This window comes from Musa acuminata, chromosome BXJ1-3 (assembly GCF_036884655.1).
Source record: "Musa acuminata AAA Group cultivar baxijiao chromosome BXJ1-3, Cavendish_Baxijiao_AAA, whole genome shotgun sequence".
NCBI lineage: Eukaryota > Viridiplantae > Streptophyta > Magnoliopsida > Zingiberales > Musaceae > Musa > Musa acuminata.
The window spans coordinates 45,906,355-46,175,531 of NC_088329.1; the positions used below are offsets into that span (position 1 = coordinate 45,906,355).

The 269,177-nt window shown below is 42.4% G+C and overlaps 38 protein-coding genes, 6 long non-coding RNA genes, 1 other non-coding gene and 3 pseudogenes across 84 annotated transcripts in view; 25 read left to right on the top strand and 23 right to left on the bottom strand.

Moving 5' to 3' along the window:
- Positions 1-372: 372 nt before the first annotated feature.
- Positions 373-729, bottom strand: LOC135639217 (protein S40-1-like). The gene has a single exon (XM_065153021.1). The coding sequence runs from the start codon at positions 727-729 to the stop codon at positions 373-375; it is 357 nt and encodes a 118-aa protein (XP_065009093.1).
- Positions 730-1,767: 1,038 nt separating this feature from the next.
- On the top strand, positions 1,768-6,166 carry LOC135581445 (uncharacterized). Of its 2 annotated transcripts, none has more exons than XM_065146436.1 (4): positions 1,768-2,050; positions 3,901-4,023; positions 5,467-5,586; positions 5,677-6,166. In XM_065146436.1, exons 1-4 carry the CDS (start codon positions 2,014-2,016, stop codon positions 5,739-5,741), a joined length of 345 nt encoding a protein of 114 aa, XP_065002508.1. In that variant the 5' UTR covers positions 1,768-2,013; the 3' UTR covers positions 5,742-6,166. The 2 variants fall into 2 exon arrangements, with proteins under 2 accessions (XP_065002508.1, XP_065002500.1); XM_065146428.1 differs by having other exon boundaries at positions 1,769-2,050; positions 3,892-4,023.
- Positions 6,167-6,291: 125 nt separating this feature from the next.
- Positions 6,292-7,552, bottom strand: LOC103979702 (uncharacterized). The gene is made up of 3 exons (XM_009395883.3): positions 7,322-7,552; positions 7,179-7,249; positions 6,292-7,094 (listed from the first exon to the last, which is right to left on the bottom strand). The coding sequence occupies exons 1-3, from the start codon at positions 7,460-7,462 to the stop codon at positions 6,434-6,436; spliced, it is 873 nt and encodes a 290-aa protein (XP_009394158.2). The 5' UTR covers positions 7,463-7,552; the 3' UTR covers positions 6,292-6,433.
- A 250-nt stretch (positions 7,553-7,802) lies between these two features.
- On the top strand, positions 7,803-11,281 carry LOC135635403 (uncharacterized). The gene is made up of 7 exons (XR_010495618.1): positions 7,803-8,146; positions 9,326-9,481; positions 9,874-10,031; positions 10,338-10,539; positions 10,635-10,820; positions 10,920-11,060; positions 11,149-11,281. It is a non-coding gene; the product is annotated as an uncharacterized LOC135635403 (long non-coding RNA).
- On the bottom strand, positions 10,082-11,435 carry LOC135635375 (heat stress transcription factor C-1b-like). Its single transcript, XM_065146411.1, has 2 exons — positions 11,192-11,435; positions 10,082-11,102 (listed from the first exon to the last, which is right to left on the bottom strand). The coding sequence occupies exons 1-2, from the start codon at positions 11,420-11,422 to the stop codon at positions 10,377-10,379; spliced, it is 957 nt and encodes a 318-aa protein (XP_065002483.1). The 5' UTR covers positions 11,423-11,435; the 3' UTR covers positions 10,082-10,376.
- A 4,909-nt stretch (positions 11,436-16,344) lies between these two features.
- On the top strand, positions 16,345-17,132 carry LOC135639223 (late embryogenesis abundant protein At1g64065-like). Its single transcript, XM_065153034.1, has one exon. It carries the CDS (start codon positions 16,345-16,347, stop codon positions 17,029-17,031), a length of 687 nt encoding a protein of 228 aa, XP_065009106.1. The 3' UTR covers positions 17,032-17,132.
- Positions 17,133-18,621: 1,489 nt separating this feature from the next.
- On the bottom strand, positions 18,622-20,329 carry LOC135635408 (probable membrane-associated kinase regulator 2). 2 transcript variants are annotated; one of them, XM_065146457.1, is made up of 2 exons: positions 18,991-20,329; positions 18,622-18,900 (listed from the first exon to the last, which is right to left on the bottom strand). In XM_065146457.1, the coding sequence occupies exons 1-2, from the start codon at positions 20,132-20,134 to the stop codon at positions 18,818-18,820; spliced, it is 1,227 nt and encodes a 408-aa protein (XP_065002529.1). In that variant the 5' UTR covers positions 20,135-20,329; the 3' UTR covers positions 18,622-18,817. The 2 variants fall into 2 exon arrangements, with proteins under 2 accessions (XP_065002529.1, XP_065002523.1); XM_065146451.1 differs by having other exon boundaries at positions 19,000-20,288.
- A 1,618-nt stretch (positions 20,330-21,947) lies between these two features.
- LOC135581449 (pentatricopeptide repeat-containing protein At4g13650-like) lies at positions 21,948-26,525 on the bottom strand. 5 transcript variants are annotated; one of them, XM_065146468.1, is made up of 4 exons: positions 24,332-26,525; positions 22,683-23,696; positions 22,425-22,517; positions 21,948-22,361 (listed from the first exon to the last, which is right to left on the bottom strand). In XM_065146468.1, the coding sequence occupies exon 1, from the start codon at positions 26,495-26,497 to the stop codon at positions 24,452-24,454; it is 2,046 nt and encodes a 681-aa protein (XP_065002540.1). In that variant the 5' UTR covers positions 26,498-26,525; the 3' UTR covers positions 21,948-22,361; positions 22,425-22,517; positions 22,683-23,696; positions 24,332-24,451. The 5 variants fall into 5 exon arrangements, with proteins under 5 accessions (XP_065002540.1, XP_065002552.1, XP_065002534.1 ...); XM_065146480.1 differs by having other exon boundaries at positions 22,445-22,517; positions 22,683-26,525; XM_065146462.1 differs by having other exon boundaries at positions 22,683-26,525.
- Positions 26,526-27,124: 599 nt separating this feature from the next.
- On the top strand, positions 27,125-28,463 carry LOC103979699 (allene oxide cyclase, chloroplastic-like). The gene is made up of 3 exons (XM_009395879.3): positions 27,125-27,444; positions 27,561-27,682; positions 27,789-28,463. Exons 1-3 carry the CDS (start codon positions 27,189-27,191, stop codon positions 28,188-28,190), a joined length of 780 nt encoding a protein of 259 aa, XP_009394154.2. The 5' UTR covers positions 27,125-27,188; the 3' UTR covers positions 28,191-28,463.
- A 149-nt stretch (positions 28,464-28,612) lies between these two features.
- On the bottom strand, positions 28,613-28,684 carry TRNAD-GUC (transfer RNA aspartic acid (anticodon GUC)). The gene has a single exon. It is a non-coding gene; the product is annotated as a tRNA-Asp (tRNA).
- Positions 28,685-28,912: 228 nt separating this feature from the next.
- On the top strand, positions 28,913-31,328 carry LOC103979698 (reticulon-like protein B6; annotated as a pseudogene).
- Positions 31,329-36,700: 5,372 nt separating this feature from the next.
- Positions 36,701-40,996, top strand: LOC103979696 (probable protein ABIL1). 6 transcript variants are annotated; one of them, XM_009395874.3, is made up of 9 exons: positions 36,701-36,932; positions 37,392-37,474; positions 38,771-38,921; positions 38,993-39,092; positions 39,176-39,268; positions 39,371-39,455; positions 39,554-39,606; positions 39,690-39,790; positions 40,652-40,996. In XM_009395874.3, exons 1-9 carry the CDS (start codon positions 36,846-36,848, stop codon positions 40,808-40,810), a joined length of 912 nt encoding a protein of 303 aa, XP_009394149.2. In that variant the 5' UTR covers positions 36,701-36,845; the 3' UTR covers positions 40,811-40,996. The 6 variants fall into 6 exon arrangements, with proteins under 6 accessions (XP_009394149.2, XP_009394150.2, XP_018679243.2 ...); XM_009395875.3 differs by having other exon boundaries at positions 39,693-39,790; positions 40,649-40,996; XM_018823698.2 differs by having other exon boundaries at positions 36,702-36,932; positions 40,649-40,996.
- LOC103979694 (aluminum-activated malate transporter 9) lies at positions 40,743-43,560 on the top strand. The gene is made up of 7 exons (XM_009395873.3): positions 40,743-40,877; positions 41,339-41,675; positions 41,758-41,898; positions 41,973-42,242; positions 42,319-42,461; positions 42,554-42,700; positions 42,789-43,560. The coding sequence occupies exons 1-7, from the start codon at positions 40,857-40,859 to the stop codon at positions 43,380-43,382; spliced, it is 1,653 nt and encodes a 550-aa protein (XP_009394148.3). The 5' UTR covers positions 40,743-40,856; the 3' UTR covers positions 43,383-43,560.
- Positions 43,561-43,594: 34 nt separating this feature from the next.
- Positions 43,595-49,231, top strand: LOC103980035 (pyruvate kinase isozyme G, chloroplastic-like; annotated as a pseudogene).
- Positions 49,232-51,779: 2,548 nt separating this feature from the next.
- On the bottom strand, positions 51,780-52,631 carry LOC135635465 (arabinogalactan protein 20-like). The gene is made up of 2 exons (XM_065146548.1): positions 52,374-52,631; positions 51,780-52,022 (listed from the first exon to the last, which is right to left on the bottom strand). Exons 1-2 carry the CDS (start codon positions 52,486-52,488, stop codon positions 51,913-51,915), a joined length of 225 nt encoding a protein of 74 aa, XP_065002620.1. The 5' UTR covers positions 52,489-52,631; the 3' UTR covers positions 51,780-51,912.
- Positions 52,632-53,356: 725 nt separating this feature from the next.
- Positions 53,357-55,510, top strand: LOC108952407 (uncharacterized). The gene is made up of 3 exons (XR_001977294.2): positions 53,357-54,381; positions 54,917-55,035; positions 55,258-55,510. It is a non-coding gene; the product is annotated as an uncharacterized LOC108952407 (long non-coding RNA).
- A 463-nt stretch (positions 55,511-55,973) lies between these two features.
- On the bottom strand, positions 55,974-65,470 carry LOC135635470 (mitochondrial adenine nucleotide transporter ADNT1-like). The gene is made up of 8 exons (XM_065146559.1): positions 65,048-65,470; positions 62,727-62,775; positions 59,127-59,290; positions 57,609-57,646; positions 57,237-57,349; positions 57,030-57,143; positions 56,421-56,765; positions 55,974-56,334 (listed from the first exon to the last, which is right to left on the bottom strand). The coding sequence occupies exons 1-8, from the start codon at positions 65,212-65,214 to the stop codon at positions 56,251-56,253; spliced, it is 1,074 nt and encodes a 357-aa protein (XP_065002631.1). The 5' UTR covers positions 65,215-65,470; the 3' UTR covers positions 55,974-56,250.
- Positions 65,471-67,922: 2,452 nt separating this feature from the next.
- Positions 67,923-71,263, top strand: LOC103980034 (jasmonoyl--L-amino acid synthetase GH3.5-like). The gene is made up of 5 exons (XM_009396320.3): positions 67,923-67,991; positions 68,710-69,027; positions 69,119-69,220; positions 69,399-70,228; positions 70,338-71,263. The coding sequence occupies exons 2-5, from the start codon at positions 68,747-68,749 to the stop codon at positions 70,880-70,882; spliced, it is 1,758 nt and encodes a 585-aa protein (XP_009394595.2). The 5' UTR covers positions 67,923-67,991; positions 68,710-68,746; the 3' UTR covers positions 70,883-71,263.
- LOC135586270 (UDP-glycosyltransferase 72B1-like) lies at positions 71,176-72,625 on the top strand (annotated as a pseudogene).
- A 485-nt stretch (positions 72,626-73,110) lies between these two features.
- LOC103979691 (probable protein phosphatase 2C 52) lies at positions 73,111-78,134 on the bottom strand. 3 transcript variants are annotated; one of them, XM_065146632.1, is made up of 10 exons: positions 77,884-78,134; positions 77,386-77,683; positions 76,574-77,283; positions 76,314-76,441; positions 76,131-76,229; positions 75,866-76,024; positions 74,697-74,783; positions 74,138-74,229; positions 73,751-73,825; positions 73,111-73,522 (listed from the first exon to the last, which is right to left on the bottom strand). In XM_065146632.1, the coding sequence occupies exons 3-10, from the start codon at positions 76,618-76,620 to the stop codon at positions 73,334-73,336; spliced, it is 876 nt and encodes a 291-aa protein (XP_065002704.1). In that variant the 5' UTR covers positions 76,621-77,283; positions 77,386-77,683; positions 77,884-78,134; the 3' UTR covers positions 73,111-73,333. The 3 variants fall into 3 exon arrangements, with proteins under 3 accessions (XP_065002704.1, XP_065002699.1, XP_009394143.2); XM_065146627.1 differs by having other exon boundaries at positions 76,574-77,302; XM_009395868.3 differs by lacking the exon at positions 76,574-77,283 and having other exon boundaries at positions 77,884-78,132.
- A 3,155-nt stretch (positions 78,135-81,289) lies between these two features.
- LOC135581463 (protein phosphatase 2C 51-like) lies at positions 81,290-85,266 on the top strand. Of its 2 annotated transcripts, none has more exons than XM_065146613.1 (3): positions 81,290-82,089; positions 84,224-84,329; positions 84,461-84,864. In XM_065146613.1, the coding sequence occupies exons 1-3, from the start codon at positions 81,370-81,372 to the stop codon at positions 84,583-84,585; spliced, it is 951 nt and encodes a 316-aa protein (XP_065002685.1). In that variant the 5' UTR covers positions 81,290-81,369; the 3' UTR covers positions 84,586-84,864. The 2 variants fall into 2 exon arrangements, with proteins under 2 accessions (XP_065002685.1, XP_065002678.1); XM_065146606.1 differs by having other exon boundaries at positions 81,291-82,089; positions 84,721-85,266.
- Positions 85,267-85,652: 386 nt separating this feature from the next.
- Positions 85,653-86,517, bottom strand: LOC135635522 (uncharacterized). Its single transcript, XR_010495653.1, has 3 exons — positions 86,318-86,517; positions 85,931-86,199; positions 85,653-85,819 (listed from the first exon to the last, which is right to left on the bottom strand). It is a non-coding gene; the product is annotated as an uncharacterized LOC135635522 (long non-coding RNA).
- A 419-nt stretch (positions 86,518-86,936) lies between these two features.
- Positions 86,937-98,161, bottom strand: LOC135635495 (long chain acyl-CoA synthetase 4-like). Its single transcript, XM_065146599.1, has 19 exons — positions 98,019-98,161; positions 97,755-97,818; positions 97,583-97,672; positions 95,623-95,679; positions 95,320-95,368; positions 95,096-95,172; positions 94,779-94,818; positions 94,605-94,699; positions 93,471-93,638; positions 93,191-93,301; positions 93,031-93,118; positions 92,213-92,279; positions 91,817-91,892; positions 91,584-91,701; positions 89,133-89,378; positions 88,709-88,848; positions 88,160-88,342; positions 87,922-88,041; positions 86,937-87,247 (listed from the first exon to the last, which is right to left on the bottom strand). Exons 1-19 carry the CDS (start codon positions 98,159-98,161, stop codon positions 87,212-87,214), a joined length of 1,968 nt encoding a protein of 655 aa, XP_065002671.1. The 3' UTR covers positions 86,937-87,211.
- LOC135635485 (glutamate synthase [NADH], amyloplastic-like) lies at positions 98,068-115,109 on the bottom strand. 2 transcript variants are annotated; one of them, XM_065146585.1, is made up of 23 exons: positions 114,869-115,109; positions 114,025-114,597; positions 113,823-113,942; positions 113,476-113,589; positions 111,517-111,669; positions 111,303-111,403; positions 110,992-111,088; positions 110,414-110,523; positions 110,202-110,305; positions 109,859-110,038; positions 109,432-109,775; positions 109,283-109,353; positions 108,732-109,201; positions 107,509-108,378; positions 106,707-106,861; positions 106,260-106,421; positions 104,420-105,988; positions 103,837-104,055; positions 102,456-102,724; positions 101,116-101,421; positions 100,247-100,514; positions 99,815-100,072; positions 98,068-99,654 (listed from the first exon to the last, which is right to left on the bottom strand). In XM_065146585.1, exons 2-23 carry the CDS (start codon positions 114,388-114,390, stop codon positions 99,424-99,426), a joined length of 6,537 nt encoding a protein of 2,178 aa, XP_065002657.1. In that variant the 5' UTR covers positions 114,391-114,597; positions 114,869-115,109; the 3' UTR covers positions 98,068-99,423. The 2 variants fall into 2 exon arrangements, with proteins under 2 accessions (XP_065002657.1, XP_065002664.1); XM_065146592.1 differs by lacking the exons at positions 110,992-111,088; positions 111,303-111,403; positions 111,517-111,669; ... (2 more) ...; positions 114,025-114,597; positions 114,869-115,109 and adding an exon at positions 110,699-110,714.
- A 2,504-nt stretch (positions 115,110-117,613) lies between these two features.
- On the top strand, positions 117,614-118,058 carry LOC103979688 (uncharacterized). The gene has a single exon (XM_009395863.3). It carries the CDS (start codon positions 117,729-117,731, stop codon positions 117,963-117,965), a length of 237 nt encoding a protein of 78 aa, XP_009394138.2. The 5' UTR covers positions 117,614-117,728; the 3' UTR covers positions 117,966-118,058.
- Positions 118,059-118,241: 183 nt separating this feature from the next.
- Positions 118,242-125,351, bottom strand: LOC135635525 (uncharacterized). 3 transcript variants are annotated; one of them, XM_065146641.1, is made up of 21 exons: positions 124,467-125,009; positions 123,916-123,995; positions 123,657-123,743; positions 123,407-123,457; positions 123,198-123,315; positions 122,963-123,019; positions 122,796-122,860; positions 122,595-122,678; positions 122,434-122,484; positions 122,278-122,340; positions 122,142-122,188; positions 121,997-122,066; positions 121,853-121,915; positions 120,241-120,330; positions 120,041-120,079; positions 119,714-119,941; positions 119,506-119,591; positions 119,348-119,396; positions 119,177-119,257; positions 118,994-119,087; positions 118,242-118,808 (listed from the first exon to the last, which is right to left on the bottom strand). In XM_065146641.1, the coding sequence occupies exons 1-21, from the start codon at positions 124,648-124,650 to the stop codon at positions 118,582-118,584; spliced, it is 1,914 nt and encodes a 637-aa protein (XP_065002713.1). In that variant the 5' UTR covers positions 124,651-125,009; the 3' UTR covers positions 118,242-118,581. The 3 variants fall into 3 exon arrangements, with proteins under 3 accessions (XP_065002713.1, XP_065002726.1, XP_065002721.1); XM_065146649.1 differs by lacking the exon at positions 124,467-125,009 and adding an exon at positions 125,017-125,351 and having other exon boundaries at positions 118,332-118,808; XM_065146654.1 differs by lacking the exons at positions 123,916-123,995; positions 124,467-125,009 and having other exon boundaries at positions 123,559-123,699.
- Positions 125,352-131,494: 6,143 nt separating this feature from the next.
- Positions 131,495-135,575, bottom strand: LOC135635540 (ketol-acid reductoisomerase, chloroplastic-like). Its single transcript, XM_065146677.1, has 10 exons — positions 135,174-135,575; positions 134,957-135,049; positions 134,732-134,797; positions 133,829-133,969; positions 133,175-133,402; positions 132,979-133,096; positions 132,765-132,904; positions 132,536-132,703; positions 132,281-132,436; positions 131,495-132,182 (listed from the first exon to the last, which is right to left on the bottom strand). The coding sequence occupies exons 1-10, from the start codon at positions 135,459-135,461 to the stop codon at positions 131,814-131,816; spliced, it is 1,767 nt and encodes a 588-aa protein (XP_065002749.1). The 5' UTR covers positions 135,462-135,575; the 3' UTR covers positions 131,495-131,813.
- Positions 135,576-137,908: 2,333 nt separating this feature from the next.
- Positions 137,909-140,703, top strand: LOC103980031 (U-box domain-containing protein 2). The gene is made up of 2 exons (XM_009396317.3): positions 137,909-138,510; positions 139,455-140,703. The coding sequence occupies exons 1-2, from the start codon at positions 138,254-138,256 to the stop codon at positions 140,293-140,295; spliced, it is 1,098 nt and encodes a 365-aa protein (XP_009394592.2). The 5' UTR covers positions 137,909-138,253; the 3' UTR covers positions 140,296-140,703.
- A 2,558-nt stretch (positions 140,704-143,261) lies between these two features.
- On the top strand, positions 143,262-146,088 carry LOC135635543 (protein trichome birefringence-like 38). The gene is made up of 5 exons (XM_065146684.1): positions 143,262-143,639; positions 143,735-143,906; positions 145,067-145,242; positions 145,365-145,523; positions 145,608-146,088. Exons 1-5 carry the CDS (start codon positions 143,317-143,319, stop codon positions 145,897-145,899), a joined length of 1,122 nt encoding a protein of 373 aa, XP_065002756.1. The 5' UTR covers positions 143,262-143,316; the 3' UTR covers positions 145,900-146,088.
- Positions 146,089-147,368: 1,280 nt separating this feature from the next.
- On the bottom strand, positions 147,369-148,028 carry LOC135638401 (signaling peptide TAXIMIN 1-like). Its single transcript, XM_065151519.1, has 2 exons — positions 147,792-148,028; positions 147,369-147,625 (listed from the first exon to the last, which is right to left on the bottom strand). Exons 1-2 carry the CDS (start codon positions 147,890-147,892, stop codon positions 147,502-147,504), a joined length of 225 nt encoding a protein of 74 aa, XP_065007591.1. The 5' UTR covers positions 147,893-148,028; the 3' UTR covers positions 147,369-147,501.
- Positions 148,029-148,319: 291 nt separating this feature from the next.
- On the top strand, positions 148,320-153,714 carry LOC135635552 (uncharacterized). Of its 6 annotated transcripts, none has more exons than XM_065146701.1 (7): positions 148,320-150,655; positions 150,726-150,798; positions 151,328-151,447; positions 152,297-152,361; positions 152,437-152,587; positions 152,729-152,781; positions 153,346-153,714. In XM_065146701.1, exons 4-7 carry the CDS (start codon positions 152,335-152,337, stop codon positions 153,448-153,450), a joined length of 336 nt encoding a protein of 111 aa, XP_065002773.1. In that variant the 5' UTR covers positions 148,320-150,655; positions 150,726-150,798; positions 151,328-151,447; positions 152,297-152,334; the 3' UTR covers positions 153,451-153,714. The 6 variants fall into 6 exon arrangements, with proteins under 6 accessions (XP_065002773.1, XP_065002782.1, XP_065002787.1 ...); XM_065146710.1 differs by having other exon boundaries at positions 150,732-150,798; XM_065146715.1 differs by having other exon boundaries at positions 150,726-151,447.
- Positions 153,715-154,078: 364 nt separating this feature from the next.
- On the bottom strand, positions 154,079-160,142 carry LOC135635571 (probable protein phosphatase 2C 5). Its single transcript, XM_065146740.1, has 11 exons — positions 159,809-160,142; positions 159,406-159,534; positions 159,167-159,269; positions 158,905-159,015; positions 156,709-156,788; positions 156,515-156,568; positions 156,130-156,246; positions 155,687-155,741; positions 155,568-155,600; positions 155,420-155,466; positions 154,079-154,345 (listed from the first exon to the last, which is right to left on the bottom strand). The coding sequence occupies exons 1-11, from the start codon at positions 160,090-160,092 to the stop codon at positions 154,222-154,224; spliced, it is 1,137 nt and encodes a 378-aa protein (XP_065002812.1). The 5' UTR covers positions 160,093-160,142; the 3' UTR covers positions 154,079-154,221.
- A 1,104-nt stretch (positions 160,143-161,246) lies between these two features.
- On the top strand, positions 161,247-162,847 carry LOC135638410 (bidirectional sugar transporter SWEET4-like). The gene is made up of 5 exons (XM_065151528.1): positions 161,247-161,416; positions 161,490-161,526; positions 161,613-161,991; positions 162,229-162,348; positions 162,466-162,847. The coding sequence occupies exons 1-5, from the start codon at positions 161,302-161,304 to the stop codon at positions 162,706-162,708; spliced, it is 894 nt and encodes a 297-aa protein (XP_065007600.1). The 5' UTR covers positions 161,247-161,301; the 3' UTR covers positions 162,709-162,847.
- A 3,360-nt stretch (positions 162,848-166,207) lies between these two features.
- Positions 166,208-166,938, bottom strand: LOC135638420 (eukaryotic translation initiation factor 1A-like). Its single transcript, XM_065151537.1, has one exon. It carries the CDS (start codon positions 166,870-166,872, stop codon positions 166,438-166,440), a length of 435 nt encoding a protein of 144 aa, XP_065007609.1. The 5' UTR covers positions 166,873-166,938; the 3' UTR covers positions 166,208-166,437.
- A 4,467-nt stretch (positions 166,939-171,405) lies between these two features.
- On the top strand, positions 171,406-178,295 carry LOC135586388 (uncharacterized). 2 transcript variants are annotated; one of them, XM_065146754.1, is made up of 4 exons: positions 171,406-171,555; positions 171,659-171,726; positions 175,314-176,305; positions 177,502-178,295. In XM_065146754.1, the coding sequence occupies exons 3-4, from the start codon at positions 175,356-175,358 to the stop codon at positions 177,974-177,976; spliced, it is 1,425 nt and encodes a 474-aa protein (XP_065002826.1). In that variant the 5' UTR covers positions 171,406-171,555; positions 171,659-171,726; positions 175,314-175,355; the 3' UTR covers positions 177,977-178,295. The 2 variants fall into 2 exon arrangements, with proteins under 2 accessions (XP_065002826.1, XP_065002821.1); XM_065146749.1 differs by having other exon boundaries at positions 171,448-171,666.
- A 1,551-nt stretch (positions 178,296-179,846) lies between these two features.
- LOC135635584 (B2 protein-like) lies at positions 179,847-182,163 on the top strand. The gene is made up of 5 exons (XM_065146763.1): positions 179,847-180,687; positions 180,791-180,891; positions 180,966-181,049; positions 181,651-181,761; positions 181,854-182,163. Exons 1-5 carry the CDS (start codon positions 179,994-179,996, stop codon positions 181,896-181,898), a joined length of 1,035 nt encoding a protein of 344 aa, XP_065002835.1. The 5' UTR covers positions 179,847-179,993; the 3' UTR covers positions 181,899-182,163.
- A 2,586-nt stretch (positions 182,164-184,749) lies between these two features.
- On the bottom strand, positions 184,750-188,807 carry LOC135635590 (F-box protein SKIP8-like). The gene is made up of 3 exons (XM_065146774.1): positions 188,235-188,807; positions 185,949-186,145; positions 184,750-185,416 (listed from the first exon to the last, which is right to left on the bottom strand). Exons 1-3 carry the CDS (start codon positions 188,646-188,648, stop codon positions 185,179-185,181), a joined length of 849 nt encoding a protein of 282 aa, XP_065002846.1. The 5' UTR covers positions 188,649-188,807; the 3' UTR covers positions 184,750-185,178.
- Positions 188,808-189,229: 422 nt separating this feature from the next.
- On the top strand, positions 189,230-194,241 carry LOC135635602 (uncharacterized). The gene is made up of 3 exons (XR_010495672.1): positions 189,230-190,266; positions 191,265-191,410; positions 193,617-194,241. It is a non-coding gene; the product is annotated as an uncharacterized LOC135635602 (long non-coding RNA).
- A 120-nt stretch (positions 194,242-194,361) lies between these two features.
- Positions 194,362-197,837, bottom strand: LOC135635596 (ras-related protein RIC1-like). 2 transcript variants are annotated; one of them, XM_065146784.1, is made up of 8 exons: positions 197,668-197,837; positions 196,202-196,274; positions 195,725-195,772; positions 195,568-195,615; positions 195,420-195,491; positions 195,181-195,336; positions 194,966-195,096; positions 194,362-194,818 (listed from the first exon to the last, which is right to left on the bottom strand). In XM_065146784.1, exons 1-8 carry the CDS (start codon positions 197,679-197,681, stop codon positions 194,725-194,727), a joined length of 636 nt encoding a protein of 211 aa, XP_065002856.1. In that variant the 5' UTR covers positions 197,682-197,837; the 3' UTR covers positions 194,362-194,724. The 2 variants fall into 2 exon arrangements, with proteins under 2 accessions (XP_065002856.1, XP_065002860.1); XM_065146788.1 differs by having other exon boundaries at positions 194,966-195,069; positions 197,668-197,832.
- A 1,088-nt stretch (positions 197,838-198,925) lies between these two features.
- LOC135635605 (RNA cytidine acetyltransferase 1-like) lies at positions 198,926-211,870 on the top strand. The gene is made up of 26 exons (XM_065146804.1): positions 198,926-199,136; positions 199,623-199,714; positions 199,868-200,039; positions 200,151-200,273; positions 200,901-201,074; positions 201,294-201,404; positions 201,495-201,628; positions 201,710-201,803; positions 202,538-202,636; positions 202,965-203,101; positions 203,223-203,320; positions 204,631-204,754; positions 204,833-204,920; positions 204,999-205,098; positions 205,208-205,260; positions 205,872-206,048; positions 206,132-206,169; positions 207,952-208,042; positions 208,460-208,639; positions 208,745-208,853; positions 208,935-209,004; positions 209,083-209,230; positions 209,829-209,957; positions 210,042-210,164; positions 211,317-211,382; positions 211,465-211,870. Exons 1-26 carry the CDS (start codon positions 199,032-199,034, stop codon positions 211,720-211,722), a joined length of 3,093 nt encoding a protein of 1,030 aa, XP_065002876.1. The 5' UTR covers positions 198,926-199,031; the 3' UTR covers positions 211,723-211,870.
- Positions 211,871-216,853: 4,983 nt separating this feature from the next.
- On the bottom strand, positions 216,854-224,158 carry LOC135635618 (uncharacterized). 4 transcript variants are annotated; one of them, XM_065146846.1, is made up of 7 exons: positions 223,789-224,158; positions 223,565-223,707; positions 222,720-222,846; positions 222,064-222,353; positions 220,918-221,173; positions 217,340-217,417; positions 216,854-217,219 (listed from the first exon to the last, which is right to left on the bottom strand). In XM_065146846.1, exons 4-7 carry the CDS (start codon positions 222,348-222,350, stop codon positions 217,169-217,171), a joined length of 672 nt encoding a protein of 223 aa, XP_065002918.1. In that variant the 5' UTR covers positions 222,351-222,353; positions 222,720-222,846; positions 223,565-223,707; positions 223,789-224,158; the 3' UTR covers positions 216,854-217,168. The 4 variants fall into 4 exon arrangements, with proteins under 4 accessions (XP_065002918.1, XP_065002900.1, XP_065002909.1 ...); XM_065146828.1 differs by having other exon boundaries at positions 223,206-223,707; XM_065146837.1 differs by lacking the exon at positions 222,720-222,846 and having other exon boundaries at positions 223,206-223,707.
- Positions 224,159-224,477: 319 nt separating this feature from the next.
- LOC103979671 (uncharacterized) lies at positions 224,478-228,400 on the top strand. 5 transcript variants are annotated; one of them, XR_010495682.1, is made up of 3 exons: positions 224,478-224,562; positions 224,780-226,490; positions 227,346-228,400. It is a non-coding gene; the product is annotated as an uncharacterized LOC103979671 (long non-coding RNA). The 5 variants fall into 5 exon arrangements; XR_010495684.1 differs by having other exon boundaries at positions 224,492-226,490; positions 227,346-227,610; positions 228,135-228,400; XR_010495683.1 differs by having other exon boundaries at positions 224,492-225,152; positions 225,225-226,490.
- A 511-nt stretch (positions 228,401-228,911) lies between these two features.
- Positions 228,912-230,612, top strand: LOC135635612 (glycylpeptide N-tetradecanoyltransferase 1-like). Its single transcript, XM_065146815.1, has one exon. The coding sequence runs from the start codon at positions 229,100-229,102 to the stop codon at positions 230,426-230,428; it is 1,329 nt and encodes a 442-aa protein (XP_065002887.1). The 5' UTR covers positions 228,912-229,099; the 3' UTR covers positions 230,429-230,612.
- Positions 230,613-233,070: 2,458 nt separating this feature from the next.
- Positions 233,071-239,157, top strand: LOC103979669 (casein kinase 1-like protein 1). Of its 3 annotated transcripts, XM_009395837.3 has the most exons (14): positions 233,071-233,490; positions 233,591-233,631; positions 234,324-234,393; positions 234,474-234,622; positions 234,923-235,018; positions 235,118-235,188; positions 235,876-235,937; positions 236,095-236,158; positions 236,257-236,341; positions 236,427-236,553; positions 236,687-236,769; positions 236,850-236,910; positions 237,224-237,369; positions 238,598-239,121. In XM_009395837.3, the coding sequence occupies exons 1-14, from the start codon at positions 233,415-233,417 to the stop codon at positions 238,886-238,888; spliced, it is 1,422 nt and encodes a 473-aa protein (XP_009394112.2). In that variant the 5' UTR covers positions 233,071-233,414; the 3' UTR covers positions 238,889-239,121. The 3 variants fall into 3 exon arrangements, with proteins under 3 accessions (XP_009394112.2, XP_065002944.1, XP_065002951.1); XM_065146872.1 differs by lacking the exon at positions 237,224-237,369 and having other exon boundaries at positions 233,273-233,490; positions 238,606-239,157; XM_065146879.1 differs by lacking the exon at positions 237,224-237,369 and having other exon boundaries at positions 233,273-233,490; positions 238,598-238,807.
- A 4,601-nt stretch (positions 239,158-243,758) lies between these two features.
- LOC135639234 (protein IQ-DOMAIN 6-like) lies at positions 243,759-245,728 on the bottom strand. The gene is made up of 5 exons (XM_065153058.1): positions 245,657-245,728; positions 245,330-245,566; positions 244,745-244,927; positions 244,463-244,576; positions 243,759-244,376 (listed from the first exon to the last, which is right to left on the bottom strand). The coding sequence occupies exons 1-5, from the start codon at positions 245,726-245,728 to the stop codon at positions 243,759-243,761; spliced, it is 1,224 nt and encodes a 407-aa protein (XP_065009130.1).
- Positions 245,729-247,745: 2,017 nt separating this feature from the next.
- LOC135638430 (IQ domain-containing protein IQM1-like) lies at positions 247,746-251,770 on the bottom strand. Its single transcript, XM_065151545.1, has 10 exons — positions 251,633-251,770; positions 250,255-250,764; positions 250,060-250,174; positions 249,898-249,963; positions 249,679-249,767; positions 249,493-249,580; positions 249,269-249,406; positions 249,036-249,128; positions 248,789-248,890; positions 247,746-248,561 (listed from the first exon to the last, which is right to left on the bottom strand). The coding sequence occupies exons 2-10, from the start codon at positions 250,752-250,754 to the stop codon at positions 248,106-248,108; spliced, it is 1,647 nt and encodes a 548-aa protein (XP_065007617.1). The 5' UTR covers positions 250,755-250,764; positions 251,633-251,770; the 3' UTR covers positions 247,746-248,105.
- Positions 251,771-256,274: 4,504 nt separating this feature from the next.
- LOC135635656 (protein HOTHEAD-like) lies at positions 256,275-260,787 on the bottom strand. Its single transcript, XM_065146888.1, has 7 exons — positions 260,648-260,787; positions 260,347-260,502; positions 259,250-259,604; positions 257,798-258,108; positions 257,332-257,717; positions 256,666-257,234; positions 256,275-256,560 (listed from the first exon to the last, which is right to left on the bottom strand). The coding sequence occupies exons 2-7, from the start codon at positions 260,414-260,416 to the stop codon at positions 256,506-256,508; spliced, it is 1,746 nt and encodes a 581-aa protein (XP_065002960.1). The 5' UTR covers positions 260,417-260,502; positions 260,648-260,787; the 3' UTR covers positions 256,275-256,505.
- A 1,685-nt stretch (positions 260,788-262,472) lies between these two features.
- The window catches only part of LOC135635659 (uncharacterized), a 9,533-nt gene continuing 2,828 nt past the window's right edge, over positions 262,473-269,177 (top strand). For 5 of the 7 annotated variants that reach the window (XR_010495689.1, XR_010495694.1, XR_010495690.1 and 2 more), the window contains exons 1-4: positions 262,473-262,598; positions 262,975-263,038; positions 266,543-266,605; positions 267,083-267,309. This is a non-coding gene — a long non-coding RNA (uncharacterized LOC135635659). The remainder of the gene's footprint in view (positions 262,599-262,974; positions 263,039-266,542; positions 266,606-267,082; positions 267,310-269,177) is intronic. The other 2 variants (XR_010495693.1, XR_010495697.1) reach the window with 1 other exon arrangement.

Consider the following 269,177-nt stretch of genomic DNA (forward strand, 5'->3'; position numbering starts at 1 on the left):
TCAATGAAGGGAGGTCTCTTCACTCGATATAAATGACAAAGCTGTGGTTTATCGATCATCCTCTTACTAGAAACGTATCTACGTACGAAACTTGGGAACAGATCACATGCATGATATCAAGATTAGAACACTGGATTAAGCTGGAAGTATGAAATCATGAAGTCAGCTGGACTCAGATCTTACCTGGGCATTTCATCGAGCAGAAAGAAAAAAGGAATGAAGTACAGGGTAGGAACTCAGTTCCCACGGTGATCTTGTGAGAAGAGGAAGGAAGGATGCTCATTAATGTAGCAAGCGGTATGCTTCACAAGATCACAAGAAGCTGAAGCGAAGCTCCTCCTCCTGTTCTTACTTCCACCGAGGACGCACGCGTCAGTCCTCAAGGAAGCCGGTCATCCGGAGCACGGAGTTCCGGACGTGCCTCAGATCCCGGCCCTTGAGCGTCCTCCCCTGGCCGGTGCACACCGAGAAGGCCGCCTTCCCCACCATCCTACCGCGAGACGCCAAGACATGCGGCGGCACCATCTCCGTCTCTCGCTCCTCGTCACCGTAATCACCGATGCTGGCCTCGCCGGTTGCAGGCACGCGTGGGGTCCTCGGGACATCCATCGGCGCGGAGGCCGTCCAAGTCCGACCCCGCGACGAGCTGCACGGTCTACTCCCCGCGTCGCTCGGCCGCTCCTCGTGGCCGTCCGGCCACACCACCTCCGACTCGTACAACTCTTCCATCACGCGGGCGGGAGGCTCGGGTCACTGCTTCTTCTTCCTCAACTCCTCCTGTGCTGGTGGTAAGAAGAGACGAGCGAGGTTGGAGTTCATCTGGTTTGGCTACCGCCATGGCCACGCGTCCAGCAGGGGGCAGAAAGCAACATAATCTTTGAGATCACCTCGTAACCTTGGACGACTTAATCTGACAAACGGTGCACACATCAAGAAGAAAAAGCTTGGGCTAGAGGATCAGCAGCAGAACCTGATGCTGACATGAGTGAACAGCCCATCAGAGGCAACCTTGATTTGGGCATCCATACGAGACCTGGTAAAGTTGGTGCAGACCTGTTATGATGAGCTGACAACCAGCCGCGATTGAGCTGGCACGCGGCCACTCCACAAATAATTGCTGTCGGATTCTGAAGTCACCCACAGTGTGATGATACAAACAATGTATATATATAGTATGTGCGCTCAGGTTTGAGGCACCGCCGTGACATGCTTCATGAAGAGAAAGAATATCCAGCTTGTTGCAGCCTGTCTCAACTGGCGGAGATCGAAGCATTGGTTGGGGCACAAGTACTCCTTAACTTTGAGATCCGCTTCCCAAGTGATGGACTTCTTCTCGACCTCCCATCTCTGTCCCCCTCAGATGCCAAAGATTAAGAGAGAGAGAGAGAGAGAGAGAGAGAAGAATCACTTGCATTTGGCTTATGCGTATGAACATTTCAACCGGATCTAAACTTGACATGAATCCATATCCGATTCAATTGGGATCAATCAAGGTAAGCTTCTTCCGGGCCGGCCCACACTATCTCACTTGCCCGTATCGTAATGGGCCGTGGATAAGCCCATTATATTAATAAATTATCTAAATATTTTTTGATATTATATAATATGATCAGCTTTGTATTTTAAATATAAATTATTTAATTAGGTATTTTTTGTGAGAAGTGCTTTGGTCGTGTCTCGTAATTACCGACACGAACGGCAGTCGCTCCTCGCTCGGAAAAATAAATAAGAAAATAAATAAAAAGAAATAGGATAATTCGGTTGCCGTCTCGCTTTATCTGCGTCGGTGCGACGCACGCGATCAATTGACCTCGAGGCAGAAGCTTCCTCGTCCCGACTCCGACCCCGACTCCTCTTCCCTTTCCCATCTCGAGATCCTCGGCGGAGCCCGAGGCGCCGACCACCCCAATCTCCGCCCCTTCTTGCCCTTCTCCCTCTTCGGCAGTGGGTCCCGATGGTCTGATCTCCCTTCTCTCCCCGATCGCGGCTGGGTAGAATTGGGGGCGCATCAAGATGGGCTGCGCTGGATCCACTCCCGCCAAAGGAGACGGTAAATTCCGATCCCACTTCTTGTTTCTTCTTACGCTTGTACTTCGATTCTATTGTTGTCCTTGATTACTAAATCGTTGATCATCTCTTTTTCCTTTCACCGACGACGTGTTATGTTCACGTCTTCGTATTTGGGGGCGTTCTGTCCCGGCTGCTGTTTGACAATAGACTCGCAGCACACGAGGGGAAACTTGGATATGGGGTTACCTAACGTGCATCCAACATTGGAAATAGTCTTTCATCACTATTATTCTCTGTAATTGTTTCTGATGTATGATTTGTTATTATGTACCATTGGTCTTATATTGCGAGTAGACCACCATATAATGGAGTCACAATTCTTTAGTCCATCGATACAACATACACATCGAGTACCCATTACTTATTATGCGATGTGTTATTGCGGACTAGCATGTTCATGGTGCGAAATGATGTCCCACCTTGTCATCGTGAACTTGCCTTACTCATGTTAGATGTCGGATATGTGATATGATTGAATGATCATGTTCCTTCTTTTTCTTTTATGCTTCATCCTCGCAGAGATTGCAAGTTCAAAAACCAGCTTTGTCATAGGTTTTTATAGCTGTAGCCTATGGGTGTAAGTGATGTCAGGTTATAGAGTGTTTCTATAAAGTATCACAAGCATGAGAAGTGTCCAGGTTTAGTCATCTTGGTTATTGAGACTTCAGAAGTTGACACTGCTGCTGTATGCATGGAACAGGTTTAATCAGAATATATTACTATTGAATCTTGTCATCGTTAAGCTAGTCAGAAAGTGCTAGTGTAACAGATGCTTTTTACCTCTTCTGCATGGATGGAGAGCTGCCAAACATACTGAGTGAAGTACACGGTTCTAAAGGGAGTCGCAAGAAGAACACATTTATATTGACTAGCTGAACAAGAGTAGTCATGTTCATCTGGAAAAGCAAGTTCCTATATTATTTTCACGACTCTCTAGGATAGAAAAGTAACTTGTAAATGGATAATTGAAAACCATGCTGTAAGCTTGCTGCTAGAATCCAATTTTTCTGGATGATATCTCCTCTTTGTAAAATTAGCCTTCTGCCAAAGTTGTACTTCCTTTTTATATGAATGATTGATAGTCATGTTATTATGAAGAGGTCATATGTAGATTTGAAGTTTTTATCAGATAAGGGGCCCATTGGCAATGATGTTTATGCAAGAAACTGGAAGAGTACATGAAACTTTTAATTTTGAATTACATATATTTTGGCCTTATTCTTTTAATACTGATAGGTCATGATAGACTTTCTTTTGGTGGGATGGAATTAATCTGAATGTTTGCCAAGCATGTTTTATCTCTATAATTATTTATTCTGATACTTTGGTTTATTCCTTAGTGCCTCTTTTTATGTTGATACTTGGTTCCTTTTGCATAAATGCATCGTATTCATGTAGTTTGATTTATGATGAAAGAAATGTACTTATGCTTTGGTTTCTATTTTTTTTAATGACATTTCTAATTCATGATGTGTGTTGCCAAGAAATAATCATGACCTGATATTAATGGTGAACTCAAGATTTCTTTGTACCACGGTAATTCACGGTTTCTGTTATTGGATGTCTTGACTTTTTAGCACAATGGATACTTTTGTAAATTGAGTTGGCTTGCACATTGATGCATCCATCATAACTGAATTATGATGCATTAAGTTTATGCTTTATTCAAGATTCTATTTCTGTTGTTCTTCAAATCATCAGAAACAAATGTCTCAAATATTAGCTCCCCATTTTATTAATTTTAAGTAACTTGCACCGAAGTTTTTTACTTGATTGTCAGTAATGAATGAGTTTCTTTGTCTATGGTCTGATTGACTTTAGTGATCCTAGAGAATACTAAAAAAATTCAAAAACCAAAGCCCTGGAAGCATACACAGCAAATAACTCGCGCACAGCTCAAGCAGATGCGCGATGAATTCTGGGATACAGCCCCTCACTATGGCGGCCAAAAAGGTGCTCCCTTCCTCTGATAATTTCTACAGCTCTTGGTTTTATATATTTTAACATGTTTGTTTAGCACACAACTTATTTTACATTCAACAAGAGAGTGTGGCCTTTCAATCAGAAACCTTTTAACTTCAGTTGATAAAGTTCATCTCACAGGCAGAAGTTTTTTTCTTTTTAAGACGGTGTTCAGATATCACAAGTTCTTGGATCAGTTTTCTACCCTTTCCATAATAGCCATAAGGCTAATAAATTTTACTTATTTTAGCTTGTAAATAACCTGTTAGGTTTTTTATTAACAAAATTTCTCCATGTAAATGGTGGCTTGTCACCGTAGAAAACATTTCTCCAAGTAAATAGTGGCTTGTCAAAATGACTTGATAAAATAAATGAAATTCTGATAAAACAAGTTTTGGCTAATGAATTTTCTTGCAAGGTTTTATATTAAGAAATCAATTGTTCCTTCAAAAATTTGATCATTTAGTTATATCTGCATGCTGTTTTAGTGATGTTATGAGATTTCTGGTTCTTTAGTAAAGGGAAGCACATTGAATTGTTCTAGGACAGGTTTCTTTCTCAGCTATAGAAAGTTTCCATAGCCGAAACAAAATTTTGAGGATGTCCATCACGAACACAGACACTTTTGCATACTAAATAGGGATGCAGATAAGCACTCAAACAAGCTTTCCTTTTTTGTCTGATGGTACTGAGCATTTGATGGAAGTATGCTATATTAAATATTCCTGTTGTTATGATATTTTAGGAAGTACTATTTTCAAGGAGAGACTTGCAGAGCTGTAATGGTTGACTTAAATGTAAAAATATTATATACCTATAGAAATATCAAATTAAGATGAATACTTTGTGCTGGAGCCAATCATCTTTACTGGAAAGGTTGATTTGGTCTGTAGGTTCGTTCCATTACTTTTTTCCTCTGCATTTACATCTTGTCGTTGACGACTGTTGCAGGTTTTCGCAAAACCATCATTAAATACATGTATATTTGTTCATTAAACTATATAAATCTCTTGTGCACTGACCAAAAGAGGCTTGGTAGAGAAATGATGGTTAGTAAATCATCTCTTGAAGACATTTATTGAAGTCATAAATGGGGTGTCTTCAGTGATGTTAGCGTAGACATCTTTCCTGAATTGAAGCAGCATTCTCAATATTAAAATTTTGTCACCATATGCATTGGATACAGCAACAAGTTAATAACTACAGATTAAACAATTGCATAACTTGTGATAAAGCATGTAGATGCTGCACTTCTCATTGTCGCCATCTAGAGTATTAGAATTTCTATTCCAGCAGAACAGGAGCTTAGCGTATGAATGTGAAACCATTGTGAAATCGTTGTTCATGCATGACCTTTTTTCATTAGGTGATGACTTGTAGGTTTTTGGTATAAATCACTGTTTTGGTCCAAACAATTTGTTTTACCCATGGCAGAAATATGGGATGCACTCCGAGCTGCAGCAGAAGCTGATTTAGACCTTGCTCAAGCTATCGTCGACAGTGCAGGCATAATTATTCCAAATGCTGACATGACACTTTGTTACGATGAAAGAGGTAAATACAGGCTTCTTCCTCGCTATCTCATTGGCACTCTTTGATGGTCATATCTGCGAAATTCTCGTTCACAAGCATTCTTTATTGCAGGTGCCAAATATGAACTACCAAAGTATGTTTTAAGTGAGCCTACCAACTTGATTCGAGACAGCTGATCAAAAAGGGTGAAGTGCTCAAGCATCAATGTAGATCTTGTAAATTACTCGACTTCCAACATCTGTTGGGCACAGTTTGTGCTTTTGTGAAGAGAAAGATTTCTTCATTAGTTTACTTGTCAAGCTTCCTTTCAAGCAAACTTGACCGTCGAGTGAACAATAGTGCGCGCCTCATCTGATACTAAAGGTCACCAGAAGTCAGTGTCATGGAGTCGTACAACATCGTTATCAGGAAATAGCTAAACGAAACTACTGTCATTCAAGTGATCAAGCAAAATGAGATGTGTACTTAGTCTCCTACATGTTTTAGTGCATCTATATATGCCTGTGGTATTCAAACAGCATCCCAACTAAACTCATGGAAATGTGACTTCTACATTTCGATGTTAGCAGGAATGCAAGTTCATGCCGGGTACTTCTAATGACTTCATCATGCACAGCTTAGCTTGATATGTGATTTCTCCTGTGTAGAACTGTATAAAATTGTTGCATAACGTACGTGTCTTTTCACCGACTAGTATTATTTTGAGAGCAATGACACAATCGAAACTGCACCAACATTAATTGGCATCTTATTTTGTCTACGTAGGACCTAAGCAACCCAGCAAAAGCATACAGATGGATTCTTGACACCCAGCATCGTCGACACACAGCCATCACATTCACGCCACGTGCTTGTGTATATGCCGCTTTCAGCGATACGATGCAGCGGGAGCGTGGTTGACCCAGTTGAAAGCCTCTTCCATGGCCCTGATGAGCGTGATGATGTCCGAGATCAAGTCGTCGTCTTCCACATAGTCGTGGTCATACAAACCCCTGGCGTCGTTGCGGACATGGTTGGCGCTGAAGCCACCGTCGTTGATTCGGACCAGTGCGTTCTCCTTCCGCTCGCACAACACAAACCTGCACACCGGGCACTTGCCATGGCTCCTCACCCACGGCTCCAAGCAGTCTCTGTGGAACATGTGGTTGCACGGCGTCACCAGGACGGGCTCGTTGGCCACGAACGTCTCCAGGCAAACGGTGCAATCCTTGCCGTCCTCCTTCTCCCCCTCGGCTGCGGCGCCGCCGCCGCTGCTGGTCCTACTGCTGAAGAGGCCTCGCTTCCAAGCCCTCTTCCGGTGGTTGGGTGGGTTGTACACCTTCTTCTTGAGCTTCTTCATGGCCTTGTTGAACTCCTCCTCGGTCAGGCCAGGGTCCTCCTCCGCCTCCGGGGCTTGGCCGAGGTGCCACCGGCCCCTGATCCGTGGCGGCGAATCCCTGATGAACTGCATGAGTCCGGGATTCACCCGGTCATCAGAGCCTCCTTGGAGCACCAGGATTCGGACCGGAGAATGGGGTTGCAGAGGGAAGCTGATGAAGAAACCCATCGACTCAGGAAGAACGTTACGCGAATCCATTTGATCATGCTAATTGTGCGAGTGATACCAAGTTTACCGTGTCAGGCCGAAGGGTCCCGTCCTCACCCTCTCCTCGAACAACCTCCATGGACCGAACAAGTCCTCTTCCTGCGGGGAAGAAACACGTAAGCGGCAGATGTGGAGATGCTAAGCAGCATGCACGGCGACGACGGGGCTCACCGGCCGTCGTTGCAGGGGATGCGGGACGACCGGCCGCTCGATGGGATGACGACGGTCGTGATCGGGCGACGACGATCCTAGCAGATACCCATACCTCCCACCACCCCGGGGATTCATCAAGGCGAGGTTGTTGGAACTCATGCTTCAGCCACAGTTCCCCTCGGAGGCAGTGAGTGCTCTCCGGTATGGCCTTCGTTTCCCTTTAAATCTATTCTCTCCACAGGCGAATCTGTTCTTTTTGCGCCACCATGAATACACCAGCGGTGGGAGTTGGGCTCTCGTCGCCATCAAGCATAAAGCCTTTCGAGTACCGCATTAAAGCATCCAGTGGAGCTTAAAACCCATTCTCTTATCATAAAACTTCAAATGAAACTCTATTGCTTTTGTGATCAACGTTATATATATATATATATATATATATATAATAACATCCCTGCAAGTTTTAATCAATAGCCAACAGTTGCAAATCTCATTCCGTTCTGAAAAGAACGGGGTGCCGACTGACACGTGCCAAGCCACTAATTTCGTACGCCTTGAGGTCCCGTCGCGTGCGTTAGAAGCGTCGGGTTTGGGTCACGTTGATTCCGGCTTCGGTGCGTTTGTCTGTCTAAATCTCGGCATTACTATTATCATCGTCGTCGTTGCCTTTCATATCCTTCACGCTGTTGAGAGGCGAAATCCGCCCTACGAGACCCCAGCAGACCTTTATCCTCTTCCTCTTATACATCCGGCCGGCCGGCCACGGCGAGAACGTCGCTTCCCAAGTTCTCGGCCGTGCAGACCGTTGTCGTCAGCTACCTTGGTCGGTCTCCACCTCTTTTTCAGGTACTGCTGGCTGCCTTTTTTTTATTTTTATTTGTTGTCGTTCTTTTTGTACGGTCGTGAAGGATCGAGTATATTATTTGGTCTTTCCAGGTTGATATGGTGTTGGCGATCCATGTTGCAGACCAACTGTTTGTTGATTTTCCCATTATAATTACTCTTGGTGTACTAGATGTCTAGTTAGTTTGGTCGATTCCACGCATCGTTCGATCGTCTGATTTTGTCTTGGATAGTCGAAGCTAATAGGTTGGCCAATCGGTCCTGCATTTCGTGTGCTATTTGTATTTCATGTTACCATGAGGTCCAATCGAATCTTGCGTTCTGTATGCTTCTGTGTTTCCTTGTTCCAAGAGCCTTTCAAGCAGACTTCCGAGCTATCCTTCTTAATATCATCGACTTCCAATCTTGATTATTTTGCACTGCTGATCCAAGGGTTATACACACTTTTCTACCTTTTTCAATGTATAATGGAGGAACATTTAAGATTGTATGGGCATGTTCAGGAGATCTATGGAGAGGTAAAAGAAGACTAAATAAAATTTTGTTGGAAACAGTAAAATAAGATCTGTTGTCCTTAGTTTAACTAGTGATGTTTCTTTGACAGAACTCGGTGGCGGGAAAGCTTTCATGTAAGCCTACCCAGATGGTTTGGATCTGCTTCATGGCTTGGTCTTGTCGTTGTCGAACTTGGATAACCTCTTATGCTTTTTATTGATTTTTAGAGAAAGATAATTTTTCACTTTTATTGTGGTATTCTTGGAGATCAGGGTTCGTACAACGATAAGGTTGCTCCTTTGTAACCGGAGAGATCAGGATTTGAGTCACGAAAATAATCTCTTTAAACTATTTAAATGTAATGCTGCGTACATTAACCCTCCTTAAACCCTGCATTAGTGGGAGTGTTTGTCATTTTTATTATGATATTTTTGAAAGCCTTTCTATCAAGTTACCTAGTGTGGAAACTTTAATCTTCTCGATGGGCATGTGAATTCTCTTGAATTATGAAGGTTTATCTTTCCTTGGAAATTTCGTTTTTAGGTTTATTAATTAAGGATTCGACTGTATCCTTCATTTATTCTGATGTAATAACATTGATGCTAAAGTGTCTTTAGACCAGATCGATCCATGGTTCAATATCTCTTTAATCATTTTGATGCTATTGTTTGTTGTCTTGGTGCACAGCTCCTTTGAGGCCATTCGATTGAATATTATGACCATGTTCTCTATGAGATGGTAGCAAGCAGGGAGGGTCTAGAGAATGGAATAAACTCAAGGCTTCATGATCTAAAGGCTTTAATGTCATTTGGATTCACTCATAGGAAGATGCCTAAAGTTCTGGTATGATTTCCATTTTGATTGCTTTGATTATCAAAGTGAAAAGTGGTACTTCACATTTTGTTCCTTTCTTTATCTCTGTTCACAACTTGAAATAGTAAATAGAAACCAATTGACTCCTATTCATGGTGGTTCATGGAACCTTTGATCTTGTTACATGTGTACACATACCAGTTGTCATAGCCAGTGTTTCCTTCTCACTTATTTCAGTGTCATCTGGGTTGTTTTAGCGTATGGAATGATGGTTGTCCAACTGCATCTTGTCTCAATTCCAATATTTACTTTCTTATATCATGATAGGATATATGATAAGGTCTGCTTTACGTTTCTTTTTTCTTCCGTCGGAATGCTTAGTGTGCTTCATAGTTTAACAGTCTACATATTTTCCTCGTCAGATTTCAATGAATCTAATTTTCACAAAGTGCGACAAACGTAAGAAGACGACGATGTGTGGTGGGCGGTAGGAGATGAGGATGATGATGATGATGAATGGTGGCAGAAGACACGAAGAAAATGTTGAGAAAATTTTCTTATCTGCTCATGCTGCGCTGAGGTAATCACTGCCCCCTCATGTCTCTCTGTTCGAAGCAGATGACTGCCGATGGAGCTAAAACTAGTACAAAACAAGCAGCCATTTTAACTCGACAAGCTATAGATCTACTTGCTTTACTTTCCGCCGGTGGCAATGAATTATATGCTTGGGCATAGCTTCAATTAGTCTTGACGTATGACTTGTGGGAACTTTGCTGCTCAAGCTTCTTCGAATAAATATTATAAGTAAATAGGTTACATTAATTTTGATTGCAGAGGTGAGCTAAGCAAATTTATGAATGGTAAACAATGTCTTCTTAAGATGCAGGTGCAACGTCTGTTTGGGGTAGTCTTTTGCTTACAATGACTAGTAGAATCCATGGCCGAGTAGTGAGAATGGAAAGTTGGCTTCCGCCGCCGCTGTCTCTGAACCCGTCATGCTCAGTTCGAATTCTGGGAGGAAGCTGATTTCGCTTGCAGAATTGGGACTGATAAGCTCAGCATCGTAGCTGTTGATGGCGGAAACATCGGTAATGAGTGCAAATGGTTTCACTTCCTCCATTATCAACTGATCACTTCCATGATCTAATGGCTCGAACATTGTCTGTTGAATCCCTGGAACCAGAATGGAAGGCAGGAAGAGTCCATCATCAAGCTGGGTTGCAGCAGCAGCAGGAGGAGGAGGAGGAGGAGGAGGAGAAACAATGAGACGCCTCTTCTTCGCTGCTGTGGAAGACTGCTGCTTGGAGATTACGAGCCTGGAGAGCGATCGAGGGTCATCAGCCATTTTAGCAAGGAACGACATCATCTGGTGCGGTCTCCTTTCGGTAGCCTTTAATCGCTTGCTCATAACCTGCAGCTCTTCTTCGAGGGCCCTCTGCTCCTGCCGTAACCTAAAGAGCTCCTGCAGGAGCATCTCGTCCACCTCCCCTTCCATGGCTCCCTTCTCCTTCTCGCTGCTGCTGCTACAGGCAAACAAGCCAGCATGGGCTCTCTTGGTCCGCCTAATGATGCGAGGAAGGAGGTGAATCTGGTCCCTGAGGAACGACTGGTGAGCGAACTCCCACCTATCTGGATCCACCTTCCTGAATCCCTGAACACGATAAGAGAAGATAGACATGAACAGTTCTGATGCAAAGGATTGCAGGCGGAAAATATCGAGGAAGGAGTGACACTACAGACGTAGGTGTTCAGCTGGCGGACGAAGCTGGAGAAGTTACTGTGCCTGAAATAGTAAGGCAGCAGGAACTGGGAGAACTCGTTGGGACTGAGCACCAGGAAGCTGTTGTTCTTCTTCCCCCACAGGATCAACGAGTCCGTCCTTGGATCGTTCACCATCGCATACGTCTTCTCCACGAAGGGAGCCGCCGCCTGTGCTTCGTAGCCGATGCTATCGTTACTGGTTCCCTCCATCGCTACCCAATCATTTCTCTCTCTGACATATATGGGAGATGACAACCGAAAGCTGTCGCTGTTGTCCCTGCGCTCTTCCCGGAGACTTTATATCTCATAAATAGTGGACATGGAGGACGAAAACCAGTGGAAACAAGCAACGCCTGAGAAGCAGACACTGAAGGGAGGCAGTGCTTCCACCATCCATGTGGAATTTATGGTACACAGAGAAGGATCAGCAGGCGGGGAATGGTGGGCGCGTGTCATCGTCTTTCTTGATCCTTCTGTTACTAACCCTAAGCCATTGGCGTGCATGTATCTGATAATTCATGAGATGGACCCCATCACGTTACAGATCATGGTTCGTTGGATTCTCGATAAGCTGCACCGATCGTACTCACCGGATCTTGCCACCCTTGTTTCCCTGCTGCATCAACCGCCCTCCTCGTGACATCACCGAACTACCCAAATAGTAATCTGGATTTGGTAAGTAGCACGGTAGATTTCGTGGCCCCTCTTTTCCTTTTCTGAGCACAAGAAAGACTCGAACATTAACATGGGAGCTGTGCCTTGTGGTTGACTGCCCTAATCTTTGGACCGTGGGCAACATGTGAGGCCTATCGGAAGGAACAGTCGCAGTGACGTCCGCCGTCGCTGTCCGCCCATACTGGCCAAAGCAGGAGGCGACGCCAGAGTTATCCAGTCATCCGGCGACAGATGTCAAGCAATCAATTTATTTGCTTGTTGCCGACGAGAGGGAGCCTTTGCACAAAAGCCAGTGGAAGGTCGAAGGCATTGGTTGCACCAAGTAACAGTTGAAAGGCCAAAGCAAAGAGAACATTAGGGCGAAAAAAGGGAAGAGGACATGAGGTAGCCACGCCCATCTTGTCCTGTCCATAGGTTCATGACATATGATAACATTTTAAATCTTAATAAATATTATAATATTAAATAATGCTTGAAAGAATTTGAGTAAATTGTTTTGATAGTTCATATTTGGAAATAAAAGATCGAAGCAAAATGTATTTTATTAAATCTAAAATTTGACCAATCGAGCTACTAATTTGATTAGAAGAAACTCAATAGACCGACCATATTGTAATCCAATTCGATCGTAATTACGATAATTTTACCATAGCATAAGGTACGACCCATCGATAAATTCTTATTCATGTAAGAATCCAAGAGGGTCATATCGAGGACGTCCTAATGATTAGGTTACGTTGGCTTGCAACGATTAAGTATACGATATGGAGATGCGGTCGAGTCAATGTGATCCTCTTTTTTTATTGATTACGACTTCGAATATGTCTACCTCCTTATCTCTTTCTAAATCGATGCTTTTCTCCGATCCAACCGTTTCGTCTCCGGTTCTTTGTTCTTTTTCGTCCAGTATTAACTTTTTCTTCTCCGTCTCATAGATCACATTTTTCTCTTGTTCATAATTTGTTTTGATATCATGATAATGATTTTTATAGAATGAACAAAAATCCAATTGAGGTAATATATATTTACTGTGTGTGGAACATATGGCATTGCTTTCGCGTGGTTCGAACGATGAAATTTTTCTTGGTATTTATTTATGTTGGTTCCCTTAGCCTATGAATGCGACTGATTGCTACCACAGGTCGCCTTTGTGCTAATTGCCCCCGATCACTACTGCTTTCGTCTTTGCTACACCATTCTCGATCCATGTAGAGATGACACCTCGAGAAATAAAAAGGGTTTTAGGACGATGACAAAAGATTTGGTGTGAAATAAGAACCAAAAGAGAAGATGGTCAAGTTTTGTGTGGTCATCACCTTGAAAGACAAGTCAGTGTATAGTTGACACTGTTCTCCTTTAGGAACCTGCTTCTGATCGCAAGACGCTCATCCACGAACTGACCGTCCTTTCTCTTTTAAAAGCAGAACAAAAGGAAAAAGAATGTAGACTCAAAGATATCTTCTTCTTGATGACTACGACCAATCCAAATCGAGGCCGACATGTATAATAGGAGACTTCTTCGAAGGAAGTAAGTATACATATGGGATAGCTGTCATAATATTGTCCTTAAATATACATATGAGGTGCCCAAAAGAATTGAGAAGTTTATTTTCCATTTAATAAGGTAATATTTATTTATATAAATTTTAAGAAAAGATTTCTATTAATCATATACTTCAATTATGTAATTATTCAAATTTGTGATCGAGGATGTAAATATTGTAAAGTTGTCATTTATTTGTTTCTATTATAATCTTCTATCATGCCTCCGCAAGATTGAGTTTCCATCAAGGAGATCAATCTTGAATTGATGCAATTGAAATATCCTATGAGCCAAAGGTTTTCTGAAAGAATCTGCTAGTTAGTTAGAAGTATGGACGTGAGAAACATGCAGTGGACATCTGACAACTTGATCTATAACAAAGTGAAAATTGATGATAATATGTTTCATGCGTGAGTGAAACACCCGATTGGTGCATAACTAGGTGACACCGATATTATCATAGTATATTATATGAGTAGATTGGAAGGTGAGGTCAAGATCATATAACACAGATTGGTAACCCACTTGAGTTCTATAGCAGTGGTAACAATGACTCAGTATTCAGCTTTAATGATAGATCTTGCGATTGTATTATGTATCTTGGAACTCGAATTGATTAGATTTGTTTCAAAAAAGACAATATAAACTAATGTAGATATCATATCTTCAATGTTACCCGTCCAATTAGTATCAATGAAAGCATGGAGATGAAATGATGAGTGTTTACAATGAAGATGTCCATGATTGATAATCTCTTTAAGATATCACATGACACATTTTAGTACAAACTAGTGCATAGTTGAGGACCGATGTATAAATTATGATAATTTATTAATTACAAATAAGATGTCTGGATATGTAAGAGATAAATACTATATAAAACCAAGTACTTGTCAATCTTGTATGAGATTTGTAGTAAGGTTGCCATCATATAATTTGAACGACTCAATAGTGGAGAGTGGGACGGTGACTTCTTTAATATTCTATATGTTCGTATTTAATTATATATCGATTGTACTTTTGTGAGATAAGAAAAGTCCAAAAAATGTGAACATTGCTTCCACTACTAAAAAGATAGCTTAAAGTTTCTAGATCTTTCATGGAGAATCGATTTGTTAATTACTAAGGAATGCTTGATGTTGATAAAATTATTATTTGTGATGATAATGTTATCCACGTAAACTAATAAATATATATTATATCTCTTTTGTTGTCAAAAGAATAAAGATGTATCATATTGAGTTGACGAAGTTGGCTGACATAAAAAAAAGCCAAGTTTAATATACCAAGCTCTCGAGACTTAACGAAGTTCATAAATAGTTTTTCGTAGTTTACAAATATAGTTTCGATATTGAGAATGCATGAAGTCATGGGATTGCTACATAAAGACATCTTTAATTAAGATCCCCGGTAAGAAAACAATGTTAACATCTAGCTAGTATATATACTAGCCTTGAGTAATAGTCAAATTCAAGATAAGTAAAATTATCGTCGGTTTAACAACTAAATTGAAGGTATTTATAACATCAATACCAAGTCATCGGTAAAATCCTTTGGCCACCAAACATGTTTTGTTTCTAGCAATAGATCCATATAAACTCTACTTAATTCGAAAGATCTAATTACACTCAATCACATTTTGTGTGATATGAGATGGTACAAGGGTGTGGCATTATGAAGTAAGGCATCATATTCTTCACACATGACTTTATGCTAGTATGAGGATTTTTGGGCTTAGGTGATGGTTATAAGTTCAGTAGGCTTAGGTGGAGAGTTTGTGGTAGCAGTAAAATCAAGGATTTGATATGGTTTGAATATGTCAAATTTGAAGCATATGGTCATGTAAGTATGAGAGTTGAAAGTATGAGAGTTAGTTACATGTACCTAATTAGGCTGATGCACTTTGATGTTAATTGGTTGAGGGGACAAAGACATCATTTGTGGTGCCGAAGGCATTACAGAGTATGTTAGTAGAGAGATAGATAAAGAGGTTGTAAAGGGAGTGAGGTACTACTGAATTGGAGTAATAAGAGAGTACAGGTTTAGAGAAGATCTATTGATTGATTTGATGAGAGGTGGGCTTAAGGGAGTTAGAGGTATACTCATATAAACCCATTGATTGATAGTTTTTTATAGTAGCTTATATTATCCGAGCAAGATTTTAGAAGAGAAAGGTGGATTCAATAAAAATAACATGACGTGATATAAAAACTTTTTGAGTTTGAAGATCATAATACCGAAAAATATTATGTTCAAGAAAATACCCAATGAAGATACAATGCTTGAATCTTAGTGTTAACTTATATGAAGCGTAGGGGTATAACTAAGGGTAACATAAACATTCAAGTGAATCAATGCGGTCCGATTCTCTTGTGGGCCGGATGGTGTGAAAACCTTTGTGGATCGGGTTACGACTGAAACGTGAGGCTCGATTCGACCCAATTAGCATGGGGATCCGATATGGACTAATAAGATCCGATCCGTTGAACGGCCCATTTAAAGCCCGCTCCCTCATTGCACGAGGAGACTCGACGGCTTGCCAGTTTCAAGAACCGTTTGACCCGTTCACCCTGCGGTCAACCTCTGCGGCATTTGACCTCTCGCGAAAACTTTAGTCACCGTCTGGATTCAACTCAGCGTCCTAAACAAGTTACAAAAGTAAACGATCATTGAAGAAGGCATAAGAAAAGACAGACGGCGATCCATTTAATTATACAGCGTCAATGATCTTATTTCATCATAGACGAAATGTTTCATGGCGTTGCATAGCGATTGGTCAAGTGGACGATGCTGGAGCGTGTCAACTGCGGTGAGGAAACCATGGTGGCCTTCGACCGGTCCAATTTGGCCTCTTCATACCTTGAAAAAGGAGCGGAACGATGACGGAGAGCAGAGCGCTCGTGTTCATTGATCCATGGCAGGAAAGGAGGAGAAGCAGGCGAAGCCGCTCGCCATGTCGTCGCCATCCGTCGGCGCCGACGAGGAGGCCGCCACCAGGTGGCGCTCGATCCGGTACCTCCGCAAGCGCCGCTACGCTTTGTGGTGCTGCGGCTGCTGCGGTGCGGCCGTCGTGGTCCTCGGCATCACCATCCTCATCCTCTCCCTCACCGTGTTCAAGGTGAAGGACCCCACCCTCACCATGAACTCCCTCACCGTCGACGGCGTCAACTTCGACGTAGGCCCGTTCGACGACCTGGTGCAGCTGAACGCCACACTCGTCGCCGACATCTCCATCAAAAACCCGAACGTCGCTTCCTTCCGGTTCGACAACAGCACGACGGACTTCTACTACGAGGGGGAGACGGTCGGGGTGGCGTACGCGCCGGCAGGGAAGGTGTCGGCCCACCGGACGGTGCGAATGAACGTGACGGTGGACGTGCTCACCAACCGGGTGGTGAGGCAGATGAACATCACGGCCGACACACTAACTTCCGGCACGCAGCTGAACCTGACGAGCTTCACGGATATAAACGGGAGAGTGAACGTGCTAGGCGTGTACAAGCGTGACATCGAGGTAACGATGAACTGCAGCATGACGCTGGAGGTGTCGGCTACGCATCAGGCAATTCAAAGCACCGACTGCTCTGCTAATGTCAAGTGAAATGAAGCCGGTGTTCCTCCTTCATGTCGTCAGTAAAAAATGGTGTCACATTACATGAGTCCCTTTTTTTTTATGCTATAAATCGCCTTTTGGTTGCTTCATGAATGGATTGTAGAGCTACACGAGAGTGGACCAACTTCTTCTTTACTCGTACAACACATTAGTTGTATAAGCGTAGGAATAAGGGCACGAAAAGCAAAAGAGATGTGCTTTTAACTCTTTCAATGTCCACATCTTTACAAGTTCTTGCAGAAACTTGGGACGCCTGCATACTTTTGGGACCTCAGACCGCAAGCCCTCCTGCCTTTTCCATGCTATATATGCTGGTCATTGGGCCGGTGATGCCCCTCGCTTTATTCTCCGTGTCTGCTAAAGCGGCCTTCCATGGACTTTAGCTTTTCTTTGCCATGTAAGTAATCAATCTAGTCATGTACCCGAAAGAGCCAACCCAAAGGCTTGCGTATGTCTTCAACGATGCCTTCTCCTGCCCAATCCGTACGCTGAAAGTCTCGCGTTTGAAGCCATGTTTTGTCTTCTCTCGTACAGGGGTTGTGATGCACCTCCGTGAACGAAAAAAGCATGATTAAGGGTCCAATTTGATGTAGCAGCAGGAATTGTCTTCTCTCATACAGGGGTTGTGATGCATCTCTGTGAACGAAAGCATGATTAAGGGTCCAATTTGATGTAGCAGCAGGAAAAAATGGGGAAGATAAACCGTGATCTGACAGCAATGATGAGTCAAACTTGGGAATCCCACTTTTCTGGCGTCCAAGTTGTATCAGTCAAAGTCCAGACACAGCAACAATTTACTCGCCCGCCTTGGTTGAAGAGATGATCCTGCAGGTAGAATAGCGCAATGAATTGTGCATCGGGTGCGAACCCCCATGTCATGGCCCTCTGGTTTGTAAAGCGCTTCGATGGATTATGCGTGCCGGAGTACTCTCTGACTTGCCTCTGCCGCAAGCCAGGAAGATGAACACGACCACCAGCGACTCCAGCGGAGGTATACTAATACCGGCGGGGATCATCGACAATAGCATCCCTTTTCAGGATCTTTTTGGCGCATGCACACTGCATCCTCCTGATAGAATCAATCAAGGCCGTCAACACTCCAAATCTTGGGATGGTGTCATGACCACGATAGAGTTCCGACTACAGCGGTGGAAGATACAGAGGGAAATCTTTGCGAGGGGATGGGAAAAGGAAAAGAATGGGGGGGCAGGCGGTTGGCTTTTCCTTTCAGTGGTCAAAGCTTTTACTGTTTCGGTCATTGTCTCTACTCTCCCTCTCAGATGTGAAAGAAAGAAAAGAAGAGGATTTCGCGTTGTGGATGACCTAACCTAAGCTGCGTCTCTAGCAAAGAAAGGAACGAGTGAGGTGTTACTACGGCAGCACATCTCATACTCTAAAGAAGACACTGTTTCCAACACCTAAGAATCATTTAGATCCTTTTGTCTTCCCGGCCCTGTCTTCTTCCGCCTCGCCATCGTTCCGGGAAGAAGAAACACTTCCTGCTGCGTGCCGCTTATGCTTTTCATTTGGAGAAGGAGAAACGCTTTGTCTTTAACAAAGACGGAAGTCGATCATTGACTAGCTTAGTGAATCTAGTTACAAGCATTACATGGCACACGACATTAGAAATGGAGCAAGGAAGAGAACGCGACGACTTCTCGACTCCTAACAAGGACGATTCTGACTGAGATCTACTTGACGGCATGACTCGAGATTCAGTTTCCATGTTTCCTTCATGCATTTCAATTACCGCCTCCGTCCTCACAAACGATGATCAAACGTTGTTGCCGCTGCCTAATTCTACTGATCTCCCTTCGCCGGGATCGCTCCTCGACCGCATCAGCGGCGACTCGGAACCTGCACGACCAGTTGACGCCAGTGTGTTGGTACGATTGAGTGTGGATGTACAGTGACACGAAGGCGCGACCGGACTTGGGAGCTACTTACCGTACATACCTCTGTTGAAGGACCGCTTGCAGTGGGCGATGGCGCTTTGGATTCCGTCTTGCTGCTCCAGTAGGGAGTCGTCCCGCCTGCCGGTCGCCAGAGGAGGCGACCGGACCGAGGCGACGGCTGCCGATGCCGACCGGCTCTTCCTCAGCCGCCGGCACACCACCTTCAGCCCTGCCGGGATAGTTCCATCTTGCGACTTCAGTGACCCCGCGACGGTACCCGCGGCCGAAGCTGGTTCTTTCAGCTGCTCTCCTCCGCTTGCTTCTCCGCCTTCCCCTGCGGGACGTACCTTCCAGGCTCCGCCAGACCTCAGCGGCCCGGTGAAGCGGAGCTTCCCGCCGTACCGCTTCGAAATGTTGATGTAAAGCGGCTTGATCTTGCTGATATACCGTTGAAGTACGTCCTTTGGGAGTTTCCTTGCTTCCGAGGTCGGTAACCCGTCATCGGCAAAAAACCGGACGGATCTGCTGCTGCTGGAGCTCCTCGAGCTGCTGTCCCTGGTGAAGAGCGACGCCAGCGGCGTCTCCTCCACCTTGAATTTGACGGAAAACTTGTTTTGATGCTGTTGCTTCGGCGATGGCGACGTCGTAGCAGGGGAGGCGACGGGGTTGGTCTGCGTCGATGCCGAATTCGACTTCCTGTGAAATCCCAGCCTAAAGACGCGGAACTTGGCGGCGGATTTGAGAAGAAAGGCGGTAACTTGAGGCTTCGACGCCTTGGGCTCGGATGCAGCCAAGTCTCTTAACGAAGACGGCTCGAGCGGGACGAGGCGACCCTTAAAGAAGAGGTCTTCGGAGCGGGACGAGAAGCCGCGGCCGTACCTACATCTGTCCGGGGACACCGTAAGGTCGAACTCCTCGTCGTCCTCCTCCTCCTCCTCCTCGTCCTCGTCATACGACTCTGTATCGGAGGAGAACTGCTGCTGCTTCTGGCGGTAGAGATGATCTTCTTCCCGCAGTGGCAAGGCGAACTCGAGGTCGAAGAAGGGGCCCTCGTCCTCACTGTCGCCGCCCCCGTCGTCGGAGTTTGGGCGGAGGACAGTGGTGGCAATGGTAGCGGCGGCGGCGGCGGTGTTAATGAAGGAGCGCTTGGCGCCGCCACCGCGTTTACCATGCGCGAGCAGTCTGAGGAACTCCATGTCGCTGGCTTGCAGGCCTGTGGCTTCTTTTTGGCTTGTTTGCCGAAGGCTTTTAGAGAGGGAGAGTGCAGTCCAACTCAAAAAGAGGCGTGTCGCCGTGAGTGAGCTCGAGCGCGGCTCCTCGCAGCAGCAGTAGTAGTAGGCGGTGGCAGCAGTGGTAGTCGCGTCATCGATTCGACCCGAGAGGGAGAGAGAGGACCAAAGAATCGGACCATTTCTTTGACTCCAAACGGTGGCCTACAGCTGTCTAAAGAAGCGACGTGATATCAGACAACACGAATCAGGAGCTTCTTCGCGGCTGCATCACCTGTGGTTCATTTGCTGAACTCCTATTCCACCGCCCTTACCGCAGTCCCTGTATGCGATGGGTCCCGCATGACGATGTCCAATCGCATGTCGCTCTGGTCTTCCCGTGACTCAACGTCGATCCGAGTCGGGTAATCTCGCATGCAAGCTCTCGAGAAGGACGAGGGACATCGTGCCCCCAAACCTGTAGCTATTACGTAGAAGAAGACTACTAATCCGAGGAGGTTGCTCATGAACAAGACAAAATGTGAAGGTCGGAACAAATGCAATTATATGTACGTGAGAAAGGCAACGCCAAAACCAAATGACGAAATGTTGTTGGGCACGATCATGACGTGACGACAGAGTCGTTGTCACCATCCGGAATGTGTACGGGGAGGGGATCGCACCGCGCGATCGTCCTCCCGAATCATGTCGCTCGCGTAGGGTGGGTGATGGAGTGTGCCTTAGCACGGCTGTGGCGAGTGGGTAGGGAGAGGGAGAGGTGAACTCCGCGCCATCTCTTTATTTTTTTGTGTTTAGTGCCCTTGCGTGCACTACAGTGAGGTCGCAGAAAGAGAAGGAAAGGGGGAAAGGAGTTCTTTTTGGAAGTGACGGGTCACCTGGGGTTGTGATGCATGTGGAACAGGAAGCTTCCCCAAAGAGGGAGCGGAGGAGACTCTGCAAAGAGAGAGAGAGAGAGAGGGGGAGGAGAAGCCTTTGGTTTGCAGCTTTTCCTTTTTCCTCTTCTTTTCCGCAATGGATGGGGATGGTGGTGACAGGGGGCAGGCGTCGTCATCATACCACCCTCCAGTTTCAGGTTCACTGGATACGATGAGGACACCTTGCTGGTTCAAATGAATCTGCTGAAGGAATGATGAGCAGCAGCAGCAGCAGGGGTGATGATTACCCCATTTTGCCTCTCTCTTTTCTGTAATGTTTTGGTTTTGGAGAAGAAGGTCAAGTTCTTGTCAGACTAGAAGTTAGGTAAACAACATGATGGTAGGTTCCGTTTCATTCATTTTTCAGATCAAGCTTCCCTCCTTCTCATTAGTTTTGAAACTGAGAAGAGGGAGCCGAGAGATGAGAAGGCCTTGGAAAATTCACAAGCAGCTTGGTCGATGTCTCACGTTAATGGTGTCAGATTCAAGAGGGAGGACATAAATAAAGCTTACGAGTCACCGTCCATCTAAACAAGTATGTTGTTCATCTGAATAATTTCTTGGATGGGATTAATGGATGCATCCCCCCTATCGAACGAAGGCCACAATGCAGAAAAACCTAACCAAGGGAAAGGGTTAATTTAATTCCACAACATCCTCCAAAACACAGACATATCCATGAAGCTGCTGCCACCCCAACCATGTTCTTTAAAGTCTCTCTGGATGCCATGTAAGATAACATGTGTTTGTGTGTGTGTGTGTGTGTTTCTTGATCTTTCGGTGGGTCCCCAGTGCACTGCGTCATTTAGCTCCGAGTCAACAGCTGGTTCTGAAGAAAAATCAACAGCAGGAGATACAAATCAAAATCAAAAGGTGGCATGATTGGATTAAGGATATTAGGTCTACACCCTTCCCTTGTGTGCAACCACACCTGGGTTCCAAAAGCTGCTTCATGGAAAAAAAAATCTAATCACTGCAAGCCTGCAAGGGAAGGCCCCCCCACACGCTGTCCTTGTTGTCATTGGGAAGCCAGGCAAAGGTGCAGTGTTTCCAAGCCAATTCAAGATTCATCAGCTGGACCATTTCGATTCAAACCTCGAGGTGGGGAAGGTAGGCCAAGACAGTGGACCCATAAGGTTTAATCATCAAGTGAATTTTTGTTCTACCAATCTTGCCTCAGGCTGTGCGGGCAGTGGTTCTCGATCGCCAGGAGGAATAGATCAGCAAGCCAGGTTCAGGTTTACGCCAGCGGTGTATAGGCTGAGCATGAAAGTTCATCCCTGCAAAGACGCACACGAATCAGCAAACTACATGATCCAATTGAGATAAGAGGTACTACATACAGGATGGGAGTGTGCTCAACTGTGCTCCCATTTAAAGAGATTTAAATGAAGGACCATGACACAGTCGATTTAGCAGTCTGTATAAGCCTCCTCCTGCTTTTTCCGTAGGAAAAACAAGGAGACAAATTCAATCAGCAGACTCTAAGTGAACACCAGCATCTATCTACAAGACAGACCTTCACAAAGCAAATTGGCTTATAAAGAAGTTCCATAGTTCTGAAAAATATATTTGCAACAAATATACTCGATAATACTTACATTTGGTCTGGTCTCATATTGGTTGGGGAGCAAAATAAAACGTTTGATGAATGCCTCATTAAAAAGTCAAAAAGCCACTCCTCCCGAATGCCACCTTTTGATTCCATCCCGAAACAGAAAAATCTATTTCAGAGTGGAAAGTCTCTTACTAGCCAAAGTGATCACATCAGTAATGACCAATGATGAGCCTCATCGACATTGATCTAAAAAGTATGGTTCCACCAACGCTCAATTTCTGGAACTACAAGAAAAGAAGTCCATGCAGCAATTTCTTGAGAGTTCGCCATCATTTTCTCCTGCAGGAAGGTAACTTCTGACTTTTAGGATCCAATCTACAGCAATGAGGAAATCTTGATGGCATTACACTCATCCTAACTTGACACCAACTACTCATCCTCTGCGTTCGCTGGTGATATTGCTCAAAAACCATTCCTTCATGAACTGCCAAGATCTTGACATTATAAATACCTTTTGAGCACGTTGCAATGGGTCAGCTGGACCCTACAACATGGCCGCATGCATCTCCAATGGTCACACCTTGTCAACTATATTTCGTTTCATGACAGCAGGCGCTACCACAATTGGCTTACATTCGCCCTGCAGAGGCGGTATCCACTTTCAATTTGCTCCCGAGCTGTCTTGAATCTCCTGCTGATGTTGTCCTACCTGCAAAGATTTAACCATGCCACCAATATACCACAGCACCCATGTAGAGTTCCATGATCTTCCCACGTATGTGTTAGTATTCCTGGCCATCCAAATCCCACAAGCAGCAACAGCAATTTTGATCTTAATTTCCTCGCATCTTTGAAAACAGCAGTTCTAAACGTTCATGAGTCAACTGACACTGTGAAAGGATAAGGTATAACCTCCGGTGTACCCTATATCTCCTTTGAGCATGAACATTGAGAGAGAGAGCATAAGATGCTGTTTCAGATGATCCTCCTCATATTTGGCTTCCATTAATATCTTTGCTATGTTTGTGAAAATGCTATCGAATGCTTCAACAGGAACCTAAAACAATACAAGTGTCATTGTATATACGATCTTGCCTAAACAATCATGTATTTTTCCCTACAAAAAAGGTACATGAATTTACAACAATATTATTCTGTGGCTAGACCTATTAAATTTCAGTTTGAACAGGTGCCAATATCAATTATACGTATCCAGAAGAAGTTGAGCTGACAATTAATCCTACATGAATCCAATCAGGACCTTTGTTCCTAATAGTCAAAAGCTTGAAGGTATTAAAAAAATGTTCTAATTCTTTCACCATTCTATGTGAAACTGATCCAATATTATATCTTCCTCTGTGGTTGCAATCAGAATGCTTTAGAGATGAGAATAGGCCACAGGTCAAAGCCATGCTGCCTCTCCTAAAAATGAAAAGAAAAATATAACACACTAATAACATCAAGCTGAACTTGAAAAGCTAACAAAATAATTAGTACGAGTAGTTGGTCAACCATCTACCTTGCATTTATATTCTTCTTGCATCTAAATTTGCTCCTTCCTTACCACACTGTAGTTTTGATTTTCATTTTTTAAATTAAATCTATTATTCACACTATTGTTGATGTTTATGATACCACCTTCAATGGATAACTTTGAGGAAAAACCAAATAAAAACAGGTCTATTAATCTACCATGACATCCATTTGCTTCAGGTATGGGCTGATCTTGTAGCACATTTGATGGTTCGACTGTCACAAAAGCAAAACCTTCACTCCAAGTCGCACTACATATTCCATTACCAAGGAACATCTTTAACCTGCCTCATACCAACTGCATCCAGGTATACTGTCCAAGCCATTTGCATTCAGCAATCTTAGAACACCATTAGCATCATCTCTTCTCCCTGCTGAAATATATATGTCTGCGAGCATCTTGTGATTCGCTGCATTTTCTGGTTCCAACTGGAAGAGATGCCTGGCAGCAGCTTCCCCGATCACAACATCACCATGCAATCTGCAAGCACTGAGCAAAGTATTCCACAAAGCAGCATGACCGATGGTTCTTTGCATCACATTTTTGAGCAAACTGTATGCATCAGACAACCTTGCAGCTCGGCAGAACATATCCACCAGGCAAGTTAAATGTTCGACACCCGGTTCCAAGCCATATTCCTCTTTCATACAATTGAAAATTTTCCACCCCTTCTCTGCAAGACCTGCATGGCTGCAAGCAGATAGCAGTGAAAGAAACGTAAAATGGTTTGGCCTTGTATCTGTTTCCCTCATTAGCTCAAAATGATTGAGGACTTCAGCTACTTTCCCTTCCCATGCAAAAGCTTTTATCATTGTGCTCCACGAAACCACATCCTTCTCTGCAATGTCATCAAATACCTTGCTCGAGTCTGTAATGCTTCCGGACTTGGCATACGCATCGACAAGACAGTTTGCGATCTGTCTTTCCATTTCAAAGCCTCTTTTAATAATCTGTGCATGTGCTTCCATCACTTTTTTCAAAAATGTGGTATGGGATATAGCGGAAAGCAAAGTAACGATGGTAACCAGATCAGGATTGATGCCTCTCCTTTGCATTACAAGCGTGAGATATAAAACCTTATCGACAATTCCAAGCTCAGCATAGGCCTTCATCACTGCATTCCATGCAATCGTATCTCCTCTCACTTCAACTCTATCCAGAAGGTTGAGTGAAACATCCAACTTCCCACATTTGGCATACATGTAGGCGAGTGTAGTAACCATACTTGGGTCCCATGCAGATTCGCTTTGCTTGCTAGTTAAGTACTTTTCCTCGATCAGTTTACCTTCCTCCCAATCACCCAAGTCTGCGCAAGCAAGAATTACGTTGACCAAAATGGATCTGGTAGGAGGAGTTTGTGTGTTCATGATCATCCATTCGAACAGTTTGAGGGCATCATATGGCCACTTGTGTTGGACATATCCACCAATCATGGTACTCCATGAGACGGCATCCTTAAACACCATCCTGTCAAATAATTTGCATGCCACACCCAAGCAGTCGCAGTTGGTGTACATTTCAATTAGAGAATTCAAGACAAACAAACTGGCCTCAAAACCAAGCTTGATTGCATCAGCATGTATGGCCTCTCCGTCCTTGGGAGAACCAGAACGCCCACAGCCGGAGATTAAGCTAACCAGAGTAGCCTCGCTGGGTAGAACTCCTTGGCCAAGCCTCATGACATTAAACAAACTGACAGCCTCGTAGAAGGATCCAACTCTCGAGTACCCCGCGATCATGGCGTTCCAAGCTACCACATCTCTGGAAGCCATTCCATCAAACACCTTTCGAGCGGATCCAATCTCCCCGGCTTTACCGTGCATATCAAGAAGCGCCGTCCCCACCATGAGATCGGAATCGAGCCCTTTGGCCCGAGCATGTCCTCCAACCCTCGAACCCAAATCGAATTCGGACAAATGGGTGCAAGCCGTGATGACGAGGTGAAAGGTCACCCTGTCCGGCTCGCACTGCGCCAGAGGCCGCGCCGCCACCATTTCACGATAGACGTGCAAGGCCGACCGAGGCCGGCCGTTGTTGAGGTATCCTCTAATAAGAGAATTCCAGAGGAGGGTCTTCGACGGTCCCTCTCGTCGGCCATCGTCGAAGACTAAGCGGGCGGTTGCGGGGTCACCGAAATGGAAGTATCGGGCGATAAGGAGGCTGGCTACGTACAGGTTGTGACGGAGTCCGAAGGCGATGGCTCGGCCATGGAGGCCCCGGAGATGGTGGGCGGAGCAGCAGCGGGAGATGGCGTGAGCGAGCGCTTCTTTGAGGTCTTGTGGGCTGCGCTGAGCCCGGCAGTACAACCGCGTCGTTAAGGTCATCAGAGGCGCGGGAGACGCCGTTACGCGAATTTAGTAGTAGGCGCGGAGAGGCGAACCCGACGAGAGCCGTTGATTTAAGAGATCCAGCCGAACCGGACATGGGTCTGATGGAACGTACCCTCGTCCGACACAACCGGGCTAACGGGTCGGATCGTGTGGATCCGACAAATAGGATTGTAATCAGACATTGTCTACACGTGCAAAACATGTGCAGAACTACCAGTAAACAATGGGGATTAAGTTGGTTAGATTGATCGGTAGCAGAAGAGAGCGAGTGGCAGTACACTAATCAATCCGTGTGCGTTTCGCAGCGGAGTGAGACTTGGTGTGGAGGTCCGCCACCACGGGCTGCCTGTGCCAGACATGACGTGGCTCAGTGTGCGTGACGCAGGACAGTGGTCGAGGCGGACCACCATTGCCTTCTTTTCCTTCCAAGTCATCGATGCACTCTACTCGTTCGCTCACCATCGCGCAATCTTCACTGGCCTCTGTGTCTCCGTACGTGAGTGGACCCCAGGCGACGCTTTGTTTTCCTTTCTGTCGTCACTTCTTTTCCTTCTAAACGCAGCCACATACACACACATTATATACTGCACCCGTAAGTAAACGCAATCATCCCTCACTCGACGCTGTTCACCGCTTTCCATCGTCCGTCTGCTTCGGATCCGCCAACTCACCTTCCGCTTCCTCCATGGCATCATCCTCATGCCTCAGAGCTTCCTCCCTCGACCTGCCAAACTCATCGGAAGCCCTCTCCAATCTCTCACGAGTCACCACCGCGCCTTCCTCAATCCCATCGATCCCAAACCCGTTCCTTTCTTCGTGTAAAATCCCGAAACTACGGATTTCAAATCCCCGCAGGCGCCGCCGCCAATCTGCTCTTCCGACGATAGCCATCGGTTTCACTTCTTTCTTCTCCAAGAAGCTCCCTGAAGATTCCAGACCAAGTATTCTTTCTTCTCGTCTCTTCTCACGAGCTTGTATTATCTTCTTCGTTCTCCGTTTGCAGTAGCTAGTCTTTGTTTTCCGAAAGCCGAGGGTAACACAAGGAAACGGCTTTCAGCTAAGGTGCAGGAGCTGTGCGTGTACGAGATCAACGAACGCGACCGCGGCAGCCCCGCCTACCTTCGGCTGAGCCAGAAACAAGTCAACTTCCTGGGCGATCTCGTGCCCTTCAGCAATAAGGCAGGCTCAAGCTTCTCCATCATCCTATCTGCATATTCACAGTGTTCATCATCTATTTTCCGGTGCGTGAACATTTCTTTTCTGTCAACATGCATGATGACAATAGCTGTACTCGGGGAATCTGGAGAAGCGGCTGGGCATCACGTCGGGGATCTGCGTGCTGATCCAGCACGTGCCGGAGAGGGACGGCGACCGGTACGAGGCCATCTACAGCTTCTACTTCGGGGACTACGGGCACATCTCGGTGCAGGGGGCGTACCTGACGTACGAGGAATCCCACCTGGCCGTGACCGGCGGCTCCGGAGTGTTCGCGGGTGCCTACGGCCAGGTCAAGCTGCAGCAGATCGTCTTCCCCTTCAAGATCTTCTACACCTTCTACCTCAGGGGCATCCCCGACCTCCCCAAGGAGCTGCTCGGCACGCCGGTGCCGCCCTCGCCCGGCGTCGAGCCCACGCCCGCCGCCAAGGCCTGCGAGCCGGCCGCCGCCCTCAAGAATTACACCAACTGAACGTCGGTGCGCACATCAAAATAAAACCATAAAAGCAAGAAAATTAAAAAAAAAGGACTATATATTAATTAAAAGGAGGAATTGTTGTTCTTCTGTGATGTTTATTGTTGTTATGATTTGTATTATTTTCTCTTTTTTTGGGTATTATGCGAGTGCTGTGGAATTTGGCCGCGGTGACTCTGCTCTTGTGGAGTGTCGAGTTGTTGACGAGATTTCTTGTCATGTCGATTAAGACGGTATGATACAAGTTCAAGTGTTGTTTGTTTGAAGATGTTTTGATAGCTGGCACAAACACGATCAAAAATCGAATTTAAATGGTAAATTTATCTCTCTTAACTGTTTGGGTATCTCTCTAAAGCATTCTAATGAGCTCAAGAAGGTTATGTTTTAATCTTTTTTTATTTTAAAACGAACGACAAAACCGCCGTTGCCGGGGATCGAACCCGGGTTGCCCGCGTGACAGGCGGGAATACTCACCACTATACTACAACGACCGTTGACAAATTTAGGTTCTGCTTTCTTTTCCAAGTAAAGTAATAATCTCATCAGGGGGAAGGTTGTCATGGCTAACAGCTGCATAAAAGTACGATGTTATTTAGAATGATTAATATATTATCGACCCTACAAAAACTGTAGTATGCAAAAACAAATAACGCCTCGCTGACGTCGCCTTCGACGCGGCCCTTCTCAAAGCGAAATCGCCGTCAAGCTAATAACGGCCGTCCGAGCCGCCCGTCGAATTTAATCCTCCCCTCCCTTTCGGGCAGCTTTGCCCCGCCTCTTTTCGATCGATCTCCGTAGCCCGATCCGATGGCCACGATCGCTTGTCCTCAAACTATAGAGTGGGAGCGGGGGGCGACAATGGCGGAGCACGAGGAGGAGACGGCGGCGGAGTCGTCGCAGATGGAACAGATAAAAGGAGAAGTTGCACCGCGAGGATTCTTCGTCGTCGTATTCGGACAACGAGAAGACCTCGGAACCCTCCGCCGCCGACGCCGTCAAGGCGAAGATATACCGCCTCTTCGGCCGGGAGAAGGCCGTCCACCTGATCTTGGGCGGCGGGAAGCGTACGGATCCTCTTTCTGTTGTCCACATTTTATGATTTTACCGATAATATATGCACTTTTTTTTTCTAAAAGGAAGAAGAATAAAAAAATCCCATCGGTTTGATCGAGATCGAGTTTGCTTTATTCGCCGAGTTGGGTAGCCGATGAGATCTGTAGGCTCTATAAGATGCCGTTCCGTGATCTGCCAAGTGTTGATTCGAGTCGGCTACTTCTCTCGGATTTGAGTTTGCATCTGTCTTCCATTTAGAAGGAAAGAAAGATTATTGCCTTCTTTTATTCGAAGTATTTTATCCACACCGAAACCCCGATTCGACCTCGATCGACAAATGAGATATGTGCTCAGTCGGATCGAGCTGCCTTTTTGTAATATTTGTTTGATCGAATTGCTTGAGAGCATCTGAACGATTACTGATGATAGGACGGCAATCGTCGAGCAGCTGCTGATGTCTTCCTATGGAGGAACAACAAGGTCTCGGCCGCCACGCTCGGTGGGGCGACGGCCACGTGGGTATTGTTCGAGCTTTTGGACTACCGTCTGCTCACCGTGGCGTGCCACACCCTCATCCTATCCCTGGCCATCACCTTCCTCTACTCCAATGCGACCCATTTCATGAACAAGTGAGCTCGGCTCTCAGATTTGTGTGGCTTCGAGTTCATGCCTCCTCCGATAGCTCTATCTAATCGTGACGTGTTGGTAGGTTCCCGCCGAACATTCCCGTGGTAAGCGTTCCCCAAGTTGTAGCTGTGAACATTGCCCTTTCCATTCGTTACCAGATCAACCGGGGCTTTGCTGCCTTGAGGGACATCGCTTTAGGGCGTGATCTGAAGAAGTTCCTTGCCGTATGTTGTGTAGCTTATCTCACGATGGAGTTCAGGATCTTAGTGCATTGTTTTGGGTATATAATGGCTGGTACTTTGATGTTTCAGGTTATTGCTGGGTTGTGGGTTCTGTCGATCCTTGGCAACTGCTGCAATTTCTTGACCTTATTTTATATAGGTAATCTAAACTTCCGAAGTAGTATCTAATTTTCTGGATCGAATTGACTGCATCCTTAGATTTCTTATGCCATTGAACTTGGGACACAGCATTTGTCATGCTGCACACGGTGCCTGTGCTGTATGAGAAGTACGAGGACCAGGTTGATGCATTTGCAGAGAAGACACAAGCAGAGTTCAAGAAACACTATGCTGTAGTTACTGCCAAATACTTGAGCAAGATTTCAAAGGTGCCTTTGAAGCATAAGAAGTTCCAATACTGGAGAAGTTATTGTGTGGCTGCAGCTGATCGTTTCAGTTTATTGGCTAGTGATGGATTTTCAGTTGTTGTGATGACTGTTCATCAATTTTTCGCTTATAACTAACTCTCCACTTGGGTAGCTAATTAGGTGGCCATGGAGACCACCACCAATTGAACTAATATAAGTGATTCCATGTTTTATGATGTGGATCAAAGCTATGTTATCATTCTTGTATCGATCATGATAATTTTCGGCTTATATGAGGTGATTTGATGTACTGAAATTTGTGAGTTGTTTCTTATCCATGTCATTATTATCAGTCATCTGGTTTTGTTAATGTTTCTGTATTGCATCACGTAGTTTTTCTTGTTTTAGTGCATGTCACCGTAAACGGGTTCCTTGGTGGATTTGGATAAGCTATATGCTCTGTGGCATATTTTTTGCTTCTTGGTTGTCTGTGTACTATGTGGTTATCGGAACTTCCTCGCTTATATGTTTCCTGGAAGAGTATGCAAGTTGTTCTTGATGTGCAGAAGCTGAAGATTGTTTTGTGAGATTATGGAAGTTTATGTTTCATTCGGAAAAAAAAAATTCTTAGGGCTGCTAATTATTAATTTGAAGATACGTCAGTGTATTTATTTTGGTATGCACCGGAATGAGCAATTTGAAAACACGACAATAGGACTCATGTTCATGGTACCGATGGATTCTTTGCATGATTTAATTTCGTGAAACTTCTGATGGTTTTGTTGCTCTCTTTAGCATCATGATTACGTTATGTTGTTTGGGTATCGCAAAGTTTTCTTATGTGGCTTCCTTTTAACATTGTGATTGCTGGTACTATATCTCAGGGGCAGGACTCAGGAGCTTGTCACGCCATTCCCAGAAGTGCTGTTGCTACGACCACAAAAAAGTGCTCAGGATTCGACTGCCTTTGAGCTGAGGCAGGTTGTAAAGTAGCCTAACCCTGCTTCCGGAGGTGATTTGTGGTATATAAAGCGATGATGCTTACGTTCTGCTTTGTTGGCCTTTCAGCCTTTTGCCTTCACACCTTTTACTTTTTAAGTTGTCATATACAACACTTTCATTCTCTTTCAAAAAGCAACGGTTTCAATTTATCCCTTTTGCCTTTACGGTTGCAGGCAGACATGGATGGAAATTTTCCTGATCTGCTAAGCTCTATGGATTTCCATAGTCTTATCCTTACAAGTAAAGTTGAATATTTGAGGATTTAAGGTTAGCATTTAAATGTTGGTTTACATTAGTACTGGCACGATCATTATGTATATTGAATTTTGCATATATGGTTGCACACAAAAGTATAGAAGTTGGGGATTTTGATGAGGACCATTTTTAATTTTGGATTTTGATGTTGATGTTGGCTGCTATGTAGAGCCACTGGGAGGGATGGTTACATGTTTGATGCGAGGCAAGTTGAACAAATAGAGCATGATGATGGACAAACAGTTCAAAGTGATGGAAGAAGAATACAGGTGTGCCCTTTGCTTCTGTTAATCCAGCAGTAGATTCTTTTGGCTTGTGATGTGTGTTGCTGCGCCAGATAAAAGGCATGAGGTATATATACTCCTTGCCTGCTATTTATAATGTGACATAGTCAGCGTTGCTTGCAATTTGGAGCCGATTACATCTTCTACTGAGGTGAGGTTATTATTTGGTATTCTCTGATGCAAAACTGGTATATCGGAAAGTGTCGCTTGCATGGACATAGCTTTCGTCCTCTTGAAAGGTTCAAGCTTTTTATCATGCCTAAAAGCAAAAAAAAGCTGCCTCTCTGCAATGATCGCTGCTTCAACTGGTAGGTCTTCTACAAACAATGATGTGCGTATCACTCGGTCAGCAGGTGCTGAAGAAAAATATGAGCAGATTCGCTACTGAAATAAACATCTGCACTCATCAATGTACTGAAATGTTGGCTCTAAATCTTGTTGTGCAGGATGCTTCGGACATCATACATGGTTGGTATTCCTCATCGTGCTCAGAAAGAATCAGGTGGTAAATTTCTCTTCGCTGGTTCTATTTATTCCCATGTGACCCAGCTGCACCACAACCTGACCCACCACTCTACCTACGATCCTCCAGTTGTAGGATGCTTTCATAGGAGTTGGATGGGGAAGAAGAAGCTGGTCCCAGGGCTCCTGATGCAGAGATTGGAGATTGGTGTTAGTCATGGGACCGAGGCTTGACAGTGCAGTCAGTGCTTAAATAAATGCAAGGCCCAGGTAGTATCCATATCACCTATCAAGAGCGTAAGTATCATCTTGATGTTAGCCATGACACCGAGGCTGGCCATTTATGAAGAACATCAATGGAAGGCCCAGGTAGCATCAATTTATGAAGAGCATCTCATCTTGTCTAACTATGCCAACTTCGGCTGCTGTTTACGGCTCACGCAGGTGGAGCACTTCATTGTCACCGTCATCGTGTGTCTCCTAACTTTATGATATATGATATTTTCTTTATATCATCCAAATAATCGTTTGCCAGTGATTTGCCTTGAATCTAACAAACCAGAAGATGTTCGACTTAAAATAGCTCCTTTAGTTCTTATATATGTGATTTTTCTTTCAGAAAAAAAAAAGAACTTCTGATTTCCTCTTCCAAGGTTGATAAGGTTGAATTTGTCAGACTCTCAACGACGTTCCATATCAAAAGAATACGATCCGATCGAGCTGGAAAGAATATATTTGCTTGCAACTATGAATGACGTCGACATGCAGACGGTGTCCGGTATCAGATTTGATACCTAAAGCTCGTCATTCAATCAAACCATTAATCGCCAACTTTGATCGATGCTTCCTCCTAATGACCAACCATATGTAGTCAAATCCTGTTATCAACGAAAGGTACGTACCGTTTACAGTTGCAGTAATTGTGAAGCGACCTTGTCCTCGGAGAAAGACGATGATACGAAAGATGATATGGTTGCTTACTATTTCGTCCGCTCTTCTGTAAGCGTCCACTTGATCTTCTCCCTCTGAACAGACAAGGAAAAAACGAAGAAGAACGCGTTCCATAATGAGGGGAAGAAAAGATTACACACACAGTTTTCGCACTTGTGGGCGCGCCTCACTGCGCTCACCAAGAGAATTCTTGCAGTAGATGACGGCGTCGTGGATGCTTGCATCGACCACACTCGGTGATGTCGAGCAGGAAGCCCTGGTTATCACCACCTTTCCCTTTACCTTCTTGCAGAACGGCGTCAGGAAGTACTTCAAGTGCTTGAAGAAGAAGTTCCTGTAGGACTTGGCACGGGCATTCGAGAGAGGTGACTCCTGCTTGGTTCTGCGTGAGCTCCAAGGCAGACCTCGCATTGGGCTACGGAGAGGCGAAGAATTTAGTGACGGAGGCTGAGTTACGGCAGTCTGGGAATGGCGGAATCGGAACCGGTCGCTGCGAGAGAGAGAGGATTCTGATGAGCCTGCCGACAGAGATCTCTTCAGAGCTGAATCTGCAGCGGGAGAAACAGAGATCGTTTCGGCCTTTGGAGGGGTCACGCGGTGGAGCGGCAGCAGTAAGCCGTCCGAGAAGATTTGATCTGCATGAACCAGGAGCGGAGGCTCAGGGCTCGCCGGCAGATCGAACTCGAAATCCATGGAGTCAGCTTTCCGGCGCTTGGAGATGAATCTGGGGTCCATCTCGATGAAGGAGTCGCTGTCTTGAGCGTCGTGGGAGGAGCGCAGGCCACCGTCCGAGGATTCACCAGGGAGCCTGACGTTCCTTGACCAGCCACAGGAAAAGCTGCCGTTGGAGCACTGTTGTGAGGTCTCCATGGGAGGTGCAGCCGTAGAAGAGGGAGGGGGAGGAGATTGGCTCCAACCCAAGGCCAGAGACGCGTGAACTGTAGATGGCATGATGCTATATTCTCATGGCTTACTTCCATTTCAGAAGCATTTTCTGTCTATTCAAATTAACAATTACTGTGTTATTTATTATCTTATTCAAACCCATAAGCCAAACTATTCTAGTGTAACATTGGTATTGATAGGGAATATTTCAATATCAATCGTAAGTTGACGATCACTAATGAGCTAATGTGGAAGATAGTGGAGCATCTAAATGATGTAGATTGCCAACACCCCCTTGGCCATCCTTTGTTAGCACGATGTCGCACCACAAAAGTTTATAGTAGTTGATCCACATATGAGGAGATCGTATTAGTCGACTTGCGTCTTAGGAGATCGTACTAGTCAACTCATGTCGTAGGGGATCGTATCGACTGACTGTCCACATGAATGCACTATAAAAGGACATACCGATGGTCCCTATCGGCCATGATCCTATCCCAGAGACTTCGTAAGTATAAAAATCGATACTTGATATTTAAACAGGAATATGATTTGGAATCCCAAAAAGGTTATAGTCCCCGCTCTAAACTAATCCAAGCATTGAAGGAGTTGAGTAGGAAACCCCCACCCGCCATTAACCTATTGTGCAGGGCGCCAAAGAGATTGAGCTCACTCAAGTCCATCTCGGGACAATCTCAGAAGTTTAGAGACCACCTCGGAGCAACTCTTATTGGTATCTATTCAACTCTGTCTCCTATCTTGCTCTCGTTAGGATCCTTCAGGATGACTTTACAACTTCAAAGATATATGACTAAATCGTACTAACTTTCGGTCCACGATATCAAATTGTTAACACCGACAAGGGTTTACAAAAGTAGCCTGATATGCCTCTTAGACAGGAGAAACAGACCAAAGGAAAGGAAAGGAATTTTTTTGAAGTCGATCATTGCACTCGATGAACAGCGCGTGAAGCGCAAGCATCCGGGCACCTGCTTCTCCTCGGTAAGATTCCCCATGATTTGCTTCGTTTATTATAATAGCCTTGTAATCTTTTGGATGTTCATCTCTATGGCTTACTGTTTGATATGCAAATGCTTCAGCTGATAGGTTCTATATCGTCGACTGCAGCTCAAAATCACAGGATACGTTTGGTGTTTCTCGATGAACAGAGGGAAAACAGAGAGCGAGGGATATCGGACTCTCCTCGAAGATCAAATGCCCGGAAGAAGTTGATGATGGAGTAGGACGGAAGGCTCGAAAGCAACGAGGAAAGAAGCTGCATTCGATGCTTCGTCGTCATTCCCCGTGAAACCAATTCAGCGTTCCCGAATCCACACTTTAGTGACCTCATCATCCTTTCCCCCTCCATTCCTCCCTGCAAAGCCATGCACGTATCGCGTAGCCGTCGCCGAACTCGGCTCCGGTCGTGCTGCTTTCTTCCACTCTCTTTGTCCGAATTCACCGTCGTCCTGCCCCAGACGGGCTTCTCCGGCCGAGCAGCCGGCCGCGTACGAGATCGTGGTGGCACGGCATCGAGTGCACGCCCCACACCGACGGACGTCGTCTCCCTCTCCGGTGACACCACCACCTCCACTCCACTGCATCCGAATAGGATATTATCATACATTATATAAATATATCATATGATAGAGATAATTATTTACATGAAATTATCAAAATGATTTGTTCGTAGAACGGAAACAACAATGCATGAGAGCCCTCGACCAAATCATTCTCTATTGGGTCGGATCCTACGTTGGTCATTCCAGTCAATGCATGAGACTTTGTAATTTGCATGACAATTACAAATTCGCCACTGAGAGAGAGAGAGATTGGACTCGAACAAAATTAATCTCTAACGCTTCCCTATAATAATAATACTTCGTCAAGAGTATCATAATGAATTATAAATTGCTAGATGTGAAAGATCCTCATGATGCGGCTGCCATGGCGTTTGGCATGTAGTATATGTATATATAGTATATGCTACTACTATGCATCACTCACTCGTGGTAAGCGTAACTCACTTTGATAAGGGACAACTTGGACAATAAATTACAATATGCATACATGTGGAAGCGTATATGTGCATGCATACATACATTCTGCATATATGTGAGTTTTAATAAAAATAATTAGCATGATAAGATATAAATCTTTTGATAATTTTTATAATAAACTATGTAAGGAAAAAAAAGATTAAAGACAAATGCATAACACGATGATGGTTAATATTGCGCACCATCGATCATATCACCGTCAATCATTATGATCATCATTTCATTGGTGCCTTTCTGCTTCGCATATTTATATTTTATTTAAATTAAAGTAATCAAAAAATAACGTTTCCCGGTATCGCTTCCTCCCTCTTCTTTATTGCAATTTAAGGGGGAGAGAGGAGACGGCGAGCAGAGATCTAATCTTTGCTTCCTCTCATCGAAGAACTTCCTGGTCGTACCCTCGTCTTCTTCGTTTCCCTTCTCTCTTTGTTCTTCGGATCGCGGTGCTGGTGTTGCGGAGAGAGCGGGAGGGGGAGCAACAAGAATGCAGCAATGGCGGCCGGAGAACGCGGCCATGACCTTCGACGAGGTCTCTCTCGAGCGTAGCAAGGGCTTCGTCCAGGCTTTGCAGGTGGTCTCGTCCGCTCCTTCCGACCCGGGTCCCTCCTCTCCTTCCCATTGTTGCTTCCGCGGCTTTCCGGATCTGATACCTCTCTTTGCTGTCGTTTGGTTTGGTGCGTGCGTAATGATTTTTCCTCTTTTCTTGTATGAGTTGATGATGATTAGCATTTGAGATGACTATGTTCGTTGGCGCTTCCAATTTTTCGGTGCCCCTTGCTTCAGATCCACATCGATCTCGAATCACCCACTCTTCTTCGCTCCACTGTGGATTAACTAGAGTGGGAAGCAAAGATGGACGGGCTCTTTTGTTCTGTGATTAATCAGTTGAGGATTCGTGTCCTTTGGACTGAACGATATGCTTTTACTTAGTTTTTGGAGTTCAGTTCTATTTCGATATCATCTATTTTTGTACATATTCGTCGTCTGTAACACATCAAAATTTGTGCTCATCGATGCTGACAATGTTTAGGAACTCAAGAATCTGAGGCCTCAGCTTTACTCTGCTGCCGAGTACTGTGAAAAATCCTACCTTCACAGTGAACAGAAACAGATGTAAGATCTATTTTCCTATGATTTTGCTTCCATGGAACTCTGATCTTGATCCTTTGTCTATATGTCTTCTTGGAAAGAAAAGTTATATATTTTTTTTATCCTTGTATTGCTATATGGATAACATACATCAAGCAGAGTGTTCCTTTTTCGTTTTCCTGGGTAAATTGAGTATATGGAATTTTCACAAGGTCCAAAGATACCTGCTTCATGTGATGCTGTACGATGATGCTATTTGGATGGTACCAGTATCGACATCCAATTAACTGAACATGGTAGGGACCAAACTGAGGGAACCTGCTGACTGTAATTGTACCAAACAGATCATTCATGGGCATTTATTGCCACAAAATTTGAGAGCTGAAGATGAAAAACCAAAAATAGTTCACTTCACTTTTGCTTCTGATAGGTTTATTTTCATAAAAACCTTATTAGTTGCTTTATTTGTTCTCGCAAGAAAATATCGTTTCTAGTCAATAAATACCACAGTATAAGACAAATGAATAACTTAGTGCATCATCAAACATTGGTTTGACATCATTGAATCATACTCGATGGTATGTGAAGATGGTTATGAGATCTCCCATCATCTAATTCTGCAAAAATGTTCTTGAGAAGCATGGAAATCCCCCTTTTTTTTCCCTGAAGAAACATGTGGATAGCGTCTTTCTTCAAATTCATTGCTCTTTGAGCACATCAAGTCCCAAAACAAGAAATGGGTGTTCTCTCATCTGGAAAAGGGTCTCATATTCAAGGTTTTTATTTTTAGATTAAACTAGTTTCATTGAGAGACAAGCATAAAAGCAAACGGCACTGTAATATATCTAAATGTGTAAACTGTATTTGTTTACTTCAACACTGAGGATAATTTTTTTAACTAAAAAATGCGTAGTCTGTATAGCAAGTTCTAAGTGTTTACCAACATGGCACAGCTCGGTATGATATTGGGTGCTTCTCAGTTTTACTTGCGAGATAAACGAAATTGATAATACTTAAAGTAGTGTCTTTTACCATCACAGAGCTGCTCTTTAACTAGATGAATGACAGCTGCATGCAGTTGATTGGCGACCAAGTGTCTTTCGATATTCTTGTAAACATTAAGAAATATATAATTCACTTATTCAGAATTGTAAATCCCCAACTATGATAATATTGTCTTTATGTCGAACATTTGGAGTTTACACATACAGATTATCTTTTTAGGGAAAATGCAGAGAATCACAACCTCAAACTTTCACCAAGCTAATTGAGAATGACTTTTTTGCTTTGTTATGAAAATGTAACTGCATCCTTTTTCAGGGTATTGGATAACCTGAAAGAATATGCTGTCCGAGCCCTAGTCAATGCTGTTGATCACCTTGGTACTGTTGCTTACAAATTGACTGACCTTTTTGAGCAACAATCATCAGATGTCTCAACCATAGAGCTGAAAATTTATTGCCTCAATCAGGTTAATGTTATATGAAATACAGCACCATTTTTAAAATTTAGTGTTGAACTAGTGTTCTTTCTCATTTTCAGCAAATTCTTACTTGCCAAACTTTCACCGATAAAGAAGGTCTTAGGCAGCAGCAATTGTTTGGAACAAGAAGGAGGCATCGCAAACATTACATTTTACCAAGTATGAGACAATAAGTATTCCTGTCTTCTTTTAGGAAATGGTTAGATGGTATATCTAAATTTTTGATTTGATAACCGAGCTAGATGTGGTAGGTAAAAGGGTGGAAAGCAGTTCAAAGCTACAAATAGCTAACAACCTGACTCGTGCTCAATCAAAACCTCTTCCACATGCTTCAGGTGTGCAGTTTTTTGTTTTTAGTCCATACGTACTGATGCAGCTTGGTTTTGAGATATGTTAATCCTGAACCTTAAGCTTCCTTTTGTATCTTTACTTCACAGGAAACCTTGCTCCAAAAACGTTATCTTGGCACCTGTCCTCAGAGAGCAACTCTGCACCAAGTAGTGAGCCTCATACAGCACCACGGCAAGCTTCTGCAATACTCCCCAACCACTGTTTATAATGGTTTGCCTAACTTTGCTCTGTTGTCGTGACCTAAATGTTATGTTCTTCTCTTCTGGCAGGGTTGAAGAATCTAAATCTTTTAAAGTGACTTCTGATTCTTTCCATCTTTTGGGTATCTTGCATCTCAATGTCTTCTACATGATGTTTTCCTTCTATTAGTATTTGCAAAGTATTTAAGTTCATGTAAAATTTCAGAAGCAGAGGAGCCTACTGCACCACTGCCCTTAAAGAGTCACCTTCAGGCTGCCAAGGGACATCCAACTACTGATCCTGCATCTTGCACATTTGGCGTGAAGGTAAAATAGTGAAACAGCTTTTAACTAAATGAAGCTAAGCAAGTTGCATATACAAAGAAACTCTTTTTATTGCATTAATTCAAAAGTTCATCTACCATGAGATGGGAGAATAAAAGATGTGAGGGCAGTGAATTTTAAAGCAATGGTCCTCTATTTATTCAAATTTTATGGCAACACCAATCGATATTGCTTTATTATCAAACATCTGCTTTGAATTGCTGTATCATGTTTGTTGTTCCCCCACTATTGTTTGATAATCATCATCATGCTTTAGGTTCCTTCTTTATTCTGAAACCTGTCTACCAGGAATAGTTCTGAAAGAGTATATATAACATATTTCTGCAATACGGAATTTTTTCACCTTGCTTGTCAGCCATGTGGTTGAACATGTGTTCCCTCTTTAATTGACAAAAGTATTTATTTGCATTCTTACTGTAGAAATGATGGTGCCCCTATAATTATTCTCCACAGAATGACAAAATGTTCCCTGAAATTTGATGAAGATATTTCACATCAGATAAGATAATGTCACATCGGAATTTTATACCTAATGCCTTGTTAGCTTTGTTGAATGAAGGATAATCACAACGATGATATCCGCATTTTTCGGTAACTTATCCACAGTCAAAACAAGAGTGTGCAACTCGTGCAGTTGTTTTATAACTTTCTATGCATCATATTCCATGACATGACCGTACTTGGACTTAACGCATGCACTATGGACGAGTTTGTGTTCTATTGGAACTGGAATTCTGACAGACACACTTTGTTGTTGATCACAACTATGAGTTTTCTGTTTTCCGAGATCGTTTCTCATGTGCATAACTCAGTTGATATTTCGGGATGCCATTTTGTTAGCAGGACCCAGTGGGTGGCACAAAGACCCTCTCAGGATTCATGTCCTTCGACAACTCGGGACGGCGCGAGATCTGCCCGCCTCCCGCTCGCAACAGGAGCATTCTCTCAGCATTTTTCCCAAGAAACAAGACCTTGAAGCCCAAACGAGTTCTGGTATCCTGATGGGTTTCTTTCTGCCAGCGAATTGCGTCATCTCCTCTTTAGTAGAATGCTCATGTTCTTGAACCGAGTAAGCAACTGCCTCGTTGTGATGTGACTGTTGTAGATGCATGCTGGTATCTGTCTGTCAGGTGTTTCTCCCCTTGTCTTTAGATTTATGAATGCATAAAATTGTGTTGTTCTCTTTCAGCAACTTGCGAGTTCACTAATTCCCAACTCAATTCATCCTCCATCAGTGATAGATAATGAAGGCTACCAGTGGGCAAAGTTGCAGTATCTAAACTTTGACTGTGCATGCGCATTCTTATCACCTGGGTGTTATATTCTTAGCTGTTCCATCCACCACTACATTATTGCTGTCGAGCAGCATCTTTCGATCATATTCTAATATTATTTTAGGATTATTCTTCGCGTTACGTTCTACATTATGCTCGCTTCTTCCTTAGCCGCCACTCCTTTCCTTTCCTTTCCTTTCCTTGCTCACACACTATAAATTACCGCTCTCCTTGTGACGATCGTTTCCAGTTGCAGGTACCTTGTCGTCTTCCTGTCGTCAATCTTGACACGCTTAGGAGAATGAATGGAAGCAGAAGCAGCAACAAGGTCGACGTGAGCTTGTCGCCCAACGCCGTACTGCCTGAGTTCGTGAAGAAGTCGAGCAAGGAGAGTTCGCTGCTCACCAAATGCATTCGAGATGTGTTGGAGTTCGCGGAGGAGGACACCGACAGGGTGACCTTCGCGCTGAAGGTTGGTCTCGCCATGCTTCTCGTCTCCCTGCTCGGACTAATCCAGCGGCCCTTCGAGGTCTTTGGCACCAACATCCTCTGGTCCATCCTTACCGTCGGCATCATGTTCGAATACACTGTAGGTGCGTACACCTCACCGCAGCAGATCATGCAAACATCTGCCTTTCATCGCTGTTAGATTTCTCTCAAGGATGATTCGTCTAGGTGCAACCTTGTACCGGGGATTCAACCGAGCCGTCGGAAGCTTGTTCGCCGGCATCTTCGCAATCTTGGTGATCGGGATATCCATGAGCAGCGGCCGTTTTGCCGAGCCATTTGTTGTTGGCTTCAGCATCTTCCTCGTAGGTATGCACAATCTGTCCTACGACGACGACAGTCGGCTTCAGATTTCGTTAACGGTAGACTTTTGGAACTTGCAGGAGCTGCGACTTCCTTCGTGAAGCTGTGGCCTTCATGTGTCCCCTACGAGTATGGCTTTAGAGTCATCCTCTTCACCTACTGCCTCATTGTAGTCTCCATCTATCGTATGAGCAACCCGATGAGGACCGCCATGGAGCGCCTGTACTCGATCGCGATCGGAGCGGCGGTCACCGTCGGCGTCAATCTACTCGTCTTCCCCATATGGGCCGGCGAGCAGCTGCACGAGGAGCTTGTTAACAGCTTCTATTGTGTCGCCGAGTCGCTCGAAGGTCTGCGCTTCTCTCGCCGCTTAGCGTAAACTCTCATGCCGTGGTTCATTCCATCGCATCTGTGTTGTGGGCTTAGAATGTGCGAGGAAGTACTTGAGCGGCGATGGCTTAGAGCACACGGAGTTCTGCAAGAGGGTGGTCATCGATGAATTCCCTGACGACCCTGCGTGCCAGAGATGCAGAGCGATACTGAACTCATCCGCGAGGATCGAGTCTTTGGTAATCGATCTCGTCTGCTTTCCCGATTGCAATCTCCGCAATGCATCGATCTAGGATTTATTTGCGGTGGCATTGCGTGCATGCGTCCGCAGGCGAATTCGGCGAAGTGGGAGCCGCCGCACGGCAGGTTCAGGCACTACTACGGTGCTTGGTCGGAGTACGTCAAGGTCGGAGCCGTGCTCCGGCACTGTGCCTACGAAGTGATGGCGCTCTACGGCTGTTTGCGTTCGGAGATACAGGTGATGTTCGAATCCTCGTGCTCGCTCGCCTTCCTTCTTCCCTCTGTAAAGAAGCCGATTCTACCTACTTGTGTCGTATTGGTTGCAGGCACCGATCGAGCTTCGAGTCACATTCCAAACAGAGATCCTTGAGGCAACAGTCGAAGCAGCAGAGCTGCTCCGCGGCTTGGCGAATGATCTCGGCAACATGAAGCATACCGTTCGAGTGAGCCAACTCATGCGTGTTCGTGTCTCCACCGATCGTCTTCAGCGATCCGTGGACCTGCACTCTTACCTCCTCAACTCACATGGTTTCCGTCACATGCCGACCGGTAAAGATTGTTCTCATGGATCTGGATCTGATCCATCCAGCAAACTACACCGCGAGGCTGAACGCAGTCCGGCGACTGCACAACCGCAGACCCGGACTTATCATGAGACCATGAAAAAGCAGCAGAGGAGGCTGTACTCGTGGCCATCGAGGGAGGTGGATGAGCTGGAAGAAGAAGACGGAGGAGGTGACAGCGCCGAGCTGATCACCAGGATGCGTGCGTTGGAGAGCACTGCAGCTCTCTCGCTTGCCACCTTCGCCTTGCTGCTCATCGAGTTCGTCGCTCGCCTCGATCACCTGGTCGATGCAGTCGAGCAACTCGCTGCAACTGCAAAGTTCAAGCGACAGGCGGGCTTAGAACGTACAAAATAACATTAAAAGAAAAAAGGAAAAGGCTATGATCATTAAGCAAAATCCAACATCTTGCTGTTGACCATAAGCGGATGCAACTTATTCTTATGCATCGAGATCGTTGATCCAAAACAATTAAAAGTCCAAACCAATGATAATACACCTAATGAATGCTATAAACCACCTCATTTGACTTTTATCAGACTGGAATTTGGGATACATTCATGCATGGCATGGGTTACAAGTTCGGATTTGGACTACAGAGGACCCTCTGCTCCTACCCGTTCCTGTCGGAACCGTCTCACGGCGCTCCGGTGCTGGGTCCCCTTGTGGGACCATATCTGCGTGCTCTGATCACAGGTCAGGTAGTTTGTCGTAACGGGTCGCCTGGAGGGCATCGCTCCATGTTTCGTACATGCGATCGCATTAGCAGGAGATCAAAGACAAATCTCGGGCGCGGGCGCGGCGATCTCCCCAACGAAGAAGGGCTCTGCTCGAATGTGGTGGTAATTTTGGGACGTGGAAGCCATGGCGCAGGTGGTGGCGACGCGATCCATCCAAGTCTCTCTCGCCTTTCGCCATCGGGCTCCGGATCCGGGGACGCGAGGAGCCATCTCCACGAGCTCAGGCCTTCGACGCTACCCCCGAGGTTCTTCCCCCAGGAAAAGTAGCAGAGGATCGAGATAGGCAGCTGTTACCGTGGCGAGGCCGCTCGCTCGTTCCGACGCCGGTGTTCTTCCTGTCTTCCCGGATGACACATTAAAGGTGTTCACCTATCGGATTCCAACCTCTCAACTGTCTTTTCTGTTTTTTCCTCTTTCCCTTTACCTTTTATTTCATGTCGAAGATTGCTCGTCTCCAGTGCATTATGTGCTTGCCATTTCTTTCATTTCAGTGGGCTTTTAATCATTATAATCTTGTTAAAGATTATTACAAATTGAAGACGATTAATTGGTTGCAGGAAGAAGGGTATTCAGCAATTTGGGGAAGTTCCCAAGGGATTGTGGTCTAAGCCGAATGTGGTGCGGCAGACTAAGATAGTCTGCACCATCATCGGCCCATCAACCAACACAAGGGACATGATATGGAAGCTAGCTGAGGCTGGCATGAATGTTGCTCGGTCGAACATGTCGCATGGAGACCATGCATCTCATCAAAAGTCATCGATCTCATGCTTGATACCAAGGCAGGTTTCTTCCGACTGCTATTTCATTCCTCTGGCTTCTTTTGGATCTCGGTGACATCATTTTGTATCCCACGAATGCATACTGAGTTTATGTTTACTAGAATGCTGCAGTGCGTATACTTCTTTTTCTTTATGTTGTATGATGCAAGCACAAACGTCGTAGTATCTTTAAAGGCTTCGTAATTTGAGAGTCAATATACTGGACAGTTATTTTACCTGATCTTGATGACAAATATCGGACACTATTGCCAACAATCTTGCAAATGTTCACTAGTTCCTTCGTCATGCATATCCCTTACGCCGGTTTCTTAATATGATTTTCTTATCTCTGCATGTTCTGTCTTAGGGCCCTGAGGTTAGGAGTGGTGACTCACCACAGCTGATTACCTTAACAAGTAGACGAGACTTCACTTTTGAGATAAAAGGAGGAGTTGGCTCAGATACTTGTGTTAGTGTCAGCTATGATGACTTCGTTAATGATGTAGAAGTTGGTGGCATGCTTCTTGTAGATGGCAAGTAAAAATGTCTGGTCTGATTCAAATGATCTTTCGAGATATAGTTACATGACATTTATTTTCACAAACGTTGGTAGCTGGTACTGTCCAATAAGTTTCCTTTATGATATATTTCATTTCCCATCTCTTTATTTTTCACAATTCATGTCACATCTCTTATACATCACTAATGAAGTCTTTGAAAATATAAAAGGGACTTGATCCTTTCTGATATAAGCAACAAATGTCCGTTCTGCACTGTTTGCATACATGTAATATACGGAATATAGTTGGCTCAATAACTATTTGACACAGTATGGAGTTTGAGGTCAATATTTAATACTATGATGACATAAAAACTTTTGCAGTGTTCAGAATAATTGGCATGAATGAAGCATGTGCCTCTAATTAGAAGTAATGGATTGAGGATTCCATATAGACAAACACAATGTTTGTATATGAGTTGTGATTAAATGATTTGCTTACGTCCATTCTTTAACCTCGTTTCTGTAACCAGAAACAAAGCACAAAAAATGGTAATGTTTTTGATATCTAATGCTGGACAAGTAGCAAACAGCCTTTCACTTTTCATCTTGATGTATGTTTATCGCTGGGAAATTAGGAAACTGATCTTGTTTATGCTACAGGAGGAATGATGTCTCTATTGATTATGTCAAAAACTGAGGATTCTGTCACGTGTGAAGTCGTTGATGGGATAGTCCAGGAGGCATCTGATTGTTAGAGGAAAGAGTGCAACCTTGCCATCCATCACAGGTAAGTTAGAGAAATTATGTTTGGTTTTGTGCTTCTAATTAAGTCCTTTGTCTAATAGATATTTGAACTCTGTATTTCTGGTATAATAATTTTTTTTTATTCCTTGTAGAAAAAGATTGGGTCGATATCAAATTTGGAGTTGAAAACAATGTGGACTTTTATGCAGTTTCCTTTGTCAAAGATGCAAAAGTTGTCCATGAATTGAAGGATTATCTCAAAACCAGATGCTCGGTCCTAGTTTTGGTTGAAATCTCTCTTTAAGTGCCTCAAAAGATCAGAACTTTCCTTGTTGGCACTGAATCTTTTGATTCATTTTGTCAAGTTGTAATGCAGACATACATGTTATTGTCAAAATTGGAAGCGTGGATTCGATTCCTAATCTGCATTCCATGGTCACGCATCTGATGGGGTAAGCATCTGAATGTTGTATATTAAACATGGATGCTGCTAAGCTTACAAGTGGTTTGTACATATGGGTATCTTAAGATAAGGCATAATGGTATCAATTAATGTATTTGATGTGATGTAGTGCTTCACCGCTGATCAAGCTTTACTACTATGATACGAGTTACACAGTCACATGTTGTTGATTCTCGTATAAACCTTCATTAGAACTTAATGCTTACAGTCTTTAATATTGGTATGTCCGAAAAGAAAAATGTTTTGCGTTTGACGGGGAGAACATTTTATTTTAACAGACATTGTGCAAGAATGAATATTTGTCGAGGGTCATTATTTGCATAAAGAGATAAATGGAAAACATATGAAGCAGATGTAAAGATAAATTAATTTGTCAATGTTTCTTTTGGCGTAGTTCACTTGTATATTTTGTCTAGGACTTGCACTTGTAAAATATGGAAAAAAAACACCATATGATGCCACTTTGGAGCATCGAAAAATCCTTAATGAGTTATGCCTTTATTTATTCTGAAGGCACACCCACATTGTTGCCCAAGTTATAGAAACATAAGGTATAATACCAGTCTCAATTTAGCAGTGTTTTGAACTTCGAAAGAAAAGGGGTTAAGTGGATGTCACTCTTGTCCTTTCTGTTTATTTTTCTGTTTGTGAAGCCTCACTATATATAATAGATTGGTATTCCTGTTTATTTTCTCTAGCTAGTTGATTGCAAGTTTCTTTTAGTCAGATCTCTTAGATTACTTGGTGCTTATTTTGAGGCGATCCCCTTTTGAGCTTGATTCTCTTTCAACATAATATTTTTTTCTGTAACATATGCTGACTTTTCTATTTGCTGGTAACCTTGATCTTCAATTATGTAATTTCTTCTGTGTTTTCTGTAGGCAATAGTTGCTAGAGGGGATCTTGGAGCTTAACTCCCTATCGATGAAGTTCCACTGCTGCAGGTACCTATGGCGATCAACAGCCACGATATAAAGGCTTGTTTTAATGTTATATTTTGTGTAAAGCTCTAACGCCCAAGGGCATATGTCCAGTGAGTAATTATGTGCTGTATTATTCAATGTCTTACCTCGTGTTCCAAATGTGCAGGAGGAAATTATTAGAATATGCAGGAGCATGTGAAAGCTGTTATTGTAGCAACAAACATGCTGAAAGCATGATTGTTCATCGGACGCCATCCCATGCAGACGTCTTGGATATTGCTATTGCGGTTCGTGAGGGTTCAGATCCAATAATGCTCTCTGGGGAAACTGCTCATGGAAAGTATGAATTCCTCCCCCACTCCTCAATATTCTTCAACTGTAGGAATGTGATTCAAGTCCTGCCTTTGCATTTGTCCTTCTTTTGTTGCTCTACCTTTTAGCATTTATTCTTCCTTTTGTTAGTGCGATTATATAATCCCACATCTACTTATTAGATTATACACAAACTAGTTATGTCCTAATTGGTAAATCAACAGTAACATCCTCCATTATAATGCAGATAGATACCCAATGAAAGCTGTTAAAGTCACACACTGCAGCTCTGAGGACTGAAGCAACTATAAATGGAGGAGATCAGCCAGCTAATCTTTGTCAGGCATTCAAGGTGACAAGCATAACATATATTTATCATATTCCTCCCATCCCAAGCTTGCCAAATAATGTAACAATGGCAAGCAATTGATACCTGTATATTTTCTGCCATTTAGAGATTTTGGTGGCAGTAATACTAGATTTCGAGGGAATCCTGTATGCACATTTTTATAGAGCAACCTGTTCTGCAGAATCATATGAGTGAGATGTTTGGTGTTTGCCCGATATATATGAAATTTTCGGATGACGCTGAAAGGACATTTGCTGCCGAGGCCTTGTCGTCTTACTTGCAGGTAACTACACCCGACTTTCTTTTCCTTATTTTCTTCTTCTATTTATTTGTCCATGAATTGATGCGGTAGAATCCTCGATTGATTACTGTATATTCTGCTTTGTAATTGAATTAATACATGGTCTTTTGCTCGACGATATGATCCAGAAACCAGGCATGGTCAAAAGGATAGTGAGCAAGTTGCTCTGGTTCAGAGTGGGCAGCACATCTGATGTTGAGCAAGCCGGACCGAGTAAAGCCCACTCACGAGAGATTGGGCCGGATCTGGTCAAACCTAACCCGTTCATTTCAGTTTCGGATCACCATCCTTGTCTCCAACCGTGGGCAACAAACACAGAGGCATCGATGGACCGGTTACAATCATAGCCGTCATTATTGTCATCATCAGCAGCATCTCGGAACTCGACTCCTCCTGGTCGCATACAAGTCATTCAAGAATTGAATCAAGCTTCTGTCTCTCTCTCTCTCTCGGCCAAGCGCGCCCAGAGAGAGACGGCAGCGAGATACAGAGGAAAGGGGCGGGAGGGGGAGGAATCCAAGAAACCCTCGCCACCGGTACCGCGTCTCTCTCTCTCTCCCTTCCTATCTTTTTCTCGCTTCAATTTGTTTCACTTTCTTTTCGACCGATCTCTTGTTCCCACCTGTTATCTTACTACTCCGATCGATCCATGTTTCCGTGGGGCTTTGGACGGATCGGGAGTCAGGACCAGGGGGTGACGCTTGGCGATGGCTTCCAAGCGGATTCTCGAGGAGCTCAATGATCTCCAGAAGGGCCTCCATACGTCTTGCAGCGCAGGTATCTCGGATTCCGATGCTTCCCCTCCACTATCCTTTTACTGCTTCTTTTTCCCACATATTAATTAATATGTAGATTTTAGTCTTACTGATATTGATGCTTCTCTCGTAGATGTTTAATTATTAGCGTCGTGTTGATCTTCTGACTCGAATTCCTCAGATCCTCCTTGCGTCTACCTTCTATTTTGATTTAGATGGAGATTGCTTGGACGCAGGGCTGTACCACTCTGTGATAGAATTTCTTTACCTCCATAGATAATTGGGTATCGATTCAGGATAAGATGATATAAAACGATTGCACTTCTTTTAATGACAATTTCATCTCAAAAACTGTCATCTAGGTATTTGATCTACTTGCACATACAAGAAGGTTATCATAGAGCGAGGTTGAACGGCGTTGTTGGGGCCCACGGGTAGTTGTTGTGGATAAGGAGGTAAAACGATAAAAGGATCGTTCGGCATTTATATCGACGTTGACGCAAATGTAGAGCAACGAAATGGTCGCTCGACATTTGCATCAGTGTCGATGCAAATGTAAAACAATGTTACCCTTCATCGTATTGTTATCGATGTCAACACAAATGCAAAGCGACGAAAGAATCGCTCAACATTTGCATCAGCACAGACACAAATGCAGAGCAACATTGCCCGTTCCCACATCATTGTTTGCGTTGACATCAATGCAAAGCGTCAGCATCTGCGTCATCATCTCTCTTTGTCTCAATCTCTTATCATTGTTCTCTTGTGGTCTCTAACGGTGTCGTCGTTTGTCATCACTGAAAACGTAACTGGGATATTGAAATTACTTGTTTTACTTATCATTTTTGTGCTCCCGTCGGTAAAACCAATGATATTAGAGTAAATGAAGTCAGATGTTTCACTTTCGTAACTATAGAGATTCTTATGTAAATTTTTTAGATCTAGGGATCGAGACCTATATTTTATAGGTGTAAGGATTTGGATACTAAAGAGATAATTAGCCCTCTTTCGTTTGGTTTGACGGGTGAAGAGGAGGTGATAACAAGCACTTAATAATTTTAGACTATGCGATTCCTTTCCTGTCACACAAGGACAAATAAGAAAAAGAAAATATTTAGATAAACCTTTATGGTCACCTTGCTCCAAGTCTCTCTATTTGCGGAGAGAAGGAACGGAGAGAAGTGGATTCTCCGAATTCTCTCCTCGTTTCTCCAACCTATTTTACTTGTCGCAGATTGCAGTATGCAGATTGTAGTATTCCAAGTAGTGGCCACAGTAATCCAACAGTCAAGGTATGCAGAAGCATATGGGGGCCAGATAATGTGGTTCCATTAATATTTAAGATGATCCTCATTTGAGTACAAATAAAGAAATATACAATCAAGTCTAAGTTGCTAATAAGTATATACATACTCGGACCAACTAGAAAAGTTTAGGATGTCAATGATGTACATTTAAGAACTTAATTGAGTGGTGTGTCACAAGAAATGGGTGAACGTTAAGTCATGAATGGCATATTATCGAAGAACACATAATAGTACTCAAGTAATACCGATAGTTGAAAAGTACACTAGTGCTAATACAAATTGCAATGCCTATCCAAACCATATGTCGACAACAGGTTCACGTATAAGAAGCTTATGCTAGGTTGTGATATGGCTGCACATGTATGCCTGTGCATACAAGCATATACAACTGAGTATATTGCATTTTAGAACATTGATAGTTTGTTATGATGGTCTGAACTGTTAAAATCGGCTTAAATGAATGGTTTCCAAAGGGGATGGCAAGATGCAGGTTGGGCCCCGGTTGTATGCAATTGCTCCAGATCCTAAACAATCAACCTCCGGCGCTCGAGGGGACATTCTGCCGCATCCCTTTGGTGTGCTGGAACACTACGGTTGTTGTGGTAACATCAACAGTTATATAATTTTCTTAGGTTGGTTCCCTGCTACAATAAATCATTGAGCTCATATCAAATCAAGAAAACAAGAGTGAGAGGGAGAGGAGGACAAGTTTGTCGCTCGTAAATAAGATGTCTCCATCCATTTCTCTTAGCAACAGCTTAAATTAGAAATGATGCAAATCCTTTACCATTATATGGTTACTCAAGCTATATATAATTCGAGTGAGTATGAGGGGGGGCGAGGAAACCGCTGTTTGAAATGAACCATGAACGAACTTTCCACACGCTGAATAAAAAGAATTTATGGTCATCTGCACCGCACGTGGTGGAGTGCAGGCCCGTGCTGTGTCTAGGCCCTACGGGGACGCAACATGTGCCTACAACCTGCACAGACAGCAGACTTTCTTGTAGCACCTGCTGTGTCTTGGCCCTACGAGGACGCAACATGTGCAGGGAAACAGCCAGAAACAGAGTCCGGCCTAGAGCGGAGCTGATACCCTTGGTCGAGGCACGAGTAGAGAGACATACGGTTGTGATTGCCATTTGCTAGTGGAGAGACATACAGGCGGTTGTTGATGCCTTCCATTTTTGTCTAGTGTGACCTAGTTAATTCCTTCGGCTGACCACAACAACAAGTTTTATGCTGATGAGTTGATGTTTACTGACTTGGAAAATAATCGGACGTCACCATCATGCAGCAGTCCTGCTTGTAGCCCCCCTCAGCGCCTCAGAATTAGCAAGACGTGATGTGATGGCAGCCTGGATTCAAAGCTCATCATCAAGATTAATCCTTCCTCTTCAAAATGCCTTGCAATTGCTGCTAGCCAAAAAGCTCATTTACTAAACCCCTCGTAACAGAAAAGGACTCCCATTGATACCGGAAGGAAAGAACGGTGTATGATAATTCCTAAATATCCATTTTATACCATGGCACATCACCATCAGACTGCAACTAAAACAAAAAGCATTGGCCACAAAAGCAGTAAGAACAACTAGGGTAACTCAACATGATGATTCCATTAAAGGCGTCCAAATACCACAACACTAAACGAGCCCTAGTACCCAAATACAACCAACATGACAAACATCCTCCACCCCCCCATCACAAGCATGCATGTGCTCCCAAAAGGCTTAGAAGAAGAGCTTGTAGGGAGAGGAGGCATCCAAGGGGTGGATGAGGTAGGTCAGGACCAGCGCCACCAGCATTAGCAGATAAGCAATCCCTTGGTCGATTGATGTCCCTGCCCAGAAAATATAACATTTCTATCAGTCTTCCGAACCTTCGACACACGCAATCATGGCAAACCAAAGAGTACCATTCATAGATCGAGCTCACTTAAAGACTCTCATAGGCTTCAAAACCATCTGCTTTAAAGATTAAATCTTTTTACATCTGTCGGCGATTAAATGTACGAAGAAACAGCACATTGTGCCTAAGCTATTAGAAACCAAAACACGGATAAAAGAAGGGGAAGATCCAAAAAGAAGAGAACAGATCGACGTAAAAGCAGCAAAAACATCAGATCTTTGGCATCTAAAACAATAACAACAGCAGGAAAACAAAAATAATAATAAAGGAAACATCAGATCACCGTCGCTGGTGGGCGAGGGAGCGGGGGCCTGGGCCTGTACGGCAGGCATGAGGATGGCCAAGGCGAGAACCATGACGGCCACCAAACCGAATGAAGCCCTGGGAATCCCCGCCATCTCCTCCGAGACCAAGAAGCGAACAGCACGCCCTGAGATCACACACTCTCTCTCTCTCTCTCTTCCTTCTGCGGGCGGAGCAGAGAGGAGGAGCGGGATTTGGGAGAGGGCAATGCGGCTCGATTCACTTCCTCCTCTTTTATTCCTTTTCTTTTCCTTTCTGGATTCGAACACATCTCCCGGACCCGATGGTTTGGAGCTCCATAGCGGATCCGATGGCCCCAATTTTACATGCATGTCCCTTAAAAGTTACGAAATACTTTTAAGCTTTCCACAGACATATTAATCTTAAAATATTCATGCCAACTAATTCTAGCCATGATTAGAACGTGGGAATTACAGTCTTAATTGATTAAATTACCGTAATTAATAAAAAAAATAATTGATATAATTGATTATTATTATTTTTGTTTTGGAGTGTGTATATATATATATATATATATATATATGTGTGTGTGTTAAACTTATAGGGACTGATAAAAATCGAAGTCTTTCAAGGGATATGTACGTAATTCTGCCAAATAGAAAACAAATTGGGAGGCGGGGCACGCCGTCGCTGTGGTCCCCATCTCGCGTGGCCCACCCACGTGAGTACCGCCTCCCCGAACCGCGTCAAGCCCAGCCTGGCCGGTGTCGGGCTCGGCCAGTTTGTACGCCTGACCTTGTGCCACGTCACAACCGTCCCGAAAAATACGGGTAGGCGCCTTCTGTTCTGAGATTCGTGCGCGCGAGTATCTCTTATCGGCATTATTAGGATCCGTGCATGGGGGGTGTGATTTGCGCCTTCTGCTGTGAGATTCGTGCGTGCGAGTCTCTCTTCTCGGCATTATTAGGATCCGTGGTGTGGTTTGCGCCTTCTGCTGTGAGATTCGTGATCCGTGCCTGGCCCTCCTAGGAAGCCTCGTGTGGATGGTTAGCTTTTCGTTGGGGTCCAAGAACGTGGCCAAAAGGGATATCAGACGGACTCTACGAATCGGACGGCTGTGGGATGACATGGGACGGTTTCGATGGCCACGAGCCCTCATCACACTGGACCCTACATTAACTTCTGAGAGTAGAAGCAAGAATCACCTCCAACCCACCGCCCACTAAAGTTAGTTATTCCTCTCTCTCTCCGCAACTCTAATTGATGGTTTGTGCTATTTAATTTAATTTAATTTAAACGCGCTTCATCTTCCGCTTCTTTGGTTTTAGTTCCTTCTTTGTTCCTTTCTTGGATCTCTTGTCGCCTCATCGAACCTTTTGATAAACTGGTTTGGTTTGGTTTGATCTCCCGTGCGAATCGCTTCGTCCTCTGCCGTAAATTCCAGTTCCAGGTGAGACCCGGTTTCTTGATGTCGCTAAAAGTGGCGAAGGATCGATGCGGGGTTTTCTTCGTTTCGATTCTTGTATATGATTGTTTCTTTAGATTTCTCTTCCTCGTGTGATTGTTCGCTTTTTCGTTGGGGTCCAAGAAAGTGGCGAAGGCTCGATGCGGGGTTTTCGTCGTTTCGATTCTTGTATGTTTCTGTTTCCAAGTGGCGAAGGATCGATGTGAGGTTTTCTCGGGTTCGATTCTTGTATGTGTCTGTTTCCAAGTGACGAAGGATCGATGTGAGGTTTTCTTCGTTTCGATTCTTGTATGTGTCTGTTCCAAGTGGCGAAGGATCGATGTGAGGTTTTCTTGGGTTCGATTCTTGTATGCGTCTGTTTCCAAGTGGCGACGGATCGATGTGCGGTTTTCTTCGTTTCGATTCTTGTCTGTGTCTTTTTCGCGTGATCTTGTGACGAGTAGTTCGCTTTTTGTTGGGGTCCAAGAAAGTGGCGAAGGATCGATGTGGGGTTTTCTTCGTCGATCGATTTGCTTCGTCTCCGAGTCATGGAATTATCCGGACGCTGGAGAACAGATTCCAGGTGTGTTGCCTTCTGATTCGAAGTAGCTTGATCTGTATTTCTGATGCAGTTTGTTTCGCTGGTCGATCCTTTTCTTCGGTGCTAGTTGTGACGGGTTCTTTTTAGTCTCTTAAGGCCGGATTAAAGGGAACATTAATAACACTTGAATTAATAATTTTTAGTTTCTTCCTTTCCTTGTTGTACTTGTGACCACCCGTATTCTTCGTTTTCATCTATGGACTGGATCTGTTCACTTAGAAAGCCTATAGAAATTGGTATCTGAGAACATAATCCTTTCTTTGTAATCAAGCAGAGAGAGAGAGAGATTGTGGATATTGGGTTATAAATAATAGGATGTTAAGTAGATGTTTATGAGCATAATTTGGTCCCATGATGTTAGCCAGACTTGTTAGAATGGACTGCAGCCTTAGTTTACGCACATTTGTCGAGTGATGCTTTGTGAGAGTTTGGTCGTATGGTGAATAATCATGTGCAACAATTCAATAGAAATTTTCCTCCTGAGCAAGCATTACCTTGTTTTTTTTATTGTTCATAGGAAGAATTGTGTCATATATCGGTGCCAATGAGTTCTAAGAACATCCACGAAGGTGCTAAGAAGGAAATCACTTCATGGCAGGAGACATCAACTTAGGACAAAATAGCCAAAAATAAAATGTGGGTAATTCCTCCATTTTTTTTTTTCTCAAACAAATTCCTTTTTGAGTTCCTTTTGTCTGTATCGTATGTATATACTAACAGAAACACCAAAACTAACTAACTTCACACATGAAATCCCCCACTGTTTTCGAATTAGGTTTATTATAATAAAAGTGAAATGAAATGTTCGATAGGCTGGTTATAACAATCTTCCCATGTCGGTGAATCTCTTTTTTTCAGATGATGATGAGGAAACCATGAAACTCACTTTTGCTGATATTTCTCAAGTGAATTTTCCTGCCATTTCTGATTTTTTTTACCTTTTAACTATTTAATGATGTGAAAGTTCTTAATGTCAGAACGTGTTGTTGATAGCTTGACTTGGCAACACTTATTTCTCAAAATAGCCAATGTATTATTATTTATGAGAAATTTATGATTGACCAGAAAGACTTGTCAATTCTAATGAACATAGATGTCTGCTATTTGTGTATTCTGTGAGAAGATTGTTTGCTTCTGTTTGCAAATTTCACATCATGATATTTTGGTTTTACTCATAGGTGATTGTCCAGGATCTGAAGTAACTCTCGGGCCAAAATTTGTCTGATTTATTAGGAATGAATAATTAGATTAAAAAAACAGATGATAAGCTGAAATTTCTATTTATTGCTATTATCAAACCAAACATGTGTCACATTTACAACTAATATGACGAAACCAAACATGTATTTTCCCGGGCATGATTTTTTTTTATTCTTTTGATTTATCCTTTGATTATCATTTCTCTTACAGGTTTTGATTTCTGGGGCCTTACGAATTTACATTTCCAATCAATCGTGCGTAGACACAATCGCCAAAGACTGCTCACAACAAAGTGACACCTTTCAGTTGCTTTTTCATTTCTTTGACGACTTTATATAAAAGGAAGAAATTGCTCTAAGAAAAAAAGGGTGAACTGCGGCTAAAAAGCTAAATAGCTCGGCCTTTCATCAGGGGTCGAAGCCACAAAAAAAATTGCAGCAGCAAACATTATTCATCATCATAAACAAGCATAACACATTTCGTGTTCTCGCCGCAACTTACAGAAACCATTTATTTCACCGCGAAGCACTTTGGGTTGGGATGAGAGAGAGAACTGGATCTTTTGCCCCTCTTATGAAACCTGGGTGGGGGGATGGGGGAAAGAAAAAACAGCAGCCAAAGTGGCACAACCACCCCATCGATTCCGGGGCTTCAGTCAGATATTCTCATTTCTACTTCGAGAAGATCCTTCACAACCTCGTATGTCACGAATGCAATCGCAATGGACGGAACCACCTGAAACCAAAGATAAAAAACAATATTCTCGACAGATAAACTTTGTCATCGGATTAAAGCTGATGAGGAGAGAGAACTACTCCTACCTTGACCGAATTGGGGACGAGACCCTTGTATAATGCCCCAAAGCCTTCATGATGCACCGTTTTCCTGAATGCATCAACCATTCCTGTGTATTCCAAGGGAGCACTACTCCTACCTTGACCTGTCACAACCGAGGCTGCATCTTTCCAACCCACCATTTGCATTCTTCTGCGAATGACATCGAGCGGGTACGCAACCGTCTGCCCAACAGTTCCAGCAACAGCACCGCATCCAAGTCTTGTGACCACACTCAACTCCGAATCTTCAACAAGACCATATGGGTTAGATTTAATTAACCAATCCTTAAGCGATTCGTATACCGCAAAATTGAGGCCTACATAAGGGATCTGCAAACAAAACAAATTCTCTGTATGAGCAACCAAAATTTGGTTTCATAGGTTTATTTGTCATGCCTTCTGTAAAGAAAACAATCTTTACATGTGTGTCATGCCTCTTTTAGGTTTATTACTCCAAAATTTGCAGACGGTTTATTAAATTAAACAGTCTAAGAAAAATCTAATGAGCAAAAGCATCTTAGGGATTGCTAGATATAAATAGATGTTTGCCTGTACTTAATGAGCGATGCCGCCAAAGATAAGGAGAATACTTACTACTCCTATGACAGATGGAAGCCACCCTTTGTACAGAGCTCGAAAGCCTTCTTCACGGTAGACAGTACCCAATGCATGGAACATTCCTCTGTACTGGTAAGGCGACTTTTCAGTCTGCATTGCCAAAGAAAAAAAGAGACAAGGGGTATGAACAAGATCTAGAGGATCAACCATATCACAAGATCTAGTAAAAACAAGAAAGTGCACCTGAACTGTAATTCTTCCACGGACCATATCCATTGGGTAAGTGGCCGACATAGCAATAATTCCAGCACATGCTCCAGCCCCAAGACGTAATACAGGAGTGAGCTGAGCTTCTTCTGCATGATTGACACAAAACTATATGAACCCACCTACACCGGTTCAGCTAGCGACTGATTTTCATCCAGTGATCAGGACAATTTATGGAATGGAAAGAGAAAGAAAAAAAAAAAACCTCTCAAAGAGAGGCATGTGTTTGCTAATTTCCTTGAAGTGACATAAATATATAATAATATAACATGACCAATTACTGCACCAATTAACAGCATTCAATTAAGTACGCCAATAAAAAATACAATATATAAGGATAGGTCATACCATTGCCTGATTGCTGACGATAAAGCCACAAAATTCCACTGTGACAAGTTACATATCCAAACATCAGTAGTCATACAATATTGATTTGCAAAAATAAGAATACAACCTAATCTCAGCTACAAGGAATTAAATAGATGGATAATCAGAAGTCATTTAGCACAATTCCCAGACAACGTTTGGACAAACCCAGGGAAATCATCCAGTTATCCTTAATATTACACTTGAGAACTTAACGTTCATATGGATTTGAAATTAAACCACTAAAAAAACTATGCTTTGTCAATAGTTTATTTTTGTCTCTAACAAAGTTCAAAGCAGTTGCAACCATGCGAACCCTGTCTTTGAAAAAGGATCTCATAAGTAATAAAATCAAATCCCACATGATTTTTTGCACTTGGTTTTACCTGGAACACTATTCACAATGAAATTCAGTCTAAGCATGTGAACAAAAAAAACTTGTTCCAAGTTGTAATATGTGCCCAATGGTAGATTAGATATTTTCTTATTCAAGATTTCAGATCAAAACTCAAACATTAGCTGAAGTATAAATAAGACCACAGAATACGAATTGATAATGATTAATCTTATACCCTCATTATGCTTGTCCCAATCAAAACAAACCCTATTTACAAAGAAATATCTCTGCAATAACATATGAGCGTCCAACAGATGGACGTCCATCCATGCCAGTTTTATCCGATGGAAAGAGTGAAATTTTGAACCACACGCCCAACATTCTGCATTTCTGTGCTTAATTCCACTGAGATCTCCAGATACTCTACACGTACTTGTTATAATATTAAATTTGCTATAATGTCATTGCAGTCTTGAACCCAATAAGCCCTTAGCTGACACAACCAAACCTCTCCACTAGGACACTGCTACTTACATTTGACATATTCATAATCAAAACAAGAAGAAAAAAAGCAACGAGAAATATTTGCCAAATGCAAATTAATATCTGTATACTTGTTACAACAAAACCGGACAGCATATTCTAGCATGCATGAAATAATATTTTTCCCATCAACCTTTGACACGGACACACAAACCACTTGAAAAGTCTGAAAATTTTTGAAGTCTTGCAGCTTATGATCAAAACTTCAGTCCAAGACATAAAGTTTGAGAATATTTGGATGTTGATCGTCAACAAGACACTAGAGGTGCAAATCTGTAAAGTTACTTGTCATCTAAAGTGTAGCTATGCAACTATTTTGCTCATCACATCCAGTGAACAAATTAGAATAGCATGTGATCCATAGTATTAGTAGTTTTAGCAAAACATTTTCAAATACACTAAGACTTGAGCCACGGATTAAGTATATTCCAGCGCATTAGGTTTTTAAGCCAATGCACAAGTCCGAAATAGTGGTACAAGAAGCAAAATTTATATCACAACCAACACAAAGATACCAAAAACGAAAAATATCACATGCCAAATAAAAATCATTTCTTTGATATTTTCTTTTAACTGACTTTCATCTAAGTATAAAACCAAGAAAGCATCCAAGAATTTACCTTGATGCTTGTTCGTAGCTAAAAAACTTGACTGCCGAATTGGGGACAATCCGTGCACAGTTAGTACCATTGCCTCTGAATAGTCCTCGTAAACCCTCAGATTTCCATATATACTTGAGGCCTTGGATAGTTCCATTATATTGAATGCTATGAGGATTTTGAACCTGTATTTACAACAAAATCCATATTAGTAATAAATCAAGAAAGCCATGTTGTTCAAAGACTTGTTTCTGTTCAAAACTCACACAAATGCCAGAATTAATGAACAATATTGAACATAGCATGATAACTTCAGTTGTATTGCATTAGCAAATTAGTTGTGTTGCGCTGGCAAAAATACCTGCATTTACAGTTGTATGCAATTATATGTGCACGTTAAGTTAAAAATAAAAGGAGCTTCAAGATCTGGTCACATGAAATATTGAAGCTTAATTTGTATATCTAAAAAACCAAGAGGAATCCAGACACCAATGGAAAACTTAAAATCTCACAATTGATGTCCAGATGCTTATCTTGTTTACCAAGTGACAATGACATATCCAATTGAAAAAATAAGCCAACCCCATCAACCATCTCTATAGTATAAAACATCACAATAAAAAAAATGCTTCATCATGCCTGCGAAACCAACTGGTCCAATCAAGTAACCCCATTTTTATTGCATTATGCTATCATCACTATATGCATCATAACCTCATGAGGTATAATACACTTGTCTAGATGTAGCATAAGATCTCATTTGAAAATCTCACAAGATTAGTGATAAGATCATTTAGTCTCATATTGGTTGAGCAATAGAGGAACCAAGGACACATAAACCTCCCGGGTCTCCCTTACCCTCAGAGGCGCCTTTTGGAGCCCACGTGCTCCAAAAGGGCAAAACCTTGTAGGTACGCTCATCCATTCAAAGCGGACAATTCCTCACGAGCCCATTGCACCCGGTGATTACAATAGGCGCTCGGGCGAGGCGAGGCGAGGCCCGAGCGCCTCGCCTCATTTCCATGTGACGCGCTTGAAAGAGGCCCAACGCCTGGGCGCTCGCCCGAGCCCAAGCATCGAGGGCTTCGGGCGAACGCCTGGGTTAAACCAGGCGACCAAATCAGATTTTTAGGTCTGGTTGGTCCCCGATGCTTTAGTTGGTTCAATCGAACCAACTAAATCACCGATGTCAGGCTCCCTCTCGCGATTTCCCCGACTTCCCCAACCCTAGGATGCTCGCGATTTTGCCGCTGAGATTTCTTCTCCGCTGTCACTGCTCACTGCTGCCGCTGCTCGCCGCTGCCACAATCGCTGCTCGCCGTTGTTGTCGTCGCGCGCCGCTGCTGTCGCCGCTCCCTGCTGCTGTTGCCGCTCCCGCTCCCACTCCCACTATCACTTGCTGCTCCCGCTCCAACTACCACTATCGTTGCCTCAACAGCCTCGATCTTCTCATACTCTTCTCACTATACTGTTAACAGTATATTAACAATATACTGCTAACTGTATACTAATAATAATATTTTTTTATTAGATTAATAATATATTATTTTAATTTTAATTCTATTATTTTTATTTATTTAAAATTATTTTTAGGTTTCAGAATAAATGGCAAGTGTACAGAGCAACTTAATAGATTTGATGTAAAATTTTATTGTTTTGATTTTTGAGACATTCTATTAATGTGACATTGTGATTTTGTACCCAATTATCTTAATTTAATAACATATTTTTTTATTTAAATAATTATATTATAATTTTTTTATATTTTAGCGTCTCACTTCGCTCGGGCGAGCACCTAACGCCTCAAGCGTTTTTGGACCTTGGCGCCTAGTGCTTTTTAAATCACTGATCGCACCAATGACCGCCGACTAAATGACTTATCAAATTGGCATTAGAAGAAGGGCCCTTGAGCCCTTGGCTCCCCTCCAGGCGGGAGCACTGATAAGGTCATTTAGTCCCAGATTGATTGAGTAGGGGAACCAAGGGCTCATAAGTCCCCCGGGTCTCCCTTACACTCAGAGGTGCTTTTTTGAGCCCACGCGCTCTGAAAGGGTAAAACCGTGCGGGTACGCTAATCTGCCCAAAGCGAAGAATTTCTAACAAGCCCATCGCACTAGTGACTGCCGACTAAGTGACTTATCAAATTTGACACCCACCGTGGGTCGTATCGGATTCCTGCTGAACCTCGTCGAGCCTACGATTCATGGCTTGGAGTTATGCCTTCATCGAGTGTTCTCAGGAGTCGACAGACTGGGCCTCAGACTCTGTCAGGGTTTTAGTGCGGTTTGGCAAAGCGCTACACTCCGCGGTTGGAGGGTGTGGTGCGGTGTCACTCATCCCTTCCGACCGAGGAGGTTCTTGGAAGATGGGGCGTGGACTCTCCAATTGAGCTTCAGGTGGAGGATGTGCAATCGACGACTGGAGGGCCGGTCGTTGCGTGGAATCACTAGCTGCATCAACTGGGGGAGGAGTGGGGCGATGGCTTGCATCATGTCGATGAGGGTTTGCAACTGTTGAGAGAGGCCCAGGAACGCCTCTGACGGAGCAAGGGGCCCATTCCCAATCCTAGGGGGAAAGTCCTGGGTCGTTGAGTAGGCACCAGTAGAAACAGAACAAAGGCTACTCTTAGAATTATAAGGACGGCCAATTCGTACAAAAGGAAGGGTATCAGGGGAACAAACAATTAGTACCAGCACTAAAGTTCTTGTATTATAGCCAACCAAATCAATTGAGTGATAAGGGGCTGTGATAAGTTAATATCTGACTGCATATTGATTGAAGTGAAAAATGATTGGCTGAATCAATCAACCCAAACTTGGACAACGAAAAATCAGCTTGTCGTTTCAATTCAGATCAGCCAATCGGACTAGAATTGATTGACTCATCAATTTCATTACACTACAACCGACTACGATATATCTGGTGACTGGTTGTCAGAACCACTTACTATTGCAGAAACAACCAAATCGGTGTCTACCAATCTTAAAACCATGGGATATGAATAATTGGTTCGATGTTGATCAGATCAACAATACACTAAACATCAGATCCGTCTCGATAATCCTAATCTAATGATTGCATGCTTATGATATACATATGCTTGAGCAATGGTAAAGGGCAAGCAAAGGAACAACTGAAAATGATCTTATTCAGTTTGACTGCCTACAGTCTATGAATTTAACATCATCTGCTCACAAGCAGAGCCATTGCTTAAATCCGAAACAAACGGAAAAGAAAGACAATGCTGAAATCCAATTGTACTTTCTTGAAGGTATTTAGAGCTTACATGCTAATGCTAAGCATGGAAAATGCTATATTCTGGTCCATCGATAATTGGGTAGGAAAATTTTTATTTCGAAGATTCACCAAATGAAGATGATAGTTGCAAAGCAAATCCAGGAAAAGATACATTGGAGTCCTCGATGCCAAAAAGTATTTGCATATCATTAAAGACCGTGTCAATTTAAAAAATAACTCCCTAGATCTCAGAAGGCAAAAAGAAATAATTTATCTCACTACACACAAAATATTCTAAAACCTCAACAGCTACAAGAAAGCAAAAGAACAGATACATAAGTATTGCACAGTTACACAAAGGGGTGAAAAGAACAGTCGTTATACCTGAAGCAGGATTTTTAAACGTTCAAGTGGAGCAACAGCAGTCCTTGATCTGCAAAGCATTCATACAATGAGACAGTCTATGTGAAGGTTGTATATACAATACTATTGTAAGATACCAAATTGTAGTGTGAATGTACTAAAAAGACAAATATATTCCCTCTGTAACATCAGATTCAAATCAGTGACAACAAATAAACAAATGCAAGCAAGTGAACTTATTCTCATAGAATTAGGACTCCCTTGCTCATCAAAAGATCAAAATTATTCATTTGTTAATATCAAAGTAGTTGCAGTCTTCCATATGGCAATGGTGAAAAAATATGTTCGAGTGAAGTGATAAGGTAGAAGACCATCAGAGAAAGAGAGAGACAAGAAGGAAGAAACAATCCAGACGAAGTCAGTCTTCTAATTCAGAAAGTTCCTCCAGGAGTAAGAATGCTGCATATCTATCCGCATGTAGCTTACTTTACATATATAATATTTAACTCTTTTAAACCTTTCAGATAAATTGGAAAGCCTAATCATAACAGTATACATTATTTTATAATATTTCAATCAAAATTTTCTTTCACTTAACCACTCTCACCAAAAAATTAAATCAGCTGATTTCAAGAAAAGCAGTTACCAATGAAGTTTTGAGCCAACCAAAATTTAAATAGATTGATACTGAATCACCAATTTCAAGACTAACACCAAAAGTATTTTGGCACTAAAATAGGCCATAACTAAAGTAGAAGTCCAGTCGACAAGTTATGCAATCCAAAATATTATAGTTATTATGCAGGAAAAATAAACAAACAAATACATAAGTAGCAAGCTTTAATATTTACTACTTGCCATAACAAAGCACAGCTGCATAGGTCATCTTTTAACTCAAAAGAAAAGTCTGGAAGATGACCAAACCATGATATTTTTCTTAACACGAGTTAACAAGTCCTCATTCATATCATGTTTTTAATTTTATGTACATTCATGATTTCAAACACTTGGAAATATTAATTGGGAATCCAGGATCGGTCTACTGCACAGAAGCCATGATCAGCAGACGACTTTGAGGGTTTGTATTTGCCTTCTGAATAGAAATGGAAAATTCAATCTGAAAAATGTTAATTCGTCGTTGGTGCAAAATCAATACATTGATACCCTAAAATCCATTTAAAAATCTCGAAATAACAAAATATTGAGCAGGCAGAAGGATCATCAAGGTGGAACCTTACAAGTAAATCTATGACCATCATGTTTGACCTAGAAGAATGTGACTAGCAAGACCAAAATATCTATAACAAATAACAAGAAACCCAAGTTCCAATACGTCATCCAAAAGAGCAGAACAATTAATAGTACACCCCATGTGGCAAGAATCAGGGTATATGTGTATCTTGCCTCTAAACTACCATGGTCCAGAGCAATTCACTTTCTATGTAATTGTGGTTTACATCAAAATCAACAGATATTAAACTAATTTAGCATAACACCCTCCTAATTCTACCAAGTAATTGGGTCTAACATCCAAATTCATCTACCTAGACCATCAACCGACACTGACCAATTACTCTCATTCATTCGTTTTTATAACGTTCTAAAAGTTCCTAAATTGTTATGTCAGTTGTGTGTCATACCTCCGAGCAGACCATACATTCTGACGTTTACAGAAAGACTAGCAGACTAAACAAGAAGGTTGACCAAAGAGGTAATATCATAAAAATATAAAACACCATGAGCAAATGTCCATTACGCTCATATTTTCGCTGCCCGAATAAAAAGTCAGAAAAGTTGAGTTTCATGCTCGCTACAACTACTAGATAGAGTTTGAAGAAGCAAGAAACTAAACCAACCAATTTGGCAAGCATCAAGACCCATGCCAGGGTCAAAAGACCCAAACAAACAAGCAAGATTTAAAGATCTTAGGGAACAGCAGGTGAAACTTGGAAAGCGAAATCACCACCGAACTCAAAAGGAAAAAAGCAACGGAACTAGTCGGATGGGACAAAGAAGAAGAAGAGTTGAGTTTCATGCTGGCTACAACTATTAGGGCTCGCAGAAGCCAGAAACTAAACTAACCAATTTGGCAAGCATCGAGATAAAAGCTAGGGTCAAAATACCCAATCAAACAACCAAGAATTAAAGATCTTAGGGGACAACGGGTGAAATATGGAAAGCGAAATCGAAAGGAACAAAACATCGAGACTAATCGTACGGGAGAAAGAAGGAGAGAAGGAAGTCCAATTTAACAATCTATCCAAGAAAACGGACATGCAAGTTTCAAGAAGGAGAAAACGAAACAGACAAATACGGTCAAGAAAGAGATTCGGAAGACTTACACTCCTCCCGCGACGCCTCCGGCCACGAGGGACTTGCAGATGCTGACGACCGCGTAGCCGGGGGCCTTGACTCCCTCCCTCGCGAGCTTCGCCTCCTCCGCGAGATTCACGATCGTCGTCACCGCCGACTCCCCCGTGCTCTTCCCCACCACATCCTCCGACGCCATAAAACCCTACAACAGGATCGAAGCGGCCTAAACCCTAAACTAAACTGGACCTGGGGGAGAGCACGTGGCTTGTTCAGCGATCGACGGGAGACGAGGAAACAAACAAAGGCGGTCTGTCTCCGATTCCTCCGACTCTTCTCCTTCCGCGGTGAGAGGCAGCGGAGCGGGAAGGGGGGAGGCGGTGGCGGCGGTAGGGTTCGTGTTCGAATGGCGTCACTCTCTTTCGAACACATAAACAAGTGAGCGAGTGAGGAATAAAGGGAAACAGGGAGTCACTTTTCTTGGGGTATTAATATATAAAGAAAACCTGTGTGTTACTCGTGCGACTTACCTTCCCGCTCACCAGTCTCAGTCACCCCAAAAAAAAATCAACCTGGGTCCCAGAGATTACCCGATAATCATGGGGGTAGCGAAGGTGAGGGCAAACATCGGGTGAAAAAAAGTATTGCTCGTTAAGAACCGGTAACGATGGATTCCCAGAGGCCATCAGCGCTATGGGAGTCGCCGGATGACGATCAAATTACGAAATTAACCCCCAACACAGTCATGTTTCTTCGAAGAAACAAAGGAAAGAAGAAGGTTTTTATGTCTTCTTCATCTTCAGAAAACGCATGTCCTGTTTCTTCTCAAACCAAAAAATGTCATTCTTAAGGTGGTGGCAAGGAAGATGAAGTGTTAGAAGCAATGCTTAAGGTGGGTAAGCATCTCGACGTATATACTACAATAAAAGTGGGTAAGCATCATGATGTCTCGATAGACAGGCCATGTGTTCATCATAATGCAAACCTATTTCATCATGAGTTGCTCGATGCATGCCCGAGACTGTTTTCATAAAACTCGGGAACGACAAGAACAGAGTAATCAGCTTCATCCACACACGCAAAAGGCAACACTACATGCTAATGACGGGCCTAATCGAGCCATGGTTCATTGTCGATGGACTGCTCTCCTACTGACCGAAGAACGCAGGCATCGGGGCTTCGTCGATGATGTATTTGAATCGGCTCGACATCTTTTTCTTCTTCCACTCCGAGAAATTTAGCTCCTTCCTGTTTGTTATCACGAACTCTTTTCTTTATCGTCAAACGTCGAGTCACCTCATCCAAGCCACATTTTTGGTGCCAAAGAGACCCCAATCATTGATCATTAACTAAATATGGATATAGAAAGTTTACTTCAGTCGAGGATTCACACTATACGATAGCCGCCACTGAATCACACGTTCACTGAATCATCATTTTTTTTCCCTTTTCTTTTTCGTTGAGGTTGGGTGGCAGATGATGACAGGAGAAGGAAGTATGAGTTGCTTATGACCCAAAAAGAAACAAAACAAAACAAAAAAAAAACATCAAAACGAACGATGACAAAGTGAGAACATGGGAAGAGAGGGGCGTGAATGGACAGTCGAAGATGTGATTGCCAAAAGGAAGCTCGAGTCGAGTGGGGGGAAAATAGCAAGAAAGATGCCAGAAGACTTTTAGGGTATTTCGCTTGGGCGGCCGATGCGAGTTCTTATTTGTACGTGGAAGATGTTGTTTGCTTGGTTCCGAGTAGGGACGAGGCAGTGCGGTGCAGTGCAAGCCTCGCCGGAGAAGGGTTCCACTTGCGGCAGCACGAGGGCAACGTGCGAGCTCTCCACTGCCGCATCAGATAACTCCGCACGCTTTCCGTATGATGGCGCAGCTGCTAACCCGTTCTGCGATGAAACGTGGTGACAAATGGATCACCGGGAGGAACACATGCCAATGCAGTGCGCACTGCTTGTCTTCTTCTTCAGTGCAAGTCGTGTATAGCGGCGCATCCTTTTTCTGTTCTAAGAACTCAGGGTTGCGTTCTTTCTTCTCAGGTCTTCCTGTCGAGATCAAGAGCGTAAGACTCTTCTTATCTCTACTACAAGAACGTAGGGCTACCTTCTTTCTTCATGTCGAGATCAGAAGCGTGAGAGCGACATCGCAGCACGTTGTCAGTACAGCCCACCGCCGAAAAGCGAACGGCAGGAATGACAAGCACTATTTGCTAGGAAAAGTGAACCAGGTTCGAAGCAAGAACAAGAAATAACCAATCTTTCTCTTTTGCAGAGGACGCTGACACTCGAAAGTGGCGTGCGTTGCAGCCATTGTTATGTTGTCGCTATTTACCTACTTGACTTTTACACACGCGTCACACACAAGTCTACGCATGTACAATATATACTCATGTGCTTTTATATGCTGTCGTGATCGGTCGTCGTATCTTTTTTGGTCCAATAGAGAGCACGTGCGATTAGGTTTATGAGATCGAGCTACATGTCCCACCCGCTACCGGAAGCAGATCTTTATTTGGGAAGCCAAAACACTGCTCCATTGAGGATGGCTGATAACAGATTGGACTGCTTCAGAATCTTTCTTTTGGTTCTTTATGATTTAGTTTTTGACTCATGTTAATTGCATCATCGTCCATGACAGCAGCACAGTAGAGAAAAAGTCGACTTAATGGAGTCCCCCATTCGATGCCGGTCTCCGTGGCTCAAAATGGAGGTTGCGGCGGGCATTTTGGGTTCGTTGCCGACCGCTGTTGTCCGTATGCACCGTCTGCAGCCGATACTGAGTGGTTACGCGTCACGGTCGGCGGACAGCCTTCGATGATTTCATCTCTCTCCTCTGCTCACCACTCGATTACAATGCTAGAAGCGGTCGTCCTTTGGCCCGAGTGAGCTCTCCCTCCCGATCCTCCCGCTATAAATTCGGAAGCTTCCCTCGCTCCTCTTCACCAAGAGCAGCAGGGCGAGACAGAGAAAGGTGAGAGCTTTATGCTCGTGCAATATTCCTTTGGCTTTGTGTCTCCCGTTGGCTTTTCCTTGCAACGGAATGGTGCTTTCTATCTGAGGGTGGAGGCGACGAATAGAGTGGGGGGGGGGGGGGGCGGGAAGGGGAACAGGGGAGGCGGCTGGATTCCTTGTGGAACAAGGCCCGATTTTTATTGGATATGATGCCTATTTGCCGAGGAATCCTTGGCTTCGCAGGCCTACGTCTGCGATCCTTTTGTTTCTCTCCATACTTGTTGCTCGAGTCGAAGGCAGTGTTTGCTTGAATTCCTTGTGCTCTTTTTGGTCTCTTTCTTAGTTCTGTTCTTGTTCCGGAGAACCCACCGAAAAGATGAGGAATGTTCGGTTCGGGCTACATTTTCCAAGATCCTTTTAGTGTCGAGTTTGTGTTTTTAAGGCCTATTGACTCCTCCTCGGGAAAGTCCAAAGAAGTCTTCAATCTTACTTTATTTTTCGTAACAGTTCCTCGTTCTGTTCTTCGTTATTTTTATGGTCTCTGTTTCATTCATCTGCATTTTTGTTTGGACACCATTTTTTATCTGCTAATCCAATTGATTCGAAAAAGAAGACGGTTCTGTTCGGAGTCTGCTGCTCAGAACATGGAATAGTCTGCTCGTGTGAATCATTTGCCTCTTCAACGTGTTCCTCTCTCCTGGCATGAAACCTCCTCATTTCCAGCAACAACTGTGCAGGTTTCCTCTTCCAAGTCCACTGATACTACTCGAGAAGATGGGAGTTTCTAGCCACGCAAGTGTGATAAACGAATTCGAAGCACTGACCAAGGACGCCGGCCGGCTCCAGAGAGAGACTCTTCGGGAGATTCTCGAACAAAATGGTGAAGCAGAGTACTTGCACAACTTTGGCCTGGGAGGAAGAACCGACCCCGACAGCTTCAAGTCTTGCATCCCTTTGGTCACTCATAGTGATTTGGAGCCCTACATCCAGAGGATTGCCGACGGAGATACTTCTCCTGTTCTAACAGGGAAGCCTATAACTTCCATCTCGCTCAGGTGATGCTTTTGGACCTCTGCGTGCCTTTTCTTTTGATACTACGGTGCCTGCTCTTGCTAACATTTGAGAAGCTTGGTCTGCTCGCCACAGTTCGGGTACCACACAAGGGAAGCCCAAGCTGTTGCCGTTCAATGATGCGCTAATCCATTCCACGATGCAGATATATCGGACCTCCTTTGCTTTCAGAAACCGGTATGGAGCTTGAACAGATTAAGCTTGCTTCTTCTTCTTCTTCTTCTTCTTCTTCTTCTTCTTCTTCTTCTTCCACGATACACTTCAAGCTTGCTTAGCATGGAAGCTGAATTCTACTGGGTGAGAGTATTGGTTGGCATTCCGTATGTCCTCATATGATCAAACGTTGTGTTTGCAGAGAATATCCAATCGGCAACGGGAAAGCTCTGCAGTTCATTTACAGCAGCAAGCAGGCCAAAACCAAAGGGGGCCTCACTGCCACAACAGCGACGACCAACGTATACCGGAGCGAACAATTCAAGCACACCATGAAGGACATCCGATCGCAATGTTGCAGTCCCGATGAGGTTATATTTGGTCCAGACTTCCAGCAGTCACTGTATTGCCACCTGCTGTGCGGGCTGATCTACTCGGACGAAGTCCAGATCGTATCCTCCACCTTCGCACACAGCCTCGTTCATGCTTTCCGGACGTTTGAGCGGGTGTGGGAGGAACTTTGCACGGATCTCAGGGAAGGTGTTCTGTCGAGCAGAATCACCGTCCCGTCCATACGTGCAGCCGTCTCTAAGCTTCTAAACCCCAACCCCGGCCTGGCAGATTCAATACACAGCAAGTGTTCGAGATTGAGCAACTGGTATGGTGTGATCCCGGCGCTGTGGCCCAATGCCAAGTATGTCTATGGCATTATGACGGGATCCATGGAGCCATACTTGAACAAACTAAGGCATTATGCGGGAAGCCTGCCCCTCATGAGTGCTGACTATGGCTCTTCGGAAGGATGGATCGGTGCCAATGTCAACCCCAGTTTGCCTCCCGAGTTGGCTACCTTTGCGGTGCTTCCTAACATCGGCTACTACGAGTTCATCCCTCTGGAGAAACCCGAGGGGACGGGGACGGAGACGGAGAAGGGTACTGCCGCAACCATTCACTATGTAGAGGCCCAACCGGTAGGCCTGACCCAAGTCGAAGTCGGCAAACAGTACGAAGTCGTCGTCACCAACTTTACAGGTAATCGTTATCTATTTGCTCGTTCGTTTCCTCGTGGTCTTCGTGTCTGTGGCAGTGAATCCCCCATGTTTTCCGCAGCACTCACTAATCGGTGTGGATCTTGTGACAGGCTTATATCGATACAGGCTGGGAGACATCGTGAGGATAGCCGGGTTTCGCAACTCCACACCGGAGCTCCAATTCGTATGCAGAAGAAGCCTAATGCTGAGCATCAACATCGACAAGAACACCGAGAAGGATCTGCAGTTGGCGGTGGAAGCAGCAGCCAAGCTGCTGGCGGAGGAAAAGCTGGAGGTGGTGGACTTCACAAGCCACGTCGACACATCGACGGAGACCGGCCACTACGTGGTCTTCTGGGAGCTGTGCTCCGACGCGGCGGAGGAGGTTCTCCGCGGCTGCTGCAATTGCTTGGACCTGTCCTTCGTCGACGCCGGCTACGTGGGATCCAGGAAGGCCGGCGCCATCGGGGCTCTGGAGCTCCGTGTGGTTCGCAGGGGAACGTTCCAGAAGATCTCGGATCATTACATCCGCCTGGGGGGTGCCATGAGCCAGTTCAAGACGCCGCGCTGCGTCGGCCGGTCCAACAGCGAGGTTTGGCAGATACTGTGCAGGAATGTCACGGCGTGTTACTTTAGTACTGCCTATTCCATGTAAACCAAACCTATTCTTCCCATGCTTTTTCTGTCATATATATATATATATATATATATATATGTATATCTGTGATCCTTATTAATATTGCTCGGCTTCGTAGTATTCAAATGAAATGTCACCACCACACACACAAAAAAGAAAAAAGAAAATTCATCCCTGGAAATCATTCTCGTACCGATGCATGGATTAAACCGGCATTAAATTTCTGAACCGTGCAGCTCTCAGTATTTAATGAAGTAACCACTGCAGCCTTCAGATCGGTGGAGAGGAACACAGCTCTGCACAAGGTTATCATGGAAGCTTCATCCCCTTCGCCGAGCTCTCCAAGCGCCTCGTCCTCCACCACTCCTTCACCGTCACCTTCATCACCTCCTCCGACTTCTTACAGCGCTGCCCTCCCTGTAGCCAGAGAAGTTGGCGTCCCGTGCTACGTCTTCTTTACCGCAAACTTCATGTTGCTGTCTATCATAGTTCGCTTTCCGGTCCTTCACGCGACCACCTCGTCCGAGGACCGGGACCTGCCGGAACCGGTGGTCATACCCGGGTGCATCCCACTCAGAAGTGCAGACCTCGCCGACGTGATGAAGAACCGAAACAACGAAGCCTACCGATGGGGCTGAGAGATTGCAAACTTAACGAAGAAAACGGACGGCATACTCGTGAACAGCTTTGTGGATCTTGAGCCGGACACGTACAAGGCTTTCGAGGAAGCAGAACTGACCTGGCCTCTGTGTACCCTGCCGGCCCGCTCGTGTGGTCGCAGCAGGAAGAGTCGTCGGGATCAGAGTGCCTCAAGTGGCTCGACGACCAGCCTCGAGGTTCGGTGCTCTTCGTCGCTTTCGGGAGCGGCGGCACCCTCTCGACGGAGCAGACGAGGGAGCTCGCCCGGGGGCTGGAGACGAGCGGACACCGGTTCCTGTGGGCAGCGCGTTGCCTCAGCGGCGTTTACTTGGGCCTAGCGAGCGGCGTCGACCCGCTGTGCTACCTGCCAGAGGGGTTCCTGGAGAGGACCAAGGACGCGGGGCTAGTAGTGCCGTAGGCGGAGGTGCTGCGGCACGGGTCCACGGGCGGGTTCCTGACGCACTGCGGTTGGAACTCCGTGCTGGAGAGCTTGGCGTGAGGCGTGCCGATGATCGCCTGTACGCGGAACAGAGGATGAACGCGGTGATGCTGGCGGAGGGGGTGGGCGCGGCGCTGCGGCCGGAGGCGGGGCCCGACGGCGTGGTGGCAGCGGGGGAGGTGTCGGTGGTGAAGCAGCTGATGGATCGGGAGGCAGGAAGGAGGGCGAGGAGCAAGGTACGGGCGCTGCAGGAGGCGGGCACCGAGACGCCAGCCAAGGATGGGTCTTCCTTGGATCGCCTGGCCCAGGTGGCGAGCAAATGGAAGGTTGCGGTTGCTTCGCGATGCCGCTGGTCCAAAGTCACATCTCGGGACAGTAGCCTTCGAATCGTAGTCAGCCGTAAAGGGGCGATGACGTTGGTTCAAACAGTGTGCAATAATTGAACCGACTCGTTTAATCAATGATTGCATCACGCGCGAATCACATGCCTGCGATAATTGCCCCCTTCTCTGCGATGACTGGACGGTTTTACCCGAAACCACGAAAAGTTTGCTGGATTTCGGGGGTGACGTGGTCAGTGGGGGGTCCGGCAGACGTTATGTTAGAAGATAAAAAATACGCGGGAAACATCCATCCACGGATCCACGTCTCTGTTTCTCCTCACGATCCCCTCCTCACCGTCCGATCCTCTTCTCTAAGCTATTCCAGCCGTTGGATCGCTCGTAAACACGAGCAGCAAGAGACGAGGAGCCAATGAAGGTGACCAAATCTATTGGAAAACCTTACATTCTCTAAAAGGGTTTTCGAGTCCATCCCATTTCTTAGAATTTCATAGCAACCATTAGGTAGAAGGCAACATCATCAGTACACGGTAGCTGTTGTTGTACTGATGTTCAACTTTTGCCTCGTGTACTTGTACGGTCAAAGGAGAATCTCAGCATCGTAGCCACGAATGAATCCACGGCTGCATTTGCAATCGATACAACATTTTGTTTATTTATGTCTTACCACTAACTATTACTCGCAGGCAAAAAGAAGAAAAAGAAGAAACTATTACTTAACCGGCATTATCGGCAATCAAAGCCTTTATCTAAAATTTAAAGTCAGAATGCTTGTGATGTATATGTGATGGCCACATCGACAAACAATCCATATCCATTCCGAGTCGTGAATCTAAAATTGTGTTATACCATTCGGAGCAGATTGAAACAGGAACAGAACGCTCTTCTTTGGGGATTTCCTATAACTTGGAAAATAAATAAATAAATGAAGAGGAATTATCAGCCAATAGACCGCTGACAGGGGAGATCGAGGAACACACGAGGAGCAGGTTATGTTGTACACACCACCAAGCCAACGATACATATATATATATGGATGGGAAGACTGCATCAAGACGTCAAGCCTGAATAGCTGTTGGGAGGAGGAGAAGGAGACTGATCTACCTCAAACTTGTCGTGGTGGAATCTGACCACGATGCATGTAATGTTGTCTGCGCTGCCGCGCGAGAAGGCGGTCTCCGTCAACTTCCGAGCAGCAGCCTCGGGTTCCTCTTCCACTCTCGCAAGTGAGACAGCATCCTGATCGACATGAGAAACAATGAAAACCAATGCACGGTTTCAATGTGCTGTGACTTGGTGAGCCAAACAAAATTCCATCAAATTTAAGAGGGACTGAATGAACACATGAACTCGAGCATATTTTTCTTACTTGTAATCATAACTGAGCTGATCTAATAATGTTAAGTAAAACGAGATTCATCGTATTGATTAAGTAATTGGATTTAAGAGGAGGGAGGAGAATCTAACCTCATTTGCTACCACATCCCACAGCCCGTCACTAGCCAACACCAGAGTTTCCAATTCTTCATCCACCACTTGCTCCTGACAAATATAATCCAACACAAAACAACTTGCTAACCGAGTTTGCCATAATATGCCACTGCATGCGTCTAATTTTCTCTATGAAGCACCAGAAAATTCTGGAACATACAATACAACAAAAGCATGCGAGCTTCTTGTAGAACATTTCATCAATAGTGCTCCTATGCAAATCAAAAATCATGCACCATTATCAAGAAACAATAGCAGAACGAACAATAACAGTATGGCCCACGAGTCTTTCAAAGATCAAAATGAGTTCATAGGGTATCATGAAAAAGAGTTTGAGCTGAGTTTCTATGTGCGCCAAAATACCTGAATCTCAGGCTCTGCCACAACAAATTGTTTCAAAAGGCGGTTACCAAATGCTCGTGACATCGCCAATATGCCTCCAACTCTCCAAGTGCCTATAAAGTAAATATGCCCACAATTAAAAGAAGAAACAGCTCATGTTGCACAATCCAAATGCCACCTGTTTCCCTCTATAACATAAAACGCAATTAGTTTAGAGGAAAGACATAACCATATGATTACTTGCCACAAACAAATTTTAACGAGAAAAGCAATAATTTATCCAAATGGCCATCCATATGCTATACGATTTACTTCTCTAATCTAATGGTCAATGTATTATTTTGTTGGTTATCACATCATTTCCAAATATGGAGCAAATTTCTCGTCCATCAGCTAGGATCCTAATCAAAGCAGAAGCATACAGGAGAAATATTGCATCACAAAAGAAGGTCAACCTCTGTGCTAATATCTAATTCGTAGGTTGAGAAATTATGCTTGATGCATAAGCTTTAAAGGGATAAACTGCTATAGCATTTGTCTTAATGAGAAAGACAAGCATTTTCAGAATTTTGAGACTTACCAGTCCACGTGACAACACCTCCAGCATCCTCAATCCTCTTGCGCTCATCACTTCTGTTTGGCTTGTGATCATTGGAGAGAGGAATTGCTACAACCAAGAATATTGGAGTATGATACTTAATGAGTAACTCATTAATTTTAACTGCATTGGAAGTGTAGCCACATGACATGATAAAAATCAGGAGACAGAGAAAAAGGAAACTGAACTATGAAAGAACAAAGTGGTCATAGAAACATTATGGCTATCGATCTCATTGGTGTCAGTCTACAAGCATGTAAATTTGATATGCTGCAGAACCTAGAGCCACTAGTTGCATACAAGATATCTACCTAATTATACAATCTATGAACTTGTAACCTTTACTTTCTGTTTGCACTTACTAATTCAGGATCATCAACTGTGGGTCAACATTGTCGACTTGTGATGAGACATATCATTAAGATATAGATAACCACACATCTCTTAGTCTCTCATTTACGTAGGATTGACTTTTTTATAAATAATTCATAAACATTGTATTTTAGCTCAACAATCACAGGACACTGACATGTAACACCTACACAGTGCAAAATGTATGCAGTAATATAACTAATATGAGAAACGTAGGATATGCTATGTTCTATTTTATGTTTGAGATATACAAGCATGGACATTGCACGCACAGCAGTTAATCATTATTTATCTTCTGTTTTATGTTTGAGATAATTTTTTGTATAATTTAGGCAATGTGTTATTCTACTATATGTATCTTATAGGAAGCATGACGATTTTTACTAGAAACAAAAGCATGACAATCCTCATCACCGACCCAAATAAGTGTATGCATACATCATTAAAAATAAGACTAAATAGAAATCCAAAATACATATGTGGCCAATATTCAACATGCCTGGAGACTGTACATGGATGATTAAGTGTTCAATCATGCTTCACCAGGTTCCAACATTTAGGTCGAGGCACAAGTAGTTCACATAATGACATGGCAGAGAGTCAAAACACCAAACCAAATCTAGTAATTTTAAGATTGCAGAAGGCCACTTATCAGTGTCTCTATATGAGCCTAGCGGTAGTAAACCAGCATCCTACATGCTGGCTGGAGGAGGATGGAACTCAGAGCTGCACTTTCATTTAAAAAAAGAAAGTGGAAGAGTTCAAGAGAAAAAAATCACCTTTGCCTGTTTTTGATATTACAGCACGTGAATCTCCAACATTAGCTACATATAAGTGCTTGCCAATCAAAACAGCTGTAGAAGCTGTAGAACCATCATCTCTGGAAGTATTGCTTTCAGCAGCTAAAAAGTCTGAATCAGTTTTTCTATATGTTTCACCTGACAATTGACATGAAAATCCCAAATTGAAAAGGTTTACTGGAGACAAAAAAAAAAAAAGAACAACATATAAAAGCACCAAGTAATTTCACAAGTCTGTTAGTACTTAATGCAAGTTTTGTGTCCGACATGAATTGTGGGTGCCTCGTGAGGTTCTCAAATAAGTGTTCCTTCAAATATTCAGCAGCATGTGAACCACCATGTCCTGCAACACCAATTTGTCTCTGAGATAGAGACATTTCATACTCAAGACATTTAGAAATGGAGATTACTGGAAAGAATACCAGACCATCAAATATTCCAAAAAGATGAACTGTATGCCCATCAATTTTAGTTGATTTTAGATCACAGTAGTCCTCCATGCTGACTCTTTGTCCCCTGAAGCTAGAGTATCCACAAGTTAAACTTCCATCCTCACTGCAAACAAGTCCAGTGACCCGTAAGACCAAGCATTGAGATAAATTAATAAACAAATTATGTTCATATGCTCTACTGAGTTTTACAGAACAGCTAGACCATGGAAACACTAGCAGGGATAAGGCTGCATACATTGATCCCTCCCTCGATCTCAGCAAGAGCCTCATGCACTGCAACATCTTTTTCTTCTACCCTTTTTTTTTTTTGTCCCCGGTTCAGCCAGAATGCACAGTTCTAAGTCCGGGAGACTCATCGTTCGTTGGTACAACTTTATCACCAGCCATGACCAAAGAATAAAATAGTAACAACAAAGAAGTCATAGTTCTCAACTATTTGGTATTGGCCATATGCCAATTTTTTCGTGGTTGAGCTCTACTTCAATAGGAAAAAGGGAAACGTCTCATAGACAGATAATAAAAGGAACAAGGCCAGAGTTACACTAAAACTAGTGCACGAGAAACCTGCTGATTCTACTGCTCATCTTCCATTCTTTTTTATAGGGAAAAAGGTGACAAAGCCCCCCACCTGCATGCATCTCATCAAAACAATCTCGGTTTGATAAAAAGGACAACGAGTCATCCTCCATGTTACCAAAACACAAACTTGTACCGAACATGATAAAAGGACAACGAATCAAACTAAAAAGGCCTATAATTAAAGCATGCGTCGACGAGTTTTAATTTCTCGTACCACGCATTAGTGCAGACCAAGTACTACCGAGTACTCACAGTAAAGGATATGTTTCAGGCGACATGCATTTGGCAGTTCTACTCACTCCTACCATGTTGCAAGTATGAGATGTTCCCAAAAGAAATTGACACGCGAATGTATTGTAGAAGAGGCTGAGCATTTGAGCATTTACTAGCAATTAAATTAAATTAAATTAAATGCCTGAAGGATAAGAGGTTTTAGAGTTGGATTCGAGGCGTTGATTGCCAACTTACCTTTTCCATCCTCCACAGGCATAGTCACCATTGCCTGCCCGATCCTTCTCGGGTGATGCATTAGCGGCAGTTCCAGGCTGCGCAGCCGGACCAGAATCCAGCATCATCTTTACAACCGCTCCAGGTGGCCGGTGCTTCTTAGACACCTCAAGTCAACCTTCTTACTTCCAGCACAACCCCAGCCTTCGATCTGCCTCCTTCCCTTGAAAAAAGAATCCGCTGCCTTCTTTGCGCGATCGACAAAGTCGGTTATGCCGCCATCACCTACCATCTATCTAACTTGCTTGCCGAGGAGGGCCTGCAAAACAGAGAGGGAAATGCAATGTCGCAATCCGACACGATGAACAGATCTTTCTGCATTTAAGAAGCTATCTGAAACAGAGTTAAACGAGAAATGCTCTCTTTTCCCCCAACATAATAATACCCGAACTCTGATCATCATCGAGATAACCAAATCATCCACTCGGATTGGATGATGATTTAAGGAGAGAAACATACGCGTCGAACGTTCTGATCGGAGGCCGACAGGGAGATCAGCAAGCGCACAAGGGGGCCGCGGTCGCGGAGATCGTGGCGCAGCAGGAGACTATCAGGATAAGCGATCGGGAATCCGGCATGGGCGGCGGCGATCCGAGAAAACCCCGTAAATAGATGAGGGTGGGGGGAATCGATCAATGGACGTGGCGGTGCTCGCTCGAAATGATTGGAGAGAGTTGAGAGAGAGAGAGAGAGAGAGAGAGAGAGAGAGGGGCGGGGGGGTGGTCGTGGTCTGGGCCGACGAATGGCGAGAACGTGGCACGATTGTAGCAGTAGCGGTATGTCGGCTACCGTCCCAGTGGAGGCCGAAACTAAGATTTATATAAGTGGAATTAGTTGTCGTAATGATTAAAGAGGACACGCAAAATTAAACGTAATACATACCCCTTTCAAATTATATGTATATATATACATATATATATATATATGTATATATATATTATGTGTATATATATATATATATTCATATATATACACATATATATAATATGTATATATATATATATATATACATATTAATTGACTATCAATTGATCGTACGAAGAGAGATGTTTAGATGTTATTTGACATTAGTATTGATAAATTGCTCCTAAGCTTTGGGTGACTATGTTAAGACTCATTTGAGCCCATGAAAACCTTCAGCCCATTAAGACGAAATAGTGTGCATGAGTTACTGTCATCTGATGGATGCGAAACAAATAAAGTATCGAGCAGCATATGTGCGACAGAAACCTTCCCATTCATTTTCTTAATTCGTGTCTAACTTGGAAGTTTGATGGCGCTTATCTCGTTTTTCTTCGCATTAGATTCTTGGTCTTCGGATGCTTTTGATCACAACGCTTTTCTTAGATAGATGACATACGTACGGTCAATAGATAAGTTGGGGGACCTGTATACAAATTAGGCTCTTTCCTATCAATTTAAAAATTATTATTATTATTATTATTATTATTTGGTTACTGATTATTCAGTTTGTTCTTAAAAAAATCAAATCAAATAATTAAAAAAAGGAGAATATGTATGTATATATAGCTTCCCTCTTTCTTTTAACATAATTCCATAATAATAGATATTCCACGTAATTATCAATTGATGGTGAACATGGGCTGGCATCCATGGCCACATGAGGCGACACGATCCTCAGCCCGTGTCCGGCCGGGGTTTACTCACCTATCCTCCGCCCTACATCGCGTCAGAAGCCCTCCCGTCGCCGGTGCCGCCTCTTCCTCGTCGACAAGTTTTAGATCTGATAAACTTGGTGAGATGTCGAGTGCTCCCATGCCGTCGAACAAAACTGTTTGGGAAGGAGGAGGCGCGATGAGTACTGACTTCATGCACTCATCAAGTACATACAGAGTGTTGGGACTCATCATGTAACATCCCTGATTAGTCCCACATCGAAAGTGGGCAGGATTAAAATTGACTTATAAGGGTCTAATGAGTGTACTACTAGCAACTTCAGCTTAAGCATTTTGGTCAGTGGTTTAGACCAAACGAAGTTGATAGCCTAATTAGCCCATCAGACCCGGGTCATGACACATCAAGCACTTACGCAGCATCGATCGATCATGTGAACTCGCCGAGGAAGCTGTGCCCTGTGATGTGATGCAGTATGCATGTCCATCGAACCATATTATCTGAATGCATATTATAGCAGCAAGTAGTATCTAAAAGATCAGAACATGGAGCTGAAATCGAGCCGCATTTGAAGCGCGAGATCGGCATGTGTTTCTTGATTCGTACCAATCTGGGAAAACTCCAATCGGATGCGTCCAAGATATAGATATATATATATATAGATCGGAATCGATTTGCACTGCACTCCAAAGACTAATAAGAGCTATCTCCATCAAAGACCCCACAAGAGCGTGCATGGACATCCTTGGAAGTGACACGATGGGATCTTTCTCTCTTGTCCCAGAAGAATTAAGCAAGCCCCCACAAAGCAGCAACAGCATCATCTCCCAGCTTTTTCTTTTACGTGTTTTCCGGGGCAGTGATCGGGCCACGCGTCGGCGAAGCTTCACCTCTGCCTTTACGCCTCTTTTCTTCTCCCTCTCTCTCTCTCTCTCTTTTCGTCCTCCATTGCCACTTGGGTCAATGACTTGTTCCTCAAGCATGATGGGTAGACGAAATCACAGTTCTGCAATCAGTGATGCATGCTTTCTAGCTTTGAATACAGCCCACCCAAGAATGATCGATTTGGTGAAGGGCTGAGGTGGTGGCGAATCCTGATGGGGTGACACCGATGGCGTCAGGGTCTCGCCAACTATTAGATTCCACGGTGAATGAGATTGGAGGATGAAAAGGCTTTATGATATGAGGAGCACCGGTTGACGTTTGGTGGAAACCATGGCGTGTGTGCTGACGGGTGTTCCTGCGGAGCATGTACAGTGCAGCCGTGTAGGTGACGCAAACGCATGAGGACCTCTACATCAACTTCATCCAACGCCTCCGCCGTCTGATTGACCAACGACTCACAACCGAGTCTTGTATCGTTCCTCGACTTGTTTCACACATCATCTGCTTTCTTCCATCAACACCACCATCTCCGACTGCACCATGTCCGACGTACGTGCTCCTGTCATATATATGGACACGATGTGCTATTTACATCGAATCACACACCATCACAGTCTTTGCTGAAGCTGCATGCACGGTATGTATCGGTCTTGGTCGACGAACATAGCAAACCATGTTTCTATGATTAATGCGTGAAATCATATATATCAAAAATGATATTGTACAAAATTTCCCTGTCGAAGAAAGAAAAACGAGATCGAACGTGGCATCATGATTTGACCGAGAGCTTGGTTTGACCAGATGGGGTTGGTACGGGGAAACGCACCGCATCCGGAGGAATACTGATCCGCCGCGCCCGCATGACGCCACGCGTCCCTCGCTGTTCCCCCAAATATCCCCGCGGAGTCAACACATGCATGACCGCATCGCTTCCCCATCCGCCCTACACGTCACCGCCGCGACATTTATTCCACGAGAAAACAACTACTATTCTCACGCCCCCTATTCTCTCGCGCCGCCCATGCGTTCCCCGATCGAAGCACGGCCGCCACGCGGACCCCTGCGGAGCGTCCTTCGACGAAGAGGGCGTGACGATAACAGCCTGCCTCGGCCGCATTCAAAATCCGGATCCGAGCACCAACTGCGCCACGTGCGAGATCAAACCACATCTCCGCCCTCCACGTCTCCGTCTCGGGTGGTCCACGTCTCGGTGGTCCTCGCGTACGGACTCTCGAAGGTGGCGCGCATCGGCTCCCAGCGACGGATCGGACGGCAGTGCTTCCTCCACCTCTCCCCGTTCGACCTCTCTCCATTGTCGTCTAACAAATACTTTAAAAGGGAGGCTTCCTGGCTCCCTCCCCTCTCTCTCCTTTTCCTCGCCTACTTCTCTTGAAGCTGTTCGAATCAGCTATTCCGAGGCAGACTATGGCGGGTGACGACGCCCCCCACTCGAGGGACGACGGAGAAGGGGCTTTCTGCGAAGCAGATGGAACCCAGAGGCTTCTCGTTAAGAAGCCAGCGGTCACTAGCCGGCGGCGTCTTGAGATCCGCCGAGCCAGGGCCGGCGGCCTCGCCGTTAAGCGCACCATGGACCCCGTCGAGGGCTCGAATTCCTCTTCGCCGTCCGATCGGGACACGGAGGACGGTATCGTAGGGATCCTCGCCGCCGGCGGGGAGATCCGGGGGCGAGAAGGCCAAGGGGCCCGGCTTCCCTGCCTGTCCCACGGGGCCGTGTCGCTGATCGGGCGGCGGAGGGTGATGGAGGACACGGTGGCGGTCGCGCCCGGGTTCGCCGGAGGAGGAGGGGTGCCGGTGTACGACTTCTTCGGGGTGTACGACGGGCACGGCGGGGCAAGGGTGGCGCAGGCGTGCCGGGAGCGGCTGCACGTGGTGCTGGCGGAGGAGGTGGCGGCCGGGGGGTGGCCGCGGGCGGAGGGGCGGTGGAGGGAGGTGATGACGGCGAGCTTCTCGAGGGTGGATGGGGAGGTGGAGGCGGCGGCGCAGGGCGAGGCAGAGAGGACGGTGGGGTCCACGGCGGTGGTGGCCGTGGTGGGTACCAAGCGGATCGTGGTGGCTAACTGCGGCGACTCGCGGGCGGTGCTCTCCCGCGGCGGCGCGGCCGTTCCCCTCTCCTTGGACCACAAGGTAACGTTAGGATGCGCGACTTGCTCTTGTTTGATTAGCTGCTCCTTAATCTCCTCGTCCGATATATTCTAAATTACCATTACTCGGCTCGGAAGATGGCCATGTGTTTGTCGTCGTGGGGACAGCACAGTGGGCGAACAAGAAAAGCCAAGCCAAGCCAAGCCAAGCCAAAAAAAAAGGGGGCTTCTTTACATCCATGTGGAATTAGTGCTTCCGGGGTTCTGCTTCTTAACAACACTACAACTTGGACCTGTTGGTCGTGGTGTGTTATTGGATACAGAATTACATCATTCTAGATTTAGATCCATCTGTTCAATTATCGATTAATTGTTGTGGATGTCCAATAGGGAAGATCTAATTTGTTCAAGCTTAAGGAAATTTTGAAGAATTACCAATACAATGCACCAAAAGACTTGGATTTTGTCACCAGCCCACTGGTTTAACTCTGAACTCATTTGGAGCCCTTTCTTGCCTGCACCTTTGTTTCTTGGCTTGTGCAATATTCTGATTGTTTCTATGTGTAGGGATTGTTTCTTTAATTGTTTGAAAAGGGCATACATATAGGTTGACCTGTGCTACCTACCTGCTCATTTCCAGAAAGCTGGTTGCCACAGTAGAGTAGATATATCAGGATGGAAAGTCCAAAAAAAATCCATTCTAGAATTTACATGAGCAGCTAGATCAATGTTTAAAAGCTTACAAGCAAACATGGAATCATGCGTCAGTCGTTTGGGGAAAATCTCAATGCAAAGAGAACTTAGAAAAAGTCGCAATGGGTGTGTAGTCAGATGACTCATGCTGATATATGAATAGATTAAATATAAATGTACAGATTAATAATAGGCTGCTTTCTCCTGTTTGAGTTTGATAAAGCTGTGGACGGTCTCTCTTTTATATTAGAATTGGGTGGGTGCTTCTACATGGTTCTAATGTTCCACACATCCAATTTTACTTTTCTGATGGCTTCGGTTGGATAAGCATGGGAGAATATACCCCTCATGCTAGATTGATATTTACTTTTCCTCTTTTCTATCTTGGTGGTCAACGACTATAAGTTAAAAAATCAACTTGGTATCGGAACTATCAGAAACTAAACTAATATATGTTTAAGTGACTGAACTTTCCGATAAAAAGTCGAACACCAGAACCCTACCAAGCTACAAAAGCGATAAAACAATTGTCTTTACAGTGTATTCAATCACTGTCACATATGCATGCTTCTTGCAGTTCATAGAAGAAGAAACTTCAGTATGTGAAAGTTTATGAAAACATCAGTTCATAGAAGAAGAAACTTCAGTATGTGAAAGTTTATGAAAACATCAGTTCATAGAAGAAGAAACTTCAGTATGTGAAAGTTTATGAAAACATGCATCGATAGACGGTAGAGCTCCGATTTTACTAAATGGTGAAACCTCTCATGTGCAGTTTCCCATTTTGTTTCCTCCTAACTTTTCTTCTACTGCTTCCTTATAATACCTTACTGTTCCTCTCTCCCGATCAGCGACCTCCTTCTTCAATGTTTGACAGGTTTAAGTGCAGAACTTAGTGCAACTGGTCCTAAGATAATATGGATATTTTTGCTTTGTGCTCATTTTAATTTGACATCCATGAAAACTATTGGTCTCTGGCTCCAAACTTGTTTCGTAATGGAAAATGGCTAGGGTACATTGAGGACTTGTCATGAGATGAACTACAGGATTACATCTTATCCCAACTTTCCAGCCATATTTAACTTATCTGGTTCTGCTTTCATATATGCTTTGGTCTCATAACCATTGTATTTGAGATTTTAGACACTGACCAAATTCACGTTATTAATTTGCATTAGCATGCTCGATTCCGATACATTGGTAGCATAGTCCCAACAGTAGTAACATAGCATTTTGGTTGATATTGTAATTGAGCACGCCGCTTACTCTTTGCTTTAGCTTAATACTTAATATAGCAGGCCCTATGAGTGTGAGGTGGTGGGATGAGTTCATAATGTCTAAGTCATTTCATATGTAATTTTGGTTAAAGTTGTTGGTAACATAAAAAATTTTTCTTCTTGCGCTTGTTCAATTCTATGATTTGCTACTGATGTTCTCTCACAAATGGAACTGATGTGGGTGTAAGCATGTGTCTTCTGGCGCAGGCTGATAGACCAGACGAGATGGAAAGAGTGGAAGCAGCAGGAGGGAGGGTAATCAATTGGGATGGATACCGTGTCTTAGGAGTGCTGGCCACCTCCAGATCCATCGGTATGTTTCTTCAGCCATGACTGATTAGTTTGAGATGTTCTGGAACACAATGCGTTAAAAGATTGTTTCCTGCAAGATGGACTGAAATATTAACCATAGAAGATGATGAATTGTGTTTTGTCTTTTGCTAGTTCCTATTCACACAAATAATGGGACAACAATGATATGGAAAGACTACTGTTCCCTGGCAAACTTGTTCAAGATCCTTAGTGGCAAACATCATATTAAGTGCATGGACAATGGATGGACAATATGATAGTAACTCGAGAATGAGCCCACCCACCCCGCCATACACCTTGGTTGGGGTTGGCGTTGGGTCTGTGTTTTTCTTTTATGTTTGTACGACCTCGGAAGTCTCACCCCCCTTAGTCTATGACTTGGTGTGTTCCAGGTGACTGCTACTTGAAACCATTTGTGATCTCAGAACCTGACGTCACTGTGACGGAGAGGACGGAGAAAGATGAGTTCCTCATATTAGCCAGCGACGGGCTTTGGGACGTCGTCTCCAACGAGGCAGCATGCAAGATCGCCAGGCAATGCCTCAGCGGACGCATGGCGAGGATGTTCCCCGACGCCGTCAGCGGGTGCACCGCTGCGGAGGCAGCGGGTCTATTAGCTGAACTCGCCATCTCTCGGGGGAGCGAAGACAACATAAGCGTGGTGGTGGTGGAGCTAAAAAGATTGCGTGGTAGGACCTCATGACGCCGGCAGGCACTGATCCCCTCCTCCTCCTCCTCCTCCTCCTCCAGAGGAGGACGAGGCAGCAGTCGTGAAGCCCATTTATGTATGTATAGTGGAGCCAACTCTAAAGATGTTAAAAGAGCATTTCCAGGTCATTCTTATGTTGGAATATATACATATATATGTGTATCCTCTGCAAAATATTGCAACACTCAAAGCTGGTGTATAAACACGATGGATACCACGTGTCCTACCATGTGCGTCGACTGATGAAGCCATTTTGATCAGCAGCACGCAACTCTCATGTGCACATCCACCAGCCTCGGATGTGTATGTGGTGGGGACCTTTCTTTCTAGCTCTCATATTTGGACTGACTGACCTTTCTCATCCCACTCTGTGTTGTTAAATGCATAAGAGATCAAACCCAAACGATTAAGAGATTGTGAGAAACGGCCTAACAATTAACTCTTCGTCCCGATCCACCTTTATGGCATATGGTCAATCATCGAATGCCGCGTCTCCTCTCTCTCTCACTCTTTTATTCTATACTGTAGAGGAGTTCATCGACGGCTAGCGAGCTTCCACGCACCCACCACCACCACCACCACCACCACCAACCTTACAAGAATGGAAGCTAAAGATAGATAGAAGAAATAAACAACGTTTCATTTATTAACTTCATCTTCCTAAATAAAGTGCTATGTTAAAGAACAACACATCATCACAAGGTTAAACTATAAAAGAGAATAAAGTCAGGCAGCTCACCTGTCCTCGTTGCTCGGGTACAAGAAAACCAAGTCGTTCCATCCTGCGCATCGAAGGGAAGAAAAAACCATGAAAATTAGAAGGAAATGATGGCCCTTTGGTTTTAGCGGGACCTCCCCCGGAGGAGGAGCTACTAAACGAGATGGAATCGCACCATGGAATCGGGCGGGACCGGTGTGGCCGTGGGATCGAGTCACCTTGCCCCCGGATACACCGTTGGCCTTGTACATGTACGCCCTTCTCTTGCCGCAGTCCAAGCGACCTCCTCCTTGCGTTCACCCCCCTCGATCTGTACCAGCGAGGTGTTGTCGCAGTACCGGTTCCATTTCCATTTCCATTCCCCCCCATCCCCATCCCCACCGAACCGAATCGAACGAAGACAAGGAGTAAAAAGTGCCCAGGATCATCCCGGGAACTTGCGACCTGGAATCGAGGCAAGAAAACAATAAAAACAGAAGCAGATCAGTTGGAGAAACAGATTTCATACATGTGATTCCAAGGGTTTTGGGGGGGGGGGGGGATTCCAGAGAAGGTGATTCACCGATTAGGTTTTTCTTTTGGTTTCTTGTTGAACGCGAGGCGCGAACGGCAATCCGAGGAGGAGGAGGAGGAGACGGCGACCGCTTGTAGAGGAGGACTCCGCCGCCCTTTTCGAATTGGCGAAGGGGCGACGGCGACCGCTTGTAGAGGAGGAACCCCTGCTCGGTTGGGGGCCATCTCAGTTGGGACACCCCCGAGCCCCAAGTACTTGTTGCTTTCCATTTGCCACCACGAGAATGCGGGGTCCAAACACAGGGTATGCACGTCCATCAACTATACGTACCGACAATTTAAGTTGTGACACGTAGCCATTTATCTATTTAGAGAAAAGAAAAATGTGTTTTGGCATAGTAATTTATGATTTCAGAGCGTATCTTCCGGTAGTGGCAGTCAAAAAGACCCAAATACTTAATCTTTGTGCAATACAACTCTACACACTCTTTAATATGTTCAATTTATTCAAGCTCGCTCTACACACTCTTCCAAGTGCATCTCATGATGAGAAGGACAACCAACACGCAAAACCCAATAGGATGAATGCTTCTTGCGTAATACATACAGCAGCTCTATTATTATATCTCGGTAGAAAGGGAAAATTAGGGCGTGCACAACAAGTAGGCTTTACACTAACTAGCATGCATATATGGAGATTATTATTAGAATTACATGTATTTGCTCTCGTGATGAAAATGGTGTCAAACCGTGTCTTACATCTCATGATGAAACTTCAACCAACTCAACATGAAGAATCTTTCCAATAAGACATCACACGAGTAAAAGCAGCAGAAACATTGAACGATTGTTAAGTTACGAGATGAAATGGTGTGTATCTGAGCTGCTGCTAATCCCATAAGCTGCTGCATACCCGGTGGTGGCTGCCTTGAGAACCACCCAATCACTTGGAGCTTTTGTACAGCTCATCAATTACACTCTGAAACCCGACAAAAATTCATTAGCATTCCATGGATTAACTGCACTCTTCTAATAGGATGAAGAGTGCCAAGAACATCTAATGCTCTACTTTTGTCTTAGAAACAGGATACCAAGTTTTTGCCTTTTTTTTTTTTTTTTTTGTATTCTACCAGAGGAATATAGTGCCGCAGTTTCAACTGTTTATTGTTTCAAGAACATGAATGGTGAGGGTGAAGGCAGAAGACAATGACAGCTGGAACAGAGAGTAAACTTCAGTAACAAGAATTTTATATATATATATATATATATATATATATATATATATATATATATATATATATATAATCTCCAAAAGATAGAACAAAAATTTCCCCTAACAACATGTTCAACTACCATAAGAGGTGCCAATAATTTGGTAAAGTTAATAGCAGATGACTCCGCAATGTGGTTGATGATCAGACCAATCCAATTCCAAGTGAACATTTTTGTAGAGGAAATATACTGAGACACATCATCCAGAAAATTTCCTAATAAATATTATCTATATGTTGATGCATAAATATAGAACATATTATACTAACCAGTGAACTCTCAACACCAAGTACAGTACAAATTCTAAGATATTCTGAAACACAAGAAAATCCAACTGGAACTTAGCAGAAAATCCACAAGGTAGAGAAAACAGACATGTACCTGATAATGCTTTAGTAGCTGTGGCCGCTTCTTTTTGTATGTTGGGGTTAGCAAATCACGCTCCATATCAAATGGTTCTGGATCCAGGTGAACGGCTTTAATGAGCTCGAAGCCCTTTAACTGCCAGGATATGAGATCAGGTAACAGAGAGGATCTTAGGAAACAAAAAAGAACATTCTCACATGATACAAGTAATATCTACCAAGCAAAATGAAACTTAAGAGTTAGGCCAAGTCACCTTCTTTTCTTTCCCAATCTTAGTTAGTTCCCCCAGAATGTATTCTTTCGCTTTTGGATTTTCACAGAGCGTTGCAAAATCCCCAGTAATACCAGTCAGTTCAGCCCAATGCTCAAGAGCTTGCTTATTGGGATTGATTATAGCAATGAGGAAAGACTCAAAACTATTTCCATATACCCATATCTGAAAAAAATTTTGTGGGTGGTGAGATATAATGAACATACACTATGGAAATAAAGCATTTTATAAATGTGATCCCTAACCACTATGTGATCATACAATTAGCTAAATGGAGGCTTTGAGAATGTCAACAAACTTTTCGCTTCTCATGAAATTATAACATATAACAGTAAATAATTGTGAAAATCTATGACAGTGCCACTTCATCACTGACTGAACTATAGAAAAAAAATGGAATCACAATGTTTTACAGAACGTACTAAGAATACGAGATCATGATGTTTCTACCCCAATCATGCTAAAATAAAAATTGCGTTTGTACATATACAAAGCATAATTCTTTCTGAGGTGGTACTTGAAAACACATACCGAATCGATACCAGAAACAAGGGCATATATGTTCTCCAAATTTTCAACCGCAACATATTCTCCTTGTGAAAGTTTAAAAATGTTTTTCTTACGATCAATTATTTTCATACTTCCGTCCGGCTGCCATTCACCAACGTCCCCTGAAAACAAAAGATAATGAAGACCAGAACCAGAGCATTACATCTAAACATAGTGTGGTGGAAATAAACAAAGCAATCCTTCCCCCTAAGAGTTGGCATCTGTCAGTAATCAATATCTATTGGTACATGTATGGTAGAGTAACCAATACTTATGATAGATATGGACCAAAAATTCAAAATCAACAAAGCCAAACTCAAAGCTTCACCAGTGAATATTCATTCATCTTATTGTAAGGATGACTTCAGTAAATGTCCATGCACAACAGATAGATGCTGAGACAAACCTGTATGAAACCATCCATCAACCATAACCTCTTCTGTGAGGTCTTCTCTTTTGTAGTAACCTGAGAATAAAGTATTTCCTTTGATGCAGATTTCTCCACGAGGAACTTCTGAAAGAGCATCATATCCCATCTCGGGAACGGACTCCAAACGCACATCGACGTTTGGTACTGGTGGTCCTACCGTTCCTAGCATGGAAAGGTCATTAGGCAATGACACAAATGTCCCAGCACATGTCTCCGTAAGACCTACCATCGAAAGATAAGGAATCAGCCTTCAGCTACAAACTCCAGCACAAAATATATCAAATTCAGTCGTCTGATTTATGAGATATTAACACAAATAACAAATATGGATTAGCATACACAAACATCCTTGGACACGTGTAAATAGAAGTATCTTTCTGTGATTATTTATGGAACCTAAATAGATGGGGCATTACTGCTTCTTGTTGTACTGCTGTTGCATCTGTACATACATATATGAATTTGATTTATGTGATGTTTCTGGATTTCTTCACATATAACACTGAATAAATCATCCCAGTGGATACTTGAAAAAATTACTTTATTGTACTTACAAGGAAAATTCAGATCAAAGTCTTCCTTATGATCCTTTCAGTAGAGATAAACAAAGACAGTTTAGCTTTAATATGTTCAATGTTTTACTATTATTAAAACGTTGCACATTTCGTGTGCCTTGTAGTCCCATCTCCAACATTAGAAGATCACGAGAGTTAAAATGCCTAAGAACTCTACCGAAGCAATTGCATGGAAGATAGTTCTACCAAGTGGCTACAACTCTAGGTAAAAGAGAGAACTGAGATTAAAGGTAAACACTTCTTTGATGGCCAACTTAGATGATGCTTCTTTGATCGGATATATAAGATGACCTACTAAGATGCTTCAAGTAGGTCTCAAATTTCAAAAAAATCATCACCTTCAAATGAAATTATTCAGGCTAAATTACTAGTAAACATGAGCCTTTAAATAAATACTAGACCTTCACATTTTTTAGGACAAACTGATTTTAATATTTCCAAACATTTATACAAGGTCAAGGATGAACACCAACAGATCCTTACTCGTGCACAGCAGGTTTCCGATTCAGTCAACCAAATCATCATTTTGGAATAAAAGACTGAAGGACAAATAGCACAGATAAGTCATTAGCAATGGTTTCCATCAAAGCTCTACATAAGAATTTAGTGTTTTGGGCCAAAACTTTGAAGTTCCAAGAACTTAAATGTAACAGCAAGAATCGCCTAACTATTATTAGAGTAGTAACAGAAAGTTTCCATGTATCATTTTCTTCCCAATAACTAAGAACAATATATTAATGCAAAATGTGTTACGAAAGACTCCTTCAATGTCAGAGGTGATAAGGTTTACAAATATCCTGGCAAATCTCCATGTATCTTTACATGCCAGATAATATATACTGGTCCATGAACAAAATGGATGGCTAAGCATTGAGTTCTGCAAGAACCAGAAACATTCACAACTCTACTTTTTTATATCTTTCTGATATTTCAGTTCTGTACTTGTCAAAGTGGATCCTTAACTGAATTGAGCTACATTTTAAAACTTGAAGCTTTCTTGTTGGGTTAGGGACTTTCAGGGGAGCCATGGACCATGAGCTCATCTTGTCTGCATCATCACGAGAACACAAAGATTGGAGGGTGACTAGTTGAATCAGGAGTGTGTCATACAACTACATTGTAATGTTCTACACAAATTTCCATCCATCACGGTACTTTAGTCCTAGTAATAGAGACTATAAATGGATATTCTTTTGCTTGTTATTTGGCATTTCTGCAAGCATTTTCCAAGTTTAAATCCTTAAAATCTATAATGTTTACTACATATATTTTTTAAAATAACATCTGGTGCAAAAAAAATAAAAGTACTATCAACAGTATAACCAAATTAAACATATTAAATTAGTGCAAGACCTTGTGTTCCAAACCTAATTATTTGGCTTGAATATTCTGGCTTAGATAATAAAGGCAAAACCTACATAGAATTAAAATTTCTCCCACTATGTAATCTATTTCTACATGTGCAAAAAGATTGCTCCCAATTCGTATGCATAAGCTAGAACAACCAACCGACCTTATGGTTTAAACAGAAAACCAGTTTCTTGACAAAAGAAATCTTAAGCACCAACTTAGATGAGATCACATCAGGTCAAGAACCAAGTATTTTGAGGGAATTATTTGTTTTGATATGATACAGTGTGTTCTGTATGGTTGAGGTTTGTCCAGTGACAGAATAGTTGCAACAGTAAATAAGAAAAAAAAAATTTCTTGCTAAAGCATGATTTACATAGAAAACTTTGTCATGTGAATTGTGAATTTCCCTAAAGAGCATAAATCTGTGTATTCATTTTGTTATAGCAGTGAGAAGGATGCAGAAAAAATGTAAAAACTATAAATTCAACCACTTTTATACCATAGCCTTGTAAAACATGTGCACATGTCACCACTCGTAGAAATTGTTCCACATGGGTAGCTAAAGGAGCTGCTCCAGACAAGATGAGTCGGACATTTCCACCAAGCCCATGTTTTACCTAAATAAATTGTGTAAGCCCATTTTTGTAAGATATAGAAAAAATATTAGGATTGCTAGTCAAAATTCAGAAAATAAAGTTTACATAAAAAGATCTTCTGGTATTTTTCAATTACCTTGTTAAATACAAATTTATCACAAATTGTAGCTGCCTCATCATGCTTACTTCCTCTCATCATGTTATGAAGTTTGCTGCAAGTCTCAATCCACATGTAAGTCACAAGACCACCAAAGAGTAAAGATGACTCACATCTTAAACCAAATATCCAAAATTATAGCTATAATTTTCCAACTGGGACTCACAAGACCACCAAAGAGTAAAGATGACTCACAAGAAATAACCACAAAAGACAAATGTCTCATCAAACAAATTTTCCAACTGGGAAAAAGGGCAGATGAATGAAAAAGTCAAAAGCCATTGACAGGGAGAAGCATGGATATGTAGAGAATCACAGTGCCATAAAAAGAGGCTTAGCTACGGTTTTAAAATTAAATGATGAACAAAAACTTACTATTTATAAGAGACGTTAAACAATGTCTGCTTCAGCATGCCTCCAGAGGAAATCTTGGTTTGCAGTCCTGTGAAACAAGTGGAGGATGATTTGTGAATAAGATAGACGTCTACGAGTACAACCGAGGGTCCAAATGCTAGTCAGTATGCGCAACAGCACTTGATTGCTAGAAACCATATGCAGTTTCAGTATAACTGTATAAAATGGAAGAACAATTTAGGTTCCTCTGTCAGGTACTTAGAAAAATGTGCACTGATAACAGATTGCACTGTACACCTTACAAGCTCACAAGCATACACATATCGGTCAGCAGTAAATACCATTGAGAACCATATCCAATTTTCCAATATCAGGTAAAGCATGTTGGCCACTAGTGGGACCCAAGCTGCAAGAGGACCAGGCCTTTCTGCAGAAGACTAGTCTGGTCGGATCCAGCATTTCATGAGATGAACCACAGTTGTTTGCCAGATCAAAATCAGGAATCAAGCAAATTCCGACGAAACCACGGCTAAGTCAAGTTAAAGTCAAGTTATGTTCAGCGTAATCCCCATCCCACAAGTCATGTCTATGCCAGACCATAGCATGACATGGAAAATTCCATATGCAAGTGCATGCTATACCAGAGATGTCAAGGATATAGGGTAAAGAGGTATATACATTCCAACTATTTAGAGCATACTGTTCCAAGTGCACATTCAATGACCTAAAGTCAAACGGCTTAATGAAACATGAGTACCATTTATTGATTACGATTGATGCAAACACTTAGATTTACAGCTTGCGCTCAAATTCTGGGCATTGAAACATCCAAACAGTACCTGTATAAATGCGGTCCAGCACACGTGGAACAGCACAAAAGATGGTTGGCTTCAACTCCCCAATGTCTTCGACCAATAATTTGACATCCTGAATATGAAACATGTAACTGAGTAAGAGCTACCGATCAGCAAAGGTAGAATCTTAAACTGCAAGACTTACCCCACGCCAAAATCCAATTGAAGCTCCATGGAATATAAACAACTCTTCAATCACACGGTCAAAGATATGTGCAAGGGGGAGATATGACATGTAAACCTCATCTTCATGCAACTGTAAGAATTTAAAGTAGAAATGAGCAAAACAAGAAGGGAAAAAAGAAAAGGAATTATCGATAAAATTGACAGCTTGCTCCAAAACAGTAGGTGATTCACAGAGCAAAGTAAGCTGTTCGAGCTCTAAGTCATAGTTTAGAGATATAAAAAACAGAAAGCAGAATTACCTGCTCATTCACACAATGAAGAAGGCGATCTACCCCAGAGATAAGAGTAATTATGCTATTGTTGGATATCATGACACCCTTGGGATCACCAGTAGTCCCACTGGTATACATAATGGTACATATGTCATCCTTCTTCTTCACAGGCAGATCAAAATGATTATTGCATCCCTGTATGTGGCACACATAAGTAGCAGCAAAGCCATTCTCTAACATGTAGAATGAACTTGTGAAAATCATAGACAAGAAAACCCAAAATTCCAGATTTGATCTAAACAGATCAGCACTTCTAAAAAAGATGCAAGTATTTCTCATAGAAAAAGTAACCATGATATACGTGCAAACTGCAGAAGCTCATGAGTATTCAGAAGTCATATTGAAAGCATTATGATAACACCTTTAGATAGTGAATTATCTCTTCATTTACCACCAAGCTTATTCAGCAGTATGACTCCAACATGTTAATAGCTCATAAGAACTATTAGTTATTTAGCATCAGTTCTTGAAAGTTACACAGTTCCAAATTGAAGTACCATACTGTCCAACAGCAATTAACAGTAGAACCTTTAGTTTCATAGCAAATACTCGGCTACTAAACATGCTTGACTTCTATCCAAGTCCTTCGGTTTATGATTTTGCAATGAATAGTCAATTACTCCTATAACCTAAGCATCCAAGAGTTCACACAGATCAGAACACAAAAAAGTAGCAGGACACATACAAATATGAAACTTAAGATACAGGCAAGGGATCTTCTTTTGCTCAAGTCAGAGAGTAAATAGCCCACTAGAACTAACATTCAAGTTCCTTCTTATTTCAGCTTCCAATGCAAACTAATTAAACTACTTTTGGTGTGTCTTTGGAAAGTAAATCAAGCTTCAACTCACTTTAATAATTTCTCCAATAAAAATTGCTGGAGTGTTTATAGAAAACCTGTCTCTTCGGAGACATCTGATAAAATTGGAACGATACAGAGTTTATAGAAAACCTTGCTAACATGGGAATGATGCATAAGAGGTGAATGTACACATGCTGAATCTCTCATAAGATACTAAATGCCTAGATGAAAGGTGATTATTTGGAGCTTAATAATCATTTCAACACAACAAACCTCATAACTAAACAGAATTAACCTACCAAGAGCAAGAATTCATCCCACTCGAATATTGCCAAACCAGACTTTTCAACTGCTTCTCTTTGTTCAAGGGTGACCTTGCCAAAACTGACAATTGCTGTAAATAGATAATAATTGTATCAACATAAAGGAGTAACAAAGATTGGTGTTGGAACTAATAAAATACATCAACTTACTTCTCAAAAATTTGGATGAATTTTGAAGAGTTTTCAGCACCTGGAAAATTTGTGGATCATTAGTACCAGCAGGCATATGGTACTTTTCACATTAGCAAACAAATCAATCGTTGTGCTAAAGTCATTCTCCTAGCTATTTCAATGGCAGAAATGATCTATGTAGCCGACACTAATTAGGACTCATTTTTGTTGTTTTCATTTGCATGGCGTGTGAGGTACTGCAACAGTATTCACTGAGATTTATACATGAGAGACTGCTTAAACATTTTTCTATGCCAGGAAAAAGCATTTAATAAGATAAGATGACATAAATGTACCTCTGCAATCTTTTTCTCCTCTACAAAAGCAATCTGAACCTCCGCATGACATAAAATAAATTCTACCGCACCAGCACCTGTAACCAATGCAAAATGCAATTAATATTGTATGTGCAATGTCAACAGGCAGACAGTAGCTTCTGCTCCTACTCCTACATCAAATTTTAACCATTGTTGCTTTAGAATCTATGGAAAAAATCTGCTAAGAATGTAGTCCTACTTACCAAGTGTATCATACAAAGGGACACAATATATCCCATGAGCGTTGCATGCCTGCAAAGTCAAGAAAGAAACTAAACAGTAAACAAAAACAAATTGTGGTCTGCTTGGGCAATTATTTGCTTCAAACTTCACAAATAGGATGATGATTGGATAAGAAATAAAGCCCCACACTACAGTAATAGTTGAAAACACAATCATTTTCCATTATCGAATCATATGAAGTCTCAGTTTTAACAGAGGCAGTTAAAAATATTGCAGCTGACTGGTCACTGGAAAGACATGCTCAAATGTAAAGCACATTTTACCTCCATACTAACGACCCACTCGGGACAGTTAGCACCATAGATACCGCAGCGACCACCCTGCAAAGGAGCAATTACAGATTTTCTAGTGAGATTCAACAGTCTTCATCAATAAAATCAGTGCCATATTACCACATCATATTTCTTTAGAAGGAAAACATGAAATGACTTCCCTAGATGCTAGTAAGTGAACAAGCTAACATCTTGAACAGGCATAAGTTACACTTAACCTAGTATAAGCAATCATATGTTGTTCATACAAAGAAGCACGTGATTTCAAAGTACACAAAAACACTGGGTGTGAATCAACATTGCATGCAAGGCTCGATTTTGGAGAAGAACAAAACACGGTTCATAGCAAGATGCAGAATGAAAATCATTCCATAGAACTTTAAGCTCCATACAAATAGAAATAAGGATAGCATGAAGGACAGAAGTACTGGGGTGGCTTACAAAGAAGTCGGACCAAAAATTTAACACCATACTTCTAAGATAGGTAGAACACCCAAGTGACGTACTGGAGTCTTAACACTACGATGAAGTTCATGAACTCTTAAATCAGCCATTTAAACTCAAGATAGAGATAACTCACTGCTGGCATTTTGATGCTTGATTGGCAGTACAACACAAACTATGAAACAAGAAATAGTACAACATCCATACAATGTTGCACATGTTCTGTGTGCCAGCTAAGTACGAATGTTGGCATAATGCTGATGGCACAATTTTCCAAATATCCCTCATAAATTATGGCAATGTAGAATATCAAGGGCAAACTGAGCTAATGGCTATAATAATTTTGGGATAATATGACAGCTCTAACACTACGCACTGGAGCTGGTTAAGTTATCACACACCTGAAATATGAATGTTCCTTGTCAGGTATCAAATTTAAGCATCTCGTTACAGATCATCAACATAGATATCTTGACTGGTTGTACCATAAGCATGTTAACTCAAAGATTAGTTTAAGTATAACTAAAGTCAGACACATAAATCTGAAGGAAATTCAGAATTAAATAACAAAATGTGAAATGGAAAGTCCTCAGCATTCCAACAGTTATTTCTTCTGCATCAACAATTAGGATCTTGCGACACATCCCAGTTGCAAGTTTGCAACTAGCATCAGAAGTCCTAACACCAATTTTTGGAAGGGAAGTTCTAGAAAATGACAACCAGCACTAATTTGGCATGTTAGTCATGGTTGGATGTGTAGTTTTGGTCACATTTGAACACACAACAATGACCGTGATCTCCATTTCAGCGAACAGAACTCGATGAAATGTGAAACCCTTCCCGTTTCCTCCCCTGTTCTCATAACATGGTGGATAATCACCCATCATGAGAATTACCTGGGTGAAATCATTTTGCATCACCTCCACAAGGTTTCGAACTCAAAAGCGAGGAGGGTAGCTAACCAGTAAACCAAGACCAAGTTTCGCTCCTTTTTTTTTCCTCTTGTTGCCATAAAGTTCTCAAGTATGTTTTTGACCACCAGTTCCAAAAAGGACTGCACTTGCAAAAAGAACTATGGTGTAACATCACTTGTCGGAAGCTATTCCACAAAATTGGTAGTAACGAATGATACTCTACCATGAAGAATTCGGTGTCAGCAGTGATATGTGGAACACTCTAGACCAATTATGGATATCACGGCAGTTATATGTGGAGAGGTTGGTGGAATATCAGATCAAGCATTTATAGATAGACTAACATTGTGATGGCAAGAGATTACAGAGCCCATGAAACTGAACTAGTTATGGATATGTAAACGCAAACTCATATCTATCTTCGCAGTCAAGATTTTACAATATGCTGGTAGTTTCCGCGGAAGACCATTTTGTCAGTAAACATGTCGGTCAGCAACCAGACCATTAACTCCACGCAGAACAAAGAGAGAGAGAGAGAGAGAGAGAGAGAGAGAGAGAGAGAGAGAGAGAGAGAGAGTCACGCGCATCGTTACCTGATCGACCCCACGACTTCTGATGGAAGCCCCAACTTTGATCACAGTGTCATACACCTCCTTATAAGTTATCCAGACATATTCACCCGCCTGCAGAAGCACAGGTCAAAGCCGAATCGAAGCAAACGATAGAATAAGACGACGAGAAAGAAACCGTGACGTCGTGCCCGACCTTCCCATCAACAACCTCGCGGCGGCCAAGCATCCGGTTCCCGGGATGCCTCTCGGCGGACAAGCTGAATCAACGGAGGGGGGAAACCAATCAGAATCGCTAGCATCAATTCTTCCCAAACACGGTATATATTTCCTCCGAAAGAAGAAACGATTCAAGAACGGAAAGGCGAGAGTCGGCGATGATGGAGAGGAGAGGAGAGGGGAGGGGGAGAGATACAGATCGAGATCGACCGAGGGAGGAAGGATGGGGATGAACGCGTACCGGAAGACGTCCCAGCAACTGTCGACGCCGGGGATGGGCGGGGGGAAGCCGTCCTTGGCGAAGGCGCTGCGGTAGGCGGGACCGACGGAGGGTCGGCCGTCGGCGGCCTCCCGTCCCTTCTCGACCTCTAGAAGGTGCTTCATCTCTCCGCCGCCACCGATGGATCTCCCCGTCCCTCGTCTCTCCAGCCCTATCTATTTATAGAGTTGGGTGATCCAAATAAAGAGTGACGGGCGGGGCAGGGGAGTTGGAGTGGGGGGTTGAGGAGAGGCGACCGCAATAGATTTGGTGGCTGGAGGCTGGAGGCTGAGGCGGAGGTGGAGGTGGAGGTGGGTTGGACTTGGAGACACCTGCAGTCACAACTAGTCGCTCCTAACAAAGTCGAGGTTTGACCGGCTGTTGCCGGTGGTTTTACGTTAGTGTGAGGCCGACGAAGTCGCACCAAGTGGGCGTGGAACATCTGGAGTGACTTGTGGGGCACGGTGGGTGATGTCCATCCGACGGCGTCCTGATGCCCTCCCGAATCCCGTGTACGGTGGCTCCTTCCCTCCCGGATCGGATGGAGATGGTCCATTTGACATTTATTGATTTCGATGAATGGACGCGACAGAAGAAGAAAGTAGTAGTAATGGGGAGGCATCACACATACGTAATATGTACGGCTAGCGGTGGCTGAAAGGGCAATCTCATTCCTAATTTCCATCCCTATTTCGATTCGAATAAAAGGTAAAAACAGGAGAGAGGATGATGATGATGATGATGGCAATTAAGATGCAAGAGGAGAATGGAGTTGGGTGTGGAAACAAAAGTACACGCTTCATTCACCATTATTATATAACATGGATGGATGGATGGATGAGGTGGATAAGCAGTCTCTCTCACACAATTTATTTCATTATCTGATTGATGTTATGGGGGGACTGCAACTCATTTTGTAGCAAGTATGTATGCGCTCCAACCTCAGCCTCAGCGATTAACTTCGTTCGTGAATCGGGATGTGGATTCGGATCCAGGTATTAAATGCTCGATACCCACAACAGACTTGCTACGATGCCTCTTCTCAATCAATTCTCTTTTTTTATTTTTGGAAAAAAAAAAGAGAGGAGAAACTGTACAGTCTTTATTGCATCCACATACAAAAAATATATATCATGCAGAAGGACAAAAAAAAAGAAAGAAAGAAATCATAAAAGACCACCAAATCTATATGTAAATCGGCACCATCAATCAATCTAATAACACCACCATCGCTAAAAAGTATTTCTAAGCCTTCTGACCCATCCTGGAACGTACGTACGTACGTACGAGGGAGGGAGCTTCTTGCTTTGAAGCATCAGCATCAGCATCAGCATCAGCAAAGAAGCAAACCAAACCACGAGCGACTGCCCCATCGCTAAAAGTATTTCTACGCTGACAACTTTTTGGATGGAGTCTCCCTACTCGCAAGAAGCATCAGATATTTGTCTATCTGTGAGGCGGCTTGCCGGCCCTCGTTGATTGCCCAAACCACGAGCGACTGCCCCCTCCTGCAGTCTCCTACAGCAAACACCCCCTCGACGCTGGTCAAGAAACGCCCATAGTCAGCCTTGAAGTTTGACCTGTTGTCTCGCTCTAGACCCAGCTGATCCGCAATTGTCTGCGAGAACGGTCGATAGCTAGCTCGAGTCAGATACCCAAGGGAGACACAAGATTGACTTCCACCAGAGCTTAAACTTCAAGAAAGGGGCCAACCACCCAGATAGATGGATAGTAAAGGGCTAGAAAGATAGTAAGTACATGACGGACAAAGAACTCACCGATTCAGGGCCAAGGAAACCCATAGCTAAGAGAACCAAGTCGGCCTCTATCATCTCTTCCGAACCCTTGATTTCATCAAACTGGAATTTGCCACTGCTATCCCGTTCCCAGTGTACGCGTACCGTCTCTAGGCCTTTCACAGCTCCATTTTCATCTCCCACGAATCGCTTCGTCAGGACCTCATAGCATCGTGGGTCTTTTCTGAACTTAACTGAAGCTTCTTGGTGACCATAATCCACTCGAAAAATACGAGGCCACTGCGACAAGACAAAACAACCCCGTTACCACTATGATCTTACCATATATATAATATGGAACACGATCAGAATCATCATTGGCACTGTGTGACGACCGAAATTTGGTTGAATTTTATCCAAAAAGACAATCCTGACATATAAATGAATTAGTGGTACCAAGGGATAGAGATGTACCTGGGGCCACGGATTGCCCGGTGCTCTTTCCTGAGGTGGCTTAGAAAGGAGTTCTAGATTTATCATGTTGTTGCAGCCATGTCGGATGGATGTCGCTACACAATCCGTTCCTGTATCTCCTCCACCTATCACAATCACCTTCTTCCCCTTGGCAGATAAGTATTTACCATCCCGCAGATTGCTATCGAGCAAGCTTTTGGTGTTTGCATGAAGAAACTCCATCGCAAAATGAATTCCAGAGAGCTCTCGTCCAGGAACAGGAAGATCCCTGCACAAAGACGCATTTTTAGTGCACCCGCCCATCCCATGATACACCAGGGTCAAAATGGCTTTTACATTTAAGAGGATAACCGAGCATCGACAGAAAGACATTATGGTATACATCAGTCAAGACACCACAGTAACATAACATAAAAGTAAGCATGTTATTCATTGCAAACATCATAATAATTGCAGGTTTGGCAGGAATTTGAACGATAACTAAATCCAGACTGGGGTTCATTACTCGGGAAAAGAATATTTATACATGGAGGTGAAAGTTTGTCAAACTTTCAGGGGTTCAGAAATAGTATAAATATCCTTTTAGGCATGGAATAAACAGGCATGGGAAAATTTTTAGGAAACAAAGATGACTCAGAATCCGTAAGAGAATCAACAGGAATAATTCCATGCCTAAAAGGATTCCTCATAAATGCAAAAAAAAACTGAAACAATGTGCAGCATTTATTTTGCTTTTGTGTTGAAAATATAGCATGATATATAATTGAGTGCTTTAAGAAAAGATGCATGCTTAAGTCAAATAAAAGGGTTATCTAACTTTGTTATTATCTGCGTATATCCAAAGCAAGTTTTGCAGAAACTTGTATCACCTTGGTTTTGTAGCTCCACAAGCCAACACAATTGCATCATTCTCACCACGAAGACGGTTGAGGGAGTACGTGGGGTCAATTCCAACATTGGCATTGACCACAAACTTAACACCTTCCGCAGTCATTAGGTCTACACGGCGCTGAACAATCCCAACCTTGTCAGCCTTCATGTTTGGAACTCCATACATCATTAGGCCACCAATGCGGTCAGCACGTTCATAAACGGTGGCCAAGTGACCCATTTTATTCAACTGATCAGCAGCAGCAAGACCAGCTGGACCGCTACCAACAATGGCAACTCTCTTTCTGTATCAGTTATCCAAGATACGTCAATGAATTAACCATATAAATTACAACATTCAGAAGTAAGCAAAGCCAATACGTCAATAAATTAACCATCTAAATTACAACATTCACAAGTAAGAAAAGCCAATTCGTTCCCATCTTATGCATACAACTGTTTCACTATATACATATACATATACATATACATATACATATCGTTTGAAACAAATGAAAGAGACCAATAAACTGCTTGTTAATATAAATAACTGATCAATGAAAAATTTACCACCACAAGAATGAAGCATCCAAATCAATACATATAAGGAAAAACAGGCATATAACCTAATTTATAAATGATGCACCCACAATACGACATCGATTGAAGATATCTTTCTTATATATGGTGGCAAGAAAATTCATGAGATTATATATGTTTCAGTGCATTATTACTTATCTGTCATAGAGTATCTTGCTAACAGAGAACAGGTGGTTCTGCACAAGTTTAATGACTTCAGGGATACAATTGAAACAACAAAAGGGAACTCAACCAATCTACGGAAGAAAAGGACAACTGCAACACCCTTGGAACGATTGAATGCTTCCAAGACTGGAACAATTACTCCATTCAATGAGAATGGAATAATTTTATGTAAGAAATCTTTTAAAACCCTTACCATCAGATCAGTAAAGAATATTGTGTATTTCCATTGATATTGTCACAATCCAACCCTGGTCAACTTACTAACTCAACAACTTGGATATAACAAAACTGGAACCAAGAGGCCAACATGCTTGAGCACAGTTGTTAGCAGCAGAAACAGCTAGCCCTATCTCTTCACTATCATCATCCCACTTCAAAAGTTGGGGAGTTTGGGGTGTATCATCATCATTCCACGTATAAAGGCATTGATTTTTCATCAAAAACCAAAATCGTTTGCTAATAGGCATCATGTAAGGCACATGGCTCATTGGTGACTCCACTATCCGATATATCCATTGTAACATCCACGAATATATGATGATTGCTTGACATAGCAAAAATAAGGAAAAATTACCCTGTTCTCTGTTGTGGAGGACGAGGTACCATCCATCCTTCTTCAAATGCCTTGTCTATGATGGCACACTCTATGCTTTTAATAGATACAGGATTCTCAATGATGCCGAGAACACATGATCCTTCACAAGGAGCAGGGCAGACTCGACCAGTAAATTCTGGGAAGTTATTTGTCTCCAAAAGCCGATCCACAGCTTCACGCCACCTATTCTGATGGACCAGTTCATTAAATTCTGGTATCTTATTCCCAAGAGGGCACCCAGAAGTCTCCTGCAAGATGAAAGTGATTAAAAAAATATTTAAGATGTAATTATATATATTATATAGCATAAATGAAGGTACTGAAACATATATGCTCAGGCATTGATCTGAACCACAGGTAGGAAGTTATGAAAGCCCCACCCAGCAACAATGAGGCATAAAGAAATTTCTGCTCTATGGCAGCAAAGGAAAGAGGAACAGAACTATTAGAAAGTCAAACATCCAGCAAAGACTCATCAAGATCAAGATCAAGATTACCATTCCGGCTAAAGACAGTACAAAAGCCTCTTGCAAGCTTTATCTTGCTGGACCTAAAAGCATAACGATAAAAATCTACTCCAAAATACAATGTATTTTGCATAGTTTAACTAGGCCCATTTTTGCTTGCTAATTGTACGGGCAAAACTGACTGAGATGGATTTAATTACTAGTTGATGCTCTTTATGCAATTAGGTTCTTTAAGACATCATAAGCAACAATTTTATAACCAAAATAAAAATAACAGTGTTCTATATTCCTAAAAGCCGTTGTAAACTTAAAAATGGTAGTGAATGTATGACTCAAACGTACTTATCATTTTATATTATATTACGCCATTGTAAACCTAACAATACAATTAAAAATTTCAAGCTACAATTTTGGTTGCATTTAGAAGAACAGAATTCTATGCATTAGAAAACAGTTAACAAAATTTGTTAACTGATCTTGCATAAAATTAAATAACTCTAAAATTGTTAGATATTAAATAAAAGAATACAGATAGAATTGAGAACCTAAAAATATTTATGACCTATGATAAGTTTTAGTATTCTATTGTTTTTATGTTACTAAAATTTTTGGATAACGGCATAATCTGCAATGACTGACAGTTTTAGACTTCAACGACTTAGTGTTTTCAAGGTAATAACCCGTTATACTATAGGAATAGACCTATGTAACTCTTACCGAGATCATATCAAACTCTAATACATAAGAGTAAAATATAAGAGACGACCAAATATTTTGGACATAGATATCAACATTGAGAAATAGGACAACAGATACATTGAGTCGAATAACATCATCAATACAAAAGAACATCAAATGGCATCCATGATTTGGTGCAAATAATTTCATATTACCTGATGACAAAAAGGAGTTCCACAGTCCATGCAGCGAGCAGATTGGGTTTTCATTAGTGGTCCAGGCTTCGATTCCATGAAAACTTCTTTCCAATCTTTAATTCGATCATTAGGGTCCCTATATGAAATACCCTGCCGCTCATAAGCAATAAAACCTCGATGCTTGACAGCATTATCAACCAACGTTGGCCTTTTTGGTGCAGCTAATTCTTCTGCCTTCTGTAGATTCAAATACTCTATTTAGTTTTAAAGTCTATCACTCCAAAGGAAATCTAACACTGGCTTTGCAAGTCAAAATTCAACAGATTTTATACAGGAAGAAGTAAATTTTCTTGGATCAAATGGTATTTGAAAGCATGAATAATTTTGCAGAATCAATAAAAAATCCCTAAGAAAGAAAATTAGGGGAGAATTACCACCATATTAACACCAACGATGGACATGATCAAGAAAGCAGGATGAAAGATACAATTATAGAAAATATGGGTTGAGATAATATTACTGCAGAGATTTTTGACTATCTTTATAAGGAAAAATTTTGAAAACCAGAAACAATTCCTATCACTGTCATGAAGTATTTTACCTTCCCATTCAAAGACACTGTTGCCAATTTCTTGAGTTCTTCAAACGCATCCTTCTCCATCATTTCTTTTTCTTCTTGTTCCTTGGCCTCTTTGGCAACTTGCTCTATCTTAAATTTCTGAAGAACTCTCTTGTAGTCTCTCGGAAATACTTTCACAAACTTGGGTAACAAAGCGCCAAAGTTGCAAAGGACTTCTCTTGCTAACACACTGCTCGTATGACGCTGATGTTGCTGTATCATCATTCTCAATGTTGTTATATCTTCCTCATCCTCAACCTTTTCAAGATCGACCAATTCAAGATTACATCTTGTGTGAAACATCCCATCGACATCAGAAACATAAGCGATTCCACCGCTCATACCTGCAGCAAAGTTTCTCCCAGTTTTTCCAAGAATAACAACAATACCACCAGTCATATACTCACACCCGTGATCTCCAACGCCTTCAACAACTGTTCTAGCACCTGAGTTACGGACACAGAACCTTTCTGCTGCCATTCCACTAAAATATGCCTCCCCGCTTGTGGCTCCATATAATGCAACATTTCCTATGACAATATTTTCTTTTGGATCAAATTGGCTTTCTCTTGGAGGATATACTATGATCTTGCCACCGGATAATCCTTTCCCAACATAGTCATTGCTGTCACCTTCAAGCTCAAGGGTGATTCCAGGGCATAGAAAGGCCCCTAGGCTTTGACCAGCGCTTCCAACCAGCTTAATATGTATGGTATCTGAAGGCAACCCATTCAATTGATAATGTTTAGTGACTTCATGGCTAAGCATGGTACCAACAGCACGATTTACATTACAGATTGGTTTTTCAATATAGACAGGAAGGCCTTTTTCAAGTGCAACTTTTGATAGAGAGATAAGCTCCTGATCTATTGCCATCTCCAGTCCATGATCCTGTTTCTGAATGCAGTATTGAGCAGCTGCAGGTCGAATATCAGCTGCAGGTCTAAGCAGCAATGACAGATTGATATTTCCCAATTTTTCATTGCCCTTAATCAACTCTTTATCAATCTCAAGCATGTCAACACGACCAACCATTTCATTAATTGTTCGGAAGCCCAGCTGTGACATGATCTCACGGACTTCCTCTGCCAGCATAAAAAAGAAGTTTATGACATGCTGAGGTTCCCCAGCAAATTTTTTTCGAAGTACAGGATCTTGAGTGGCAATGCCAACTGGGCAAGTATTCTGGTGGCATTTTCGCATCATAATGCAACCAAGAGTTATCAGAGGTGCAGTGCTGAAACCAAACTCCTCTGCACCAAGTAAAGCAGCAATTGCAACATCTCTGCCTGTTTTCAACTGGCCATCAGTTTGCAGGACTGTTCGGCCACGGAGGTCATTTGCAACTAGAGTCTGATGTGTCTCTGCCAACCCCAGCTCCCAAGGAAGCCCTGCATTTTTAATTCCAGTCCAACGAGAAGCTCCGGTGCCTCCATCATGGCCAGAAATCAAAACATGGTCCGCATGCCCTTTCACAGCTCCACTAGCAATTACTCCAACGCCAGCCTCAGACACTAGTTTAACACTGATTCGAGCACCTGGATTTGAGTTCTACAAAAAGAAAAAAGAATTTAGGGATTTGATTGATATGTTACATGAATGCAAAGACTGTCATACGAGCAAACCAAAATGCAATTTGCAAAGCTCCTCATGCTGTCTTACTGGCAACAAGTTCTCATAGAAAGGAATTACAAAGACCATAAAATGTAACTGAAGCAGGAAAATTACTACATTATCAATCTTTATACAACAAAATATTTTTATTAATCACCAACATAGGAAACCAATTTAAGAGGAGTGTTAATTTATCATGATCAAATACCTTAAGGTCATGAATAAGTTGTGCAAGGTCCTCAATTGAATATATATCATGGTGAGGAGGAGGACTAATGAGGCCCACACCAGCAATGGAATTTCTCGTGACCGCAATATCGCCAATAACTTTATGACCTGGAAGTTCTCCTCCTTCACCAGGCTTGGCACCCTGCACAACAGCAGAAGTCTGTTGAACAAAAGCACAAGACAAGCAGCATAAATTCCAGAAAAAAATGACCTCACCAAATTGCTAAGGTATTCATCAGTTATACAAAGACACATTAATGCTTTGTAGACTCGGCATCATCTGTCCATGAACATAGATACAAAAACAAGAGGAACTTATGTTCCAATAGGAGGAAAGAGGAGGCGCAAAGGTAGAAGAGTCCCCATTGTTCAAATTTCATATAAAGAAGATTTATTGGACAAGGATTGTTGAGCATGTGGTAATTACCTGAGCCATCTTTATCTGGAGTTCGTCAGCATTGGTTAGGTAGTAGCTTGTCACTCCAAACCTGCCACTTGCCACTTGTTTAATCGCACTCCTCTCTAGATTCATGGAACCATCTGAATAAGGCTTCATTCGAGAAGGTTGCTCACCTCCCTCTCCTTCAAAAAAGAAGGGACCAGAAATAAGTTAGAATGACCAGATAAACGACAATTTCTCTCTCCCTCAGCCAAATATTGTCAAACAAAAAAACAATCAAGAGGCACCAAGTTTGCAACCTATAATCTTGCATTTTCCTTGTAAAAATTTTGATCTATTTTTTTTAATGTATAAATAAATTAAAGCATTAGACGGACTGAACATGTAGACCAATGTTCTCATTTTTTAAAACATCCTAATATAGGTATGGTATAACTGAAAGTTACTGACACACGAAAGAACAGCAAGGGGCCTTGAATTGCTTAATACTTTGAAGCAAAGTAGCAGAAATTTCTGAATTACTCATTAAATATATGACTGCTTCAATAGTTGAACACTTTAGAACAGAAAACATCAGTTTATAAGTTCTGAAAGGCTGCTTCCACTGAATATAAAGGATCAATGATAAATTAGCAGGAAGCACTAAACTAAGGAGCCAACCGCATATAACAAAGCAGTTCTCTTAATCAGATGAAAACAATTTATGCAGTCTTGGAACGAAAGAAGCTACAATCCTTCCAGATGGCCTAGGTGTGAACAGGTGATGCTACTAATTATGAAAAAATCAGTTTCTCAAAAGATTCTATCGCCTCTCTGAATAGAATCATACCAGTATTAGATTTTCCTCCAATCTTATTCATTGCGATAGCTAGAGTAGTGTGCGTTTCCAATGATATTGAACCATAACTCATAGCTCCAGTGCAGAATCGCTTAACAATCTCGCTAGCAGGTTCCACTTCATCCAAGGCAATCTTTGCACAAACATCTTTAAACTTAAGCATACCACGCAAATTGCATGTCTTGTTCAGCTCCTGTATACACCTAGAATATTCTTTGTATGCTGCAACACTATTAGCTCTGGCCGCCTCCTGTAACTTAGCAATTGCAAGGGGGTCATTAAGGTGCACTTCACCTCCCTTTCTCCAGTGGTAATCCCCAGGATTAGGCAATGCCAATGCTTCTGCGCTTCCCAGTGGCAAAACTCTGGTTGGAAATGCCAATTCATGAAGACGAAGGGCATCCCCAGCAAGCATTTCAAATGTTGCACCTTCAACTCTACTTGGTGTTCCTTTGAAGCATTTCTGGATCACCTCAGAAGAAAGACCTAGAGCTTCAAAAATCTGTGCTCCCTTGTAAGATGCAAGAGTGGATATTCCCATTTTGGCGAGAACTTTCATCATTCCATAGTTGCTTGCTTTGAAGTACCTCTTGACAAGATCCTCTCGGGAATGAAACTTGCCATCCGCTCTAGGAGAGATTTTTCCATCAATCTTCAATCGCCAAATTGTCTCTATGGCCAAATATGGGCAGATAGCATCTGCACCAAATCCAACAAGAGTACAAAAATGATGCACTTCACGTGGCTCTGCAGATTCCACTAACAATCCAATGCGTGTCCTCTCTAGTGTTGAGACTAGATGTTGATGAACAGCACCAACTGCCAAGAGGGAACTTACCGCAACACGGTCGGATGAAAAACCTATATCAAAGACATGGAGTGACCCTCTTTTTAACATTACAATTCATAATATGAAATATCAGAAACATCCGGCAGCATGTAATTGATACAAGGAAGAAATAAGGATCACAATATCCAATGAAAGAGTAAGGAAATCAGAGAGATAATGACAGCATGTAAACTGAAATCGATCAATAAGACAAGTGTGCAAGAACAATCTGGTTATAAAAAAGGAGAATGAAAAGAGGTGATTGCTGAAAGTAACATGACTAGAGATGAACAAAACACAAAAAAGTACAATATAGGGACATGATTGTTATCGTGCGCTTACACAGTCAAAGATGATGAATACACTAAATTTCTCAACCTCTCACCTCTGTCAGACAGTACAAGAGTTGTATAGCCCCCATGAATTGCATCACAAGCTTCCAAGCAAATCCTGTCCAGGGTTTCCTCTAAACCCTTTCGACCATGCTTTTTGGGATATGTGATGTCAAGCACCTTGCTGCGCCAACCTCTATAGTTCATCTTTTTTATAGCTTGCATTTCATCAATGGATAAAAGAGGCCCTTCCAATGAGAGGCGATGACACTGCTCTTCAGTGGTTTCAGTAAGATCGCCTTCTGGACCAATCATGCACTCCATAGATGTAACTATTTTCTCTCGAATTGGATCAATTGGAGGGTTTGTAACTTGAGCAAACATCTGCTTAAAGTACTCAAAGGAAAGTTTTTCTCTGTTCGACATCACAGCCAAGGGAGCATCATTTCCCATAGAACCTAGAGCTTCAGTGGCATCTTTTGCCATGGGCAACAACAGCATATCCAAAGCTTCAGTAGTGTAGCTGCAAGTAATCAATTTCAGGACATACATCTTTATGCAAGTAGAATGAACTAAAAGGTAACTTTGCTAAGTTTTAAGTTACCCAAAGGCTTTAAGCGGGGCCAAAAGACCACAAATTCCCATATTCTCCATGTTCTCATCATGATTTTGAGCCTAAGAACAATAAACAATCTCATATATGCAAACAAAACATGAAATACAATTCCTTCAAATAACAATACATAGACTTACTGGTGCAGTCCCAAATATGCTTGGAGGGATCCTATCACTTTTAGGATAGGAATTGACAATTTCTTCAAGAGAAATCTTTTGTCTCTTAAGCCATTCCCTGTATGGTCTGGCTTGTGAGTACTGCTTCTTCAATTTCTCATCATCAACAACGGTATGATTTTCAAAATCCACTAAAAGCATCATTCCAGGGTTGAGCCTTCCTTTTCTCGACACATCTGCAGGACTAATGTCTACGACACCTACTTCACTGGCCATGATAACACGTCCACTATGTGTGATGTAAAAGCGACCAGGTCTCAGACCATTACGATCCAGTGTTGCTCCGAGATAGTGACCATCCGTAACTGTAAGATAAAATCAGAACACGTCGTAAGAGTTACTATGTTAGATGGAGTTCTATTTAGTATGCACCTGTACAGAATCTCACAAGATATAAGAGCAGGTCCATCCCAGGGCTCCATGAGGGCAGAGAAATATTCATACAGAGCCTTTTTATCGGGGTCCATGTTGTTTTCATTTTGCCATGCCTCAGGTATCATCATCATAACAGCTTCGGGTAGACTTCTACCAGCACGGACCAAAAGTTCAAGAACACCATCAAATGCCCCTAATCACATGCAAATCATTTTAGATCAAGCCATCATATATATATGATATAAGCAACTGCACACTCGATACCTACATGTTCAGAAAGAAACGAAATACAACATATATTTAACAAGCAAAAGTACACTAGAAAGTAACAAAAGAAGTAACAAGCTAGATCCTACCAGAATCTGATGAGCTAGCGTCAACAATGGGTAGAAGTTTCTCCATATCATTCCTTGATAAGTCTAGTTCCCTGCACTTTAAAAGACCTTCCCGTGCCTTCATCCTGTAAAGCGAAAAAAAAAAAAACATAAGATGTCAATCTAAACATGCTTTTCAGTTTAGATATAAATGACATCCAACACCATAACCGACGCTGCCTTCAAAAACGTACCAATTTACATTTCCTCGCAATGTGTTGATTTCTCCATTGTGACCCAGAACACGCATCGGTTGTGCACGATCCCAACTAGGGAAGGTATTTGTGGAAAATCGTGAGTGTACCTGCATATGGACATTATATCTCAGGGATCTAGATTGAACCTTTTAAACTTGTACTCTGGGGTCCAATCGAAATCTCATATATCTTGTATCAATGCACTTAAAGCACCATAAATTGTGTTATTTTTAACTTCCAATACAAAATAACACAGAAACCTAAGCTACTTTAGGCAAATACCATTATTTTCACCTTCAAATTGGAACTCTCCTCCCACTGACCATGGGAAGCACTGCATCATGATTCTGCAACATGGTTTACTAAGTTATCAACTATGAAATCTCACCAACCCACCCAAATTATTCAGTACTCAAATTAAAGTAGCACCGAATACAGCAGAGTATGAGATAATATAAATTTTAATGCCTCATAACTGCATTTAACCTTAAGAGTCCCACTACCAGAGTCTCCTTGAGGGCTTCATTGATCAGTGTTTGCACATAAAGAAGAAGGTCAGATAGGATTATATTTACCAGGGCCATGTAACTTGTAAACCTTTCATCTCCAAGATCTGCATAATAGTAGTCCTTCAATTGAACAGGTTTCAGTTGACCTTTATAAACAACAGTCCTGCCAAAGTCAGATAAGTCAGTGATGCTGATTTCAGAAGATCCAGAAATCTATCCACCAAAGGTAAAAAGAAATACAATTAACGTCGAACGTAAAGCTCTTTTTTTTAATTTCTTAGTTGGCTATAACTTCCAACAATAATATCCCATCATTTGGAAAAGCAATCCAATGCTTTCACTCAAGAAAATAGATGACAAGAAATACAAAAACTAACCTGGAAGAGAGTGAACATATATAGAAGTCCTTAGCTCCACCATACTGCAGATTCAGAGCATCTCGAATGGCTACCATTGAAACCCGCCGCAATATGTACATCTAGATACATTCAGAAACAAGAGTTAAATCAAATGATAAAATAAGTTATGAAAATCAGTCATTATCTTACAAGCCTGCACTAGAAAAGACATAATCATGACAAGTTACTGAACCTGTTGCTCAAAATCAGCACTCGACCGTGAACTTGGAGCAAGGAAAACTTGTTCGATGATAGGCTCTGTCTGTAGTGCAGACACACCCAGATCTCTATTATCTGTCGGTACACTGCGCCAGCCAAGAACCACATGTCCCAAAGATTCTGCTACCTGCATGCCCACTCAATTATCAATCTGACTGTTTTTAGGCCATAAATTTTAGGTGACACAGACTAAAGAAAAATTCATTCAGAAATAATAAAAAGGTAAAAAATGAAACCTATAAGTGAATACCTGGCATGACATCCAAAGACAAAGCAAACTAAGGTCAGCATCCAAGGAAAGCTTTTACCACTACTAATTTTATGGTGTGAAAACAAAATTTTCATTGTTAAAAATAATAAAGCATAGCTTCTTCAAGAGAAGAAAAACTAAGGTAGGTTTCAGAAATGAGAAAAAACCTGACTGATAAGCATCGTAAGCTTTGATTTCTCCAAGCAAATAGGAAATGTGTCACAGCTTATTGGCCAATCCCACAATAGCACATATATGTTTGCTTTTATATTTATTTGAATCACCTAAAAAAATGCTGTTATATAATAAGAAGGGCCTGCACTCAAATATCACAGGAGGCTGTAGCTGACTTTTTTTATATATATTGAAAAAAAGAATTTTCTTAAAATTGACTTTCTACTCTTTTTTGTCTCAATCATAACACATGTAAATGTTGATTTACCATGGATTTGCTTCATGGATTTAGAAGTTCTAATCAACGACCATGGATTCTAACCTTGTTGGCCATTGATTCAGCAAAAGAAAAAAGATGATTTATTTTTCCTTTATCAGTTTAAATCTGACACAACCTATAAGATCCGATATTGGTGACTACCATATTTTGATTGTCCAAACAAGCCATAAGAAGGAACTTAAGGTTTATTCCCTTATCTGCAACAGTACCTCTCACTTACATCATGCAAGGGTAATCTCATTACTCCACTTTTCTTTAAGGTATCTCCCTATCTCAATTTTGCTCTCTAAAATCATCCCATTTGAGTAAGGCAACTAAACTAGAGATATACAACAATTTACACAAAGAGGGAAAAATGGCAGAAGAAACATAGAATGTTGGCAGAAGCAGGGCTAACAAGATAAAGAAGTAGGATGCCTTTTAGTAGTTTCAAGTTTGAGGAACAGACAGAAGCAAGAAATAATTGGACAGGAGAAGTGACAAGTAATACAGTGTGATATTTAGTATGTGTAGGCAATAGTGATAGATGATTGCTCTTTAACTTGGTTATAATTAGAGTGATTGATAATTCACACTACCAAAAAAGTCATACTTCTCAGGACAGCCTGGCAGAGCCAGTCAAAAACAGAATAGGATTTAGACATGCAGTTGTATTTCTTTAGTCAACCAAACCTGATAGTTATGGCACAAGAATTTTAAATTCTCAAATTTCCCTAATAATGCAATAAAACAGATTATCTAAGAAGATCTTAGAAAGGTAAAAAAACGCAAATAAACAACAGAATCATGGAGTTTGAAGAAGAATTATAAATAAAATCTTACATTGATCCTTATTATGTCACTGTTATGGGACACAATTAACTTCCAGAATACAAAGTCAGGAATATATAAGAATATCAATAATAGTTTGACCAAGAACTAGTTAAATTATGAAGGAACATAAAAAGTAGCTGAAGCTTGCAGTTGAATAGTACAAAGAAATGCCAAGGAAAAAAAGAGCATCATGAATAATCAACCACAATAGCAACCTAGACCCTCCAGAATGAAGTCATGAGCTCACTAATACCTCTAACACCAACACCAACCTTAGCAATACACCAGCACATTTTTGCCAAAAATTAAAGGAGCCAAAAAGCTTAAAAGAAAATCATTCTTTTTCAGAGAAAGCAGAACAGGATCACCGCATAGGTGGTACCAGTTCTTTAAGGTTAATCATCATTAGCATCTACCTTAGCAAAAACAACTTTGCTTTCCTTCCTGCGACCGTCATCTGTTGGCAAGAAAAACATGCCAACTGCATATTGACCGGGTGGTGGCAGTTGAATCCCCACATCCTTGGTCACCTAAAACACACAGAACAAAAAATAAACAAAAGCATCATGATGAATAAGGATTATATCCAGCAATAAGAAGAATTGGAAACTTGCCAGATGCTCAAAATTTTCATTGACCGATCTACAGGGCATACAAAAAAAAAATTAAAGAAACAAACAAAAATGTATACAAACACACATTTAAGTTCAAACATGACATTTTTGACATGGAATAAAGACCCTGGAAAAGACAAGGTACGTGCCTCCTTGAAGAACTCATGAGGGAGCGCTACAAGAATGCCAGCTCCATCACCTGTGTTAGTCTCACAGCCACATGCCCCGCGATGGCTCATTCTTAGCAGCATCTCCAAAGCATCAGCGACCTGCGGATTTGCCAACCATGACAGGCCATAAACCAACTCTGATGATCAAGAATACACCCGACAGATGTGAACAGAGACGTACAGTTTTCCGGCTATAGTCGCCGGAGAGCTCGGCAATAAAACCAACACCACAAGAATCTTTATCGAAGGATGTATCATAGAGACCGAGGGGCTTCTCCGGCACCCTAGACAGGGACATTGATGGAGAGACGACCCTCAGCTTCGGAGAACGTCCGGGGCCATCCGTCCGCCACAGCTGAACACGTTCACATGCTCGAAGCTTCGCCCCGAGAAAATGGCTCTCCAAATGCATCGTCTGAGCTCGTCTGAAGGCAGAGCATCGCACAGCTCTACCGCCGCGGCAGACACTAGGCTTATGGTTGACGACGGAAGGGAGAGACACCGGTAGGCTTCGTAGGTTAAAGGCGGACCCCGGGACTGCCGCCATAGATGAGGAGCTTTGGCTTGCAAAGAAATCGACGGGAAAAATGCGATTTCTTTCTCGAGGTTTAAAGGCTGAGTCTTTGAGAGGTCTCAGAAAGGTTCAACCGAATCGGGCCAAAAGGATGACGGATTTATACTAGATCGAGTTATGATAGAAGAAAGAGACGCCGAAGGGATCGTTCAAGAGCACTGTTCCGGGAGCGGATTTCTCCTGCAAAACATGAGGAAACCCAAGAATGACGCTCGATGATACCAAAAAAAGAATCACCAGATGGATCTAGAAGCAGGAATACAAGAACAGAATCTACAAAAGGAATAATAATTAAAAAAAACAAGAGAACTTCCGAGGAATCTTTGGATTCAGCACATAAACAAACCCCAAAAACAACAAAAGCCAAAAAATAGTTTCGAGGTCGGTCGACATCGCATGCATCTCTAGAACGAACCCTAAGGATCCTTGACATTTCTTTCTTTTACTCGACCTCGATACGGTAGTCGGCCGATCTCCTTCCACCAACACACCTCAGAACGACGCCTCCTCTCCCGGCATTCACGAGTGAATAAAGATGGCTGCATTCACAAGCAACTCCCCTCCCCGTCTATGGATCTACCGAAAGATGGGTGAATGAGCGAATAACGGAAACAGAGAGAAGGGACGAGGCTCCGCCTCCCAAACGAACTCGATCTCGATCTCGTTCTCTATTGCTTCCTCGCACTCGCCGCGTGGGCCGCCCGCTGGCTTTGCGGAGGGCCTGAGAGGCTTTATTTATAGGCAGGCGAGGGTTCGATGTTCACGAGGGCCCCACCCCCAATCTACCCGCCGAGTTTGTAGCTCCTTTCTTATCTCGTATCATTTCTTGTTGTTTCTGAGAGACCTGCGTGTGTCAAAAGTGTGGGGTCCGGCGTCACAGCGTGGACGCCTTTTATCGCGACGCGTCATCGCAGTTGCGTCTATGTGGCACGCGACAGCCGCTCGGAATGAGGGGCCCACCCGAACGACGAGAGCCCACTCTGGATCGGGCTTTTCGGTCAACAGATATACCGTTACGGGATTGCGGTTGCCGTCATCGCTTACCTCAGCGACGGTTACGGTTTTTGTTTTGTTTTCCATATATAGGATAATTAAATAATCCACGGCGGATATTATGTTTAATAGTTTCAGTAATTATCACCATCGAAACAATTTTTGTTTTAAAAAATAATTTATACTACGATACTAAAAAAAAATTCTAATTTTTTTCAATTTTCAATCTAAAAAAATCTTTAAAAAATAACATAATTTTTGTTTAAAAAAATAATTTATACTAGGATACTAAAAAAATATCCAACAATGATTCAAGCAAAGAGTCTCTTCAATTTTCAAGAGGAACGGACTAATAGAATCAAAATAACATAAAGCTTTTCGACTCTATCTTGACCTAAGTTTAATTTTTAAGGTCATCCAAATGAATGAAGAAGAGAGAAAAGATTCTTTTATTTATAATAATATGGGCCATCCTAGTTTTTTTTTATGATTTAAGAAAATATTTTTTAAATTTTAAAAAATATTTTCTATATGCTTTGCTTTTGACATCGGTCACCACAAATACCTACCTCTTAAGCATATCAATTGTTGAAAGATGTTTTTTTTTATCGACGAAGAAATTAAGTAGGACACTTTAAGGAGGTCACATTGACCACTATAGATGTCTTTGTTAATGAGAAATAAATGTATAGAATATTAAAAGATGCTTTGGTCGAGGAGGTTGTATAGGGTTCTATCGAGCACAAAAAAAAAAAAAGGAAACCTATGAGATGATAAATGATTTTATCTCATTATTAAACATTTTATTCGAGACATTAATGAGAATTCACATGTCAAAATCTTTGTAGGATGAAAATTCTATCAATATCACCACAATACAATACGAGGGATCAGTAACTTTGCAGGATGAAAATTATAGTGAATATATCTCCTCATCTTGTCATTGATCATAAGTTATTATTTTTATGTATTATAAAAAAGTATATATATATGAGCCATAAGTATACAAAATCATGTATTGCGTAGATAAGTAGTAGATATCCGAGGATTGAAACTAATACTTTACATGAGATTTATTAACTTGATGATTTATAAGGAATATTTGAACACTGTCGATATGGGTTCCAAATAAAAACAAATGAACGATTAGGTAGCTCAACTTCAACATTCGTCGTCCGTCTGAAGGGATATAAGAAAAACAATAAATAACTCATCTTAAACTTAAATTATAATAATATAATTTCATAAAAATAACGAAATAATATATATAATAAATAAATAAATAAAACTCGTAATACCTATGAGCAATAATAGAATATGTAAATTGGATATACCTACAAAGCCTTAGATTTCATACTTATTCATATAGGGTCGATTGCTACTTAAATTTAAGCCGAGTTGTAAACGAATTCGAGTTTTATAAAGATGGACGAGGAGGAGGAGGATCACTGGATAAAGGATGAATCACCAATCCAGGAATTAAAATAAGAACCACAAATAGCTAAGCCCATAACTCTACTCTGTTTCTAGGATACTACCATTAGTATTTGTTGGTGTCCAGATACTACCATTAGTATTTGTTGGTGAAGAGATGCGCCTACTTACTCTATTGACAATCTATTGACTCTATTTTTCGTGTTGTCATCGCGTATGCATGTATGTATATATGTATATATTTGTTGGTGAAGGGATGTGCCTACTAGTTCTATTGACGATCTACTGACTTTATTTCCTATGCTGTTATCATCATGTATATATGTATGTATGTATTTGTTTGTGAAAAGAGTTAATTGATGCCACTCTTTCGAGTTAATCGATCGCTGATCCAACTGCTGACAAGCCAAACGACTGCATGCTTATCTCACAAGCCATTGGGGGAGTGGGGTTGGATTTGGACGGGACTTACGCACGCAATTCCCATCCAAGTCTTTCGAGCCGCGACTTGACTGACTTGCCATCCTCCATCTTCGTCCGATGCCATCTCCTCTCTTCCTGGTTATGCGCCCACAATTTTAGTTTGGGTCCATTTGCCGATGATACCATTCCCACCCTAATTTTCCATATCGACCCTCCGCCCAACACGGGCGGTCGGAGACGCAACAATGCATGTGACCCAGACGAGACGTGGCACCACCGAGTCATTCGCCCTTACCGCGTGTCACCAGCGCGTCCGCACGCCTGGCTTCGGCACCGCCGCTCACCTGCACGTAGCACCCAAACCCAACACCCCGCCGTACCCAGCGGCGGTGCTATAAATCCAGGAAGAAGAAGAAGAAGACTCAGACTCGAGCCCACCGCTGCTGAAGAAGCTGGGCGGCATGTCCGGTGCGCAAGGAGCGCAGCCCAAGGAATCGCTGACGCCGACGACGTACGAGTCGGTGCCGGCGGAGAAGAACAAGACGCGGCTGGACCCGCGGTCGAAGGAGGACGAGGGCATGATCAAGATCGAGAAGCAGCAGGACAAGGTGGAGGACGCCGCCGGTGGGGGCGGCCCCGTGTTCGGTGCCGGCAAGGAGGAGCACAAGCCGGACCTCGGCGTCACCGGCACCGGTTGAAGGGCTCATGTTAATCCAGAGAGAGAGAGGGAGAGATGTGCGGATGGATGGATAGGCGTACGAGTTAAGCGTTTTGTTAGTGCTGTAAATTAATCCTTGGTTTTCTACGCTGCAGCGGTAGTCGAAGTCTCCCGAGGACGTGGGCGTTCCGTGCCATCAGGGGCTTCTGTCTCCCCTGCGATGATATGTTGCACGGAAGCTTAGTGCTCCGCATTCGACATCCACAGATCGATAGAAAAAAGGAAATGTTTTTAAGACTGCCAACACAAACCGCGATTCAACTCTCATCCAAACATTGGATCTTTACTTATAACGCAATACGACAGTATTCTTCCGAGGCCTTTTCCTGCTGGAATGAGGTACAGATGTTAAAGCACCACAGCCCCCCTCACAAACCAAAACAAATCAACATCATTCAAACCTAAAATAAAAACTCTTGGCTGGCTGCACGAACACGATGCTGGTTTCCTTGTGAAAAACAGTGGAACCAGCATCATCCATGCACACCACGCTCTTCCTTTGGAACGATACAGATCCATTCGATCGACTGTACTGTACATGAGGAGGAATCCTCGGATGGAAGAAGAGAAAAACAAAACCAGGAAGAGGAGGGTGCCTACGTGCTGCTGTGCTGGTGGACATGCAGCCCATTGCCATTCGAATGGAAGCTTCCTCCGTTAACCAGGCTCTTGACGGCGGGCTTCTTCAGGCTCCCCCCGCCGTTTCGGTATGTTCTGGGGCTCGGGTAGCCATTGCTGTGAGCATGCAGCGCCGGCGGGCTGATCTGCCCGTTGGAAGCTTGTAGCCATGCATCCAGCTGCCGGCATGATGCGGCTATCAGTCCTGTAAAAGCATTTTATAACGAGCGAGGATGAAACAGGATATATGAAGAAGGGAAGGGGAAGGGGAAGGGCTTAAAGTTGCTCCTGCAGAAACTATTGATTCGATAAGAAAGCCACTATTATTTGAGGCAGAGTTGGAACTATAGATGATGGATGGGCAGAGTTGAGGCACTATTATTATTTTACCTAAGAAAACAGCAGAGGGCTTTCCAGGTCTAGACTTGAATTCCGGATGAAATTGCACGCCAACATAGTATGGATGAGAAGGCAGCTCGATGATCTGCATCATCGTCATCATCGTCGTCAAGAAACAAAAAATTCAGGAAAAAAAAGAAGAAAAAAAAAAGAAAAGACAGAAAGAAAGCCCACCTCCATCCGTTTTCCTGTCTCGTCTTTACCGACGAAAGCAAGACCAGCCTTTTCAAATTCTTGGACCATATCAGGATTTACCTGCAATAAAATATAAAAAATGATAAGTGGGAACCCAATCTCATCGATGCTGGAATATAAATATTTTACTACTTCTCCTATCATCAGAACCTCATATCTATGTCGATGCCGTTCGTCCACGAAGCTGACTTTGCCATACCTGAAGAAACCAGGTGGTTGAACTCTCTTTTTAAGTCTTTCTTTCTTTCGTTGAGCAAGTTAGATAGAACATATCATTCAAGCATCGCGGATAACATTTCTCTACTTACAGCTTTGCAGATTTGCAATCAGCAACCGTGAAAAAGGTCCTCCTCGATCCAAGTCTCATGGTACCTCCCATGTGTGTCTTGGAACCCTGAAGGTCAATCCGATCACACAGAAAATATATGAGAGGTGGAGGAAGGGTTTTATAATTGACAATGATGACCAAAGATGCAAAAATAAAAATAAAAAAACAAAAAAAACCTTACGAATTACCTCCGGCATAAAAATGACAACGGGAGCAGTTGTATCGGGATCAAACTCCATGCTATTTGCCTCCCTCAAGTTCATAACGGAGCGAGCGAATTCGATGACGGCGATCTGCATGCCAAGACAAATGCCAAGATACGGAATTTTGTTTTCGCGGGCATATTTAGCAGCAAGGATTTTTCCCTGCACCCCTCTGTCCCCAAAGCCTCCTGGGACTAGTATCCCATCTGCACCCTGAGATAGAAGAACATGGCGAGCATTGATTGCCTCATGTTAGATAAAACTAGTATGGTACACAGCTAAACATCTTCTTTAATTTTGCAAGAAGCTCACACTCAAAAGCCTCCATGCTGCGTTGTAAGCTTCGGGTGCCTGTATAAACGTAAAATATTCAACTCTTTGCAACAAAGAATCCAACATGAATAATAAAAAGCAGAAGCACAACTCTGCTTAAACTGTAAAATGGACAGACCAGTCCAACAAGAATAATAAAAAAGACCAACATAACTGCTTAAACTGTAAAATGGACAGACCTCTTTCGCAGCAGTTTCTTCAAGATCAGATGATGGGACCCAGTCCACGACAAGTTTTCTTCGGCAAGCAACAGAAGCATGCAAAAGAGCCTGCAATAGTTTAACAAAACAATCAGTTTGCGGAAGGAATGCTCATAGGATAATAGATTGATCTATTCTTTCATCAAAGACAAACGAGCATCGAATGATCACCAAGAATAACAAAGGAAACACTCGAGTGCATTAGAGTTTCTATCACCAAAGAAACCATAACAAAGCCCAAGCCACAACTAGCACCAGTTTGACAATCTTATGAAGTGACCGTTCAACAAAAACACAAAACAAGGGGGAGCTATATTTGCAGTTATCCAGCCATATTGCTCATCATGGGCATGGGAGATAACTAAGATAACTGCGTAGGATCTCTGAACAAACCTTTGGCCATATGCTCGCCAGATTCTATAAACCAACACTAAGTTATTGACGACCTAACTAGTTCAAAAAGAACAAATAGCAACTTCTAACTCTATTTTGTTCCCCATCCTGAAGTCACGAGCATCCAACTAACCAAGAGAAGATGACAGATCAGGGAATCTGTCAGGTCCATGATGACCTTTTGCATTTTAAGATGTATAAGACTTGGGCATTCTGCACTTGCACAAATGATATAAGTCATCCAAGAGAGGTACTTCGGAAAAAAAAAATCCCATTTTAGTGGATCAGAAGAATTAAATAAAAGAACACAATCCCCTGTTGTAATGAAAATGATTTACTGTGGAGTTGTACACAAAAAGAAGTGCATCATGTGGAAATTGAATTATTATCATGACCCAACTGACCCAAATCTACAGGCAGTAATAATTATGTCAGCAAAAAAAAAAAAAACAATCAAAATAAAATTGATGATAAACATGCCAAGAGACCGTAGCGATTTTTTTAGTGAAAAAGAGGCAAAGGGGAGTGAGGCACCCACAGAGGTGAACTCAAGAGAAGCCAAATGGCAGGAAATAATTTTTCTTGAGATTTCCAAATCTTCCTTACTAATTGCCAAACTTCAATATAGCAAATTTGATTGTTCAGATAACCAGTCTTGTTGCCACAAGTTTCACTCATAATGCTAATTCCTTTTGCAAGTGTTTTTCTCCCTATCAATCCTCCACTTGTTTCATGTTAAGAAGCTAGTTAAAGATCACTCAGGGTTTAGATGACTTCAAAATGTTCAACCTTGATCGAGAGATGCTAAACTAGAAACATGAACTACTCATGAATAAGGTCATGGTTTTAGAAGTTTCACATTGTCCTTAACATTTTAAGTAAATAGCATCAACATCTGGTGATTATAATTTTTTTTTATTGCCCTAAAGCATTTAAACAAACAGCTTCACATACGAACAATGGCCTGTGACAAATAAAAAACTACTTGATTTGTTTGTCGAAATGGCCATTACAGTAAGCACAAGGAATAAATCACATGAGTTTCTAGTGTAAGTATCGTGGTCCTCCTGTGGTGGAGAACAAATAAAAAACAAGTACATCTAAGAAAAGATAAAATGACAAATACAGATCCGTCCAGTAAATAAGCAACGTACAAGAAACGGACAACATTAGACTGATGAGTGATGAACGTACTCACCTTCAAAACAGAGAGGTAAGAATCAGAAAGACCAGTATATTTTCCTACCATAGCAATTCTGACCTGAAAATTTATTCAAATGGTAAGATTTCAGATGTTTCCAGTGAACCATAAAACAATAGCAAAGAAAAAAAAAGAACTCACAGTCTTGTGCAACATATCATAGAGTTTAGCTCTACCCATCCATTCTTCCAGCATGGGTTCCTCAGCACATCTGTATATATTAATGTCAGAATCAATGGCTGAAGTATCAAAGTAATTAAATAAATAAGCCATTCATCGGACAGACCCTTGAAGGTTTAATAGTTTCAGAAGAGCTTCATGTGCCTTTTGCTCCTATAGGTGAAGAAGTATGTTAATATGGATGCTGAAATAACCTTGGCGATGGATAAAATCCACAATAGTGTCAACAAAATATACTCTACCTTCAACAATAAAGGAATGTGCCAAATGTTTGTGACGTCATGGAGATTAATGATATTGGCAACCTGTGAAAAAAAGCTATCGATTGTGAGTATCAAAATCTACACACTGACTTTGCAGCAGGTACAATGGACGAGGAGTAACAGTAAAGAAATTACCGGAACATGGCAAAACAGTGAGAGTTTTTCTTTAATATTTATATCCAACGGCTGTCAAAAGCATCAAAATGTAATTCTCAAAGATCAACACAGATGTAGGAAGAACAAATACTAGGCTGAAAAATTAGGATTGAGCCAGGAGATGAGAGGTTAATAGGAACCTTATCACTGCGGCAGGCTAGAATATTTGGTGTCAGCCCAAGTCCTCGTAGTCCCCTAACACTATGTTGGGTCGGTTTAGTTTTCTACAGGAACATAAGGGGAAAAAAAAAACATCCATCAAAAATAGGATAGAATCAAATTTCAGCTGTGAAAGGCTTCAGTCAAAGTCTCATTATGTGTAGCTGGTTAATTGTCATTACCGGCTCCCCAACTGCTTTAAGAACTGGTACGAGACTAACATGAACCAGACAGAAGTTACCGGGCCCTGTCCAAAAACATGACAACAAACCTCATTTATAAAGGGGGATAGGAAAATAAGCTGTTGGAAAGAACAATATTTGAACAGGTGCCTTCACACTTTTCTCACCTACACGGTAAGAGAATTGACCCAAAGCTTCTATGAATGGCATTGACTCAATATCCCCTGCATCAAGAATGCCACGGTCAATACTATGAAAAGGAATGTGGCTCCTGCAACAAGCACTCGGACAAGAATGATTATCATGTGAATTATAATTCTCACTCGGAGTAAGGTGAGATTGTTCGACCAATATATTATTCCACTTTGTTTTATCAAGAACAGAACTCTGTAGCAAATTTACCTATAGTTCCACCCAATTCTATAACACAAACATCAGCTGGTCCTTCTTTACCGTCCACAGGTATCATCGCTACACGTTCGATCCACTCTTGTATGGCATCTGTGATATGTGGCACGACCTTCAAAAGAAAAAGAGGAGGCATTCTGGCACCGGTAAGTAAATGTGAAAATTACGACACACAATTGGTTCTGGATCAGAGAGAAACACACCTGGACTGTTTTCCCCAGATAGTCTCCCCTCCTCTCCTTGTCGATGACGGACTATCACGGACATGACATCAAGAGAGAAGAAAGTTAGTCTATCACATGAACAAGGAGGAGATGGGACAAGATTAACATGAGAAAGAAAAATGAAAATTGACCTAAAAGAATTATCTCCTTCCATAGTAGATAATAGCTCAACAGCCTCAGGTCGTCACAAATCTTACGACCATTAAACATCTAAAGCCTAATTGAGCACCTGATAGATTTTTCCAGTCGTGATATTGTTGTCACGAGTTAATTTGATATCGAGGAACCGTTCATAGTTTCCGAGATCCAAGTCCACCTGTAAAAGAGGGGAGGCCATCAGAAGAAATGGAACAAAACCGAAGAACAAAGATCTCCTAAACATTTTTAAGCAAAGTAAAATGTGAGTGTAAATCTGTGCAGGTCAATGAGAAAGGCATCGGTTTTCAGACTTGCAGAGACCATACGATGACATCCACAGTGCTCTTTACCTCGCCACCATCGTCTAAGACGAAGACTTCCCCATGCTCAAACGGAGACATAGTCCCCGCATCAGTGTTGAGATAAGGATCTGCGTAAGTCCACAGGGTACAGCATTAGACCATCTCGATTAAAGAATAACAGAAACAAAGTTGCATAACATTACGATCGACATAGACAGAAAATGAAAGACTTTTCTTCTTCTTCCTATTCTTCTTCTTCTTCTTCTTTGCAAAACAAACATGCCCCGAAGAGAGGTGAAGACAACAATTTCCCAGCGCACGTCAAAGTTGATCAACATAAAGGAGAAAAGTCTTTCGTCAAATGGTCTTATTGCACATCGATCGCAGAATAAGAATATCGTAAGCAATAAAGTAAATCAGAAAGATCCAGGTCATCCAATCAGTAATGATGGCCGGAAGAAAACTTGGTGTCAAGCAAAAGCACCCAATCAGACATCGTCGTCACCGAAGACGGCCAAAGAAGAATTCAAAGGGGATGAGCATTGAAAGTCCCGTATCTGCAGAAGAATAATAACGCACGAAACCTCCATTTTCATTACCCAAGATCGGCTGCTGTCGGCCACAAAACGCAAAAGAGAAGGGCACCCTGTACCACAATCTCATCGGAAACCACCGATCGCACCAAGGGGATTTCCCAAGAATCAGAAAGGGCAACAGAGTTGACGCAGGGCGATGCAAGAAAAAAGGAGTTTGACTATAACCGCAGCCAGAATCAAGAAGCATCTGGAGTCGGCAAAGGACACATCAAACTGGCGGGGGAAAATATGCAAAGATCTCTTCTTTCTTGCGTCATAATTTCGATATATTAACCTTGTTGGATATGAATGCCGGAAGAAGACAACCTACTGCACAATCCAACCTCCTTAAACCCGGGAGGCCCGGAAGGGACCCTACGGAAAAGATCAGACCAAAAAGAAGCGTCTCCTTTAAGAAGAAAAATGAGGGGCAAGAAGGACTCTTTGATTCATGGGGATGAGGCTGACACCACAAAAATCCACCTCGTTGGAGAGAAAAAGATCCATTGCCTTCACCAACACCAAGCGAAAAAGCATTCTTTGGACGGTAAAACATGGAGGGGTAGGCAGGCACCGATTTTTATGGAGGTGACGCGGAGCCCGCACGCCTTGAGGACGACGCCGATGCTGCTGGCCGTCACCCCTTTCCCCAGTCCGCTCACCACTCCCCCCGTCACCAATACGTACTTCATCTCTCTCTCTCTCTCTCTCTCTCTCTCTCTCTGTTCCTCTGGACCAGCACGAAAGCAGCTTACGAGGAGCGGAGAGCACGACAACGGTGTGAGCACCTCCACACTCCCTGCCCTCGTCTCTTTCTCTCTCTCTCTCTCTCTCTCTCTCTCTCTCTCTCTGTCTCTCACACACACACACACACACACAAACCGGGCGTCGCCGAAAGCGTGGCTGCCGCCTCAGAGCGAAAGAACAATGAGCTGGGGAGATTTGGAGAGCCGGAGTGGTGTTATTTATAAATCGGGTCGGCCAAAACCCCCTCTTTTTGTTCTTTTCTTGAGGGCACCTCTCCGCGTCTCACGCTATTTTGCTACGCACCCCCTCCTTCTCCGAACCAGCCCGCCGGGGCCCATCGATGGTTACGTTGGGCCCAGACCGGTGGACCGTCGTTGCGTGGAAGTTGGAAGCTTTCGGGTCGACGTAGAAAAGAGTCGGTGAGCGTGCAGCGTCGTCCACGCAAGCGAACGAAGCACATTTTGGTTCGGGTTCAATCGAGGTGAAGACGAGTGGTTCCTGAAATCGATCGGACCGAGCCGCTTACTAATGAAATGCTGGCGGGTGATGTGATGGGGATGGACCCCACGTAAGGATAATTAGGTGCGTCCGAGTTTGGTGGGCAACGTAACAATAACAATAAAAATGAGGGAGACCTGTGTGGACACAGCGAGCGAGCACAATCGTGCTGTGGCCGTTCAAATCTCTAATTAAGGATTAAACTACGTTATCTTCTTCGATTAAGGTATCGGCTTCATCTCCCGTGGGATTTGACGTCTTCCACGGCGGCCTCGACCTCGACCTCGACCTCGACCTCGACCTCGACCTCGACCTCCGCCTCCTATGGCGGGTGCTCCTTGTTCCAAGTGTTCGGCCCTCGGGCGGCTACCACGTCATGTTGCGGTGGATTTCTCGCTTCTCGTCAAAGACAAGACAGACAGACAGACAGACGCCCAGTCATCCTGCGGTGGTTCCAATCGATAGATGGTTTGTCATCCGATCCGAGTTTACCCAGTAAACAAAAACTGCAGGGTGGCTCCACGTACGATCACGCCAACGCATGAATTGCGTGTGTGTCATTGTGCTTCGCTCGATGCATGAGACAGCAGGGCAGGGAGTGGGAGTGGAGTGCGCAGGCATTCTTCCCTCGATTTGCTCGTTGTTTGGTTTGGTTGGATTGCACCAGATGAAATAGAAATGAGCACGATTTAATCGACACGAGTGCTCCGTTGTAGCTCTTGCAGCTCCACGATTTAATCGACACGAGTTGTACTCGGTTGCCAACGACGTCAGGGGTCCATCTGCCGAATGATGGATGGAGGTAAACCACATGCTATGCCATCTATTATGAGAACCGCTCTTGTTGTTTTCCCTGGGAAGTCACATGAGAACCACTCTTGTTGTATCACGGGCCGTGTCTTCTACCCGATTCACCATGGCATCCACCTGCTCATACGTTTTTCTTCATCTCAGGAGAAGCTTTTATTATTATTATTATTATTATTATTCAAATTCCGATTAAAAATTGGTCCAATCTTGTGTTGATGAGAAGCTGGATATTGACTATTGGCTATTGTGGGATGGGGCGATGGAAGAACCTGGTGGGACTGCAAAAGCCAGAAGTAAGGAATTAATGTTGTGTCGATACAGAACGTGACGATGCTGGCGGTGTTTAATGCAGTGAGTGGGCGGAGCTTGGATTTTGGAGTGGCCGATGGATTTGGTATCCATGAACGACCATCTGATGCCCAGCAGCTCACATCCTTTAATTTCCGCTTGCGAGTCGCAAGCAGTCCCTGCTACTCTTCTTCGTGTGCTGAAGCATCAGATCAGCTGCTGCAGACACTGTGGAGCTGACCGGTTCATCATTTTTAGTCTCCTCCCCTGTCATCCACTCATGCATGCATGTGACTCATGTTCGCTCTCGGATACCGTCTTCTTCTTCTTCTTCTTCTTCTTCTTCTTCTTCTTGTTTGAACAACGACTGAAACAAGAGGAAAACGAGAATGCATCGATATTTCGTGATGGCAGCAGCCGGTGACGATGGAACGTGTGATGGAATCTCACATCGGTGGTTGGTCGATAGAATTGAAGGGAGAGAGGGAAAAGAATATTCCCAGCTTGCACTTGCACAGAAGATAATATCCAAACCCGGCGGCTGTCGGCGTGACAAGGGAGTCATGGATTTGGACCACCATCAGGATTAGGTGACGTCGCACTCCACGTTCTTTCCTTCAAACTCGTACTAGACTTTGGGTTGTGGATAGGGTTATCTGCCTGAGATATGACTTGTTCTCTTACACTCTTTTTGATGACTTGTCTGCGCAGGCACAAGGCTGATGCCATCATCATCGGACTGAAGAAAGCCAAATGGAATGCTTTGCTATAGGTGGGTGAGAGTAGAAAGTCAAAAATGTTTCTTGATTTGATCAAGTACCGCCGAGGAGAGCCAACAGCTTGAAACTTTAGACATGGCCGCATCTTTGTAGGCTTTAGGAGAATCCCATCTCCACTTTTACGTTGCATCTTTGAGGGTTACATCAAATCATGTGTAGTGAGCGCTCCTTCAAATCATGTGGCTCCTCCACTTTTTGAGTCGCATGAGTTCAGATTAGACGAAGCTTTATTTATAACTGTGACATGTTCATACAAATCATATCACAAAAATCGTGCTGCTACATGGAATCACCACTGATCCGATTTAATGAATTCCAAGTCCTCGGATTGAAGCAGCCCTTTCAACTATTGATGGAAGCAGCAGTATCATCATCATCGTCTTCGTTGACGGAGAGATATTTCCCTTCACAAGTATCCCCCCACCCCCACCTATCCGAAATAGTATTAGATCGAAGAAATATGACGTGTTTCCCCGTCAAGCGATTGTCGAGTGGTTAGCACGTTAATCGTCTCATCATATAAAATCCATTCGAAGGTCACCTCAAACTCCCCAACCAACATCATGTATCCGGAAAATGGACATCACATCTCCCATTGTTTCCTTTGACTCGATCGTTCGTTCGTGCATTCCCCACCTAATTTTACCATTTTCTTTGATTTGGCATGACATACGCATACATTAATCTCGCTTCTTATCGTCTAACTTGATGACTCGACCGGACAAAGTTAGAGCTGCAACCTCGATGTTTTGTTTACCGGATGGGGTTAAAATCTAATCGCGATTAGTTTCTTGTTGTCGTGGACTACGAAGTTGGGTCGCGACAGCGGGATAGGATCCGCACACGGCGGGCGGTCGTCCGTCGTTGGGATTGCAGACGAGGACGCGTGCTGTGTCACCAGCGGGGAATGCGGAATGCAGCCGTTGGTGGCGGTGTGCGCTTGAAGAAACGGTAGTAACGGTCGTTCCAATGTGGTTTGGATAGTGTGCCCACCGTTGCTCGTCTTCCTTCCTCTTCAGCGTTAGTCCTCGATGTGATACGATGGTCGTTATAAGACGTTTGGTGTCTGGGTGACAAGTACGGAGGTTTGTACGTATTTTATGTGCACGTATATAAATAAACCCCCCAAACACCATCCACCCCCACCACACCACAATTTCTACGCTGCTGCTAAAGATGCGACGTTGTCCAGTTCTTGAAAAGGGCGTGTAGGGAAGAGTAGGTGTTGATTCTGTCACAATAAGAGAGTAGGCGAGAAAATAAAGAGTAGGTTTCATATGGGTGACCTACAAACTAGGATGGATGGCTGGATGGAGAATGGGGTGGACAAGATGGATCGGTTAAAAGTAAGATAAAAAAGATTCAAAAATACATAAAATAAAAAATGCCATTTGTTAATCATATCAAATCAGGGTGGGTCAGGACATGGATTAATTCGTTCTTGAATGAGTCACCCGACATCTCAAGATTCTTTGCAAAGGTCGGTAAGCGGATTTGAAAGACGCATCAACTCGGGATGCAAAAGCCAAACTGGACTTTGCTACATGTATATTGCATGCCACGAGGCATACGAAATCATGTTCCACGTATTTCTCTTAAATCTGCTTCAGACTTGTTGACGCTTGTTTATGGATGCTTGCATGAGCAGCCCGCCCGCAGAGATGAACTCTTTATATATATCTTTTTCTTTTTTCTTTTTACCTATAGAATGGAAAAGATGCAATCGTCCACCGTACATCTGTTAGGAGTTAAAGGAGAGTCTTCCCTTCCACACACCGATTCAGGGATCCAAACCCATTCCAATCGGTCGTCATCTATCTGCAGGGCGAGTGAATCACTCCGTGGGACAAAAGTCTTGTGATGTGATGTGATGTGATTTGATTTGATGCATCATCAAACCAATTTTCAAAGGTAAGCTTGAAGTTTTCAAAAACATCATCATCATCATCATCACTGTCTCGGCTCAGATCGCAGTAGATCGGTCGAATCAATGTTCCTCGTTGTAATGGTTTCTTTCAGAAAAATAATATAAATATAAATTGGTTTTACCCCCCCCACACCCCATATTATTGGAGGCAAAAATAATAGCAGTCTGTGCCGGGAACCTAGGAACCTGACGTCGTCGGATTGGGGACGGACCCCACCGTAACGTGACTTCCACGGAGCACGTGTTTGATACGTGATAGCAGTTGGGCCCGGTTCCAACTATGCGCCACGTACTACCACCACCACCTTATCCCCGATCACGTGGCACACCTGGAGTCGCTCGAGGTCAACTCCGGCACGGGAAGACCGAAGACGCCGGCTTCCTGTCCCAAACGCTGTTCCCTGTTCCGTTCCAGCACCCACGAGATCGACACTTGATAGGCCGCAGTCTGCCGACAGCTCGACCGTACACGGAACAGCGAGAGACTTACACGTACGCGTCGGCTGGTTCTCTCTCCTAAGAAACAGAAGCCAAAATAGTCCATGACACGGATCGAACTACATGGTCTCGTTGACTTTTTAAATCAAACTCTTTACCGTCGAGCCATGGGAGATCGAACTACATGCGTCTACTAGTCCAGCTTCCTTTCGTAATCTTTGTACCGCAAAGCAAGTGCAGGAGCACCTGCTTCCTGAACTCATCACCGGTCAAACTGCTTGCACCACGTACGATTTATCTAAATCTGACAGTGGATCACCTCATCGCCGAGTCAGCACACGTGCATTTCCTAGTGCTGTCTCGATCGTCTGCCTCGGAGAGGAGTCACCGTCCCAAGTATTAATGGTGCCTGCGTCGGACATAGCTCATCAGCTTCGGAATTCAAATGAAGGAGAAGGTTAGGCCCATCTGCATTGGGAGGGTTGGTATCACCTAAACCGAGGAATTCCCAAGGACCGCCAACCGTGGAAGACGCTACATCAATGTCTAACGTACGTCGCTCGTGAAGCGAATGTCAGCTCCACGTCGAGGACCTATCGACGATACCTGCTACAGGCACTCTAGTGGCGGTGCCGGGCGCTACTGTTAATGGAGTTGACTACGAAGCTCGCTACTGTTCTGTCTTCACATGAATGATGATGGGGGAGATCAGCGGGTGAACGTAAAACGTTCGGTGAGGTCACATGCGTATGGAGAATCCTAGAATGGTGATGATGAGATGGATAGCTGTGATCATGTGTTGTCGGTCTCCGACAGCACTCGTGGATCCGACTCGGACGCCGTTTGTCTTACATGCTGCTGTAAGTACTGGGGTCGGTGTCTTCGCCTCCGAGCCTGACGAGAGGATGACCGCAAGCAAGCAATCAATAAGGCCGGTGCTACCCTTGTGATGGGCACGCAGACCCCTCTTTGTGTGATGTTAATATGTTATCCGATGCCGAGCAACAGTGAAGTCGGTAGGGGAGTAGGTTTCGAGTGATTTGAATGGCTGGTGAAGGACATGAACACAGGCGTCATCTCCTGCAACTAAGATGACGCAGAATGTCTGAGATCCACCATGGGTCAAGTGTGCCGGTGTTCTTTCGGCCTCACACGGACGATATCCTCCATCCGGTCGGTCTCACAGCTTCAAAGCATCGAATCGAGTAGGAAAATAGATGATGGAGTTAGAATTGAAGGCACATGAGTGGGTCTTTTGAGTCCATCAAAGTCCCTCATTCGTTCTATGACCGCACGCTCGTGATCCAATACTTCTTTGTGGCTTCGGGTCACACGCCAAGGGATGCTCGGGTTCCACAGTGGCTGTTTGTGTTTGCGGGCATGGATTTGGTTTTCTTCTCGTTCCCTACTCTCTCTCTGTCCATATCCGATGCTCCTCTTTTTGGTTTGCTACTGCTGCCAAATATTTCCATGTGTCATTTGCGATCGACATCTTTGCCACCAAACCACATTTAACTACAGCTAAAGCACTTTTTAAGCTTCAACTTTCAGAATAAGCAATCGGCTGCTGTCAACCAATAAAAATTCCATTCCGTCAAAAAGATCTAAAAAAGAGAACAATATTGTCTTAGTAGGGTACATAATCACCAATTTACTGCCGGACGACGAAGACGAAAACAACACGAACGATGCTCAGTGGAGCACCATATTATTCAACGTGCAAAACTACAAACAAACGCCACAACGCTTCACTACCAGCTACATAATCGGCAGCCTAATTTCTCCGGAGGCTTGATGGAACTGCATCTTTAGGAAGCTTTCCTTGAGTTTAACCTCTCAAACAAACACACACTTGTTGGTCCGAGTATCAAAACTAATCACATCTCAATTGCTACTTTGCCGCAGTTCCGGGCGGACGAAATCCGCGTCGGGTGGAACTGAGATGTCAACAGTTGGCCTCAACCGTGCACAAACCTCGATTGCACCATGAACTGGATCAGACAAGAAGTTGCTGAGGAGGTCTTGATTAATGGGGCTCTTTTTATCGACACCAACAAAAGCCTGCTGCGTGAGGATGTAATCAAACCGTGGAGCCCATTTCCTTGATCCCAGACGTGCAGTCGTGGAACAGTTATCCACCATAAATGACACCCCACGAGCATGCATGAAAGGGTTCAGTGAATCAACAGACTCTATGACACTCTCGTTGATGATCTCCGAATAGGAGTGTCCCTTCTTCCTTAGGACCTCGATCTGCACATAGTTCATGCCATCAAGGGTGTCAAGGAACATGAACAGAATTTAAGCAACATGTACGAGATTCAAACAAAGAACAATACAATATGTTATACCTGTGCCATCATCAAAGCTACATAAACGCCTGCAGTAAACGGATGCAGAGGCCCCAAATCACCTTCAGGACGAACGGCACGAACTTTCTCACCAACTTTCCACATACGTGTTTGATCGATTTTACCCATTGGGAAAGCAGGAAGACCCTCCTTTTCCTGACACAGAAAATAAGCACAACATTCATGTCATTTTCACATCATGTCGGAAAAAGAAAATAAGCATAATATTTGCATAGACCATGCTTAAGAGCTTACGTAGAAGCGTCGTCCAGCTAGAACGACACTGCGAATTTCACTGCCACATGCAACATCCTCATAGCACTCGTATAATATATCCATGCAAGGGTAGTATGATGCACTATATGCAGCATTAAATTCTTTCTTCCCCTCTTCAGACAGAGCATCGTACACAGCAAGCATACCCTGGAATTCAGTTGTATGAGTAAGATCCCTTGAATAAGAAACACAAAACAGATACATTTACCTTTGTTGAAATGGTCTTTGATATGATCCCCGTGATACACTCTACGGTGTTTTTGTAAGCCAGTTCTTCGCTCATTCCGTTCTCAGTGTATCTTCTGAACAATGACTCCACAATTCCATGCACAGCGCCGAGTAAAATACCTGCAACCAATCAAACTAAATTATACAACTGACCGAAGTTGAAAAGCAACACTGTACCAGGCAAACAGACTAACCGCGCTCTCCAAAAATGTCACTCTTATATTCCTGCTCCAATGTGGTAGCAAAGGTGAAAGGTGATCCTAGAGCGACCGACCATCCCAGAGCAACATCTGCAGCCCTGCCATCAATGTCCTGTTGACATAGAAAGCAACTGTGTATCAACATTGCAGGTATTAGTTCATGAAACAAACTTCTAGGTCATGAAGGTACCTGGTGTACACCAAAACTAGAATTGATTCCTGCACCATTTATTTCTTTCCCTTGGACATACAACCTTCTAACAGAAGGACCCATTCCCTTGGGGCATACAGCAATCACACTAATGTTTTTGGGAAAATCAAGACCAAGTGTTTGCAAATGTCCAAGAAGAAAGCCATGGGAGAGGCCCAGGATGCTGTTTGGCTTCATGTGAGAGAATACCTTCTCATAGTTGTCCGCCTGGAGTATTAACATGCAAAATGGTGTTGTTAACTTATGGTAAATTAGCAAGACATTTTGCCAACACGCTGACCTACAAAAGCTCGTATTGATATTAACACTAAGGAAACTGGCAAAATAAAATAAGCATGCTGGTCAACATTAAATCGAAACCAAATACTTAAAGACAAAATGCAGATAATGCAAATAATGGAGATCAACTTTCAATTAACTACTGTGTCGTTTAATGTCTCAAAGAAACCTCTTTTGTTACAAGTTTGATAGGGCTATTTTCCCGATGTTTTGTAAGCGTTATTTGTTTACATATTTCCATGATCATTATAATGAAGTTTTCAAGCTATATGAGTTGGAAATCTGCCAGACCATGCAAACCAGCACACAAATTGAATCCTCTTGACTGCAGATTCTATATGTTCAACAGCTAACCTGTGCAGCATCGGAAATCAACAACAATAAAAGATCACTGCCAGAAACTGTTTCCCAGATATCACCCAAAGTTCCATTTTCTTCAGTGAATCCAGCAGCGCGTGCTTCATCAAAAGATCGAGAACCTTTTCTTAGGCCAATCTGCAGGTGTGCAAATCACAATGCTTAAGGATACACAAGCACAGAACACTAGAATAATTGAAGGATAGGTTCAACGCCACAGTTTCTTAGTTGTACAACAGCTGGTATACAGAAAAAGAGCAACTTGTACAGAACAGAAGAGATATTGATGATCCAATAAATATATAATTGAGGGGAATAAAACATCGAACAGACCAATAGATCAAAGAACCATGTAAACGGAATCTGCTGGAAGAGAAAACATTTAATCTGTCGTCTGTCATCCCACATGGCAACCTTGTCGATGTTGGGGTTTCAAAACAATCATGCAGGTTAAAAAGCCAGGAGAAGATAAAAGGTTCCATACAACTAAAAATACGACGTGAACAGATCAGCACAACAAATCTTACTAAATGACTAAGGAAACCATTTTTAGGCAAAGATGACAGGAAGCTGATAGTAGGTTTATAATATATAAAGGGAAGTCATTTTTTGGAGTCCTCATTTTATACTTTTTTGCAGGTGAAAAATCAAAATTAGAAAGCCAAAATTTCTAAAAGTCAACCGCCACAGAGTTTTAATAGACATCCTCATTATCTTGTCGGTAGTTCATTAAGTGTTTTGGATACGTAAACTCTAACATCTTGAACAAACACATCATATTTATATAGGCAGTACATAAGGGTACGTATAAGTTGGATCTTCCAAGGTGACCATGAAAGATCTCACCTCAAAAGCAATGATAAACACGAAAAGAAAAATGAAACTTAAAAGCAGCATCACCTTGACCACGATATCTGAATTCGCCGCGGCAAGTGAATCCCTCAAATTCTGTGCCTGGGCTGGACCCTACGGAACAAGAAAGACCTTGGTGTTAGATACACAAACGAGTGAACCATGAGGTGAACACGGGGGGACTAGTGAAACTGAAAGGAAGGAGACATAGGGAAGAACACGTCTTTGCATCTACGAAAGAAAAAAGGTGGTGCCAAAATAGGGCTATTGCACCTGAGACCCCCATCCGATCACACCAATTTGCCTGATCCCCTTGAACGCGTCCGGCAACAAATGGAACAGATCTCTTCCACCTCTAACAATATACTGTAAGCAACACAAGAGCCCAAAAGAAGGTCAAAGCCCCCATCCACCCGAAAAAAGGAACAAAAGTATGAAGAGACCGGGGCGAGAAAGGAAAATGAAATCGGGGTGGATACGGGTGAAAGACCTCATCGTGGCCGGCAAGGTTGACCTTCTCTTTCTTGAACACCGAGCTCTCGAAGTCGAGAGAGGTGACAGACCCACCGATGGAAGGCAGGGAAGAGACCATCCGAGCTGCAAGGGCAGCGCCGCCTACTCGACCACCGGGCGCGGCATGAGTGTGTATCCGGCGGAGGAGATGGCTAGGGGACTTGGCGAACGAGAAGGAAGACCCAAAACCTAAAGTTCTTGGTGCCGCCGGCTTCAAGGCCGTGGAGAGTGAGGCGGAAGGGGCGAAGGGTTGAGCCGCCGCCATAGATGGAAAGAAACAGAGAAAGCGCAACAGCCAGCGACTTGGGGTTTTCTTCCAACGCCCTCTTCAAATATACCTGACACTCGTTTTTATAATTACACCCCTGGAGTTAATTAAATTTCACAGAAACACGCCCCGTAAAGATGTTATTTTGCGATCAGAGCTCCGTTCCATAGTTCGACCCATTGCCAAAAGAAGCAGAAGCCGAGAGGAGGAGGAAGAGGCTATCTTCTCAACCTGTAACATCTACACCAGAGAACAAGGAAGCAGAGGATCCTGTACCCCACACACGAACGAAAGCATCATCCCTACATGACTCCACCTTTGGAACTCCTCTACACCCGGCCGCCTCAGGAGCATCCCTCCATCAAGAGCACATCCCCTTGCCCGCCGAACTCGTTCAGAACCAAAGCCTCGAAAGGATACTCGATCGAGGTCGGGTGGTGCATGAAGATCCAGTAGCTGGGTATGTTTTCATTGGCACGAGACAGCCGTGTGGTCTTTCCAGCGCCGCTCGGGCCGACGACCGCCAGGAGCTCACGTTCCTTAAGATGCACCTGTAACTAGTCCTGGGGAAGCCGTAGTGGCGCGGTTGAAAGTTGTGTGCGCTGGTCGAGAGGTGGTACGATAAAGACCTGGTTTGGATGTGGTATCGGCGTCTCCGGCGGCCAGGACTGGGCGCTCTGTTCGTTGGCAGCTCCATGGAGTAGAGACGTGTCGGGCAAAAACGACATAAGAAGACCAAGGCAAAGAGGAGTAGAGACGTATGAGCAGTGAGAAGAGCGAAACTGCCGATTGCTCTTGCCTTTGGCCAACGACCAAGGTCGTTGAGAAAAGCGAAGCTCGCCCTTGTCTTCGGCCAGCGACCAATGCCACTACAGCCACATTCCTAAGAGGCTCCACGGCCTCACCACGATATCCTTCGCTGATCTGTCAACAGTTGATGGATTTAAGAAGAACGAAGGACGGACTTAAGGAAAACGAAGGGAACGCCTGTGCCCTCACAGCAACAGCAATCGCAACAATAGTAACGATCTGCTCTTGCCCTACGTATCTCGCTTGTAAACCATTCTTTACATCAATCCAATATTGATATCCTTAGTATCATCTTGGGGGGCAATGATAGTACGATGGATTAAACTTCCTGGGTAGTGTGATACAGACATTCCGTTATTTGTCAAGCTTTTTAGCATCAGAAGTGTGTGCCGTCGACATGTCCCCCCAGTTGCAATCCCAAGCGATCTTTCAGCTTGGGATACAGAGCCCAAACCCCGCCCCGTCATACTACAGTCCTCGCCGACCGAACGTCGACGTCGATGATCTACGCACCACCCGGGACTGAACTAAGCCGTACCAGCTCGCTCTACCGCGGTGTAAAGGATGACTATTAGTACTAGATTAATTATCAAAGATTTGATATCTCACTTCTCCAAAAACTTCAAACAGAGATACAGATAGATTCTAGTTTAAAACTAGTCTAAATGTCCCCCCCTCCCAAAAAACAAAAGAAGATAAATACAATTTGCCGATGATTGAACAAAAGAAAATAAAAAAAAGAGAAATCTTTTTTTGTTTTTTCCGATGCAATCGAGAGCTCTTCTTTGTACCATTTCGGAACGTGCATCACGGGACTAAGTGAGTTGACGTGGAACCCAAATCGGAAGTCATGGATTCACAACTTTCCTATGTGGTGCCCAACACTCGAATGGATGCTGATCTGCGAGCCGTGTCCATGGTGGATTTGGGCCACACCAATAATGCTTCGGCGGTCATCGAGCGTTATCCGATCGATGAAAGTGATGCCCATGCGGTGGCCCAACTCGTGGTTCTGAATCGCGAGCTTCGTCAAGGCCGGACTGAGGATTTCTAAATGGACCGTCCATCGATGCAGTGGGGAGGGGGCGGCGGCTAATGATGTGCTGATGGATCTCGTGTTATATTAGGTATGCCGCCGTAGATCAAATGGAATCCGAGGGAGGGTGGCAACGAAACGATGTTCCATGGTGCGCCATTAGGACCCCATTTGATCCCCGCCTTCTGATGCTGTTCTTCGCGTTGGCGTCTTCTTCCGAGTACGTGTCATGGACGAACAACGACATTAATGTTTGTATTATCGATGGACGACCGATGTCGATGATGATTGATGAGAGAGAGAGAGAGAGAGAGAGAGAGAGAGAGGAAAAAGAAAGCTTTTGTGAGTTCAACGAAAGCAGCGGTGTTCGCCCAACACGTGAGTTAACGAGAGGAATCTCCATCTCTTGGTGCGTGTTGTTATGGTGGTGATCGCCCACGCGACGACCATCGTGTTCCGATGTCCAAGCACCCAAATCCAACCCCACAATGCACCTCTGTTTGGTAGCCTAACATGACAAATATTTGCCGGTGCGTACAGCCTCACCAATCGATCGCTCGATAAATATACTCGGTGCCTGCCAGAGTCAACATGTTCGGCAACCTGTTCTTTCTCCTTTGTCTTCCTCGTTATCGCCATTGCTTCTTCCCCCTTGCCAGACTATCATCTCTCGTCTCCTTTTGGTTTAGTCTTTTGCTAGCTACCGTATATCCATCTTAGATTTGGAAAAGCTGTGACGAACCGTAGATCGGTATATTGGGTTTGGCGCGCCTCATTCCTTCGACGGAAACGACGATAAGAAGACGACGTTTCTGCCGCTTCGCTTCTTGGCTCGCATCTTTGACTTGCTTGCTCCACCGCCTGCTCCTCTTTAGCAACCAATTCCGACAAGGCCAAGGCCCCCCCCGTCTGCCTCCGCTCATACCAGCTTTTGAGGGCAGCGATGGAAGGGGGTAAGGATGGGGTGGTGGCCATGCAAAGGGCGGTGAAGCAGCTGCACTTTGGAGAGTGCGACGACGTGAAGGTGACGGCGGTTGCGGAGATCAAGAGGTTGGCAGCGAGCGATCCCCGTAGGAAGCGCTTGTTGGCGGCACTCGGGGTCATACCGCCGTTGGTTTCCATGCTCCTCCAGGCGCAGGACGATCGTTGCCGGCAGCTTGTAGTCGAAACGCTCATCGAACTAGCCCACGGCACTTTCAAGTGAGTAGCACACGAACACCTATTATATTCCTTGTTTCTTGTGTTCTTGGAATTGTTATGTTGTTCGACGAAAGAACTACCCATCAGAGATGGAGGCCCGATTAATAATGATAGATTCCACCCCACCATCGCCAAGTCTTAGACGCCAGTACTCTGCTTCGCCTCCGCTAATACTTTCTTGCTTCGCTCGTGTAAGAGTCCGCCACCAAGTATCGATTCCCACCATGAATTATCCTTCTCAGCAGTTCTTCCTCATGATTAGGTCGAATTAGCTAATGATCGAATAGAACCCGATTTGATTACGAGTATTGATCCGAGCAACAGGAACAATTAGGAAGAGGCAGAGGATATGTATTAGATGTCCTCCTCTGTTTTCATGTTGCAGACTCTCCGTCTCTGATCCTGTTTCTTCCAGCGTTAATGCTTCACCAGAGCTGCTTTGCTTTGCTTTGCGTTGCATGACTACGACGACCACTCTCGCACTGTTGATGTCTACTTTGCGTTACTCACACCGACAGATTCCTTTTAAGTGCAGATTTAAAGAAAATAAACGTTTTCTTATGTCAACGTAATACGTTCGTAACCGAAGTCGGGGAGTAAATGTTCGCCATTATCTTCGTCGCTTATGTCGTGGTCCCGTAGGTAGGTGCAGGAGCAGAAGCCGGCATCCGTTTTGAACCCGCAATTGTCAACCCCAAGTGGGTCCCAATTTTGTCGCTTTTCTACTTTTTTTGTCAACGCTGACCTGTCTTAGTCACGAGGCTTCCCTTATCTGTCCGCTGCAAGTCAAAGCTGCACCTCTGCGCATCTTACCGAACTATTCCGTTGACCAGTTTTGGAAGGTCTCGACGGATATCTTGCAGCTTGGGCTGCTCATAACATTCACAGCATTCGGTCCGTCACTTGTTTATCATCGATCTTGATCCATATCCTGCATGTTCCAGGAACAAGGCGCTCACCGTGGAGGCAGGTCTCCTGCTCCGATTGCCGCAGCTCATGAACACCGAGGACCTTCCGAAGAACCAGCACTTGACAGCCCTCCTCTTATCCCTCTCCTTCCTCGCAAAAACAACTTTCCCGATCAACCCCAGCCCCATGTTGCCTTGCCTCATCCGAATCCTGGACGCCACCGAAACGTCCGAAGAGATGAAGCTAACGTGCGTGGCCGCGCTATACAACCTCTCCACCAAGCTCGACAACATTAGAGCCGTCGTTTCCGGTGGCGCGGTGCCTGTTCTGCTCAAGTCGTCGCAGAAGATGAGAAGCGTGGCGGAGGGCGCCTTGGCGACTCTCGGTAACTTGATGCTGTGCGAAACGGGGAAGAAAGCAGTGGAGGAGGACGCGATGGTCCCAGAAGCTCTGATGGAGATCATGGCGTGGGAGGAGGAGCCCAAATGCCAAGAGCTCGCCGCCTACGTACTGATGGCCCTTGCGCACCGGAGCAAGGTCCAGAGGAAGAAGATGGCGGAGCTGGGGATAGTGCCTCTGCTTCTGGAAGTGGCGCTGATGGGGAGTCCCCTCGCACGGAAGAGAGCGATCAAGATGTTGCAGTGGTTCAAAGAGGAGGGGCGTGCAAGAACCGGAGGCCATTCTGGGCCTCGACCAGATCACCTCTCAGATGGTAGGCAGCAGATAAGAGAGGGCAAAAGGGCTGTGAATACGATGGTGAAGCAGAGTCTTGACAAGAACATGCAAGCCATCATAAGGAGAGCTCGTGCATCCGAGGATTTTTCTTGCTTCGAGAGTTTGGCTGCCACCTCCAGCTCCAAGAGCTTGCCTTACTGACGATGTGGTCAACTCAAGCTTCCAAATCTAAATCTTAAGTCAACTGTTGATAAGAGATTCTAATGCCCTTATCCTCTGTTTTTGGAGCATGGTGGTTGGCGTTTTCCCGTGCGTTGCGGATGACGCAGGTTGGTCCAAGAAACCTGCACTCGTCTCTCTTCTTGGGTTGCAGCTACATGAGCACCGGCGCAAACGCTCACACACAGTTGTTGACATGCATGCTGGAGGATGATAAACTGAAAGAAATAATTTCCCACGGTGACATTCTGGTTGTATATGATGGAGTGTCGCCACCCTCAAAAGCTCAGATCTCCAATCTTCGATGAATTATATATGACTAGTGCCGGAGAAGTATAACTTCATCAATCCATCGTATGTTTGCCAGAATAGAAGCAAAATACTTGGAGATGCTAATCAGCCGAGCTGAGATCAAGTTGAGGTTTCGTTTACATGTCTGACAGGAGTAGTAGGCAATGCTTTACTTGGGCTCAGTGGGCCTTTAGCCGTAGTATTTGAACTCCATCCCTAGTCCTCATCCTTCGTTTCCTACCGATGAACGTTGCGGCCGAAAGGCTTGCTTCTCTCGGACGCCGCGTGGGCTCCGCCGTCACCTTCGCCTCCTCGTCGCTCGCGGCCCTACGCGGCTCAATCGAAGCAGGGTCCAAAAGCCATTGATTGCCGTCTCCTACAACTGCTCCCTTTCTGCCACCAATGGCTGTCATCACCCATCCATAAGCCCGTGCCAGTTGAAACCAGCATGATTCCAGACGCTACTCCACCCACCGGATACGGCACCACTTGCATGCCCAGCACGACAACAACCAGCATCTAACCTTGCCACCCACACAAGTGGCCTGTTGATCTTCTTCCATCTCATGCACGCAGCACGGTGGGTGGGGTGGGGAGGGGAGGGGAGGATTCGGTGCGCCACAGCCAGCTCACTCAGCCTACTCCAATTCGATCCATGACTGCGTTGGGGTCACTGTTGTCGTCGCATTCTTTCATCTCGTGCCATGATGAGCAGCATCGCAAATAAACACACACAAGCAAACAACGACCCCGCAACGAAAGGCTCTGCACCTCAAAGGAGCAATTTTTTTTGGCCAAAAAACGAGCGTTGAAGCTTCGTCACTCACAATTATTCGATCTACAGGGCATTCTTACCGAACATTCAAATGGATTCTAAGAGGGCTTTCGAAGACACAGCAGCAGAACACCCGAGAGAGAGAGAGAGAGCTGGTGCTGCATCATTATCATGACAGGCAATCGTTCGTATGAGTTTAATACCGAACGTGGAAGGTCGCAAGTCTTATTCAGACATGATCGATCATGAATGCAAGAACTGTGAGAACACAGGGTGGTCTAGTCTCTTCCAAATTTCCATGGGTCGATTTTGCATAACCATTTAGTCACCTGGTGGGGATAAAGATGAAGAGAAGAGCTCGATACATGTGAGTAGAAAAGAAGAAAGATTAGGACGTGCAGGCGTTAGACACATGATGTGTTCCAAGGTAGAAGAACTACAGAGTGCGACAAGGCCCCATTTCGCAGCAAATCTCGTTCCACTGATTTGACCCGGCCGCATGGTGATGACATCTGCCCCCGTGATTGACTCGCTGCATTCTCGAGTTATTAACTAGCCAGGAGAATCTACCATCGAACTCTCGAAGACGTATAGCATACAAGAAAGATTCAGGAACTGTGAATCTTGGGCATCAAACACCGTGCACAATAAACTTGGGGTAGGTTAGATTTCCCAGCCATTGTTGAGCTTGAATCATTAAAGGTCCGAAGAGGTGAAACGCAAGGAAGGAAGCAAGCAAAGAATAGCGTGGCGACTAAAGATATCTATGGTGGCACGGTGCGATGGTGACATGCCCAAGCGTGGTACCAGGCTACCAATTACGCATAGTTGGCGAAGCACCAAACTGGGGTGGATGCAGAAAGATGAGAAAATTGCGCATGGTTGGTGAAGCACCAAACTGTGCTGCCTCAGAAAGATCTGACTTGGATAGAGGTGGATGCCCCAAGTGCTCACTGCAAAATATAGGCGAGTCCATTATCCCGTCCTTCTCCACGGGACATCAAAAGTTGGAAAGAAGTCAAAGTTAATGCTCTTAACTCAGCCAAAACCACTTGTTATTCCGCTGGTCCTCAGGCTTTCCAGGTGATTAAAGAACAACCTTTCCGGTGCATGAGTAAGGCTTTATGAAATCTTAATGCAGAGTGGAAGCCATTAATAATAGTCAACAAGCAACATCATTGGACGTGGAATAATAATAGCCTTCACTCTCTTCTCAAAAAGAAAGAAAAAAGAGATGTGTTTTCTCAATGAAGTCACTCACTGTTTCTTGCGTTTGGATCAAATTTCGTCTTCTCCATCGATCATCAATCAGGAAGCAGCTGGTGGCATGCAAAAGATACGGCTAAAAGTGACGGTAAGAACACGTCTGCCGACACTAGCAATAAGGCAAGAGATGAAAGAGATTGACGTGGATGTAATACTCATCAAGATTCTTGTGCCAAGCGTCACATCAGTTGATTATTCTCCTTCGATTCCCCTACCCTTTCACTGCATCAATAATCACTATAGTGTTCATCGGGAGGCAAATACTATGCTGCATTTTCATATGTTCGACTTCTATCCTTTCTTACATTGGCTTCATATACGGACACACGCATATATATATATGTATATATATATATACATATACATACATATATATATATACATATATATATATACATATATATATATATATACATATATATATATATATACATATATATATATATACATATATATATATATACATATATATATATATACATATATATATATATACATATATATATATATACATATATATATATATACATATATATATATATACATATATATATATATACATATATATATATATATATATTTATTTATTTATAAAAGCTCCATAGACAGACGTACTTAAAGCCTCACCTCTCCCTCCCTCTCATCATTTCGTCTTCTTCCTCCTGTTTGTGATGGGATCCAAAACTCAATGGAGCTTTGGGCTCCGCTGCGCGTTGCTCTCGGTTCTGATTGCCTCCTTGCATGGCATGACGACGGAGAGCTTCCGTCACAAGCACCACCGCGGCAATGGCACGTCGGCCAGGAGGAGGGAGCGAGCGAACGGTATCAGCTGCAACATGTTCCAGGGGAGCTGGGTCTACGACGACTCCTACCCGCTCTACGACTCCTCCACCTGCCCTTTCCTGGAGGCAGAGTTCGACTGCCAGCGCTACGGCCGGCCGGACAAGGAGTACCTCAAGTACCGGTGGAAGCCCGACGCCTGCGAACTCCCGAGGTCGCCTCCTCTCTCGTGTTTCGGCCGTCGCTTGCATCGACAGAGTTCGTCTCTAATGTTAAGACTCTGAAGCGAATGGGTGTTCTGTTGTGAAGGTTCAATGGGCAGGATATGCTGGGGAGGCTGAAAGGCAAGAAGATAATGTTCGTGGGCGATTCCATCAGCCTCAACCAGTGGGAGTCGCTCGGCTGCATGCTTCGTGCCGCCGTGCCCAACGCCAAGACAACCTACACCAGGAAGACCCCTCTGTCCACCATAACATTTGAGGTGCTCATCATCATCTTCTTCTTCTTCTTCTTCTTCGTCTTCCATCCCTCGTATCCTTCGTTCCCTGAATTCCACAAGACACCAATCATGACACGAGCACCCACAGTTTTCATTTTGGTCGCCCTCCTCAGATGGCTTTTGTCTGTTCTTTTTGTTTGCGGACATGGACGTATCAAACGTCACAACCACCACCACATGTCGTGCCCAATTTCTCATTTGTTTAATGGCCAAGTAGCAGCAAACGCTAATCATGGAAGACAGCAGAGCAGTTCACCGCACTGCCCATCTCCAGTCTATCTTCTCCCCATTGCACCTGTCCTGAGCTCATGTAGCGATGATGGCCAACGGCCAAACACCGCCGCCCACCCCCGTCGATTTCTTCGATTAGCTCTTCTTTAAAAGTGTTTTTTATTCTGTCATCTTCAACAAGGTTACAAAGGCTATATTATTCTTTTATGCAATGCATCAAATAAATAGACTTTACAGTAAGTTTCAGATGGCTCCCAACATGCTGCGGTCACGGGTTCAGTGTCTCAATAGACCTACACACGACTCTCCCACAATCCTGTCAATACAATACGTTAGATTCGGAAATATGAACTCGAAAGATAAGAACTCACATGTTGTGTTTCGTTGAGGGTGATGATTCGATGAGAGCAAGACAAGAAGAGGTCGAGGTGTAAAAACTCTTCCTTTCTCTTCTTCCTTCCGTTTGCTTGCCGTCTTTGCCCAACTTCTTCCCCCTTTCTGAAACTTTCCTTTTGTTTTCCTCGTGCAATTCGGTACCAAAAGATTCTTGGTGTTATCCATGGAATAAAGTTGGGTGCCCGAGAACATTTTCCTCCTTGGGATTACCCAGAAAGAGGTCATGTGACTGTCAATGGTCAGGCCATGCAACAACAAAACATGCACCATGTGAGGGCCTCCCCCGGCCCCTCCCTCCTGTGTCACGGACTCTCATTCCTAACAGCGCCTCTGCCGGACCACCTAAAACAAATGATATTAGAAATTCCTCAGACTAAACCTCTCTGCAGTGTGTTGCTTACCTAATCCGACGGAATTCATCTTGGATGCTACTCAGCGAACCGGGCACAAGAACGGGAAGAAACAAGGAGGAGATGAGCTCGGCCACAGCTAACGCGATGCCATGTTGCTTGCAGGACTATGGCGTGTCGGTGATGCTCTACCACACCACCTATCTGGTGGACATAGTGAGCGAACCCATCGGACGCGTCCTCAAGCTTGACTCCATCCAGTCCGGTTCCGCGTGGCTGGGCGTCGACGTCTTGGTCTTCAACACTTGGCATTGGTGGACTCACAAGGGAAGTAGCCAACCGTGTGAGATCCGCCCTGTCTCCGTCTCCGTCTCTGTCTCTGTCTCTGTCCTTGTTGATACCACAATGCAAAACCTCTCCACTCCTCTCCGTCTAACCACAGCAATCTTGTGGGCTGGCGCAGATGGGACTACGTACAGGATGGAGATCAGGTGTACAGAGACATGGATCGATTGGTGGCCTTCAACAAGGGGCTGACGACGTGGGCCAAGTGGGTGAACTCCAACATCGACCCGGCTGCCACCAAAGTCTTCTTCCAAGGCATCTCCCCAACCCATTACCAGTAAGCTCTGCAACATCACAAACCACTCACCTCTGTTCTCCTTCATCTGATCTGACTGGGTTCTTCTCTTGGTCATGGAATCAGAGGAGCGGACTGGGGAGAGCAGAATACGAACAACTGTAACAAACAGACGCAACCGGTCGCTGGATCGACGTACCCAGGCGGTCCACTTCCAGCTCAAGGCATCGTCAACAGCGTCCTCGGGGCCATGTCGAAGCCGGTCTATCTGCTCGACATAACCTTGCTCTCCCAGCTCAGAAAGGACGCGCATCCATCCGCTTACAGTGGAGATCACTCGGGCATGGACTGCAGCCACTGGTGCCTCGCCGGCCTTCCCGATACCTGGAATCAGATCCTGTATGCAGCACTTGCTTGATGGAATCCGGACTCGGTGAAAGAACCACCAACCAAAGCTCGCAACTGGTAACCAGTAAGCGAGAAGCATTCCCATCACCTCTTCATGTATCGGTCATCGATCACAATAATGTCCTGTCCTGCTCAAACTACGATTTCAAAGAAGCCAGCCTCAATCCGTTGGCCATTGTAATAAACTTTCGTTTCATCAGAGTTACGTACCGACAACTCTAAATGGTTTGCAGAGATCTCAAACAAAAATTATGATCTAAATGCAAAATCTAGTTCGGTAACCATTTCTTGCATCGAACACTTAAATCAGATAATTCGATCGGGTAAGCACTCCGAATGTACCTGGAAACTTCCATCCCCTATGAAAGCAATAACACGCTTTTCCTTGGCAGCTTGTGGATTTGCGTCGCTCACCGGTTGTGAACGAGTGACCAAGCGGACAGTAAAGCGAGGCCCTCTATAAGCAAAGAGGAGGAAAACAAGAATCCTTCACGAAGACGTTGTCCCACACGCTGCACCGCAGTTAAACCATGGGCGACTCCGTCTTGACGCTCCTTAGACAAGTGCGTCATGCAGTCCCTCAGCGCACACGCCCAAGAAACCGAGGAGGAAGACAGGTGCCATGGCGGCAAGATGTACGTGGAGAGACATGGCTTCACGCCCTCTCGTGTCGCCCCATGAAGCGCAGAGAGGCATGCGCTGGAGAGGCACGGTCGATGTCGTCCAGATTCGTGATCGAACGGATGTAGGGGTTTGGTTTACAATGTGCATGTGAGCGCACAAGTTTTGCCCTCCGATGCTCCAAACATCGTGAATGCTAGTGATGGGTTTAGAGTAGGGAAAAGAACGTTCATTTCTTGGATCGACAAGGCCCACCACGTTCCGAGTAATCAGGTGAGTTAGTTAGGGTTGGTTGATGGGACCCTAATTTGCACAGCATGCAGCCTGGATCGAGGTATCAAATACGGCCGGCCGTCCGTCCGTCCGTATGCTTCGGATTCATAAAAATTGGGCCCTTTAATTACGTTAACTGAGGTTTTGGTCACGCATTGTGTCGTCTCTGTAGCTTTCTCTAAATGGAAATTCAAATATTATTATTATTTTTTTTAGAATTTGTATTCAAGAGAGCGTCTCTAAATCAGAATATTTCTTTGATACTTCATTCCTCCTAAACAATATAAATTTCATTAACCCACGAACGAACCATCTAATCGTAATATTTCACCATAACATGCTTTAAGACCGGGATACTTGACTGAAATATTAAGTGATGATTTGAAATATGAGAGATGGAAGTCCGACGCTAGTTGGGTTGTGATGGAAATGCATGGATTGTTCCTCGATACGATCCATGGACATCATGGGCAACAAACACTGCATGCTTCCGAGACTCCCAACGCCACCCTCCATCTTTTCATCCATCTGATCCATAACATCATCCGGAATCCAAAACTACGATCCAAACAGTATGAATCGGCAGTGGATGCACAACGATGGAAGATAAGAATCACCGCATAAACTAAGAAACCAAATGTGAAGCGGAAATGGTGAGATGACGTTCGAGTACCGAGCGAAATCCCTCGGAATATGGGTGGTTAAAGAGGATGAGGGGCTAACAGGGGATCTGCGAGGCGAACCACCTCATGACGTGGAGCGGCGCCTTGATGAGCTCGACGGCGAACTCCACCAGGATCGTCACGCACAGGCAGCACGGGCAGATGCACGATACCGGCAGCCTGCAATTGCAGCCCCCCCCAAAACAATTAGAGAAGGAAGATTAAAAGGAAACCCCATCAATTCAAAATCTGATAGCGCAGCTCATCGATCCATTGGCATTCACCGATGCTGAAACGAAGAATGAGAAGAAGAAGAAGAAGAAAGGGATATAGGCTGTCGACGTACCCGACGATCCAGATGGCGGCGCCGACGATGGAGACGACAAGGGAGAGCAAAGCGAAGGGAAGGCCCAGCAGCCATCCGAGCGGTCGGCACTCGCAGCACATCTTGCTTCTTCCTCCTCTCTCCCGCCCTTCTATTCCTACTCCTTTCTAACTCCCACCACGAAACGAATGATCTCCTGTTCGTTCGATTACCAGGAAAGATCGGAGGGGGGTTGGGAATTGGCGATGGGGGCGAAACGAGGAAGTGGGAGGGAGAAGACAGTGGCGAGTGGGAAGAAGGAAAAGCCGCAACGAGCGGACGACGAGGGAGAGAGGAAGGAACAGAAGAAACAGAACCATAAACGATGTTATTGGGACACGAAACGACATCATTAGTTTAGACACATATTATTGTTAGCCACAATAGTTTCAGCCTTATATATATATATATATATGATGTGTAAATTGAACGACATGTCATCGTATAAGATTTAACGGATTCGGGTTAAACTTATACGTCAACGGAGTCGAGTCGGGTCGGGTGTGACGAATTGACGAGCCTATTTACACGGGAAAGGGGGCGGTGGCATCCGACGGAGAAGAGGGGAAGAGGCATCCGACGATGAGCGGCTCGCGCGAAGAAACTCCGCTCCGCCTGGTTGGAAGACGAACGGATCCGGTGAAGAGGACATCGGTTACCTCACTGCCACAGCCTCTTGCTCCTCCTGCATTCACTCCACCGACTCAATCTCCAGGTTGATTTTTTTTCGTTTTTCTTCGAGCTAATCAAATCCAATTGTTAGATTCTTTTGGAATTGGAGGCAGCATCATCTCTTCGGTTTGAGGAGACGAGGGTGGCAACGATTCGCAGGCACTGGCTTTGGGAACTCTTATCTTTTGTAGTCGCATCATGCGGGTTACTCCGCCGTTACCCAGACTTTTTCTCAGATAGTGGTCTGACTTGGGTGTTGGAGGTTAGGAATTGCAGTGTGCGACCATGATGGCAACGCTTGAGCTTGGACTTAAAATCTGGATGTTCTGCCCTCTAATTCCGTGTGAGAAATGAATTTCTTGAACTTCACAGTTGGTGGAAGATACTATATGTGCTTTGTGATGATGTCACAGAAGATATGAAGATCTAATTGTTCAGATACTTGTGCTTGCAACTGGTGAAGCAGTTCACCATTTTGATTGGGAGCATTTGCAGGATGAAACATCTCTACCAACTTAACATAGAAATAGAGGGGGCCTCAATAGCTGGGTAGGAAGAGAGCATGATGTCAGTTGCTAGGGACAGTGGAAGAGAGAAAGCAAGAAAAGCGTGAGGAGAGAATTAGAGCTGAAACATTTGAAGGAGATGAAGTGGCCGAAAGGGGAAGAGAAAAGGAGGGATCTTTAATGTTTTCAGTGTTAATGCCCCCTTTCGAGAGGATGGTGCATTCCTCTGATGGTGGTTCCACTACCAAGTCTAGGTGGCACCAGCACCCATATGCCGTGTAGCTCCCTGTCTCTCCCGTTGCACTGCACTGAGAGATGGAGTTAGTGTTAGATAGAGGTGAAAAGAGAAATGGGGACTGAAATGGAGGGTGAGAAACCTAAAAGATCTAAGAAAGATGAATGTGGATGTGGACTAGGATTTCATACCCGAGTATCTGTAAATTTCATATTTTTGTTGTCTTGTTGATGGAACTGATAGATCGAGGATCTTTTTCCGTCTTGGTCATCTTTTTTCTTTTTGGAAGAAATGCAATGCTTGTATATTTGTAGCACGCAGAAAAGATCATTTAGTGTGGTCATAAGGATGTGTACATAGTATGCTTGCTTCCTTCGTATGTTCTTGACAATTGTAACTTCATGCAGAATCTGAAGGGATTATTTCCATGAACAAAGTTAGTATTCTACATGAGTTACTTGCCTAGCATCACAGCATTGTCGCAGCCCATGACATAATTGCTTTCTTATGGAAGCAAAATCTTTGTTTTGGGCCTATGCTGACTTTAGTATCATGCTGGGTTGGATCGAATCCTAACCTGCATGACCTGACCCGATCACTGGACTAGTCCGGTTTGCCGATTTTCAAAATTGGGTCTTGGTTAGGGTGACCTGAAGGCCTAAATTCATCCAAATTCCAGTCTGAGCCTAGTCTAACTCAGTCCCACAAATTTAGTAATTTGATATATACCATACATAACATAAAAAAATCTATGTAGTCTTGGTCATTTATACTCCCAGAAGACTGCACTGGCAGTACGGACTCTCATACTAAGAATGAGCATGGACGTCAGACTGGTCACTAATTGAGCATTGTACAATGCATTCAGATTTTGCACAAGCAAAATTTTCAAACGACATGGAGCAAGATTTTAGGGGGGGAGCATTGATGCTATGGTGAGGTTGTATCTTTGTGACTTGGGTGACTTAAGGTATGAGTCATAGTATCGTCCTCTCAATTTGCAGAGTTTCGGTTAAATACATTGACCCTACCCATCTCTGCGTTGCTAGGAACCCCATGGGGTGGACTATTCCTTTTTCAGTTGAATGAGATTCTATCATAGTAGCTGTTTGTGAAGTAATTTTATCCCCAGAGGTGAAGATATGATAGCCTGCATTTGAGTGTCTGGTTGCTATCGTCTGCTCAGTAATTACTATGACAAACTTGCATCATACAAGTAGGACATAATCAACAATGAAGCAAGAGCTGTGAGGGGAGATGAGGAGCCTACTGCTCTTCATGCCATAGAGCTCATACCTGTGTTAATGAGTTTGGCCTCTTAAATGAATATTTCTGATATTTCTTGCTATACTCTGTTGGGCAAGCAGTACCAGCTTTAGTTCCAATGTTATTGGAGGTACTTCTCATGCAAGATGAGGAGATTGGTGAACTTGGTAAGCTTTCTAAATCAGAAAATATGCATTAGATACAATTGATTGATGCTCAGGTTTATGCATGCAAAAGATGCAGGTCACCATCTTATGAGATCTTCATTCACAAGCTGTGCTATGATACACTCATGCAAACACAGATCAAGGTACAAAATACTTATTTCTTGAATATTAGGCATGGTGTTCACACAACACTATCTTCATTTTTTCTGCAATTCATAAATATAGTTGGAAAGTGATATTAGGATAAAATGCAGGCAAGCTCGGCCAGACGAATGTATGAAATGTTTGTTGTCAGCTTTTACTGTGCATAATGTCTTTTACATTTTGATGAGTGATAACAGTGGGATGATTTACATGCTACCTGTTCTTTCAAATTTGCTCTGACGCATGAAGGAAAATTGCATTCACATTCTGAAAGACCTCACTGAGTCACTGACTTTAAACACCATAAAAAGATTTATGTGGTTTTTTATCATCATAAACTAGTGACTTAACTCTGTGAATATGATCTGCCAACACTAATAAATTCTGCATCCATAGCTCAAAGGCTCTATGATGCTGTGCAAAATTAGGTAAAAGAAGTCAAAGTGGCACAACAACATTCATTATCGTACTATTCATTTCTTGATATGGTGGAGATTAATGGTATGAAATATGAACCATGCATGACAGAGCAATAAACACAAAGGATATGGACAATAAGCAGGTCAACTTCATGAATGCAGTATCCTTGATATGATGGCGACCACCCATGTCATGGACCTGATTGTCTGAAGATTACATTGGTGACAGGTATGTGAGGTCCTGATCTTTTCCATTTACGGTAATTAATCATGCACAAAGTATGACAATTTACAGATTAAAGAGCAAAGATGCAGAATATAGTAGATTAAAGCAAAGAAGACGATCATCCTGTTATTTTTATTTGACTGATATTTGGGTTCTTACATCTAGTGCTTTCATCAACTTTTTGCAGCCACACGTGCTTGTTTTAATCAATCATGTTTGATGACTTTGGTCCACTTTGTGTGGCTTAGTTTCAATTAGATCTGGCAATCTTTTTTTGCATTTTACACAGTTTCATAAGAAAAAGCATATTGCATTCTTGTGCATGTATGAATCGATGTGCACTCGACTTGATAGTGATGGAAGAGCCCATACCTAACTATCAGGATGCTTCATATATATTCCATAAACTGTGGAAAATCTGACTCACTGTAGTCGTACGAGATGTCCTGTAACTAGAATTTTTCTGATGGTTCACATAACTTTGCAAACACCATTGTCTCATAAACATAGTGTTCATCAGGTATCCTACTTGAAAGAATAATTTGAACTATTGAGCAGTGAGGTTATTTGCAAGTTATATTATACCTCCTTGCCATCCAACATGAAGTGTGTTTTCACTGTTTATCTACTTTGTTAACACTGATTATCTGCTTCTTTTTCACATGAAATCAGAAAGGTGGAAGGAACCAGTCTTTTGGATCAGATGCATCCCTTGTAATATGATCTTTGCTGTTTTCTTGAAATGTTCTGATAAAGTTCTTACCAATGCGGCAGCCTTGACTCCGCAAACCATGCACAATAGCTTATAGCTAAAAGTATTAATTTTAGTGGGCTAATAGCAATTTCAATTAGGTCACACAAGAGACATCGTCGTCTTTCTTTACCACCACATGCAATATCTTTCTGGTGGAGAACAGGCAAGCAGGAATTCTGACGTAGCCGAAGTTAGTGCAGTTGACTTGTAGCTAATGGATTTCATCATCATTGTCCAGAGCAATCATGGGTGGTGGACCATGCCAAAAGCTGCAAAGGCATGCATCTCCATCTGCTGCTGCCCAAGCATAAAAGAAGCCTTGGTCCCGACCCTCTTGAAACCTTCCAGAGTGCCTACTGAGAACAGCAACAATAACCTCAACCATGCCAGTTAGATTCAAAGCCTTCTTTATCATCCTTTTGCTAATTTTTCTATTTGAGTCATCTTTAGGTGTGAAAGCTAATTTCCTTTTTCATCTGTGTGATTTTTCATTGTTTTCTTGTGTGACATACTGCATCTCATCTTTACAGGCCTCGTTGGGAGTTCAGAAGATGGAACTTATCCTGCCTTGCAGGTGACCAAGGTAATGTGCATATCTGTTTATCTAGGCGTGCCGATCAGGCAAATGGCATTAGTTTAGGCATGAAATCTAATGAAAAAGGCTCCATGGTGGTGTGGCTTGCTAGCTTTGATTCATTGCGATTAGATTTATGGTCCAATGCAATGAACTTTTTCGAGTTTCGAGCCACAGATACATACACGTGTATGTACATTTTTTTATAGACAATAACCACTAAGGTGCATTAAATAGACATGTGATGCAATGATATGTTCCAAGATTGAATTTTTGTCATTGAATATATGGCATGAAAATATTATTGTACAAGTGATTTCTTTTAGGTAAAGACTCGAATCATTGTGCAAGTGATCGATAATCTCAATAGTAGAACTGACAGGAATCCATCAAGTCCATGGTGGGTATAAGACTAAAGGATGATCTGGTGTAATGAGATCGGAGCATTGTAGTGTAATATAATTTGTCCTACACATGTATGTAGGTTATGTTACTTCTTTCTTCCTTGATGGCTTCCAATCTGCACTTCATGCTTCTTGATACGAATAATCTTAATGTCCTTATTTCCGACAGGTGCATACGAGAAAGGCGTTGATAGAGTTCACCCTGGATTATGACTACGGAGGACCCAACTCTAGGCATGATCCCAGGAAAGGAAAGCCGGGCAGGGGTCTGTAGCTTGGATTCTCCTCCATGAGAGAGATTACTGCATAAGAAGAGCCAACCAGCTATACTCTCTTCCTACGGTACTTAAAAATCTTTATATCTATTGCAGCTATACACCGAGCAACAGAGGTTAGGATCCAGATATGGTTTTTGTTTTGATAGTGTGGCAAAGAAGGGATGTAATAAAATAATTAGTTTGCCATTGAGTTGCTGTAGTGCTATGAAATAACATTACAGTTTGAGCATATAATGAATGGAAGGGAGAAGGTTTGTTGTTGTTGGTTGTCTAAATTTCGACCTTTTACTTTTTTTTCTCTTCGCGTTCAAATTTGTGTTCGATCGATTACTTGACGACACATGAAGAGTTCATGAGGTGATAATTTCTGAAACCCTCGCTCGGTTCGTAAAAGTAATGATAAGAGAACAAATAGATAAATAGGGAATCTTTCATTTTAGTATTTTGGACTACGCTTACAATGCGAGCGATTGAAAACAGAACATAATTGAATGGAAAGAGTTTAAACCCTATAAATTAGATGTCCAAATGAGCATTTATGCATCTGACCATGACAAAGGTTAGATGGGATTCATCAGAACACCAAAAGAAGAGATGGAACTATGACCAATGCCACATCAAATGGGACGGAGAACAAGAAATCTCTCACAAATAAAAGCAGCGTGTACAAAGTAAATTTCAATCTATCGAGAAGATGCGAGCCAGCATGTGGTGAACATGGATCTATCCACAATCCACAACTATGTACAGTTCGTCGACGCTTTGTTTCAAACAAGAAGGAAAGAGGACATCCAGATTCCTAAAGAAACCACGCTTATTGTCGCCAAAGCTTGACTTATTTCATACAGGTAGTTTGGCCCCTGCTCCGGCAAGCTCTGCCAATCTGTCCTCCTGCACGTATACAATGCACATATTATGAACCCGAGGATCATAGTGTGACAGTAACACTTATGATAATTATCAAGTTATGAAGTATGAATATTCTCCTATGTTGCATCACATCTATCTGTGTGTACTGGAACAAGCAACATGTTTAAAAAGCTTCCTAATGTGGCTCCCTCACATTTTCCATTCGTCTATCGCAACTCTCTCCTTGTACCACTATGTCATGTGTTTGATCACTCACCGATTTAGAAAGGATGGTGCTGCTTCTCGTCGCCTAACAATTTGTAAGTTGATACATAGGCACAAGATATTTTCATCATATGAGTTTCTTATTATTGTCGAGAAGATTTTGTATGTGACCCAGCCACATTACACCGAAAGATAATGAAGAACGAAGAGAAAGGTGTCATGTCCCATATTCACGGTCTGTTCATCCACATTCATAGCTTGTTCATCGATATGGGTACAAGCTCCATTCATCATTTTAGTCCCATTATCACTAAGATATAGCGCTACAAAGAATAATTTGGGGTCCTGCATAACTCAAATATGAAAATCTCACAAGTATCTTGGTGCAATCTTTTTGTTTTACCTTCTTTGTTATTTTGATTTCAATATTATCCAGAAATCATACCAAATGGTTTATGCTGTTATTTAATAGAGTGTTTCAACTGCTTCACTTCATGACCAAGTGGAAATAATACTTGACCAAACTCCAAACCATGCACCCCCCAAAACAATCAAAACCAAGATGAATTTCCAGCCTTTGTGGTCTCTATTCTTTTTCTTCCCCTCGACAGTTTAAGAGAAGACATGATATTTCTTTTAGTTGGATATTTAGTTCTTTCCCATCCATGGCTTTTTCTCTTTTTGCTCGTAAGCAACACTAAGAAAACACCTTGCCGAAAGTATTATATTTTCTGCCATCCAAACATCAAATCTTTTTAATTCATGTTTTGCATGTGAATTTGTGAATCAGCAAGCAACTCAAATGATCATATGAAATACTCGAGAACTTTGCAAAGCAACTAAAACAGTGAAAAGCTACTTTCAGAAAAAAAAAAGGTGCAAGATAAGTACCCCAAGTCAGCTATAACTATGCTTATGTTGTCTTGTGATCGTCGGTCCTGCAGAATAAAAGTGATTATCAGACAGATATAATCTCTGATGAGAATTGCCCTAAAATGAGAGACATGTCCAATAACAAGCCATCAGGAAAGAGAAGTACCAGAGCTACACGAGCTAGTGCTTCACAAGCTAACTAAACAAAACCAAGAGAATGAAGCTTAGTAAGGTATACAGAATCCTCAAAGCCAGATAATAAGAACTGAGATGACAGATATGCACCTGAACATCACCATGTTGACGAAGCTGATCTCTAACAAAAGAAACCGCATCTGAGCTGAACAAACCAGTTGCTTTCTCATGTCAGGAATCATTCATCAGGAAGAAAGAGAGCAATTATCTTAATCATCTTTGCATCAGGGAGCACAACATTTGAGTCCACTTAGAGAAAGTCACGCTCTTAGTGGGAGGCTAATTTCTGTAAGCACACTCGTGTGCATGGTTTAATTTTATTACCATTTCTCCAGCAGAAGTGCAAGATATCAGTCAAAGTGCATCATTCAAATATCCAAAGACAAAAGGAAATCTAATTCCAACTGATACATTTGTTGATGTGATCATAGCCATCCGGTAAATATTGCTCATGTTGTTCATGGATGTGCAATTATGTGTTTCTTCAGTATTAATCGAAGATATCTACTTCAAGGCACTTATGCTACACAAACCTTTTCATATAGTCCCATAGACCATCAGAAGCCAGTAATACAAACTCCACATCAGAGCCAAGTGCAACTTGATTTATGTCCGGTGAAGAGGTTACTAGATCTCCTTTGAACTGGATTCTACAAAGAACTTAAATGTATTAATACATTTGATACATGCCCTCTCAAAAGGATGGTTATTAATACAAACATGAAAAAAAAATTTCAATCATAATTTTTTCATTCCATATAGCCGACCCCAAATAGGCGGGACTTTACGGCTTTGTTGTGTTGTTGTTATTGAGTCTTTTCATTCCATACCAAAAGAAAGTAAAAGATTATTGAAAATTGAGAATAATAAACATGGGGTAAGAATGTTGGCAACTTTATATTTGTCTCGGTATATTACCGGGAGACAAATTTATCACTCCATCGCCCCTCCTCAACTCCTTTCATCAGCATCCTAAACAGAAAAGATTGAGACAGCAAGGTTACTTTATCATTTTTTACAAATATTGGTATTAACAAAATTTAAATTTTCCTTTAGACAATTTCAGTAAATTTTAGGTACAGAAAAACATAGGAGAGTTTTGAGGAACAAACTCATTCTTTTTCGACTTGAAGCGCATGTCTCCAAAAGCACGGGATACAGCAAGATCCCCACAAATTCGTCCATCAACAATCTACAGAAGTCAGGTATTGGTTAGAACAAAATGTATAGATGACACGAAACAAATGCTTCTTCACACTAGCTTAAATAGTATCATAGCATTTTCTTTATAATTAAATCTAGGCAAAGAGATTAAAAGACAAATAAAGATTCTGCACACAATCTTAAATGATATCATAGCATTTTCTTTAAAAAGGAAATGTAGGTGAAAAAAAAAACTTAAAAACGTTCTTTAAGAAGCCAGAAGTGTAGTACTTGTGTGTTTAATATGTAATAATGAATTTTTTAGCATTATATGAATATAATGTTTGTGTGCCTTAATTCCATAAGAGAGTTTGCAAAATCTATGCGAACCTGTGACCTTGAAAAATCAGGTAAACCAGACAGAGTTTCTGGAGAACTAGATCCACTCTACAGCTTTAACCTGCCTGCATTTACATGTGTTCTTTATGGCTGAAGATATTGATGATACGCTGAACCTCGACCAAACCATTTTAGAGATTTATGATTCAATTTGATCACAAATAAGAACCTAAACCAAGTCCAGCATACTAGGGCCTAAATTTACTGGACTAATAGACACCTTAAGTAAGAATAGATGAAAGATGATAACCCAACCACCCGGTTCTGAGACCTTGTCTTGGTATTCTACATACATGGTCAAGTGGGAATGAAAAATTAGGATAGTGACAGTAACCCTAGAGTACTCTTGGAAATGGTAAGAGTATATTTATAAGCCATATCTACTAATTATTTGGTAGATTTAACTGTCTCATTATGAATTTTGAGGGTAGGCCATAGATTTAGATATCTAATTATGAATTTTGAGCTATCTCATTATGAATTTTGAGGGTCGACCTCAATGTTATGAAGGTTAGTCCATTACCCTGGATGCCAAGGTCTGGGAGATGGTAACAACGTGGAGTAAGACTATGTATCTTAGATATGAAAACCACCTCTCTAAATGTGGGCGTTAGACCACACACACACAATGCTATGAGAGATGGAAACGACCTCTCCGAATATGGAACAAGACTAATATATATATGTATATGTATGTATACTTATATATGTATATATATGTATACGTATACATATATATATATATATATATATATATATATATATATATATATATATATATATACATATACATATATATATATACATATACATATATACATATATGTATATATATGCACCACACTAAACCCTCATTGGTGTGAGCCTCCTGCACCAGGCTACAATAGGTTTGGGTGGCCAAAAACTAGGTCTGGCTTGGCAGTCGGACATGCAGTAAAAATGCCTGACATGACCAACCTGAAGTTAGTTTTTTGTGATGTTATTTGCTCAAAACCAGGTTCTTTTCTTTTGGGCTACTCAATCCAGCCTTCTTTGAGCCAATTTTTACCATATAAAACATATGATACATACTAGATCAGCCAGGTTTGACCAAAGTTTTCAACATAACATAAAACATAATATCTAGATTACAAAATTACAATTTTCATATGAAAATTATTAACTTGATATATAACTTGGAACCCACTAAGTACTGTTAACCTAGCAATTCAAATCATATTGTCTGGATGCCCAAACTGAACCGGCTTAAATTTTAAATCAGACAGTGTCTGAACAGACTCAAGACTTCAGACAAAGGTTTTACACTGGAAGTGACATTTCTCAAATTGGAACAATCAGACAAATTGACAAAGATTTACTACACCTGGTTGGCTGTTCTATTTATGCTTCTTAAAATAATCAATATCTAAAATGTGTGCGTTAAATGTGCTTTGTTCCCCTACTAATGCATTTGATGGTGCAAAATGCAAATCATCTGCAGTCCCTACATTTACCAGTAAAGATCTAGTGATCGTAATGTAAAGTTTGTTATTAAGAGAATTCTTAATAAAAGTCTACTGAACAATATCCCACCCCTTGAAAACAGTTGGTGAAATAAGATCTTGTAAACAAATCAGAAAATAAGGATCATTATGACTTAGGAGAAAACTAATTCAACGTAAGAACGTCAAGTGATGTAGTTGGCTTGATATCATTATATATCACATGATTGTTGGGTAAAACTCATCTCCGCGACATACGAACGCGAGCAAAATAAGGAAACACACCCATCCACCTGCTGCTCTGACACGCTTGATTTCTTCAAGAGAAACTCTATTTTTTCCATAAGGTCGATGTGGATTTGTCAGCACTTCAGCTTTCCCAGTACGAGATATTACCTACATCATAAATTTCAATAAATTAGCAGCAAACCAGAGATTTAACTTTAACATTTGCGTCTAAATAAGAATGTAGTTCAGTCAATGTTATGTGGGATATGGAACTATGATATGACTAGAATACCCTAAACAGAATAAGAACAGGGGATACCACACATGAGTCGCCAATATGTGAGATGATCAGGATGTCATTCCTGATAAACATAACTGTTGCTGTTGCACCAGATTCGACCTCCTTCCCTGTCTGTTCAAGCCTTTGCAAAAAAGAAACCAACAAGTTGTAAATCTTAAATGATGAGACAAAACCACAGTACATTAAGTTTCAGGAAATACAAAAACTGAGCAAAAGTTCAATGTTGGTAACTTTTCGTTAGTTGTACAAGAGCTCACCAAATCAAGAGCTTTGCGTCGACGTCCTCAAAGGCTTTCTGAATTGCATCTCTTACAGCAGCGAAGTTCTTGCTGGTCAAGAGCAACCCACCTTGCAACGCTAGTACACATTCTTTGTACAGTTCCTCCCTGCATGACATATTAAGCATCTATCGATCCCAATCGATACTCAAACAGAGGAATGATATCATTACCAACATATTTATGACAATATTATCATCATCATCAAAACTTTCACCGAAAAATGCTTTCAGCTTCTCGATATAGAAATTCGTAATCGGATATGAAGAGACCAAAATTTCCATCTTAACCGAGGGTTTGGATAAGCTATCAACTACAGGATGAGACAGCAACCACGTCTACTCTACACCACCAGAAACGAACTAAACAAGGTGAAGTAAACCTGAGGAACTCCACGGAGGACAAGCCGGCGTGGCCGTCGAGGACGGCAGCGAAGGAGAAGCCCGCGAGGCCGTCGGATCGGAGGACGACGTCGTCCTCCATCTCCGATCGCGCGCCCTGGAGCTTGCTCGATCCCCACCGGATCCCGGAGACGCTGGCCAGCGGCGCGTCGACGGCGATGGCCGAGCACCACGTCCCCCTCGCCCTCCTCCTCCTCCTCCGGCCTCCTCCGCCGGCTCCATCGCACGGCAGCGATCGAGGCAGCCGCGGGCTCACCAGCGCCATGCGAGCGACAGAGCGAGTGGTTTCCGCTCGCGGAGCTGAGGGGAGGTGGGGATAACAAAACGATGGTTAATAAAAAAAGAAGACAATAATAACAAAATAATTTCTTTTAAAAAAAATTATAAAAAAAGGGTGTGGCATGGAAGACCGAGAGAGTGGCGATGAGGCCGCTCGCCGCTTCTCCGCCGTACGATTCGTGAACGCCCATCATATAAAATAATCGTGATGGCCCACAACGCATCTGGGTCCACCGACACGTGGATCATTCGCCCCCCGCTAACTTTCGTTCGAGATTCAGCTCCTGTCGGGCCCACCGGTGCTACCGTTACGATCGGAGCATCCCTTGCCGTCCATCGATGAAGTCTACGTGGCCATGATCGATCAGCAAATAAGCACGAGGAATACAATTCAAATATTACCATAATATATAAATAAATAAAAATATAATTCACTGTAGAATGAATGCAGTAGTGACAAGAATAACTAAGCTTCCTTGTTGCATGCATCGGAATTATCGATTAATACGTAAACCAGCGTAGTTAACTGTCGATTTCGAAATATCTCGGTGACGAATTGATGTCGACGATGCAGCGTTATCATACTGGTTATAAATTGAGTATTCGGTGGTACTTTGCCTAACCAAGCTTCATGTTTCATATCAGTGCAATAAGGGAGGAACTCTGAAGCCATACGTGTCTCGGCGGAAGCTCTACTGGCATATCTATCTTTTTACGTTGAATAGTTAAGCGACAGTCGATGATAGTTTCTCACATCAATAACAGTGACGTAAAGCGATAAGGAAGTCCATCGTGATGTTTATCAAAGCCATAAATGCGAGTGAATGATTCCTCGAAATGTTCTGTGCAGGTCTACTAATAATACAAGTCAAATCGATAACTTCTCGTACGCATCTCTCCTTCACCGGAAAGAGACGGAGACCCTCACATGGCTTGACAAGCCCAGAATAGCAAAGCAGAAGAGTTGGTGCAGATCACAACACCTTAGGGAGGACGGTAGTAAGAAACTTCTTGGGCCGGCCTAACATGCACTACTTGCTCTTTTCACTCTCATCTCTTTTACGGTAACGATACGGCAAAGCCTACTTTTGTTGTCCATTTCTATCAACAGTAACTCCCCCCACCCCCACATTCCATGTCCTACTTTAACCGACCCGACCGGAGAGACCTGATCCCACCTCCCTCTCCTCTCTATATGAACGTTTGCCATTGGCCTTGGGGTTTGGAGATATCACCACGGTGTTGTGTTCTTCTTCTCGGGAAGATGGTGGTTTCAGCGGACACCATCCGCACGGCTGTTGGCATCATGGGTAGACTCGGTTCATGCTTTCAAATCCGAGCCATTGTGTTTTTCCTCAAAAATTATTGCTTTGAATGTTGCAGGGAACGCCACCGCTCTGGTGCTCTTCTTCTCGCCAGCGTAAGCACGAGCACTAGTACTCCTCGGTGTTCTTCATGATGTCGTGCCACCGGATATACTGCTACTGATCTTTGATCTGTTGCCAGTCCGACGTTTTGTAGGATATGGAAGAGTAGAAGCGTGGAGCAATTCCCGGCCACCCCGTACCTGGCAACCCTACTCAACTGCATGATGTGGGTGCTGTACGGGCTGCCCATGGTGCACCCCCACAGCACCTTGGTTCTCACCATCAATGGCTCGGGCCTTGTCATCGAGCTTATTTACGTGCTCGTCTTCCTTGGCTGCTCCCACGGAGACCAGCGGCTTCGTGTGTTGTTGGTGCTGCTACTCGAGATTGCTTTCGTGGGTGCAGTGGGTGCCCTCATCCTCACTCTTGTCCACAGCCACGAGCGCCGGTCGTTGATAGCTGGAGTGCTCTGCGTCATATTTGGGGCCGCCATGTACGCCGCTCCCTTGGCTGCCATGGTATGTTCTTGGATGGTTAGTGTGATCACGTAGAGCACAAGTGGTTGTTGGTGGCACCACTAGACTAGACTTGCATGCCGACCTTTTACTTCTTCTTCTTGTTTCGACTCCCTACCGAGATGTCACCGAAATGAATCGAAGAACAAGAACGCAAGACCGCTCTTGTGCTTTTTTGTTCCTTGTTTCGTCTTCATCTGGTACTGCTGAAGTAGGTGATTTGGATCTGGATGGGTGCAGAGACAGGTGATACGGACAAGGAGCGTGGAGTTCATGCCTCTCCCCCTTTCACTGGCCTCTTTCGTCAATGGCCTTTGTTGGACCACCTACGCCACCATCCGCTTTGACCTCTTCATCACCGTAAGCCGCTCCTCTTCTTCCCAAACACCGATACTCGACAACTCTGTCCCTTCATTTCACATTATCTACCAATAATTTCGATCACATAGTTCCGCCTTGGAAACTTTTCTTCTCCAGATACCGAATGGCTTGGGAGTGGCGTTTGCAGTCGCTCAGCTCGCATTACACGCGGTGTACCACGGATCAACTGCACGGCAAAAGAAAGGAGGGAGAAGGGAAGCAGAGATCGGGCTGGTGAAGCCAAATGGAAGAAGCTTGGAAGAGGAGGTGGCAAAAGGGATACGAGTTGAAAGCGGGGTGATATCAGTCGAAGAGACCAACAAATCCTCCATGGGGACGAACAAGAATCTTGAGGTATGACGACGAGGTGGTTGCTGGCTGCTGCTGCATGGTGTTCCACTCCCTCCCCTAAGATGTAAAACCATGAGATTCGAAGACTGTGAGATGGGATCGTCGGTTCAATGGTTATATTCAACTATTTTGGTAACCCGTTGCTGCATGCTCGCGATTCACAGAGTCAGTTAGTTGTTCATCCCTAAGATCTCTCTCTCTCTCTCTCTCTCTATGTCAAGCCGATAACTTAAGATCCGCAAGTGGAGAAAGCCAAGAAGAAGGATGTTCGAAACACAAATTCCCATAAATAAATAAAATAAATAAAAAGAAAAGATCACATGGTGTACGACAAATCCAAAAGGGTCGCGAGTAAGTCATCACGAGAGGGGAAAGGTTGAACAGCAAAAGATGGATGCATCGGTACACAGGAATCCGCAAGAGGCAACACGTCACATCCGATGACGTCCCATCTTGATATCACGCGAGGACAGCAGGCTCTCTCGGTTGAGTGGGCTGCTGGTCCTCGTCAACCGGGAGGGCCCGATCCGCCTATCCCCTATCCCAATAATACATACGATGATGGGAAGAGAACGAAACAAATGACCGACAAACAAAGATTGCGTCTCGCTCTTAGGTGCAAATAATGACCATAAGTAATCAGCAAAAGATGTTGGATGATTTGTGTGATATGATTTAAGAATATAATTGCTTAAGAGGAAAGAATTAGGGGCAGGCTTCAGTAAATTTCAAATTTAAGAATAAGAAGAAGATCCTGATAATGATTAGGAAGGATAGTTAGTTGGGCATCGCCAGGAGTCGAACGATGCAACTAACTCCGAACGCAAAAGCTGAACATATTTCTTTTTCCATCGTACAATTCTTTGGCTGATAAAAATTATCGAGGCAGCTGAACATACGAGTGACACGATGAGATTGGATTGCATCTTAACAATCTTCAAAGTCGTCAAACTAACTAGCAAGAAAGGATGTAAAAAATATGCACTAAACGATGCTACGTAAATGAGAAGCCCATAATAATTCCATCATCATATTTTATTCAATTAGGAAAATTAAATTTTGGTTGCATAAACTTACTGAAATGAAAAGCTTACTATTATACTAGTATTGACCTATTATTAGCTCTAACCAGCGAAGGTCGCAGGTTAGAGATGTGCATGACAATCTATTTCAAGTTTAAATGAAGTTTAGCAACTCATAGAATAAAAATAATATATGCCAACCTATAGAGTTTCTATCTTAAAGAACATTATGTTTTCTTTCGCTACGACTACAAGAGTTTCTGGGATCAGGATATGTAAGAAAAATCGGCTTTGAACAAAGGGATTTGATTAATAACAGTTGGAAGCTTGCCTATCTTCCTTGCCTGTTCCCCTGCCTTCTCCTATCCATTCTTCTCACTTCAAAGACAGCCAATTCTTCTGTTGTTTATTGCCTCTATTCAGTGCAATCAGGTCCAATTGCATCTCCTGCCTGATCCTACAACAGCAAATAACGATGATCTATCTATATATAGGCTTTGTGGTGGTAATCAGACTCTTCGCAGCAACTCTACTCGACTTTCAACCAAGCAAAAGCCCCATTATGTGGTTCTCTCCCGATCAAAATTGCTTTAGACAAACCAAAAGCCCCATCATCCCACTAAAACATCTTCTACTCTCTTCACGCTGGAACAAGTATCTTTCTTTAAGGAAACGACCAAACCACCATTCCCCAACGAGGCAAAAAGAAGAGAGTCATGTTATCTTTCTTCCAGCTTCTCACCTTTTTCACACCAAATAACATGACTCTCTCTCTCTCTCTCTCTTTGCTGACCGACTCCAAATAAACTGTCACCTATGTTGTGTATTTTACTTTGTAGCAACCAGAGCCAAGATATCTAGTTATAAAGAATCAAATAGAGGAGAGAACACACCAAAGTTGTGGCCTTCCACAGGTCTGTGAGGCATATACACCTGCCCTATGAATCAAGGAAGAGATGACCAAACTTCAATAGGCAGTGCGGTGCACTCTTCCATCTAGAAACAAAAGCCCTCATATCATTCTAACCCCACTTTTGATACCTTGAACGCTATAATTCATCCATTCTTTCACAAAGAGCTCACTTTTGATAGCTTGACCAAGGAACAAAGCAGGCAGTACGCGGTACTGTACCTTTGCTACTCAGTGGAATAGACGACAAGATTAATGGAGAAGACGATACGCTCCCAGAGGCGACCAAAACTATTAGAGACTTACTCTAAATTGAGATGAAAAATTTTTACATTCCAGAAGTTCGATGGCATTGAAAAAATGAATCACAGTAGCTAACTCAACGGGAGGAGTGCAAACACTTCAAGTGCTTCAGAAGTATGAGCAAAGAGCAAGCAAAGGCCAGTAACTAGCTCGATGCATGGAGCACAACCATCGAATGCTATAATTCGTCCATTCTTTCACAAAGAGCTTTCCTAGGTTGCAGTTATACCTATAGTTATCTACTCTTACATCCCTTCTCTAGCCACAATGCAAAGACAACATGGAAACCTAGCAGAACTAGTATCCGACAAAGATAAATAAATCTCAACAACTAGTTTAAAGACTACGATTAGTCCAAACAAGTGTCCAGCACCAAAAGCAAGTAAAAAAAAAAGTGTTACAGTCATAATCTAATATTATCTTAAATGTCTATAGAGAATCCCAGGGACCAAACTGATACTCACAAAATAATCATATCTAGGCCAAATAATACCACATGAGGGATCAAATTATGTTGCCTCCAGCTGCCATTCCTATTGTGTGATCACATCTCTTGATTTATTGACTAACTAAATTTCCAACTGAACAATGCCACTTCATGATACCTAGCTTGCCCCATCCTTTTTGAGTTTGAAATTTCCCAAGTCTTTTTAATGACCATTGGTGCTCACTAAATTTTTAACAGTATCTCCAAGAATATGATTGCATTTAGATCAACATGATGCGGTCATTCCATCGAACTACTTGAGATCTAGGAGATAATGCAGTTAATGACGTCAACACAAAAGGCATGTATCTACGATAGCATTTAGATCATCGTGATGAAGATATCAACAGTCTTTTGAACGTATAATCATGGAATAAGATCAAACTAACATTAACAGCAAACTTGTTCACATAGCAAGTTAAAGGGTGGCCAGTATCCAATTCAAGCCGTGAATTAACATCTTAAGGAGACACGAAAGGAACATGTTTGCAAACAAAACCAAACGATGGACCAAGTGCAATCAGGAAGCAAGTTTTCATGTCAAATCTGAATGTTGTTCCCATGTGGCATCATCAATACAAGACAAGCATAATTTAAAAAAAAAAAAAACATTATGAGCATAAACACCTTTGAGACAACAATTTAACGGAAGAATTGCCCATGTCATTTCAATTTCAATAATAGGTGTCGGATGGAAATCAGTAGAAGCACAGAAACATCAACTGCAGAATTTCTAAGCAACAAAACACCAGAATTACGAGCACAAAAGAAAACGCACAACAAACATTAAAAAGGCAACATACGCATCATCATCATATCAGATAAGGGTCACAATCTTGTTCGTACCAGCAACAACACTCACATAATTTACGAATTTAAAAAGCACACAAGCATATTCGTACTTATAACCAAATTCCAGAAGCAGATTTACGCATAAAATTAATTGAAAAAGGAACGTATCATCACCAAGAAATCATTCATGAGATTGGGCGACGCAAAGGAAAACCCCCATTCACTTAGATCTTGTCGATGTCCTCATCCTCGAACTCGATGTAATCATCGGCAGCGCCCTCGTCCTCCTCGTCGAGGCCTCCGATGCCCTCGTTGAGACGAATGTTCTCGGGCAGCTCACCGTACGCCTTGAGGAGTCGGGCCTCGTCGGGCATGTACTTGAAGATGACATCGGCCTTATCGTCCTGGTAGTCGCGGAGGCCGACCAGGATAATGTCCCCGGCAGCGATCCAGACCTTCTTGTGCATCTTGCCACGGATGTGGCAGAGCCGCTTGCTGCCGTCGATGCACATGGTCTCGCAGCGGCCGTTGCCGAGCATCCGAAGCACCTGAGCGTACTCCTGGCCGTCCTCCTTGAAGACCAGCTCGCGCTTCTCGTCGTCCGCCTCGTTCTTCCCTCGCTTGCGGTTCTTCCCTCCCTTCCCCTTGTTCTTCGGCATCTTTCTCGAAAGCCGATCGAAACCCTAACCCTATCGCTGGATCCCTCTTTCTCCGGTTCCCTCTCGAGTAATTTCTGTTTGCTTTTAAAGAGGACGAGGAGGTAAGTGTTGGGGAATCTGGCTTTGCACTAATCATAAAGCAACGCCACTACCGACATAATAAGCCGATCGTCAGGAGGCCGTATATGATTAATATTATTTCTATGCTAATTAACTATAAATATTATAAAATTTTCAGAATATATATACCTAAAATTAAGATTGAATAGAAAAATAAAGATTTATCATCTTTATCATGAAATATACCAAAATAATCGTATTTCTTTTCAAAAATCATTTATGCCAAATAAAACTTTGAAACTTATGATAACATTAAGAACTAAGATCAATAAGATTTAAAGCAATTGAACTACAGTTATAATATTTTCAATAGACCCATAATGTTTTTATTATTAAATCATAATATGGTAACTCCATTCAAAAACATTATAATCGGCGAAAAATTCCAAAATATATGACTTTTTTTCGAGAAGTTGTCATACAACTTATTTAGCATAAGCTAAATTAAATTAAATATATATACTTTTTAATACCATAAATCCAACTTTTAGTCGACACAAATAGAAAAAAAACACTTGACTTCAACGTGAATTTACGATACTTGAATAGTCAAAGTATCACATGCAATAAAATGAAGGATATTCTATCCCGCATTTCAGCATAAAATACAATGGTTAAGCAATCTTCTCAAAGCATAAAAAATGTTAGTTGCTGGCTGGACTAAGGTGAAGATTTTCTTATTGATAGTAATTTTTAGTTATTTATTTTAAAATTATTAACTAGTTTAGATGATAAGGATTTTAATGATATATGATATGACACATTTTGGGATTATCCATATGGACTCGGGTGAAGTAGACACGACGATGCAGATGTGGAACTTCAAGTTTGATGTAGCATGCAGCACACACGTGATAGACAGTCGCTCATCGCCCCCTCCGTATGAACAATATCATCACGGTATAACCGTCCCGGAAAGCTCAGGATGATGTCACGCGATGCCAATCTGTGCAAGCCGGTCGGTGCTCACACAGAAGCTTAAGTCGACTGTAATTAATTGACCTCGTATGACTAACTCATCCTGGTAGGTATAAGAGCTAACCCTCCTTAATCAGGGGGGAGAGGACTTTCGCACATTCAACTCATTCTTATTTCACTCAACGCTAAATTAAGCTTCAGAGGGGTTAAGTCACGAAATCCATATCCTGACCTCGACCTGTGCGCAAGGGACTGGCGACGAAAAAGCAGGCAACAAGACTCATAGCTCAACTTGACCCGACGCATACTTCTACTACCCGAGCATCCGCGTGAGCAATCTTATGCATTCAAGATTAAACCGAGTCGTATTGACATCTCGACCATGGCGTAAATGTTCACCAACAATATATATCAGAGAGCGTTGACTTTCAATCTTACCTCAGTCATTTATCTTTTATAAAAAAAAATTATTTTTATCTTCATATTTTTTTTCATTTTAAAAAAATTTTCTAGCGATAAATTACTGCCGACATTGAGTTGGCGGGCATTTTCCAGAGCGGGACTCGTTTTGGATTTAAGAAGCCCGCCCCCACGCTCACCCCCCTTTGATATTTGTTTCAGGAAACCCTAAGTCTTCATGTCCTGGCGATTCAGAATCCCGACTTGGCATTTCATTTCGGGAGAATCCTCGAATCTTATGCTTCGTTCATCATATATTATCCGATTAAGCGAAAGGTACGAGGACCTTTTAATTCCACGAATCGCGTGCATTAGCTATCTTTGTGGGTTCTTGCTGCTACATATTGTTCGTCCTTTATCTCTTCAGAATGTTCTCTTCTCCCTTTGTTTGCTCGAATCTTTGGAAGTTCAGCGATTTAACGTGGTTAATCTCTAGTTCCGGCGTTTGCAAGGGAAACATCCATGCGTAGTAAGTATTAGGTCGGAAGTTGATGCTTTTGGTGTAACTTCTTCCCAATATTCTCTCTGTTTAGGTATTTAAGATCACGAGTAGAAATATATAATACTCAATGGTGATGTCCCGAAGGCAGTTCCTGTGAATGTTTGTCCTCCAGATTCGTTCACTCGACGGTGGAAATTCTTTCGATTTGTTTGACAAATGCATGATGAGAGGTATCCCCAATAGTTAGTTCTGTACGGGATGGGTCAAGTTAAATTAAGTTAGCTTGGTTACCAAGTACTCTTTCTCCCTGGGAAAATTCTATCAAGCTGGATATTATAGCTCTACATGCAGATGGACCTAGTTAGATTTATTTATTTATTTATTTATTTATTTATTTTCAAAAAGGGAAAAAGATTCGGAAAAAGGATTATTGGATCTATAGTTCAGGAGCAGCATGCTTTAATGAATAATCCAACATGTTATAAAGGAGGATTCGAAGGCAACCTTAGCTTCAAAATGATGGTGTTCACTCCTCTCCAGCAAATGAAATAGTTCTGCTTTGCAGAATGTGTTTACATTCAAGATAGACTTGCTGGATTAATCTCAACGATGCCATGGTCAGTTCTGGAGAAGCTATTCCACAATTACTTTTAGTTGGTGGTATCTTGTGCTGCATATATTTCTGAGTTTGACCTGAACATATGCCGGACTATTCCACAATTCTGAACTAATCTTCTTTCCCTAAACTTGACTTTTTTTTTATTTTTATTTTTTAATGTGTGCTTGGTTGGTACACCTGCCTATGTTGAAACCTTTCAGACAGTGTGTGGTGGACTAGATGATGGTTTAACAATTTTTATTTGGGTTTGTAGTAGTAGCAGGTTAGGATAGTTTCTCAGTGCTTCTCACTTGGTGATGCAGTCAAACCAGGGAGGTCTGTGAGTCTCTTGAGAGCTCCTGGATCATTAATATCAAACATCTTAATAATCAATCCCATACCGACTCTGCACAGCATCCTCCATCATAGGTTCGTTCTATTAGTGTAGTTTCTTGGTGCCTGACAGTCTTTTTTGAGAGGAGGGAGAATTTTCGTCCTGATGACTATTGAGACGAAAATTCCGAGACATCACCCATCGCTCAAGGAGTTCCATGGAATTGAAGCCATCCACCCATCGCTACTACTAGTCCAGGTGATCAATAGAACTCGAGATCCCATGTTAGGTAGCTTTAATTTGGGTTGCTTTTGAACCACACAACATTTATAGTTTTTTAACATATCCAAGGCCATCATCGTCTGTTGCTTTGAATGCATGATTTGTTATTCGATTCAATTTTACTTCTCTTCTACTAAGTTTATCGTTAAATGCATGATGTTTGATGCGATTACTTTCGTTAACCATGTCGTGTGAATTACATTATTCTCGATGCTATTGACCTCGTAGAGTATAGCACAAGTCGTGATGCAATTTGTGCTACTGTTGTATAATCAAAACCCTTACTTAGGTGGGCGTGTCGCGTTGCCAATGTACGAAATATCTGGGGGTGTTCGTCGCTGTCGCGTAAGCCTCTGCGGAAAGAGCAAATTACACAGGTTGTAGCACCTCTGAGCACATTGTTTACTGGGAATTGTGTGTAATCCCAACGCCGCTCACAATTTTACCTAACACAGAGCTCCCGGTGAGCCTGCCAACAGGTTGCCGCTTTTCGACGGATTAGCTTTTCAGGTGGCGGGTCGATTCTGACACCAATTCGAATGTTTGGTCATAAGGGATTAGCACACGATTAATTTGATCCTCCTCCAGTTTTAGTGTCGATTTATCAACTTGCCTCGTCGATGGTGGATGACACGTAGATCGTATAAAGAGTCGGTTTAATTAATGATCATGATAGGCCTGCCATAATCATTAAACCGACCCTGTTAGTTCGTCAGCCGCAGCCGAGAAACCTGATGGATCCCTGCCTGCTGTCTGTCTGTCCACAAGTCGCCATAGGTAGCTCCTTGACAGGTAACATCAACATAAAAGAAAACTCTCCTACGTTGGCTTTTATGTCTTTTTATTTTATGTATGTATCTAAAACATTGTTTACGCGTTGGAACGACCGTATGCTTCAGCGTTGCCCGGTGACTAACCAACATACATACGTACGAGGAGGAGTCTGAAATGTTACGGGTATACGTATTCTCCATGGTGTGATGTCGATGGAGCAAGTGAGCTTGGCCCCGTTATCATCCGTATCACTCGGGAAGCCTCGACTACGTGAAGCCGTCGTCGTCGTCGCCATCTATCGATCCAATCGCCACCGAGCATCTCTCGCGTGGACGATCCCTGTGATCCATCATGTCACACCCGCATGGTGCGCCGGGATCCTGTCCCACTCGGTGATCGCTCTGGTTCCCACCACGGTGGTGACTAATAAGTTGGTAGGAAAAAGTATTCCTGCATTCTTCGTAATACATGCTTCTCAAGCGTATAAAAGGTGGTGAGCAATCCTTCTCCTCTACCGGGGGGAGGGGTGGTTCCCGCAACACGACCCACTTGGCGGGACCCACAAGGGGGGAAGCAGAGGATAAAAGAGATGGGTCGTGTAAAATAACTGGGGCGGGGAATTGGTCGTTACGGCCCGTTAGTTTGGAGGTTTAGCTTCTGCCAGTGAAAAAAATATATTTCGGAGATTGAATTAGAGATAAACGAGAGAGAGCGAGAGAGCGGTAGCAACCTGTCTCGATCCCGACTTTTTCATCGGTATGTTCCGTCCTCTGCGTCACAATCGATTATGTATCGTCGTCCAGCGATGAGAGTCGGCTGAATTCTGGATTTTGATTTCCGTGTTCCCGTGCTACTGCAGATCCCCTAGTACGTCTCCTCGTCCCCGATCCCTGATTATTGGATTCCGGTGTTTGGTCTTCTGATCAGGTTCCGGTACCTTCTCCTTGCGGCGATTCTTTTCTCTTGATTTCCTGCTTGCCTGGTGGATTTCTTTGGAGGGTAGTGGCGATTTTATTTCTCAATTTTATTTCTCTTGATTTCCTGCTTGCCTGGTAATTTTCTTGAGCTGTAGTGCTGGCGGTTGTCATGATAGGTTCTGATTTGTGTTGATGGTGGTTTTCTTGTGACTGTAGGGGTATCGCTAGTCATGATTGGTTAGCTTCTGATCTTCTTGTTTTGATCTCGCCGATGATGTCGATGATACGTGAAATATCTGGATGCCTGTTTTTTGTGCTTTTCTTTGCTTTTCTTCGGTGAAGCGTCGTCAGTTGTGCTTGTTGAAGTTAACTAAATTAGGATTTCCGTATACTGAATCTGGCAATTGATAATTTTTTCTTGTTCGAAATTTTATGTTTCTTTAGGTCTTTTTAGTTTAGGTTGCTCAATTCAAAGGGTTATCGGACCATGTGCGAGTTTTATTCTGTTCTGTGACTGATTCTCCCCGGATTTTAGCCTCGTAGATAATCAGGAAATGATGGTAGGTATGAGACTTTTCACCCGGCTTACTTGTTGCATCGTGCTATAATATTTGGTCGTCATTTGTATGATGAAAGCTCCAAGAGCTTCCATATATGAGACCTGAATCTAGCTTTCTATTGGTGATTATCTACTAGAAGGATGTTTAATCTCATGAAAATATGGATAAAGACTTTTTGGAATGAGAGATTAGCTATCGTCATCATCCATAACCTATTGGTAATTTGAGCTTGTGCTTTAGCTCCACAGAGTGCTATCCGAAATCATCCAAGTGTCTCATTTTTTGCCCCCCAACACTAGTATCATCCTTCGATGCACCTTTTATGTTTTCTGTGAAACCCCTTATCGTATGGGTAGGTTGATTCAGCCTTTAGGAATCTGACATCAACTTTTGTTGTTTCATGTAAGTTTAACAACCCAATGTCAAGCCCTATGAAGACTTCTAGGGAGCCTTTTTTTTAGTCATCGTGAAGTGGTCTCTGTGACACCGTTTTTAATTTGAAAAAGGTCGGATTATGTTGTTGATGACTCAATGATGATTGTTCATTTGCCCTCCAAGAGGCAAAAGTTTAAAAGAAAAACAAAATGATCTTTCCTTCTTCTAATTTATGGTTTATATATAGATTTACATACATGGTGAGTCGGATGATTACAATCTTCTAAAGTTCTGTGACCATATTTGTCACCTTGCTACTGTCATTGTTTCGCTGATTCACTAAATGAAGAGCTGCCTAGAAGAAATTTGCAGATTCAAGTTATTTAATGATGTGTATTGTATCTTGATCTTAATACCTTTACTTGACTAGCAATAAAAAATAAATTTGAGTGCTTTCAATGGTGCTTAATTTCATCTTAACATACCACAAAAAGTTCCTTGTGCTGTGTCTTAGTGTCGATCATTATATGCTATTACTGGTCTAGATTACTTGTGAACTCATTAGTAAGATCTAGATGACATGGAAGCTTATAGTGATCGTTGTTATATTATGAACTTCATACCTTGATTCCTACTGTTCTTTCCATTGTACTTGGCCTGTTTTGAAAAGGAGATATGCTGATAATTTCTTAAAACATAGCCATTCATTTTGCTGTTTTTATTGATCTATTCTTCAATTTCTGCCCTTAACAGATTTATAATAGAAAATGGTTTATCAATGAAAAATGTTACTTCTATGCAGTACAGTTTTATATCAGTTTTTTGTGGTTCCTATTTTTCTTTTTTTCTTGCGATATCAGAATTGGTTTGGGTAGGCCACGGGGGTGTTCTTCTTTATATTCTTTTAGACTTGGCAATTGTTTCTTTAATGGGGTTTTGCTAGAAGGTCCAACAATTGGAAATATCTTCCTTTGGTGGATTGAGGCATGAGATAATGGATTACATAGTTTTAGTGACGGTGAGTCATGAAAGTGGTTGTGTATGTGTTTTCCATTTCAAAGGGGGAATAGGTGCGAGCTATCTGGAACAAACCAATCAGAAAACAGACACTTGGTCTAGTTCATGAACTTTACTTGTTTTACATTTTATAAAATTCTGATGATTATTTATTTTAAATTTTGATGTAAAAGAAAAAAAGTGATGAGGACGGATATACAATGAGGTAGGGAGGTTCAATTCCATTTTAGTTTTTATTCTTAATTAAGATAAAATAGATAATTCCTTATTAAGGTATTCAAAAGTAGGAAATATATATACTAATTGCTGAAATATGTTCCGTGTAAGGGCATGAAAGATCACAAAATATGGTAATGAAGTGGGCACCATTATTATCTTTCAATTTAAGAAAATAAAGATGATTACATTTCTCCCCCTCTTGACATTTGGTTTCAGATTCGACTTACCTTGAAGTAAAAGATGTTGATACATTTTTTAACATCCTCTTCTCTTTCCCATACAACTTCTTTCTTTGTATGGTGTTGCTAGGGCATTTTTACTATATGTAGTACTTTAAAAATGGATCGAATGCTTCATAAGCAGTATCTTCTTGCAATTGTAGAGGTTGGTATCGTAAGATCTAGGATGGATCCACAATGTACCTTTGAAGCATTGACACGTGAAACACATTATGTTTCCAAGCGCCGGGAACAAGGCAGTTTATAAGCATCCGATCTTTTGTATGTTTTCAAGTGGACCTATATATCTGAGAGTTAACATCATTTTGTCCGAATCTCATAACACCTCTTGTCGAAGATACCCTTCAAGAAGACATGATCCCAACCTCAGATTCTATGTCCTTTCTCCTTCAGTCCTCAGATTATCAGAACCCGACAGACCAAGCCTTTAACTCCGTGAACAAGGGGCATCCAAAGCTTCAGGACTACCTGGTAGATTCAGTGAGGTTTCTGAAGCTTGTACAAAGTCTTCTCCAGGTAGAGCAGAGGACCAAGTCTGCTCTTGCACATTATGAAGCATCGGAAGAGGCTCGATGTTTTGGTTTGCTCGGGGAACCCTTGGAGTACATGGAGCATTTGGCTTATATCTACGACCAACCTTACAAGCTGAAGCATCATTGCTCTCGTTACCTCTGACAGGATCCATCTCACTTACAATTCACTAGCGCTGGGTTATACTTTTATAGGGCCGATTCAAAACTGACTCATCAACTTGTTGAGCCTAAACCATTAGCCCAAAATACTTAAGTCCAAGCAGTTGGTGGTAGACTCAACTCGTCTAGTCCTTGTAAGTTCATCAAAGATTTATATTTTATACCATTTTTTATGTGGGACTAAACCGGGATGTCATAATAACTTCTTGTTGTATGTCTGAAAGATTGACATAATGAAATTAAATCAGGAACCCTATGTATCATTTCATAGTTGATGATGCTTATCCTTTGTATGTGTAGTTTGATGAGGTTATAGATGTATCTTATATTTGGTGGTCTTGAGCACTACAACTTGTAAAGTTCTTTGTCTGTCTGAACTGTCCCTGCTTGCTTAATGCTTTTAACATTTGGTATGCTGTGAACCATGACATGGAAAATTTTAGTTGCTTCTTCTGATAGTCTTGATTTTGAGGAACTCTGACTTGTATTTGGCAGATAAACATTTATAACAAATAGTCTTGAGGAAATGAGCCACTAATGGCAGCTGCGGAAGCCAGAGCTGCTTGGCAGCGCACTGCAAACCGTTATCTAGTCCAGGAAGATGCAAAAAGAGCTCCAAAATTAGCTTGCTGTTCTTCATCTACCCCACAAAGTGATTCAAGCAATGGGAACACAGCAAGTGCACAAGATTCCCCTGGCCCTAACTTCATGCCGTTTAGCAGGAATCTCACGAATGCCTATCTATCACCTGAAACAAAATGGTGGCTTCAGCTGCAACCCAACTTTGGATACCAGAATGAGCTTATTTGTGAGCAGCTAAGCTCCTTAGAAGATGAGGCTGACGAGAACATGGAAACTGCAGTCCCAAAATCGAAGCTGGGTGGGGAGTCTTTGCCAGTTGACTTTGTCCTTAAAAAGGAGGTGTGTTTTATGGAATCTTCTTGGGTGGTATCAACAGCTTTCGAGAAACATGGTTCTGAAACCAGGATCAAAGAGATGAAGACAACAACCAGCTATTCACAACAGCTGCTAAAGCCGAAAACGTCTATGGTGAATTATCTTGATAAAAAGGATGGGCTTCTGGATTTGAAGCCCGTCGATCAATTTACTTCGTGCAGGCCAGAGAAAGCCTCTTCGTACTTTGAAACATCATGGGCTGGGGGTAATAATTCTGAGCCATGGTGGCGTATTGCAGACAAAGATGAGTTGGCTCTGCTGGTAGCCCAAAAATCACTGCACCATATTGAAAACTGTGATCTGCCTAAGCCGAGCCAAACAGTTCATGTTACTAGGGACCCACTTTCTGCTCCTGAGAATTCGGATACTAGTGGAATATTTCAATCATCTCTGGGTAGAAAGCTAAATGCAGACATATGCAACGGCAACAAATACTCATGTAACACATCTACTTCTGTGAAATCTGACAACAAGAACTTGTCTTCCAGTGAAAGAGGCTATATGCTGCATGATTCAGAGAAACCATACAGGCAAGGCTCTATTTAGTTTGTGCTCTGTTTTTCATTTCAGTGAAATATTTGTGTGACTACATGGTGTTGTGTTTCTATTTGCATTGACCCTGAATTTAGTTACCAGCTATTATATGGTTGCATTAACGGTTGGCCTTGGATCCTTATCTGTTTGCACTCTATATTAATGAGTTCACCTGTCCCAAATAAAAATTCTGTAGCATATATCACTTGCTAGTGAAGACCAAGGAAAGACGACTCTGGATAAATTAAAATTCAGAGTCAGGGGGATTATCTTTAGAAAAAGAAGTTTTTTGCAGAATGGATTTTGCAGAAGTTCATGTCGATACGTTGACGATAAGAACACATTCCTTGGAATAATGACTTGTTCTTATCGTCAACGTATCGACATGAACCAAGGAATGTGTTTTGTCGTTAACTAATGCACTCTTGTTCTTCTGCTTATTGATGAATGGTGTAAAAAGAGTTGTCAATGTCAATATTGCTTCCATTTAATAATGTTTTATATTCTCCAATTTCACATACAAAACTGATTATGGATTCTGTTATACTGATCCATGTCACGTAATATGCTTCTTTTCCGCTGGGCCAATATTCTTTCTTGCTCGATCACGGTGGACGGTAAGGCTGATTTAAACATGACATACAAGCGATACCGCAATGCTAAATTCATGCGACGTATCGTTGAGGAAAAACTCGTATTGATAAAATTATTTGATTGATTAACTTTTTCATGCCAAGATTGATTAGATTATTTGTCGATGTAGAGTAATAGAGCGGTAATTGATCAGCGGATCCATGTTATATTGCTAGCATTTATTAGTTGTTAATAGTAAGAATCATTACATATATTTATAATTTTGAGCCTCCAAAGCCATGCAGAGGTCATCAAATGAATTGGCCTATCTATGGCAAACTCGAACGTTGATTTTACATAGTATCCCATCCCATCAGCCTTTTAACTTGATTGTGTATCTTTGTCAGTTTGTTCTTCTAGCGTTTATGCCCATTAGGACATGCCTTTTTCAGTATATGACCTTGAAAATGTTGACAGTCTCTTCTAAGATGGCATGTTCTTTCTACTCTTTTTCCTCTATGAACATTTCTTTATTTCTCGGCAGTAGAAATATGTCTCGTAGAAGGGAGTCCTTCATATAAATGCTGTGCTTTCTGAATATATTTCTAATGTTATGCAGTGACGGTCGAGGTTATGTGAAAAATGAACAACCTGAACGTAACCAGACATGTGAGGATGACCTTTCAAGAGCTCAGCTGTTGGAGGCACTTTGCCATTCCCAGACCCGTGCTAGGAAAGCTGAAATGGCAGCCCAGAAAGCTTACGATGAGAGGGAACATATAGTCAAGCTATTGTTGAGACAGGCTTCTCATCTATTTGCATACAAGCAGTGGCTACTAATGTTGCAGCTTGAGAACCTGTTTCTCCAGCTCAGGATAAAGGAGCACCAGATATCGACGGTCATCCCTGTGCTGCCTTGGATAGCACCCAAGGGGAAGTTATCCAGCGAAGGTAAGATAACAAGGAGGAGGAGGAAAAAGCACAAATGTGAAATATGCAAATATGCAGTTGCATTATCTCTTGGATTGGGTCTGGCTGGCATGGGGTTGTTCTTCGGCTGGACCATCGGATGGTTGTTTCCTCCTGCTTTATAGATTTCTGCAGTTTGGAATGCATCTCTCCTGGAAGTGGATATTAGGCCCATCCCATGTTCCATGGGCTAATGCGAAAGCTTGGCTCCCATGGTGTGTGGGAGGAAGGGGTGATTGATGTTTTGATGTATATAAGGTTTGTGATGTACATATGATATCTTGAGACCGAAATGCAGTAGGGGCATTTATTATGCACAGGCAGGGTGGTGGAAAGCTCGAAACGAACGAAGTATAAAAAAAAAGAAGAAAAAGATGGGTCTATCTGGCGATGTGTACCATAGATTTCAATTTTATGTTGATATAATAATGCTGCTTGCGTGAATCCTCGTGATATATATAGCATATGCAGAGGGATCTCATCGCTTGGGGCATGTATTCTTGCGTCCATCCATTCAGGGTCGCATTCTGTAAATGTCCATTCAGGGGCTGGTGATTGTGCAGAAGCAGTTGGACAAGTGAATGATGGATGGATGGCAAGCAGCTGATTACGGGTTACGAAGACTTAATTCAATGGGATGCCAATAATGCCACCGACTCTTTCGTTTTGTCCTCTCACAAAAAGGTTAGTAATGTGGTATGATTATGCAACTTCAATATCCTCATCACATCTTTTGGCCTCCCCCCCTCTCGAGTCATGAATGAAGTTGGCGTACCACCGATCTAGATTGATGTTGATTAATAATGATTATGATTGATTAATAATGATGAATAATAATAATAATAATAATAATAATAATAATAATAATAATAATAATAATATAATAATAATAATAATAATTAAAGAAGAGTATGTTGATGCAGGCAAATAGGTTGCGCCATTAAAAGATTTAGTTAGTTGGATTGGCTGAATGAAAGTAATTTTAATTGCATGCCGACCTCTTCCCACCCACAGTGAAAAGGATTTTTGTGTCACCGCCACCGACAGCGCACATCCATCCAACTTAGCAACCAACCCATTCATTTATATTGTGAATGAATGCTACTTTTTTTTGTTTTGAACTCTCGCAAGAAAGATGGTCTCTTGTACTACTACTACATGGAAGGAAACACGTTTGACTCCCCTAAACTAACTACTACTATGCCTCTCTCGTCTTCTTTTTTCCCAACTCCTCCAATACAATCAATCATCGCGTTGTTTCCTTCATCGTTTTAACAACAACAATAAAAATAAATAAATAAATGTTCTTGTTTTGCCAGCATCATCAATCCCTCCCTAATAGCTACCTCAACCATAGACTTGTCTAGCAAAAGGGGATGGTTGGGTTAGGTATAATGCATCACAATAAATCATACCTCAAATCTCTAGAACCTTCTAGAAGTCCTGACGTTGCTTAACCTTAAGCCACACGCTACCCACCTTTCTTCTTTTTTTTTTTTTAATATTTTGGGCGGGGGTTAAAATAATTAAGAGTTTATTATTTTCAACATTTATTTGGTCCTCTCACCATATACATTGCTATTTTTCAAAATGTATTTTACTGGCCACTTATAATTACCTATAATTATTTTTATGTACACGTTATTGGACTTTCTAAATAAATAAAAGTCGAGAAGATCTTATGAAAATTGAATATATATTTGATCTTCTTTATTCTATTTTTTTAATATATATATATATATATATATATATATATATATAATATGTTTAAGGAATAGTGACTTCCCTTCTCAATATTTATGCATTTAAGGAATACATTTTCATCCTGAATTAATTAAAATACATTAAATAAATCGGAAAAAAAAGGAATGGGTGACTCTCTCTCCCTTCTCACCCAACATTTCCCTTTCAACTCGGTCGCTCATCCGCCACTTGGTCTTCCGTTCCAGAAAACGCCGACTCCTTTTGCTTCTCCTTTCACATCTTCACACGCTTTCCCTCTCCCCCACTTCCACGAAGCTTCCTCCGCTCCCTTCCCCTCCTCCTCCTCCTCCTCTAACCTTTGTCTTCTCTCTCGCACGCCCATATTAATGCACCTCGCGCTCGTCTTCCCGACGACCGTCGCGTCCAACGCACAAACACATGGAGGGCCACGGCATCGGCAGCAGCAGCAGCAGGGAGAACACCTCGTTCTGGCAGTTCAGCGACCAGCTCCGGCTGCACACCTCCACCTTCTCCAACCTCTCACTCGGCGACAGCATATGGAGCGACTCCCTCGACGCCAGGCGCACCGACGAGCGCCGCAACCTCGACAGCTCAGCCCCCCTGTCGGCCGACTTCAACCCCAACCCCTGGAAGATGACATACACTAATCACAAGCTCGCCTTCGGTACCTACAACAACAACTACAACAGCCAACTCAACCGCTACAACGCCGTCGACGACAACGGCAAGCACACCAACGACGGCGTCGCCAAGAACGGGAATTACTTCACCGGCAACAACATCGATTACAAATACGGCGGCGGGGAGACCAAGAACTACTTCAACAAAGCTATCGGCAAGCCGGCCAATTTTGGCCCCGGCAGTAGCAAGAAGAGCAACATCAACGTTAGCAACGATGGCAACCTGGGGAAGAAGAAGAAGAACACCAACAACAGCAACAACAATCACAACAACAGCAACAACAACAACAACGACAGAGGTGGGGCCGTGGACAAGAGATTCAAGACGCTGCCGCCTGGGGAAGCGCTGCCGAGGAACGAGGCCATCGGAGGTTATATCTTCGTCTGCAACAACGAAACCATGCCGGAGAATCTCACCAGGCAGCTCTTTGGTATTCGCCTTACCGCTCTGCTTTCCTATGGAGAGCGTGTCGAAGTTAAAAGATTAGTTTCCGGCGACGACGACTTGTAATTCCGAGCGCTTGTGATTGTCAGGTCTGCCATCGAGATACAGGGATTCGGTCCGAGCAATCAAACCGGGGTTGCCGCTTTTCCTCTACAACTACTCAACCCATCAGCTCTACGGGATCTTTGAGGTGCCAAGTTTAGTATGATTTAAGTTTGCCTTAGATTCTTGAGAATGATACGTGGATACGTTTCGGTTGTGCAGGCGGCGAGTTTTGGAGGAACCAACATCGATCCCACAGCTTGGGAGGACAAGAAATGCCCCGGCGAGTCCCGTTTCCCAGCTCAGGTGTCCTCTTCTTCTCTTCATCTTCATCATCTTCTTCTTCTTTTCATGCCATGGTTGCCTCTTTATTTAGGATGGAATAATCAATCCGGAAACTCCAAAGCTATTCTCGTTCCCAACTCCATCTTTGGTTCAATTATCGCATCATCTATCTGTCTTCGAAATCTGCTGACCTCAACCATACTAATCACCGGAACAGTAGTATTCTTGTCCTTCAAACACCTCTCTACTTGGGGGTGGTGTCTCGGAGTTGCGTTTGAAGGCCCGACTGTGACCGTGACACACCGAATCGAATGCTATAATACCAAGCATTTGCATTCATCGTCGAAAACTAAGAAAAATGAAGATGATTATTCTATGAATTTGGGAATCTGCAACCACCAGAAACAATTGCATCGACGATCGAGTCTGATGCCGACCGTGAGGCATGATCGGTTGGCTTTGCATTTAACATTACCCCCATCTCGAGGCCAAGACAGTGGGGCGGAGCAGCTGCTCTGTTCATCATCTTTGGACGCAGACGTGCAACCTCCCAAGACTCTGCTTGGTTTAGAGTTAATAATAGCACGTCCTGTCACTTACGCTGCTGTTCTTCTTTGACTAGGTGAGAGTGGTGACGAGGAGGATCTATGACCCCCTGGAGGAGGATGCTTTCAGGCCCATACTCCACCACTACGATGGCCCCAAGTTCCGATTGGAATTGAACGTGGAGGAGGTACATGAATCGTCATCCCTGATCTCACGTTACGGTCGATGAGACATTTAAGTCTATGCTCACACAGCAATTTTTTTATTTTCTCTCTTCAGGCACTGAAGCTCCTTGATATCTTTGCCGAGAACGACAACGCTTGAGGAAGGTGTGATGAGAAGACGACCGATATATGTCTTCCATTAGCAGTCTAAAATAAGGTGATGTTCTCGAGAGAATACCGTGTGTGTTACGATAATAAACTCGGGTTTTATACTTGTGTGCGGTGCTCTGGTATGTATAGCAGGAGCCACCGATCCTTCTTTCAGACAGATGGATAGATAGATAGATAGACTGATAGTGCATGCAGATCATCACTCGTTAGATGTTGAGAATAATAAATTGCTTGTCACGCACTATGCTTTTACACGATTCGATTCGATTCGAGTATCTCTCATCTGCAACGCAGGATGGTGACTGACGACGTTCGAGAGAAATCAACTCAAAACAGAGAGATAAATTCATTCGGTTAAGGTTCACTATCTGATACCTACTCTTGTCTCCATCGGTGGGAGAAGAGTAAATAAAGAAGCTGATCATCCATAATCTGATCTCTAAAGGTTGCTGTTCCTAATCAGCAGATTGTTCTTTTCTGCACTATCTATCACTTGCTTGGCATTATTTTTCTTTCTGTGCTTTGCTGAGCGAAGAAGGATCAATTTTTATATGCCGGGGAGGATGATGGACACTGTCATGTCGTCCACTCGCTACGGAGTGAGAATAAACGAGTCGGGCCAATCCTCTTCCTGCAGCAAACCAAATCTTTAATCCACGCGAAAGCTTTCTTGTCGATCTCCACTTTAGTTTCTAAACGGAAGTCCTTTTCTACTTCCATTTGCAATTCAATTCAATTCAATCCTTTTTTTGTCTTTTCTAATCCCTCTCCATTATCCTGAGGGAATCGAACACATACTCAATCAAAAATTCACCATCTGTACGAAGCACAAATACCAAATCATAAATAAACATCGGTGCATTGTCATCCAAAACCAAGGCGACGATTCATGGAAGCGTCGGTCGATGGTATCCGATTGCATCGTATGCTGTGGAAGGACGTAACTTGTGAATCAGCAACCCTTCTGATTTGATGAGCTCTGTGGTTATTGCCACTCTGACTTGTTCCTCGTTTGCCTTCTCCGGATGATTCCGTCTTCTCCCAATTAATGATGCTGTGTGCGTGTGTGGACCAGAGAGTGCCTCACCCTCCGCTCATTTTAGCAAGCTGTTCCGATGCTGCGAAGACATCCATGGCAGACTGGCATTCCTGCGCACCACATGGTTACTCGTCCCACAAAACTTGTCATGTTGTTGGATTGCCCACCGAGTACACACACTTTTCAGTCCCTTGTACGCACAGATTTCACCCGTCACACACGACGCACGTCGACTCCGTGTTGCTTAAACCCTCTGTCAAGTCACAGCGTGCCCCGTAGGTTTGGAATTCAGGAAAAAGGTCATCGAGAATTATTTGCAGCGTTTTGTCTTCTTCTTCTTCTTCTTCTTCCCGGAGGAATGCCAGCTCTGTGATCCCCCCGCTTAAATACCGGCGGACGCCATTGTTGGAGGAGACGGAGCGCTGATGGGGAACTGCACCGTGAGTTGCTCTGCGGTAGGAGCTGCTCGTGATGGCTGCGCAAAAATTGGTGAAGCTCATGGTTGCGTCCGTGTAGACCCGGAAACCATCAAAGAAGTGAAGCCGGAGGCCCCCCGAAGAGTCGAGGACGTCATGGCTTCTGCGCCGCCCTCCGCCGCATGCAGACCCGGTGGGAGCGCAGGTGGACCGATGAGTTACGAGGGGGCAGCAGCTTTCAAGAACTTGGAGGTTGTTGCGTTCGCCGGAGAAGGGTGTTTGGAGGGTGAGGGTGGCGATCAGCTCGGAGCAGCTGGCGGAGATATTGTCGGAGCAGGCCAACACGGAGGCCATGATCGAGAGGATGAGGGCATATGCTGCGAGCACGGCGGGGGCGGCGACACAGAAGCATCCCAAGTGCAGGAGAGCAGCGGATCGGATGAGTCACTGTGAGGAAGTCTTTCCCTGTTAGCATGCATGCAGACGAGTGAGGAGAATCATTAGTTCCCACCGTCGTCAGATTAGCCTGTAATAGTTGTACCGTTCTATCCTGCTCGTCAAGCTCAACTAAACAAGTTCTGCTTTTTGCGCTCGTGTTCGAACTCCCTTGGCAATGTAGCGGCGTTTCCCTAGAAATTACAGGGTTACGAACGTAGAAGAAGGCGACGACAGCATTCTGATCCCAGACGGAGCTTAGATCGGATTCCGTACATGTTAGCGTTGAGAAGGGGGACAGGATTTGAAGAACGGTTAGACGTAAGAGGTCAGTAGTGCGTTGTGGAAGGCGACCTTCCGTCGATCGCACGGAAGCCGTTTCCATCGTCGACGATGGATGGGGGAGGCCCCACACGGAGGGAAGCGCCGTCCACTTCACGGCCCCCACACGGCAGAAACCATATGGTCTCTTTGTCCGCGTGGGCCCACCTGATCCCACTGACACGGTCAAAACTCTGCCGCTCCATGCTATCATCGACTCAAGATACGATTCAGCACGCGAAACGGGGAACGAGCTGCGTGCTACAAGACACAAGTTAATAATTTTTAAATTAATCGAGAAATCGATCAATGCTAGTATTTATTTTTTGTTTTAATTACTCATTATTTTATATTCTTGTTAATTTCTCTAAATATAATATTTAATTTTTGGGTGGAAACCCGAATCACCATATCGGATCAGGATTTTTTCAACCCTTATTGGGGGGCCAACTTCGCATCACTCTTTTTGAAGGTAAACGTAATACCATCTGATCCAGACAACAAACAAGCTTATACCATCTTGCATTGCCAGCATCAACGAATCAAATTCCAGATGGAAAACAACAGGTGCTTCCTACCGCAGCAACACTTGCAGGACTGAAACACCACCAACATTACAACAACATATATATAAAAAAGGAAAAACCATTTTCATCCATATAAGTCAATATAATTCGACCTTGCATCTTCTCAGCTCTCTCAACTCTACCTATCCACACCAGAACTGATCAAATTAAGGAGTTATTTCTATTTCTAGTCATCAGCTTGATCTGTAAGTTTCTTGTGCAAGTTTTCCATTTCCTATGCAAGTTGTAAAAGAAAAATAAAAAGAAACTGAGGAGATGGTGAGCATGGTACCAAAGCCAGCTTCTGTGACTAAGTAGACACCAACAGCACAGATGAATGTACCGTTCATCTTTTCCGGCATCTGTACTGAACTATCCACACCAGAACTGATCGATTCGGGAGTTCCTTTTTTTTTTTTTTTTAATGTCTATTGTAAATGAAATGCATGCATAGAGAACATCATATCGACAATCACCCTTTTCGCGGCTTCTTCAACCTAGCATCATCGAGCTCTGGTGGTGAACCATGTACCATCGCCCATCATGGAACTCATAGATATTCGTTACGTAATATGCCTCCAAGTCCACACCAATATACGTGGTCATGGTGACCCAAGCCATGCAATCCAGAATACGAGCACGCACATCCCGTATCTGGAGATCAATCTCTTGACCACCGCCTTGGCCCCAGTTCAATGCCAATGCCCAGCTGTCAATTACCGCACCATACCTGCCAAGAAAGAACCACCACCACCTGTATCACTAAACCACAAACTGTAAACAACATTATGAAATGTGTAGGTTGAAAAAGGAGCACCTCAAACAAGCCAAACTCTTAGCTTTAAGTGGTATTTCTTGTAAAAGTCAATCTATTCTTTAATTAGATATAGAAAAAGATAACCCGATGGGCGAGACTCCCATCAACACAATGTCTCAGAAAACCATTGCATGCACTCTTACCCAAAGAGGTTATACCGTTGCCCACAACCTAGTCATCCAGGTTGCAAGCAAGCTGACTGGTTATTGTTTAGCAACAATTGAAATGAAAATTAAATTACATCAAAGAGATATGTATAGCATATTCATCGGGTAAGAGATTTGTACGTAGGTTTTACAAAGACATCTCCAGAAGAAAATAAGACGGAAAACATTCTCTGAAGTAGAATAAAATTCAAGAATGCAAAACTGTGTTTATTCCGATTTCATCACGAGGTTTTTTTTCTAGCATAACGGATTCAACGAAATTAAGGTTTAGGCCATACCCTGTGAATAGTTCCCCGGATCCATGCATACATTTCACATAGTCAGCGTTAAGCCATAAACGACTCATTGCTGGAAGTGACCTCTCTCTGATTATATTATAGAATTCTGCATTAATATTGATAATGGCTTTTGTGGCTGCATAGTAAGCCTTCCATCCATTGCTTGGATTAACAGTGTCCTGTTCCACTGTGAAGTCCTACAAGGAAAAAACATTATTAACATGTATAACAAATAGTCATTAGATGCCAGCAGCATCCAAATGCTAGACACAATGCATAAGAAGTCTTTCATAGTTATGTGGTCCATCCAATTTAAACCAACACAAGTGACTGCTCAAATTTGCCATCAACTTAGTGAGGATATGTAAACCATCTAACAGATAAGAATAGAGATGCACCGCAGTAAGGAAGAAACTAGAAATTTTATGGATATTAACATGAACATAGCACTACCCAGTACCCAGAACTGTTGGGATACAAAATGAGAAAAAAAAGAGAGCCATGTTTGTCATACATAATATCTATACAAATAGGATGATATACACAAAGTTCTAAGACGAACAATCATGGAAGTGCATCAGATGCAAGTGAATTAAAAAGCATGTCTAAAACTATTTGTCGAGATATGCCTTACAAACACAAGATATGATGAGAAGCATCTGAACTTGTTAATTCATAAAATAACTCCTTTAACAGTAACTATTCTTAGAGAGGACTCTTCGGTGAAGGCGAAAAGAAAAGCCAGACTGAGGAGAGATCATAATAAAAGTAAATTACTTACTAAGTCAACATTAATAATTTTGACCATGTCTTGTTATTTGGAAATTTGGAAACTTAGACCCCAGAAACTGATAAGAGGAGACCCATGCACATATTTCTTAGAACAGAGTATGAGAGAGGAGTAATAGTAGTACTAGTAGGAGGAGGAGGGAAGTATTGGAGATGGTGAGGCTGCAGGTGGCTCGAGACAGTGGCCAGTGTCAGCAAGAGATACAAATCAGAAAAGATCAAGGGAGAGAGAGAGCGGAGCAATATGTTTGACAAACGGATATTATCTTTCATGGTCCAGACTTGTCAACTTGGATTCAGATTCAGCGATAGGGGAATGATTAGACAGGGAGTAAGCATACAAACTGAATCATGTATAGTCAACTTGGACAAATCTAGGTTTTGTTTCAATACAATTCAGTTCTTTGCGCTTGCTAGAGTTGGTAAATCACCTTTCAATGTGCTTCGGAGTCTGTTATGTGCCAGAGTCGTGGGATTCAGTTATCAGGATTTATAGCAGTGATAGAAAAATTTCTTGATATCTGTGGCCCCCTTTAGAAATGCAACTGGGTCGCACAAAATGGATAGTTTGCTTTCTAAGAAAGAAATGAGTTCCAAATTCTTGGTTTATCATGTCAGATTTTTTTGTTCTTCTGATGAAGACAATCCAGCATCTGCATTAAATTGGGTGTAGATCAGGAGAACAATGTTAATCAAATAGGATCATCCATGCAACTGACCATGCTGAAAAGGCCACAGGCAATAACATTATGTTTACTTTTGAAAACCCTATATCATTTGCGCTAGAAATCTTGGTCCGGGTCATCATCTCCTGTAAACCAGATTAAGCTCTATTGTAGATGAGAGCATCCCAAACATAAACAAAAACTTCTCCAGTCACAGACATCAAATTTGCACTAATTAGGTTCTCTGCAAAATTAGGGTCATCCAAAGATATTTGTCCCCATGATAATTACCGTGGAGAAACATCCCAAGTGTGTCCTGTCTGAAGAAAAAGTCATAACTTTTCCTATTTCAACTATCAAAATATAAGATGGCACTCCCAGATTCTCAACCAACTAGCAATCTCTGGCGTTTGAAAGTAAAATCTTTTGAGATCTAGGATTTTTCCTAGGCCGGTGTCTCGCTAACTATATCAATGATATGAGTCCTTCCTTGTTCAGCTATTATAAAAGAAAAAAAAAGGGTTTCTTTTCAGTAAGATTATCATTAGAAAAAGCCAATCATAGAGGAGCAAGGCCGCCAAAACTTCACGACAGTGAACTTTGAGATAGCACGGCTATAACATTGGCAAACAACTCCTAACATCGAAGTGCCTCTTGCATGTAAAGTATGCCTTTCAACCAACGATAAAAAGTCAACGGCGTCAATCAAAGGAGTAACACCAATCAATCGATCAAGTTAAGGAGCCCATCCAGATGGACCACAACGTATAAAACCGAGCATCTGTCCGTAACCAAAGAAAGGCAAAAAAGAAGAGGCAGGAGAAGCGGAAACCTTGTGGTAGAGGGCTTTCCAGGCGCCATCGTCATTTGCAGCCCTCCTCATCGCAGAGTTGGTCATCGAAAGGCGGCAAAGACTGGTGTAATCGAGGTAGCTGAGAGCATGAGTGGTAATCTCCGGCACCAACTGCTCCATCATAGACCCCCCGGCCTGCCACTCCGCCACGGTAGCCTTCTTATCCCCCACCGCTGTGCCCCCGTCGCCGGCGAAGGAATCGCGATCCGCACCACCGCCAGTGCCGGCGCCGCCGCAGACGCAAGCGCAACTGCAACGCCTCTTCCTCCGGGGCCTCCGGAGGACCCCTCCGTCGGTCGATCGTCGGACCCAAAGGGCCCAGATGCAGCACAGGGCGGTGGCTCCGGCGGCGATCAGCAGGGAGCGGGGAGGGAAGGGGAAGGGCTCGTCCATCCAAAGCACATCAAGGGCGAGGGCGGCATCAAACCCTAGATGAAAAGCCGCATCACTAGGGAGACGAAGAAGGAGATGGATTCCGAAGAGAGGTGAGATGGGCGAGAGATTCTAAGCACCAATTTGCTGTGAGGCAACGTAATTCTCGAGCAAGCCTCCGGACTCGGTTATTAGTTTTGATCAACTACGATCGTCAAATAATAATCGAGTGGTGCTAAACTAAAGTATCTACAAAATATAATTTTCATTAAAAATAATATATTTGTAATTGATTAAAAATATGTAAATATTTTTTATTTATGATCGTTTGCTGACTATTGTCATCCCACATATTCTATCACATAAAAGTAATCTAATCCTTTATAGAAAGCCGTATATGCGACACGAATAATTGAATTCAAATTATATTATATGGTAGACACATATGAGTTCAAATTATATTCGGGTGAGCCACACAGAGGCTAAAGCCCAGACCGTGAACTAATACTCACCGCACGATCGAAGTCAACGGTATAAATCAACGGTCCGAATAGATCGACCCGGATCCGAGCGGGATGATACACACCGTAACCCGTCGCCGATCAGGTCGCCATATATATCGCTCTTTCTTGGGGAATCGCGGAATCTTTTCTTCTCTCCATCGCCCGCCGGTCGTTAAGGAAGGCCTCATTTCGCCGCCCAACGAAACCCTCTCCCTTTCTCTCTTCTCGCTTCGATTCCTCCGTCGCCGCGTTATCCGAGGATAGGAGCTGCGATTCATCGAACATGCCGACCGGTAATCGCCCGGTCATGCCGCCGATCAGGTCGCCATATATATCGCTCTTTCTTGGGGAATCGCGGAATCTTTTCTTCTCTCCATCGCCCGCCGGTCGTTAAGGAAGGCCTCATTTCGCCGCCCAACGAAACCCTCTCCCTTTCTCTCTTCTCGCTTCGATTCCTCCGTCGCCGCGTTATCCGAGGATAGGAGCTGCGATTCATCGAACATGCCGACCGGTAATCGCCCGGTCATGCCGCCGATCAGGTCGCCATATATATCGCTCTTTCTTGGGGAATCGCGGAATCTTTTCTTCTCTCCATCGCCCGCCGGTCGTTAAGGAAGGCCTCATTTCGCCGCCCAACGAAACCCTCTCCCTTTCTCTCTTCTCGCTTCGATTCCTCCGTCGCCGCGTTATCCGAGGATAGGAGCTGCGATTCATCGAACATGCCGACCGGTAAGAGTAACTGCCTCCTCGCTTATATTCACCATGATTGCCGACGGATTTGATCTCCGGTAACAATTACAAGAATTTTCTTGTTTCACAAATGTGCCTCAAGGGGTTTTCTTTCCTTTTTTTTTCCCCCCCAATTCGGTCGATTTAATCTGGGCCGAGAATAAGTGGGAATTAATCATTTGATCATTATATTTTTCTCCGAAGCCTGAATCGCGTCTATTCACCCGATGAAAAGTTGGTAACTCTGCGATCGTTCTTGATTATGGACCAGGGCGAACTATATCTTAATGTTCATCCCTTGTTGCATGCTTACGCACGTAATCTTAACGGAAATAATCTAATGTTATTTGAGGAATTCTAATCCAACAAATCTTGTAAAGTCTGTTGCGAGCCCTACCAAGAATGCGGTACGCTTTGTTACATCATCATTTTTGTGCTCATAACGATGTACATGATGAAGAGGTTGAATGGCTTAGGGTTCTGAATGCCTGTTTTCCACGCTACATTGTATGATATGTCTCGATTCCCTAGTCAGGGCACGGGGACTTTTGTTTGTTTTACATGTTCCACTTGCCATGCGTCTTGTACTCCATTGGAAATTCTCCATGTGTTGAAACTATGCTGCAATGTCTCTCAGGTCCTTCATGCGTCCTTATTGTTTTGCCAACAGAAGCTTCTGCATTGTGCTACTAAAGCTTTAAGATAATCACAGCTATTCCAACAGCAAAATGCCCTGTACTATTTGCAACGTCCTAAAAAAACCTGTGCTATTTTGGATTCCTTAAAAAGTCACTTACAGCACAGGGATTTAGATAGTTTCGATTAAATTCTTTAGAGTGCCCTATTATCTTGATTAGTTTGCATTTTTTTCTGAAAACTCCTTTGGCATTCTTTTCTTGTGTCAAAAGATTCTCAGCTCATGAATTTGAGAGTCTGTTACATGCATAAGTTGTACTTAGATGCAGTCAATGCGTTTATCATCCATCAATATAATTATTATTTTTGGATTATTGGAAGAACTAGCTTACTTATTTTATCTTATTCGTACCTTGCTAAATAAGTAAAAGAAAAGCTAAGCAACATGATAGGCAGAAAACTGTGAGCACAATTTTCTTCTCTTGACCAATGCGTTCGATCTGTCATTTCTCCCAGGTAAAGAATTAAAGTGTTATACACTAGCCAGAAGCAATTCTTAGCTTCCCAAGCCCACTGGAGATTTCATTATATGAATAATTTTCTTTGGGTTATGTGAATAGTTATTTGGATTCTTTTTTCTTATGCTGCAAATCATGTCATTTCCAATTAAAGTGTTTCCTCGTTTTTCTTGGTAACTGATCATTATGTTTACTAATTTACAATTTGTGCTGGCATAATATGGAATAGTTATGTGTTTATCGTTGTGCAGTTAGTGTCAAATGGAAAAAACAAATCTTTCCACCCGTGGAAATCGGCACTAGTCAACCTCCCTTTGAATTTAAAAGTCAGTTGTGTGCTTTAAGTGGTGTATCCCCTGAGAGGCAAAAAATTATGGTCCAGGGTGGTCTTCTGAAGGTATATGAACTTCCATGTTATATGGTTTTTTAATAAATTTGTTCTGAAGTTATAAGAAGCATTTTCCTTTCACGCGGGATGATGCAGATTGGACAACTTTATGTGTCAAAGAGGTGGTTTTCTTTTCTTGATTTTTGATGCTTTTTATATCTTATGAATACATAATATGAAGTTTTCTTAGATATTTGACAGGGTCAGAAGTTGATGATGATGGGCACTGCAGATGAAATAGTGCAAGCTCCATAGAGAGGTCCTGTATTTATGAAGGATTTCCCAGAAGAAGACCAAGTAGTAGCTTTAGTGAGTCTTAATTGTATCATCATCAATCTAAGAATCATCCAGTTGCTGTGATTCATCAGAATTCGTGTTGGACTTTTGGATTTCCAAAATTGACCATCAAATTGAATGATGCTAAAATATGCAAGATCAGGATCAGTTTTATGATTAGCAATAGGAGTCAAGATAGGAATGTCACAGATTGAGTGGTGACCAAATGAGTTGATCTTTGCTATGCCAGCTGGGTAAGCTGAGCGATGAAAGGAATGACAGCTTGAACAACCCTTGTTAAAGCTTGAGATTGTTGGGTTAGGTTAATGAATGCTTCGATGAGAATTGTGATACTGGGTGGGAGTGGAGTAACTGATGGGTGGTTGATTGCCGCATTATGGAATAGTCGATGGAAGGTATAAATCGGGAAGGTGGGGTTTTCGATGGATCCTAAAGTAAGATTGGGGAGAGTTGGATCCTCCTTATTGCCCAAGAGGGACCTACATGATTTTCCTTGGACATATTGGGACGGGCCCTCCGTTAAGCGCTAATATGTTAAAGCAGATTTTGGTTGTTCGATTGGAATGCTGATTTGGAACCAACCAAGCTCCTACTCTTTTCATCTTAGCGGAAGGTGGTATTAGGTTGAGAGGTTTCGTGATTGTCTAATTTGGAGCTACGTTGAACCCTACGAAACAGTGTCGGGCATGCTCAACAAAGCTCCTGAAGCTTAAGTTAGCACTCGAATAAGTGGTTTTAGGTAGACATCGAGTTTGTAAAGATTGAATATACTAAAAAGAGACCAGCTCAGAGAACATGCCTCAGGAGCCCTTCTATATTGGGGTTTAGGATAATTTCACTTGAGACTGTGGTTTAAGTCGAAAACGGCTATGTGTCTTCTCTGGTGTTGGGTGTCATTGTTATACATCGAATCCAGAGAATATGATGCGATTGCGAGTGGGTCGTAACGTCTGGAGGGTGACATCATGTCAGCCACATGGTGGTGAGGTGTCAACCACGTGTTTGACGAGCTGTCGACCATGTGATGGAGTGTCAACCACACGGTGATGAGTCATCCACGATCATTATTTTGCAGTCATTATACCCATATCATTGTCCAACCATAATTTGCAGTCACTAACCTCATGAGATCAACAAAGCCAGATCTGCACCTGAGTCGGACCTTTAATGGATTTTTTTGGACCATATAGACGTCTAACTGCATTTCTAGTTTGGTATTTTAATCTTACCTTCTCATCAGTCAACATTATGGTGTCTGAATTTCACATCATTAAACTTCAAGGGTTATATTGTCATGTATTACATCATATAACGTGTTATATGGGAATCATAATTCCATGTCGTTTGTCAGTTGTGTGACCCCATTGTTGATGCATGATTGAAAACTTTTCATGTACACTTTGAGTTGTCGTTTCATTGGCCATCTATTGGTGTTTAATAACTTGATTATTGACATTTTTATGAGGTAATGTTTCTGCATCCATATGCATGCATGCACGTGAACTACATTTACAGAGAGAGAAATAGAGCTAATTGTTTTCATCAATTGTACCATCTTTGCCACATTGCCAAACACAAATTCAGAACTTGTATAAAGGTTCCACTAAGGATCCTCTTCCCACTTGAAGAAGAGCAGGCCTGCTGTGTGTGGCTTCACATGGTACAGGCACTAGACCAGAACACTGTGGATGTGCTGCTGCATGATTAATGCTTACGTAGATTCATAAAGCTCATCTGTAGTCGTCAAACGACTCCTGAAAATGAAATTTGAAATGGCTTTCTTAAGTTCATTAAGCGTAGTATCCATAAAACATTGGGAAGTCCCTCTGTTATCATTCAACTTTCTAGTTTCATGAAGAGAGAGCTAATGGCTTGCCACAGAATCGCTTGATCATCTTTACTGTGTTGTGTTCTGAAGAAAAGGTGCAGTTAACTGGAATTTATGACTTGGTCGCTGTGTTGACTCACAAGGGAAGGAGTGCCGACTATGTCTTCTGGGTGAAACAAGAAAATGGTGCGTGCTTAATAAGCTCATAGGTTCTTTTATGCTTGCTCTTTTTATGTTCCTTGTGTAGCTCCTTTTGACGCAGGAAAATGGATTCAGTACGATGATCACAATCCAATCCTGCAAAGGGTAGAAAGGATATTACAAAGCTATCTGGCGGCAGTAAGACTCTTCAAGAGAAATCACACACGATCGATCTACATTTTTTTTTCTTTTTCTCTTTTGAATAAGCTCTCACAAATGAACCATATAACATTTTTTTTCTGGCAGGTGATTGGCACATGGCAGAAACATCTGCATGGATAAAGCCCAAGCTGGTTTGATACGATGGAACATTGAGGAAAAAAAGAAGAAGAAAATTTTAAGATGAAAATGCCTCTATATTGTTTGTAATATAACCTATTTTGTATTGATTATTGTTTGATATATGGTCCCCTCAAGTGTGCTACATCCTTTTGTGTTTTTCTGATCATCAAGGTACCTCTGTCCAAGAAGTTGGGTGATCCAGAACGAAATTACAGGAACCGTTTGCATCATTTTGGATATCCATATTATTCTTCTCAATATTGCCTTGTCTTCTTTTAGAAAGCACTTTTGAGGTCTGGCACTTTGGCCAAAAAAAAAAAAACAACTCAGGCATAACAATTTACATCAAGGATAAACAATGAAAGTTATTTATTATCCAAACTTAGACACGTACGTCGCAGGAAATAATCCAACAACAGAGGTAGTGAACTCTCACAGCAAGCTAACGAAGACATGTACGTATATAATAAGACAAGGCACCTCCAGTACCAGGACCTGGACCATGTTTGCGTCTATCTAACCGTTGTGTCATTAAACTCCAGTACTGAAAGGGCATCTGGGTGGAGTATAACAATCTTGTTCGATTAAGACACACCGATTTCTTTAAAATCCAACAACACAAAATCATGCCGGTCCGATCAACAGCCCCCACAGCTTTCAACAGCATAACGGCATCTTTGTCAGGAACAAAGGTGTAACCTCATGTTACATATATTCAGGAGCAGCAGCTACTCTTCTGGCCAACTGGTTGACCCCGCATGTGTACAGTTGTAGGTTTGCTGGCACTTCCACCCGGTTGGCTTGCCATTCTGTCCAAGGGAAAAAAAAAAAAGGATCGAACTGGCATTAGTATCATCTCCTACTCTAGTGGTTAACAACAAACAATGAAACCTCATTAAAAAAAAAAAGAGGCGTGAGAACTCTTCGATGCAGATGTTGACAAGTATTAAGCTCACCTGTCTTTTATATCAGCAGCCATGGTCATAAATGCTTTCTCTACATTGGTAGAATCCTTGGCACTTGTCTCCAGGAATGGTATGCCAATCTCATCAGCAAATGCCTTCAAGTAGCAAAGCCAAATACCACCCTAGTTCACTTCACTTCAATTGCAGTCTACTGAATACAATATATTCTACCTTAATCCTCGAAACTGACTAGCAGGAATAATTACCTTGCCAGTTTCATAAGATACCACTCTACCATCGGTCAGATCACATTTGTTTCCCACCAGAAGCTTGTTCACATTTTCGCTGGCATACCTGTCAATCTCATTGAGCCATTGCTTGACGTTGTTGAAACTTTCTTGGTCAGTCACATCATAAACTACCTGTCATGTGCCAGACTATCAACCAAAACAGCATACTCATCCATGGAATTTTAGGTCACAACAAGAACGATGAGGGATCTCACAATAATCCCATGTGCACCACGGTAGTAGCTACTCGTGATTGTCCTAAAGCGTTCCTGTCCAGCAGTGTCCCACTACAATAGAAAGAAGAGGTAATGCCATGACTAAGTCCTTCAAACACTTCCAGACACTGACAAAGCTCTTACTTACAATTTGAAGTTTTATGGTCTTCCCATCCTGCTCCACTGTTCGAATTTTCTAATAAGATGGAACAAATTGTTAAATGGTATATAAGTAAGGTTTTGGTATGGGCGAGGATATAAATGGAGGAGAGAGGAAAAAGAGTGTATAGTATTAATGCACTCACAAAGTCAACACCAATTGTACTGATGTAACTTTCTATATAGGAATCATCCTGCAGCAAGAAAAGTAAAACATATAATAGATCTCAAAAAATGAATAAAAAGTAGAAATAAATAGGCAGTAAAATCAGAAGTCAAAGTAGCACATCATACACCAAGAGCTAACATTCTTAAGAATCTATAAGAACCATGGTTACTTTACATCATGTATGATTGTCAATTGGCCATCAAATTGAAACTCAGCAAAAAGGTTTAAATACTCAATACTGCCAAGCACCGCATAGTCACAAAGTGATACTGTGAACACATTTTATCTTCATCCTAAGATTTTTGAGCCCATGCTCATAAGTGCCCCTATGGTAATAATGTTCCTAAGGTTCAAATGTAAAATTTAAAGCAATAACAGAGTATTATTATAAAACTATAGCAAGTGAGAAAGAACCGAGGGGCGGGAAAGACAGAGAGAGAGAGAGAGTCTTCACCGCAAATCTCAATAGAAGGCATGACTTCCCAACCCCTGAATCTCCAATAAGCAAAAGCTTGAAAAGATAGTCACTGCAAAATATACATTGGTCAAGGTTGCTCAAGTTCTAAGTTTCCATTTCTTAATACAAAAAAAACCAAATCAATCTCGTCTTTCTTGCATGATAGGCGTATGGGCAAAGGCGAATTTGCTATACTAATACTTCATAAACTAAGCAATTATAAAGTTAAAATACTGTCAATTAACTAAAATGTGAGAGCTCAATAAGTGCACATGATGTTGATAAATACCTTCACCGATAGCTAAGAAAGCAAAGCAATGCCGACATATCATGTAATCAGCAAGTCTATGAGCAATAAATCATTCAAAAAATGTCTAACAAATAATGTTTGTTGCCTATTCTCATCTCCCGTTTCAAAGCATTGAATTACCATGTGCTGCCAGTTCTTGACTAGATGATAAATCTACCTCAGCAGCTTTGAGTCTATTGGCTCTACTCATAAACAAGGTGCAAGAAAACAGCAAAATATATACCTAACTAGAGCGAATGTTTTGTTTAAAACACCAAGTTTCTTTCTTCAATATCCTGTATTAGATGTCAGTGCTAATGTTTAGGAATGACATTCTTACAAATTTTTGTTTGTTAAATCACATCAGAAGTCCTTGTTTTTTCATTAAGAACATCTTCAGAAGGAAGACATCGAAGACACCACATACACACTATAGAGTGGTCCATCTGAGGGTACAACAAGATGCTATGTGACGGTAACTCATTTGGAAGGCTCACTCATAGAACACACATCATGGAATGTTTAACTAACAATCTCACTCCAGAAAGTTCTTGATTGCTAGGGTAAGGACTTCCGCAATAGTTTAACCCGTTTCCATTTTTTATTTTCCAACAAAAGCTATAATCAATTACATGCATTCAACTCTCAGGAATTGTATATGATGATTGCAATCACGCAGAATAGGAGGTAGTAATCGGTACTAGATAGCTATAATGGACACAAACAAATATTTTAATCTAATTACTACCACAAAGATATGAAATGAATCATAAGAATCTCCCGTTCCATGTCGATAGTGGATCTACACATATCACAACATTCAGTCAGAGAAAGTAGTGCTATATTCACCCCACGCGCCCCCAATTAAAATTACCCAAAATCACAAAACCAACCGATTAACCCTAAACATTAGCAGTATCAAAAAATATTGGCCACCATCTGGTGCGGCATACAAAAAGGAGGAGAGAACCTAACCACAGAGGGATCCGGAACTCGCTCGCCCGTGAAGAGCGAAAAGTCGGCTATAACATATTATCATTTAGGATACCAACAAAATAAAGAAATGGGAGAAGAGACGATCCAGACCGAATCAAGAACAGCAAACCCTAGTTAATCGCGGGCAGGATGTCTTGGCAAAGGAAAAGAGGGGAAATCGAGCAGCGTAGGAGCTTACTATTCTGGAGTCATGGCGAACGAACACTTGGATCCCTAACACGAGGAGACTCCTGCAGGACGAGGATGAAAATGCCGGAGAGGAGTCGTCGGAACGGATAAAGGTTTGCGGGGAAGGATCGACGAGTTCATTTATAGAGGAAGTAAGTTGGCAAGTCAACACCGTTCAACCACCGAATCGTACTGGACACTCGAAGGTTCGCTCGCGCTAGCCATCGGTTGGGACGTCTTAACGCCTGCGGCTGAGGCGCACGGCGCACGTGCCGACCGCGTCTGGGCCCCCTTTTGGGCCAGCCTGTAATGCAGCCGCGCAAGGTGAGGTGAGACTTTCCTTTGCAAGGCAACGTGAAACGAATAATAATCCACCGGATTACGCCACCCTTCGTCTTTACCCACCTTGCTTATGGCTGGTGGCAGTGTGTGACGTAATCTATGAAAACTTGTCCAATGAGGATTTGGTACTTTTCCTCAAATAAAAGTGGCTCCCACCAAAACGTGTCGAGACCTTTGGGCCGAAGATAAGCCCTGGGCTGAGCCAGTCAGATGGTTGATCTATGGGCTTTCATCCAGGGAGGTGTGTGGACCGATTAAACCAAAATTAATTTGTCGACCCTAAAAGCTGTTATTTCATAAAATTGCTGATTTTTAAGTTGTCATTTACGATTAAACCAATATAATTTGTTTGTTGATGGAACCAAGAAACACTTGTGGCCTAATCTTGTAATGACACAATAGTAATCATGGCTTCCCCTTAAATTTCTCCGATTATGCATATGTACTCACTCTATCGAACATTGTCACGTGTACTTCTGGATTTGTGCTGTAAAGATATTTTTGTTCTTTTTTAAGTGCGAAGTGTTTCTTGTTTTACTTGTGTTTCCGCGCAGACGAATCGTTTTGTTCCGAGCTATTTCTGAAAGAAAAAATATTCAATACCGTGACAGGACACACACTTGTGCCACAGGAGAGTGCCACGTCGAACGCTAGAGCTGATGTTGTGAGACCCCCGCTGTGCTCCGGGGCTCGAGGACTTGGTGACGTGTCGTCCACGGTCCACGTGCATGTTGACGAAGGAAAAGTGTTCCGTGCCTTGACCGAGACAGGTGACCTGAGTCTCTCTCGTTTAATTTGTTCTCCAAGGGTTGCCTTGTCTTCGCCTCGACCCAACCGGGCCGAACCGGGCTGCTTTGTCCGGAACAGTGCTTAGAACTATTTATAGGGCCGTGATCCGTTGGTTCAACCGGCTTTAGACCATCAAAAACCCTTCAACGGGTCGAGCGTTCCTAAAACCCTAAATCGCTCGCGTTCGGAGGAGGCGATTACGAACCCTCGAATCCCTGCTGGGTTTCTCCGCTTCGGTCGAGGATGAGGAAGAAGGTGGACGACCGCATCCGAACCCTCATCGAGAATGGTGTTAAGCTCAGACATCGTTCTATGTTCCTCATCGTCGGCGACAAATCCCGAGATCAGGTGACTTCCCTCTTCCCCTCAACTGTGCACCTGGTGTTAGTTCTTTGATCATGAAATTTAACCCTCATCGATTACTCCGTTCGAACCGCCTTTTGTTTTTTGTTTTTTTAAAAAAAATAATGAAATTGATTGTGGCTCTCAACTTTATACCTGGTTTTAGGCCCTTTATTCTGATTTCTTGACAGTCATTGGCAGTTTTAAACGGTTAAAAGTTTTTTGTATTTTGATACTTGGATTAAGTTTAAGTTGAGCCACTAAAATATGCCCTGAGATATCACGAATAATTAGACTAAGAGTTTTCATTATTAGGTAAAGTGTTTTGAAGTGGGAAAGAAAGCGGCTCCAAGAAATAGGAACAAGAACTCATAATTTTGTTGTTGTTGATCGTTAATTTTGGTTTCATTGTGCTTGTGGTGCATATTATCATGCAGAGCTTGCCTTTAAATTCTTGTCATCTGATAAAGGTAATACCATGACTGCATGCAGATTGTGAATCTCCATTACATGTTAAGCAAGGCAGTCGTTAAGTCTCGCCCAACTGTGTTGTGGTGCTACAAAGATAAGCTTGAGCTTAGCAGGTGCTGCTTTTACTTGCGATTTTCTTTCTTAAGCCTTTGCATGTAATAGCTTTGTATTACTTGGTATCTAGATTCTTCTTGATGCTTCTTGTATCTAATTGCTATTTTTATCTGGTGTTTTCACCTGATCTGACTAATGAATTCTTATATTAGTCACAAGAAAAAACGTGCCAAGCAGATAAAGAAGTTGATGCAGAGAGGGTTGCTTGATCCTGAAAAAGTTGATCCTTTTTCACTTTTTGTTGAGAGCGGAAATATAACATATTGCTTATATAAAGATTCTGAAAGGATTCTTGGAAATACATTTGGAATGTGCATCTTACAGGTTTGTTGTTGCAAATTACTGGTAGATATTGCAATTAGCTTGCTCTTGTTTCTTACCTCTTAATATTTTTTATTACTTTCTTTTGCTAACGGAGTTGGTACATTCTTGTAGGATTTTGAGGCATTGACACCTAACCTTCTTGCAAGAACTATCGAGACAGTCGAGGGTGGTGGGCTCATAATCTTGTTGCTCCGATCTCTTTCCTCTCTTACCAGTCTCTACACCATGGTCATGGTAATCTTCAGAGCAACCATAACTTGTAATTGAATGAATGCTCTTGTTCTTGTTTAATACTGATTAAGGATTTCTGACCTGAACATGTGATGGTCTATTCGGTACCATGTAGGTACATGACCTCTTGTATCAGTACCTATATTATGCCTGATTCATCATTTCCTGTGCAGCCAATCTAAAGGAGCCTTTATTTGTCACATTCTGTTTTAAATATCACTTCCCAAGGGATTTTTTTTTTTTGTTGGCACTCTCATTATTTAGTTTGCTGTGGATCTTTGCCCCTTTTTTCTTTTTATATTTCTGATATTTTTGTGCTAATAAATTATTTTTTAAAATTTAGGTACCTTCTTAATTTCTGATATGTTTTTTCCCCTAAGTTTTGTTATTCTCTTTATTGCATTTTGCATGTCCTAAGTTGTTTTCAGAGTTTATATTTGTGAAATTTAACAGGTATCTAACTTTCAGCTTATAGAATGTCCTTGATGCATCATTTGCACTTAAGAATAGTTTGAAATAGGATTTATGCACTTCATGCCTTTTTGGTGGACTTCTTATATTTTTCGATCTTTTTGTCCCTTGGTTTCAGACGTTAGCTGTTTAACCTTTTTATTCATCTCTCGGTTTCAGGATGTACATGAGAGATTCCGAACCGAGTCTCATTCTCATGCGGCTGCACGGTTCAATGAAAGGTTCTTGCTGTCTATTGCCTTATGCAAGGCATGTGTTATAATGGATGATGAGCTTAACATTTTGCCAATATCGTCTCATATAAGATCAATTCAGTCTGTATCAACAACGGAGGTATGATTGTCTCGAATATTTTTGAGCCATTTCTTGGAATTTGGATGTTGGTGCATCCTATTGGCATGTGCTCACATATAATATTTTGCATATTGCTGATTAAGTTCATCAACAACAGACACCATAATGCATGGATTGCAGTCTCTTGTTCATGTGGCTTCGTTTTGTTATTTGAGAATTCCATCAGTTCTTATTGTGTGGTTTTCCTAAATGCTGAAGGATCCCGAGGGCTTATCTGAAAGGGAACGGGAATTAAAGAATCTCAAGGACCAATTTCATGATGATTTTCCTGTTGGTCCGCTGATTGGGAAGTGTTGTACGATGGACCAGGTAAATACTGTGGATGCCCAGATAATTTTATCTATTACCTCTTTTCTAGTTTGTTTGATTTGAGTGATACATGAATCTGTAACCATACAGGGAAAAGCTGTTATTACTTTTCTTGATGCTATTCTTGACAAAACACTACGAAGTACTGTTGCTTTGATAGCTGCTCGTGGGCGTGGAAAATCTGCTGCTCTGGGCCTTGCAGTCGCTGGAGCTGTTGCTGCAGGGTTACATTTATAACCCATTTCTACTTCATTATTCTTTTTTACTCAAACTTTTACCTGTTGCCTACTTGCCTTCTCATTTAGGTACTCCAATATATTTGTCACTGCACCCAGCCCAGAGAATCTCAAGACCTTGTTTGAGTTTGTTTGTAAGGGGATCAATGCATTGGAATACAAGGTTTGCAGATTTTTCATGTTAGATAACAATTCTTTGCTGTGACATCATCAGACATCATTTGGAATACCCAGTATTGCACACATTTGTCTTATTACTTTTCTCTATTCATTATCCCAAAGAACCACGCTGACATCATCTGACAGTTGATAATCAGATTTTGTGATTTTGGTATAAAATATTGCAAGTGATGCAACAATTTTTATCTCATATTGTTATGCATGATAGATGAGTAAAATCTTTTGTTTTTTTATTATTCTAAGCATTTTAATCTTTTTTCCCTTTCAAATAGACCAAATTGGAATTGCGAAATCTTGATTTTAAATTGTTGAGAATTTTTATTCTTACATGTAAAATTGTCAAAGTAGCTAGCCAAAAAAATGGTGTATGCTTTGCTATACTGATGCCTTATCACATCATATGGAAATCAGGTATTGGTGTATGCTTTGTAGTTGGCATGTGAAGATATGGTTCTTGTCTGATGACAGTGTATAACATTTCAATGACTGATTAATCTTTATCTTGTCAGTATCAATTAAGATTTCCATTATGCCTACTTTTCAATTTCATGGTTTGCTTTGACAAACTTGATAACCATTTCCTTCTGCTCTGTGCATCTGATGTATTTTTTGCTTTTGTTGTATCTGCTACTTTGTTCTGGTTTACATTCTAATTTAAACTTCATTGATCATTTTGTTTGTTACTTTTTTTTTAATGTTACATTGGATTGCTTTTAGGAACATTTACACTATGACCTGGTGAAGAGTGCTGATCCTGAATTGAAGAAAGCAACAATTCAGATAAATATCTATAAGCAACATCGCCAGACGATTCAGGTGATATAATATTGCTCTGTTTTTTGTTATTGTAAGTAAATTTTATTCTGTATTTCCTTTACTGGGTTGTTTTGTTACTTCGAGAATATATTTTTTGATGGGAAGTAGTCATGATGGGAGAAATTTCTTATATAGGCTTTTAGAACTAATTGTCCATATATTACATGTAGATGTTTTCTTAGTGAAGAAATGCATTAAGTTTCAATGGCACAAAGTCTTTTCATGTTTAGGATATTTCTAAATAAGTTTTGCTATGTTTTTTTCTTCTAAATATGAACCTTACGAACGAATGGCTCCACCCATCTAAGCAAGATGTTCTTTTGGACAGTACTTGAGGCCACATGACCATGCAAAGCTTTCTCAAGTTGAGCTCCTAGTTGTTGATGAAGCTGCTGCTATTCCATTACCCATCGTAAAATCCTTGCTTGGACCTTATCTGGTCTTCCTCTCATCTACTGTCAATGGGTATGATATGCCATCTTAAGTTGTCATGTCCATGCCATTGTTTACCATTGATTTATTATACATTTGGACAAATGTACAATAAGTTGATGTAATAACCGGTTATTGTATCTTTTTCATTAAGCTATGAAGGAACTGGTCGGTCTTTGTCACTAAAGCTTCTTCAGCAATTAGAATCACAAAGCCAAATGCCTAGTCAGGGTGCTGATGGCAATCATTCTGGTAAAGTCAATGATTTTCGATTATTTGTGATGTATATTTGAAGCATTTCCTGCATATTTCAAACTAGTTTAATAGGAACCAAAAAATAGTCGTGTTGTCTTTTTGAATAACCCTGCTTTGATATATAAGGTTTGCTGAGACAAGCTTGGTTAGCTATCAAAGGGGGCTGGTCACATCAAATATGATATGGTTCTGTTGTTGTCAGCTTCATTATTGTCTAAATCTGCCATGCAAAAAAAGTCTAAATCTTTCATAAGAATATTTATCATGATATTGAGTATATATTTTATGTTCAGTAATCTTCTGCAAAATAAGATCATTGCTATGCCTCTTTCATATCATTTCCTTGTATTTCTTCCAGTTGCTTCTTTTTTAGTGTAGATCTGACGAGTTCAAATATCGTGTAGTGAATAATTAGTAGACATGCTGTTGGATGACATGAGATAGGGATGACGATCAAAGAAAGTATTGGTGCAGAGGATATGTTGGCCCTTGGTCTTGAGGATCTGGTCCTTGGTAGCTAATAATGGTGCATGAAATACTTCTTGACGTGGCGACATAAAACTAGTTACTGTTACTGACATGGGCAAGGGGCTCATCTTGGCAAGGCATAAAAAAAGGCTCTGACTCAAGATTGGAGTTAGTGGTTAAAGTTCATGTTATTTTTTGCAAGCTTTATGGAACACAAGTTATCTTCCTTTAACTTTATTTTTATGTGGTCGTCAATACATTTTGATTGTTAGCTTATCTTCTCATTCAATTCATTTGATGTTACAGGAAAAACAATTATACAGCAGTCCTAGAATTCCTTTTAGTTTTTACTTGGCAATGGCTGCACAAGTTGTCATGTCTCATGTTCTTCTCCATAGTTCATATATACGGTCCCTTTATGGTATAATCTTGATGCATTTACCTATTGTTTCATTTGTTAAGCATTTCATTTAGATGCTTAAGCCCAAATAGTTGGTATATGTGTAGTTCTTGAAGCAGCATATCTTGTACCATCTTCACTATTAAGTTTAATGACCTTGAAGCGGAAATGCTAATTGGTGCTTCTCTGCTTTGCCTACTTTATGTTGTCATTGTTTTGCACTATTGGCATGCAAGTAGAAAGCAACTTTCTTGAAAGTACATGTTCAAAGGTAATCATCTTGAGTAGTTTTCGATATCAAATTTAAGTGTTTCTTTTAGGTTTTATTATGCAAGTTGAAATGTGCGTAGGGAATTATGGACTGAGCTTTAGAGCTTTACCTTTTCTTTTTATTTTTGTTATTACTCTTTGGTTTTGACCTTTATATCTTTAATTTTAGGTAGGCTTTTCAAAAAGGTTGAATTGAATGAATCTATCAGATATGCCTCTGGGGATCCAATTGAGTCTTGGCTCAATGGTTTGCTTTGCTTGGATGTTGCAAGTTATATTCCAAATATTAGCAGGTCAGTGTCATGTTACTGAAAGCTAGACCATGTCATGTTGTTCTCGTGTTTATCATTAACGTTTCTCTATCATTATAGACTACCACATCCAAGTGAGTGTGATCTTTATTATGTCAATCGAGACACACTTTTTTCATATCACAAAGAAAGTGAGATATTTTTACAGGTAGCCAATATAGTTTATGCTTCAATTTCTTTCAATGCTTAGAGTTCAAACTGACATATGTATAATTTTATATTTCAGCGCATGATGGCCCTTTATGTTGCCTCCCACTATAAAAATTCACCTAATGACTTGCAACTGATGGCTGATGCTCCATCTCACCACTTGTTTGTGTTGCTTGGTATAGTTTGCTTGTTGTTGGTACCAATTACATTTAGCCAAATAGGCGAGCAAGTGCTTGTTCTAATATTCGTTCGCTGACTGCATCTGTTTGCTGTATCTTTTTGCAGGTCCTGTTGATGAATCAAAAAATCATCTTCCGGATATTTTATGTGTTATTCAGGTTGATCTGTGCTTTTTACCCATCATACCTGTGTGACATGTTTTAATGCTCTTTTAGTTCAAAGTAATAAAAAAGAAATTTTAGGTTTTGATAGAAAAACTTGACTGATGTGACATGAAGTATCATGTCACATTAATATCCATCAAACATGGATTTTCTTTTTGCATTGATTTTAAGTGTTCACATATTTTAAGGCCCTTGAAATCAGCTTGTCCCTAGGGCTTAAGTTCCTCTAATAGCACAAGTGTCATGTTTTCTGGTGGAGTCACATAATTAATAGAAAAAGTGTCTGTTTTTCTAGTGGAGTTACAGAGCATAAGAATTTGTTTTGATAATTTTCATTTATGTTGATTTTAGGTCACGTAGAATGACACTTAAGTTGACTTAGTTATTACACAAGAAGTCAATGTTTTAGCAGAATCTTAGCTTTTATCAACTTGGAATAACTCACAAAGTCCTCTGCTAATTGATTTTTATGCTAAACATTGTACATTGAGATATTTCTTTCCGGTTTCAACCATACAGATCATGTTTCATGGCTAGTCATAGGTTGGAAGGCAATTTTCTCTTGAATCAGCATGCAAATTTACCTTATTTCATATAATTTTCAGGTTTGCCTTGAAGGACAAATATCACGCAAGTCTGCAATAAAAAGTTTAAGCGAGGGCCGCCAACCTTTTGGTGATCAGATACCTTGGAAGTTTTGTGAACAATTTCAAGATAATGTCTTCCCTACTCTCTCTGGAGCTCGAATAGTGCGCATCGCAGTACATCCAAGTGCCTTGAGGGTAATTTGTGTGTCTTTTTTTGTGTTCCATGTTTATTACTTTCATACTCTGTTTATGAAACATTATCATGTTGATTGTTGCAGCTTGGATATGGCTCAACTGCCGTGGATCTACTAACAAGGTCTGATTTCCTGTTATTTCTATTTTCATTGTTCTTAATTCTTCGGTTTTCTTATTTGATGTTAGATGTGCAATATGAAACACCTTAATCATGTTCTTCCTTCCAAAATGTGTTGTTAGGCTGACTAACCTTATAGCATGATTTCAGATACTGTTTGGATCATTGCATACTAACTGGTGTAGGAACATAAAGTTTGGTACTGCTTGGTATTCATTTGTTAAATATTTTCTGTAATACCTGGTGGTACATGTTGATTTATCACTTGGTTTACCAGTACCATACCAATCGGACTAATTATTGAAATCAGCATCTGAATGGGTATTAAAGCCTTTCCTAAAAGGATTATCATTGGAAACCTTGCTGAAAATTGACAGACAAGTGCTTGGAACTCTCAATGGTTGACTCAGTAGCCTTAGGGGATCTCTTTGTTGTAGGAATTGATGAATGGGCCTATAAGTGGTATGTCAAGTAATGCATGGAAAGGCTTACTATGCTCTACTAAGGTTTCATTTCATTGCTTAGCAGGCCACCGGCTTGAAATAGTTATCTTCTATCCCTCCTAAGATTGATAATCGTGATGGTACCACAATAGAGGTAAATTGTCAGATTTCATGGTGGATCTTGCCAGCGATTTAAAAAGGCGCTCGGGCGCTCACCTAGGCGCTCGGGCGAGGCGAGGCCCGAGCGCCTCGCTAATCTCCCAGGCGGCGCGCTTCAAACAGGCGCCGCCTGGGCGCTTCAGGCGAGCGCCTAGGTTAACCAAGGCGACCGAACCAGGATTTTAGGTCTGGTTCGGTCCTGGTTCGGTCTCCGACGATTAGTTGGTTCAATTGAACCAACTAAAACCGATATAAGTGACAACCCAACCCTAACCCTCGCCGTTGCCGCTCCCGATCCCGATCCCGCTGCCCGCCGCTGTCGCTGCTCGTAAACTTTGCCGCTGTCGCTGCTCGCCGCTCCCGCTCCTGCTCCCGCTGCCGCTGTCGCCGCTCGCGCCTCCCACTGCTCGCCGATCCCGCTGTCGCTTCCTCTTTTCTCAATCAGCAGGCTCAGCACCCCTTTACACTTCCTTTTAACAGTATACGTATACTGTATACTGTTAATATTATTAAGTTTATTTAAAATAATTAATTTTCAATACTATTAATAGATTAATAATATATTATTTTGATTTTAATACTGTTAATTTTTATTTATTTGAAATTATTGTTAGGTTTCTTAATACTATTAATTTTATCATAGATTTTCTTAATTTAATAGCATATTTTTATTTAAAATTTTAAATAATTATATTTATTAATTATATTATATATTTTTATATTTTAGCGTCTCGTTTCGCTCGGGCGAGCGCCTGGGTGAGCGCGTAGCGCCTCGGGCTTTTTTGGACCTTGGCACCTAGCGCTTTTTAAATCACTGGATCTTGCATAAAATAGTCTAGATATACTAAGAGTTAGTCTATGGGGGTTGAAAGTATGCAAGGCATATGTGTTGGTCTTGAGAACATATGGACAAAAGTGATGTAAATTATCTGTGATAATCATATTCATTTCATCATGTGGGTGACATATCATGAAACAACATTTGGAATAACAGAACACTTTTTTCTTGCTCATCTCATAAATTTTCCTTCCTTTCTCTTTGTATTGCCCCTTATGGCTCTGTGTTTGTTTACAAGTTACTATATGTAAATGTTTGATCTTTTTGTTAAGTTGAACTGAATTATAGTGCAGCTTACACCACAAGTCAGAGAAATTTGTGTTTATAAAATTGTTCTGTCATCAGATATTATGAAGGACAGCTTGCTCATTTTGCTGAGGAAGATGCTGAGCAAGTTGAGGAGCCTGAAGTCAGAGTGACTGAAGCTGCAGAGAAGGTTGAAATTTCAACTAAATTGGTTTCATCTAGTTCCCTACCACAGTCCATGCAAGCATTTGTAAAAAGAATCATCTGTTTTTTTCGGTGTTTCTGTCATCCATGATGAGTGACTCTGAGGAGGTCTGGGTATTCTATGGAAATCAGAAAATTAGATTTAGGCTTTTGTCTTGCAATTGACTTAAGGCTAGTGCTCTTTCGGAATTGAAGAAGCACCAGAATGCTTATTTTACATATTTAATATTCTTTGTTTGCTGTTGGACGATAAGTTCTGAATTTCCTTTTTGTGCTTCAAGTCAAGAAAATTTGCTCTTAAATCTGTTAGCTAGCTTTAATTTGTTTTCTATCGTGCCAGGCAGTCATTTGTTTTCTGATGCACATTTGATGGTCTTTCTACTGAATTCTGCCATATTTGCAGGTTTCCTTATTAGAAGAAAACATAAAGCCCAGAGCAAATCTTCCACCTCTCCTCGTTCATCTTCATGAGAGACATCCAGAAAAGCTTCACTATATTGGTGTCTCTTTTGGACTTACTTTGGATCTTTTTCGCTTCTGGAGAAAGCATAAATTTTTTCCATTCTATGTTGGCCAGATTCCAGTTATGATTTGCTCACAAAATATTCTATTATCCTGGCACCATATGTTCTCTCATAATTTTGTTTGTGCATAATTTTACTCATTTATTTATTTTTATGTGTATCAGAGTGCTGTCACTGGTGAGCACACATGCATGCTCTTGAAACCACTGAACAATGATGACGTTGAAGTTGGTGAGTCTGGTGAACATGGTTTTCTTGAGCCTTTTTATCAAGGTGAGATACCAAAGAAGTGCACCTTATATTTTCCCTGTGTGATTTCATTATAAGTAAAATATGTTTATGATGTTCCTCTAGACTTCAGGCGGCGATTTCTGCGTCTTTTGGGTACCACATGTCATAAATTTGATTATAAACTCGCAATGAGGTTAGTTCAGATATTCAGCTTTCTTCCAATGATAAATTCTAGCCATATGCTTATACTATGATTGTCTATGTTGTCTAGTGTTTTGGCATCAAAGATAAATTTTGCAGAGCAGGAACATGAATTGACTGTCATGAATGGTGACTTGAAGCCCATGAATAACCTATTGTCCCCTCATGATATGAAGCGACTTGAAGCCTATACAAATAATTGTGTTGACTATCACATGGTAAGAGTTTCGAGTACACTTTTTCTTTATATGTTATATCTAGTGGTCTATGTTGCATTTTTAACCTCTCGTACCAACAGCCATCTGTCATACACTGTAAGTTCCAACTATTTGGAGTTGGGTAAATTGTACATAATAGTGATAGTGTGATACCACCATTGAGTTGTTGACAAGAGCATTATCACTTGGTAAACTAAGAGCTGTCAAATTTTAAATGTCTTTGATAAAGTTTTATTTGGTATACCTCTTTGTCTTTGCACTACTAATCTGAAGGGTCTCGTGTGGCTTAAATAGTATATCTTTTTTGGGCATGTCTAAACTCAAATTGATTGCTCCCTGGTCAGATTGAGTGTTTATTGATCCAACACATACTTATTGATGACACTAATCTTTTAGATTTTGTGTTGTTTCCAAATTATCCAACATTGAGTTCTCTATTCTTTTGTCCACTTTTGGGTTGCAGGACATCAAACAAAGATATAAATGAAGGGGTTTTGATGAATGATGTTTGTTTGATTTTTCTTTGAAATCTATGACAGTCATAAGAACCATACATCTAAACTTACATAACGAAAGTTGTCCATTTTGCATCATGTAGATTCTAGACCTAGTGCCTATCCTCGCACATCAGTATTTCCAAGGCAATATTCCGGTCACATTGTCTCCTGTGCAAGCCTCCGTGTTATTCTGCATAGGCTTGCAGAACAAGGATGTTGGAGACATCAAGGTCAGTTCACTGATAATTTAGGTTACAAATTTATTTGCATTTGAAACCTTGTGAACTTTGTTCTTTCTTTTTGTGGATCAACAGGAAGAAATGAAGCTAGAAAGAGAACAAATACTATCTTTGTTTATTAAAGTGATGAAGAAGTTATACAATCATCTTTACAATGTTGTAGCCAGGGAGATCGATGAAACATTACCCCGGCTTAAGGTAGTAAGTTGTTGTTATTATTAATTGTCGTTTATCATTCTGTAATTCTTGACAAGAGGTAATATTGACATTTGTCAAGTATGAACAACATGGTACAACATAGATGTCTTTGTATTAGCATTTCATCAAGGGATACCTAAGGAGTTTAAAGTGTTGCTCCAGCCAATCCGTTGTGGATAATTTCTAGAGGGCAGTGGCCCAAGGGTCAGAAACAATTGCAATAAAATAAGCTAACAGTTGGCCATAGCTGCACAGCTGATGTATAATTACATGTTCACCTCATCTTCATGAAGAAACTATACTTACATGTTCTCTAATCTTGAATGAGTTGTTAGTGTATGTGAAAGGAAAAACATAACAGTAACGGAATTATTATTATGTGAGGACATTAAAAAAAAATGAAAATTTTAGATTGTGATTAGTCTTTTGATATCAGATATGCGGAGAACTACAGATGAATCATGGCAAATTTGTAGGTGTATTTGATGAATGACTGATCTTCCATTAATGAATAAGATCTATGGTTTCTTGTTATGCTAATTGAAGATGACGTCTATTTTATCTATGTAACGAGAAGGGGTTTTTCCGGAACGCTTGACACTCTTTCTAGATCTGCAAGTTTCATGGAGTAGTGATAGTGTTGTCCACATCTATTAACAAATTTAACTCCATTCTAGATTCTTGTATTTGTTAATTTGCTAATGGAGATCATATCCTCATTAGAACTTTCTTCGTCAAGTTTTCTACTTCGAGATAGTATCTGGCTTTCTTTTAAAAAGTGTCTTGTTCATAAGGAGCATATGATGCACTGTTTACTTGGATCATGAATGTTTGCTCTCTGGTTTAGAGGGATGATGACCTTATTAGAAACCTTTTTCTCCCTCAAGTTTTCTATTTCAAGATGATTGTTTTCCTCGAAAAAGTATTCTGTTTGTAAGGAGCATGTGACACAATGGCCACTTTGAATGTTCTCTCTCAAAAAGTGTTTTCTGTTTGTAACAAGGACTACACGACATAATGTACAGTTAGAATATGACAAAGTGAATAATTTTCAGTTGAATGTTGTGATGCAGTAATTGTGGTTAACCCACCAACTATGCCACAATCTCTAACTCAGTGTCTTTGTGCTTCAACCTGTGATCCTTGCATTAGATTGAAATGGCTCCTCACAGCATATCCGTGGATGAAGAACTCGATCAAGCAGCACGAGAGGTTATGGTGAGCATGTTAGCTTTGCTTGGTGGTTCAATATTTGCTTTTTCTAAAACTTATCTGTTGAGCTTTTTGCATGTGCTTCCAGGAAAAAATGAAAGCCGAGAATGATGATGGGATCTTGAACCCAGAATACTTGCAGCAATATGCTATTGTCGACAAAGAAGGGGAGTTTGAGAAAGCTCTCCAAAATGGAGGGGTTAAAGTTTCCGCAAGTGGTATTGTCAGTGTAAAATCTAACAGGAAAAAGATGGGCAAGCTGGGAGCCAGCCAAGAAACAAATAAGAGCAAAAGGAAAGGAAAGGATGGCGAGAAACCAAAATCAAACAAAAAGAAGAGAACGTAAAACACCTGCCTGGCGAATTGCTGGTGAAACAGCAATATGGCTTGTATGTCCATTTAGAAGATTTGAAAATTTTTGCTTCATTGTTTATTATTTTTCCCTGTAATTCTCACTGTCTGATGCAAAGTTAAAACTGATGCAATTTGCATTCTGAGAGTGGTTTTTATCTAAGTGGAGGAAAAATGATTGCTGAATGTTTTAGGCGAAAGATTATACTGCTTTGGTGGGAATGAATCATTCTTTCAGCCCTACTCTTCGATTGGTTGAGATTAGCAGCATGTATATATTCCAAGTATCCAATTTGAGTCGTCCGTGTCGAAAGAAGATGAGTCTGGATTTGTTGTGGTGCATGGATCTTCAGTGTTATATTGTTCCAAGGCTTTGACGATTATGTCAAGAAGGCGCTTTGGAGCATCAGTCCGATATCGATTTCGAAAATTATTTCTGTCGGTATGAAATTGGTTTATCAGGAATCACAACAATTAATGAAAAAACAGTAATGTTGATCAATATTGCTAAATGTTATGGATCTGTAACCATGTGTAGAGTAATTTCTCATACTTGTATGTTTGTTAACATTTTAGGGTGGTTTTCTTGAATTTTCTTTTTTGAAAGGTTCCTGAAGTTCTTACTTATCCCATTTGGTGTTTTTTTTTTTTTCTATACTCATAATGGTCCTTGTTGTTGTATCATGTCGGTCATTAGGCCTTCTTTGTGTATCACGACTATTTGATCTCGAAAAGGGAAAGACGTTGAGGCGAAGGAGGTGGCTATGAAAGGTTTTCCCTTCCTTTCTCCCCTACATGGCCAATCTTGCTAGACATCAACTACGCAAACCCACTTGTTGTTTTGCCCCCTTAGTTTCACCACCAACTGTGCCATGAAAGGCTTCTCCCTCGCCTTCCCGTGATGTCTGCTATACCTCTCATAATTGCCTCTCTCCTACTCGTTGATCTCTTTAAGTCATCCAACAACGAAGCATTGCACTCTAGTCATCAAGGTGATGTGGAGGGTAGGCATACAACGAAGTCGAAGTCGAGGAGGCGGGGCTAACCTCTTGTCACGGTCCATGACGTCCATAGCCTCAATCCCGACTTTTCCCTTGCTTCTAACCCCCTTTGGAGGCCCTTGTCTCGTCTCCTTTAGTGTCATTAGCGACCACCCCATCCTTCTCCTTGTCCTCTTTGATCTTCATGTTCCCTTCCTCATCCCTCATCTTGTCATTATTCGAAGGTAGACACTCAAAGGTGAGGGGCATTATAGAGATTACAAAAAACAAGAAGGCACTAAATTAAAAAAGTAAAAACTATGTGTACCTTTCAAGAAAATCATAGAAAAGTAAAATTACTTTTGTCACCACTCAGATCAATATGTTAGGTGGGGACTCAACATTAGGAAGATAGCAATGTGGTTTTGACGAGGATGTGGACTTGCCCTATAAGATCAACCACATAATGTTAATGGGAAAGCTAACCCGATGGATCGATACTCCGTAGCCCCTTGGATTTGACATATGATCAGACGATCGATGACTAAAGGATATATGTAATAGTTCTCGATATTCATCACCATCCCACTGAAATGCACCTTAGTTTTGTTCTCAATGATAGTTTTTACTCTAGCTAGCTCATGTAATATATGTCATTTACCTTGGGTGCTTAGACCCCCAATCCTCAACAGCCTCATTAATTTAAGTATTAGAGGAGTGTTGTTGTCTCGATACCTTTTTGATCCGAAACATATTTTAAAGTGAACATCACCTACATGTCAGACAATTAGAATATATATGGGATAGGTTAAAGGTTTGATTTCCCTAAAGAAATCTAACTAAGAATGAACAAAAAAAAAAAGTATACTGGGAAGGGACCAAAATGACACACCAACTGCAGCTGTCACCAGCCCCATTGGTTTTTAATGGTAAAGCAGAAGATGGCACTTTCTTTCATTCATGATAACAAATAATAGTGGCCATTAGGCCTTCAATTCTCCATGCCAATGCCAGTCTCATCTTCTGTTTATTTTAAGTAAAAAAAGGATTAGGTGAGTGTCCAATGGTTGGTTTGTGGTGGGCACTCACTTTGACAGTCGTTGTTGGTTGTCGATGAGGTGTTGAAAGAAAGAAAGAAAGAAAGAAAAAAAAGCCCTTCTAATTGGATTGCAGACCAACTAAAAGGTGGTTGGTTGCACACCAGCAGAATCATTTTGGTGATCGAGATGGTTTTACTACTAATTTACTTACAGTTGATTGCAGACCAACTAAGTCACTGTAATGATTGCTTCATTGTGTAGCAAAAGTCCACACTTTGAGTACATGAGAAGAGGGGAACACTGACTGACTGACTGACTGACTGCATCGTCATGCCCTCCGACATCCCACGCATCGGAAACTAGTACGGCACCGTCTTTATTACCGCGAAGATGCCTTTCTCCTTTCCTTTCGGGCTGGCAGAGCAACAAAGATGGGATGCCATGGCATCGTCCTCCTCCAATCTTCAAGCTCGAAATGCTGGAGGGCCTCCACCTCATCACCCTTTCGGCGATCAGGTCGGTCACCACCACATGCGGTGCTGGTAAAGAGGCACCACCGATCGCCATGTCCTGTCGCCAGCTTTTGTCCTCGGTCTCAGGCACAACGATGGTGCTGCCATCATCGGATGCAAATTTTACCATCTCATAGATCGGATCGGTTGGACGTGCAAATGATTTGATGGTATTAACATAGGGTTTTACTAATTTGTGTCGTCATTAAAGAGGAGAAAGTGAATCGGCAAGTCTCTTCTCCTCTGTCTCACAACCATCCCGACCACACCACCCATATCATTCATCAGCAGCGATACAGCCAACTCACATTTCAAGAACAGAGACAAGGAGGACGCTTAGAATTTCCAGCCATCAAACCCAAATCACAGACCAGCAATCCATCAAAAGCACAATAAAAAGCTCACCAACAAATCAAGAACATCAATGACAAAAAAAAGAAAAACAAATGAAAACAAGCAGAACAATCAATAATAATAATGCATCGATCTCAGCAACCACCAAAGTGTCATCATATCTACAGGCTCACACCAGACTCCCATCATAATTTATATATCACCACCATCGCCATCAATATCACTGAAACAAAAACCCTAACGACGACCCGTGAACCGAGACCACGCAGCAGATCCCTCAATGGCGGAGGGATCCCAGGAGGAGGGCGACGGAGGATGCGAGCAGGGCGATGGCTAGCGGCGGGGAGAGGCCGCCGGCGGCGGAGGTGGGGCTCGGGGCCGGAGCATCGGCGGCGACGGCTCCTCCGGCCAGGAAGGCGGCGGCAACCACGGCAGCGACGAAAACCACGAGGGATTTGCCTTCTAAGCCCGCCATTGCCAGACGAAGCTCTATTTCTTGAGATAGGGTTTCGGGCGGGGCGGGGGGCGAGACAGAGGAGCGTAAGCGAGTCCGTGAAACAGGGTCGGCGGTGATGGATGGGTGGGGGGACTATTTATAGCCAAGAGGAGTCAGGTAGCGGAGCAGGTGGCTGCCCGATCCGATCCGATCCGACCCGACAGCTGGCGACAGCTGTACTTTATCGGTGGCTAATATGGTTCTTTATTTAATGAAATACCCACCAAAACTGGTGCACATCAACATTATTTTCCGCATAATTGGAAGCCGATAATGCGACAGCGAGCATCGCATCGCATCGCATCGCATCGTGTGAACAGCTGGGGGTGGGGGGTGGACGGACGGACGACAGGCAGAGGGAAGTCAGTGTGTTTGTAAGATCATTCGTTTCTACGTGCTGAGAGATTATTGGGTCGGTCGGTCATGCAGGAAAAAGGGTCCAAACGCTACGAACACAATTTGTTGAAGATGAATTGGGTGGAACGAGACATGTATGTGATTTGTTTTGTGTGTGTAAATGGTTTTCATGCAAGGAAAAGGCGGCGGCTGCCATCTCCTGCAACGAGGACTGTTCCCCCCTGAATCATTCACGATGGATGATGGCCCAATAATTTCTTAGGCTCACTGTGTACATACGTACGTACACTGTAGATTTCACATAAGTGAGCTGGAGGGAGGGCTGAGCAAAGCGTTGGCAAGGGTAATGGACACCTCCTCCTCTCTTAGCAAACTTGTGTTTGTGCATGTGAAACAAAGAAAATCTGACAAAAAATTACCATCGTCCTCAGAAACTCGATGTCGCAACTTGCACCGGAAGAAGCCATGATTTGCAACAGTATCAGAAAGAAAGAAAGAAAGACATGGGTGGATGGAGAATGCCTGTGATACTATGTGTAAAGCACCGATCGGTCACCGTCACCTCGCACGATTCCTCCCTTTGCACCATGTGATGCAAGATTCCAGCCACGACAGCATCTATGCTCTTCGGGCTACAGAACACGAGAGGAGGTTCAAGTGTCATCGAGTAAAGTACGATGCGATGGTGGCTTTGGAAGAAGGCTGCTTTCTCTTTCCTCGACCCTCTGCTGATGGTCATCATGCGCTTGGCAACCACTGCGTGTTTGACGATGGCCTCACTATTATGGGCTTCTGGCACATTGTTGTAGTCACTGTGCTTGTGTCCTTGTCCCTGCCGATGCTGACGGCAAGAGTCTGCACACGGTGGCATGCCTTACGAGCTGATTGCTCCCGTGACCCACCAGCAAATCCTTGCCTAACGATCCCTACTCGAATCACTGAAATCAATAGCATTCGAAGCATTTTTCTTTTTCTTTTTTTTTTGGCAATAAAAAGCTATTCAATTAATCAGCTGGGACAATAATTAGTCCCCAAAAATACATCGATCACCAAAAAAAACACTTGCCTGAATGGCATGAGAAAGGGAGGGCTACAAAATTGACTGACATCCACAGAATCAGCCAGCATTATTGATGTCTTTACAGACATTGCGTAAATACCAAGGAGGAGATGTCGTTCTATTACATACAAATCATCACGGCTTCCAGGCAATCTGATTTGAAGCATATGTCACCTGCTCCTCAACCTCCTGCAGAGATAACACATTTGACAGAGGAAGACTAGTAGCCAAGCTGGGAATAAAAAAAGTTTAAAAACATGAGCCGTGCAGCTCAAGCTGGCCGACCACGACCTGACCATCCAGCAATCTAATTCAATACCCATAGCATCTCTTCAATCCGGATAGTTTCATTAACCAAAAAAAGAAATAACAAAGTCGAATAGAGAAAGAATTGCAGATCCTATATCCGCATTTTCTAGTGTTATAACACGACTGCTGTGAGCATGTTTCTCTTTGCACAAGGGTTAGATCCATAAAAAATTTCACTAGTTGCTCCTACTTTCCTTTTACTCTTCACCTCATCTTTTAACAGGATGAAACATCCGTACCCTAGACTTCGAACAACTCATGTGTATCACCACCCTCTTATATGACTTTGATCTCTTGGTTATTCTTTCGTTGTTCGCTCAGCCTCCTTATCTGCTATTCCGAGTCACTTTCCATGTTTCCCATCGCCTTTAAACCCCGTGGCTTCTGTGAAACAAGAAAAGATAAGAACAGGTTTGAAGATGCTGCATTTATCTATTAAATAAATCATTGCTCATTTATCTAAATTCTCTATTTGCTAGCATTATGTTAAGAGAAATTACAAACCTTCTTTGAGATCTTCTTTTCTCGGACTTCATACCGGTCTAAGGTCAGATCACAAAGCCATGCCCCCGGGCTCACCAGCTTTTTCAGAAAATGTGCAAAAGAATTTAATGTCAAGAACTAAAAATATGAGAAAAGACAATCAAAGAACAAAATATGTAGCCTTCAAGTTATACTACCAAAGTGTTGAGACTATCAGTGTAATACCCACCACGTAGAATCTTAATCATAATAGTAAGAGGTGCTTCGACTGTCACTATGGTATTTTATATTGAGGAGTAATTGTTTGTGTTTCTAAGTTTATACAAATAAGCAAATCTGTGAAGATAAAGGAATGCATCATGGGCTCTACATGTTGCATCCAGAGGAAAAAGCTCAAGTATGACGGGATGATGCATCTGAACAACATCAATGCATACAAGTTGTTCATCCTTGCCTTTACCGATTTGGAACGGACATATACAGTACATAAAGAAATTAAAAAAAAAAAGAGAATGGATTTCAGTTGGCGAAGGACTTGTGGCCTATATGATAGATCTGGAAAGAAGTGCTAAATTAATGGATCTCTAGCTAGTGGCAAAAGATTGTCAAGGGTTGCACTCGAGTGAGAGAATTGCTTTCAAGTATGGGCCATGGGTCATCAGAGCCTCCTACATTCGAACACAGCCTGGAAAACAGAACACATCTAAAAGACACTGACTTCAGTTGACTCAGAGACATCACACGAAAGACCGGTTACACCACAGCCCAGTTGTGCACCTGCTTGCCAAATGAATCATACTTTCTTTTAACTAATTAAATGTGTTAAATAATCATTATTAAACTGGAACAGACAAGCACATACTAACAATTACCAAAGGTACGCAGTTTTACGCAATGTCCCTTCATGGCAACATGGTATGCAACCTGTTAGAGCCACATTGCTGATGAGATACCAGAGGGTCACAAGAACTTATCCAAATCTGTCTGTCCAAAACTTCACCATTGTCCATTGTTATTCAAAAAAAGGAACCACCTTGCTACACTCTCATGAATTCTGATAATATGAAACTAAAATGAGAAATATTCTCTGGCATATATGCACACTACCATAAAAAGAGAACAATGCTTCCCAGTATCCATTTTTCCTCCGTACTCAGATTCCTTTCTGTTTCCAAGAGATTGAAGCAATTCTTGTCTGTAAATCAAATTATACAAAAGCGTGGCATATATTCAAAGCTTGTAACATGATTCTCAAACTTTTTATAGTTCCAACCTCAACCAATGCAAGCAATGGGAGGAATTGAAATTTCTCGTTTTTTAAATAAATAGAGCCTTTTAGGTTTGGATGAATCCAAAGATCTGCAGGAAAAAACCTTTAAAAGAAAAGACTGGCATTTACTGTTTCCAGCGAAGCTAATGGCCTTACAGCAATATGAAAGTGTCTTAAAAACTCATGCTGAATGCTCTAAAAGAAGCGTCCAATGTAGGTGACTAATTAAAGGCAAAAATAAGCTAAAAACTTATGAGTCCCCATGATAACATTTACATCTTCAAATTTTGATAATTATGCATTCCCAGTATTAAATAAAGCCAAAGGAGAAATATTTTAGGAAAAGGAATCAAGACAACTAAATGTGTATACTCTACAAGCACAGAATATGCACCATGAGATAACTGAGATAGAACGATAAATGAATGTTTAGGACCTTTAGGTATTCCTTTCTTGAAAGAGTGGAACTTTTTTATGGGCAACATAAAAAAGTTAATAAAGTTTTGTTTAGCTCCTAATCTGCATTGCAATACAAGACTACAACCAAAAGACAAAAAGGGATATGAGAAAAGAGTGAATTCATAAATGTTGTTACACATTCTACAAGCATCGGCCAACTACTTGTATTATGTTATTTCAGTTAGCTCCTAATCTGCAATACCAGTCATTGCTTATCCTTAGATTTACCCATTTTGGGGACTGTGCACATATTGTATACAAAGACATCCTAGAAAAATGGAGAGAACTAACTTTACCCAGCTGAGGACTTTGTGAGACTATAATAAATCTAGATCAAAGAGCTAAGTTGATGGGCCTTCATTTCACCACAAAAGATTGGCGGTGATTTTAGCCAAATGAGAGAAGCTCATGCCTTTAGCGTATGGACCATGGGTCACTAGAGCTTACAACATTCTAATATAGCCAAGGAAACAAAACACATCTATAATACACTTCATGTATTTGATTTAGATAAGCTGCAAGGAAGATTGGTGCCATCACGGACCAATCATGCACCAAAACTTGCCGATTAAATCATACTGTTCTTACCAATTAGATGTGCTAAACAAAAATGATTAAACTGTCATGGAGAACAGACTAGCAATTTTTAAACAAGGTACAGTTGAACCAACTTTTTTTTGTTCAAAAATTTGCCAATATTATTTGAAAACACACACACACTGCTACAGTTGCATGATTTCAAAATTTTTCCATTTGTCATTTTAAACTATGATGAGGAGAAGTAGCTTTTCTGCAAATGCACACTATCATAAAAAGATAACAATGGTTCCTATTTTCCACTTCCCCTTGTATTCTGATTCCTTTCTCTTGGAAAGAGAAAGGATCAATCCTCACCACTTTCATGCATAAAGTCATCTTGGCTTCACAGCCAATCCACATATATTCACCAGCTTCGAACAACATCCTCGCACTTTTAAAAGTTCCAACCCTTGAACAACGAAAGCAATGGGAGCGATTGAAGCACTTTTTTTTTTGTTATATAGTGATAGGGTAATATGGAGAAATCCACATCTCTTTGATAAAAGAAGACCTTAAAAAGAAAAGAATGGCATATGACAAAAGAGTGCATTTGAAAATGGATTTACATACTCTTCAAGCATTGGCCTAAATACCGTATTATATTATGCACTGTATTACTTGTTGGTATCTTTGTTTTCTATTTCAAATCCTTAATCACTGCTCTGCTCATCCACTAAACTTTAAATTCTCTATGGAGAACATGATTTCTCCCAATAATGCACATCAGCTATCATATAGATGTATAATAGTCCAGAAGCTCGCCCAGAGAGGCGATGAACGACTATGAACATCACTAGAAGCTCTCTCCCGTACTGTCAAAATGGGAAAAAAGAATCCCGGATAAATTAACAAGTCAATTTTCCAATGCTCTCGTCCCCACCCACTCTCATGGGCCTTTCACGAAGTCAAAACCTTGGCACGTTTACCAAACCACCTAAATTTTCCGCCCAACGCTCACTGTTCAGTCTAAAGACAGATAACTACCACTCCCATGTCATACCAATGATAACGAAAAATTCTTTTCTTGCGCTTGGCACCAACTACCCGTGTGCGTATGAGACAAGAAGTGGGCTCCATGTCGTACTACAAATGACATTGCAGGTAGGAGAATGGGTAAGTCATAATCTTTTAGAAAAGCTGAAAAAGTTTCCATCTTTCCTTTCCCAACAGAATCCTCTTTATAAGAAAACTCTAAGTATTGTATTGCCCTATACGTATTATATAAGAGTAATTGATTTGCTCGACACCAAAAAGTTAGTAACGATGGGGAGAAGAAGAGTGGCGAGCTTACGTTGATGGTCCGCTGAAGGAGCTTGGCCCGCTTCTTGGGGCGCTGGGGAAGTTTGGAACCCTTGAAGACCAAAAAGTCCTCTTCCTTCTCCTTGTTCGTCAGCGACAGAGCCAGCTTAGGCCACGCTGCCGCCTTCTGAGCCCCATCCATCGACGCCGATCCCCCGGCTTCCACGCCCCTCTCCCTCTCCCTCTCCGGCGATGTCACTCCACGTTTGCCTCTGATAGCAGCTGCCTCTGTCGCCTCCAAATTATTCCTAATTAGAAAAAGGAGAGAACAGAAACATGTGTTAACGAAGCAATAAAGTGATCGACCAACCTGACGGACAGGTATTGCATACGAAAGCCTATTGTCCCTGCCTGACTGCTGTCGGCTTATTCTGGGAGAAGGTTGAGGAATTGCCGATGTGGGGGGAAATGCCGGTGGTCCCGTGAGAGAGAGAGCGAGAGAGACAGGGAGGAAGGAGTGTTTAAACGTGACCCATTGATTGTAGGCTTGCCCTCCTGCATCCTTGACATGAGATGCAGGTGGAACGATGGTGCATGCACGTACAGCGTGAACCAATCAGACGGCACCGGCTGGCTCACTCACCCAGGCCCATCTGTGACAAGTGGCCGGGCAGGTGCGACTGCCAGTAGCAGTGGCTTGCGTGGTTGGCACGGCAGGGATTCTTGTGCCGACGCATGGAAATTAAATAAAAATATGATTGTCACTTGAGTTTTTTTTTTTTAATTTTAACATCGAAATTTTCTTAAATGTTTTTGTCTTTTATTACTTCCCGTATCATATGAATCTACAAGGAAATTAGGATACTGATTGGGAAGCTTGGACCGGGAAGAACAGCAAAAGACCCGGTCGTCGCTGTCCCGTCCCGAGAAACAGATCTGGGACACGGAAGAAAAGTATGATTAGCCGTGGGTTCTCTCACGTGCCAGCGGCACGTGAGTCGCCTTCCGCCCTCGCGGTTGGGTTGCGACAAGCAATAGATGACGACAAGACAAGACGTGCCACCGAAGGGCACGGTAGTGTTTCCCATCCGAAACACAGCGGGGAATGACCCACCACGGAGATAAGAGGCCACTGTAATATCAAATAGATATCTCTGAAGATTTCAAATGCTAAACGAGACGGGAGGGAGAAGGGTACCTGAGCGCCTGTTTGTAGGGGGCCGAGGTGGCTCTTCGAAGAGCACGGTCGGCGCGAGCGGCGGCTGCAGTGGTAGCGGTAGGCTGGTTGCCGGTGGCGGCATCGTTGTCCTTGTGCTGGAACTTGATGCACCGTAGCCGCTTACGGCTCCCCCACTGCAACAGCAACTCCGGCGGCGTCGGTAGACTCTCGTTGTGGTTGCTGCTATTAGGTAATGCTTCAACTGCTCCTCCGCCTCTTCCCGTGCCTCGCACGCGGTGATGATTCCCAGTTGGCTTGCTTTCCATCTCCTGCACGTGCCAACCATGTACCCATGAGCATCATTCTCCCGTTTCCTTCGCATTTGGATTTAGAGGGAAGGCGAAGGAAGACGATGACTGCTCGTTTAGATGATTAACATGTAGAAATAAAGAATGAACGATTGCAAAGGGAGGAGGAGAAGAAAGATGAGATACGAGGAAAATCCAATAAAAAACATGACCTTTAAGTACATTCTTACATGTCCTCTTATTCGATCGAGTAATACATCCGAACATTCATGTTTGATCCTTCCCCATCAATATTAGAAACGTGATTAATTGAACCTATGACAGCGAACAAAGAGAGAGAGAGAGAGAGAGAGAGAGAGAGAGAGAGAGAGAGAGAGGAAACACGACCTGTAATAACAGAGTACATCAAATGAACTAATTCGAAGAAAAAGAATTGCCAATGAACTGGGATGCATAATAATAGTCAAGGATCACTGCCACCATTGACATTTCTTGATCTTCTTCTGTTTCGATTCTACAGTAAAAAACTGACTTAGAAAACAGAGGAGAAAATTAGAGAAATGATACAAAAGAAACAAATAAGATATCTTAGTGGGTTCAGCGGCAAGAGAAGAAGTTTAGACACTTCAGCAGCAAATTGGTCCGAATTGTTTTACCATAATCAGTTAACAATGAGAGAACAAAGGATAGCTTTCGTTCAAGGAATAGAGACGGAAGATGAAGAGAAACCGCTTCCTCTTTTGTCCCAAAATAATCACAGAAATGAAAGAACAACCAAAATTTGTTGAAAAGGACATGGCTACATGTCAAAAGACAGATTTCAATCGTCTATAAGTATTCAGGTTTGTGCACGGAAAAAAAAAAAGATCATACCTTTGATTCAAGCTGATGAACATTGATCCACTCTGATCCAATTGTAATTAAGACTCCAAACAGGTCTAAAGGAAAATCAGTTCGAAAAGGGAAATAGGAAGGAGATCACAGCATTAATGATCTTGAAAGGGTCGTCCCTGGGAGGTCTTGGATCCTACTTGCAAGAAAACCCGAAGAACATGTCAAGTTTCAGAATCCAATCCTCTGAATAATGATCAGATTTCGCCGGTTCACAATGGGATTTCACCAAATTTGATTGAATAAGACGACAGATCGTTGGGAGCATACGATTGAACAAAGGAATGCCGACTGAGGTTTGGAGAACACGCATCTGTTTAAGTTATGGAAAGATCACATACTTTGCTGGTTGATAACAGAACGGCGTAGTAGTACTCAGAGAGCCTTGAATCAAAACGGAGGACTCGCCTTCATCAGAACATCAGCATCGTACGACCCTCAAGATCAAGTCCTGCAATCTTCTCCTCAGTTGGTCCCGGGAACTCTGGAAATCAAGAACAGATTAGGAATCAGGAGAACTCATCCAGCAATTTCTAATAAAACCAAGCAGTGACGAAATGCATACCTTCAAAGGCTACAAATATTTTCAAATCCGTCGATCAATCCTAATCCCAATGGAATTTAACAGCAGAAATTTACTCAAAACAATCGAAGAAGGAAAATCGAAGGAAGAACCGCAGTATCCAGAATTCTTTTCCTCTGGAATCGTCTTCTTTTACTCTTCAAGAAGAACAAGAGGGAGAAGTGAGCGATCGAAACTGCGAGCTTTGATCGACCAAATGCTGCCTTTCTCTTTCTCCCTCTCTCTCTCTCTCTCTCTCTCTCTCTCTCCCCTGATCAGGCGTCTTATACGCCCGCTTGTGCTTTGTGGCTTCTCCCGTTCAATAAAACGGGATCACCGGGTTCGGCTTCGAGTCTCTCTCTCTTCCTTTGATCCTGCGATGAACGATCAGCGAAGCTCTTCTGGTTATGTGATGATTCCCGTTACGCTGCTCCGTTTTGTTCTTCTCCATGCCGTGCGAGCAGTGTTAATGCGGTCTAAGTTGACGGCGTCATGTTAACATCCTGCTTCTTATTTTCCCGTCTGGGTAATGAGTTGGGCCCCACCGTCAGATGCTTCGTTCTCTACCCTTTGTTCACTATTGGACGGATCGGATTGGCACACAGGAAACAGCCCTGGATTTTGTTCGGTGGGACCCTTGCATTCTGGAAACTTCAACCTCCTCTTTCCTTCCTATACCCATAAAAAGAATTAATAAATCGTCGCCATTGTCTATTCGTTCCGTTCCCCGCTCGCTCTCAGCTCCATTTGGTTTGCTGCCTTTTCTGCGGTGAAATCGTAAGAAACGATTCTTAATTTTGGAACCAAGGATTCCTTTTTTTTTTTTGGCTACGCTTATCATTGATCTCATTTTCCTTGATATTTTTGTCCACGCGTTTGTTCCATTCCTAAATGGCTTGCGATCGGTCGATCTAAGATTAGGGTTTCACTTCCCGTTCTTCATTTTGTTTCTTGCTAAAATCTACCTCGTTTTTGTGAATTTTTGTCTGTGCAGATTTAACGAGGGCACTGCCCCGAGAATCTTTTGTACGATCTACCATTATTTTTTTATTTATTTTAATACAAGTTGTAGATTTCAAAGATCATTGACCTCCAAAGTCACCTTCTAAGTTTAGGGTTTTGGAATGAGAAATGGATTTGCTGTAATTTGTGGACTCAACTTCTACGCTGGACTTAATTAGATCAATAAATTAGTCCTTATTTTGGCAACCGAACCCTGCTTCGAGTGGAAATGTGAATGAAAGAATTAGGAAAGAACAAGTAACATCAACAATGGGCGAAGTAGTTCAAAAGCTACGAGCGCCACTACTGTGAGATCTCGGCATCTCTGTCGCGCGAGTGTACATCGACTGCTTCTCTGTGTGGAGGTAAGATACAGTGGCATGCCTTGTAATTGAGATTTATTCTTATGGTAATCTATTTATTTGTGTGCTCTACAGAGCAGAAGAAGTAGAAAGTTTGTGAGATTAAAGTTTAAACCTGGACTCGATGATGCAGAACTTTTGGTAATATTTGGACCTGGCCCTTTTTCTGGGTTCCTCAGTCGGAGATTACCGGTGGTCTTACTTGATATTATCGTGATTAGGAGCTAGGCTGTTGCCCCCTCTCATAATTTGCATATGCTTTGGATAAACTTGATCATAAATTGGTTGTTGGGTGGTTGGTGCTACTTTACAAAATTGGCATTGGATAGCCTGTCACTCTGTATCTCCAACATTATATGCCTGAAAACTTGTGGAGTGCGACGATAAGTTTGATCTCCATATCTGTTCCTATATCCATCTTACCTTTGTTTTTCAAAGATCATATATTGTTTAGACATTGTTTCTGTTTTTTACTTCAGTCGGTCCTTAGGATCCCTGGTGTGTTTCCGTGGTTGATCAGTTTCAGGATATTTGAATAAGAGTATATATTTTTTGATTGCTAACAGACTTTCAGTGAAAAAGAAACTCACCTTGTTTACGGTGCATGAATCTTATTACTATCTACAGGAAGGCAAGTGTTTTTGCTATTTATCTTTTCACCATGTGAATCAGGATGACAATTTTAATTTCTTGTACTTAAGTCCCTGGAATACAATTATTCTTTCTTGTATTGGATGGATCTAAAATTATATGGATCTAAAATTATAACACAAAGTGGAACTGATGTATGAAGCAATACAGGAAGGGGAATCGTGGAAAATTCTTTAGGAGGTCCTAAAATGGTAGATGAGAACCACTATCATAAAATGGATTGTTGAATGTAACTAGTGACTTGAACTGAGAATATCTAAGAAAGCTTCTGATGCAGAAGTAAAATGTTCCACAAAAAGTAAAACCCAAGACAAGAACTCACAACAGTATCATGCCTTAGGAAATCAAGTCATAATTTGTTTGAATAAAACGTCAGCAATATGGACCTTCAAAATTTTGAGTGTTATTGTTGTTGCTTATGAGATATTTAAGGTAGTTATTTATTCATTGATTTTTCAGTAACTAGTGCTTTTTAATATAGTATGTGTGTTTCATTGGATTATGCCATGTCATAGATCTCTGCTGATCAAAGATGAAAGCTGCTGATGTCAACAGAGAGATTAAACCAATCTACTAAAAGTAGATTGGTTAAAGGAGAGCAGAACAATATTGGGTGCAGAAACACTTGGTGTCTCAACTCGGCAAGACTTGCACCAACAGCATCAATCTCTCTTGCATGCTTATAATGCAGTATGTTCTCGTGCCAACCATCTTATATTTTCTGTATAATGTTTCATTTGTACTCACAGCACTTGATCTCTCATCTTTTATCACTCATTTTCTTAGTAGTCCTATCTTATGGATGTTAACCTTTGGGATCATGCCAATTGTGCCATCTAATAGAGGAAATATGTAATAAGGTAAGAGATTTTGACTCAGTGTTTTATTTCCTTATGGACTCATAAAGTTATGAGTTCCACACTCGCTTTGCCAATAATCAATTAGTTAACAAAAAGTTAGGTAGCAATGTCATGATCTTTTGGCAAGAGTTAATAGGATGGTGTTGGAAAGGCAATCTAACGACATCAAATGGGTTGATTGGCCTTGGGAAGAGCATTTGACCAAATCAAAGGAGCTGTGTCTGAACGAGTGTTTGAAACTGTGTTTATAAATTATCCTTTAAAGTTACAAATGGGTGCAAGAGTTGTAGTATTATGAATAGGCTGAAGCTTTGTTTGCCAGATTTCAAGTAAAAAAATTATTGGTTTCAAGCAATTCTCTTAGATCCTCTTGCAAATATTTTGTAGAGATTGTTTAAAAAAAGTTAGTGATCTATTGAAGACATCTGTATGGGAACCAACGACAACATAGCAACAACTGATATCTGGGGGCACATACTGGAACTTCTGTTACATACAAACAACTTCAATACTTATATTAGAGAATAATCACATAATTTGCAATTAGTTAATCACTCTGGTCCAGATTAGTAAAATTGTAAGTTTCATCAACTCCTCTTCCACCTCGCTTTGGTTATCTGGCATCTTCTCCCTCGAGAATACTATTTTTTTGTGGCTGTATGTTATAATCACAATTTTATTTTAGGCTACCTTCTGGATGGTGATCCCAAGAGGCAAAATTCGGTACACAGAGGAAGTTTTGACTCGATCAAGCGGGGATCATGTTATCTTTATGGTCCAGATGAAGTAAGAGGGGGATTGGACTGACGCAATCAGCTTAGAGTTCGCAGAACTGCTATTGGCAGACTTGATTGAGAGTGATGTTGTTCACTTGGGTAATCAAAGAGTACCTGTCGCTATGGAAGCAATGAAAGCTTTTCTTACCGACTGTTTGGCACAATATGGAATTGGTTTGTCCATCCTACTTTCTCAACGGCGAAGTTCTCTTTCAGATAAGCCAAAGATCTTATGGCTCACATTGTTTATGACCACAATTGATTTTTCTTACCTTCTTTACTAATACATTTAACCAGAGTACTTTTTCATAACTCGTCAACAAACTAGATTCCTGCACCAAACACAAAAAGTAAAAAATAAAAATAGGAAACATTTCAAGGGATTGTTTCATCTGCTGAATTCACATATGTTTGGTTTGATTGATTGTATCTATTGAAACTGAATACAAGATGCATCTCAGATATGATATAATTTTTCTATTAAGATTACTGCTTTTTGTATGCATTCCATCAAATGTAGCCTGATGCTGCATGATTGCACTATCTTAGGCAGTAGGTTAAAAGACAGAATCTGCAAAGTGTTTGCTCTAGCCACAAGAAAAGTGGTGGCTTTCAAGTTTTGATTTCATTTCTGCTCGTCTGTTTTTCCCCTAAATGGAGTATTGAATTGATATTTTTGAGCTTGATTTGAATTGCAGCTACATGGAGTGGCTGATAACATTGGTAAGAGTAGGAAATTCCCCACTGGCATGTCGAAAAGAATGGATAGGAGCAAGTGGGCAATCAATAGCATCGACATTGTGCTGGTTTTGGACAATTTGTTGATCCTGTAGGTTGAGCTCACCCATTAAGAATTACTGCAAATTTTGTTAATTTAGTCTTCCAATTCATTACATACTCGAGTGCTCTATGTGGATGGTTATCAACTTTTTCATGGAAAACGCTGCTTCGGTTTTTGAGTGTAGATATACAAAGTGTATATAGTGGTATTCTTAAACTTTGCACACAAACATAATAAACCCTTTCAATGATTAATTGAATCCAGGATAAGAATTATTAGTATGCCAAAAATGTCTATGTTGGCCCCCCTCCAAGTATGGTTATGCTGCTCCTTGTGGGCCAGACGAAAGAGGGGAGGATCACCCTTCTGGGATTCTTTCGATATATATGACCTGTTTATGAGGTCTTTGTCATCCAACTTCGCGTGTCAATGCAAGAAGTAAAAAGGGGCCACATATTATTGCACAGAAGTCATTTTCTGTGGCATCGAGGTAAGAAAGCTTCTAAAGAGCCGTCAGCATCCAACGCTAATAACTAAAGGTGTCAGACTGTGAGTCTGTATTATTATTATTATTATTATTATTATTATTATTTACAAAAGATAAATAGCAAAGATGAAATTTAAATTCAATATCGTAAAATTAATGGCTCATCTTTGACCAACCCACGCCTATAAATCGATTTCTTACCTTCCATTCGTAAACCCTAATTCCTGGAATTTCTGGAATCCCACCTGCGCCACCTCGTAACCCTCGAAGAAGCCCAGACCCGTTCCGTGTCGTCGAGACGCGACTCCCCTCGCCGAGATCTAAATCTTGATCCTTGATCATCCCGTCGATCCCGTCCAGTCTCCGTTTCAATCGAACTCCGCTAAGGTTTCGCCATGGTGCTTGGCGACGACTCCTCATCCGCGCCGCCCGGCGACGCCCAGACCCCTTCACCAGGCTCAAAGCTCCCCTCGGACTCCAACCCGGCTGCGGGGAACGACGACAGCGAAGTAGAGACGCTAGCTCGCCAGGTCCAGGAAAGCCTCGCACTTGGCACGCACCACCGTTTCTGGGAGACCCAGCCAGTCGGTCAATTCAATGATCTCGGCGACACCAGCCTCCCCGAGGGCCCGATCGAGCCACCATCCCCCCTGTCGGACGTCAAGTCGGAGCCTTACAACCTCCCCGCCCCTTACGAGTGGACCACCTGCGACATGGACGACGAGCAGACCTGCACCGAGGTCTACAATCTCCTCTCCCTCAACTACGTCGAAGACGACGAGAATCTATTCCGCTTCAACTACTCCAAGGAGTTCCTCCGGTGGGCCCTCCACCCGCCGGGCTACTTCAAGGCCTGGCATATAGGGGTGCGGGTGAAGGCAACCAAAAAGCTCGTAGCTTTCATCACCGGGGTGCCCGCCAGGATCAGAGTCCGCGAGGATGTGGTTCGCATGGCAGAGGTGAACTTCTTGTGCGTCCACAAGAAGCTGAGATCGAAGCGACTCGCGCCGGTGATGATAAAGGAGGTCACGAGGAGGGTCCATCTGGAAAACATCTGGCAGGCGGTGTACACAGCCGGAGTTGTCCTCCCGACTCCTATCACAACCTGCCGTTACTGGCACAGGTCTCTGAATCCGAAGAAGCTCATAGATGTCGGGTTCTCACGGCTTGGAGCTCGGATGACTGTGAGCCGGACGATTAGGCTATACAAGTTGCCAGAATCGACGGTGACCCCGGGTTTCAGGAAGATGGAACTTCGTGATGTTCCCGCTGTAACCAGGCTTCTAAGGCAGTTCTTGAGTCAGTTTGTGGTAGCACCGGACTTTGATGAGAATGATGTGGAGCATTGGCTTCTTCCATTGGAGAACGTGGTGGATAGTTACTTGATTGTGAGCCCTGAGACTCAGGAAGTCACAGACTTTTGCAGCTTCTATACTCTTCCAGCTTCTATTCTCAACAACCCGAATTACTCGGTCTTAAAGGCTGCATACTCTTTCTACAATGTGTCAACAAAAACTCCTTTGCTCCAGCTGATGAACGACGCTCTAATTGTGGCAAAGCAGCAGGACTATGATGTCTTCAATGCTCTTGATGTCATGCATAACGAAGCCGTCCTTAAGGAACTGAAATTTGGACCTGGCGACGGTCATCTCCACTACTATCTGTACAACTACCGGATCAGAAATGGTCTAAGACCATCGGAATTAGGCCTTGTTCTTCTATAGGTTGCTCTTATGATCTCAGTTCTCTATTTGGTTGTCTATTGCCTGTGCTTTTTCTGTTTTCTATTGATAACAATGTGTTTTTTTTTTCCTCATAGTAATCCTGGATCTCATTTATCTTGCATTGAGACTATTGAGGAATCCATTGTTAGGTTTCTTGAGGAAATTATTATTATTATTATTATTATTATTGTTGTTGTTGTTGTTATTATTATTATCAGATAATGGCTCGACTTCCATATCTGATAAGAAGTTACAAATAGGTGTTAAGAATGAATTACAAATAGATGTTTTATGCGAAGGGGGATGTATAGCTAATTGGTGTGAGTTTTATTTTCCTTGTTGTGTTTGTTTTTTTGTTGCCATAACAGACTTCCCTATTGTGATAATCCCCGATCAAGCTCTTAGGTACTTTATTCAAAGCTTAGATAGGAAATTCAGGTGCATGTAAGCTTGGTGCAATCAATAAATAGAATTGGTGGATGTTAAGGATTACTTAAGCGTGGATAATTGTGGAGTATTGAGAAAATTGTTGATTTATGAATCATCAGCAATGGTACGTACCTGTGCTGTTAGGTATAATTCAACTAATCACAATTCCTTCTCAGTTTTGACTCTTTGGCATATATCTGTTACCTTTTAGTGTGATGGTTTTGGTATCAAATCTGTGGCAACAAAATGTTGCCATCTGCTTTGTGCAGATTCATAGCTGTACAAGTGATCTCAGATGTGCTAAAAGATTCTTATCGTGTTAGTTCAACCGCATGAGCTGCATCTCCTAGTCCCTTTTACTTGTCACATAAATTTGGCATCTGGTGCTTTGATCATCTTATAGGTTTGGCATGTGTTGCTTTATTCTGCTAATAGATCTTTCCAAAAGTTTTGTTCCATTTCATCGCGTTCAGAGCAATTTTAATGTGGTGATTTTGGTACTTGTAGTATTTTCTCCAGTCCTGCATCTGAAACTCCCTCGGAGCCATGTTGGTTGGCACTCTTTTTTCATGGCTTTGGTTCTTATCAGTTTGTTTTCTCGGTTTTACTTTTTATTCTCGCTCGGAGACTTGTCGATCATTTCTCTCCATGTCCTTTAAATATCATCTCTGTTATGAAGAAATTTAAAATGTCGGTTTTGGCTCATCATATCTTGGATTTGACAAGCAATCGGTTTATTTGTGGTTATGAGCTTTCAGCTGGTCACCAACCATCCTTTGCTGCAAGTTAAGTTTTTGTATGCAACTTGATGTCAAGTTTAGTCTTGCTTTTCGTATCATGTACGTCAGACGTGCATGTTCAATTATTTTGCTTGCCTATGTTGCTTGGTTTGCCAATGTATTAGTCACTTCATTTGCCGCTTAAGTACTCAATATATTTTTGTGATTTGAGAATCAATTGTGGTTTAGTGATGTTGAAATCTGACATGTTCAGCCGCCACAGACGTGTAGTCTCTGAAGATGCAGAGCTTTTACTGTATGTAGATACGCTTCTAAGATCAGAAACTGGGTTGGAGGATTGAGGCGTCTCTACGTAGATTTGAGAATGGCAGGCAAATATACAACTTCGGTGCATTTAGACCTGGCCCACCTCTAGCTGAATCTGAGGTCGGGCTTTCTCGATCTTTATGCCTTGATTTAAGACAAGGGTTAGGTTTTTTCGACTAAGAGTAACTATTACCCAAAAAGTTATTGACGTCTTAATTGATATGGTTCGGATCGTATGTGTAAAGTTATCGAAACATCGAACTTCTGATGTGTCACTTATATGAAGATCGAGATCGGGAGAAATTTTTCGACTTAATCTTTCTGATGCCTATGTTAGTAATTTGAAATATATAAGTACAAATATAAATGATAAAAAAAAAGTAAGTCCTTCAACTCTCTAGTTCACCTATATGAAGTTGCTTTCCAACTTCTTTTTGTTTAGAAGATCTTCTCTGTTGAAAGTTGCTCTCCAACTTTTTCTTGCTCAACATGTCCTGTAAGTAATTGGGTTACAATATGCTAATCCTTCTGTAGAAGTTTTGGCTGATGTCTTCTTCTTCTAATCCTAAAAGGTTTGATCCTGAGATCACATCTTTACTCTCGAATACTTTCTACTTTTCTAGATCCCAAAGCTCGTAACCAAAATAATCATGTAAGTAGTTAAGAAAAATATATTCTTTAATCTTATCATCCAGCTTGCACCTCTCATTATGTTGTGTTGAATTAATTATAAAAGAATAAAATATTTTATAAGTTCCAAACTTTTTGGTGATATCGATTAAAAAAAAACGATAGTACGATCACAGCCATAGCGCAACCGGACGTATCTATCCCTGAGCCGCCGAAGGCCCCTCCCCAGCGTCCCCTTCATCTTTCCCTCCACGGCGTAGGCCTCTGTAGCCGACCACGCGCTTCCGCCGCTGGAGATCCGAAGACGTGCCAGCCCACGCGCTTCCGCCGCTGGAGATCTGTCGAGTCTCATTAATTGGGCCGAGAAGCGAAGATTGAATTTAATTTCGAATTACGTTTCCCGCATGCTTAAAAGAAGTGGGATACGAGCTTTGCCATGCGGACTCCACTTCCATAGCCAGCTCTGAACGTAACAATCTTATGCATGTATGTATGTCTCTACCCGTACAGAGCTCCTTTCAAGCGAGAGAGGGACGACTCGTGTACTGCGTTGTCCGCTATCGCAACCGCTCTGTTAATTAGGTCAAACCGTGCACCATTATGGACGTCGTGGGACTACGATCCCTTCTCCTCCTTTCTCTCGAACGCTAATTTATCGTTCCTTCGATTTGGAGGTGACCCTCAGGCTCCAGTCTCCGATCGATAGGCTCCGGGCGCGTCTCCAGCCCCTGCCCGCGTCGTGCATTTGTTTCGATTTTTTCGCTTCGAAAGGTCGGCGGAGGGGAGTTTTTGTTGCTTCGTTCTTCTCGATAATTTTTGTTGCTTGGGTCAGGTCACAGTTTGATTTGGGCTGGTCTCCATCTTGTGACCGCGGTGGTCGGATGGAGCCCCGCGTTGGGAACAAATTCCGCCTCGGTCGCAAGATCGGCAGCGGGTCCTTTGGGGAGATCTATTTAGGTTGGTGGCTGCTACATAATCTCCCGATCGCTTCGGTTCGGAGCCTGTTCTCTGTGGTTTTCCTGTTTCGGAATCTCTAAATTTTGCTTCTTGGTTGCAGGTTCAAATATCCAAACGAACGAGGAGGTCGCAATTAAGCTGGTAAATATAGCCTATCTGTGTGCTACACATTTTCAGCTATTAAGGTGTTCGATTAGATCGACATGCTAAATTGGAAAAAAATGCAGATGATTTAGGATCAGATTTTCTTTGTATTTGCGATGGTTTAATAGTTTATTCTTATGCTAAATTGCTTTTTTTTTTCCCTGAACATTCCTCGAGTGTTTATGGAAGTTCTTTAGCTGTAGCTAGTTTTACAAGTTAATAGTGTCCCTCAGGGTGCAGATGTGCTTTCAGAAAATGACTTCTTAAATTGCAACATAGGTTAGAGTTGGGATCCTGTTTAAAGTTGGTAAATATTTGCATAGCGAACTTCAGTTTCCAGCAAGGACTTTCCTTCTTAGACCAGGGACAAGATGAAGTCCAATCTGGCAGTGCTGCTCATGTCACTTCCAGTTACTTTTTCTTCTCCTTCATTGCTTCTTTCTACAATTTTAGTTTACTCTTCTGCATTTCACCTGTATAAAGAATATCATTTTCTGTTGTTGATTTTCATTGTCCATTGGCCCCACCAGTCCCGCACTGGTGGAGCCTCATGTACTTGACCACCCTTGTATACAAGCTAAAACTTATGTGGTTTTGGTAGCTTTTAAAAATTTATCCTCTGGTCAAGTTGAATGCTTGCAATGGCCTTGATAATTTTTCTCATGTTTATGCATTTTCCTGCCTATTAGGAAAACGTCAAGACAAAGCATCCACGATTGCTATATGAATCAAAGCTATACAGGATCCTGCAAGGAGGAAGTAATGAAATTTTTGTAGCCTTTTGCTGTCTTCGTTACTCTTTCTTTCCTTTTTCTTATTTTCTGTTGTCTTGGTGGCAGCTGGAATTCCAAATGTTAAACGGTTCGGTGTTGAGGGTGATCATAATGTGCTCGTGATGGATTTATTAGGACCCAGTCTGGAAGATTTATTTAACTTCTGCAGCAGAAAACTTTCTTTAAAGACTGTTTTGATGCTTGCAGATCAGACGGTAGGTTGATATTTTAGTGCACCTGTCTGAATTGACATGATACTTCACTTTCAACATTGGGAACATGATTATGTATCCTTAGCCAGAATATGCTTTAATGGCAGCTGCTGTTACAATCTCTTTCTAGCATTCTTGATGCTTCCACTTAAAATTTTGATCTTGCATTTACTTTTCATTTCATGTCTTCATGATACTATTTTCCATAATTCATATCCATAAGAACCCAACATTGATGAATAATGCTTTTCTGATTGCCTCAAACGTCGGGCTTATATTATGTATTAAGATTATTTACTTCAGATTAATCGAGTGGAGTTTGTGCATTCTAAGTCCTTTCTGCACCGAGACATCAAGCCAGATAATTTTCTAATGGGCCTTGGTAGACGAGCTAACCAGGCATGCCTCTAAATTTTTTATAGTTTTATCATTTAAATTTATAAATTGATGATATTGTTCATCATATGCTTTACTGAGTTGCCTATGCATTTCCTTCAGGTGTATATTATTGATTTTGGCCTTGCCAAGAAGTATAGGGTTACTTCAACTCATCAGCATATTCCATATAGGTAACATACAATTATCTAAACTATGTGCCTGAGTTTTCTGTTCCAGCTTTTGCATTAATGTTTGAAACTGGCAGGTTAATCATATTTAGTTCCTCAGAGTTTTGTCCTGTAGTCTCTCTCATATAATTTTCTATATGCGTCTTGGTTGGTGGATGCCTATAGACAGGATAAGGCATATTCTTTGTCACTTTTAAATAAATTTGAGAACATAACTTATGTTGCTAAGAGCTTCAATTATTCATCTTTTTATGAACTAAGAAAATGGATCTTTCATAAATGTTTTTGGCCTAGCAATGTTTAAATTTTTATATAAATAAGTTAAACATTTTCTAAACAAGCTGTGTGGGCTTGTCGATGTTGATATTTCATTTGAATTTTTTTGGAATATTTTGATGGAAAGTATTAAGGACCAGCTACTATATATCTGACCAGATTGATGTTTCCTCTAATTAGCTTCATTTTTAGTTGGCATGGATCGACAATTCTTTTGTTGTATGACTTCCTCACTATTGAGGTTACACTCCTTTGTTGGGTGTCTTCTTTTCTACTACATTCTTTAATCACACTTTCACGTTTAGGCACTTGTGATCTGATTTTATAGTTTAATGATTGGAGTTTGCATCACATCGGTTCTAGATTAGTCAGAAGTTACCTTCTTTTTCATTTTATTGTTATAATCCTTTGCAGAGAGAACAAGAACTTGACTGGGACAGCAAGATATGCAAGTGTGAATACACATCTTGGCATAGGTATGATAATAACTTCCCATATATTAACTTTTTTCTATATTCTGCTAAGTTCCATTAGTTGACTGTTCTACTTGTATGTTCTGTAGTTTTTTGTAGAATTATTTGTTTGTTGCATTTTATTCATCTCGATTCTGACTGTTGTTTTTATTCTGCCAAGAACAAAGCAGGAGGGATGACTTGGAATCTATTGGATATGTTCTTATGTACTTCTTAAGAGGAAGGTTTGTTAATCTGGTAGAACGTCTTCATCCTCATCTATCTCAAATTCCTAATGCATTTAACAATTGGTTCTCTCTTTTTATTTTCTTTTTTTTTTCAGCCTTCCATGGCAGGGTCTGAAAGCAGGAACCAAGAAACAGAAGTATGAAAAAATTAGTGAAAAGAAAGTTGCCACATCAATTGAGGTGAGCTCTTATCTACATCACAACTTTGGGATTTTATGCTATTTTCCCATGGTTCTGATAATTAAAAAGTCTCTTGTACCCTTAGGCTTTATGTATGGGATATCCTTCAGAGTTTGCATCATACTTCCATTATTGCCGTTCACTACGATTTGAGGACGAACCTGATTATGCATATCTTAAGAGATTGTTCTGTGACCTTTTCATCCATGAAGGTTGGTTTTCCTTCTCATGTATGTTAAATTACAATAATTTATGTTAATTAAGGATATAATCACATGACTGATTAAGGTGCAGCTTCTGCAGAATTTTCATATTGATGTACAATCATTTTTGTGTCCTCTGCAGGTTACCAGTTTGATTATGTATTTGACTGGACCATTTTAAAGTATCAGCAGTCAATGATAGCTGGTGCTCCTCCACGTGCTATTGTTAGTCAATTGCTGATATTGTCTATGAGTCTAATTTTTTGCACTTCATGAGATATGGATAATCTTTTCTACTTGTTTAGGGTCCAAGTGCAGGACCTAGCTCTGGTTTGGTTCCTGCTGATGCTAATAACAGGCAATCAGGTGATCTGTTCGCTTTCCTTATTGCACTATCTTATAAACTGTTGTTTTTATTCCTGAATTGAGTCTGTTTCTTCATCTGAAAAGCTATCCTTAGTTTATTTAATTTTCTTTTTCACACTTGGCTGCTTCATTGGCTTGTGCTGATTGATCGATCAAATCTTAAGGTCCAAATTGGTTGTGGTTTTCATCTTCATATTTTCGGAACTTAGAAAGTATATTAGTTTCTAATCTACTAATCACACTGCATATTTTAAAGAATTTACTTGTTCCATTTTTATAATTTGGAGGATAAACTTTTTAAGATTGTGTTTAGGTGGTGAGGAAGGAAGGACAAGTGGTTGGTTGGCAACGGACCCTTCATGTCGTGGACGTGTTACCCCTCCAGCTGTAACCGTAGGTAGCTTATCAAAGCAGAAGGCCCATGTGCGGAATGATCTGTCTGTCAGTAAAGATTCTATTGTGAGTTTATTACTCTAATATTCCCCTCAAACGAAACATTTAAGGACAACATTAATAAGAAAATTACAACTATTATTTAACTAGTCAGATTTGATCAAATTCTAGTTATCTTATGATCCTTTATATTCTGCTTTCTCTCCTATCTAGCAAATGACCTGTAAATGTATGCCTGCAAAGTGCAAACCCAATAAAATGGGTGAATTGAGGCTTGGGGTTGGGCTGGTACCCTTGACTATTGGATTCTTTTACCATTTCTCATTTTTTTTGGATCATATGGTTAATGTAATTATCTCACTGAAAAAACTGTAAATGATTTGAGTAATGTTTGGAGCTAAGCCTATGAGAACTTTTATCAAGAGTGTGGTAGAAATATCAGGATATCTAGATCTCTAAAAAGAATGCTTCTGTGCTCTGCTAAGTCTGTTAAGAGTTTGACTTCTGCATTGGTCCTTAAACTGTAGATGTGGTCACCCTATAATTTGGTTTATAAGGATCAGAAGTAATTGTAGGGATGTAATTACAATTATCATTTGTTCAAAGAGTTCAATTATTGATATAAATTATTCAATTAAACCTATGATCAAGTTTGTTACAAGAAGTAATGAACTAACTGGCTTATATTAAGCATTTATCTACATAGCACATGGCATTTATACTCTTTTAGTAGCCTATTTAAGTTAGAAGTAGTACATATTGAATAATGTCTGGTATCCTAAAGAAATTTGTCATGGATCAGTTATCAAGACACAATAGCAAGTATTGCAATAATACAAAAAGGAACAAAGAAAACATGCATGAAAGATACATATGACTGCTTGGTCTGCTTTTGGTCCGCCTGAGTGACAGGCGTCCTGTTGGCCCTAAGGTGGTGATGTGGGGTTTTTTTGTGTGCTACAATGGCCCTCTCTACCTCCGAGTCCGTGAGGGTACACCAATATCAAGCTGGATTTTTTTCTTTTTCTTTTTTTCTGCTTCATAAAGGGAGGTACAAGTGTATAATTTGTGTGTAGCTTCATTGATTATTTACAATTTTGTTTTACATCTTCAGTCAATGACTTAGTTTATATTTTGGGATATAAAGTGATTTGTGTTTGTGTGTAGCTTATGATTGAGATTCCAAATTTTAGTTCTTAGTCAGATGCATGAAACTCCAGGATCATGATGTCTATAATATATGTATAGGGTTATGTTTTGTGTAAATACTGACTCGAATATATGCACATATTAGTTTTCCAGGTCAGCTTATTTGGAACGGTCAAGTGGATCCTCGAGGCGAGCTGCTGTTTCCAGTAGCAGAGACATGGTGGGGACTGAAGCAGACCAAACTTGCACTCGTACTGCAGGGGTCAGCCCAGGGACTTTCTGCAGGGTTTCTAGTGCCCAGAGAAGATTCCCAATTAGTTCTGCCGAGCACAAGCATACTTCTGGAAGGAATTCGTCTATGCTTAGGAATAATGAGTACGCGCTCAAGGGAATCGAGGCCCTTCGTTTTGACGGTGGGGAGAGGAAGCAGCTGTAGTAGATCGCAAGACCTGCTGCCCGTTCTTTTGTATTACTCCATGGAAATCCATAAACCGAAGGCTATGTTTTTATCCCTTGACTCATGAATGAGGTGGTTGTCCGAGTGACTACCTCAAGTGCCCCCGGTGAGGAAAAACAATAGCAAGGTTGGTCGAACCATTGTAAGCGCTGTTTGTACATTTGTCCGGAATTATATGCCCTTGTTATTTCATTATAATTCCTGGTATTTATTATGTTTCAAAATATCTTATTACTGACTTTCCTGCATGGAAACCTTGTCTTTGAAATTATGTTTCAGTTTGCACTGCTGATGTTTATTTAATCTTAGGTGGCCTAGTGCCGCTGCTGCAGCTGCAGACGTGTAAAAAATACTGGACTGTGGATTGGTATTCCATTTAAATAATTTATTATTTATTAGATAAAATTATCGGTGACGTCTGAGTCCATATGATGTTGTCCAAACCCGAAAAGACTGTGTTCTAAGTGGCTCCGAGGTAGTTCTGGAGTGGCTTTGAGGTGGGGGGCCGAGGTCAAGCTTTTGAGGCATTACCTACATTAAGATCGATGTCAGGAGAAGTTTTTCAATCCAGTCTCATTGACATTTAAGTTAGTTCAAGACCCTTTTTAGAGTAAGGGTTTTTCTCAAAAAGAGAGTCTCGACATAGCGTCGGGGGTTAGCTTTTATACCTAATCTACGGAGAGGACAGTTTGCAACAGCCCCAATGTTCCCCTTTGACGTTTTATACCTAGCCTCAAGCATATTTCGTCAAAGCGGATTTATCTTGGTGTAAGTTGGGTTTTTTTGACTCGGATGTCTCAGGCACATTCGGTCCTACGCCTTCGCCATAGCAAGTTTATCTTGGTGTAGGTCGGGTTTCCCAACTCACATGCCTCGGGCACATTCGGCCTTGCTCTATTATAATAGATTTATCTTGGTGTGGGTCAGGTTTCCCAACTCACACACCTCGAGCACATTCGACCCTACTCCGCCCCCATAGCAGATCTATCTTGGTTCGGATTGGGTTTCCTAACTCACACACTTTGGGTACATTCGGCCCTACTCTACCACCGTAGCAGATTTCTCTTGGCTTAGTTAGGTTTCCTAACTCACATGCCTCAAGCACATTTGGCCCTACTTTATCGTAGCGAATTTATTTTGACGTGGATCGAGTTTCCTAATTGACACACCTTTAGCACATTTGGCCCTACTCCACCATAATAGATTTAACTTGGCGTGGGTTGGGTTTCTTCACTCACATGCCTCGAGCACATTTAGTTGTACTCCATCGTAGCAAATTTATCTTGGCACTAGTTGGATTTCTCGACTCACACACCTCATGCACATTTGGTCCTATACCTTTGTCGTGGCAACCTTCAAGACCTTTTTTTTACCATGTTAGATTTCTAAATCCTTCCTCCATTGTGATAAATTTTGATATCTCTTTTTGTCGTGACAGATTTCAGATTCTTCGTCTAGATTTTGAAGTCCTTTCTCCATTGTAGTGGATTTCAAATTTCTTTATCCATCATGGTAGATTTTGGGTCCTCTTTCCATCTTGATGGATTTCAAAGTCCTTCCTTCATTGCGGCAGATTTTGAAGTCATTCCACTATACTAATTTTGTAGGGAAATCTAAGGGCGACATCACATGCACAACGGAAAAATATAAAATAAAATTCCTAAATTTTTCAAAATATGTTCATCATGGTGCGAAGATTGATGTGTAAAAACCTACAAAATCGAAAATCACGTGTATGATAGTTATGTTACCTAAGAAGATCGTATATCCCTGAATTTCTACAGATCTGTGGGAGATGATGAAGGAGATCACGCGTCTTCCTCTCTAGTGGTGATCCATATGGTAGAGGCTATGAAGAATCTCCTTGAATCGTTGTTCAAATCTCTACTCTTGCTATTCGAGAAGAAGGGGAGAGGAGAATAGGATGTGGCAACCAAGAAGCCTAGCCTATGACTCTTTGATTCTCTCCTATTTATAGAGGCCCCCTATTAACTTAACTCTAATAGATCTTGTTTTATTATGTATTGGATCTCCATCCAACTACCCAAGCCTTTTAAATTAGTATATCTCTATCCAATAATTCATGAGCTTATTGGATATCCAATAAGATAAGGGCTTCAACGGATGTCTCATATCCGAACCTCTACTCGTCGTAACACCTACCATATGTGTATGACACTTTAGGTCCAATATCGAGCTGGTCGTGAGTCATACTTATCAGAACTCCTTCTAGCTCAATAAATTATTATCTTCATAATAATTCACTCGACTCATCGACTATGAACGTACTAAGCCACTACGCTGCAATCATCAAACGATATAGGAGAATTCAATCCTTTGGACCTATCTGTCCTCAATTATCATATACATGTAGTCCCTCATTCATCTAATATCTTAGAGACCGTACATGGGGAATGGTGTTATCAGGCACATATAGTTTCTCCTCGAGTCTCACTCTAATCAGATTCTCCCAAAAAAACTCTTTCTCTTTTAATCTGAGTGACCTTGAACAAGGATTTGTTTGAGCAATAATACATGAGATATTTCTCTCATGATATCGAGAGTGGATGATCCTTTATCGATACTCAATAGCCTTCGTAAGGTTGGCTACTGCTCCCGATGATTGACTATACTAGATCTAGAATTTTCAAACCTATAAATCTGGCATCAAAGAGTAGAGTACTAATACATGACATCCCTGGTGTCTCAAATCGAAGGACCAAGTACACCACTAGGACGACAAAATTATTATCTAACAATGAGGTATCATCAACCATCTAACATTTAATGAGTGGATCAATCAGTAAACTCATTCTCCAATGAGCACATGTACTGTAGCCCTAGTATCCCCACATAAGTAGCTATGAGACCAGCCGTCTCCATCATATTAATGGGTATACAATACACCAGTCTATCCGGTTATCTCGATGTCCCTCTCGAGTAACCTATGATCATAATTATTTAGGGTATATGTTTAAAGGTGAATCGATCTCATTATCGTGATCTCATGATGATCCTATTCTCATTGCATAGATCAATGAACATTACAATATATTTATACAATAAGCAATATAAAATGAGAAAATATCATAATAATAATAAGCAAAAATAGTGTTTGTCATGTCACACGTGTTAACACTCATGTGATTGACTTGTATGGCACCTATGACAAGCACCACTCTCGCACCGAGCCTCTCAACATTGTCGGAAACGTGTGACATATTAAAGGGTTCAAGGTGCTATAGAGAGACATCTGGGCATGGAAGGTAATAATGTGTTCAACTAAGTCGATATTGTCATCAAAGGCTTATAGCGATAGGAGGCGAAATTTGGTCAAGATTGGTTCCTCTTGGATGTTCTTGGTAAATGGGTATTGTCCCAAGGAAGGATCGATCGGATTCTCCTCCCAAGACTATTGGAACTCCTGTTGCATCTCCTCTAAGTGTTGGCTCATTTGTTGCAATTAGGCCCTCAGGGAGTCATCCATTAAATCTACCAATCGGGTTTCAAATTCAGGAAGAGTAGAACGATAGTGTGGTGGTGCACTGAACTCCACAATTGGGGAGTGGGGTGCAACTTTGGCTGGCAGTTCTATGAACCTTGGGCGATTCTGAGATGTTGGCATCATGTCAGTCGGAGAGATTCCAAAAGGTGCCGATGCTAGTGGTGGTTGAGGTATTGATCGTGGTTGGGATAGTGGCATCACTTATTGGGCTAGCTAAGGCAAGAGGAAGGTGATAGCCTACATCATGCTCGTGAGCATCTGTACTTGATAAGTGAGATTCAAAAACACCTCGATGAGGATGAGCAAGTGGCTTGAATTCATCTTCAGGGGTGTGAGGCCTATGTTATTAAATAACCACTAGTATCTCATTAGCGTTTATGCTGAGGCAGGGCCTGAATAAAAGTGTTATGAGTATTCAAAAACAACCACATGTGAGGAGGGCAATTGTCCCCCTTGAATAAAAGTGTTATGGGTTAAAGGCAGGGCCTCCTCGTTGGAGCGTTCCTTGAGAGGATTGATAGATAGATGTCCCTATGACATTAAGCTCTCATTCTAGCACCAAAATGTTTAGAAAAATCATCTTCAATATCTGAGTCAACTCAACGTTGTTCATACCCGAAGTCCCAGGAGTATTCTAAGTGGCTCCGATGTGGTGCTAAGGTGGTTCTAAGGTGGGGGGTCGAGCCTTCGAGACGTCGCCTACATTAACACCAATGTCGAGAAAAGTTTCTTGATCTGATCCTTTCGACGTTAAAGTTAGTTCAAGGTCTTTTTTAGGTTATGAGTTTTTCTTGAAAAGAGAGTCCCTCGGCACAACGTCGAGGGTTAGTTTTTATACATGGTCTATAGAGATGATATCCACATGGATGACATGAGAGAGATAGGCTCGAACCGTCACCCTTGAATTGTTATTCACGAGGGCAGACAAGTAGAGAGTGACTATGACCTTTACTTTCCATACCAACCTCCTTGTGGCGATTGATGTCAGATGATGATTGATCGCTAATATATTTTTTATTATCATCTAAAAGCGATTGATGTCGGGTGATGATTGATCGTTAATATATTTTGTATTATCATCTAAAAGCTTGAGTGGGCAAAAGGATATATCCATTTATAATTTCAATATACGTGTATTCCCAAGAAACACTACATTAATCAAGTGAACGTTTCTAGAATGAGAGAGAGAGATATATATATATATATATACAGTGTAACAGTATATAATGAAAAATTACTCGCACATTATATAACAAATGACAAGAAGATGTTGGTTCTGAAAACTCGGAGACTTTACAATTCATGGATTAACGAACGATTCACGGGAGCAGAGTGAGTCCAAGGTTATTTCTCATTGCTATAGTAGTTCTCCTCGTCTATGCTTCTCTTCCAGCTCTTACTCCTCCATGACGTCGAAATTGAAGAATCTGTGGCACCATTTTTGTTGGAGTCGCTGCTACCAAAATACTGAACGTGGCCTGATGACATCCGCCTCTCAATTGTTGTTCTTCCGTTATTGCAGGCTTTCTGCTTGGCCTTAATATTGCTCTGCTCAGTTCTCTGTGGCGTCAATAGCAGAAAAGTAGATGCTGGAGTCGGCGTACAAACCGAAGAAGAAGAGGACGAAGAGCTCTCATCGCATTGGAATTCCAAGGAGGAATCAATCTGAACTCTGCGGCCTTTCTCCCTGAGCACAGACGCATGGTTTGCAGATGGTCTTGTGGCGACGTCGTTCCTTTTAGCTTTTACTACGCGTGGATCCACATGGTTTGTACAATCAGATCCCCCATAATTCTCAATCTCAAATGGTTCGATCTGAATCTGTTCCATAAACCTGTTTTCCCAAGGTTTCGCTGCTGTTGCCATCCAATGCCGTGACCTCCTCCAATGAAAAGTTTCGTGATCATCGAAGCAAAGCACAGGTGGTTTAGAACACTTGTTCAGATCATTTGGCCTCCACTGCTGAAAGGAGGTGTCCGAAGATTCAATTAGAGGGTTAACAAGGAATATGGATAACAGAGAAGGCGTGCGTTGTGGACTTGTTGTACCTTTTTGCACAGTGAGTAAGCGATGGCCCGCTCTCTCTTCATGGCTCCATCTCTCCGCATCTGTAGTTTCGCTTTGATCTCTTCCAGTGTTCCCGGACTGTCACACCAACCATCCTGCCAGCCCAAAAACGAAAGAGGAGTTGAGAAGCAATGCTGATGGAGTTGGCCCTATTTAGTATATACATACTACGACAGCACACCGCGCTCGTAGGGGAACGACGGCGATATGACTTGGATGAGTGGTGGTGAAGCAACATGAGAGGTTAGCTTATACGTACGTACCTCCGCCTCCTTTAAGACATCCACTTTGCTCCGGCAATTGTCGATCCTACGCTGCGCAGCCTGGGCCCGTGCCTGCATGCACTCTAGCGTCCCCGCCGCTGCTGCCTGCTTCCTCACCCGCCGGCCTCGCACCAGAGCTTGAAGCCTGACGATCCCTTTCAAAGCGCTCAAGGCTCTTCTGGCCTACCAATATCCAACATCTCATATTGGAAAACCAGAGTCGCGTATTCACACGAACACACCAAAGGCTCCACGCAGAGATGACAAAAATCTCGACACGAAGCCGTTCAACATCACAGAGAGAGAGAGAAGAAGAAGAAGAAGAAGTATGCAAAAGGGAAGAAGCAAACTAATTAGTCAAGATAAGGAAGATTTTGGCTTATACAAAAGGGAAATAGATTGGACGTAGAAAGACACCAAAGACGAATCTCCATCAATAAACTGTATTCCATGAGGGACTAGTAGACTGCCCGTAACAAAATTGATATCATCGTTAGTGTCTGTACGTAAGGCAGCATAAAGATAGAGAAACAGAAGAGTAACGAGAGAGAGAGAGAGAGAGAGAGAGAGAGAGAGATCAAATACCAAGCATCCGCGGAAAGCTGCCTGTATTCTAATAGCCGCAAACGCCTGCCTCACGACCTTGAAATCATTATGCGGAGAGCAAACGCTCGTAGAAGCATATAGAGCCGCCACCTCCTCCTCCTCCTCCACCACCTCCGAAGCCGACCGGTGACTCTCGCTGGCTCCCGGCCGGGAGGACTTCTTCCAGAACTTCCACCTCCGGCTTCCGCTCTCACTGCAGCCTTCTTCCGCCTTCTCCTCGGAGGACCCCAACAGCAGAGTCACAACAACTCACTGAAAACAAATCAAGATCGCTTCTTTGAGAAAGGAACGGGCGGGATCGCTTACCTGGTCCAACTTGTCCTGCTTTCCGAGGCCAATGAGGGAGTTTATCCTCCACTTCCCGGAACCACCACCCATCGATCGAATTGCAGGTGCGAACAGAGGAAAGCCTCTGTTTCTATTACCGACCGCAACTATGGGGACGGAAAGGAGCAGTTTTGGAGGGACAGACGGTAGTGTCGAGCGACGTGTTTGCAGCGGTTGGAAGAGTTGCCGCAATTCGAAAGACACTGTTGCGAGCGGAGGAGCGGAGGGAGTTCACTCGGTTTGGTTTATCGTCGTTACGACCGGGTCGAACGACTTAATCGGCTGACTGTTAACACCTGTATTGACTACGTATTGGATGATTGGACGCAGCCATACGGTCCCACGTGGGCTCCGTGAGTAGCTCCAATCAACGGAAAGGCAAGGACGACGGACGACACTCCGTGTTCGCGACTCTGTTAGCAACGATGGTTGGCCGCTGCGAAGTCGAGAGATCCTCCCCCAGTCCCAAGCAGAGGAGGATTCCCCCAGTTCAATCATCTTAACATCTCCTCCGAATCCTAAGCGGAATAGAATTACTCGGACACCGAAATTAGGAAACATCAAGCGCTGCTGACGAAGACGCAACCCTCCCACCTTTCCTAATCCCGCTCCGACTCGGATCAGCGCCCTGCTGCCTCTATAAATACACGACTCTCTCTCTCCCTCTCTCTCTCTCTGGTATGGAGCAGGGTTCGTCCTATCCTCTTCAGAGCCAGCGACTGGTGTGAGGCTAGTGGCTTTTGGCAAAGGCCTATTCGGCGATGGCGAGGTATACGGACGCCAACGATTGGTACGGGTGCACCGAATTCGAGGGTATCCTCTTCGCCATGACGGCCGACGAGAAGGTGGTCGTCGTGGACGTGCTCCCTGCTGCTGTTGAGGCCACTGTGGACGAGAAGGCGTCCGCCGTGGACGTGCATCCTGCTATCAAGGTCACCATCATGGAGACCGAGTACTACTACGAGGAGGATACTGGCCTCTGGCAGCACTTCTTCGACGTCTACTTGGATAATATTCCGGTCACGCTGAACCATGCGGCCTTCGGGAGGCAAATCAAGGAGATCGTTCAGTTCAGCTGAAGCTTCCCGAGTCGATCTCATGCGACAATCAATCGTCTTGGGTAGGGATCGGTCGATTTCTAGCTGCAATATGTAAATCTGATATGCCGGCAGCTTGTATCCGGCAATCATTGCTTTAGTAAATCCTGATAGAAATAATAGAAGATAAGAACAATAATGGAAGAAGCTTTATTGAAAAGGTGAAATAGTTTAGCTTGAATACATTAACATATCCCTCTTCTATTTATACAAATTAGGAGAAAGAATTTGATTTTCTCATATAGTTGGGAAAATCTTATTTCTTATATAGTTGGGGTATTTCTCATATAGTTGGGAAAATCTTATCTTCTATCATGCCCCCGCAAGATGGTGCTCCTGTCAAGGATACCAATCTTGGATCGACGCAAAGAATAATTTATGAGCCAGAGGCTTCGTGAGTAGGGCAAGAGCACGCTGTTGCTGTTGCTGTTGCTGTTGTTGTTGCTGTTGTTGTTGCTGTTGTTGTTATTGTTGTTGTTGCAATTGCGACGGCGACGACTGCAGGCTGCAGTAGAGGAGGAAGCTGTAATAGAGGTACAGTAGAGGAGGAAGCTGCAATAGAGGTACGGCAGAGGAGGAAGCTGCAACGATACTACAATAGAGAAGAAGGCTACAGCAAAGGAGGAAAGATAGGGTAGTGCTGGTGAGCGTAGCACTAGAGACGCCACAGCGGAAGGGATTTCCCTCAACAGAGTAGAGAGATTTTCTCATTTTCCTCGTCCATGTATGTTGGAAGCAAGGTCAGATTCCGGCTGCAACATGCATGCACCTCGACCTACTTTTCTTTCAATATGAACCTTAATCTTTAGTCCTATAAGAATAATGATATGCGGTTTTCGTATTATTCTTTTTGTGATACAAAATATTAATTTCATGTTAAGTTATGAGATGTTATTATCAATTTGCAGGCCACATAAATCGATTCATTCAGTTAACTCTAAAAATAAAAAAAGGAGTCCCCCATCGTTCAATAAAATAAAATTGTGTAAATTACATTCCTTTTGGGAAAAAATAATAATAATCCGACTGACTACGCACAGTATCCCAATCGAAGAAAAAGAAGTAAATGTTGTGCACAATCGAACATATTTCCAACGAATAAATTGGAAGAAAAAAAAAAGAAAACGAAATCACCGCGAAAAGTTGGTTCGTCGATCGATCAAATCCTTAGCCAAAGTCAAAAGACAAAATCAAGGGTAAAAGAAAAAAAGAATTGTGTCTGGCTTCTGTAAAACTTCTAGAGCTCAGCGGAGCTTCGTGTGCCACAAGTCAGTTTCGGCCGGGAGATCACGGCCGGTTTCTATTTCGTGGTTGGTGGAGCCGTCATCACATCATCTCCTTACGTGCTTAGGTAGCGTGAGGGCGACAGTGGGGGTCGGAATGCCCATGTACTGAAGCCTAGGGGACAGCCTGACCCTGGGGCTTGGTCGTGGAGACGGGATAGGGACTCTGTTTCCGCTGGGTGACGGAGTAACTCTCGGTGAGAGGTTCGCTTGCTCGAGTGCCTTGGATCGGAGACCAGGTGGGTAATCCCGAACGCACCCGATGCGAGCCCCGGCAGCTGTAGTCCATCTACATGATATGCGTTTGTCAAACTCCGACGCCACCACCTCGTCCACTCTGTTTTCCATTGTTTCGTCTGGCCTGGGGTCCTCCGAAGGTTCCGTAGCTTCCGTGACCTCGACTGTAGTGGAAACTGCTAATGCATCAGCATTGTTAGCGTCAGCTTCTATCTCATCGTTACGTTTCTCCAAGGAGGGGTAGTCATCATGGTCGACGGAACACCTCTGCGATCAAAGAGTCATATTTGTCCCGTTAGCAAGATTTTACCTAGTCAAGAACTGCCAAAATGTCGATCGATCTCAACAGGAACCAAATTCATCTTGCAAGTGCGGTTGATATTTCTCTTTACCACTCGTACAACAGCTACTGCTTATAAAATTCAGGTTTCCGGTGGCTAAAATAGAACGGACGTGATGAAATATTGTAACATCTGCTAGGAGTGTATATTTACCTTGACGTTGCTGAGGTCTACATCGTTGTTCTCAAGGAAGGTGATAAATTCCTTGAAATTATCCTCGGTTGGGAGGTAATGACCACTGTATGGCCATATCGCCTGAAGAATAGCAGCAAAAGGGAAAACAAAAAACAAGGTTTCATCAGAATGCTTAATAACTCCATCAACTAAACATACAGATTCTTGTGATCGTTGCAACTTCGTTTTCCAGGAATTCGCATCCGATTAGGTGTAAAATAAGTACCTGGAGTACCCCTTGCGCAGCAACCAATCTTCCGGCCGCTGTTGTCGCTCCCCCAGCTAGAAAACTCGAATGCTGGAACGCGCCTTTCTTTTTCTGCTCATGGAAGAACATATGTTGGTATCAGACAAGTCGAATCCTCAAATAGAGCAGCCTAGTTGAACACCGAAACTTGGGGCGAAGCAGATATGTTTTCTTTGCTTGAGTTCTGATATAAGATGGATGTTCACCGTTACCTGTCCCACGTACAATACTCTCGATGTGCTTAGGACAAATATCCACTTGGAACCTTCCGTTGTACAAACAGGCATTCCGCTCACTTTGTAGACAAGCTTTCCATCCTTGACCATGACTTCATATGCTTCCCTCTCTTTCTGCACACGAGAAAGACTTGGTTTCTGATTGGTGATATATTTAGCTCATATCATCAGAGGTGGTGAAGTGATAAACTCATTCATACCGGTCCAAGATATTGGATGCGCTGGTTCTGAAGATGGCTTCTTGGGTACTTTTCGAGATTTATTTCCCGTCCATCGCCGACATCCAACCTTCATGTGTGCCAAAAACAATGAGAGAGAGAGAGGTCAGCACCGAGAGTTCCATCTGCTTCCGCATGAGAAGCCATGTATGCTAGGCATATATGTACCAGTAAAAGAATGGTTGGGTGCTCTCGCTCTCGAACCACACATCATAATAGCAATGCAAATTGTGGCCGTACCGATGACGGGGGTCGATCTGCACGGTCGATATGTTTAGTGTTCGAAAGATTCACAGCGCAAGACAAATTACTTGATTTCCTCCTATCCTCTCTACTCCGCGCTGCGCAAACCCCTTCCTAAACAATGATACGGAGAAGGAATCTTACCGCTTCCAGCCAGTGTTGTAGTGCTAGCTTCTGGGCCTTTTCATCTTTGGACAAACCCTTGCCAACCTGAGAATGACGAACGCCTAGATCAGATTGGTGGAACAAAAACGAGGCAGACTGCAGAGCCCAAAACAGATGCGCAAGATAAATGGCATTCATTACCTTGGCTACTCTGGTCCGAGCCCTTGCCCATCTCGAAACCGCCGTCTCTGGTTTTTCAACTTTGAAGAATGACATAGAGCTATGCTCCAGAGAAGCAAAATCTAGTGCCTTCCACCTAAATCAAAGGACGGATATCAGAATATGATCGTCGTTACATAGATTTAAGTTTGTGCCGCAGAGTCGGAGACGACGAACCAGAGCTCCTCGACCACGACGGCGCAGTCTGCTAGATTTCTTCTGGTTCGGTAACTCTTGTAGACGTTCTGCAGCTTGGTGGCTGCCGCATCAAGTTCGTTCGAAGGTCTAGGTGAAGAAAACTGGGGAAGGCGGTGTGGGAGCTTCGGATCAGGGAGCGCGAGTTTCATCGAGCTCTTACAACGGAAAGCTAGTTCCGCTTTCGTCTCATCTGTGACTCCATTCTCGAATGCAAATGTGGATTCCAGCTCGGTCACTTCCGGCTCCCGGCTTTCGAAGCTTAAAGGCTCGTCCGTGACGGTGCTATCGGATACACTAGAAACCGCCTCGTTGGATGCATCACTTGGTTTGAAACTGAGTGACCTCAACGCCATCTTGATGTCTTTTGCACCGAAGCTGATGGATCTTGCTAGAACATCTTTTGTTTCCGTGGAACCAAGTGTTCTTGTCCACAGGCATCGGATCCAAGCCCACGAGAGCAAGGAGAGGGATAAACCCATGGAATCTCGACTGTCAAAACATACCACAAATCACAACTATAAGTTGCAAAACTCGATAGCCGAGGAGAACATAGTAATTCCACGTAAATATATAATAATACTGCTCTTATCAGACGATAAAAGGAGAACGCAAACGCGGGGCTACTTTTCAGCTCTATATGCCACGATGATCGAACATGAAAGACCTCGTGGAAGTAAGCCACCGTGCGTGGGCCAAGTCGCCTCCTGCGAACTTGAGTACATCCCCAGAGAAGGAAGAGTAGGAACTATCTGGGAGCAGATTGGTCAGTCGGACGTGAGATCAGTCTCCTACAGCTACCGATACTCTGACCAAGGCATCTGATATGTACGCTGATAAGCGATTTGGTGATCGAGTGTCGCAACTCTCTATTGGTTGATTAACCCGAATACATATAGTTGAACCAGAGATAATTCAACATAACCTTAACGGGGTAGAAGAAACATTAAAGGGTTTTGCTAAACATTGGAAATTTTGCCCATCTGACAAGATTCAAACCTAGAGGGGTATGAGAATTAATTTGAGAGGTAAAAAGTCTCGGTCGCGAGATTTCATGTGAAGAGTGATCCCCGGGCCGGAACTCTTTCGAGTTGCATGTTGCTTCAGGAATCACTCTCTATCCATGCTAGCTAAATCGAAAGGGTTATAAAAAGTATTCTTAGGTTCGTTTGTGGCTTACAGAAATCATTTCCAGACTTTTGAAACGGCAACCATACGGGGCTCTCATTGATTGTACAACTGATGGAGCATGTGAAAGTGTAAACCCACAATCCCCACCCAGAAACAGAAAACAGACAAGTAAAGAAACGGAACATCAAAGCAAAACTAGCAAGAGATGCAAAACAGGCAGAAGAACGACCTCAGGTCGCTGTAAGCGGGAGATCAGAAGATGAAGAAGAGAGAGGAGCAGCTGATCGTCGAGGAGACAAGAGCGAGAGAAGGGTGCTGCACGATCTCGGATCTCTTCCTCCTCTGAATTTATAAAGGCACACGATCCAACCAAACTAGGATGGTTGAGCTGCAATTGCGGTAGCAGTCTTTTGTAGCCGTCGAACATCCTGGCCGCGGTGTCGTGGAAGTCAAAACGGGTGGGGACTCAACTTTGAGAACGAAGGAAAAAGACGGCTGACAAGCGTGGATTTGTTTCGTGGAACAGAGACACTTGAGAAATGTTCAAACGTTTGCCTCCGCCATGGACTCCAGAGGAAGGATGTTGACAAGTCAAGGGGCAGCGAAAATATTGTAGACCCGAGCCACATCACCGTGCCCAGTGGCATGTAACTCTACAGCATCACATAGGCCATGGCCTCCAGCATTAATGGCTCCTCTTGATTCACAGTACTACGACTCATATATCATCAACTAAATTAAAATTATGGTATAAGAATCGAGGAAGAACTCAACTCTGTAACGCATGATCACAAGGATTGACTAACGGCGGTGGTCTTTGCCACCGTACGTACACGTAGGTTCACGAGGAGTTTGTCCCTTGATGGATGCGACGACGACCGGCCCGTACAAAGCTGTTCTTTTCGGCAAGTAGAGATTTTCGTCAACCGTTTTTAATCATCTATTCAAATTCTTGTAATTCTAAGTCAACTTTATATTATTCTTAAATTCTAATTTCAGATATATATATATATAAGGTAATTTTTTTAAAAAAAATTAAAAAATTTATATAGTGTTATAATTTTTAAAAATTATCACAAAGCATTTTTTTAATAACGAAAATACTTTTGTCGGTTATCGATTATCGTCACTGTCGAATGTCATCATTAGTGTGAGAGATTATAGGAAACAAAAAATGTTATGACTATAAATACAAGGGTAGAGAGAGAGAGAGAGCAATAGAATTAAGGTGACGAAGGACTAACAATCATTTGTTTTATAAGCGAGAATAACAAGAGCAAGGTGTTCACCGCTAGGTGTTGGTTACCTTTATGCAAAACCATGTTTGTGTTACGGTACGATAAGTAATTATCAAGAGAGACCGATGGGATAGAGGTGCAACTAAGTATGTGAGCCAATCTGTGCGTATTGGTATAGGTAATTAAGAACTTGTATTCTCTCGTATCTCTTCACCTATCATTGTTTTTAGCAAAGGAAAGAGAAGGTAAGGCGACAAGGGATTTGACGAAAACGAGATAAAATTATCTTTTCGTACGAGCAGTTTTATAAAAAAAAAAATCATTATATATATATATATATCATTTTTATTACTATTAAAATAAAAAATAAAAATTCCTTTTATCTTTGTCTACAGCAACAATGGCATTTTAATTTACAGTTGTATGTGTTTTCCTTAATTAATGGAGCAAAGTGTCCGACCCTGATTTACCCCTACACCACATTCAAGTTTTCTAGCTCAGAGGTAAAGATCGGTTTCTTTGAAGTATTCAAAGCTTCCTGCTCGTGGCGAGCCCACGAGGGAGACGAGGGAGGGGTCAAAGTCAGGGCCTTGCAACTTGGCATCATCTACGTGCGCCTACACGTCCGGTGTTTGACTGTCGAACAGCTGCGACGCAAGAGTAACGCCGCGTAGGAAGCAGACACGATTCCTCGTGGCATTCATACCAACCCCATCCCATTTATCCATTCATCCAACTGCTCCGGATCGATGTACGTCGACAAAATTGGGTGCCACCACAATGTTCTTCGACTTTGTTTTGTAACTTTACGGGCAGCATGTATTCTGACTCGATGCTCTCCATGAGCGTTTCTATAAAGAAAAGAATATACACTCGAAGACTTGGTATCGAGGCATTGCTGACATGGCGTAAGAATACTCTCAACTTTGGGAAGAAAAAGGAAACAAAAGTGAGATCAAACTAAGACACGAATCGGGCTCGAGGTAGTATGGATCCATCAAATAAAGTTGTTCAAATGAAAACAGCTGCCACGCGGCTGGCAAAATTGTTGCCCGCCCGATCGATTGATATGGTCTCATGTTCAGACCAAGTCAAAGGTCAAACTCGTTACAATCATGACTTCTCATGATATAATAATACGTATTCTGATGACTCTTGGACATGGACGCTCCTAGGAAGAGCAAATATCGTGAACATCCCTTTATAGTGAGTGATCCACTTCATTCGAGTCTTCCTTTCTTTTCACCCGTTTGCATAAACGAACCAAATCAATGTTGTTTACATCCATTCCTTACTCGACTCGGATGAATGTAATAAAGTTGATATGGACCAAATCAGAGTGACGATTGAGAAGACGGAAGGGAGCAGGTGGGAGACACGGTCAAATTTCTCATTTCCAATCCTCCTAATAAGGTCGTCCGCTGAACACGCAAATCTGTATGCACGAAAAGCAGAGCTCGTGCAAGCATGTAATGACTACGACTGTCGTCCCTTTGGAATTTGTCGACGGATCCGCACCGAGAACAAGTCCATCACGTACTTATTTGGAGAACATATCCTGCATGGGAAACGAATAAAAACCCAACCAGCCGCAGATCAACATTCTGCGGTGAGAGGAAGCTCCACCGCTGCTTCGTCCGTGAGACAGCAGAGGAAGATGGATAAAGAAGCAGCAGCAGCAGACAAGGAACAAGGACCAAATCTCTTCGTTCAAATACGAAGAAGAATGCAGCGCCGCTGACAAACGAAATCTTTTAGTCGAGACCTAAAATCAAGTTTGGACCAATCACTGTCGCCAACATTCAACGCTCACTGCAAACGAACGGTCAACCCCCAATGACTTCATTGGTTCTACCGCTGCATCGTACGTTTCGCGGGAAAGGCGTACGTACGTTACCTGAAAGTATTTCCGGTGCGTGTCGCTTGTGAAAGAAAGGGCACACACTATATTAATTTAGGGAGCTGGACGATCAGCAGCAGCGAACAAAAACCTTTTCGAAGGTGAGTACTATTGACGCTTGCTTCCAACGACGAAAAGATGAACCTTTTTGGATGAGAGGAATTTGTCTTGAAGAAAGGGGAGATAGAAAAAAGCTCAGGATGGGATCTTGAAGATCTTATTGGTCATTAAATGGTTAATCTACATCGTTGTGTTTGTTGTGCTTTTGGACCTTTTTCTTTTGCCCCCTCATCTGGGCTGCATGCGCTCATTAATCTCGCTTTGGTACGTGCTCATCTTCGAAAATGTAATGTGGCAGCCCAAGAAGATAATATTTTCTTTTGAGTCGGACATGAACCAGTCGTCTCCCGTCTCGTAAACCAAAGAGGATTTAAGCGATCTCAGCAGCATGCATCATGCATGCACACCGGTCCCATTCCTAGCCTGTTCTGGACTCCTGCGCGACCGTAGTAGCACAATGAATAAGAAGCAAGTTCTTGAGCTCGTGCTTGTAACGACGGCGATCGAGTAGATCACTAATTCGGTCCAGCTTAATGGAAATTAAGTAGTCAACTAACTAACTAACAATACGTGCCAAATTGAACTAAGCCTGGGTGTTGACCTGTCACCCCCTCAGTTCCAAACACAGAGAAATATCAGAGACACAGCAGGAGGAGCGGAGGGATGCAAGTTGAAACCACTACGTAATTGGGGTTGCAGTTCGGGTGAAGGGTAACCCAATTAGAAATCCTAGGAGCACAGTTTTGTTGCGTATATGTGCAATCGTTGTTGGGCCTCCACCTACGCTTCGGTATCTTTTTAAGGATTGCTGCTCTTCCTTATGACTTTAATCATAAAAAATTCGTGAAATTTTGAATTCAGAAACCGACGAGGAAGAGAGAAGCGATGAGAAGTCGATCATGTTGTGGACCTCAAATAGTTGGGACGTCACATTTATTGTTGCAATCTTCTTCCGGCCCTGCCACTGCGACTGGCGGGACAGCTCTGCCTCTCTATTATGGCAAAACACATGTTGCTGTTTCGACCAGCTTCGCTCCTCCGTGGGTGGTGTGCTTAGGCTTACCACCCCGGAGAAAAAGAAGAGAAGAACGGACCGTCAGAAGGTGACTGTGACGGTCTTCCTGTCCACATTACTGTTTCTGTCGTTTGTGGAGGGGTGCGAGGCTGGCCAGCACTGCTTCTGCGAGTGCATGAAGAAACGCATTCCTCCGGAGATCGATCGTAAGCGTACGCATGTACCCCGAGGAATGCGGCGAGGCATGTGAGAAGATGGGGTTCGAAGGTGAACCGGAAGGAGGGATGGAGTTGGTGTGAGAAGCTGGAACATTAGGAATGTCACCATCGTTTCAGCCAGCTTCGGATCGCCTCCAAGTATATATATTTGTCTCTCTGATGATCTCCGAGTCTCTGCTTGGATGGTTTTGATCATCTGAATGAGTTGGATCCAGTTACTACTACTGTATGCACACATGCATGGTTATCAACAGTATCTATCTACATACGCCCGGAATCATAAATACCAAAAGACGGCCGAGAGCAGCCTTTTCATCCGGGCTCGATCCATCTCTGACAAAGCCTCAAGAATTGAATCGTGTAATCACTTACTATTAGTGCGCTGGAATCTACCATCAATAACGAACAAAAACGAATCATCGTTGTCGATCAGCAAATCATGACATAAATCCACAGAAAAAGTGGATTACTTCAAAGAGTACGATGTAACCAACAACGCTTGTAATTTGCAGACGCAGAGAAACATGTGAATACCACCAACTTATTCCATATCTTTCTGATTCTTTCTTTCCTCTTTCAAAACTTCCGGGCGAATCCCGGCGTTAATGAATTAGACTTTGTTCTTTCGTAACGAACCGCTACATGGACGTTCATCCGTGACACGCCGACAGCTACGCTCCTGCTGCTCTTCCCAGTCTCTTCCTCAGTATCTTCGCTCCCATGTATCTGCAGATTTAGAATGACACAACAGTTTCACAAGATGGGAAATCGATAAACGGTCCATCTGGATTCTCTAACATCTACCAGCAATTCCGGTACGATAAACCTTACCTTCCCATCATCATTACGGTTGCCTGAGGATTGGTTCCGGGGGATCGGTCAAAAGTGGAACCATCGACCACTCTGAGCCTGGACACACCGAGAACTCGGTACTCGCCGTCCACCACCTTCCCGACATGGCAACCCCCGTGGTAGTGCCATATGGTGGTCACGCTGTCCCTGCAGAACTGCTCCACGGATGCAGTGTCGTTGGTGTGCTTGGGTATCAAGTTCACGTTCGCCTGCACGCTCATGTTCAGCAGCATTCGCATCGTGTAGGCGTCGTCGACGGTGAGGCGGGCGAAGCGCTTGGTGCGCACGATTTCCTCGATGCTTCTGATCCCGTACACGCATCGCTTGAGGTCGTATGGGTGGCTGAAATAGTTGAAAGTGACGGAGGGGTTGTTGTCGACGTCGGTGTCGTTGAGTCTGAGACGACCTCTGGAGAGCGGCCCGTCGATCTTTTCTAGGATGAAGCCCCCCTGGAATGCCTCCCGTGGCAGATTCTGCTTGTCTCTGGCGTACCTCTTGGCGGCTTCAAGGCTACGCTGCTTGGGGGGTATGGTGGACAGTTGCCCGATCTGCACGAGTCCGCACAAAGTCGATGACTAACTCAATTTGGGAGACAAATCATCGAAAGCAAGAGGTGGTCGAAGCCAGCAACGGGCAGTGCTGCACCTCGGCTGACATTATGCCGTGGTGGCATCGGATGCTGTCGGATGACTGGCCGAAGCCGCTGCTGGCCTCGATGAACACGCCTTTCTTGGTGATCCCAACGGTCTGGATGAGGGACTGCCGCACGGGCTTCCTGGTGGGCATGAATATGGAGTTCAAGGGGTTGTCCGACATGCCCTTTCCGACGTGTGGGTTATGCAGGACGAGCCGAACGTCCAGCTTCTTGAGGTGTTTCTTGTGCCCGATCCCGCTCAGAAGCAGCAGCTGAGGACTGCCAATGGCACCCGATGACAAGATCACTTCGCTGTGCCTCGCATTCTTGAGAAGCACCCGGTGTTGCTTGCCGTTCTCATCCTTAAATCGGACGCCCGCTGCCTTGGGCCGCCGCCCTGTTTTGGTCGATTACTATCATAGTAAGGCTGTAGTGGTTTTGACTGAAACATCATCTTCCGGTGTTTGGAACCTTTACCTTTGGTGTCGAAGACGATCTTCTGCACAGTAGCATGAAGCAGCACCCTGAGGTTCTCTGGGTTTCCAGCGGCGAGAAGATCTGCGGCGGTGTGGCGGAAGCCATCCTTGTCGAAGATGGTGCCGCCGATCTTGGTGCCGTAGATGTGGTCGTAGGTGTATCCATTGAACGGCGAGAAGCCGGCCTCGACCAGTCCATCCCGCAGTGCAGCCTGCCAAGGCGCGACGTCCGGCCAGTAAACGATCCTTCGTTCTACCCAAGGGTACGATTCGTTCACCAGCTCCTCGTCCCAGCCAGCCGCCTTCACGAAGCTGGAGAACAGGTAGCAGCAAGCGATTAGGAAGACGATCCCACATTCGACGCCCGGCCTCGATCTGGGATCGACACGCATTGCTTACGATAAGGTTTAGTCCGACGGTTTCACTCTGTCCGAAAGGTGTTCTGGGAATCGAGGGGACCAAGCTCCGAGGTTTGGGATGGAGATAAGAGACGACATTTAATAGGACCGATTGCGGTCATCCAACATTGCAGCAAATTAAAGCAGGAAGCCGATCGAGAGGACAAAGTTTTACTCCTAAGAGAACCAACCTCCACCAACTCCACTAAATCGTGCATTGGTCTCACCAAATTCACGTTGCTTGGTGTTGCTAAATGGAGATCCCGAAAGATAATGCAAAAAAGCAAAGAGAAAAGAGAAGAAGGAGGGCAATTTGCTTTAGGAGAAAAGCACGGGGAATTAGATGAACGAAGCAGAGGCAGGTCATGTTGGGAGGAATTATGGAACTTGCGGCGGGACAGAAGACTAACTAGTATTATATGAGGAATGATGGATGCTCTGATCTCTTCAATTTGCAGCGAACACCATCGGTTCAGAGAGGGGAAAACATGGTAGGAGTCAACATGAGTATATTTATTCCCTCTATGGTGGTGGTGGAGGATCTAACCTCTTTTAATGTGTTGTGAGGCATCCTGTTCTTGACTTGATAGATATTCCCACCAAAATAAAAATGGATTTCTACTTGATATCAAAGACCGTCAGTCACTAAAGCTTCCCTTGGAAATGAGCAATAAACATTTTATCTCATCTAGTTAGTTGGCTGTTGGTATTGTCAGCGTCACTCTTATTGAATGCACTATCGCTGGGCTTCTCCTTGACAACGCATCTGACACACTATACGAACGCGATTACGTGATGCACAGTGTTACCTTCAGTTATAAGGACATGCACCAAACGGCAACATGGAATAGGGTGTTGGAGACGTTGTTCCATTTAACCGCCGAGTCGAATGCTACCAAGTATAGCACATGATATATATATATATATATATATAGAGAGAGAGAGAGAGAGAGAGAGAGAGATGGGCTAAAGGGATCACCGCTGAGCAATGTCGAGAAAAAAAAGCAGCAACGGCAGATGGAAACTAGGATGAAATTATTGACTGAAACATGTACCTTGGGCTGGCCCTGCTGTAGAAGCCAGCGTTAATGCAAGTGCCACCACCCAGGACTCTGGCTCGCGTGTTGATCACCCCGTCGGTGGAAATGAATGACTGCGACGGAGAGCTGGGGGAGGTGTCGGCCAGGCCGATGTGGAAGTTTTGCATGCGGGTTATGTTACCATTGCCGTAGGGAGAGCCACCCCTCTCCAGCAGCAGAACACTGTAGTTTTGGGAGAGGGTGGCAGCCAAGGGACATCCCGCCGTGCCCCCCCCCACAATGATGTAATCGTATTCCGCTGCTGGTGTCGAGGAGAAGCTGCTGGCTTCCCTGAGACGACGGTGCCTCACCTCGACGGCATCCCTTCTTCCTGCAGCTCCATCAAACAAGAGATCAGCACTGGCGAATTTTGGCTGCCTCCTTCCACAAAAGACATCTCTGCAGCCGTACTCACACAAATGTTACAGGTACTCGACGGAAATCGCAAGAGTGCGTTGCTCGTCTCTATACGGAGCCACACTCATAGCTCCCATTCGAGAACGATTTAGAACTTAGCCATGGTAAACACAAGTGACGTTGCTACAACTGATTGCTTCGAAAAGGCGAAAATGAATTTGAAGAAACAAAGAAAACCACCAGTGGCTTTTGCCATTATAGTAATGGCTTGATTCTTTTGCAAAGTTCACAGCCACCTCATAACTACTTTCGATCGATCGATCGAGAGAGAGAAAAAGGAAAAAGCTACGATTTGTGAAGGACAGAAAAAAAAAAAAGAAAAAAAAAACTCCGGATTTTATCAGAAGACAGAGAGACACGAAGGAAAGGAAAGCAACGAGGAAAAAGAAAGCACGGTATGATAGGATAAGAAACGGCAGCAGAAAATAAAGCATCTCAACATCAAAATCAATCTTCTTTCTCTGTGCCCGAGTGTTACCTGAACAGGATTTTACAACTCCAGGCAATTACGAATACAGTGTCTAGCAAGCAAACAATTCCGGCCACACTATACATTGGAAATCCAGCAAAGACTCCCCATCGAAGAACCACCTAATCCTCCCTAAATGGGGGAAAACGAAGAAAAAAGTAGTCAACAGAGGGAAAATATATCTGACCTTGGGTTGATCCAAGGATGCTGAGAAACATCAAGATCTTAACGAGAAGTTCTCCCTCCTTCGATACCATGATTACAAAACTAAGCACCGCCTCTAAATTCCTTGCCAGTGTCAACTCTCTTCCCCTCGGAGTAGACGCAACCTCCGTTGATAAAGCTTCAAAGCATTTAAGAGCGACAACAGACTTCAGAGAAGGCATTTAATAAAACATGAATGCTGGGCAGAGTTAGCACTGTTCACAACCAACTCAGAAAATTCAAGCTGCATTACTAAAGAGAGAGAGAGATCTGGGCAGAGTTACCACTGTTCACAACAGACTTCACTGATTTCCCATGTTAATTGCCGCTGAATTTGCTTGCTTAAAAGCATCCTACAAGATCTGAGGAAGATGTTCGTGATAATCTCCCTCGTCCTTATAGAAAAAGGAAATGAAGATGCTTGACATCCCTTCTACGAGCTTTCCAGTGACAACAGCCACTTGGAGGTTCCAAATTTTAGAGCACTAGTTCACATCACATCCATTGGCTTCTCTCTAGTTTGTCATTTGACGAGGCTTCACTCGGTCACTTCCTCTGGTCGGATGGCTTGCTCTTCAAAATGGTCACTTATATCGGTCTCCTCACTCAAAAATAGCTATCTGTTCCATAACAAGCAATTTCTTCCCATGGGATGGATACAAGGAGAGACCGTGTGAGATCTAGCGTTTGGAAAACCGTAGCTATCTCCGATTCAATTAAGACAGTGATGTATACCAAATGCAGTTTATGCTGAGCCGAAGTCACCAAATATAACAATTTCACAATGCGCCAAGTGCTCCTTTTACTCTGGGTTGTTGCTCCATGGGACCAGGTTTGGAAGTTTAAGGTTGTGTATGTGTTTTTGGGCCTTCCTTCTGCTGCTTGCTTCTCTCTCTCTCTCTCGGGAAACTCGTCTCTTGATGGAGATGAAAAAGGTGACTCTGCTCTCTCGTCACTCGCTTTGCTGGCAGCACAATTCTCCCATCGCTGCTACTGCGAGGGAACTGCAGTAACATTTCGATGACGTGACACCATAACTGACTGCTTGAACGGAACACTCGCTCGATCTCTTTAAGAAGCTTAAATGTAGTCCCGGCCGGCCTATTCACTGACTTGCTTTCTACCATACGTCACAAAGGGGTAACACGGTTGCAAATGCTGCATATTACTCGTTCCAGTCACAGCTAGCTACCCAAGGAAGCTCTTATTTCGGACGAGTCGCAGTAAATCGAATAGTTATACGAGTCATCGAAAAAGATGGCATCAACTTTGTTTCGGGGTTCGGTGAAGGGAATAGTACGTGCGGACTGCAGCGAGAGTTTCAACAGCAGACTGCAAACCTTTGTTATTATGCATGCGCTTAAGGTGGGTGGTGGGACGAGCTCCGTATAAAGGCTACATGCATGGCTGGGAGCACAAAAGGCTTTTGCACACCGAAGGCCAGACCGCGATCGAAGGTGGGAATGGGAATTCGCTGCCATCCTTGGGAAGCAAGTCGTTGGATGGGTGTGCGAGCCAATCAATGTCTTCTCTACTAGTGGACCATGGACTATGCAATGGGCAAACAAACAAGTGTGATGAACAATGTATACTCGAGTGTACAGATACATTTTTGGAACCGAGGGATGGCTTAAATCAAATATGGATGGTTCATTGGAACATGGTTTCTTCTTCATCAGGGTCCCGTGATGATGAATCTCGTTTGTGTGCACCAGGCAAATTCATCCACGATGATGGATGGATGGATGGAGGGAGGGAGGGAGATATTCCAATAGCAGCCACCAAACCTATAATTGAACCACGCATACGCTTGGGAAGAGAGATGTTTCCCCATTGGAAACTCCTTAATGTCACTAGACATAACTCGAGGAAGGAAGATAATAGATGTGTCAATCGGTAGTAGCATGCACATACATGCATTTACGTACTAGTTAAATTCGATTGCGGTTCACATAGCATGTATGACGCCATGCATGTCCGTACCCACAATATGTACTAGGACTGCGGATGTAGCAGGCCAGACCTCGGAAGATACAAGTCCGGCCCATTACCAGCCCTAAATATTCAGACTCCTATTTCAACTGGGCCGCCATGGCTTCCCCAGGAAGGGGCCGGATAGGTCGGAGAGCCCAAAGCGGACCTGCGAAACAGGCGTGAGGGGAAGTGAAGCGCGACAAGGAGATGAGCGAGAGAGAGAGAGAGAGAGAGAGGAGGGAAGGTGACGGTGGACGTGAGGTACGCGCAGTGGAAGTCCCTCGTCCCCCTTCTCTACGACTGGCTTGCCAACCACAACCTCGTCTGGCCCTCTCTCTCCTGATGGGACTTCTCCCTCTTCTTCTTTCTTCTCCTCCTCTTCCTTGTCTTCCTCTTTTCCTCATTCCTTCTTTGGTTTGCGGATCATGACTAGGGTTTTCCCGAAAGGAACTTGTTCGACGGTTTTGCATCTTTCGTCTTAGGGTTTCCACTTCTTTGAATAAAATGGGATAATCCAGGAATAGTAAGGGATTCTTTCTGGTGCTTAAATTGGTTTGGTGAACCGAGTAACTAATCTCTTTTTTGCCTCATGCACCTCATTGTAGCTTTAGTCTTCATTTCTTCCTCATCTGTGTAGGTGGGGGCCTCAGCTTGATCAAGCAACATACAAGAATCGCCAGCGTCTGTACCTCTCTGAGCAGGCAAGTGAACCTATATTTTTTAGTTTCAACCATTATCTTGCCCTGCATTGCAATGCATCCTTTCTCTGTTGCATAAATGAATTCTGCTTATGGCCACTAAGCCTATGCTTGATCCATCTACCTGCATAATTACAAATATTTGCCCATTATGTGATTGAGAACTCTGTTCACTCTTGTTCGAGCAGGCTTGCTTGACTGTATTATTTCCCTTCATAATCTCATTGATATTCATTTTATGTGCCTTGTGCTAGGTCTAATAATTATTTCATTTTGAATATTTAAAACTTCTTATTCACTAGTTATTGACAGTTCAAAAACTTTGCAACTAAGTCCTCTATAATGTGGTTTTGGCAATATCAAATATGTTGATGTCTCTTTTGCATGACCTGTGTTGCATGCGATATCAGACCTAAATTCTCCTGTTTATATGTAAAGGTCTATATATTGTTGGATACCACCATTGACTTCTTAATTCTCTTCTGCGTTTCATTTCAAAATAATTATGATACCAAGAGATTGCACAGCATGAATAAGTGCTTTAACCATAGAGAACACGTGAAGTGGGTTTATTTTCTCTAAACTCTTGCTATTTTCTTTAAGGTGGATTACAAACAATCCGAGGGACTAATGAAGTCAAACTGCAATGCAAATTATCTCTTGGAGAATTGGTTCTATACATCATATTGTCATGATTGAAAAGATTAAAATCTAAAAGTTGAATTTCTAAAATCCCAATGGGATAGAAACCTATTGTAAAATCTTATCGACTGTATACAAAAATTTCTTTTTAAAAAATGGTTTATTTCTTTACATTGCCTAACTCTGGTTGAACTTAGGTACTGTAGATGCTAATTGTGGGTTTAAGAATGCAATTTATGGACCTATGAAAGCTGTTATTTTCTTCACTTCACTTGATTTTGATTAAACTGAAACTATATAGATTTTGTATTCAATTTGATGTTTCTATGTATGAGTGCCACTACAGGTGTTGTTGCACTGTAACTTTCAATACTATCTCCCTCCCTCAGATTAAATTGTAAGCCATGCCAATCAATATGTACAACAGGTGTGGACAATCCATATGAAGCGGATGATAAGGTTAACCGGCCAAATTATTTAAACTGTCGGCTAGTTCTTTAATAGCCACAATGAGGTTAAAAATTGTTGCTATCATGCAACTAATATTTTACTTTCTTATTTATAATTGGCTGAAGTGTTGAAGTAATTACCAAAGCACAAAAAACTCTATATATACTTATGAAATGGGCTTGGCAAACAGGAAGGGTCAAGATTCTCATATGCAGCATTTCTATTGAAGTTTGACACGTGAATGAGCTATTATGAATGTTGTTGTAATGTGTATTTATCTGAAGCAAAGCAAAAATAGTTTCGTCACTTGAAGGGAAAAAAAAACACCTTTAGTTCGCGATGAGAGGTGGGTAACGTGGCAAAGTGTGCTTTGCTTTCTCAATATTTAAGTGCATAATATATATGCTAGTTTGAATATATTTTTAAAATATATTTGGTGTGTTGTATTGCTCTCTAACTGTCTCTATAAGCAAGAACATTGTTTTTATGTTCAGTTGGCGTTTGAATTTTACTTATGTGCAAACAACTTATTTTTTTTCGTCAAGGTTTTGTATCATATTTATTTTTCACTTTCATTTATTCTTTTTCTTACATTTTTCAACGGTACTGGAGGACATTCTGAGATCATCTTATTGTTGCCGATACATATCTTCTACTGTTGTGGAACAGAGAAGGATTTTCTTTGAGTTATATGTTTGCTGATGTAGACTTTGCCAAAAGTGTGTATTTAATCAGTTGTAACTGTTGAATCTCGAATTTTGATGATGAAATCAATTGATGAGTTATGATCTAATGTGCGTTTGAGTGACGCAGGACTAACTTCGATTAAGGAAAGACAATTCGATTAAAGCAGGAAGAATCATATGTTGAGCCGGAGTGGAACATGTCAGAAGATTGGACGTCGGGCTGGAGGAATAGTCGATGTGTCGGAAGGACTTCGTGCTATGAGTTCGGGCATCGGGTCGAAGGATCGGGCATTGCGCTAAGGAGATTGGAAGTTGCGGGAATCAACATGCGGATTGGGCAATACGCCAAAGGAGAGGACGAAGCGCCGAAGGATCAGATGAAGCGCCGGATGAACCAATGACATGTCGGACAACATAGGATTCATGCTTGTAATCGTGTGCCTAGATCGAGTTAGTTTCGGACTATTTGAGTCGGTTTTGGGATGAAACAATGCCAACTCAATTAGGGGCCAATTGGGCCTGAATCAGGGCTGAATTGGGCTTTTTGTTTGGCTCATTCAATGACCTATAGTAGGGTCTGTCGATAGTACTGCCACAGTCTCCCAAACTATGTCAGGCTGTGGTACCGCCCAGATACAGTCTTCCAGACTATGTTAGACGGTGGTACCGCCAAATTAGGCGATGATACCATCTAGTGTCAGTGTTAGATTGGGCGGTGGTATCGTCCAGTGTCAGACTGACAGGCGGTGGTACCGCCAGTTATCAGTCTGTCAAGCGGTGGTACCACCAATATCCCGAAAACTTGGGATGAGACCGTTTTGGCTCTAAATTTGAATCCATTTAGAGCCTATAAATACCTCCATCATCTCTGCTCGGTAAACATAAGAACTGAGAACAAAAAAGAACGAAAACGCTATTGTAATATTGTGAGAATTCCTCTCAGGCTCTAAGTGTTGGGTTAAGTTTAAGAGAGGGGTGAGTGGTTATAAAAGTTATCTCCTAAACTTGTGAAAAGGAGAAAAGGGTGTAAAAGGGTAGTTCATTTTCGCCTATTGAAAGAAGATCGGTTAATGGAAGCCGGTAGCCTCAACGAAGGAGGAATCGAGAGTGGATGTAGGTCACGACGACCGAACCACTATAAATTTGGTGTGCCTCGCTTTCTCTGCTTGTTTACTTATTTTGCAACTGCTTTACCTGCTCATTACTACTCTTGCAAATGTTTTAAGTTTAAACATCTTTTCGATATGATTTTATCGTACGATATTTTTCGACGTCGTTTTCCTAGAAGCACCAATTCACCCCTCCTTTTAGTTTCGATTTTGATCCTAACAGTAACGTTGCAGACTGATGGTTCCGTACCAATAGTTGTGAGATTGTCAAACCAAGAGTTGCCGCCGCATAGCATATATCTCAGGTTACTTGGTTACATAGACTATATTGGCGACATAAACATCTACCATTTTGCATGGCTGCTGTAGAATTTTTATTTATGTTAGAACTTGGGACTAATTCTTCTAGATTACATTTTGAAATGAAATGCAACATTCCATTTTAACTACCCAGATTCATTCAATAAAGCTGACAAATAAGCAATAGAAATTGTGATGTTGCTTACTCTAGTCACTTGCACGGATCTACCTGGTGAAATATGCTTGCATGCCTTGCAAGTTAAATAATGTCTTTTTTTTCTTTTGTGGTGCTAAAATGTTAACTGATGTGATGCTTGCAGTTCAATGAAGAAACTCATTCTCCATTTGTTAAGGAGTACAAAACAATTATACATCCAGGGGAGGTACGAAATAATCAGTGTCTTTCACATATATGTCCCTCTCTTCCTCACTGAATCACTGTACATCTAGAATTGGTGTTTACCAGATTCAATCTGAAGATTTCAGATATGACTCTTATCATGATAATCTTGTGAAAATGAATCTTGAATGTGATTGCCAAATTTAGTATTTCAGTTTTACTTTTCAAAAATAGCCGGTTGCCGTGTGTAATAAAGCAGTTATGCCTCAAATAGTGTATGTAGCTTGCTTAAAGAAATAGTTTTAGCAACATAGGTTTTGCTACTATGCTTTTCAGACATTAAATTATGTTAGGTTATTCTGTTGAATATGAATGGAGCAGTTGGATTCAACATTTTCCCACTTGCTTTGGTGATTTTTTGATGAGCTTTTGTATTTAGGAACAATGATTTGTGTTCTAGGTGGCTAGATCTATATGGAATTGGAAAATCAGGTCCTCATTTATGTCTGGCTACATGCAGGTCAACAGAATTAGGGAGCTTCCTCAGTACAGCAAAATAGTTGCAACACATGCCGACAGTCCTTATGTAGTGAAAATATATTGTTGCGGTACCATTTTGAGTTTAGTTCACTTTCATTGGGCTTTCTCTTATTTCTCAAAATTCTTATGATGGTTCTTATCTGGGATGTTGAGCTGCAACCTAATCATCATCCTATGTTAGGAGCTACTGAATCTCGTCCAGATTTGGTTAGTCAATAGTCTAAATGCTTTTGTGTTTCAGTAATGCTAACATTTATACATCCTTCTGTTTGGTTATGTAGTGGAAATCTTGTTCTTTTACCAAAGACTATTAAAAATGATGTTAATATTTTAGATTAAGAAATATTACGGGTTAACCAATGAGCATTTGTTAAGAAGACAAAATGTTTTGCAACTTTGATGTTGTGGGTAGTATTCAATTTACCATAAAGTTCACATTTTATAGATATTGATAAGTCATCAACAAAATGTAAAATTTGCACTGGCTATGTGTCCTACTGAACCTTTTGTGCTTTCTGGAGGTCTTAGCTCATTCTTCTTAGTATCATTTTAAATTGGGTTAAGGTTCATTTTAGCTCTTGTGGTTTTACCCATGTATCACTTAAGCCCTTGTGGTTTATTCATGTCTAAAATAACTCTTATATTTTTAAAAACATAGTATATAAGTCTCTTCCGTCATGTCTGAGTTAATAGACGTTAGAGTCTGCTTATGTGGCATGCTAACTTATAATAAACTATTAATATAATAACACATGTAATTTAAGTTTAAAAAAGGTCCATTCTAGCTTTGTTTTGGTTATGGACCACTTAAACCCTTATAGTTTTGCTCATGTCTAAAATAATGTATACGTTTTCAAAAACATAGCATATAAGTCATTCTTGTCAAATCTGAGTTAACAAACATTAGAGTTTGCTTACGTGGCATGCTGACTTACAATTAAAAAAATTGAGACTACCATCAATGACGGGAGGAGGCGTTATCGTGAAAGCGATCACCAGCAGTAGCACCCAACCGCTACTGCTTAGCAGGGCGTTGTATGCACACAGCCTCTCTTGCGTTGACGACAAGCTCAAGAGCTTCCAATCCTGCTTTAGGTGGATGTGCATCAACCGATCCGACGCTAGGCATGCAATGGTCTCTTGATCCCTCTTCCTCCTCCTGGGCATCTTCGTCCCCACCGCCTCCCACTTCGTCCTCTCCTGCGTCTTTACCGGTCGCGCCTACGACGTGTTAGTCTAGCTCTCCCTTACCTTCGCCTCTGATCTCTCCTACCTCTACCTCTCCGCCTTCGTCCGTTGTTACAACCTTTGCGACGTCCTCTTTCTCGACGAGATAGACCTTTTTTTTAAACTTAAATTACACATGTCATTATATTAATGGTTTATTGTGAGTCACCATGCCATGTAAATAGACTGTAACGTTTGTCAACTCAAACTTGACGGGAGGGGCTTATATGCTACGTTTTTAAAAATGTATGGATTATTTTAGACATAAACAAAACAATAAGGGTTTAAGTGCTCCATTACTAAAATCGTAGAGATTAAAATGGATCATTTTTTAAAAAACTTAAATTACACGTGTCATTATATTAATAGTTTATTATGAGTCGACATGCCACATAAGTAGATTCTAATGTCTGTTAACTCAAACTTGACGGGAGGAGGCTTATATGCTACGTTTTTAAAAATATAGGGATTATTTTAGAAACGAGTAAACCATAAGGACTTAAGTAGTCTATGGCCAAAACCATAGGGGCTAAAATGAACCTTAACCCTTTTAAATTCTATAATCTTTTCTCTTATTAAGTATAGGCCTTCCTGCATTTGTTTGTTTTAATAGTCATGCCACTTATTTGGAATGAGTTTTATCATACAAGGTTGCTAAGTCCACATATTGAAAAATACATTTTGTTATTTTTTCAATCCAAGGGTCTTTATATAATCTCTCCCACTTTAACCTTTGGTGTCCTTGGAAGGGGTTTGCTTTTATAGTTTGGAATTGTTTTCTTTTTGTTATTTTGTGGGACTAAGGAAATTCTTTTCTTGTTTTACTCGAAGCAACAGTTATTTTAGAT

What these genes read in the sequence shown, in the direction of transcription:
- LOC135639217 (XM_065153021.1), bottom strand. Translation starts at nt 729, where the DNA reads ATGGAAGAGTTGTACGAGTCGGAGGTGGTGTGGCCGGACGGCCACGAG.
- LOC135581445 (XM_065146428.1), top strand. Translation starts at nt 2,014, where the DNA reads ATGGGCTGCGCTGGATCCACTCCCGCCAAAGGAGACG. An exon ending in CACTCCCGCCAAAGGAGACG is followed by an intron (nt 2,051 to 3,891) that starts GTAAATTCCGAT and finishes GATTGACTTTAG; the next exon opens with TGATCCTAGAGAATACTAAA. An exon ending in TCACTATGGCGGCCAAAAAG is followed by an intron (nt 4,024 to 5,466) that starts GTGCTCCCTTCC and finishes TACCCATGGCAG; the next exon opens with AAATATGGGATGCACTCCGA.
- LOC103979702 (XM_009395883.3), bottom strand. Translation starts at nt 7,462, where the DNA reads ATGAGTTCCAACAACCTCGCCTTGATGAATCCCCGGGGTGGTGGGAGG. An exon ending in ATCCCCTGCAACGACGGCCG is followed by an intron (nt 7,250 to 7,321) that starts GTGAGCCCCGTC and finishes TCTTCCCCGCAG; the next exon opens with GAAGAGGACTTGTTCGGTCC. An exon ending in GGACCCTTCGGCCTGACACG is followed by an intron (nt 7,095 to 7,178) that starts GTAAACTTGGTA and finishes TTTCTTCATCAG; the next exon opens with CTTCCCTCTGCAACCCCATT.
- LOC135635375 (XM_065146411.1), bottom strand. Translation starts at nt 11,422, where the DNA reads ATGGAGGGAACCAGTAACGATAGCATCGGCTACGAAGCACAGGCGGCG. An exon ending in TCCGCCAGCTGAACACCTAC is followed by an intron (nt 11,103 to 11,191) that starts GTCTGTAGTGTC and finishes TATCGTGTTCAG; the next exon opens with GGATTCAGGAAGGTGGATCC.
- LOC135639223 (XM_065153034.1), top strand. Translation starts at nt 16,345, where the DNA reads ATGGCAGGAAAGGAGGAGAAGCAGGCGAAGCCGCTCGCCATGTCGTCG.
- LOC135635408 (XM_065146457.1), bottom strand. Translation starts at nt 20,134, where the DNA reads ATGGAGTTCCTCAGACTGCTCGCGCATGGTAAACGCGGTGGCGGCGCC. An exon ending in CTTCAACAGAGGTATGTACG is followed by an intron (nt 18,901 to 18,990) that starts GTAAGTAGCTCC and finishes CTGGTCGTGCAG; the next exon opens with GTTCCGAGTCGCCGCTGATG.
- LOC135581449 (XM_065146468.1), bottom strand. Translation starts at nt 26,497, where the DNA reads ATGACCTTAACGACGCGGTTGTACTGCCGGGCTCAGCGCAGCCCACAA.
- LOC103979699 (XM_009395879.3), top strand. Translation starts at nt 27,189, where the DNA reads ATGGCATCATCCTCATGCCTCAGAGCTTCCTCCCTCGACCTGCCAAAC. An exon ending in CCCTGAAGATTCCAGACCAA is followed by an intron (nt 27,445 to 27,560) that starts GTATTCTTTCTT and finishes AACGGCTTTCAG; the next exon opens with CTAAGGTGCAGGAGCTGTGC. An exon ending in TCGTGCCCTTCAGCAATAAG is followed by an intron (nt 27,683 to 27,788) that starts GCAGGCTCAAGC and finishes TGATGACAATAG; the next exon opens with CTGTACTCGGGGAATCTGGA.
- LOC103979696 (XM_018823698.2), top strand. Translation starts at nt 36,846, where the DNA reads ATGCAGCAATGGCGGCCGGAGAACGCGGCCATGACCTTCGACGAGGTC. An exon ending in GCTTCGTCCAGGCTTTGCAG is followed by an intron (nt 36,933 to 37,391) that starts GTGGTCTCGTCC and finishes GACAATGTTTAG; the next exon opens with GAACTCAAGAATCTGAGGCC. An exon ending in CAAACATTACATTTTACCAA is followed by an intron (nt 39,093 to 39,175) that starts GTATGAGACAAT and finishes TAACCGAGCTAG; the next exon opens with ATGTGGTAGGTAAAAGGGTG.
- LOC103979694 (XM_009395873.3), top strand. Translation starts at nt 40,857, where the DNA reads ATGCTCATGTTCTTGAACCGA. An exon ending in CATGTTCGAATACACTGTAG is followed by an intron (nt 41,676 to 41,757) that starts GTGCGTACACCT and finishes TGATTCGTCTAG; the next exon opens with GTGCAACCTTGTACCGGGGA. An exon ending in GTTTGCGTTCGGAGATACAG is followed by an intron (nt 42,701 to 42,788) that starts GTGATGTTCGAA and finishes TATTGGTTGCAG; the next exon opens with GCACCGATCGAGCTTCGAGT.
- LOC135635465 (XM_065146548.1), bottom strand. Translation starts at nt 52,488, where the DNA reads ATGGCGGGGATTCCCAGGGCTTCATTCGGTTTGGTGGCCGTCATGGTT. An exon ending in TCCCTCGCCCACCAGCGACG is followed by an intron (nt 52,023 to 52,373) that starts GTGATCTGATGT and finishes TTTTCTGGGCAG; the next exon opens with GGACATCAATCGACCAAGGG.
- LOC135635470 (XM_065146559.1), bottom strand. Translation starts at nt 65,214, where the DNA reads ATGGCGTCGGAGGATGTGGTGGGGAAGAGCACGGGGGAGTCGGCGGTG. An exon ending in GTTTAAAAATCCTGCTTCAG is followed by an intron (nt 59,291 to 62,726) that starts GTATAACGACTG and finishes TTGTAAATACAG; the next exon opens with GTTCAAAATCCTCATAGCAT. An exon ending in TTCCATCTGTCATAGGAGTA is followed by an intron (nt 56,766 to 57,029) that starts GTAAGTATTCTC and finishes TTTTGTTTGCAG; the next exon opens with ATCCCTTATGTAGGCCTCAA.
- LOC103980034 (XM_009396320.3), top strand. Translation starts at nt 68,747, where the DNA reads ATGGGAGTTTCTAGCCACGCAAGTGTGATAAACGAATTCGAAGCACTG. An exon ending in ATAACTTCCATCTCGCTCAG is followed by an intron (nt 69,028 to 69,118) that starts GTGATGCTTTTG and finishes TGCTCGCCACAG; the next exon opens with TTCGGGTACCACACAAGGGA. An exon ending in CGTCGTCACCAACTTTACAG is followed by an intron (nt 70,229 to 70,337) that starts GTAATCGTTATC and finishes ATCTTGTGACAG; the next exon opens with GCTTATATCGATACAGGCTG.
- LOC103979691 (XM_009395868.3), bottom strand. Translation starts at nt 77,492, where the DNA reads ATGATGCTGGATTCTGGTCCGGCTGCGCAGCCTGGAACTGCCGCTAAT. An exon ending in AGGTGTTGTCACGTGGACTG is followed by an intron (nt 74,230 to 74,696) that starts GTAAGTCTCAAA and finishes TTTACTTTATAG; the next exon opens with GCACTTGGAGAGTTGGAGGC. An exon ending in TGGCAGAGCCTGAGATTCAG is followed by an intron (nt 73,826 to 74,137) that starts GTATTTTGGCGC and finishes TATATTTGTCAG; the next exon opens with GAGCAAGTGGTGGATGAAGA.
- LOC135581463 (XM_065146606.1), top strand. Translation starts at nt 81,370, where the DNA reads ATGGCGGGTGACGACGCCCCCCACTCGAGGGACGACGGAGAAGGGGCT. An exon ending in CCCTCTCCTTGGACCACAAG is followed by an intron (nt 82,090 to 84,223) that starts GTAACGTTAGGA and finishes CTTCTGGCGCAG; the next exon opens with GCTGATAGACCAGACGAGAT. An exon ending in GGCCACCTCCAGATCCATCG is followed by an intron (nt 84,330 to 84,720) that starts GTATGTTTCTTC and finishes GGTGTGTTCCAG; the next exon opens with GTGACTGCTACTTGAAACCA.
- LOC135635495 (XM_065146599.1), bottom strand. Translation starts at nt 98,161, where the DNA reads ATGAAGCACCTTCTAGAGGTCGAGAAGGGACGGGAGGCCGCCGACGGC. An exon ending in AGGAGAAAAAGATTGCAGAG is followed by an intron (nt 94,819 to 95,095) that starts GTACATTTATGT and finishes CAAATTTTCCAG; the next exon opens with GTGCTGAAAACTCTTCAAAA. An exon ending in ACATGTTTTACAAGGCTATG is followed by an intron (nt 89,379 to 91,583) that starts GTATAAAAGTGG and finishes TTTCGATGGTAG; the next exon opens with GTCTTACGGAGACATGTGCT.
- LOC135635485 (XM_065146585.1), bottom strand. Translation starts at nt 114,390, where the DNA reads ATGGCGGCAGTCCCGGGGTCCGCCTTTAACCTACGAAGCCTACCGGTG. An exon ending in CTCATGAGTTCTTCAAGGAG is followed by an intron (nt 113,590 to 113,822) that starts GCACGTACCTTG and finishes TGTGTGTTTTAG; the next exon opens with GTGACCAAGGATGTGGGGAT. An exon ending in TGGAGGAAAATCTAATACTG is followed by an intron (nt 106,862 to 107,508) that starts GTATGATTCTAT and finishes TCTTTTTTGAAG; the next exon opens with GAGAGGGAGGTGAGCAACCT.
- LOC103979688 (XM_009395863.3), top strand. Translation starts at nt 117,729, where the DNA reads ATGTCCGGTGCGCAAGGAGCGCAGCCCAAGGAATCGCTGACGCCGACG.
- LOC135635525 (XM_065146641.1), bottom strand. Translation starts at nt 124,650, where the DNA reads ATGCTTCTTGATTCTGGCTGCGGTTATAGTCAAACTCCTTTTTTCTTG. An exon ending in TCAATTCTCTTACCGTGTAG is followed by an intron (nt 122,861 to 122,962) that starts GTGAGAAAAGTG and finishes GTTTTTGGACAG; the next exon opens with GGCCCGGTAACTTCTGTCTG. An exon ending in GGCATCGACATAGATATGAG is followed by an intron (nt 119,258 to 119,347) that starts GTTCTGATGATA and finishes ATTTTATTGCAG; the next exon opens with GTAAATCCTGATATGGTCCA.
- LOC135635540 (XM_065146677.1), bottom strand. Translation starts at nt 135,461, where the DNA reads ATGGCGGCGGCTCAACCCTTCGCCCCTTCCGCCTCACTCTCCACGGCC. An exon ending in TGATTTCCGATGCTGCACAG is followed by an intron (nt 133,403 to 133,828) that starts GTTAGCTGTTGA and finishes TTAATACTCCAG; the next exon opens with GCGGACAACTATGAGAAGGT. An exon ending in TGACATTTTTGGAGAGCGCG is followed by an intron (nt 132,905 to 132,978) that starts GTTAGTCTGTTT and finishes GATTGGTTGCAG; the next exon opens with GTATTTTACTCGGCGCTGTG.
- LOC103980031 (XM_009396317.3), top strand. Translation starts at nt 138,254, where the DNA reads ATGGAAGGGGGTAAGGATGGGGTGGTGGCCATGCAAAGGGCGGTGAAG. An exon ending in CTAGCCCACGGCACTTTCAA is followed by an intron (nt 138,511 to 139,454) that starts GTGAGTAGCACA and finishes TGCATGTTCCAG; the next exon opens with GAACAAGGCGCTCACCGTGG.
- LOC135635543 (XM_065146684.1), top strand. Translation starts at nt 143,317, where the DNA reads ATGGGATCCAAAACTCAATGGAGCTTTGGGCTCCGCTGCGCGTTGCTC. An exon ending in GACGCCTGCGAACTCCCGAG is followed by an intron (nt 143,640 to 143,734) that starts GTCGCCTCCTCT and finishes TCTGTTGTGAAG; the next exon opens with GTTCAATGGGCAGGATATGC. An exon ending in TGTCCACCATAACATTTGAG is followed by an intron (nt 143,907 to 145,066) that starts GTGCTCATCATC and finishes TGTTGCTTGCAG; the next exon opens with GACTATGGCGTGTCGGTGAT.
- LOC135638401 (XM_065151519.1), bottom strand. Translation starts at nt 147,892, where the DNA reads ATGTGCTGCGAGTGCCGACCGCTCGGATGGCTGCTGGGCCTTCCCTTC. An exon ending in GCCGCCATCTGGATCGTCGG is followed by an intron (nt 147,626 to 147,791) that starts GTACGTCGACAG and finishes CTGCAATTGCAG; the next exon opens with GCTGCCGGTATCGTGCATCT.
- LOC135635552 (XM_065146695.1), top strand. Translation starts at nt 152,335, where the DNA reads ATGCAATATCTTTCTGGTGGAGAACAG. An exon ending in ATCTTTCTGGTGGAGAACAG is followed by an intron (nt 152,362 to 152,436) that starts GCAAGCAGGAAT and finishes ATCATTGTCCAG; the next exon opens with AGCAATCATGGGTGGTGGAC. An exon ending in CAATAACCTCAACCATGCCA is followed by an intron (nt 152,588 to 152,728) that starts GTTAGATTCAAA and finishes TCATCTTTACAG; the next exon opens with GCCTCGTTGGGAGTTCAGAA.
- LOC135635571 (XM_065146740.1), bottom strand. Translation starts at nt 160,092, where the DNA reads ATGGCGCTGGTGAGCCCGCGGCTGCCTCGATCGCTGCCGTGCGATGGA. An exon ending in AGTGATAAATTTGTCTCCCG is followed by an intron (nt 156,247 to 156,514) that starts GTAATATACCGA and finishes AGTTCTTTGTAG; the next exon opens with AATCCAGTTCAAAGGAGATC. An exon ending in CACTAGCTCGTGTAGCTCTG is followed by an intron (nt 155,467 to 155,567) that starts GTACTTCTCTTT and finishes TTTATTCTGCAG; the next exon opens with GACCGACGATCACAAGACAA.
- LOC135638410 (XM_065151528.1), top strand. Translation starts at nt 161,302, where the DNA reads ATGAACGTTTGCCATTGGCCTTGGGGTTTGGAGATATCACCACGGTGT. An exon ending in CACGGCTGTTGGCATCATGG is followed by an intron (nt 161,417 to 161,489) that starts GTAGACTCGGTT and finishes TGAATGTTGCAG; the next exon opens with GGAACGCCACCGCTCTGGTG. An exon ending in GTGCTCTTCTTCTCGCCAGC is followed by an intron (nt 161,527 to 161,612) that starts GTAAGCACGAGC and finishes ATCTGTTGCCAG; the next exon opens with TCCGACGTTTTGTAGGATAT.
- LOC135638420 (XM_065151537.1), bottom strand. Translation starts at nt 166,872, where the DNA reads ATGCCGAAGAACAAGGGGAAGGGAGGGAAGAACCGCAAGCGAGGGAAG.
- LOC135586388 (XM_065146754.1), top strand. Translation starts at nt 175,356, where the DNA reads ATGGCAGCTGCGGAAGCCAGAGCTGCTTGGCAGCGCACTGCAAACCGT. An exon ending in GATTCAGAGAAACCATACAG is followed by an intron (nt 176,306 to 177,501) that starts GCAAGGCTCTAT and finishes AATGTTATGCAG; the next exon opens with TGACGGTCGAGGTTATGTGA.
- LOC135635584 (XM_065146763.1), top strand. Translation starts at nt 179,994, where the DNA reads ATGGAGGGCCACGGCATCGGCAGCAGCAGCAGCAGGGAGAACACCTCG. An exon ending in TCTCACCAGGCAGCTCTTTG is followed by an intron (nt 180,688 to 180,790) that starts GTATTCGCCTTA and finishes TGTGATTGTCAG; the next exon opens with GTCTGCCATCGAGATACAGG. An exon ending in AGCTCTACGGGATCTTTGAG is followed by an intron (nt 180,892 to 180,965) that starts GTGCCAAGTTTA and finishes TCGGTTGTGCAG; the next exon opens with GCGGCGAGTTTTGGAGGAAC.
- LOC135635590 (XM_065146774.1), bottom strand. Translation starts at nt 188,648, where the DNA reads ATGGACGAGCCCTTCCCCTTCCCTCCCCGCTCCCTGCTGATCGCCGCC. An exon ending in GGAAAGCCCTCTACCACAAG is followed by an intron (nt 186,146 to 188,234) that starts GTTTCCGCTTCT and finishes TTTTCCTTGTAG; the next exon opens with GACTTCACAGTGGAACAGGA. An exon ending in TCCGGGGAACTATTCACAGG is followed by an intron (nt 185,417 to 185,948) that starts GTATGGCCTAAA and finishes CTTTCTTGGCAG; the next exon opens with GTATGGTGCGGTAATTGACA.
- LOC135635596 (XM_065146784.1), bottom strand. An exon ending in AGACCATAAAACTTCAAATT is followed by an intron (nt 195,492 to 195,567) that starts GTAAGTAAGAGC and finishes TTTCTATTGTAG; the next exon opens with TGGGACACTGCTGGACAGGA. An exon ending in GCTGCTGATATAAAAGACAG is followed by an intron (nt 194,819 to 194,965) that starts GTGAGCTTAATA and finishes TCCCTTGGACAG; the next exon opens with AATGGCAAGCCAACCGGGTG.
- LOC135635605 (XM_065146804.1), top strand. Translation starts at nt 199,032, where the DNA reads ATGAGGAAGAAGGTGGACGACCGCATCCGAACCCTCATCGAGAATGGT. An exon ending in GATAAGCTTGAGCTTAGCAG is followed by an intron (nt 199,715 to 199,867) that starts GTGCTGCTTTTA and finishes TTCTTATATTAG; the next exon opens with TCACAAGAAAAAACGTGCCA. An exon ending in ATATTTTATGTGTTATTCAG is followed by an intron (nt 205,261 to 205,871) that starts GTTGATCTGTGC and finishes TATAATTTTCAG; the next exon opens with GTTTGCCTTGAAGGACAAAT.
- LOC135635618 (XM_065146846.1), bottom strand. Translation starts at nt 222,350, where the DNA reads ATGGAAAGCAAGCCAACTGGGAATCATCACCGCGTGCGAGGCACGGGA. An exon ending in CCCTACAAACAGGCGCTCAG is followed by an intron (nt 221,174 to 222,063) that starts GTACCCTTCTCC and finishes TTTTCTAATTAG; the next exon opens with GAATAATTTGGAGGCGACAG. An exon ending in TCCTTCAGCGGACCATCAAC is followed by an intron (nt 217,418 to 220,917) that starts GTAAGCTCGCCA and finishes TTTCTGAAAAAG; the next exon opens with CTGGTGAGCCCGGGGGCATG.
- LOC135635612 (XM_065146815.1), top strand. Translation starts at nt 229,100, where the DNA reads ATGGTGCTTGGCGACGACTCCTCATCCGCGCCGCCCGGCGACGCCCAG.
- LOC103979669 (XM_009395837.3), top strand. Translation starts at nt 233,415, where the DNA reads ATGGAGCCCCGCGTTGGGAACAAATTCCGCCTCGGTCGCAAGATCGGC. An exon ending in TGACCTTTTCATCCATGAAG is followed by an intron (nt 236,554 to 236,686) that starts GTTGGTTTTCCT and finishes TGTCCTCTGCAG; the next exon opens with GTTACCAGTTTGATTATGTA. An exon ending in CTGTCAGTAAAGATTCTATT is followed by an intron (nt 237,370 to 238,597) that starts GTGAGTTTATTA and finishes TGCACATATTAG; the next exon opens with TTTTCCAGGTCAGCTTATTT.
- LOC135639234 (XM_065153058.1), bottom strand. Translation starts at nt 245,728, where the DNA reads ATGGGTGGTGGTTCCGGGAAGTGGAGGATAAACTCCCTCATTGGCCTC. An exon ending in CAGCTTTCCGCGGATGCTTG is followed by an intron (nt 244,928 to 245,329) that starts GTATTTGATCTC and finishes GGATATTGGTAG; the next exon opens with GCCAGAAGAGCCTTGAGCGC. An exon ending in CTTACTCACTGTGCAAAAAG is followed by an intron (nt 244,377 to 244,462) that starts GTACAACAAGTC and finishes ACCTCCTTTCAG; the next exon opens with CAGTGGAGGCCAAATGATCT.
- LOC135638430 (XM_065151545.1), bottom strand. Translation starts at nt 250,754, where the DNA reads ATGGGTTTATCCCTCTCCTTGCTCTCGTGGGCTTGGATCCGATGCCTG. An exon ending in GAGTATTGTACGTGGGACAG is followed by an intron (nt 249,129 to 249,268) that starts GTAACGGTGAAC and finishes TTCCATGAGCAG; the next exon opens with AAAAAGAAAGGCGCGTTCCA. An exon ending in TAGACCTCAGCAACGTCAAG is followed by an intron (nt 248,562 to 248,788) that starts GTAAATATACAC and finishes CTTTGATCGCAG; the next exon opens with AGGTGTTCCGTCGACCATGA.
- LOC135635656 (XM_065146888.1), bottom strand. Translation starts at nt 260,416, where the DNA reads ATGGTATCGAAGGAGGGAGAACTTCTCGTTAAGATCTTGATGTTTCTC. An exon ending in TACAGCAGGGCCAGCCCAAG is followed by an intron (nt 258,109 to 259,249) that starts GTACATGTTTCA and finishes CCTGTTCTCCAG; the next exon opens with CTTCGTGAAGGCGGCTGGCT. An exon ending in GATCGTCTTCGACACCAAAG is followed by an intron (nt 257,718 to 257,797) that starts GTAAAGGTTCCA and finishes CGACCAAAACAG; the next exon opens with GGCGGCGGCCCAAGGCAGCG.